This window comes from Eleutherodactylus coqui, chromosome 4 (assembly GCF_035609145.1).
Source record: "Eleutherodactylus coqui strain aEleCoq1 chromosome 4, aEleCoq1.hap1, whole genome shotgun sequence".
Taxonomy (NCBI): Eukaryota; Metazoa; Chordata; class Amphibia; order Anura; family Eleutherodactylidae; genus Eleutherodactylus; species Eleutherodactylus coqui.
In genome coordinates this window covers 273,194,075-273,482,432 of record NC_089840.1, presented here as the reverse complement: position 1 = coordinate 273,482,432, position 288,358 = coordinate 273,194,075, and the positions used below count along the sequence as shown (strand labels likewise).

General features: G+C 45.9%; 6 protein-coding genes across 11 annotated transcripts in view; 4 read left to right on the top strand and 2 right to left on the bottom strand.

Moving 5' to 3' along the window:
* LOC136626704 (uncharacterized) overlaps positions 1-44,998 on the top strand; it is a 244,542-nt gene extending 199,544 nt beyond the window's left edge. The window contains 10 exon segments of the mRNA XM_066601717.1: positions 13,140-14,449; positions 18,449-18,603; positions 19,414-20,061; positions 23,365-23,427; positions 31,416-31,537; positions 35,216-35,395; positions 35,485-35,608; positions 35,691-35,755; positions 36,126-36,228; positions 40,835-44,998. Coding sequence (XP_066457814.1) covers positions 13,140-14,449; positions 18,449-18,603; positions 19,414-20,061; positions 23,365-23,427; positions 31,416-31,537; positions 35,216-35,395; positions 35,485-35,608; positions 35,691-35,755; positions 36,126-36,228; positions 40,835-41,913 — 3,849 coding nt within the window. The 3' untranslated portion in view covers positions 41,914-44,998.
* A 17,325-nt stretch (positions 44,999-62,323) lies between these two features.
* LOC136624349 (zinc finger protein 484-like) lies at positions 62,324-71,583 on the top strand. Of its 2 annotated transcripts, XM_066598287.1 has the most exons (7): positions 62,324-62,382; positions 67,517-67,649; positions 68,030-68,209; positions 68,299-68,422; positions 68,505-68,569; positions 68,940-69,042; positions 69,766-71,583. In XM_066598287.1, the coding sequence occupies exons 2-7, from the start codon at positions 67,572-67,574 to the stop codon at positions 71,142-71,144; spliced, it is 1,929 nt and encodes a 642-aa protein (XP_066454384.1). In that variant the 5' UTR covers positions 62,324-62,382; positions 67,517-67,571; the 3' UTR covers positions 71,145-71,583. The 2 variants fall into 2 exon arrangements, with proteins under 2 accessions (XP_066454384.1, XP_066454385.1); XM_066598288.1 differs by lacking the exons at positions 62,324-62,382; positions 67,517-67,649; positions 68,030-68,209; positions 68,299-68,422 and having other exon boundaries at positions 68,547-68,606.
* Positions 71,584-89,691: 18,108 nt separating this feature from the next.
* LOC136624344 (zinc finger protein 665-like) lies at positions 89,692-119,941 on the top strand. Of its 2 annotated transcripts, XM_066598279.1 has the most exons (7): positions 89,692-89,748; positions 99,726-99,852; positions 100,230-100,409; positions 100,499-100,622; positions 100,705-100,769; positions 101,140-101,242; positions 117,908-119,941. In XM_066598279.1, the coding sequence occupies exons 2-7, from the start codon at positions 99,775-99,777 to the stop codon at positions 119,419-119,421; spliced, it is 2,064 nt and encodes a 687-aa protein (XP_066454376.1). In that variant the 5' UTR covers positions 89,692-89,748; positions 99,726-99,774; the 3' UTR covers positions 119,422-119,941. The 2 variants fall into 2 exon arrangements, with proteins under 2 accessions (XP_066454376.1, XP_066454377.1); XM_066598280.1 differs by lacking the exon at positions 89,692-89,748 and having other exon boundaries at positions 99,465-99,852.
* A 7,488-nt stretch (positions 119,942-127,429) lies between these two features.
* LOC136624360 (zinc finger protein 436-like) lies at positions 127,430-140,669 on the top strand. Of its 2 annotated transcripts, XM_066598324.1 has the most exons (8): positions 127,430-127,474; positions 132,148-132,361; positions 134,385-134,517; positions 134,646-134,825; positions 134,915-135,038; positions 135,119-135,183; positions 135,554-135,656; positions 138,921-140,669. In XM_066598324.1, exons 3-8 carry the CDS (start codon positions 134,416-134,418, stop codon positions 140,126-140,128), a joined length of 1,782 nt encoding a protein of 593 aa, XP_066454421.1. In that variant the 5' UTR covers positions 127,430-127,474; positions 132,148-132,361; positions 134,385-134,415; the 3' UTR covers positions 140,129-140,669. The 2 variants fall into 2 exon arrangements, with proteins under 2 accessions (XP_066454421.1, XP_066454422.1); XM_066598325.1 differs by lacking the exon at positions 132,148-132,361 and having other exon boundaries at positions 127,445-127,474.
* A 28,793-nt stretch (positions 140,670-169,462) lies between these two features.
* On the bottom strand, positions 169,463-252,501 carry LOC136624371 (zinc finger protein 850-like). Of its 3 annotated transcripts, none has more exons than XM_066598339.1 (5): positions 252,402-252,501; positions 234,564-235,532; positions 220,443-221,275; positions 201,506-201,519; positions 169,463-170,659 (listed from the first exon to the last, which is right to left on the bottom strand). In XM_066598339.1, the coding sequence occupies exons 1-5, from the start codon at positions 252,448-252,450 to the stop codon at positions 169,711-169,713; spliced, it is 2,814 nt and encodes a 937-aa protein (XP_066454436.1). In that variant the 5' UTR covers positions 252,451-252,501; the 3' UTR covers positions 169,463-169,710. The 3 variants fall into 3 exon arrangements, with proteins under 3 accessions (XP_066454436.1, XP_066454434.1, XP_066454435.1); XM_066598337.1 differs by lacking the exons at positions 201,506-201,519; positions 220,443-221,275; positions 234,564-235,532; positions 252,402-252,501 and adding exons at positions 188,543-188,645; positions 189,016-189,080; positions 189,163-189,286; positions 189,376-189,551 and having other exon boundaries at positions 169,463-170,861; XM_066598338.1 differs by lacking the exons at positions 201,506-201,519; positions 220,443-221,275; positions 234,564-235,532; positions 252,402-252,501 and adding exons at positions 188,543-188,645; positions 189,016-189,080; positions 189,163-189,286; positions 189,376-189,551 and having other exon boundaries at positions 169,463-170,858.
* A 27,238-nt stretch (positions 252,502-279,739) lies between these two features.
* LOC136624410 (zinc finger protein 84-like) overlaps positions 279,740-288,358 on the bottom strand; it is a 9,526-nt gene continuing 907 nt past the window's right edge. The window contains exon 2 of the mRNA XM_066598386.1: positions 279,740-281,232. Within this exon, the coding sequence (XP_066454483.1) occupies positions 279,986-281,232 (1,247 nt within the window). The 3' untranslated portion in view covers positions 279,740-279,985. The remainder of the gene's footprint in view (positions 281,233-288,358) is intronic.

Below are 288,358 nucleotides of genomic sequence, written 5' to 3'. Positions count from 1 at the left end.
CGCTGCGAGCCAGATGCACACATTGACGGCTGTGTGTGCATCCAGGATCTTCCTCCCCTCCCCTCTAATCTCCTCTTTAGTTCTGCAAGAGAGGAGAAGGGAGGAGGCGCAGCTCCGCACCTGCACACTGATGCCGGTAGCAGCGTTGGGAGGAGCAGCAGCACTCTGAAGAGGTAATTATATGGTTCTTAGGAGGAGCACTAATACTACTGGGGTCACTATTGATGGAGTTACTGGGGGTCACTATTATTGATGGGGCTACTCTGGGGGGTCAATTTATTGCTGGAGCTACTGTGGGGGACACTAATATTGCTAGGGCTACTGTGGGGGGTCACTGTTATTAATTAGGCTACAGTAGGGGGCAATATTATTGATGGGGCTACTGTGGGGGAGTCACTATTACTGATGGGGCTACTGTGAAGGGAGTCAGTATTACTGATGGGGCTACTCTGGGGAGTCAATTTATTGCTTGGGCTACAGTGGGCATCACTATTACTACTGGGGCAACTGTGGGGTTCACTATTATTGATGGGGCTACTGGGCGGGGCCATTATTATTGATGGGGCTACTATTGGGGGTCACTATTACTACTGGGGCTACTGGGTGGTCACTATTATTGCTTTGGCCACTTTGGGGGGGCACTATTATTGATGGGGCTACTGTGGGGGGGTCACTATTATTGATTGGGATACTGTGGGGGTGTAGTCACTATAACCAATGAAGCCACCGTGGGAGGTCACTATTATTGCTGAGGCTACTGTGGGAAGTTGCTATTGCTGGGGCTATTGTGGGGGTCACTATTATTGCTGGGGCTACTTTGGAGGTCATTGTTATTAATGGGGCTACTGTGGGGGTCAATATTACTACTGGGGCTACTGTGTGGGTCACTATTATTGCTGGGCCACTGTGGGGGGAGCACTCTTGCGAGGGCAACTGTGGGGTGGGGGGCACTATTATTGATGGGGCTACTGTGGGGGGCCACTATTTTTGATGGGGATACTGTCGCGGGGGGGTCACTATTATTGATGTGGCTACTGTGGGGGTTTACTATTATTGATGGGTCTACTGTGGGGCATCACTACCCAAAATTACTACGGGGGCTACTGGGTGTCACTATTATTGCTGGGGCCACTGTGGGGGTTACTATTGCTGGGGCTACTGTGGGGGGTTCACTATTACTACAGGGGCTACTGTGGGGAGGTAACTGTTATTGATGGGGCTATTGTGGAGGTCACTATTACTACTGGGGCTACTGGGTGGGTCACTATTATTGCTGGGCCACTGTGGTGGGAGCACTCTTGCGAGGGCAACTGTGGGGTGGGGGGCACTATTATTTATGGGGCTACTGTGGGGGGCCACTATTATTGATGGGGCTACTGTGGGGATTTACTATTATTTATGGGACTACTGTGGGGCATCACTACCACAAATTACTACGGGGGCTACTGGGTGTCACTATTATTGATGGGGCCACTGTGGGGGTTACTATTGCTGGGGCTACTGTGGGGGGTTCACTATTACTACTGGGGCTACTGTGGGGCGGTAACTGTTATTGATGGGGCTACTGTGGGGGGTAACTATTATTGATGGGGCTACTGTGGGGGGTTACTATTATTGATTGGTCTACTGTGCGGCATCACTTTCCCAAATTACTACAGGGGATACTGGGTGTCACTATTATTTCTGAGGGCTACTGTGGGTGTTACTATTGCTGGGACTATTGTTGGGGGTTCACTATTACTATTGGGGTTATTGTGGGGGGTAACTGTTATTGATGGGGCTACTGCAGGGGTCGATTTTAATGCTGGGGCTACTGTGGGAGGTTACTATTGCTGGTGCCACTGTGGGGGGGGGGTCACTATTATTGATGGGGCTACTATGGGGCATCACTATTATTACTGGGGGTTCCCTATTATTGCTAGGGGCCACTGTGGGGGGTCACTATTATTGCTGGAGCTTCTGTGGGGGGTTATTATTACTGGCACTTCTATGGGGGTCACTATTACTACTGGGGCTACTGTGGGGTGTCACTATTATTGCCTGGACTATTGTGGGAGTCACTATTACTACTAGGGCCACTGTCGGGGCTCAGTATTATTGATGGGGCCACTGTGGGCGGTTACTATTATTGCTGGGGCTACTGTGGGGGTCACTAGTATTTCTGGAGCTACTTTGGGGGTCACTGTTATTTATGGGGCTACTGTTGGGGTCAATATTACTACTGGGGCTACTGGGGGGATCATTATTATTGCTGTGGCCCCTGTTGGGGGATTACTTTTGCTGGGGCAACTGTGGTGGGACACTATTGCTGGGGCAACTGTGGGGGTCACTATTATTGCTGGGGCCACTGTGGGGTTCACTGTTATTGCTGGTACCACTGTGGGGGGGGTCACTATTATTGATGGGGCTACTGTAGGGGTTACTATTTCAGGGGATACTGTGAGGGGTCACTGTTATTGATGGGGATACTGTGATGGTCACTATTACTACTGGGACTACAGTGTGGGGGCGGTCACTATTTTGCTGGGGCTACTGTGGGTAGTTACTATTATTGCTGGTGCCACTGTGTGGGGTCACTGTTATTGCTGGGGTTATTGTGGGGGTCACTATTACTACTGGGGCTACCGTGGGGGGGGGGGGCAGTATTATTGTTGGACTACTGTGGGGGTCACTGTTACTACTGGGGCCACTGTGGGTGTCACTGTTATTGGTGCGGTCAATGTGGGGAGGTGACTATTATTGCTGTGCTGGTATAGGGGACAGTGTTACTACTGAGGCCACTTTGCATATGGCAGCGTACCTCAAGCTGACTTAAGGGATGTTTACGTGTGGCGGAAATGCTGTGGAATGTCCATAGCAAATTTCACATCTAAAAAAGCTGTCGAAATCTGTACCATTGGTGCAGATTTTTGACTGGAAATCGGCTGCAGGTACACAGCTGATTTTATACTATGTGGTGCTGCCCCTCACCTGCTCTGAAGGCTTCCCGTTGTCAGCGCTACCAATTTTCCAGTTCCCTGCAGCCTTGTCGGGCGCTGCTGGTCAGGGGTGGCATTACTGGTCAGACGATACTGGACAGTTGTTGCACTGCTGGTCAGGTGATGCTTGTCAGGTGTGGCGCTGCTAGTCAGGTGATGCTTGTCAGGTGTGGCGCTGCTAGTCAGGTGATGCTGGTTGGGTAAGCAGCAGATTTCCAGACAAAATCTGCACCAATGGTACAGAGTTTGAATGTTTCTTTAGATGCGGAATTGGCTTGCTGTCTTTTTTTGAACCAGCCCTGTACTTTTTATAAACATGGAGGTGAAATCATATGTTGTGTTAAGCCCCGCCCTTGACCACACCACTTTTTACCTCTTTGACCCTGAGAAAAGTTTTGGTCACCTGAACCAAAATGAGGAAAAATGCACTAAAACTGTGTATTTTTGTGCATTTCATGACTCCCCGTTAGCCTAAAACTAACATCTGGCTACTGCTAGGGAGGTGGTGGTGGTCGGGGGGTTGGCCATAAGAAATGTGAAGAACCTGACAGAACACACTCTGGCTACACCTCTGTCCCGCCCACTCCCATTGCTGTTATAGGAGTCAATGGCAGCGGCCGTATTCCAGCCAGTAAGATAGTTCCAGGGCTATCTTTCCTGGCGCCAGGGGCGTAACTATAGAGGGTGCAGGGGATGCGGTTGCACCCGGGCCCAGGAGCCTTAGAGGGCCCATAAGGCCTCTCTTCTCCATATAGGGAGCCCAGTACTATGAATAAAGCATTATAGTTGGGGGCCCTGTTACAGGTTTTGCATTGGGGCCCAGAAGCTTCAAGTTATGCCTCTGTGCAGCATGGTTTAGATATGGGTACGGGTACAGATACAGATAGAGGGGGGGCCCCAGCTCACCTTTTGCATCAGGGCCCCTGAGCCTTTAGTTACGCCCCTGCCTGGCGCTATATTTACCAGCCGGGCGCTTTTATGCCGCGGTATTACGCCTGCGTGATCTGATGCATTGGAATCCAATGCATCAGATGGTAGTGTATATCAGCTGGCAGTGAAAACGCTGGCCGATATACGCTTGTTTGAATCCAGCCTTAGGCCTCTTTCACAAAAGTGATGCTGTTTTATGTTGACTGCGTCACAGTCAAAAATTTGCATGAACGGGAAAAAGACGCTATTGAGTCATGGCTAAAATTAACATTTTCTTGTCCATTCACACGGCCGGGTGGGGCGTATATGCTGCAGTCCGAAATTCCCTCGGTAGGCATAAATCCTCAGAATTACTTCTAATGCCTAAATAGAGGCAACTGTCATATTTTAGCTGCGCTGGCCACTGTTTAACTCCCTCCTCTTCCCTTTTTGTTCAGCTCCCATAGGTGTTTATGGGAGCTGCCAGTGTATATCGGCCGAAAGATAGGGCAAGACCTGTCTTTCTAGCCATGTATAAATTCGGCCACTTTATTCGGTCGCTGAGGTTTTATCTTTTGTGCTGAAAGCTTTTTATGCAGTTTAAAATCGGTAATTTGAATGAATGCGTTGGAAGCCAACACTTCAGATGGTCGCGATTCTTTATCACGGCTAAACTAACCACGAAAAACGCTTGTGTGAATAAGGCCTTATAGTAACATCACTTTTGTTACCCTGATTTGCCGTAGCCGTCATGTGAAGATGCGACATGCTTTGACCTCAAACATGGAGGAACTGCCTAGATTTAGGTATTAAAAGAGAGAACACAACATCTAGACTTTATTACCTCCTCGCCGGTTTCCCTTTATTCTCTCCAGTAATTGTATTATTATGGGGGTTTTGTATGATGTTACATTGTCTCGTCTTCTCTCCATTCAGGATCCTCAGCTGATATCTTCTATATCAGATAATATTCCTGATTGACCCGACAAGGATGGAGAGGAAGAGGGACAAGATGGCAGAGAGTATATTCACCCTCACCCTAGAGATACTCTTCCAGCTTACAGGAGAGGTGAGAGATTCTGGGGGTGACATCACGTTCCATCATTCTTATCTACGAGGGGTTCTCCGATTTCAGATAAATGGGGCAATGTTGGGAAATTCAAGAAAATAAGCTTTACATAACTATGAACGCTTGTGTGTTGGCGGATCGTTGTCTTTTGTGCATAAAATGCCAGTTGGTTGCTGCACATTTTATCATGTAATCAGGGAGATGTGCAGCCAACCGATGTTAGCTGTATGGGGAAGAACAGCCATTACTATCGATCGCTTGCACTACCCAGAGATCATCCACCCATCTGAACATTATTAACAATCACTGACTAACATGATCATTGCTGATCAGCAGTTGTAACACAGCCGGATGATCTGTCCCTGAAAAGGGCCTTAACCACTTTATGCTGATATAGATTGGTACTAATATACCTAATGATGAATATCTGCCCCCTTCCTGATTAGAAGGTGTAAGGCCCGAAGACTGTTCATGCACGCAAGAATCACGCTGAAACCTGCTGTTCAGCTAAAAGAAACTTCTTTATTCTAATCAAGCTGCATGGGGTTTTATAGAAAGTGTGCATAGTTAATACGTCATGAAGTACGAATCTGTAGCTGAATGGTGATTATCTTATATGAGTCTCCTCCTCCAGGAGCTGACGTTCTTAACTCAGAAATCCTGGTTGAAAAAAGGCGCCTTCTTGGGTAAACTGTTAAGAACACGGTGGGGGGGGGGGGGGGGGGGGCAAGTAGTTAGTCAGCATTTAAAGAGGCAGCGTGTGTAAGTAGAAAAGAAAGCACATATTTGCAATAGATATTTTACTTTGTTTAATACAATCCATTACAATCCCCTTAAAATGACTATTTTATCTTTCCCTAATCCCGGGCCTATCTCATCTGTCTGGAGGTACTTTGGAACTCTTTTGTGCTGCACATTAGATGAGTCATAGCTATCCCATGGACCCCCCCTTCCCGCAACGGGCTATGCAAACAGAGAAGTCAGATGCTGTCCCTATGGGCTTAAAGATATTGTAATTGCTTAGGGGAAAGAGTCTGCAGTGGGTGTAAGATGTCTCATAGTCCTCTGGACTCTTGATGGCTGTAGTCACTTTACGGTTTGGTCCTGTGTTGTCGAGGATGTATTTGCAGCAGGTCTCCCTATCATTTTACATACCCTTCCTTTCTCTGCTAAGATCATATCTAAGGCCATTCTATTCTGGAAAGTCATGGAGGAGGTCAGTCCTAGCCGGTCCGCTAGTCCCTGTAGGGCATCTTTGATGTCCTCAAAGGTAGTATCAGCTATAGCTATCATGTTGTGCAAAGTCTGTATCTTAGGGCGTATGGGGTTGGCTACCGGTACAGGAGGGCCAGTACTAGGTAGTACATAGGAGACATCTGCCCTACAAGGCCACATGCCTTATCAGAGTGATCATAGCTGTTATGGTTCAGGTCCCCTATAGGGACATAAAGATTGCGAGAAAACAAAAATATAGTGTAAAAAAATAAAAATAAAATAAAAACCCCTTTTTTGCACATTTTCGCTTATTTGTATAAAAAAAATTAAAGAAATCCCCCACAAATATGCCATCATCTTGTTTATAACGACCTGTACTATAATTTGAGCTCATTACTTATCCTGTGCAGCAAAAACCGTAAAATAAAAGGAGACAAAATGCTTATTTTATTCATTTTATCTCCAAAAAAAGCGCAATAAAAGCAATCTGTACCCTAAATTGGTACACATAAAAACTACAGCTCCTGACACAAAAAACAAGCCCTCACAGAGCTCCGTCCATGCAAAAATAAAAATATTATGGGACTTGAAATGCAGCGATGTAAAAATAATCACAATTTGAAAAAAAGGGGGTTTTATTGTGCAAAAATCGAAAAACCTAAAAAAAAGATAATAATTGTGTTATCGTCATAATTGTTCTCACCAGCATAAAAAAATGTATACTGTCATTTATGCTTATGATTGAGGGCTTATTCAGATGAGCGTATATCTGTCGGGTTTTCACACCCATCCGATATACGTTGCCCTTCTCTGCAAGGGAGGAGGCGGGCCGGGCTGGGAGCTAGTGCATTGAGCTCCCACCCCCTCTCCACCCTCTTGCCGCCCCTCGCCATTGTTGGCAATGAGAGGGGCGACACTGGGGTGGAACTTAGCTCCGTCTCCGTTCCACCCTTCTCATTGCAAACAGTGGTCAGGGGCAGAGAGAGGGCAAAGAGGGGGCAGGAGCTCAATGCACTAGCGTAGTGCCTCCCGTTGCAGAGAAGAGCAGCGTATATAGGTCAGATGTGAAAACCCCAATGATATACGCTTATCTGAATAAGCCCTGACACTGAAAAAATAAAAAACAGTGGCAGAATTGATGTGTTTTTAATCCCTGCTCTAAAAAAAATAATAAAAGTTTTACAATGCATTATATGCACCCGAAAATGGTATCAATAAAAACTATAGTTTGCCAGGCAAAAATCAAGGCTCCATATAGCCGTATCGATGGAAAAGTAAAAAAGTTATGGCTTTTAAAAAGTGGAGATTAAAATCCCACAAAAATCATTGCATCCTTAAGCCCAAGATAGGCCACGTCATGAAGGGGTTAAAGATATTATCCCTCCAAACAAGTTAGCCTGTACCACAGCATAGGTAGTAGCTTGCTTATTGGTGGGGTCTCATCACTGGGACCCCAACTAGAGATGAGCGAGCATGCTAGTCCGAGCTTGATTAGCGTACCCGATGTACTCGTTGCTCGAGCGAGCACCACTGTGGTGCTCGGGTGCTCGAGAAAATTTCACTCTCTCCATTGTCTTCAATGAAGCTGCGGCTGCTGCCAGCCAATCACAGGCAGCTCTCGCCGAATGAATGACAGGCGATAATTTTCGGGTAGGGGCTTGAAATATAAGCCCTTCCCCAAAAATCATCCCTAGCTGGTGAAAAAAGTTTAGAAATTATATACCCGCCACTCAGGCACATCCTCCGGCTGGCTCCCCGGCACTGCTGTGAAGCTCTTTCAGCAGATGGGGATTTAAAAATCGCCGCCTGCTGAAAGGGCTGCACTGATTGGCTGAGCGCTCAGCCCATCACAGGCAGCGCTCAGCTGCTTATCAGAGCTGTTGCGGCTGGGTGTCGGGTGTAAGAGACAGCTGGCAGCCGCAATGCATGCAGGGAGAGCGCTGCTTTATCCTCCTTCATACACACCCTGCAGCTGTAGGATGTAAAAACACTATAGGCCGATCACTAGGGGGGTAAGGCTTGCTTTATTCAGCTATCTATATTGTTTTCATTCTTCTCCTGATATAGACAACAGCTTTAATAACTGTTAGATGTAACTGGAGACATGAAGGACTTTGGGAATGTCTGCAATTATATTTCTGGATGTTTCTCCCCATAAACAGGATTACACGGTAGTGAAGAAGACTTCTAGTGATGGCTGTCAGGCCCCGGTGTCTGATGGATGGGGAAGACCCCTGAGCCCAATCACAGGGCCTCCACCTCACCCCCTGATACTGGAGGAGATCAATGAGCAGAAGATCCTAGAACTCACCAACAAGATGATTGAGCTGCTGACTGGAGAGGTGACGCTGCTGGGAATGCTGGGACATTATACAGTAACGCTATGGCGGTATACTGTGTCTGGGTGATGACGATATCATTGTGTTGTCAGGTTCCTATAAGGTGTCAGGACGTCACTGTCTATTTCTCCATGGAGGAGTGGGAGTATTTAGAAGGACACAAGGATCTGTACAAGGACGTCATGATGGAGGACCACCAGTCCTCCCCATCACCAGGTAATAGACAGGACTAAATCCACACGCCTTTATTATTTGTATGTAGAGAATGAATTCAGTGGCTGTCTGTGTTTTCTGCAGGTAGATCCAGTAAGAGAACAGCAGCGGAGAGATGTCCCCATCCTCTTCATCCACAGGATGATCAGGTAGGTGGAGAGAAGGTCTCATGAAATCTCCCCTCTGGTCTGTAGGACGGCTGGGAAGGTCTTGTGTTCAGTCTTATTATTATACGACTGATACTTGTGTAATGAGAAAGCTGGAGATGGCAGGATTACAGCCGACCGCAGACATTAGATCTCCGCATCTTATCACTATTTTCTGGTTCTGGAGACTTCTGGTTGGAATAAAGAAGCCACAGGTTGGAGTTATACAGGAGACCTGCAGCTATTTGGCCCAGATCACTACTGCTGTCCTGTCATTCCGGCTCCTCATACTAATTAATGACCTTTTCTGGCCATATAAAACCTTCCACACGACTTCTCCAACTGTGTGATGACTTTTACAATATTTATTTCACAGCTGGTGAAACTGGAGGAAGATCCGATCCCTATTGATGCTACAGAGACACATGTGAGCGGGGATCAGCCGTGTAAGGAGGGGATCCCTACAGATGACCACCAAGGTGAGACTTCATGTAGAGAAGAGTCTGCGTTTCGGACCAACACTCAGTCTTTAGTCATAGTGTATGAACAACCATTTCTGACAATGGAGTCACCCCACATCATACAATCACAGATCCGTGGCCGGCCCATGTACCAGCAATATAGTAAAATACCTGCATACACAAATAATACCGTCCAGCAGGAGATTAATAAGACAACTACAGACATATCAACAAGTCGTGTGCATACTGATACAATTAATAATGCAACATTATTTCCTTCTAAGGTTTAACCCTATAGGCACCGTGTTTACAGATGGAAGATCCAATGTGCCTCACGGTATCCTGCAAATGTTCCAATATTTTACTTTTCTATCTTCTACACGTACATCCCACATAGGATAACTTACAGATATCACCTGTGATCATACAGACCGCACGTCGGATATTACAATTTATATATTCTTTAATTTGAAAATTGTTATTTAACTTATCCGAAAATGTTTTGGCTGAAGAAACACACGACTTGTTGATATGTCTGTGGTTGTCTTATTAATCTCCTGCCGGACGGTATTATTTGTGTATGCAGGTATCTTACTATATTGCTGGTACATGGGCCGCCCACGGATCTGTGATTGTATGATGTGGGGTGACTCCACTGTTATGTTCTTGTTATAAATGCGTCATTGGTGTATGCAGTTTTTCTCTAGTTTGGCACTGTATGGTGCTTAATATTGATTAACCCTTTTATAACCAAGGGTCATTGATGCGCCTGCATTCAGGACACATTCTGCAGTTCCAGTACTCCCACTTTCAAAAAATCATAACTTTTTATTCTTTGGGTAACATATCTACATCATGTAAAGTGCCATATAATGTACTATTAGACTTTTAAAAATGGGTGAAGTGGGAAAAGACCACAGTTGCACCACTTGGGGGTGTTGGGGGTCATTTTTTTTCGGTTTTCATGGTGCAGTAAGAATGACATGTTGTCTTTATTCCGTGGGTCAGTACAAGTACAGTGATACCAAATTTATGCAGTTCTTTTATATAATGCTTAAAAATTAAATACCTTTTTTTTAGAAAATATAATGTCTTTCTATTGCTCTATTTTTTGACGGGGTGAGGGCTCGCTTTTTGCGGAGCGACCTGCAGTTTGTGTTGGTACCATTTTAGGGAACATATAATTTTTGATAGCTTTTCATTCATTTTTTTTCTTGGAGTGATAAAAAAAGCAATTCTTCCACTGTGTATTGTTTCTGTTTCTGCCGAGATTTTTAGATTTTCTTTTTTTATTTTATATTTTTATAATAAGCATTTTTAAAAATCTTTTTTTTTTTTATTATTGCATTGGGGAACATAGCTGAAGACTGTGGGTAAAGCTCCTCCTACCAGCTATACCCCTCCTGCAAAAAACAGCTAATCAATTTTAGCTTAGTGTCTGTAGGAGGCAGACTTCTTCATTCACCAGTGTTCAGCTGTTATCCTTCTGGATCTGGGATTACAGAGCTGGCTCTGGACTTTCCTGTTACCCCATCGAGGAAGGCAAACAGACTGGCGTTAACCCTTCTGCTGCTAGCTCGACCCTCAGGAGACCAAACTCGCCATCTATAATGGTCCCCCTATTGGAGCACTCCCTTCCTACTAAAGGCAGGTGAGCACAGGGGCACATACTACTGGAGCCCTGGAGCTCTACAGTCTGTGGCAGTTAGTTGAGTAATCTTTCCCCCTCTCTTCCTTCCTCTTTCTTTTTCCCACCACCACTAGCACTACACCCCACTATCTTCACTTCAATCCCACCCTCCCACAGGACCTCTCTACCTTTACTGAGCCATGTAGCGGATGCTCCTTGGCATGGCATACCCCTGGGTGTTTTGAAGGCTTACCTACGGGAGACAATTCCAATTTCTCCTCCTTTGCAGGCCTCCTTACAGCTTGGGAAACCACTGCGGTGTTCTTGCTGGATGGGAACTAGGATCTCTTGCGACTACAGCCCATGGGGATGCTGGAGGTCTCATTCTTCTGGGTCCTTATTCCAGGTGGCACTGATTTTTATTGCCCATTTGCAACTAGCCGAGTTTATTTCTGAAGCTACTGGTGGTAAGAGTTCTCATCATCTACAAAGCCAGCCATGCGTGGTTCCACACAGAAGAGGCCTCAGTTTTATTCCTTTTGCAGCTACAGCCCCAGGACTTTGGATAACAAAAATTTTTTGCAAAACCAAAACCTAAGGCTCTCGTTCAAACTGCGTCCATCCTGGTGTCCCTGACCACTATACTCCGCCTCTACTAAATCTTCTGTGTGTATGGAAGTCCCCAACCAAGGCATCCAGAATGGGGGGGATGACTTTCCCTATTAAGGAAGACCTAATTTGCTAATGTCTCAGACATCTGAATTTAGGAGGTCATCTCTTTGAGCCATGCCATAGAGTTTTCCGCCTGCTCCCAAGATTGCTTCTTCCATTACAGAATTCCTGGTTTATCCTTCATAATCCAATGCTTTGATGCACACACTCTCCTCTCAGGGTGCAATTGTCCCTATTTCCCCCTTAGAATAGTGCAAGGGGTTCTATTCCAATCTCTTATCTCACAAGGAGGACGGCACTGTCTGAGCCGTTCTGGAGCTGAAGAGGTGAAATCAATATGTCAATGTTCAACACTTCTGCGTGGAGTCATTGAGATCTGCCATTGCGTCCATGGAATCAGGGGAATTTCTGTCATCCATCAACATCAAGAATATGTATCTTCATATCCCCAATGTCCAGCACATCAGAGATTCACCCAGTAATGAGTGGGTGGTTTACAGAAAAATAGAGGATGCATATACTTGGATGAGGAGTTTGCAGGACCAGTGAACCTCTAGATCTGCTTATAAAGTAAACATGGAAGCATATGGAGGCTTTATATCTCTATGTTCCATACTTGAAAAATGAGGTGAATCTTTTTATAAGAGCTCCAAAACCCAGTTGCACTTCTCTGTAACTCCTGTGCTGTTTGTCCCTGGAATGAAAACTGAAGGTGTTCCTACTCTCCCAAGAAACCTGAATGATGTGTGATACTTTCTTCTAAAAGCTCCTGTGCTCTGTAACTTTAGTAGCTGTATGAGCCATGGATAAGAGCAGAAGCTGAGAGCTACAGCTGTATATACTAAATTTAACGGCACCACACGGGAGGAAAGCAGCTCATGAATACTTAATTTCAATAGAGAGATGAAAGACAAAATAAGCTTATTGACAAATATAATCAGTCTATTAGGATGGTTGTCAGTAGATTAAGTGCTCCACAAATGATTGTGGCTTGTGTGAATGGGTAAACCTTTTTAATGTTTGAATTGTAATACCTGCCTTACAGTTCTATGAACATGTTATACACAAATGTCAAAAACTATCAGTATAATTGTAATTTTATATTCAAAAATATTGACATTTGTTTTTTTTCTTGGCAGATGACGACACCAGAAGCTCAGAGGGACATCGGATATCAACAGATTGTAAAGTGGAAGATCCTGGTATCATACAAGATACATATCAAGAGCTTGATATTGTCCCAAATATATCCTCAGCCCTTTACATCAGAGATCTATCCTCTGATCCTTCTAAACAGGTTCCATCTTCAGATTCATTACAGAATGTTAAACAAAATAACATTTACAGAACAGATGTTGAACATCAAGGAGTTCACACAGGGGAGAAGTCCTATTCATGTTCTGAATATGGGAAACGCTTTAACCAAAAATCACACCTTGCTGTGCATCAGAGAATTCACACAGAGGAGAAACCATTCTCGTGCACTGAATGTGGGAAATGTTTTAAGCAGAAACGATATCTTACTGTACATCATAGAGTTCACACAGGGGAGAAGCCATATTCATGTTCTGAATGTGGGAAATGTTTTAAGCAGAAATCCGATCTTGCTACACATCAGAGAATTCACACAGGAGATAAGCCATATTCATGTTCTGAATGTGGAAAACGGTTTAACCAAAAAGCACATCTTGTGTCACATCAGAGAATTCACACAGGTGAAAAGCCATATTCATGTTCTGAATGTGGGAAACGGTTTAATCGAAAATCAAATCTTGTGTTACATCTGAGAATTCACACAGGGGAGAAGCCATTTTCATGTTCTGAATGTGGGAAATGTTTAGACAAAAAAGCGGATCTTGTTATACATCAGAGAGTTCACACAGCGGAGAAGCCTTATTCATGTTATGAATGTGGGAAATCTTTCACACATAAATGTACCCTTATTACACATGAGAGAATTCACACAGGGGAGAAACCATTGTCATGTTTCGAATGTGGGAAATGCTTTAACTATAAATCAGATCTTGTTAGACATCAGCAAATTCATACTGGAGAGAAACTATATTCATGTTCTGATTGTGGGAAATGTTTTAAGCAGAAATCACATCTTGCTATACATCAGAAGGTTCACACAGGGGAGAAGCCGTATACATGTTCTAAATGTGGGAAATCTTTCACAGATAAATCATTTCTCGTTACACATCTGAGAATTCACACAGGGGAGAAGCCATTTTCATGTTCGGAATGTGGGAAATGTTTTAGCCTAAAATCATATCTTGCTGCACATCAGAAAATTCACACAGGGAAAAAGCCATATTCATGTTCTGATTGTGGTAAATGTTTTAGCCTGAAATCGTCTCTTCTTACTCATCTAAGAGTTCACACAGGGGAGAAGGCATTTTCATGTTCAGAATGTGGGAAACGGTTTAGCCTGAAATCTTATCTTGCTATACATCAGCGAATTCACACAGGGAAAAAGCCATTTTCATGTTCAGAGTGTGGGAAATGTTTTAGCCTGAAATCATATCTTGTTGTACATCAGAGAATTCATACAGGAAAAAAGCCATTTTCATGTTGTGATTGTGGGAAATGTTTTAAGCATAAATCAACTCTTGTTTCTCATCAGAGAATTCACACAGGGAAGAAGCCATTTTCATGTTCAGAATGTGGGAAATGTTTTAGCATGAAATCATATCTTGCTAAACATCAGAGAATTCACAAAGGAAAAAAGCCATTTTCATGTTCAGAATGTCAGAAATGTTTTAGTGTGAAATCACATCTTGCTGCACATCAGAAAATTCACACAGGGGAGAAACTATAAATGTCCTATATGGGAAATATTTAAACCTAAGGCTGCTTTCACACGGGCTACAAGATCACAGATTTTTTTTTAGCAATGAGACGCTACAAAACGCGTAGATGTGAAGCCCCTGGTTTCCAATTGGTTCACTCACATGACCGATATTATGTTTTGTAGCCCATGCAATTTTAACATTAGAAAGTCCTATTAACTTTCTTGAGACAAAATCGTGCGATTTTTATCATGTGAGAAAATTGTGGATAGCAGCGATTTATTTTTTTTAATTATTTTTTATTTTTTAGAAAAAATACTAGAAAAAAACCTAAAATTATTTTTAGAAAAAATAGAACGATTGGTAACTACTTAGCCCCATCGAATCCATTAAATAAAGAAGAGAAAATAAATTCACTAAAGGGCAACAAAAAATTCACGGAAGGATATATATGCAACAAAACCAATTGTAAGTGTTGTAAACACATGATGCAGAAACAAAAGTTCGTGCAAAAGGGTGAAGAAAAATAAAAATAAAAGAAAGGATTACATGTAAAAGAAAATGTTATATACTTACTAGAATGCCCTTGCAGCTTTAGATATGTTGGCAGAACATCTAATAGTCTAAATATCAGAATAAACCAGAACCGGTATAACATAAAGAGAGGATATGAAAACATTTGAAAGAAAAACATAATAAAAATAGTAAAAATCTAAAATTAATTCTCTTCGAAACCATAAAACAAAATTCAATAATCAAACTCAGACATAAAGAAATGTTTTGGATTTATGGTTTAAATACTTTAATGCCAAATGGACTCAATGAAGTGCCAGAGAAAATTTAAAAAACACTGCAAAAAGAAAAAGAGTCCAAATTTATTTTTATTAAAATAGTAATTTATTATTCATACAATTTTATATTTACATAGGAATATTTTTATTCAAAACTAAAAAGTTAATAAAGAATTTTTTATTAAAATAGATATATTCTGAAATCTTAGATAAAAGAAGAAGCCGTGTCAATTTAAAAAGCAACCAATTAATTCTTAGAAATGAGAACAAGCGGACGAAACATAGATGTTAGAACAATAAAGTTACTTGTAAAAAACTTTGGAACGCATAGCGTTCCAAAAGAGCTCCGTAGGAAGTCAGGTGACCAAGTAACCACCCCTACCAAAAAAACATGCCCCTTGGAGAACAGGATGAGCGTCCCACGATGTGAGTAACCAGACTATATATATCTGTATGTATACATTTGTTTATGTAAGCTTGATAAAGACACAACTGTGTCGAAACGCGTTGCCCAATCGAGAATAAAAAGAGATTAGTTTCTTCTACGGCGCGGGATCTGTTATCATCTTCCTGTACATTACTTTTTTTTCTCAAGTGATAAATAGTACAAGAAAATAAAATCCAACATTAAAAGTCAAAGTTACATGTATTACGAGATGATTAAGAAATATATGCAACTGCCAATTAATGTCTGTTATCTAAAAATCATATAGAACCCAGATAACTCATCTATATACCAATTCTGTGTATAGAATATTTCACATTAATGTATATAATTAAGTCTCAAAACTTATTAGCAATCACTAATAAATGTGTAAAACTTTACATGCTTGTGTTCTTTATATGGTAAGCTATCGCTACCGACCTCTGGAGATGAGAGGAAGCCGGTAGGTGTTAAGCGGAGAAATAGTGAGGAGAGAACTACACCAAGGATCCCAGACTTTGTGGAACTATTTGGGACACTTTCTGGTTTTCGAAGAAATAATTTCATTGGAGATAATCAGATCAAACCTATTACAGCGCTGAGACAGACTACAGAGTCTCCTCTCCATCCATCTCATCACTGTAGCTATGTGTATCACAATATACAGGTATGATGTTTCCACTACTCATAAGGAAGAGCAATCAGTCCTATCTCAGAGGGTAGCTGGTGTTGGAGCTCGATCACCTCACAGAGAAGATTAACTCAGTCCAGATGGTACAAATTCTGGGGTGGGACCATGTTACCAGTACAAATTCAGCGACCATCTTCTGTTATCAATGATATTGTGATGTAGGAATGCCACCGAGCCTAAAAGATCTTATAAGTGTGAAGAAACTGATCGAGTTCATCCTTCAATAAGACCCCATAGCACACTACCTTGCAGTTACAATCTGGAGCGGATAAAGAGGGTCCGGGACTCCTCCAAATGTAGCTAATTCAGAGTCCTTTTACTGCTGCAATGGCATAATGAAAAACTAATCTTTTCTCTAGAAGATTCTCCTTATTCGTCACACCATGTGATAGTCAACAGATGCTAGACCTAGTGTGAACCTATACAAGAATCAGCTGGTGTCAAGTTGTGCTCCTGGGACCTTTAGTTCTATGGGCGTCTAGTAGCACACTTTCACGGGTGTGGGATGACTTTTCTAGCTGTATGTGGAGTTCTCTAGCCAGCCAATTGCCACTGGTCTGCTGCATGTAAATAAAAGCCCCTTTCTAGAGGGTGCTAGTCATTTATTTGTTTTGATATTTTACTTTATTCCCTCTCAGAACCTTAGTTTTTGGAGTTATGCATGTTCTGCTGTGGTGTTGATTGTATTAGGTTCTGGGTGGGATTCCCTCCTGTTGGTGTGAACAGCGACATGTTCATTGTCTGTGTAGGTGACCAGACACTTGGTGTGATCAGCTCCCTTTTCAAGGTGCATGTCCCTTGTATTTTTGTGTGTTTGAACTCTGTCCTGTTTAGCATATATGTTGCATACCAACTAGAGCGAGACAGGCCTCTAGGTTCCAGCATGGGGCCGTCTCTGTGGGGATGAATGCCCTGCTTGTAGGCTGGACTGTAAATTCTACAATCATTTACTCTTTGGCTGAACAATGATTTTAAAGTGAGCCTAAAATCTATCCTTCAGCTGGAGAGTAGATAACACAGACCGCATGCTGTGTTCTGCATGGGAATGGCTGATTACATGTTTAATGCTGACAGCCCATGGGAGAACAATGGAGCTGATTGTAGAGCTCAGACCACCTGTTGTTTTCTACAAACCACTAGGTGAGGCTCATTTACACACAAATGAAGCTAGTAAAGTGCTAATAAAGATTAGTGTCCTTTAGCACTTTATGCAAAATAATCACTAGAAGTGTCAATCTTTCAATCCTTTGTAAATAAGCCTTAAGTGTTTTGGTGGTTGTCAGTCTTTGCATGCCTGCTCGCAAGTCCTGTTTTCAGTCCAGTTGGTCGTGGTGGTTGGAACTGTGGCCATATCTTCCTGGAGTTAGCTGTGCGTCTTTCAGTTAAGTGGCATTTTATTTCCCTTTCTCTTGGTTATTTGTACTGTGGTTTGGTATTCTCCCTTTACTACTGTCAGGGCCAAGTAGTTGGCCGAGAGGCGTTCAGCAGGTTTTGCACTTATCCCAGCGGTCAATCTGCTGTTCGGTAGGGATCTTTCCCAGTTAGTAGCAGGGTCAGTTGCCTCTCTTGTTTTGTGTTTTCCTTTGTTGAATAGGAGTTTTCCTGTTGCATTGCCTTTCTCATTTGTCTGATGTAGACACAGTTTTGCATCTGCCCTGGGAGAGGTGTGCATTGTGCCCAGGTCGTACGTAATAGCTGGGCTCTGCAGTTCTACTATAAACAGAAAACGTATTGAGAGAGCTCCTGTGCGGATCACCTACCCTGAAGATGTACAGAACATAATGGAGCACTGTGCAGTGTATCAGGAGAAAAGAGTGTAATTATACGCACAAAGATAAAACATAAATAAGTTCATCAGAATAAAAGCCGTGGAGGACACCAATCTATTGCCTGACCCTGGGTTTTATCCTGTTGGCTGCTTTTTCAGCACAGGATCCTGATCCTCATGTTTCCTGTTGGTGGTGGTGGAACTGCAGAGCCCAGCTGTAGATTGATTTTTCCCTCCGACATCATGACAGTATACGTTTGGAGGTTTCTCACCTGCTGACCTAAAGGGAAAGGCAGAGCATAAAGGGAACCTCCCCTCCCCCAACACCAGTGCTTTTCCTGTCCCTCCAGGACAGCAGCAGCAGAGCTCCAGCGATGCTGTCCCATGCCGGAGGTTCCAGGACTTACCAAGTGTGGCGGCGACATCTCTTCTGGCAGCCCCAGTTACCTCAGTGGGAAGGACCTCACCTGGGTGCTAACCATGGACTGTATGGGCCTGGGTCCAAGTACGGACTTTCTGGTTCCACCGCGGCTGTCATCCTGGCGGCGGCTGCTACTCTGGGTCTCCCAACTGAGCATTGACATCAGATGCTCCGCAAGGGAGCGTGGCCTCGGACGGAGCGCACAAAGGGGGTGTGGCCTAGCACGGCTTGGCGCCATATTCAAAAAGTTTAGCACTCCCTGCACCAGGAGAAAATGGCTGGTGCTTTCTACACGCTGGGGATTGATCCTAAGGACAGGAATTGATCCCACAAGCGCAGGATGTCAGCCAGAGAGGACCCAGAGAATCTCCAAACTGTAAGTGGTCCTGTGGGTCAATCTACAGACACCTGCATTCCACTTCCTTACTAACAGAATTCTCACTTGTCATTTCAGGACAGGGATACTCAAAAACCTAGGGAGGCTAGAAGAAGAAATGAAAATGTTCCCAGTATGGTTAGCAAAACTTGATGACTCCTGCGCTAAAACATTATGCGCTTCCTGTTCAGCAAAAATTCTGCAGGAAGAAAAATCTTCCCTTATGTCCGAAATTTGGTCGGTCGTCAGGGGAAGAAGTACAGTCCTCCAATCAGGACCCTCGGGGTTACAAGAAGGTCTGCTCCGGCTGTGTCAGAGTCTGACTCTGACATGGTGGAAGAATTTGAGTTTGAACATCTTGGGGAATTGTCGCAGGGAAGAAAAAATATCTTTTTTCCGCCACTAACCTGGATCAACTACTAAAAGCAGTTCGCAGAACCATGCAAGTGGAGCCACACTAAAACAATTGATCCTGAATGAGTGGAGTTGTGTGGATCAAGCTCCGCTAATTTCTAAAGTATTTAAGGAGCGTCTTTTATTTGCGGATGATGAGGTGGCTATTTTTGAGGAGACGCCAGAAGTTGACACAGCTATCTCCATGGTGTCTGAGAAATATGGGCTACCATTTGAGGATACATCCCACTTAAAGGACTCCATGGACAACAAAGTGGACATGACCATGCGTAAGGCTTGGTCCACGTGCAGTCTTATTATAAAGTCTAACATCGCGGACACTTCGGTGGCTCGCTCCATGGCAGTCTGGCTAGATCAGCTTGCGTCCTTTATTGACCAGAAAGCTTCCAGAGAAGAGATTGCGGGCGGCATCCCTCTGCTCCAGATGACAATGGTATTTCTGGAGGCTTCTATGGAGACGGTCCGCTTCGGAGCCCGTATGGCAACCCTATCCATTACATCAAGAAGGGCAGTTTGGGTAAAGGAGTGGTCGAGAGACATAACCTCTAAAAACAAGTTGTGTACCCTGCCCTTTCGTGGCTCATGCATCTTTGGACCAGACCTGGATTGCCTGCTAGAAAAGGCAGCAGACAAAAACCAGGGACTGCCAGCCTTCAGACCGCCCAAAAGACCCTTCACTCCATGTCCCTCGTCTACAACCTACGATGGGAAAGGAAAGACTGGAAGGTGGTCTTATTCGAAGGGAAGAAGGGGTAAGACTCTTACCGTTGTCCCTCAGCCCGCATCTTCGTGCCCGGTGGGCGGAAGAGTAGCTAATTTTTCTACTAGTTGGCAAAACATAACCACTAATGAATGGGTTTTACACCTGGTGGCGGAGGGGTGCAAGATTGAACTAGAATCTCGCCCCCTAATAGATTTATTTTAGTACTATAGTCCTAGTATAGTCTCCAGCCCTAGAGCAGGCTCTACTGAAGGGCCTGCTAGATGTCGGCACAGTTATCACCGTCCCCAAAAGGGAATGGGGGGAAAGGGTTTTATTCCCCTCTTTTTCTGGTTCCCAAACCAGATGGCTCCGACCGCACAATAATTAATCTCAAGGAACTGAACAAATTTATTGAGTATAGAAAATTTAAAATGGTGACTATCAGAACCTCAACCCCCCTGATTGCTAGGTATAATGTAATGGCTACGATTGACTTAAAGGATGCTTATTTTCACATCCCCATTTACGTCAACTCGCAAAGATTCTTGAGATTTGCGCTGAGAGTAGAAGGGGAAATCCGTCACTTCCAGTTTATCTGCCTCCCATTTGGAATCTCCTCAGCCCCACGGATCTTTTCCAAAGGGGTGATTGAAATGGTAGTTTTTTTGCGCAATCACGGGATTATTATCGTCCCTTATCTGGATGATTTCCTGCCGGTGGCAGATTCCCCAACTATTCTGAGATCACACTTGGGTTCCACGCTTCAGCTTTTTAAGGACCTGGGTTGGATTATTAATGATCTGAAATCCAACATGGAACCGGAAACCCAGAAAAAATTTCTGGGAGTCATTTTGGATTCTGGTCTCCAAAGTTCGTCTCTTCCTCCCCTAAGGAAACAGCTCATTTTAGAGGAGTGTTCCGCTTTATATAAAAAATCTAGAATATCAATAGGAGAGGCGATGCGGATCCTGGGGCTAATGACTTCATGAATTGGTGTGGTTCCCTGGGCCCAGTTCCACAGCTGTGATCTCCAGGCACTTATCCTTCAGAATTGGGACAAGTTACAGTCCTCACTTGATCAGACAATCCCTATTTCTGCTAGGTCCAGATCTTCACTCCGCTGGTAGTTGTCCTCAGACAACCTTTCACGGACATCTGAATGGAACTTGGACCCCGCAATAGTAATAACAATGGATGCCAGCACCAAAGGGTGGGGGGCCCACTTTGAAGGTGGCCATATACAGGGTACATGGGACCCTCATGAGAGATCCAGTTCATCTAACTTTAGAGAACTTAATGCAGTGTGGAAATCCCTACGTAGCCTGCAAATAGTTTTAGGGATGAAGCATGTGAGGATCTTTTCCGATAGCATTACGGCAATGTCACTCATTCGCCACCAGGGTACCACCAGGAATGCTCTACTTCAGCAGCTGGCGGGAAGGTTCCTTCAGTGGACAGAACTCACAACCAGGTCACTGTCGGCCTTCCACAAAAAAAGGAGCTGAGAATTCAGCCGCGGACTTTCTAAGCAGGAAAAAAATGGACCCAGGAGAGTGGGAACTCCATCCCGAGGTGTTCAACCTTCTTGTGACAAAATGGGGGGTACCCGAAATAGACCTGTTTGCGTCAAGCACAAATACAAAGTGCCGTCTTTTCTTTTCCCGAGGCTCAGAGAAACAAGCCTTAGGCACGAATGCCCTCTCTCACCCCTGGGTTTGGGACTTAGCTTACGCTTTTTCCCCTTTACTGTTGATTCCGCTCCTTCTAAGGAAATGACTGCGGTCAAGCCTGTCAGTAATTTTAGTAGCGCTTTATCTGCCCAAAAGACCTTGGTTTCCTCTCCTGAGATCTCTTTCAGTGGGAGAGCCTTTCCATCTTCCGCCAAGACTGGACCTATTGCTGCAGGGTCCTCTCCTTTACCCGGAGGTTCACAAGTTCAGGCTTACGGCCTGGATCTTGAATGGGTAAAATTCTTAGGAAAGGGTCTTTCTCCTAATGTAATTTCCACTATTAGCAAGAGCCTTAAGCCCTCGATGAAAAACATTTATTCCAAAGTCTGGAAAAAATTCTCGGAATGGATGGGTCAGGACATCCAGCAGTTAGGACAGCCAGATAACTGTAAAATTTAGATTTCCTACAGGCTGGCCTAGATAAAAGGTTGAGTCCAAATACCCTCAAAGTCCAAGTGGCAGCTTTGGGGGCATTCATTGATCTCGCGCTTGCTGAGCACAGGTGGATTAGGAGATTTCTTTAAGGGGCGAGTAGATTGCATCCATTTACAAGGCTTACGGCTCCCCCTCTGGGATCTGACCATAGTCCTTCAGGCCTTCTGCGATCCTCCGTTCTAACCTATTAGAGACCTATGCATCACCTTGCTGACATATAAGGTAGCCCTCCTTGTGGCAGTCACGTTGGCTAGGCACGAGGGTGAAATCCAGGCTCTTTCACAGAGGCCCCCATATATGACTATTCACCCCGACAAGATTGTAATCTCTTTCAAACCCTTCCTACTAACCTAAAGTATTGTCAGATTTCCACAGAGGCTAGCCAATAGTCATTCCAGCCTTCTGCCAAAATTTTAAAAATAAAAAGGAGCAGAAGCTCCATAATCTAGATGTCAAAAGAGCTGTACTAGCGTACCTTGAGGCAACAGAAAGTTTCAGAAAGACTGATAAACTTTTTGTTCAATTTCAGGGGCAGGCCAAAGGAAGGGCCGCTTCTAGAGATGCGATCGCCCGTTGGCTCAGGAGAGCTGTCCAGGAGGCTTACAAGGCCAAGGGCATCCCTCCTCCAGAAGGATTGAAGGCCCACTCTACACGAGCAGTGGCATCTTCCTGGGCAGAAAGAGCACACGCCTCAGTCGAACAGATCTGTAACGCGGCCACGTGGACTTCTAGTCATACCTTTATTAAACACTACAGGCTGGACATTAAATCTAGTCAGGATGCAACCTTCGGGAGGAAAGTGCTAAAAGCAGTAACCCCTCCCTAAAAAAGCCCATGCCAGTTATTTGGTATTCCTCCAAGCGTATGCTGTCATGATGTCGGAGGGAAAATGGGAATTTTTCTTACCGATAATTCCCCTTCTTGAAGGCATCATGACAGCATACGGGCCACCCCCCCCCCCCCCCCCCCACACACACACACACACACAACACACACCGACATGGTTATCCTTGTTTTGTCTAGCACATGAGGTAATGCGTATGCTTGTGATTTCTTTGTCTGAGGTGTGTGATGCCAATAAAACACACCTTCTGGTTAAGTATTCTGTCACTGTGGTTATTTGGAACACACTGGTGTTTGGTGGAGGCGAGGTTCCTTTTATGCTCTGTCTTTTCCTGTCCCTTCAGGTCAGCAGGGGAGCAACCTCCAAGCGTATGCCGTCATGATGCCTTCAAGAAAGGGAATTATCGGTAAGAAAAATTCCCATTTTTTAATATAGGCAATTGAGCGCTGCAGTGATATTGAGGGTTTGAGGCAGCACCAATTACATAAAGTATGTGCTAGGAGTGGTTTCAGTAGCATGTTGCAGGTGTCCTGCACTGCTTCAGCCCGGGTAGGGTGCCTTGGGCCTGGCAGCATCTAAGGAGCCCCACTGGGGATCCTCCAGGCAGAGTCCCCCCACCTTCATACTTTTACCAGTTGGTAAAGCTGGCCTGGGAGAGACCTGGTCATGTGACCCCTTGTCTCCTCCCACACACTGATCACATGACAGTGACATCATCACAGGTCCTGTAAGCACAGAACAACCCCACGGCTCCTGTCCGGCTGCAGCTGGAGGTATGTGGGGTCACCAGCACTGGGGGGGGAGTCACAAGTATCATTAACCCCTTAAGTACCCGGCTGTTTTGGGCATCAGTTGCTAAACCTGTATTTTTGTCCTTTTCCATCCAGTTTCCCGTCTTCTCATGGTTAAATCAGCCTCATTACCTCTGTGCAGGTGGGAACTGCCGGCGGACCGTCTCCGGCTAATTACCATGCGATGCGGGAAGCCTTTCTGAGACATTTATCTGTAGATGGGAGCCGCAGTGCACAGAGGTAATCTACAGGTTTAACCATCATTCAGTCGCTCATGTGTCGGTAGATCGAGTTTAATAGGCAAAACCCAGCTGACGGGCCTCCTGTAATGTCCGTCTGTCCTGGACAGCGTCCCCGTAGTTAGAGGGAGGGGAGAGCGAGCGTCTTTCTTCAACATACAGAAACGTGGCGCAGCGACTGGAGTAAAAAGAACTTGTGCTTCCAGGAGCCATCATGGCGTGCCGAGATGTATACAGACTGATCGCCGCAACGTTTTATTAGCGGCACCAGGCGTCCTTCACGCACTTTATTGGGACGGGATTTTTTTGGACTTGTTAAAAACACCATAAAACACATCATGCGTTTTTGTAAGGCTGGGCTCCCACGGGGCAGAATTTCCGTGTGAACTTTCTGCAGCAAAGTGGACGAGATGTGCCAATATCTTGTCCACACGCTGCAGAGAAGCTGTTGCGGACAAGCCCCGGTGAAACTAACAGTATTAGTGTATCTTGACGCCACCAGGAACTCCTGCTGGAGTCAAGATTGACAGGGGGATGACGCTCCCTTGTACCTGATTGGCTGCACATCTGTTAGCCTTGTAGGTCCTACAAGGCCACTACGGAATCCCAGCTGGCAGCGTTGAGCGGGGGAGCGCCGCTGAGGGAGCAGAGAGACATTGGCGGCTGTGGGGTCGGGCGGCACGGACCTGCCAGGCGGCTGCTAAGAGACATGACTGAAGCGGCGGCCAGAGCGGACTGGTAGCGGTGAGCAAGGGAGCAAAGAGACGGCGACGTAGGGGTCAGCCAGCGCGGAGGTGACAGACGGGTACTGGGAGACGGGACTCAAGCGGCGGATTGCAGCAGGCTCTCTGACCTGCCACAGCAGAAGCGCGGCACGCATTCATGTGCGGCAGTGGTGCAGCCTTAGGCTGACAGTTTGTGGTCTTCTTAGGTTTACATTATAAGATGTTAATGATGCCATGTTACAGCGGTACATGTTACAGCTCACAATGTACGCTTAAGAAGACCACAAACCATCAGCCTAAGGCTGCACCGCTGCCACACATCAATGCGCACAACTGTGCTGCTAGGACCTTCCAGACTTGACCCTATCGGGAGCTGGAGGTGTGAGAGGGGCATTCCTCCTGTCAAACCCCTAGCTTCCGGTGGCATCAAGATACACTAATACCGAAACTGACATGCCACACGGAATTCAGAGCCACGGCATGTCAATTGTATCCCCAGCTCAGCTGCAGCCAGCTCTCCCCTCTATGGGGAGAGATGGCCGCAGCAGATGCACATGGCAAAGCTGCTTCAAAACCCGCACCGAACGGCGCGAGTTTTGAAGCTCCATTTCTGCAGCGGAAATCTCGCTGTATTTCTGTGCAGTCCCGCTGTGATCATTCTGTTAGATTTCCGTGGGATTTCCGCCCCGTGTGACTGCAGCCTAAGCATTATTTTGGTGACATTTTTTGGTTACAGATTTTTCACACTTGTTTTGTTGTTCTGTACAGAAGCCAATCTGGGAAAAAGCAATACTGCATGGACCCAAATAATGATTTAGATGGGACATTCCCGCTTTGGGACCCTGTGTGCGGCTTTTCACAGGGACCCCAGCTGGACAGTCATTTGTCCCGCTTTCGAGATGTCGGGTCACCATTATAGTGATTACTGGTTGAGCTGCCCCAGCTCCTCAGCTGGTAATCACTCTGCAGCACCGTGGGCCAGATGCCCACATTGACAGCTATGTGTACATCCAGGATCTCCCTCCCCTCCCCTCCCCTCTCCTCTCCTCACCTCCCCTCTCCTCTCCACTTTGGTTCCACAAGAGAGGAGAAGGGAGGAGGCGCTGCCGCTCATGCACACACTTACGCTGGTAGCAGCTCTGGGAGAAGCAGAGGCATTCTGAAGAGGTAAATATATGGTTATAAGGGGGAGCGCTAATACTACTGGGGCCACTATGGGGGGGTCACTATTGTTGGGGCTACTGTGGGGGGGTCACTATTATTGATGCAGCTACTGTGGGGAGTAACTTATTGATGGGGCTACAGTGAGGGGTCACTATTTCTACTGGAGCTACTAGGGGTCACTATTTTTGCTGGGGCTACTGTGGGGGGTCACTATTATTGATGGGGCTACAGTGGGGGGTCAGTTGATTGGGCTCTTGGGGGACACTATTATTGATGGGGCTGCTCTGGTTGTCAATTTGTTGCTGGGGCTACTATAGGGGGTCATTTATTGATGGGGCTACTATGAGGTATCACTTATATTGATGGGACTACTGTGAGGGGTCACTATTATTGATGGGGCTACTGTGGGTAGTCACTATTATTGATGGGGCTACTGTGGCGGATCATTTTTATTGCTAGGGCTACTGTGGGGGGTTACTTTTAGTGCTGGGGCTACTGTCGGGGATCAGTATTATTAATGGGACTACTGTTGGGGGTCACTATTATTCCTCGGGTTACTGTGGGGGTTCCGCAAGAGAGGAGAAGGGAGGAGTAGCAGCGCAGAGAGAAGCAGAGGCTTTCTGAAGAGGTAAATAGATGGTTATAAGGGGGAGCGCTAATACTACTGGGGCTACTGGGGGGGCCACTATTGATGGGGCTATTTAGAGGGTCACTATTATTTCTTAGGCTACTGTGGCAGGTCACTATTATTGCTGGGGCTATGGTGAGGGGTCACTGTTATTGATGGGGCTACTGTGGGGGTCAATAATACTACTAGGGCTACTGTGGGGGGTCACTTTTATTGCTGGGGCTACTTTGGGGGTCACTATAACTACTGGGGGGGTCACTATTATTGATGGGGCTACTGTGGGGGTTACTATTGCTGGAGCTACTGTGGGAGCGTCATTATTATTGTTGGGGCTACTGTGGTGGTCACTGCTATTGCTGGTGCTACTCTGGGGGTTAATATTACCACTGGGGCTACTGTGGGGGGTCACTATTTCTGCTGGGGCTACTGTAGGGTCACTATTTCTGCTGGGGCTACTGTGGGGGTCACTATTATGGTTCTTGTTACTGAGGGGGGGTCACTATTATTGCTGGGGCTACTGTGTGGGTTCACTGTTATTGATGGGGCTACTCTTGGGGGCAGTATTAATGATGGAGCTACTGGGGGGGTCACTATTATTGATGGAGGTACTGTGGGGGTGTCACTAATAATGGGGCGACTAGGGGGGACACTATTATTGATGGGGCTACTGTGGGGAGGTCACTATTATTGCTGGGGCTTCTGTGGGGGGGTCACTATTATTGATGGGGCTACTGTGGGTAGTCACTATTATTGATGGGGCTACTGTGGGGAGGTCACTATTATTGCTGGGGCTACTGTGGGGGGGTTACTGTTATTGCTGGGGCTACTGTGGGGGGTCAGTATTATTAATGGGACTACTGTTGAGGGTCACTATTATTCCTCGGGTTACTGTGGGGGTTCCGCAAGAGAGGAGAAGGGAGGAGTAGCAGCGCAGAGAGAAGCAGAGGCTTTCTGAAGAGGTAAATAGATGGATATAAGGGGGAGCGCTAATACTACTGGGGCTACTGGGGGGTCACTATTGTTGGGGCTGCTGTGGGGGGTCACTATTATTGATAGGGCTACTGTGGGGAGTAACTTATTGATGGGGATACTGTGGGCGGGTCACTATTACTACTGGGGCTACTGGGGGTCACTATTGCTGGGGCGACTGTGGGGGTTCACTGTTATTGATTCAGGTTCTGTGGGGGTTCAGTATTATTGATGGCACTACTGGGGAGTCACTATTATTGCTGGGGATACTGTGAGGGGCCACTATTGATGGGGCTATAGAGGGTTCACTATTATTTCTTAGGCTACTATGGGGGGTCACTATTTTTGATGGGGTTGCCCGTGGGGGATCACTATTATTGCTGGGGCTACTGTGTGGGGGCATTATTATTGCTGGGGCTGCAGTGAGGGGGCACTATATTAATAGAGCTACTGTGGGAGTCACTATTACTACTGGGGGGGTCACTGTTTTTGCTGGGGCTACTGTGGGGGGGTCACTATTATTGATCGGGCTACTGTGGGGGATCACTATTATTGATGGGGCTACTGTGGAGGGTCACTATTGATGGGGCTCTTGGGGGGGGGTGTCACTATTATTGATGGTATATGACTATATGATATATACCCCTTGAGGAAGCCGATGCGAAACGTGCGTTGGGACACAGGATACAGGTCTTGACTAGGATGTGGTAACAGCATTGCATTTCTATTTTGTGTGATCTGACAGTCTTAATTTATTGCCTTGTTTGTCTAGCTTGTTTTATTTATGACTCAGTAGATCCACTATTGTATTCATTGCTATCCTATTTATACCATGAATATATTTTTATTCTATTGTTTAAGTCCTGTTCCTGCAATCCAGATACTCATTTTCTCCCATTATACATATGTTTTTAACTACTATCTTGTTTTGTAATAAAGTTTATCCATTTTAGTTATTCTAAGCTCTAAGCTCTGTGTGTGGATCCATTTTGTGTTTTCACTATAATTGATGGGGCTACTCTGGTGGTCAATTTATTGCTGGAGCTACTGTAGGGGTTCACTATTTATGATGGGGCTATTGTGGCGGGTCATTATTATTGATGTGGCTACTGTGGCAAGTCATTATTATTGATGGGGCTACTGTGGGGAGTAACGTATTGATGGGGCTACTGTGGGAGCACTATTAATGGGGCTACTGTGGGGGGGGGGTCACTATTACTATTGGGGATCACTATTATTGTTAGGGCTACTGTGGGGGTTACTATTGCTAAAGCTACTGTGGGAGGTCATTATTATTGTTGGGGCTACTGTGGTGGTCAAAACACTTGCTGGGGCTACAGTGGCAGTTAATATTTCTACTGAGGCTATTGTGAGGGTCACTGTTATTGCTGGGGCTACTGTAGGGGTTCACTGTTATTGATGGGGCTACTGTAGGGGGTCACTATTATTGATTGGGCTACTGTAGGGGGTCACTATTGATGGGGCTATTGGGGGATCATTATTATTGATGGGGCTACTGTAGGAGGTCACTATTATTGATGGGGCTATTGTGGCAGGTCACTATTATTGATGGGGCTACTGTGGCAGGTCACTTTTATTGATGGGGATACTGTGAGGGGTCTCTATGGATGAGGCTATTGAGGGGGGTCACTATTGATGTGGCTATTGAAGGGGTCACTATTATTGCTGGGGCTACTTTGGGTGGTCACTATTATTGATGGGGCTACTGTGGGGGTCAGTATTATTGCTGGGGCTACTGTGGGGGTCACTATTATTGCTCAGGTTACTGTGGGGGTCACAATTATTGCTGGGGCGACTGTGTGGGGTCACTGTTATTCATATGGCTACTGTGGGGGTCAGTATTATTGATGGTACTACTGTGGGGGGGTCACTATTATTGCTGGGGATACTTTGAGGGGCCACTATTGATGGGGCTATTGAGGGGGTCACTATTATTTCTTAGGCTACTGTGGCGGGTCACTATTATTGCTGGGGCTACGGTGAGGGGTCACTGTTATTGATGGGGCTACTGTGGCGGTCAATAATACCACTAGGGCTACTATTGGGGATCACTTTTATTGCTGGGGCTACTTTGGGGGTCACTATAACTACTAGGGGCTCACTATTTTTGTTGGGGCTACTGTGGGGGGTCACTATTATTGATGAGGCTACTGTGGGAACACTGTTATTGATGGGGCTACTGTGGGGGTTACTATTGCTGGAGCTACTGTGGGTGGGTCATTATTATTGTTGGGGCTACTGTGGTGGTCACTGCTATTGCTGGTGCTATTCTGGGGGTTAATATTACCACTGGGGCTACTGTGGGGGGTCACTATTATTGCTGGGGCTACTGTGGGGGTCACTATTACTACTGGGGCTACTGTGGGGTCACTATTTCTGCTGGGGCTACTGTGGGGTCACTATTATTGTATGGGTTACTGAGGGGGGTCACTATTGCTGGGGCTACTGTGTGGGTTTACTGTTATTGATGGGGCTACTCTGGGGGGCAGTATTATTGATGGAGCTACTGTGGGGGGGGGTCACTATTGTTGATGGAGGTACTGTGGGGGTGTCACTAATAATGGGGCTACTATGGGGGGGACACCATTATTTATGGGGCTACTGTGGGGAGGCCACTATGATTGCTGGGGCTACTGTGGTGGGTCACTATTATTGCTGGGGCTACTGTAGGGGGTTACTATTGATGGGGTTACTGTCAGGGGGGGGTCACTATTATTGCTGGGGCTACTGTGGGGTCACTATTACTACTGGGCCTGTATCCACAGCTGATTTCATACTATGCAGTGCTCCCCCTCACCTGCTCTGAAGGCTTCTCGCTGTCAGCCCTACCAATCTTCCTGTTCCCTGCTTTTATATTCTACTATTGAAAAATGAAAGCTGTGCTCTGATTGGTTGCTGTGGACAACAAGGACACTTCTTTTTAGACAATTTCATAAATTTACTCCTATGTGTGAAAGCAGCTAAAGGCTGTTGGCGTTTGCATCTTCAGCTTCCTTTCTTGTTGAAGCACCAAGATAATCCAGATTTATTATCAACTCTTGTAATTCCAGGAAAGAGGACATGGGGAGTCGCTGTTTGAGCTCCAGATTTACTGCTTTAGGCCTCTTTCACACGGGTGATGTTTTTTACGCTGACTGCATCACAGCCCAAAATTGCATGAACAGGAAAAAAGCAGTCATCAAGTCATGGCTAAAATTAACATTTTCTCGTTCATTCACACAGCCGGGTGCAGGGTATATGCTGCAGTCCGAAATTCCCTCGGTCGGCATAAATCCTCAGAATTACTTCTCATGCCTAAATAGAGGTAACTGTCATATTTTAGCTGCCCTGGCAATTGCTAAACTCCCTCCTCCTCAATTTATGTTCGGCTCCTATAGGAGTTTATGGGAGCTGCCAGTGTATATTGGCCGAAAGATAGGGCAAGACCTGTCTTTCTGGCCGTGTATAAAATCGGCCGCTTTATTCGGTCGCTGATGTTCTATCTTTTGTGACTAAACATTTTTACGCAACTAAAAATAGTCATTTGAATGAATGCGTTGGAAGCCAACACTTCAGATGGTCACGATTCTTTATTGGCGCTAAACTAACCACGTAAAAACGCTTGTGTGAATAAGGCCTTATAGTAACATCACTTTTGTTACCCTGATTTGCCGTAGCCGTCATGTGAAGATGCGACATGCTTTGACCTCAAACATGGAGGAACTGCCTAGATTTAGGTATAAAAGAGAGAACACAACATCTACACTTTATCACCTCCTCGCCGGTTTACCCTTATTATCTCCAGTAATTGTATTATTCCGGGGGGTTTTGTATGATGTTACATTGTCTCTTCTTCTCTCCATTCAGGATCCTCGGCTGATATCTTCTATATCAGATAATATTCCTGATTGACCCGACAAGGATGGAGAGGAACCGGGACAAGATGGCGGAGAGTATATTCACCCTCACCCTAGAGATACTCTTCCAGCTTACAGGAGAGGTGAGAGATTCTGGGGATGACGTCACGTTACATCACTCTTATCTATGTTACAGGGGTTCTTCGATTTCAGACAAACGGCTCAATGTTGGGAAATTTAATAAAATAAGCTTTTACATAACTATGAACACTTGTGTGTTGGCGGATCGTTGTCTTTGTGCATAAAATGCCAGTTGGTTGCTGCACATTTTATCATGTAATCAGGGAGATGTGCAGCCAACCGATGTTAGCTCTATGGGGAAGAACAGCCATTACTAATGATCGTTTGCACTACCCAGAGATCATCTGCCCATCTAAACATTATTAATACAGATGAGCAAGCACGCTTGGATGAAGCAGTTACTCGGCAAGCATCACTCTTCTCGAGTAGCTGCTTACTGATCCGAGTGTGCCCGACAGGGGACGGGAAGAGAGTGAGATCTCTCTCTCTACCGCCCACCGCTCACCCCCCACCCCCACCCGAGCGAGCTCGGACCAGTAAGCACTCGAAAAGAGTGATGCTTGCTGAGTAACTGCTTTATCCGATCGTGCTTGCTCATCTCTAATTATTAACAATCACTGACTAACATGATCATTGTTGATCAGCAGTTGTAACACAGCCGGATGATCTGTCCCTGAAAAGGGCCTTAACCACTTAACGCCACATGCCTTATCATAGTGATCATAGCTGTTATGGTTTAGGTACCCTATAGGGACATAAAGATTGCAAGGAAACAAAAAAATAGTGTAAAATAAAAAAATAAACCCTTTTTTGTTCATTTTTCCTTATTTGTATGAAAAAATTAACTATTTGCAACCCATGTTTTGGATTCAGGATTTACTAGGGGGCTTTCTCTTTCTGCCATTATACAATGCGCCATTTGCTGGCTAGAGCCAGTACTGCAGTATGTGACATAATGGAGAGTCTCCCGAGAACAGAGCAGCCAGTAATATACAGTAAGAATACCCTGCCGGACGTCTTCCGACAGCAGAGCTGGGCAGCCTTCAATCAGAATGTCTTTAGACGTCAGACAGTGGATTGGAAAGGGTTAAAGAAAAACTTCACATATGTGCCATCATTGTGTTTATAATGACCTGTACTATAATTTGAGCGCATTACTTATCCTGTGCAGCAAAAACCATAAAATAAAAGGAGACAAAATGCTTATTTTATTCATTTTATCTCCCAATAAAAGCAATCAAAAAACCTATATGTATCCTAAAGTTGTACAGCTAAAAAGTACATCTCCTGTCACGAAAACCAAGCCCCCCGAGAGCTCCGTCCATGGAAAAGTAAAAACGCAAATTTGAGAGAGCCCACCGTGCAGCGCTGAGTGCATGTCCTATCCCGTGAGTGTGTACCCGTAGAGAGTTGGAGTGTGTAAGAAGAAGAGTGGCCGGCAACAGAGACCCGCAGATAATTAGGCCTGTGAAATCCCTGTGTCCTCCCGTGAGTCCTCCCTGTCGCACCACGTGTCCTCCTGCATCAGTGTCTGTCCGGTGGATATAAATTGTTACGGACTGTTTCAAGTTTGTTCACGTTCTTCTGCAAGTAAACGGCTTTACCAATCGTTCCCAGTTCAGCCTTTAAAAGTCAACTGCGTGTGTGTGGACTCTTTATTACATCTTCTAGAATTCACCCCAGAGGACGGAGCGGTGGTGTCACACGTGACAAAGGACTAAGGTGAACCACAGTTGGGTTGCCCCCCAGTTAATAGCCTGTCCTCGGCCCCTTGGATGTGTCCCTGGTTACCCTCCGGGTGGGAGATGGTAGAGCCACGTGGAAAGGCTCAAACCCTACCCCGCTGTCTCCTAGGCTGGAGCCCGCTCGTCGGACACTGCACCTCCTGAAGTGCCGCTTCACTGATCAGCTGTATGAGGGCTTGTTTTTTTCAGGACAAGTTGTATTTTTCAATGGTGCTATTTAATGTACCATATACTGCACTGAAAAACTTTAAAAAAATTCTAAGTGGAGTAAAATTTAAAATAAAAACGAACCTCGGCCATCTTTTGGTGCGTCTTGTTTCCACGGTGCACAAACTGCAACAAAAATGATTTTATGGGTCAGTACGATTACTACGATATCAAACTTGCAAAGTTTTTTTTTTTGCTGTACTACTTGTATTTTTTTTCAAAGATATTCAATTTTTTTTAATTATTTTTCCGTCGACATAGTTGAGCGAGGGCTCATTTTTTGTGCGACATCCTGTAGTTTGCTGTCCTTGTTGTCTGGCTGCCGGGGGTGCGGGTGGCTGGTTGGCGTGGTGCTTTTGGTGCTCGCAGGTTCGGGCGGTGCCATGCATGCGCATACCCATAGTCAGCGCTATGCATTAGCACCTTTTAAATTGGTGCTGTGGGAGTGAGTGTCTCCCTCTCTCCACCCCTGGACGGAGGCTTGTGTTTTTAAGGCTGGCAGTTACCAGCATTCACTGCCAGTTATTTGGTTTCCTTCAGCGTGCTAGCATCCTGCCTCTGTTGGTCTCCAGCGTGGTCAGCTTGTTCTGTCATATCTGCCAGGTCTGCTTGTATTTTTCTGTTGATTGTATCATCTGCCCATCCTGTCTGTATTCTACCTTGTTACATCTTGGTACGCCAGTGTCCCCGCTTGGTCCTTAGTGAGACTAGGGACCGCCGCCCAGTTGCCCGCCTGGGGTTAGCCAGGAGTGGAGGCAAGTAGGCAGGGACAGGGGGTTGCGGGTAGTTCTAGGAGAAACCCAGGCTGGCGTACCGGTGGGTGGGATACCGTAACCAAATAATTGGCAGTGAATGCAGGTCACTGCCAGCCTTAAAAGCACCACGCCGCGCACCAACAACACCACGCTGACCAGCCACCCACGCCCCGTGCAGCCAGACAACAAGACCACGGGACCCCCCCATCCCCGGGGAGGACCTGCAGCCGCTGCATGGTAACAAATTTTTTCTTGAAGACAGGATGACCAAAAAAAAGCGCATTTCTGGTATACATTTTTTTTCTTTTTCTGGCGAAGTTCATCATGCAGGGTAAATAATACATTGCTTTGATAGATTGGACTTTTACAGATGCAGCGATACCAAATATGTATTTTTGGTTTATTATTTTATTATAAATATGGCAAAAGGTTTTTTTCTTAAACCTTAATTACTTTATTTTTTTTAATAATTAGTAAAACTTTGTTGATCTTATTTTAACTTTTTTTTATTTTAGCCCCCAGAGGGGACAACAACTTGCAATGAGCGATCGTTTGATCGCTCCTGTAGTATGATGTACTGCCATAGCATTACATCATACTGCAATCACGCAGGCAATTTGTCAAGCCACCCCACAAGTATGGCGTAGTAGACATTCTACTAAGACAGCCCTGCGGCCTTTTCGGAGGCCTCCGGCTGCCATGACATTTAAAGCCATTTAAAGGCTTAAAAGCTCCGATGAGCCACGCTGCTTATCGAAACTGTTGGTGTCAGTTGTAAGAAACAGTTGGCAGCTGCAATGTATGGATTGAGATCGCTGTGCAATCCCCCTTCTTTAATACCCTGCAGCTACAGGATGTAAAAACGCTATAGGCCGGTCACTAAGAGGGTAAGGCTTGCTTTATTCAGTTATCTAAGAAGCCTGTTCAGTTATCTACATTGTTTTAATTCTTGATTTATATAGACAACAGCTTTAATAACTGTTGGCCATAACTGGAGACATGAAAGACTATGGATGTATCTCCCCATAAACAGGATTACACGGTAGTGAAGAAGACTTCTAGTGATGGCTGTCAGGCCCCGGTGTCTGATGGATGGGGAAGACCCCTGAGCCCAATCACAGGGCCTCCACCTCACCCTCTGATACTGGAGGAGATCAATGAGCAGAAGATCCTAGAACTCGCCAACAAGATGATTGAGCTGCTGACTGGAGAGGTGACGCTGCTGGGAATGCTGGGACATTATACAGTAACGCTATGGAGGTATTACGTGTCTGGGTGATGATGGTATCATTGTGTTGTCAGGTTCCTATAAGGTGTCAGGACGTCACTGTCTATTTCTCCATGGAGGAGTGGGAGTATTTAGAAGGGCACAAGGATCTGTACAAGGACGTCATGATGGAGGACCACCAGCCTCCCCATTCACCAGGTAACAGACAGGACTAAATCCACACGGCCTTTATTATTTGTATGGAGAGAATGAATTCAGTGGCTGTCTGTGTTTTCTGCAGGTAGATCCAGTAAGAGAACAGCAGCGGAGAGATGTCCCCGTCCTCTTCTTCCACAGGATGATCAGGTAGATGGAGAGAAGGTCTCATGAAATCTCCCCTCTGGTCTGTAGGACGGCTGGGAAGGTCTTGTGTTCAGTCTTATTATATGATTGATACTTGTGTAATGAGAAAGCTGGAGATGGCAGGATTACAGCTGACCGCAGACATTAGATCTCCGCATCTTATCACTATTTTCTGGTTCTGGAGACTTCTGGTTGGAATAAAGAAGCAACAGGTTGGAGTTATACAGGAGACCTGCAACTATTTGGCCCAGATCACTACTGCTGTCATGTCATTCCGGCTCCTCATACTAATTAATGACCTTTTCTGGCCATATAAAACCTTCCACACGACTTCTCCAACTGTGTGATGACTTTTACAATATTTGTTTCACAGCTGGTGAAACTGGAGGAAGATTCGATCCCTATTGATGCTACAGAGACTCATGTGAGGGGGGATCAGCCGTGTAAGGAGGGGATTCCTACAGATGACCCCCCAGGTGAGTGACCAGTAAATGCAGAGGACATCACCAATTCTCCTCAGTCACTGATGCCTGAAATTTAGTGTGTATTTTTTAAGCTTCGTGTTGTCAGATCTTTCGGCACTTTATTCCTCAATTTAGCTAGAATACAAATTGGGGATAAAGTATTTGTCAAGTTTTGGGATTAAATCATTAGCTCCTATTAACCCCTTAGTAACCACCCCATATACTTTTTACGTCCTGGTTTGCTGGGCTTTTATTCCCAGGGCCGTACATACGCGCTTCCTCTGGGGATTAAAGCCCTGCAGGCTGTGGACGTGACAGCTCCATGCTGTCAGTTCCCGGAGGTAGCCAACAACCTGGAGCTGTCATGGGGACTGCGGGAAGCCCCCCTCCCTCCCAGTGATTCAATTGGCACTATCCAATGGATAACGCCAATCGCATGAATGTAACTGAAAATTTAGATTTTCAGCTCTCCTTGTGGATCAGATACATGAGGGCAGCTGAAAATACTCACCCCCATCCTTCGCGATGTCCGTGGTGATCTGGACCTGCTGCGGGTTTCTACACATGCACAGAAGGCCCAAGAGCCCAGCAAATTTAAAATCTCCCTTCATCCGGCTGTCAGAGATAGCCAAGTGCAGGGAGATCATAGAATGGTAGAGTTGGAAGGGACCTCCAGGGTCATCTGGTCCAACCCCCTGCTCAGTGCAGGATTCTCTAAATCATCCCAGACAGATATTTGTCCAGTCTTTGTTTGAACACTTCCATTGAAGGAGAACTCACCACCTCCTGTGGTAACCTGTTCCACTCATTGATCACCCTCACTGTCAGAAAGTTCTATCTAATATCTAATTTGTGTTTCCTGCCTTTCAGTTTCATCCCATTGCTTCTAGTCTTTCCTTGTGCAAATGAGAATAGGGATGATCCCTCTACAGTGTGACAACCCTTCAGATATTCGTAGACTGCTATTAAGTCTCCTCTGAGCCTGTTCTTCTGCAAGCTAAACATTCCCAGATCCTTTAACCTTCTTCATAGGACATGATTTGCAGACCGCTCACCATCTTGGTAACTCTTCTCTGAACTTGCTCCAGTTTGTCGATGTCTTTTTTAAATTGGGGTGCCCAGAACTGGACACAATATTCCAGGTCTGACTAAGGAAGAGTAGAGGAGGATAATGACCTCACGGGATCTAGACTCTATGCTTCTCTTAATACATCCCAGAATTGTGTTAGCCTTTTTGGCTGCTGCATCACATTGTTCACTCATATTTAGTCTATATCTATTAGTATACCCAAGATGTCACCAGGACCACTGTATGCGGTTCCTGGTCACATAACCACTGTTATCCATCGGACAACTGTGATCATGTAAAGTTAAGAAGTTAAAAATAAAAAGTTTAAAAAGTTATAGTTTCATCTCCCCTTACAGATTGTATCCGTGAGGGAAGATGAAATGTCATACCTAAGGCCCCCAGATTTGTCCCCCAATCGAATCTTAATCCGCGGACCTTTCCCAGTTTTGGCATATGCACCTGTCAGCTAAACGGCAGACGGATGCGCAAAAGTCAAGAATTGTCTGGTAAAGTTAAAATCTCCCTAAAGGTAGCTGAGAGCCTGGAGATGTCATGAGGTATCTAGGTATGCAGTTCCTGGTCATGTGATCGTCGTTATCTAATGAATAATGGAGATCATGTAAGTTTTTTTTTTTTAAAGTTGAAGTTTGATCTCCCCTCACCAATGCAATCGGTCTTGACCGTGGCTGCACCACACCCTTTCCCCAAAACACTGGCAACAGTTGACTTTGGAAGGTCCCAGAGCACTGTAATGTCCATACTGGTTGGTTGGTGACATCCCACCACCAGCCCCCATTGTTAGCTCCACCTCTTGGGGCATCTGATGTTTCTGTCCTAGGATATCCTGTGTTTTTTTAGATATCTCAAATTTAACATTGCCTGCCTGATTGTGAATTTTTTCCTTCTTGTGTGTTTATTGCAAACGCCAGATAACCCCATCGCCCGATATTTATGGGGAATAAAGGATAGGTGGCTACTCTTCTTATCTGTTATTTTGTTAGAATCCACAGTAGTTGTGATAATTTGTTCCTGTCACAACTCCAAAATGTCTCCTGGCTGCTGTCAGGGACCTGGGGTCCGAGTATGGGATTCCCTGAAAACAACCCACTACCCCTGTCCCTACCTACTTGTCCCCCTGGACTAAGCCCCAGGGCAACAACTGGGCAACGGTCCCTAAACTCACTAGGGAAGCGGGGCACCGGGACCGATACAGACAAACACTGTAAACAAACGAACACAAAGGAGAGTCAGACAGTCCGAGTCGGCAACTGCAGGGTACGCGGTACAAAAGGGTCAGGCAAAGCAAGGTCAGGTCCGAAGTCCGAGGGTCAAGAGCCAGGAGCGCAATCCAAATATGCGGGTGTAGCCTGGAGACAAACATACATTAGCAATGCTGGAAGGAAACAGACACATTTAAATGCTGTCAGAACTCCCGCCCCAGCAGCTAATTAGGGCGGGGGCCTGCCAGCAACCAGACCCAGACATAAGGCAGCGAGTGCGGAGACCCAGACATCCAGCAGCAAGTGCAGGTCATGCTAATCAGGATGTCATGGCAACGGGGACGGCATCCGCTGCATCCCCAGCAACTCGATTACCCAGGCGCCGCCCCCTGAGCACAGAAGCATGCGCCCAGAGCCAATGTCCGGGACCCTGGCGGCCAGGGGAGGTCACCAAGACCGGAGCTCCCCTGCGCCGCACCCGATCAGCTCGGGTGATAGGACCGGTGGTGCGGACATGGAGACCCCGAGAGCAGTCGGTCCTAAAAGCTGCTTCATCTAATGGTCCCCCTGTTAATACTCAAGAGAGTAATGTAGTCGGCACTTAGAAGTATTGGATGTAGAAAGTTTTTTTCTTGCTTGTTTTATTACAAATGGTCAGTTCTGTTCTTGCTGTGCTTTGTGTGGCAGTAAGATCCTGCTTCATGTGGTATTTCGTATGTACGAAACTACTTTTTTTTTGTACGGAATATTAGTTTTTATGTAGTTTGAGCAAGGCGATCTATTAGGGACTGACCTTTTTCAGATGCCCCAGATATGTATTTTAACTCAGATTATTTGAAGTTATGTTATTAAATACAATTGCCCCTTAATTTCTAGACATTTATACATGCATAAGCATAATAAACATAGAACATATCAGTTGCAGAGCCCCTTGTGGCGCAGAGTGCTAAGTCAGCAAAAATGCAGTACTAAGTCTTGTTCATGACCTGAAGGGTGCAAGTTCAATCCCCTCATGGCTCAAGGTTGACTTAGCCTTCCATCCTTCTGAGATCCGTAAATTGAGTACCCAGCCTGGTGGTGGGGTAATAAATTACTTGAAAGCGCTGCGAATAAGTTGGCGCTATACAAATAGCAAGATTTATATATTTTATTACCCCACCCAACCAATAAAATTAGTCATAATTATATTTAAGCAAATTATAATCTCCTCCAAATCCAACAAAAAAAAGTATTGGACACATACAAAAAAACTAACTTTTCTCCACCTCTCTTCCTCACCTTCTCCAAATCCCATCAACTTTTCTACAATACCCCAATGCAACCAGCACTTGAGATGAGCTATCCGTTATATATATCGCACTATCTTTTCCAAATTTCTTTCCAATGATTCTTATTGGTATTTTCAATAACATAAAATTACATCAGACATAGTCAAACAGACTCCTTTTTTGATATATCCTGCGTTCCAAAGGTATACCCTCTCTTACCTCTCTTACACAGCTGGCGCTCGATGAACCAATTACAGCCATTCAGTGATGTCATTCACTGAACGGCTGTGAATGATCGAGTGCTGGCTGTGATTGGCTGGCGCTCGATCCAATCACTGCGCTTACTTGCTGGAGGCAGGAGAATTCAAAGCCCAATAACCAAAGAGAGATGACAGCAGGAAAGATTACAGAACAGCCTGCCGCACCACCAGGGAGACCATCGCTGGGGTCACAGATGCTGGTTGCAAGGAGAGTATTGTGTTTTTTCACCTAGTGTAGCCAGTATTATTTTGGGGGGAGGGCTTATATTTCAAGCTCCACCTAAAAATCAGGGCAGGGCTTATTATCGGGGTAGGTCTTATTTTCGAGGTAATGGTATATTTAACTGTCAGACAATTTGTGACATGGATCCCACCTAATAGTGCTGACTCTCTGGAGCCTTGATGATTCTTTAATTAGCATTTCACTAGAAAAAAAAGTGCAAGTACACTGATACGTGAACCTAAGAAGATGCTGGGTGGAAAATTGAAAGCAAACAAGCTGTTAGCCTAATATGATGATCTAATGAGGTCTTCCTTGAGGTCTATTATTACATTTTGATGTGTTTTGGAATTGCTGTCTTAGTTAAAAATTTTATTTTTTTAGATAACTAGAAATTTGTATGGACAATTTCTAAAGAAATCATAAACCATGTGAAGTTCCAGCATCCATGTAGTAAATAATATTGCAGGTGCAATGTGGAAAAATACATCACCAAAAATAACACCTGATATATAGCAATGTCATAAAATATCAATATAGTTGTAATATATAAAAAAGTAAATCAATTTTATTCTTGGCAGATGTCTCTCTGAGCTCCGGGTGTCGTCATCTGCTATCTTCAGGTTGTAAAGTGCACAATCATGGTATCAAACAAGATGGATATGAAGAGCCTGCCATTATCTCAGCTTTAGACTCAGACCTTCACTGCAAAGATCTGTCATCTCATTCATCATTATCTTCTAATTTAACTCAGCTAAATAAAATTTACAGAAGAGGTGTTGAACATAATCGAGTGCAAACAAAGGCGAGGCCATTTTTATGTTTAGAATGTGGGAAATGTTTTAAGCAGAAAGCACATCTTGTGAGACATCGGAGAAGTCACACAGGGGAGAAGCCATATACATGTTCAGAATGTGGGAAATGTTTTAACCGGAAGTCACATCTTGTTAGACATAAGAGAACTCACACAGGAGAGAATCCATATACATGTTCTGAATGTTGGAAATGTTTTAACCGGAAGTCACATCTTGTTAGACATAAGAGAATTCATATAAGAGAGAATCCATGTTCATGTTCAGAATGTGGAAAATGTTTTAACTATAAATCGGACCTTCTTATACATCAGAGAATCCACAGAGGGGAGCTACCATATTCATGTTCAGAATGTGGGAAAGTTTTTAACCATAAATCACATCTTGCTATACATCAGAGGATTCACACAGGGGAGAAGCCATTTTCATGTTCAGAATGTGGGAAAGATTTTAACCAGAAATCACATCTTGTTATACATCAGAGAACTCACACGGGGGAGAAGCCATATTCATGTTCAGAATGTGGGAAAGGCTTTAATCAGAAATCACATCTTCTTACACATCAGAGACTTCACACAGGGGAGAAGCCATATTCATGTTCTGAATGTGGGAAATGTTTTACAGATGAATCTGTTCTTGTTAAACATGAGATGATTCACACAGGGGAGAAGCCATTTTCATGCTCAGATTGTGGGAAGGGGTTTAACCATAAATCTCATCTTGTGGTACATCAGAGAATACACACAGGAGAGAAGCCTTTTTCATGTTCAGAATGTGGAAAAGATTTTATTCAGAAATCACATCTTATTAAACATGAGAAAATTCACACAGGTGAAAAACCATGTTAATGTTCTGACCGTAGAAAATATCCTCTGGTGATATAAGGCACTCTTTCCCACTAACAGGTGCTTGAGCAACTAGTGCAGTTTGATATGAAAGGTGTGCTCTTGCTCTGACTGATTTCTTGTTTGATCCATGGTGGTTTTACCCAGCTTTCCTGTCATCTTATCTCCTCACTTTGCCAATTTTTGGACCATGCTGTCTCCATATGCTGACTGCCATTACCCTTGGCTTTTTATATAATTTTACACAACAATTTCACTTGCCATGACCTTGGCTCTTTTGCATGTCCATGTCTCTACTGGTACTGCACTACAGCTGTTCTGACCAATTTGCATCAGTGGCTACAACAGAAAATACTTATGGTGTAATGGCCTAGGGGTTCCTCCAGCGATGACCAGTCTTGATTGGTGGGTTAAAAGATGAATAGCAAGGAACAACACCTGCTGCCCTTAGAAGTAGCCCTAAGTTAAATCAATTTGTGGCACATTGGGTTCACACCCACTGTTATGAGAGTTCGCTCAGGCCATGAACCTTGATGATGCCCTATTGGCTAGGCTAGAGTAGCTGATCCACCAAATCATGCATGTCAGGGAAACAAGTTCCAGTTCCTACAACAAATCTCTGTTTTTGGGGGGGGGGATACCCTGGATCTTGCCACTACTACCAAAGCCAAAATCCAAGCTTCTGCACAGGTCAAGTTGTGTCTGCTGTATCTCAACCAAGTTTAAGTTCATATGCAGGCTGTTCAAGACCTCATATCCTTCTGTCTTCCTGCTGTGACAGGGATACAAAGGCCAATTCCTTATAGACAGGGCCAAGCTGTCTTTCATCATGTCACTTCTTTCTGATGAGGCTCTGATGTGGGTGACTCCTCTGGGAATATGGCGATTCTGTTACTGGCAACCTACCGATTTTCCTATTTACCTTCTGCAGGGTCTTGGAGAACTCTGGACAAGCATCCACTGCAGTGTCTTCACTGTTGTGTTTATACTAGGGCTGCACTGCTGTTGAATCTTCCACCGTTCAATTCCATATCATGATTTTGGAGCTGCCTTGGAACAGTGAGATTCTCATGGCTATCTGGGAGAAGTTTACTGGCTGAATATAGGACATACTTGCTGGTTGTGACTTTCCCACTGCCCTGGCTGCTTTATTCTCCTTTTCCGCTTGGATAGAGTGGCGCTTTCAGGAGTGTCAAGGAGAATCCATCCAAGACAGAAGGTTGCCTCGTCTGGCACTGTCCTTGTAGAGACATCTACTTCAATTGTTTCTGTTCCAGCTGAAAAGCCTCATGCAAGCTGAGGTTGTGGTTGATTCCTGAGGAGTGCCAAAGGAGATGCATCAAAGACCTTTATCTCTACTCTGGTGGCCAGGAACATTATGTCTGAGTCTGTATATCCAGAGACTCCAATGCTGCGGCCTGTTGGAGAGGCTGCCCTGAGTAGACCATTGTTAGAAGTTTATTCTTCCTGTCACAGTATCCTGTGGTAACATCCAGTTTTCTGAATGGACCACCATGTTCATCCATATTCTGGATCTGTAGGCAACTTATGCATCAGGCTTTCATTACTCTATACAACATCCCAACCATTCAGCTAAAGAGAACATCGTCGATCACTTGATGGAGAAATCCTTACTGATGTAGTCCTATACATCACCACTCATCTGACATTTCAAGAAGGTATCCTGCATACTATAAAATAAAACCTTTCATGTTTTACCTAAGTATCTCAATATGTTGCTTCTTAGTCAGTCTTGGATTTTTCTTCATTCTTGTATAATTGTTTAGGGTAGTAGAGTAGATTTTTGGTTGGCCTACATACTGCACTTTCACTGTCTATCCTTACCTCTAGCGCTTCAAAATTATTCTAGTTCCAAAGAGTTTGCCCATTGTATATGCCGTCTACAGCAAGTCTTTATTCACAAGTCATCTCCTACAGAAGTGGAACTCTTCTCTGTAAACAAAGAAAGACTGAACCCTTCGTCCTTGCATAGATTACAGTGATCTTAATGCAGTGGCAGTGAAGAACAAATATCTTCTGCCCAAAGGGGGCCTATTTTGATTATGGAACTGTTTAAAAGAATCTGAAGACCTAAAGTCTTTACAAAATGACCTACGTGGAACATGCAACTTAATTCACATCCATAATGGTGATGTGTGGAAGAATGACTTCTCCACTTGTAATAGGCATTATAGTTATTTTGTATAATGCACCAACAGTCTTTCAGGAATTCACGAATGAAATGTTTTCTGATCTATTATACACCTGTGTTGTGGTGGTATACCTGGATGACCTTGTGATATTCCCTCTAGACCTGACTGCAGACACGTAGGAACAATGTTTCCAAGTCTTTTGCCAAGTGCAGGATACGTGGAGCACAACAACAATTCTAAGGACTGTGACTTTAACAAGGGGGCATTCTCTAAGTCTAGAAGAAAGAAGGTTTCTACACCAATATAGAAAGTGGTTATTTACTGTTAGAGCAGTGAGACTATGGAACTCTCTGCCCGAGGATGTGGTGATGGTAAACTTGATAAAAGAAGGTCTGGGAGTGTAACAATATTACATATTATATCATTGATTACTTCAGAAGGGTTGGTAAGCCAGGGATTTTGTCTGATTGCCAGATCTGGAGACAGGAAGGAATGTATCACCTAAAAGCTTCCTCAGAGAATTGGCTTCTACCTCATTAGGGTTTTTTTTGCCTTGCTCTGGATCAGCATTGCGGGACACTATGAACAGGATATACATCTTATAGCCTTTCACGTTGTTACTATGGTTAGGTGGTGTCATCCAGTCCCGGCTTTAATAAGGGCGTATTCAGGCTTAGAGCCTGAACGGTAAATACCGCCCTGTCTAAGGTATTGTATGCCTTTTTATAATTTTCTTTTGTGGGGGGCGTTGCGATGGAAAAACGCAACTCTGCCATTGTATTTTTTGTGCTTTTATGCTGTTCACCATGTAGTAAATAAGTGTGAATAACTATTGTTAGTGTCATTATGATGAAAGTGATGCCACTAGAGATGAGCGAACCTACTCGTTTCGAGTAATTACTCGACCGAGCACCGCGATTTTCGAGTACTTCCGTACTCGGGTGAAAAGATTAGGGGGGCGGGGGGAGGTGTGGCGGAGCGGGGGATAGCAGCGGGGAACAGGGGGGAGCCCTCTCTCTCTCCCTCCCCCCCCCCACTCCCCGCTGCAACCCCCCACTCACCCACGGCGCCCCCCCGAAACTTTTCGCCCGAGTACGGAAGTACTTGAAAATCGCGGCGCTCGGGCGGAAAAGGGGCGTGGCCGAGTACGCTCGCTCATCTCTAGATGCCACGTTTGTTTGGAAAGCGAGATTACAGTGAAAGAATGTTCACCTTGTGCCATAAATGGCTCGTTAGCTTAACTCTGTGGGCTAGTGCAATACCAAATTTATATAATTGTTATGCTTTATTACTTTTGCACAATAAAAACTCTTTAAAGAAAAAATGTGTGGCCGCATTCAAAGAGCCAGAACATTGCCTTTTTTGTCAACCAGCTGTGTGATGGCTTTTTGCAGAGCAAGCTGTGGTTTTCTTTCTTTTTTCCTGTACTGTATTGTTAATACAATTTTGTGATCACTTTTTACTGACCTTTCACATGGGACAGAATATTTCGCATAAATAGTAACATAGCATGTTAGGCTGAATGAAGACAAGGTCCATCTAATTCAACCTGTTTCAACCCTTCCCCCCTCTTGTTGGTCCAGAGGAAGGCAAAAAAAAAAAAAACAACAAGTCAATTTAGCTCATTTGGAGGAAAGAAATTCCTTTCTGACTCCATAATGGCAGCCAGAGTAATCCCTGGATCAACGTTTGAATCATAGAGGTGAGAGAAAAACAAAAACATTCACTGAAAAAGCCAAAAAATGCAATACCTGAAAGGCTGCAGTGCAGGCATATTCGCCACAGGCGCAATCGCCGCAGGGCAGGCTTAATCGCCATAGGGCAGGCGCAATCACCGTATACCCTAATAGGATACAGTCTGCCAGACTGTGATATGAAGGAGCAAGTTCTTCAGTGCAGACTATTATGCAGTCACCCCCTCAACCCAGCCCAGATTGGAGAGGAGCGACTGCAAACTACCATAGCCCGCACCTGTGAACGATACCAAGGATGGTTGTGCCCCACCAAACGGGATAGCAACTCTCACTGACAAGCAGTGGTCTGCCCTGTATCTCCAAAGTGGGCTACACTGGCTGACATCTTGGGCTCCCCCAAATCTCTAGCAAACTGCATACAAAAAAATACTGATACATACTAATAAATGTGGGTGTTAGTTCTGCATTTTGGCCAAAATGTTGAGGCCACCATGCGTCCATCAGTACCTATGCTATCTCATTAGTAACTACATTAAAATCACAGAGGTGGGGGGGCGGAGCCTGGACGCCGAGCGTAATGGCTGCTTGAAAGCTGCGCTCCTTCTAACGGGCACCCACGGCACCTCACAGCAGCGACTAGCCGACACAGAGATGGGAAAAACGAGCAAAGAAAAGAGCACTGACCTCCAGAGCACCCCTCGACCGGCCAAAACGCAGATTGACATGCAGAGATTCTTCAGGGAACGGACTGCCCGCTCCCCGCGGCCCCCTTCTAAGATGGCGCCGGCACGAGCGCTCGCTCCTGCACTCAGCCGCGAGGAGGAAGAGGATCTGGTCTCAGAGGAGGAAGATGGTGAGTCTGTCTCCAGGGGCTTTATGACGAATTTAATTCCACATGCCCTGCGCCCTATTAGCTCTGACCTAGCAGAGATAAAGGAAGAATTTAAACAACTAGGTCACAGGGTGGAAGACCTGGAGTCATCATCAGCCGCCATGACTTCACACTCGCTGCAATTGGAACAAACCTTAAAGGAACAGCACCTATATTTAAATAGAACTCTCCTGCTTCAAGAAGATCTTGAAAATAGGAACAGGCGCAATAACCTTCGTTTTAAAGGTATTCCTGAATCCTATGCAAACGATTGCCTGGAGAAAATCGCCAAGGCCATTTTTGGCGCTCTACTGGGGGAAGAGAGAGCGGCTTCCACCTGCATCGAAAAGATCCATCGAGCCCTCAGACCCCCGTCAGGGGCCCCAGAACCGCCCAGAGATGTCATATGTAAATTACTGGCATTTCCGGATACAGTCGCGGTTCTAAGAGCGGCCAGAACCCATAAGGATCTGAAATTTGAAGGTTCTCCTATTCTGATCTTTCAGGACCTGGCGCCCTCCACCTTAGCAAAGCGCCGAGCCCTCCGTCCATTGCTGGAAGTCCTGAAATCCAAGGAGATCAGGTACGCATGGTTATTCCCATTTGGCATCAGCATTGCCATTAAAGGCAAGAGAGTTAACATACGTACCCAAGAAGAGATGCAGAAATTGTGGAGCCTTCTAGACATGGAACCAATCGAACTTCCAAACTGGCAACCGCTCCCAGAACTTCCTCAGTTTCAACCTCTAGAGAACCCAGGAGACTGGCTGGTGGCGGGCAATGCAAAATCTCCCAAGGGGAAAAAAAAGAAGCCCAAGCAGGACTCGTGAAGCCTAAAGCTCGGAGAGTGTTCCTCTCCGGATATACCCTTCTGCACTGAAATAAGCCCGCCGGAGGCGGGTTTTATCCTGCTGTTGCCTAACCAGCAGAGGTTTTGTTACCAGCTCCACTTTGATATTTCTCGATTCATCTCCTCACTTTAACCCTTGTTCCTACAGTGGTCAGAATTACAGGCTGGAGATCTGATGAGTTCCAAGCCTTCGTGGTTCGTCTCGAGAGGACGTGAGAAAAGGATGTGTTGTCGTCTTCTTGATCCTGTTCCCTACATCTGGCGTTTTACTCTTTAGACTATGTGTTCAAGCCGATGAGTAAGAAGAGTGCCATACATGCTATTTTGTCGGTTGTATGTTTACGTTATTATCGCAAATATTTAGGGCGTTTAGCCCTCTTTGGTTTTGCTTTCTTGTATTTTTCTGTCCCTTTTTCCGCCTTCTTTAGAGCTAGTGGGTGCCTGTACCGTCCAGGCCGTAACTAATACTCTGTCCTCCCGACACAGCCTTTTGCTCTGCGGGATTTCAGTAGGCTGCCCCACGAGTGGGCCCGCGTCAGGGAGTCGTCGGACCCCCCGGGGCGCACTCAAATAAGGTTATCTTTGTCAGCAGAGGCTCTGCGGTATTGTAATTTTGTTTTTCATTGCTTATTAGACTCGTATCAATCCCCTCCTTCCCGTATCTTTCTTCCCTATCCTCTCTACCTTCCCTCTTCTTCCACACTTCATACCCACCTACCAAGTCGGGGTGCCGCGCTTGAGAGGTCCATCGGAGACACCCCTCCTCCCGGTGATTGCTATTATATTGCTGTTTGCTCACGTGTGCTTTCTCTCATCTTTAGTACAGGTCTACCGCAATGAGTGGTCTACGCCTCACCTCCTTCAACGCCAGGGGTTTTAATTCGCCTTCCAAACGCCACAACCTCGAGCTGCTACTGAGGAGGTATGACACCAAAATTCTCTTCCTCCAAGAGACCCATTTTAAGGGAGACAAATCCTTTCCCTTACCAGGGAAATCATTTCCCAAGGCATTCCATTGCACTCACCCCTCGTCGGCCTCGAAAGGGGTCTCCATATTTCTCCACAGAACGATTAATTTCGTCGAGGAGGCTCAGTTTAAGGACGACGAGGGTAGAGTCCTGTTCGTGAAAGGCACTCTGAACAATACAAAATTGACCTTAGCCAATTTCTATACACCAAATACTGAGCAGATTCCGTGGCTGCTCAAGCAGCTGGAGACTCTGAAGCACTTCAGCGAGGGTCAGATTATCTTAGCGGGCGACCTAAACGTCACTCTCAATCCCACCTTAGATTCTTCCTCGGGCCGCTCACAAATCTCCCAACGTAAATTTAAAAAACTGGACAAACGACTCCAGGAACTAGATTTGATGGACACATGGCGCACCCTACATCCTACCACAAAAGATTTCTCATTTTTCTCCTCTGTGCACTCCACATTTCAGAGGTTGGATTACGTCTTGGTCTCCTCCTCTCTCCTCTCGTCCCTGACTGGGTCGGTTATTGATACAATGACGATATCTGATCACGCCCCGGTGCATGCGTCGTTTCGGTTACCTCAACCAACGTTTAAGGAATGGAGATGGTCACTTAATACTTCCCACCTCGACCAAATAGAGGACAGAGAATACTTAAATAAACTCCTTGAAGAATAGTTTTGCCTAAATTCAATAGAAGGGTCAGAGTCACCGATGGTCTGGGAAGCCCATAAGGCTTATATGCAAGGCCTACTTATTGCCCTGGGCTCGCGTATCAGGAAACGTAATCAAGAAACCATTGATGAGAGGCTCTCAAAGATTGCAAAACGAGCTGACTGTGAAACTATCTCAGGCGAAACAAAATATGGCTGAACTTGCGGCAGCAAGGGCGGACCTGAAACTCCTGCTCAATTCTAAATTTAACAAAAAACAGCTCCATTTTAAGCATAAGATATATGCTCAGGGCAATAGGGGCAGCAAGCTTATGTCAGCACTGATCAAAAAAGCTCGGGGAAAAAACCAGATCAGGGCTATTAAATCCCCCACAGGACTGACTCTGACCACCTCAAAAGACATCGCTGAGGAGTTTCAAAGGTTCTATTCAAACCTATACAATCTTCAAAACACCCATAGTATCCCGCCGTTGGAGAATCCCGCCGCTCACATAGACAAATTTCTCCAACAACTCAAGATGCCGACTCTGAACACGACAGAGGCCTCGTCTTTGGTCACGCGGGTCACACAGGAGGAGGTGGAGGTTTTGATAACCTCTAGTCCCCCTAACAAAAGCCCAGGTCCGGATGGACTCCCGATACAATATTATAAAGCTTTCCTCCCGGTACTAAAACCAAGACTAACAGCTTTGTTTAACGACCTGATGGGGGGGGGCATCCCTGCCGCGGCAATCCCAGGAAGCCCATATCACGCTAATTCACAAGGATAATAAGGACCCGGAACTATGCGGGAGTTACCGCCCCATATCCTTGATCAACCTGGATATGAAATTATGAGCCAAATTTTTAGCAAAAAGATTGGAACCGTTCATGCCCGGTTTGATTAACACAGAACAGGCGGGTTTCGTTAAAGGAAGGGAGGGGAGAGACAACTGCCTCAGACTCCTCCATGCGGCTAGATATGCTCAACACCACAGGATACCCCTTGCCCTAGTAGGTACAGATGCCGAAAAGGCTTTTGATAGGGTCAACTGGCTCTACATGGAGAGAGTTCTGCATCACTTCGGTCTCCCGGAGCAGTTTATGAAGGCGATTTTCTCGCTCTACGCCTGCCCCCATGCAAGACTCAAAATTAATGAGATCCTCTCCCCTCCCTTCCTCTTAAGAAATGGCACTCGGCAGGGATGCCCCCTTTCGCCCTCCTTTTTCATTCTCTCCCTTGAACCTCTTCTTCTGAAAGTCAGACAGGACCCAGGTGTTAAGGGTCTGTGCGTGGGAGAACAGCAGATATCGTCTGCTGCGTTCGCTGATGATATAGCTTTTTTAGTCACTGAACCTCAGAGGAGTCTTCCCAGACTCTCTGAGCTCCTCGAAGAATTTGGTACGTTATCGAACTTCAAGATTAAGTTTGCGAAATCAACGGCACTGAATATCTCTATACCGCTAAAGCAATATGACATACTAAGAAGTAACTCCCCCTTTCCCTGGTCATCGTCCTATCTGGAATACCTAGGTATTAAATTGACCAAAAAAGCTGAGGACCTTTACAATACCGATTTCATCCCCCTTATTGCTCGGGTCAAACAACTTCTCAAATCATATGACATCCCCTATATCTCTTGGCTAGGGAGAAAGAACATCATAAAGACATATATTCTCCCCCTGATATTGTACAAGATCAGAATGCTCCCCATCCACCTCCCCACAAAATTTTTCAAACTATTACGCTCGGCCTTCTCATCATTCATGTGGAGGCAGAGGAGACCGAGGCTGGCGCACGGTCTGATGGTCAGAAGGAGAAGGGAGGGGGGAATAGACCTCCCCAACCTTTACAATTACTACTGCGCTTCCCAGCTCCGTTACTGGTGGGATCTCTCCCACCCAGGGGGCGACGATCTACTCACAAAGGTGGTGGCAGGCTATAGCAATCCCCCCCCTAGCCAAGGTCTTATGGATGCCCAAAGGTTCCCATTACCAGTCCAAAACCTACAATCCCCTCCTCAGGGGTCCTTGCAAGTTATGGGATAAGCTCAGAGCGGAACTTGCTCCAACTCCTTCCCCCATATTCCCCTTCGACGTCATCCCTAGAATTCTGAACCCTCAAGTTAACCGGCCCTTGGCACCAGTTTGGAGGAAATTCAAGGCGTTCTCCATAACTAATATACAGGCTCTCTCCCACCTGACCCCCTCGACGATTCCACAAAATCTCCTCCCCACGGAAACCTTTTCCTTCCTTGAGACTGCCCAATTAACGGGTTTCTTCAAAGAATTTCTTAATGAATTTAATTCAACCAGACCTCTCGCCTCATTTGAGAAGGCCTGGTCAGAAAACAAACCTTCCCATAAAAAGATCTCCTTTATACGCAAGTCCTTTATCTCTCCACACCAGCACTACATACCAGCATTTCTTACGTCCTGGGAGAGAGAACTGGGTATACGGCTTTCGGAGGAGGAGACCAAGACGATCCTCGATACATCCTTCGGCCTCACTCCATGTGTTCTATCCCAGGAGGCACACTATAAATTATTAGTCAGATGGTATCGGACTCCACAGTGGCTATTTGAACACAAGCTCTCTCCTCAGGAATCCTGCTGGAGATGTAAGAGTGATGTAGGTTCATACTTGCACATTTGGTGGTCCTGCCCGACGCTGACCCCGTTCTGGCAGGGAGTGGGAAAAATCATTCGGAAAATTGCGCCAAATACCCTCCTCTCCCCAGACCTAGTCTTCCTTTGGAGGCCCAGTAGTCATTTTCACCCGAAAAGGAACAAACTGGTCGCCCTGCTAGTAGACACAGCCAAATCCCTGATCCCCCGCTTGTGGCTTCAGAGTACGGCTCCGTCGCTGGATCAATGGAGGAAGAGAGTTGACAATTTATATTCCTTGGAAGAACTCCACAGCTGGTCAAATAACTCCTATGATAAATTTATCGTGACTTGGGCTCCGTGGCATGAGTCGAGATCCTCGGCGTTGTGGGACGAGTGAGACGTGTCCTTTTACACCCCCTCTAGTGCAGGCGCTCCATACTACATCCTCCCCCCCCCCCTTACCCCCTCCTCTCATTGTTGGTTATTTGGTGTACTCCGTTTTCGTCTCCCCATGATGGTCTGACTAGAAAAGGATAACTGTGTTGTAGAAGCCGATGCGAGTCGACTTAGTCTCTTCTCCATGTCATCCGTACAGCTACAGGCGGTGTAGACCGCACCAAGTTGAGAATACTATGTATGTTTTGGTATTACTTACTATTGAGCGTCGGTTCGAGTCGGACCCTTAGCCTTCGGGCTGCTATCTGTCTGTGTTCTTATCTGTTACCCCTGTATATTTTGTGAAAACCACAATAAAAATCTGATTTGAAAAAAAAAAAACAAAAAAAAAAATCGCAGAGGTGAGCGAAAAACCAAAAACAAGGACCTTCCCTGAAAAAGCGAAAGAATGCAATACCTTAAAAGGCTGCAGAGCAGGCACAATTGACACACGTGCAATCACCGTAGGGCAGGCACAATCGCCATAAGGTAGGCACACTTGCCATAGTGCAGGCGCAATCGCCATATACCCCCAACAGGGTGCAGTCTGCCAGACTATGATACAGAGGAGGAAGTTGTTCAGTGCAGACCATTATGCAGTCACCCACTTAACCCAGCCCAGATTGGGGAGGAGTGACAGCAAACTATGATTGCGCCTGGATCAACGTTTGAGATTAACAACCCTGCTGGACACCTAATCTCTATATCCTGTAATATCATAGTGCTCTAGAAACAAATCTAGTCCCCTCTTAAACTCCTCTATGGATTTTGCCATCACCACATCCTCAGGAAGAGAGTTCCATAGTCTCAATGCTCTTACAGTAAAGAACCCCCCTACTATGTTGGTGATGAAACCTGCTTTCTTCTAGATGTAGACGATGCCCTCTTGCTACCATCACAGTCCTGGGTATAAACAGATTATGGAAGAGATCCTTGTATTGTCCCCTAATGTTTTTAATTTACTTGGTCGCCCCTTAACGACGTCTTTTTTCCAGGGTGAATAATCCCAATTTTGATGCCCCTCTGGGTATTCCAGTCCTCCCATTCTGTTTATTAATTTAGTTGCCCTTCTTTGAACCCCTTCAAGCACTGCAACATCTTTCCTGAGCACCGGTGTCCAGAACTGTGCGCAGTATTCCATGTGAGGCCTGACAAGTGCCTTATATAGTGGGAGGATAATGTTCTCGTCCCTCGCCCCTATACCTCTTTTAATACACCCCAAGCCTTTATTAGCTTTTGCAGCAGCTGACTGGCATTGGTTACTCCAGTTTAGTCTACAGTCCACTAATACCCCCAGGTCTTTTTCCATCTCACTAGCAGTGCCCCATTAAGTGTATATTGGTGACATCCGTTTTTGCTGCCCATGTGCATAACCTTACATTTATCAATATTGAACTTCATTTGCCATTTTTCTGCCCAACCCCCGAGTTTATCTAGGTCCCTTGGTAGCCGTATCTGGTATAATTTTGTACCATCTGCAAATATTGATATTTTAGTTTCAAAGGATTTTATTAAAGTACAAAAAACTGGTACATATGTCATTCGTGCCTTCAACTTACCCCATGCAGGGGGCAGAGTATTAAGCAAGAGGAATAACAACATTTTACTTTTTAGCATATTGAAACTCTTTGTCATATTTTCTCATATTTGGCAAAACTTTGCATTATAACAGAATACTCCAGAGTATAAATCAAAACTACAAGAACTAAACAAACCCTAATGCAGGTCATCATACTTCTCATTGGTCTTAGTCACACTAGACCTAAACATCAGAAAATCATTAATATCTGGATAACGGTATAGTTCTCGGTTGAGAGTAGGTTGTCTCTAAAGCCCGAGGTATCGACTAGCTCAATCCAAGGTCCCCACAGCACTCCGTATTTCTCTAGGGTCTCAGACTGCAGGTCATGTAGTCTCTTATGTAGGGCGATTTGTGATATCTGGTTCTGCACCTCTCGAAACGATAGGGTGGGCTGTTGCCATCTGGCTGCTATATGGATCCTGGCCATACACTCTGTGCCCTGCAAAGTCATTCTCCATTGGGCCGAGAAACAAATATTTCATTAAATTAGGAACAGAAAGGCCTCCCTGTTTATGATAGTACATTAGAGTATTCTTAATTCTAGGGCGCTTAGAAGCCCAAATAAATTGGAAAATACGTTGTTGCAAATTTGCTAGAACTGGACGGGGGATTGGAATAGGCAATATCCGGAACATATATAATATACAGGGTAGTAAGTTCCTCCTAACAGCCTGAATCCTTCCCATCCATGGAAGTAGAGGGTCATCCCATTTAGATAAATCTGACAATTTTTTATCAAAGGGGGATAGTTCCATTTATATAAAGTAGCTAAAGAGGTATTCAGGTTAATTCCCAGGTAAGGGATATAGTGGGGTCGATGTTGGAAGCCAAAATTTAGATTGATTAGTGTTGTCAGGGGGGTCGGAGAGTTCATGTAAGCAATATGGCATTTATCAGGGTTTATTTTAAGGCAATGCGCCAATACAGCGGTACAACCCGTCTCTATAGTGTCCATAAATATAAGAAATAGCAGTCTGTCTATCACATCACTTAGTTCACTTAGAACCCTTCGATGTATTCCATCGGGCCCGGAGATTTGTCGATTGTAATCCTCTTTGACCGGCTCTGCTCTTCCTCCGGTGTTCAGCCCCCTGTCCACGGGCGAGGCCAAATATCGCTAGCAATATTCCACCGCCGGAGAGCAGCGAAGAGAACTGACAGTTCTGTGCGGTGAGCCTATCTAACAGATAGGCTCAACACGGAGAATCGCAGCAAATTGCAGCATGCCGCAATTTGAGTCCCGCAAGCGGAGAATCGCTATGAGACCTGGTCTTGTGACCACTTGTCTCCTCCCACACGTGACTGGTCACATGACGGTGACATCACACACACACACACATATATATATATATATATATTAGAGATGAGCAAGCACCAAAATGCTCGGGTGCTCGTTACTCGGGACGAACTTTTCGCGATGCTCGAGGGTTCGTTTCGAGTAACGAACCCCATTGAAGTCAATGGGCGACCCGAGCATTTTTGTATTTCGCCGATGCTCGCTAAGGTTTCCTTGTGTGAAAATCTGGGCAATTCAAGAAAGTGATGGGAACGACACAGCAACGGATAGGGCAGGCGAGGGGCTACATGTTGGGCTGCATCTCAAGTTCACAGGTCCCACTATTAAGCTACAATAGCGGCAAGAGTGGGGCCCCCCCCTCCCAAAAACTTTTACTTCTGAAAAGCCCTCATTAGCATGGCATACCTTAGCTAAGCACCACACTACCTCCAACAAAGCACAATCACTGCCTGCATGACACTCCACTGCCACTTCTCCTGGCTTACATGCTGCCCAACCGCCCCCCCTCCCCCCCACAGCGCACACCAAAGTGTCCCTGCGCAGCCTTCAGCTGCCCTAATGCCACACCACCCTCATGTCTATTTAGAAGTGCGTCTGCCATGAGGAGGAACCGCAGCCACACACTGCAGAGGGTTGGCACGGCTAGGCAGCGACCCTCTTTAAAAGGGGCGGGGCGATAGCCCACAATGCTGTACAGAAGCAATGAGAAATAGAATCCTGTGCCACCGCCATCAGGAGCTGCACACGTGGGCATAGCAATGGGGAACCTATGTGCCACACACTATTCATTCTGTCAAGGTGTCTCTGCATGCCCCAGTCAGACCGGGCTTTTTAATTCATAGACACAGGCAGGTACAACTCCCTATTGTGAAGTCCCTGTGGACCCACAGCATGGGTGGCTCCCTGGAACCCACCGGCGGTACATAAAAATATCCCATTGCATTGCCCAACACAGCTGAGGTAGTAATGTCGTGCTTAATGCAGGTGGGCTTCGGCCCACACTGCATGCCCCAGTCAGACTGGGGTTCTTTACAAGTGGAAACAGATGCATTTATAATTCCCTGTGGACCCACAGCATGGGTGGGTGCCAGGAAGCCACCGGCGGTACATAGAAATATCCCATTGCATTGCCCAACACAGCTGAGGTAGTAATGTCGTGCTTAATGCAGGTGGGCTTCGGCCCACACTGCATGCCCCAGTCAGACTGGGGTTCTTTACAAGTGGACACATGTAGGTTAAACTCCGTGTGCACCTACAGCATGGGTGGCTCCCTGGAACCCACCGGCGATACACAAAAATATCCCATTGCATTGCCCAACACAGCTGAGGTAGTAACGTCGTGCTTAATGCAGGTGGGCTTCGGCCCACACTGCATGCCCCAGTCAGACTGGGGTTCTTTACAAGTGGAAACAGATGCATTTATAATTCCCTGTGGACCCACAGCATGGGTGGGTGCCAGGAAGCCACCGGCGGTACATAGAAATATCCCATTGCATTGCCCAACACAGCTGAGGTAGTAATGTCGTGCTTAATGCAGGTGGGCTTCGGCCCACACTGCATGCCCCAGTCAGACTGGGGTTCTTTACAAGTGGAAACAGATGCATTTATAATTCCCTGTGGACCCACAGCATGGGTGGGTGCCAGGAAGCCACCGGCGGTACATAGAAATATCCCATTGCATTGCCCAACACAGCTGAGGTAGTAATGTCGTGCCTAATGCAGGTGGGCTTCGGCCCACACTGCATGCCCCAGTCAGACTGGGGTTCTTTACAAGTGGACACATGTAGGTTAAACTTCGTGTGCACCTACAGCATGGGTGGCTCCCTGGAACCCACCGGCGATACACAAAAATATCCCATTGCATTGCCCAACACAGCTGAGGTAGTAATGTCTTGCTTAATGCAGGTGGGCTCCGGCCAACACTGCATGCCCCAGTCAGACTGGTAATATGTACCTTAACAGTAACCGCGTTGGTGGTAATGTGGTGGTGACTGCGGACCTAGTAGCGCGGTTTTATTTTGTTGGTTTTCGGAATGTGGCCAGGATTAAGTGGGCCGTGGCGGGGGATGTTTTGGAGGCACTACGTGTCCTCTCCACGTGTCCGTGGTTATATGCACCTTAACAGTAACAGCGTTGGTGGGAAATGGCCTCGCCGCCATCATGTCTTTGGGAAGCCTCTGTTTCCACACCCCAGAGACATACCATTAGCAGCGGTATAGGCAGAGCCCAGAATTAGTAACATTTCAGCCGTAGCATTAGCGACAGGCCCCACTAACATATCACTAGCAGCATTATAGGGGGAGCACAGTCTTAGTTCCATTTCAGTAATAGTAGCAGCCTACACAGGCCCCAGTAACAATTCCGAAGCAGCAGTATAGTGGGAGCGCAGTCTTAGTTCCATTTCAGTAGCTGCAGTATAGCCAAGGCCCAAGTTACATTTATGTAGCTAAAGTGTAGGCCAACCCCACACACACTTCTGTACCATGAGTGCAGGCGAAGAACATAGAAATTGCTATGATTACACTGTAGGTGAGGGCCCCAAAACATTGGTGTACCAACAGTACTAATGTACCTCAGTAAAAATTGGCCATGCCCAACCAAGATGGCAGGTGAAACCCATTAATCGCTTTAGTTAATGTGGCTTAAGTGGTAACTAGGCCTGGAGGCAGCCCAGTTTAACGAAAAATTGGTTCAAGTTAAAGTTTCAACGCTTTTAAGAGCATTGAAACATATAAAAATTGTTTAGAAAAATTAGATGAGTGAGCCTTGTGGCCCTAAGAAAAATTGCCCGTTCGGCGTGATTACGTGAGGTTTCAAGAGGAGGAGCAGGAGGAGGAGGAGGAGGAATATTATACACAGATTGATGAAGCAGAAATGTCCCCGTTTTGGATGGTGAGAGAGAACGATGCTTCCATCCGCGGGTGCAGCCTACGTATTGCTTAGGTATCGCTGCTGTCCGCTGGTGGAGAAGAGAAGTCTGGGGAAATCCAGGCTTTGTTCATCTTGATGAGTGTAAGCCTGTCGGCACTGTCGGTTGACAGGTGGGTACGCTTATCCGTGATGATTCCCCCAGCCACACTAAACACACTCTCTGACAAGACGCTAGCCGCAGAACAAGCAAGCACCTCCAGGGCATACAACGCGAGTTCAGGCCACGTGTCCAGCTTCGACACCCAGTAGTTGTAGGGGGCAGAGGCGTCACGGAGGACGGTCGTGCGATCGGCTACGTACTCCCTCACCATCCTTTTACAGTGCTCCCGCCGACTCAGCCTTGACTGGGGAGCGGTGACACAGTCTTGCTGGGGAGCCATAAAGCTGGCAAAGGCCTTGGAGAATGTTCCCCTGCCTGCGCTGTACATGCTGCCTGATCTCTGCGCCTCCCCTGCTACCTGGCCCTCGGAACTGCGCCTTCTGCCACTAGCGCTGTCGGATGGGAAGTTTACCATCAGTTTGTCCACCAGCGCCCTGTGGTATAGCATCATTCTCGAACCCCTTTCCTCTTCGGGAATGAGAGTGCAAAGGCTCTCCTTATAGCGTGGGTCGAGCATTGTGTACACCCAGTAGTGGCCAGAATGCGTGTAACGCGAGGGTCACGAGAAAGGCATCCTAACATGAAGTCAGCCATGTGTGCCAGGGTACCTGTACGCAACACATGGCTGTCTTCACTAGGAAGATCACTTTCAGGATCCTCCTCCTCCTCCTCTTCCTCCTCCTCAGGCCATACACGCTGAAAGGATGACAGGCAAGCAGCATGGGTACCGTCAGCAGTGGGCCAAGCTGTCTCTTCCCCCTCCTCCTCATCCTCCTCATGCTCCTCCTCCTCCTCCTGAACGCGCTGAGATATAGACAGGAGGGTGCTCTGACTATCCAGCGACATACTGTCTTCCCCCGGCTCTGTTTCCGAGCGCAAAGCGTCTGCCTTTATGCTTTGCAGGGAACTTCTCAAGATGCATAGCAGAGGAATGGTGATGCTAATGATTGCAGCATCGCCGCTCACCACCTGGGTAGACTCCTCAAATTTTCCAAGGACCTGGCAGATGGCTGCCAACCAGGGCCACTCTTCTGTAAATAATTGAGGAGGCTGACTCCCACTGCGCCGCCCAAGTTGGAGTTGGTATTCCACTATAGCTCTACGCTGCTCATAGAGTCTGGCCAACATGTGGAGCGTAGAGTTCCACTGTGTGGGCACGTTGCACAGCAGTCGGTGCACTGGCAGATTAAACCGATGTTGCAGTGTCCGCAGGGTGGCAGCGTGCGTGTGGGATTTGCGGAAATGTGCGCAGAGCTGGCGCACCTTTCCGAGCAGGTATGACAAGTGGGGGTAGCTTTTCAGAAAGCGCTGAACCACCAAATTAAAGACATGGGCCAGGCATGGCACGTGCGTGAGGCTGCCGAGCTGCAGAGCCGCCACCAGCTTACGGCCGTTGTCACACACGACCATGCCCAGTTGGAGGCTCAGCGGCGCAAGCCAGTGGTCGGTCTGCTCTGTCAGACCCTGCAGCAGTTCGTGGGCCGTGTACCTCTTCTCTCCTAAGCTGAGTAGTTTCAGCACGGCCTGCTGACGCTTGCCCACCGCTGTGCTGCCACGTCGCGTGACACCGACTGCTGGCGACGTGCTGCTGACACATCTTGATTGCGAGACAGAGGTTGCGTTGGAGGAGGAGGAGGAGGAGGAGGAGGAGGAGGAGGAAGGTGCTTTAGTGGAGGAAGCATACACCGCCGCAGATATCACCACCGAGCTGTGGCCCGCAATTCTGGGGGTGGGTAGGACGTGAGCGGTCCCAGGCTCTGACTCTGTCCCAGCCTCCACTAAATTCACCCAATGTGCCGTCAGGGAGATATAGTGGCCCTGCCCGCCTGTGCTTGTCCACGTGTCCGTTGTTAAGTGGACCTTGGCAGTAACCGCGTTGGTGAGGGCGCGTACAATGTTGTGGGAGACGTGGTCGTGCAGGGCTGGGACGGCACATCGGGAAAAGTAGTGGCGACTGGGAAACGAGTAGCGCGGGGCAGCCGCCGCCATCATGCTTTTGAAAGCCTCCGTTTCCACAAGCCTATACGGCAGCATCTCTAGGCTGATCAATTTTGCAATGTGCACGTTTAATGCTTGAGCGTGCGGGTGTGTGGCGTCGTACTTGTGCTTGCGCTCAAACTGTGGCACTAGCGACGTCTGGACGCTACGCTGAGAGACATTGCTGGATGGGGCCGAGGACAGCGGAGGTGAGGGTGTGGGTGCAGGCCAGGAGACGGTAGTGCCTGTGTCCTCAGAGGGGGGTTGGATCTCAGTGGCAGGTTGGGGCACAGGGGGAGAGGCAGTGGTGCAAACCGGAGGCGGTGAACGGGCATCGTCCCACCTTGTGGGGTGCTTGGCCATCATATGCCTGCGCATGCTGTTGGTGGTGCCTCCCCAGCTGATCTTGGCGCGACAAAGGTTGCACACCACTGTTCGTCGGTCGTCAGGCATCTCTGTGAAAAACTGCCACACTGTAGAGCACCTTGACCTGTGCAGGGTGGTATGGCGCGAGGGGGCGCTTTGGGAAACAGTTGGTGGATTATTCGGTCTGGCCCTGCCTCTACCCCTGGCCACCGCACTGGCTCGGCCTGTGCCCACACCCTCACTTGGCCCTCCGCGTCCTCGGCCGCGTCCACGTCCTCTAGGCCTACCCCTACCCCTCAGCATGCTGTATTACCAGTGATTTGATTTCACAGGCAGGAAAGAAATTGGCGCAAGCCTGCAGGCCAAATATAATTTTTTAACTTTTTTTAAAAAGGAAAGGCCCACTGCCTCTAGTGAATGAATAATAAGTTTAATAACTGTGTTGCGGCCCTGCAAAAGTGTCACAGAACTTTACTGTTGCAGAGTTATTAACTGTGGCAGAGCAGGTATTTCCCAGGCAGGAAAGAAATTGGCGCAAGGCTGCACTCAACCGTAGCTGGTTGCGTCTGATTTTTTTACGTTCTCCACGCAGCACACACGTACCCAGAGCCCTTAGGACTGACAGAGGCAGGGCAAATATACTTTTTTCCCTTTTGTTATAAAAAAGAAAAGGCCCACTGCGTCTATTCAATGACTAATATAACTGTGTTGCGGCCCTGTAAAAGTGTCACAGAACTTTACTGTTGCAGAGTTATTAACTGTGGCAGAGCAGGTATTTCCCAGGCAGGAAAGAAATTGGCGCAAGGCTGCACTCAACCGTAGCTGGTTGCGTCTGATTTTTTTACGTTCTCCACGCAGCGCACACGTACCCAGAGCCCTTAGGACTGACAGAGGCAGGGCAAATATACTTTTTTCCCTTTTGTTAAAAAAGAGAAAAGGCCCACTGCGTCTATTCAATGACTAATAACTGTGTTGTGGCCCTGCCTACACAATTCTGTGCCTGTAGTATCAATGCAGGGTGCAATGCTCTGCACCGCCGATTTTGAGAAGAAAAAAAAAAAAGCAACACTGCTAACAGCAGCCTGGACAGTACTGCACACGGATAAATATGGCCCTAGAAAGGACCGTTGAGGTTATTGAAGGCTACACTCACTCCTAACACTCTCCCTGCCTAAGCAGCACTTCTGTCCCTAATGCCGGGTGCAACGCTCTGCATTGCCGATTTTGAGAAGAAAAAAAAATTTCTCCACTGCTAACAGCAGCCTGCACAGTACTGCACACGGATAGATGTGGCCCTAAGAAGGGCCGTTGGGGTTCTTGAAGCCTACACTAACTCCTAACGCTCTCCCTACAGCAACTCCAATAGAACAGCACTTTCCCTCACTAACTCACAAAACATCTGAGCCGAGCCGCGGGAGGGGCCGACTTTTATACTCGGGTGACATCAGATCTCCCCAGCCACTCACAGCAGGGGGGTGGTATAGGGCTTGAACGTCACAGGGGGAAGTTGTAATGCCTTCCCTGTCTTTCAATTGGCCAGAAAAGCGCGCTAACGTCTCAGAGAGGAAACTGAAAGTAACCGGAACACCGCGTGGTACTCGTTACGAGTAACGAGCATCCCGAACACCGTAATATTCGCACGAATATCAAGCTCGGACGAGTACATTCGCTCATCTCTAATATATATACATATATATATATATATATAGATATATATAGTGTCCCACATGTACATTATACGCTCAGCTCCGCTCCTCCGTCTCGCACACACTCGGCTCTGCTCCATCCGCACTCTGAATACATCCTGATGGGACACACAAACTGCAGGTCACACAGCAGAGTCCTGCATCCACTGAGCGGAGAGACCTGGTCATGTGACCCCTTGTCTCCTCCCACACACTGATCACATGATGGTGACATCATCACAGGTCCTGTAAGCACAGAACAACCCCACGGCTCCTGTCCGGCTGCAGGTGGAGGTATGTGGGGGTCACAGCTTCCCCTTGTGGAGACAGCGGAGAGGTGCAGGAGATTAGCGGCCATGTAAAGCCCCATTTACACGGGACGAACTGTCAGGAAATGATGCCCGACAGTCCGTCCCAGTGAAGCTCACTTTCTACACAGGAGCGAGTATCCCTGGCATTGTTCAGAGTGCGGCCAGCAAGGAGGGGGGGGGGGGGGGGACTGGGGATCATTCTCTCCCCCCGCCGCCTCCATTCACTGTAAGCAAACAGACGTCCAAAACTGACCGACTGCTGTTTACAGCAACTCGCACTCAGTCATTCAGTCTCTGCAGGCATTTACACGAGACGACTCTTGTTCAAACCCCTCGGGAGCCGAAGAACTCTGAACGGGGATCGTCCCACGTAAATGGGCCTTAATGCTCCTCTGGGGAGTCTGGGATATACATAGGAGATGGTACAAGGCCTCTGCAGCGCCCCCTATTGGCAGGCCTGTAACATGACTGGGAATAGAAGCCTCCGGAAGGCAGAGACCATCTCCAGCTACAATCAGGATTATTCGGCCTCCACTACAAATTCGCTTTCTACAATCCGTACAAAATCCCCCCAGAAGAATATAAATAAGTGACACAACTGATAGAACGAGCGCTTTCCCCAAATCCCCACAAAATGACCCTTTTTCTGCCTCCTGCGGCCCCAGAATCCCCCATGAGGTCTTTAGTCCTGGGAGCCCCTTCTGCTGAGCGGCTGCAGACGGACAGCAGCTTCTGCCGGCGCTCCGGAGGAGTCTTACCCCGTTCCTCGCGGCCGCCGGCTCACTGATGCTCTGGGGTTTGGGAGGTGCAGCCGCCGTCTCGTCGCTCCAGAATCTTCCGTCTTCTGAAACCAGTAAATCCCCCAGAACTTCTCGGCTCGCAGCTCCCGGCTGGATGTGCTGTTTGTAGCATTTAGCGGGAAGCGCTGGACACGTTTTGGCCGCCCGATCCTTCTTCAGCGGCCGGACTCCTACAAATCACTGGGGAAGAAATAGCAGATAACATGTTGTATCTTCATAGCGTCATAAATCCCCCTGGTTAACCCCTTCCTGCTCCGGGGCTTATATGTACACAATGGGTGAGAAGGGGCTCCTGTGATTGGGCGAACAGTTACATCCTATGGATGGTGCCGGCACAGACGTTGCTCCCCATCATCTGCAGCTGAAGCCGGCTAGAACTGACTGCTGGCCTCCCGCTGCAACCGCCGGGATCGGTGAGAACATCAATGCCAGCAAGTTAACCCCTTACATGATACAATCACTGTTGATCGCAGCATGTGAAAGGTTCACAGAGGAAGAGCCATGTAAACGTGGAGGGCCAATGGGTTGCCATGGCAAATGAATGCCAGTCAATGGTGTCCGGGTCTGACATGGCTTGTCATCACTATGATAAGCTAAAATGCATTGCAGTACAGAAGGATTGCAGTGTATTATCAGAGACATCATAGTATCGTATGTTCAAGTTCCATCCATGGACATTAAAAATGTAAAAAGAAGTGCTTAAAAACAACATTTTTACACACTTTACACACTTTTTTTTTTTCATTTTGCCTCCAAGAAAAAACATTATAAGGGCTTATTCAGACGACCGTATATCGGCCGGGTATTCACGCCGTCCGATATACGGCGCCCCTTCTGCAGGGAGGAGGCTGGAGAGCTCCCGCCCCCTCTCCGCCAACTCTCCATCCCCTCTCCGCCCCTCTGCACTATTTGCAACGAGGGGAGGCGGGATGGGGCGAAGCTAATTCACAGAACTTAGCCCCAGCCCCGTCCCACCTCCTCTCATTGCAGATAGTGCAGAGGGGTGGAGAGGGGGCGGGAGCTCAGAGCACTGTTCCCGGCTCTTCCAGCGTCCTCCCCCTGCAGAGAGAGACGCTGTATATCAACTGGCGTGAATACCCGGCCGATATACGATCGTCTGAAGCCGCCCTAAAGCTGCTTAAAAAAGCCATATATACCCCAAAAACGCACATTTAAAAACTACAGCACTTTGCACAAAAAACAAGGACTCACAGAGATCCGTCGATGGAAAAATGAAAAGGTTATTGGACTTTGAATCTTGCGATTGAAAAAAAATTCCAATAAAAAGGTTTTATTGTGGAAAACTGGAAAAACCTAAAAAAAAAAAATATATATATAAATTATACTTATTATATATATAGTTTTGGTATCCTCATGGTACCAACCATGGTACCAGTCTGCCGCACAGAACAGCCCGCCCCCACATGGCCATGTCGGCGATAACATACAGTTATGGCTTCTGAACATCCCCCAGACACATTGTGGCCCCGCCGTATCTTAGTGGCTCTGCAGACTGTTGGTGTCGCTCCTCGGCTTCCCTTTATTGTTGAAGCTCCACGATGATGAATATTATTAACCCTTGTGATGCCAGGTGAGAGGATTTGGGAAGCCGCTGTGTAAGCTCTAGACACTGCTTTATACATAAGTCGCGGCCCCTGATTATCCGTAGCGGTCTTGTGAAGATGCGACGCACTTTACCCCAAACATGGAGGAACGGCCTTAAGAATCAATTCAGCTCCTGTTCTATCCGCACAAAAACGGAGAACAGAACATTTACACATTAATTCCTTCTCTCACCTCTCCCCTTATTATCTGCAGTAATTGTATCACAGGGGATGTAATTAAGGCCCTTTTACATGGAACGATTAGGCTATCTTCACACACGATGCTTGAGCTCTGGAAATTCTGCCTTGGAATTTCTGTTACATTTCTGTAAGTGGGCGGAGTTATCGATACTTGTGGGATTGGCTGCATTTTGTATTGCGGACTTTGTACATGTACTTGCGTTCTTATGTGCAGGTTTTCTGTTACGGAATGTGTTATGTTTTTGTGATGCGGTAGTTCCGTCACCGCGGTCACACGGACAAACTTACACCAATTTGGGGGGCGGGGACTTTTTCGGGATACACAAATCGACCAGGCCTCTGACCCCTTTCGAATCCGCAATCAATGGTGCTTCCGTAGCCCCTAGGAGAATAGCTTATATTCGCAAACATTTCATCTCCCCTCCGCTGATATCGAAACCTGCCTTCCTCATTTCTTGGGAGAGGGAGCTCCGCATATCTCTATCCAGAGATGAAACCAAGCTCATTCTTAATTATGCGTTTGGCCTGTCTCCGTGTGTCACCTCACAGGAATCCCACTATAAACTCCTGGCGAGGTGGTACCGGACTCCGCAATGGTTGTTTGACCATAAGCTGGCCTCACAGGACAGGTGCTGGAGATGTGAATCTGCTACTGGCTCATTTCTACATATATGGTGGGTTTGCCCGGTTATAACTTCTTTCTGGAGGGGCATAGAGATGGTGCTGAAAAATCTTTCCCCTAATCTGGCGCTCTCCCCTGAGGTGGTTCTTCTGTGGAGGCCATCCCCTGCCTTTCACCCTCGTAAACACAAACTGATTGCCCTTTTGCTCGATACAGCGAAAGCCCTGATCCCTCTGATGTGGAAGCAGCAAGATGCTCCTACTCTGACTCTCTGGAGGGACAGAGCGGATCTTTTGGCGAACTTGGAAGAGCTCTCCAGTTGGTCTAAGGGGACCCATGATAATTTTCTAAAAATTTGGAGCCCATGGCGGGCTATTAGGAGCGACGTGGTCGGAGGGTCTCCTAGTGCTGGCGACATGCAGCAGTCGGTTCTACCTTAGCCCTACAGGCTCCAGAGGGTCCTTGCGCTTAACCCTTCCTCTCCCTCCTGCATTACTGGCTTAGAACGAAGCTGACATCGGGAACGTCATTGGGGGCGCAGCTGGTGAGAGCCCCAACGTTGGAAATAACCTTCCCCCCTCTCGGGAGCTCACTCTCCCCTTACCCTCCCTCGTTTCCCCTCCCTCACCCATCCTCTCTTAATCCTTCCCATTCCCCCCTTTTATCTTCCACAGTATGTTCTGTTTGAACAGGTCCTTGCAATAATTACTCACAATACTGGCCACGGTTGACCTGATGATCCCCTCTTTCACTTTCTTAAACCAAAGATACTGTACATGCCCCGCGGTAATGTCTAGATATAGCAGATTGTTAATGCATATGTTTATCCTTGTGTACAGTTCTACATATGTACGGTACGCTGTAAAATTCTCTTTTGTCTTTTACTGTGAAAATGTCAATAAAAATTGATTTAAAAAAAAATACACCAATTTTCAAGCAGAATCGATGCGTTTCCTAAGCGACGTAACTGCAAAAATCGCAACAAATGTGTATTTGTGGATTTTGCTGTGCTTTATTATGATTTCCATTGATATTTATCGTGAAAATCTGCTCCACTTCCATTTAGTTTCCACAACAAAAATAGGCACATTCGCATCAGAAAACCTCTGGTACGCGAAAAGGCGATTTGTAAAATCTCTTTCATATGTCTTGTACTGTAAACGCTGCTCAAATTCCAGAGCAATTCTGCAAGTGGAAACGCTGCAGTGTTTTCTGCATGCGTGAAGGCGGGCTTATCACTCAGCTTTAGTGTTTTCCCGAAAATAAGACTATGTCTTATATTAATTTTTTACCTCAAAAGAGGCAATAGGTCTTATTTTCATGGTAACACAGTAGTTGTTGGAACATGCAAAACTAATCGATAGTCATTCAGTGTAAACACGGCCAACGATTGGACGATAAATGATCATTCGTTTATTATTCGTTTTATCCAGGCACAAAAAACTGATGAAAAACGACCCAAGTAAACAGGAAGTTATCTATGAGTGACTGCCTGTTCACAGGGATGGAGGCGGATGTACAGTATTCACGTCTGTGAAAATAGCATGTTGTTCAAATAGTAAGAACAGAAAATTCTCAAAGCACTCGCATAAACATCACACAGCGCGCCAGTGTGGTGCAATTTTCTTTTAGTTCCATAAAAAAATAATGAGCAATATCGCCCAAAAATAGGACACACTGTGATCTCTCGATCTCTGTCAGTTCAAGAGAAAAATCACTCATGTAAAATAATGGTCTCTTTTTATGAGTGATTTGTGTGCATCTCACAACTCACAGAAATCGTACTGAAAATCGCCCGTGTGAATACACCCTTATTTATAGCCGTCTTTGAATCCCCTATAATCCGGAGATTTGGGGTGGTTCTCATTGTCTCGTCTTCTCTCCATTCAGGATCCTCAGCTGATATCTTCTCTATCAGATAATATTCCTGATTGACCCGACAAGGATGGATAGGAAGAGGGACAGGATGGCGGAGAGTATATTCACCCTCACCCTAGAGATACTCTTCCAGCTTACAGGAGAGGTGAGAGATTCTGGGGATGACGTCACATTACATCATTCTTATCTATGTCAGTCTCTGGTCACATCTACGGCAGAGGATTTACTGCCGATTCATCATAAATGCTGGAAAAATAATAGAGCTGGTTGTTCTGGTAGAATGACAGAAACCCAACAGATCTACTATAAGGCAATTGGAGGTTGTTGGGGGTCATTATTGTCTGTCATCTAACAGAACCAAAACTCGGATCATTTTGTTCTTCTGCTTCTGTGACTGAGTAGAACAACGGAGATGATGAGCACAGATGTGAGGAGAATCTTACTAATTGTTGGCCATAACTGAAGACATGAAGGACTCTGGGAATGTCTGCAGGGATATTTATGGATGTATCTTTCCATGAACAGGATTACACGGTAGTGAAGAAGACTTCTAGTGATGGCTGTCAGGCCCCGGTGTCTGATGGATGGGGAAGACCCTTGAGCCCAATCACAGGGCCTCCACCTCACCCCCTGATACTGGAGGAGATTAATGAGCAGAAGATCCTAGAACTCACCAACAAGATGATTGAGCTGCTGACTAGAGAGGTGACGCTGCTGCGAATGCTGGTTCATTATACAGTAACTCTATGGCGGTATAACATGTAAGGGTGATGACGGTATCATTGTGTTGTCAGGTTCCTATAAGGTGTCAGGACGTCACTGTCTATTTCTCCATGGAGGAGTGGGAGTATTTAGAAGGACACAAGGATCTGTACAAGGACACCATGATGGAGGACTACCAGTCCCCCCCATCACCAGGTAATAGACAGGACTAAATCCACACGGCCTTTATTATTTGTATGTAGAGAATGAATTCAGTGGCTGTCTGTGTTTTCTGCAGGTAGATCCAGTAAGAGAACAGCAGCAGAGAGATGTCCCCGGCCTCTTCTTCCACAGGATGATCAGGTAGATGGAGAGAAGGTCTCATGAAATCTCCCCTCTGGTCTGTAGGACGGCTGGGAAGGTCTTGTGTTCAGTCTTATTATATGACTGATACTTGTGTAATGAGAAAGCTGGAGATGGCAGGATTACAGCCGACCGCAGACATTAGATCTCCGCATCTTATCACTATTTTCTGGTTCTGGAGACTTCTGGTTGGAATAAAGAAGCTACAGGTTGGAGTTATACAGGAGACCTGCAGCTATTTGGCCCAGATCACTACTGCTGTCATGTCATTCCGGCTCCTCATACTAATTAATGACCGTTTCTGCCCATATAAAACCTTCCACACGACTTCTCCAACTGTGTGATGACTTTTACAATATTTATTTCACAGCTGGTGAAACTGGAGGAAGATCTGATCCCTATTGATGCTACAGAGACACATGTGAGGAGGGATCAGCCGTGTAAGGAGGAGATCCCTACAGATGACCCCCCAGGTGAGACTACATGTAGGGAAGAGTCTGTGTTGTCGGGGTTTTCAGCTGAATATTCCCGTATTTAACCAAAGATAATGTTAAGCATTTTTTTCATTATTCGCTACTCAAAAAAAATTAAGGGAACATTTAAATCACATGAAGTATAAAACTATCAGTCCCGCACACGGAGACTCCAAATAGCAGCTTTTTTTAATCCATATTAAAAAAACGGTCACATACCAGTGAAAGAATGCGCTCCCTATGATGCGTTTCGGACCAACACTCAGTCTTCAGTCATAGTATATGTGAATCTTCCCTGAAGAACCATTTCTGACAATATAGTCACCCCACATCATACAATCGCAGATCCGTGGGCGGCCCATGTACCAGCAATATAGTAAAATACCTGCATACACAAATAATACCGTCCGGCAGAAGATTAATAAGATATCCCTGCACGGGAGGAAATCAGCACATAAATACTCAGTTTCAACAGAGAGATGAAAAACACACAAAATAAGCTTATTGGCTAAAAGCTAATTGGTCTTTTAGGATGTTTGTCAGTAGATTAGGTGCTCCACAAATTATTGTGACTCCTGTTAATGGAAAAACGCTTTTATGTTTCAATGTTATTACATGACTTACAATTTGTATGAACATTTTATACACAAATGTCATAAACTATCAGTATAATTGTCATGTTACATTCAAAAATATTAAAATCTGTTGGGTATTTTTTGGCAGATGACGACACCAGGAGCTCAGAGGGACATCTGATATCAACAGATTGTAAAGTGGAAGATCCTGGTATCATACAATATACATATGAAGAGCCTGCTATTATCCCAGATATACCCTCAGCCCTTTACATCAGAGATCTGTCCTCTGATCCTTCTGAACAGGTTCCATCTTCTGATTCATTACAGAATGTTATACAAAATAAAATTTACAGAACGGATGTTGAACATCAAAGAGTTCACACAGAGGAGAAGCCATATTCATGTTCTGTTTGTGGGAAATGTTTTCTCTACAAATTACACCTTGTTACACATCAAAGAATACACACAGGGGAGAAGCCATATTCGTGTTCTGAATGTGGGAAACGATTTAACCAAAAATCAAGTCTTGTGTTACATCAGAGAATTCACTCAGGGGAGAAGCCATTTTCATGTTTTGGATGTGGGAAGTGTTTTAACAATAAATCAGATCTTGTTAAACACCAGAGAATTCACACAGGCGAGAAGCCATATTCGTGTTCTGAATGTGGAAAATCTTTCACACGCAAATATATTCTTATTATACATGAGAGAAATCACACAGGGGAGAGGCCATTTTCATGTTCAGAATGTGGGAAATGTTTTAACTCTAAACCAGATCTTGTTAGACATCAGCAAAGCCACACAGAGCAGAAACTATATTCATGTTCTGATTGTGGGAAATGGTTTAAGCAGAAATCATATCTTGCCCTTCATCAGAGAATTCACACAGGAGAGAAACCTTATTCATGTTCTGAATGTGGGAAATCTTTTACACTTAAAAGTGTTCTTATTAAACACGAAAAAATTCACACGGGGGAGAGGCCATTGTCCTGTTCTGAATGTGGGAAATGTTTTAACTATAAATCAGATCTTGAAAGACATCAGCAAATTCACATAGGAGAGAAACTATTTTCATGTTCTGATTGTGGGAAGTGTTTTAAGCAGAAATCATATCTTGCTGTACATCAGAAAATTCACACAGGGGAGAAACCATATTCATGTTCTGAATGTGGGAAATGTTTCACACATAAATGTGTTCTTATTAAACATGAGAAAATTCACACAGGGGAGAAGCCATTTTTATGTTCAGAATGTGGGAAATCTTTTAGCTTGAAATCATATCTTGCTGTACATCAGAGAATTCACACAGGGGAAAAGCCATTTTCGTGTTCTGATTGTGGGAAATGTTTTACGCAGAAACCATCTCTCGTTACACATCAGAGAATTCACACAGGAGAGAAGCCATTTTCATGTTCAGAATGTGAGAAATGTTTTAGCCTAAAATCACATCTTGCTGCGCATCAGAGAATTCACACAGAGGAGAAACCTATAAATGTCCTGAATGTGGGAAATGTTTGCAGCTAAATCAAATCTTCTTAGACATCAGAGAAGTCACTCAGGGGAGAAACCATTTTCATATGCTGAATGTTGGGAATATTTTACTTGGAAGTCAAACCCTGTTGACCATGACAAAAACCAGATTAATCTTTTGAATTTGGCAAATGCAGCGCTCACAAATCTCATCTTGTTAAAAGTCAAATAACTTATCAGGGAAGAAGACATTTTCTTTTTCTTTTTTTTTAAATGATAATTAGTGCAAGAAAATAAACTTAACATTAAAAGTCAAAGTGAAGTCACATGTATTACAAGATGATAAGAAAATATATGCAACTGCCAATTAATGTCTGTTATCTGAAAATCAACTGAAACCCAGACAGCACATCTATATACCAACTATGTATATTTCACATTAATGTATATATAATTAAGTCTAAAAATTTGTTACCAATCACTAATAAATGTATAAAACCTTACATGCTTGTGTTCTATAAATGGTAAGCTATCACCTCAGACCTCTGGAGATGAAAGGGAGCTGGTAGGTGTTATGTGTAGAAATAGTGAGGAGAGAATTACACCGAGGATCCTGGACTTTGTGGAACTAGTTGGGACACTTTCTGGTTTTCAAAAAGATAATTTCACTGGAGATAATCAAATCAAACATCTTACAGCACTGAGACAGACTACAGAGTGTCTTCTCCATCCATCTTATCCCTTTAGTTATGTGTATCACAATATACGGGTATCATGTTTCCACTTGTCCTCATCAGGAGGAGCCATCAGTCACACTCCAGGGGTAGCTGGTGCTGGAGGTCGACCACCTCACAAAGTAGATTTATTGCTTTTGGTATTTTACCTCCTTCCCTCTCAGAACCTTGGTTTTTGGAGTCATGCATCTTCTGCTGTGGTGTTGCTTGCTTGCATAAGATTCTGGGTGGGATTCCCTGCTGTTGATATGAACAGCAACATGTTCAGTGTCTGTGCAGGTGACCAGACACTTAGTGTGATTAGCTCCTAGTTCACGGTTTATGTCCTTGTCTGTTTGTGTGTTTGGGAACTGTGTCCTGTTCAGCATATATGTTATATTCCAACTAGAGCAAGACAGGCCTCTAGGTTTCAGTGTAGGGCCGTCCCTGTTGGGACGATCGTCCCAATTTTAGGCAGAACTCTTAGGGTTAAGTTGTATTGTTAGGATAGGGACTCACAAAATAACGAGGACTCTTACTGTGGGCTTGTGAGCTTAAGCAACTTAAGTAGCTTAAATATGAACCAATACCTCGTACATACTTTAGCTATTCCATCTTCTTATGCTTCTTGGTATTTTAGGTAAGTGTTTTGGTGGTTGTCAGTCATTGTTGGATGTCTGCTCACAAGTCCCATTTTCAGTTCAGTTGGTCATGGTGGTTGGAGCTGTGTCCAGATCCTCCTGCAGTTAGCTGTGCGGCTTTCAGTTAAGTTTCAGTTTATTTCTCTTTCTTTTAGTTATTCGTACTGTCGTTTGGTATTCTCCCTTGCCAACTGTCAGGGTCAGGTAGCAGGCTGAGAGGAGTTCGACAGGTTTGCACTTATCCCAACAGTCAATCTACTGTTAGGTAGGGAGCTTTCTCAGTTAGCAGGCTCAGTTGTCCCTATTAATTTGTGTTTTCCTTTGTTAAATAGAGGTTTTGCTACAGAATTGTGTTTCCCACTTCTTCGATGTAAATATGATCTTGTGTCTGTCCTGCGCGAGGTATGCATTGTGCCCAGGTCGTACGTGACAGCTGGACTCTGCAGTCCTGCCATCAACAGGAAACACATTAAAAGAGCTCCTGTATGAATCACCTACCCTGAAGGTGTACAGAACATAGAGGAGCGCTGTGCAACGTATCTGGAGAAAAGAGTAATTGTACGCACAAAAAGAAAACAAAAATAATCTTATCAGAATAAAAACCATATAGTACACCAGTCTATTGCCTGATCCTGGTTATCATGTTTCCCATTGGTGGTAGTGGAACTGCAGAGCCTAGCTGTAGATTGATTTTATAATACAGGCAATTAAGCGCTGCAGTGATACTGAGAGTTTGAGGCAGCATAAAGTAAGGGGAGGGGTGGCTTCAGCAGCAGGTTGCAGGTGTCCTGCATGGCTTCAGCCTGGACATGGTGCCTTGGACCTGGTGCATCTACAGAGCCCCACTGTAGACCCTCTAGGCAGGATCTCACCCCATATCCCGACCAATGTGTAGAGCCAGCCTGGGTATTTTATTGTTATTTTACGTTTTGTGTTATGTTGTTTTCTTTTCTTGCAGGTAAAGGTCTGGCTCTAATTTGGATCTTTGGCCATTATTTAGTGCACTGGAGTACAGAATGGGCAAAAACTTGTCCTAATACTAGGCAGCTGAGTTGATTCTTGGACGTCACTACAGTTTGCTGCTTAGGATTTCATGGCATGGTCTAGTGCCAGGTTTTTTCTGAGGTACAGCTTTTTGTTCACCTGGACAGGGCCACAGACACTTTAGTATTGCACGATGGAGTAAACGATTTAGAAAGCTGTCCTTTTCGGGACTCAATATATACGGTATATCATGAACATTCACAAGGCCCAGGTGAAGCTCTCAAAGAAGCATGACAGTGATCATGGGAGATTTTAACTATACAGACATTTGTTGGGAATCTCTCTCAGGTAAAAGTAATGGATCCAACAAATTCTTATCCGCTCTTGCTGACAACTTTATATTACAAAAGGTAGAAGAGAAAACAAGGGGATCTGCTATCTTGGACCTGATTCTTACCAACAGGGAGGGAATGGTTGAGGAAGAGTGGCTGGAACCCTAGGAGACAGTGATCATGCTATCCTTGAAATTTGGATAAAAAGGGAAGGAAGACCTAAGAAAACTCAGACCTCAGGGTGGGATTTCAAAAAGGCAGATTTTAATTAACTCAGAAAGAGGATAGGAAGAATCCAATGGCTGGATGTTCTTAAGGACGGAAATGTCAAAGAAGGTTGGGAAATATTGCAAAATGAGATTCTCAAAGCACAATCGTTAATAATGCTGTTAAAGAATTTTTAAAGAAGTACACCTAGATCAGGTAAAATTGTTAAATATGAGTCACCAGTGACTTAGCCGTTAACCAAAAACTCAGACAAGAGATCTGAATCCAGTTAATGGTAATGGGGTTCTGGGTCTCAGCCGCCCAACACCGTAATTTTATTGAAAGGAAAGGAAAGGTGTAACCATAATATAGATATGATAAGAATTATACAAATGTCACATATGCAAAATATATGGTTATATACATTTTTGGCTAAACGATGATTTTCTCAAGCTGAGATATCATTTTTGGCGTAAACACATAGGAATTTGCAAAAGTCATGAAAACAGAACAATTAAAGGATAACCCCTCCACACTCAGCAATTCTAGCTACATCCTGATACCATTTCTGAGAAAAATTGGCAAATAATTGTGTCTCCATATTCTGGGAAAGTACAAGATTACTAAGTGTTTCATGGTTCATGGACGGGGCATGGTATCCTTTCTGAATGCCTTAAAGAGGTTGTCTCGCGGCAGCAAGTGGGGTTATACACTTCTGTATGGCCATATTAATGCACTTTGTAATATACATCGTGCATTAAATATGAGCCATACAGAAGTTATTCACTTACCTGCTCCGTTGCTGGCGTCCCCGTCTCCATGGATCCGTCTAACTCTGATGTCTTCTTGCTTTTTTAAACGCGCTTGCGCTGTGCGGTCTTCTCCCCTTCTCCTAGGTCCAGGCACGAGCGGCGTTCTGGCTCCGCCCCCTTCTACGCATCAACGCGTAGCTCCGCCCCGTCACGTGTGCCGATTCCAGCCAATCAGGAGGCTGGAATCGGCAATGGACCGCACAGAGCCCACGGTGCACCATGGGAAAGGACCCGCGGTGCATCGTGGGTGAAGATCCCAGCGGCCATCTTGGTGAAGGAAGAAGGAAGACGTTGCAGAGCGGGGATTCGGGTAAGTAATAGGTTTGTTTTTTTTTAAACACATCCCTTGTGGTTGTCCTGCGCCGAACGGGGGGCCTATGAAAAAAAAAAAAAACCGTTTCGGCGCGAGACAACCCCTTTAAAGGGATCATCAGAATGAACCTATTTCCATGAACCAAACTAAATTTCATTTACAATCCCTAAAAGAAGGAAGAATGGGAAGCATTTAAAGAGACCAGGATGGATGAGCACAGAACTTGCACACGTTAAAAACGAAGAAATATGTGTTTATCAAATAGAAAGAGGGGGGAATATCTAAAGAAGAATATAATGCCATCTGCAGAAACTGTAGAGCAAGTGTCAGAAAAGCTAAAGCTAATAATGAATTGAGGCTTGCAACAGAAGCCAAAAGCAATAATAAAGGATTTGGGGGTACGTCAAAAGTAAAAGAAAAGTCAAAGATGCCTTAGGATGCTTACAAGATGAAAATAATGAATTGGTTAAGAATTATGTTGAGAAAGCCGAACTTTTAAATTCCTATTTTGTATCGCTTTTCTCTCAGAAAGTAGATGGAACATCAACTGATCTTCCCTGTGCTATTGGGGTGATAAAAGAATGCAGACCATCTATAAGCAGAGAGATGGTGAGGGAACACTTAGCTAACTTAAATGAATTCAAGTCTCAATTCCAGATGAATTACATCCTAGGATACTAAAGGAAGCAGTGGAGGTAATTGCTGAACCACTTGCCATAGTCTTTGAAAATTCCTGGAGAACAGGAGAAGTCTCAGATGATTGGAAAAGGGTAAATGTTGTCCCCATTTTTTAAAAAAAGGAAGAAGGTGGATCCAGGAAACTACAGGCCTGTGAGCCTGACTTCTAGATCTTTGAGCAAATTATTAAACAGCATCTATGCAAGTACTTGGATAAAAATGAAGTAATTAACCAGAGCCAGCATGGGTTTGTAACAAACAAGTCATGCCAGAACGAATCTAATTTCCTTTTATGCAGAATCACGGACTGGGTTGATCAGGGAAATGCGGTAGATATAGTTCTCATTTACACAAGAAAAGATTCGAAGCAATGGGATGAAACTGAATGGGAGGAGACACACATTAGATATTAGAAAAAACTTTCTGTTCCTGAGTGGAACAGGTTACCACTAGAGATGAGCGAGCACTAAAATGCTTGGGTGCTTGTTACTCGAGCTGAGCTTTTTGTAATGCTCCAGAGCTCATTTCTAGTAGCAAACCCCATTGAAGTCGATAGGAGACTCGAGCATTCTTTAAAGGTTACGCATGCTCTTCATAGGGGAGGATGTGTGATTTACCTGAAAACATCATAAAGTGATGGAAACACCACAGAAATGGATAGGGAACAACAGGGGCAGCATGCATGGATGCATCGGAGTCTCCCAGGTCACACTATTAAGTCAAATTGTGTGCAAGAGCCTGGTGGTCACCCCCCCCTAACAATTTAGTTGGGCCACACCATAATCAGCAAGGCACACGCACTGGCACATCTTAGCTAAGCACCACACTAGGTGAAACGAAGGCCAATCACCGCCTGCGGGTGACACCACTGCCTCTTCTCCTGTGTTATATGCTGGCATTGCTGTCCAATCCCCCCCCAGGACGCAGGCACGAGCCACAGCGTAATGAAATTTTTCCCACTGCAGCGATCAGCTGTCCCCATCCCAGATGGGGTAAGGTGCACCCCTTCGCCTACTCAGTAGTCCACAGCGTACTGAAATTTTTCCCAGCGCAGCGTCCAGCTGTCCTTCTGCCACACGGCCACTTGATAGCCACACCACCCTCATGTCTATTTATAATTGCGTATTGGATGAGGAGGAACAGGAGACACACACTGCAGAGGGTTGGCAAGGCCTGGCAGCAACCCTCCTTGAAATTGTGGGCGATAGCCCACTAAGCTGATGAGAATTGCTGATAAATTAATGTATGATCATAATTCCAATCCCATGCCACCTCCGTCACAAAATTTCATGAGCCACAAATGTAGGCATAAAGGGGACTCAGATGCCAGTACTTCTGCACATCTCCACAATTCAACAACTCATTCTAAAACAAAAGATTTTTTACCCAGAGTGCAGGTGAACCCTTGAAAGATTTGTTTATTAAGAGTGTAGTTGAACCCCTGAAAGATTTGTTTACCAAGCGTATAGGTGCTTCCTTGAAAGATTTGTTTACCAAGAGTGCAGATAAAAACTTGAAAGATTTTTTGAGCGACAGCTCGTAGGTGCTAATGGGATTTAGGTGGCGGTCCACCAACAGGCAAGCTACCTCCAGCCCCTGCCTCTCCCGAGGGGCTTTCCCCAGGGAAAGACGGCATGAACTGCAAAGAAATTAGTGGCCAAAGATGGACTCTGCGACGGAATACGTTTCTGTATGCCGTGTGACCCTTTTAAAATTGTGCTTCATAGCTGACAAATCGCAGGCAAATTAATGTATGATTGTAAGTGCCATCCCATGCCCCCTCCATCCCAGCATTTCATTAGCCACAAACGCCAGCATAGGGGGGACTCAGAGGCCAGGACTTACACATTTTTTTGAAGAAAACAACCCATTTTAAAAAGAAATTTTTTTTTTTACCAAGATTGCAGGTGAGAACCTGAAAGATTTTTTGAGCGAGAGTGCAGGGTATTTGTTTACCAGGAGTATAGGCGAACCCCTGAAAGATTTGTGTACCAAGAGCATAGGCCAGTGATGGCGAACTTTTTAGGGTCCGAGTGCTCAAACTGCAACCCAAAACCCACTTATTTATCGCAAAGTGCCAACACGGCAGGGGGCGGGGCTTATCACAATGTATGATTTTACCTCCATCATTCTAAAAAGGATCGGGCCGCTTCAAAATAGACAGCGTGCAGATTTTAACTCCTTTTTGGATGCGGAAATACTGCAGAATGTTCTCAGCGGAAAATACTGTGGAAAATTCTGCAGCATTTCTGCATCCAAAAAGCAGTCAAAATCTGCACCCTGTCTATTTTGAAACAGCCCTGCCCATTTCTGCCACATGTAAACATACCCCAGCGGTAATAGCGACCCCCCCCCCCCCCAGCGATAATAGTGACATCCTACAGCGGCCCTCCAGCAGTAATAATAGTGATACCCCCCAGCGGCCCCCCAGCAGTAATAATAGTGACATACCCCAGCGGACCCCCAGCAGTAATAAGAGTGACATACCCCAGCCGACCCCCAGCAGTAATAATGCCCCCCAGCGGTCCCCCAGCAGTCCTCCAACAGTAATAATGCCCCCCCAGCGGTCCCCCAGCAGTAATAATGCCCCCCTCCCCCCAGCAGTCATAATACCCCCCTAGTTGTCCCCCAGCAGTCACAATGCCACCCCCAGGGGTCCCCCAGCAATAATAATACCCCCTCCCCCCCAAGCAGTTCTCCCAGTAGTAATAATGCCCCCCAGTGGTTCCCCCAGCAGTCATAATGCCCCCCTCCCCAGTGGTCCCCCAGCAGTCATATTGCCTTTCCACCACAGTGGTTCTCCCAGCAGTCATAATGCCCCCCCTCCACCCCAGCAATTCTCCCGGCAGTCATAATGCCCCCCTTACCCCCCAGTGATTCTACGGGCAGTCATAATGCCTCCCCTTCCCCCCCAGTGATTCTCCCGGCAGTCATAATGCCTCCCCTCCCCCCCCCCCAGCAATTCTCCCGGCAGTCATAATGCTTCCCCTTCCCCCCAGCGATTCTCCTGGCAGTCATAATGTTATGCCCCCAGCAGCACTACACACCCTCTCTGATAACATGCTAGCAGCAGGGCAGGGCAGGCTAGCACCTCCAAGGCGTACAGCGCAAGTTCATGCCACATGTCCAGCTTTGACACCCAATAGCTGTATGGAGCAGAGGGATCACGGAGGACGTCGGTACGGTCAGCTATGTTCTCTCTCACCATCTTTTTAGACTGTTCCCTCCTGCTCAGTCTAGACTGGGGAGTTGTGACACAGGAGAGTGTTCCCCTGCCTGCGCTGGACATGTTGCCTGTTCCCCTCGTCTCCCCTGCTAGTTGGTCCACTGAAATATGTCCGCTACCGCTAGCGTTGTCAGATGGGAACTTTAGTATCAGCTTTTCCACCAGGGCCTTGTGGTATTGCATCACTCTTGTACTCCTTTCCTCTTCGGGAATGAGAGTGGAAAGGTTCTCCTTATACCGTGGGTCAAGAAGGGTGAACACCCAGTAATCCGTGTTGGCCAGAATGAGTCTAACGGTAAAGGCAGCTTAACATGAAGTCAGCCATGTGTGCCAGAGTCCCAGTACGCAACACATTGCTGTCCTCACTAGGAGGATAACTCCCAGTCTCCTTCTCTTCTTCAGCCCATACACGCTGAACAGATGTGAAGGAAGTAGCATGGGTAGCCTATGCGGTGTGGGCAGCAGTCTCTTCCCCCTCCGCCTTCAATATGCGCTGAGAAACAGACCTGAGGGTGGTCTGGCTATCAAGCGAAGTATTGTCATCCCCCATCTCCTGTTCTATCTCCAAAGTGTCGGCCTTAATGCTTAGCAGCGAACTTCTCAGCAGGCAAAGCAGCGGGATGGTTATGCTGATAATTGTGTTGACTCCTCAAAGTTTCCTAACACCTGACAGATGTCAGATATCCATGCCCACTCCTCTGTGAAGAAGTGTGGAGGCTGACTACCACTCCGAAGGGCAAGTTGCAGCTGGTATTCAACAATGGCTCTACGCTGCTCGTAAACCCTGGCCAACATGTGCCAAGTTGAATTCCAGTGCATGGGCACGTTGCACAGCAGTCGGTGAACTGGCAACTGGAAGCGCTGTTGCAGTGTCCTGAGGGTGGCAGCATCTGTGGTGGATTTTTTTAAATTTGTGCACACACAACGCACCTTGCTGAGCAGCTCGAACAAATTGGGGTAGTTTTTAAGAAAGCGCTGAACCACCAGACTGAACACAAAGGCATGGCACATATGTTAGTCTGCCAAGCTGCTGAGCCGCCACCAGGTTACACTCATTGTCACACACGACCATGCCTGGTTGGAGGTTCAGCAGCGAAAGCCACAGATTTGTCTGCTCCGTCAAAACCTGTAGCAGCTCTTTGGTGGTGTGCCTCTTGTCACCTAAGCTCAGGAGCTTCAGCATGGCCTGTTGATGCTTCCTCACAGTAGTGCTGCACCGCGTCAAGCTACCGACTGAAGGTGACGTGCTCACAGATGGTAATTAAGAGGTGGAGGAGGAGGAGGAGGAGAAAGAGGAGGGGGGTTGGAGGAGGTGGCATAATAAGCTGGAGAAACCATGACTGAGGTAGGACCCGCAATCCTTGGTGTGGGTAGCATGTGAGCGGACCCAGGGTCAGACATGGTCCAGGCCTCCACCAGGTTAACTCAATGTGCCGTCAGGGAGATGTAGTGTCCCTGCCCGCCAGCACTTGTTCACTTATCAGTGGTTAAGTGGACCTTCCCAGTAACCGCCTTGGTGAGGGCACGGTTGATATTCCATGACACATGCTGGTGTAGTGCGGGGACGGCACAGCAGTAAAAATAGTGGTGACTGCAGACCGAGTAGCGAGGGATGGCCGCCGCCATGAGGTTGCGGAAAGCCTCAGTTTCTATCAGCCTATATGGCAGCATCTCCAGGCTCAGCAGTTTTTTAGATATGCATGTTTAACGATTGTGCATGCGGGTGGGTGGCTGCATATTTGCACCTGTGCTCTAATGTATGTGCTATGGACAGCTGAATGCTGCGCTGGGACACATTGGTGGAGGCAGTGGATGACCGTGCAGGTGAAGGGGTGGGTGCAGGCTGGAGATGCTCGTGCCTGCGTCCTGGGAGGGGGATGGCATCTCAGTGCCACCATGTGACATAGGGGAAGAGGCAGTGGTGAATGGCCTTCGTTCAACCTCGTCAGATGCTTAGCTATCATATGCCTGCGCATGCTGGTGGTGGTCAGGCTGGTATTGGTGGCTCCCCTGCTGATCTTGGTGCGGCACTTGCCTCCCCCTCTGAAGCGCTATCTTCCGTAGGCTTACCAACCCAGGTCGGGTCAGTCACCTCATCATCCACCAGCTCTTCCTCTGAATCCTGAGTCTGCTCCTCCCTTAGACTTACTGCCCTAACAACAATCTCACTGACAGAAAACTGTGTCTTATCATCATCCTCATCAACAAATGCCTCTTGAGACACTACTTGGAAGTCCCCACCCCCATCACCCTGAGATTGTGAAAGGTCCAAATTTTGGGCCTTGGTCACGACAAACTCCTCTGGTGGCTCATGAACCATTGTTTGCAACTCAGGGAAGGGACCTGAGAACAGTTCCTGCGAGTATGCCTGTTCTGAATCTCTCCTTTTCCTGGAGTGACCAGGCTGGGAGGAAGGAGGATCAGCATGAGGATTCAGAGGTGCAGTCCCTTGGCTAGCGTGAATGGACTGCGTGGAAGACTGGGTGGCGGATAAATTACCGGATGTGTTATCTGCTATCCACGTCATCACCTGATCGCACTGTTGTGGTTTTAATAATGGTGTAGCATGCAGACCTGCAAACTGTGGGATGAAGCTAGGGAGCATAGATATGCGCCGTTCTACTTCTCCCTCAGCAGCAGGCACTGCTTCACTCCGCCCAGGACCTCAGCCTCTGCCCACATCCTCATTCGGACGCCTACTTCCACGTCCTCGACCCTTACCCCTAGTGTTGATCATGTTGTATAATGCACTGTGTCAAAATGCTACGCAAGCTGCAAGGTATTTTGCGTATGCTTTAAGCCAAAAATAGACAGTGTAAAATGTGTACAGTCTTGTTATATAGTGTGGATCAACAGGACACACACTTAGGTCTATTATGCAAATGCTTTCAACCAAAAACAAATAAAAAAAATGAAAAATGAGTTTTGTTAGTTCCTATATAGTCTGTGTACATCAGTAGCAGTATACTGTATAGAAGCGGTAACAGTATGCAGTATACAGCCAGTATGCTTGTGAATGCTTTGTGCGCACTACTGGTCCCAGACAGCCAAACTGATGATGCACAAAAGTGGAATTGTAGTTCTGAAAAAGACTGTTGGGTTCTTTGCAGATGGATCCCTGCCTAAACGCTCCTTCTAACCTACACTAACACTTTCCCTCATTCACAGCAGCTCTGTCCTTAGCTAATCCAGCCTCCGTGTGAGACGAGCATCAGGTGACCTGAGTTTTTATGATCCTAGGTCACCTGAACCAGCCAGCCAATCACTGCTATAAACGTGCACAGGGTTGGCACGTCATTTCGGTAGGTGCCAAAGCCTTCCCTGCATGTTCATTGGCTAAAAGAAAGCCGCTAAACATGTGGGGAGGAGAGGGTGAAATTTTCTCGAGCACCTCAAGAGTACTTTCGAGTATGTTAATGCTCGAACGAGCATGCTCGATCATTTACAGTTACCACAGGAGGTAGTGAGTTCTCCTTCAATGTAATTGTTCAAACAAAGGCTGGACAAATATCTGTCTGGGATGATTTAGTGAATCCTGCATTGAGCAGGGGGTTGGAACAGATAGCCCTGGATGTTCCTTTCAACTCTACCATTCTATGATTCTATGAATATTAATCGAGTGATTTCTGCTTTTATTGCTTTAATGGGGAAGTGGCAATTAGGCATGCAGGTTTAAAGTCAGGACACGGAAAGTACTGGCTGAACGACGATGTCTATTTGAATTCAGTGGGGATTGATATGTAGGAGGGGATTAAGAGTTTTATTGATGTGGGAAGCTTTGTAGGCTTGAGGATTCACGTCATGCTCGTTGTGGCAGGTGGGAGGTCCTTGGAGTCAGTTCTAATTTGGTTGAAGAGGAGTCATGGTGAGGATATCACACCATCTCCCCTCATTCGAATGAGTGTGGCTCTGATGGGGGGGGGGGGTCCCTCAGAGCTGGTTAATTTTTATCAATTAGCCCTATAGGGACTGGTGGTGCCTCTGAGTCTGTGCGAAACGTCTAGGGATAAAATAAGAGAAAGACATTAAAGTTGTGGTGTCGGGGGCGTGACCTAGCTGGCAGAGAGACAAGACTCATGGGAAAATGCTCCTCCATCTAGCCCGTGAAAAAACCCTATAATCCTGCTTGAAAATGGACCCTGCTCTGCCAACCTGTACCATCTCCCCTGCCATTGAGGAACAATTAAAGACCTTTTAGGACCTTCTGCAGTCTTACTGTGGATGGATACTGTGAGCCCTGGTGAGGCCTGCTGAAGCCAGTGGATCTGTGGGCTGGATTACCGGATGCCTGTGCCCAGTGGAAAGCCCCGGGCTGCGAGAGAGACTGACCTAAGACTCCAGGAGGCGCAGTAGCTGTGCACTGCTCCCTCCACTCTACTCCTGCAGCAATGGCTGGGTGAGTGGCACGCAGCCCTGACAGACACTTTGCCGGCTGCTCTCAAGCTGCAACCCCCCTCCCCAGGCCCGTGTTTCAGTGCTGGCTCTTCCCTGCTGCTGGCCTGCACAGCCGTGCTGACACCACTGCACTATCTGCCTGACACCATCTTGGTAGGCAGGGAGACACCAGCTCTTCACTCCACAGGGAGAGTAGGGGAAGGGAGGTATGAGGGGGGAGAGGAGAAGGAGAGAGAAGAGATACAGAGAGTGTGAAGAAATAAGAAAACAAGAAGTGTCCTAATAAATGCTATAATTCCACCACAAGTGAAGCCACATGTCTGCCCTCCCCCCTCATCTACCCACCTGCAGCCCCCTCTTATTCACCCAACTAGGCAGAAGCGTGGAGTCAAGGATAGAAAGGAGAACCACTCTGGACCAGAGGGAGAAGCGAGATACAGCTGCTGTCTAATGTGTGCAGGACTGTTACTGTACTCTACTGCCACTTAGTGGATTCTTGCTGAAACAACATTCTACACAATATTCCTGCTGCAGTGTTCTAATCTTGAAACTATAAACTGGGGAGTGCGTTGCTGCTAGCGCGACAAGCTCACGATGATCCACACCCCGCACTCTGCTAGGTACGGGAGCTCAGTGATGAAGCAGCGGTGGAAGTCTTGAGAGAACTCCTCTGTGGTACAAAATAGCTCTCGCTAAGTGACGTCTCTACTTCTGAATATGTTTCTCTATACTTCAATTACACCCTCCGCCTATATGGCCCCCCCGGCACCTTGTGAAAGCGCTATGGAAAAAACTCAACCCAACTTAACTGTCTGAGGAGAGAATATAAGTTACTACTGCTTGATTATATCAAGAAAAGACTCGTGTGCTCCCAGCATAGAGTCTTTGATCAGGGGGGATAAAAATGGTCGACTATTAGCCTATCTCGCCAGCGAGAAAAATGTTATTCCCCCAATTGTAGGAATCCAGCATGCATCTGGGGCCATGGTCACTGACCCTGAGCTCATCAATAATGTATTTGTTGCCTTTTATGTAAATGTGTATGCCTCTCAGCTCGTTTGCCTCAATGAAGCCCTGAAGTTCTACCTTGACACTATTACATTCCTGACATTACCCTGGACTAGTGTGAGATTGCTGGATGGTGATTTGGAGCAGGAGGAGATTGTAGAGGATATCCAATCTTTCCCAAACAGGAAATCCCCAGACCCCGACAGGCTGCCGATGGAATGGTATAAAAAAAAATACAGAATTTATAGCTTCAAAACTCCTTGTGTTATTCAACAATATCCTTCGGGAGGGGGTTCTACCACCAACTATGCATGATGCTTTGATAGTCTTGATTTCCAAAGTCCCAGGAGACTGTGGCTTGTACCAGCCTATCTCCCTACTCAATAACGACATTAAAATCTTGGCTAAGGTTCTGGAAATGCGTATTAATAGGGCCCTTAGTCACATCATACACACTGATCAGTCAGAATTTATGCCAGGCAGGAGTACAACTACTGTCTCACTCTAATCGAGGGAAGGGTACCTTGGTCTCTATTGATCAGGGTAAGGACTTTGACTCAGTGGATATCTGTGGGAAGTGAAGGTGTAATACCTTGCATTAATAATGGAACCATTTTGAAGGTAGTACACTAGCAGCACGCCCTCCTTATCCCAGAACACAGACGCCATCACCTTAGTGGCTGAACATCTTTGGGCGAGGAGAATCACTGTGCCTCCACTCTTTTGACTGCTCCTTGGTTTCAGGGTCATACAAATAAATCTAGGTCTCATCCATGGTGACCAGTCGATCCAGGAAGTTCATATCAGTCCGGAAACGCTGACAAATGGACCGGGAAGTTTCGACTCGCATGCTTTTCTGATCTGTTGTCGAACATTTGGGGACCCACTTTGCAGATAGCTTCTTCATGTTCAAATGTTCATGGATAATGACACAAACACGTTCACCAGAAATCCCCATGATGTCTGCTATACCTTTGGCTGAAATTCGCCGATTCTCCAGTATGAGGTTGTGTACAGCATTGACGATCTCCGGAACAACAACCTCTCTCGGTCGTCCAGGACGTTCCTCATCATTGGTGCTGAAGTGGCCCGTTTTAAATTTGGCAACCCAGTTCTTACCTGTAGAATATGAAGGGCATTGATCCTCCAATATCTGCGACATCACCATGAATATCCTTCGCGGACTTTCCTTGCAGAAACAAGAATTTTATCACTCCTCTGCTTTCATTTGCTGTGAATATCGCCTTAGACTCCGCCATTTTGTTTTCCCGCGTGCCTAGATCACTGTTTCCATAAGCTACAAACACAAAATTTTGAAAACATATATTAGACACATAAGGCTTTCATGTGATGTAATATTCGTTACCATAGAAACAAAAAAAGAACACAAAGCCAAAGACTTATCAGCAACCCCTCATATATGACCCGTACGTCTTCATTACACACATATACAACCCCCTCTTTGTATATTAGAAACACTTATGACCCGCTGCTTGTACATTACAAACCTATATAGCCCCATACGTATACATTGCACACATATACGTCCCCCTCCATGTACATTACAAACATATGTGGCTCCCTGCACGTAATACCTACATACACAGCTCCTAAAATGTACATTACACACGTGAAGATTCTCACTCAGCTCTGTCCTTCATATCACACACACACGGCTCTCCTCCTCCGTCTCACACACACACGGCTCCGCTCCTCCGTCTCGCACGCGCTCGGCTCCGCTCCTCCGTCTCGCACGCGCTCGGCTCCGCTCCTCCGTCTCGCACGCGCTCGGCTCCGCTCCTCCGTCTCGCACGTGCTCGGCTCCGCTCCTCCGTCTCGCACGCGCTCCTCTGCTCCGTCTCGCACGAGCTCCGCTGCTCCGTCTCGCACGAGCTCCGCTGCTCCGTCTCGCACGAGCTCCGCTGCTCCGTCTCGCACGAGCTCCGCTGCTCCGTCTCGCACGAGCTCCGCTGCTTCGCCTCGCACGAGCTGCGCTGCTCCGCCTCGCACGAGCTGCGCTGCTCCGCCTCGCACGAGCTGCGCTGCTCCGTCTCGCACGAGCTCCGCTGCGCTGCTCCGTCTCGCACGAGCTCCGCTGCGCTGCTCCGTCTCGCACGAGCTCCGCTGCGCTGCTCCGTCTCGCACGAGCTCCGCTGCGCTGCTCCGTCTCGCACGAGCTCAGCTCCGCTGCTCCATCTCGCACGAGCTCAGCTCCGCTGCTCCGCCTCGCACGAGCTCCGCTGCTCAGCCTCGCACGAGCTCCGTCTCGCACGCGCTCGGCTCCACTGCTCCGTCTCGCACGCGCTCGGCTCCGCTGCTCCGTCTCGCACGCGCTCGGCTCCGCTGCTCCGTCTCACGCACGCACTCGGCTCCGCTGCTCCGTCTCACGCACGCGCTCGGCTCCGCTGCTCCGTCTCACGCACGCGCTCGGCTCCGCTGCTCCGTCTCACGCACGCGCTCGGCTCCGCTGCTCCGTCTCACGCACGCGCTCGGCTCCGCTGCTCCGTCTCACGCACACGCAACTCCGCTCCTCCTTCTCACACACACTCGGCTGCGCTCCTCCGCCTCACACACGCTCGGCTCGGCTCCTCCATCTCACACACGCTCGGCTCGGCTCCTCCGCCTCACTCAAGCTCGGCTCGGCTCCTCCGCCCCACACGCGCTTGGCTCCGCTGCTCCGTCTCGCACGCGCTCGGCTCCGCTGCTCCGTCTCACACACGTACGGCTCCGCTCCTCTGTCTCACACACATGCAACTCCGCTCCTCCATCTCACACACACTCGGCTGCGCTCCTCCGCCTCACACACGCTCGGCTCGGCTCCTCCGCCTCACACACGCTCGGCTCCTCCATCTCACACACGCTCGGCTCCTCTGCCTCACACAAGCTCGGCTCGGCTCCTCCGCCCCACACAAGCTCGGCTCGGCTCCTCCGCCCCACACACGCTCGGCTCGGCTCCTCCGCCCCACACACGCTCGGCTCTGCTCCCCCGCCTCACACACGCTCGGCTCTGCTCCTCCGCCTCACACACGCTCGGCTCTGCTCCCACGCCTCACACACGCTCGGCTCCTCCATCTCACACACGCTCGGCTCCTCTGCCTCACACAAGCTCGGCTCGGCTCCTCCGCCCCACACAAGCTCGGCTCGGCTCCTCCGCCCCACACAAGCTCGGCTCTGCTCCTCCGCCTCACACACACTCGGCTGCGCTCCTCCGCCTCACACACGCTCGGCTCGGCTCCTCCGCCTCACACACGCTCGGCTCCTCCATCTCACACACGCTCGGCTCCTCTGCCTCACACAAGCTCGGCTCGGCTCCTCCGCCCCACACAAGCTCGGCTCGGCTCCTCCGCCCCACACAAGCTCGGCTCGGCTCCTCCGCCCCACACAAGCTCGGCTCGGCTCCTCCGCCCCACACACGCTCGGCTCGGCTCCTCCGCCCCACACACGCTCGGCTCTGCTCCTCCGCCTCACACACGCTCGGCTCTGCTCCTCCGCCTCACACACGCTCGGCTCTGCTCCCACGCCTCACACACGCTCGGCTCTGCTCCCACGCCTCACACACGCTCGGCTCTGCTCCCACGCCTCACACACGCTCGGCTCTGCTCCCACATTTCCCACACCCTCGGCTCTGCTTCTCCGTCTCACACACGCTCGGCTCTGCTCCCACATTTCCCGCACCAAGTGTTGCCGCGTATTTGGCAGCGTTAACCGCTCGCCGATTTTCGGGGTGAGGGCTTGTAATAGAAGCCCTACCCCGAAAATCAGTCCCAGCGGGCTAGAGAAAAAAAAGAAAGTAATACTCACCTAGCCGCTGCAGTCCGGGTCACGGCCGCTGGTCTCTGCCGCTGATCCGGACTTCCTCGGCACCCCAAAGTCTATTGCCGGAGGCCAGGTTTGAGAACCTGGCCTCCGGCAATAGAGTGCTGTGATTGGTTGTCGGTGCTTGCTCGATGCCCAATCACAGCCCTTCATTGACTGTCTCAGCCAATCAGCGCCGGCAAGCTCTGATTGGCTGAGACAGTCAATGAAGGGCTGTGATTGGGCATCGAGCAAGCACCGACAACCAATCACAGCACTCTATTGCCGGAGGCCAGGTTCTCAAACCTGGCCTCTGGCAATAGACTTTGGGGTGCCGAGGAAGCCCGGATCAGCGGCAGAGACCAGCGGCCGCGACCCGGACTGCAGCTTCTAGGTGAGTATAGCTTTTTTTTTTTTCTTTTCAGCATTCTTGGCTGCGTTTTCAGCTGAGCTAAAAACGCAGCCAAAACGCTGGCATAAAGTATGCCAGTGCTGCTGAAACGGGGCGGAATCTGCAGTAACGCAGCGTTGAAAAACGCTGCGTTTCTGCAAACGCCCTGTGTGAGGGAGGCCTCACACACACGCAACTCCGCTCCTCCATTTCACACACACGCTCGGCTCCGCTCCTCCGTCTCACACACGCTCGGCTCCGCTCCTCCGTCTCACACACGCTCGGCTCCGCTCCTCCGTCTCACACACGCTCGGCTCCGCTCCTCCGTCTCACACACGCTCGGCTCCGCTCCTCCGTCTCACACACGCTCGGCTCCGCTCCTCCGTCTCACACACGCTCGGCTCCGCTCCTCCGTCTCACACACGCTCGGCTCCGCTCCTCCGTCTCACACACGCTCGGCTCCGCTCCTCCGTCTCACACACGCTCGGCTCCGCTCCTCCGTCTCACGCACGCTCGGCTCCGCTCCTCCGTCTCGCGCACACTCAGCTCCGCTCCTCCGTCTCACGCACGCTCGGCTCCGCTCCTCCGTCTCACGCACGCTCGGCTCCGCTCCTCCGTCTCACGCACGCTCGGCTCCGCTCCTCCGTCTCACACACGCTCGGCTCCGCTCCTCCGTCTCACACACGCTCGGCTCCGCTCCTCCGTCTCACACACGCTCGGCTCCGCTCCTCCGTCTCACGCACGCTCGGCTCCGCTCCTCCGTCTCACGCACGCTCGGCTCCGCTCCTCCGTCTCACACACGCTCGGCTCCGCTCCTCCGTCTCACGCACGCTCGGCTCCGCTCCTCCGTCTCACGCACGCTCGGCTCCGCTCCTCCGTCTCACGCACGCTCGGCTCCGCTCCTCCGTCTCACACACGCTCGGCTCCGCTCCTCCATCTCACACATACTCAGCTCTGCTCCTCCGTCTCACACGCACTCGGCTCCGCTCCATCCACTCTCTGAATACATCCTCACACAGCAGAGTCCTGCATCCACTGAGCAGAGAGAGACCTGGTCATGTGACCCCTTGTCTCCTCCCACACACTGATCACATGACGGTGACATCATCACAGGTCCTGTTAGCACAAACAACCCCTCGGCTCCTGTCCGGCTGCAGGTGGAGGTATGTGGGGGTCACAGCTTCCCCTTGTGGAGACCCCGGGGAGGTGCAGGAGATTAGCGGCCAGGTAACGCTCCTCTGGGGAGTCTGGAAACAAAATTTTAAAAAGGTGTAGACAACATATGTTAAAAAAAAGGCAGCATGCAGAAAAAGGCAATGGCACTTACTTTTTGGGGGAAGAGGGGTTCCAAGATCAAGAACCCCCTAAATCCTAGATCAGCTGTAAGTCAATCCCTTGGCAGGATGCGGCCCGCGATCCCAAATTCTGAATTGGGCACAATTGTATCGCTAGAATATACGAATAGAAATAAGGGTTTTGCAGCGTTTCAGGTGCGACTAAACAGACGGTAATGGGGCTCAGTCACATCGCCTGCAGCACATCAGCTTTTGCTCCATCAACCCGAAGTTGTGTAAGCTCTAGACTTACTGCTTCATACATCACCGCCGCGGCCCGATTACCCGGAGCGGTTGTGTGAAGATGCAACATTAAGTGACGGCCGTGAGAATCAGTTCATCTCCTGTTCCATCCGCACAAAAACGGGGAACCCAACATTTACATGTTAATTTCCTGTCCGAACTCTCCTTATTCCCTCCAGTAATTGTATCACACGGGATGTAATAAAGGCTCTTTTACACGGAATGATTAGGTTATCTTCACACGCGACATTTGAGTTGCAGAATTTCTGTTGTGTTTCTCCAAGTGGGCGGAGGTAACGATCCTTGTGGGATTGGCTGTTTTGTATTGCGCACTTTGTATTTGTACTTGTGTTCTTATGCGCAGGGTTTCTGTTGCTACGTTACCTTTTTGTGATCCGGTAGTTCCGGCACTGCGGTCACACGGACAAACTTTATTTTCAAACAAACACAGATTTTCTAGCAGGAGCGACGTATTTTTTTCAGCAGAATAACTTCAAAATCCGCAATTAAAGGGTATTTACGGATTTTGCTGCACTTTGTTATGATCTCTATGCTGAACATCGGCTCCATTTCCGCTCAGTTCCCACAACATAAATAGTCGCGCTGCAGACGCATATTTCTTGCGCATCCGAAGCAGAAAACTTCTGCTTTGTGTGGAGGAGATTTGTAAAATCTGATTCTCTCGCCTTGTGGAATCTCCGCAGTGTTTCCTGCAGTGTGAAGGCCGCCTTATCCTTCAGTCAGTTGGTGGAACATGTGATACTGAACGACGGTCATTCAGTGTAAAGACGGCCAACGATTGGACGATAAATGGGAATTCATTTGTGTCTTGTTAGTTGTTCATTTTATCCAGGCATAAAAGCCCGATGACAAACGGCCCAAGTAAACAGGCAGTGGTTCATCTATGAGTGACTGCCTGTTCACAGTGATGGAGGCAGCAAGAAGAAATTTCCGGCGCACTCCGCCTCCATTCATTCAAAAAAAAAAAGTGTGAAAGCACAGGCTTAAGCACCCAACATAGTAACATAGTATGTAAGGCTGAATGAAGACAATGTCCATCTAGTTCAGCCTGTTTATCCTCCTGTGTTGATCCAGAGGAAGGCAAAAAACCCCAAGGCCAGAAGCCAATTAGCCCTTTTGGGGAAAAAATTCCTTCCCGACTCCCTAATGGCAATCAGACTGTTCCCTGGATCAACCCCTAATAGTTCCTACCTTCCTATACACCCGGATTGACAGTTAACCTAAGATTTATATCCTATAATATCCTTCCTCTCCAGAAAGACATCAAGTCCCCTTTTAAACTCCTCTATGGATTTTGCCATCACCACTTTCTCTGGTAGAGAGTTCCACAGTCTAACTGCTCTTACAGTAAAGAACCCCTTCTATGTTGGTGATGAAACCTACTTTCCTCTAATCATAGCGGATGTCCTCTTGTTACCGTCATGGTCCTGGGTGTAAACAGATCACGGGAGAGATCCTTGTATTGTCCCCTCATGCACTTATACATGGTTATTTGGTCGCCTCTTAACCTTCTTTTTTCTAGAGTAAATAGTCCCAATTTTGATGCCTCTCTGGGTATTCCAGTCCCGTCATTCCATGTATTAGTTTAGTTGCCCTTCTTTGAACCCCCTCAAGCACTGTGACATCTTTCCTGAGCACCGGTGACCAGAATTGTACGCAGTATTCCATGTGAGGCCTGACAAGTGCCTTATATAGTGGGAGGATAATGTTCTCATCCTTCACCCCTATACCTCTTTTAATGCACCCCAAGACTTTATTTGCCTTTGCAGCAGCTGACTGGCATTGGTTACTCCAGTTTAGTCTATTATCCACTAATACCCCCAGATCCTTTTCCATATCACTTTTCCCCAGCGGTACCCCATTAAGTGAATATTGGTGACATCCGTTCCTCCTGCCCATGTGCATAGTCTTACATTTTTCAACATTGAACTTCATTTGCCATTTTTCTGCCCAAGCCCCCAGCTTATCTCGGTCCATTTGTAGCCGCACATTGTCCTCCGTTCCATTAATTATATTGTATAATTTTGTGTCATCTGCAAATATTGATATTTTGCTGTGCAGCCCCTCTATCAGGTCATTGATAAATATGTTGAACAGAGTGGGGCCTAATACTGAACCCTGTGGCACCCCGCTAGCGACTGTGGTCCAATCAGAGTATGAGCCATTTATTACCACCCTCTGCTTTCTATCATTGAGCCAATTTTTTACCCACTTACACACGTTTTCGCCCAGTCCGAGCTGCCTCATTTTGTATATTAGCCTATTATGTGGCACGGTGTCAAATGCTTTAGAGAAGTCCAGATATACGAGATCAATAGATTCTCCCTGGTCTAGCTTAGAGCTTACTTCATCGTAGAAACTGATCAGATTTGTCTGACATGAGCGACCCTTCATGAATCCATGCTGGTGAGGAGTTATTCCCTTATTCTCCTTAAGGTACTCATCGATGGCGTCTCTCAGAATCCCCTCGAAAATGTTTCCCGTTACTGAAGTGAGACTTACTGGCCTGTAGTTACCAGGCTCACTTTTGCTCCCTTTTTTGTAAATTGGAACCACGTTGGCAATGCGCCAATCCAATGGTACTACACCGGTCTTGATAGTGTCCAGAAATATTAGGTATAGTGGCCTAGCTATCTCGTCACTTAGTTCCCTTAGTATCCTTGGGTGTAATCCATCTGGGCCTGGCGATTTATCAATTTTAGTTTTCTTTAGACGCTTCCGCACCTCCTCCTGCGTTAGGTATGAGATATTTTGTGAGGGGTTCGTTTTATTCCCCTGCATCTCGTGTGGCATTTCCTTTTCGTTTGTGAATACACTTGAGAAGAAACTGTTTAGTAGATTTGCTTTCCCTTCGTCATCATCAATGATTTCTCCTGCATTGTTTTTTAAAGGGCCAGCGCTCTCCCTGCAAATCCTTTTGCTGTTGATATAGTTGAAAAATAGCTTCGGGTTGTTTTTGCTCTCTTTGGCGATCCGTCTTTCTGCTTCCTCCTTGGCAGTTTTGATCGTATCTTTGCATATTTTGTTTTTTTCCCTGTATGATTTTAGCGCTTCTTCGCTGCCTTCTTGCTTTAGTAGTTTGAACGCTTTCTTTTTTTCGTTTATTGCCCCTCTTACCGTCTTGTCGAGCCACATTGGTTTCCTTTTTGTTGAGTTTCTTTTATTTTTAAAGGGAATGAACTGCTCACATGAGGTGATTAGGATCCTTTTAAACTTTTCCCATATGTCCTCTGTACTGATATTTTTGAGGATGTTGTCCCAATTAATGTTACCGATAGTAGTTCTAAGCTCATCAAATTTTGCTTTACTAAAGTTTAGTTTCTTTGTCGCTCCTTGATAAGGCTTCTTATTGAATGACAGCTGGAAGTTGATTATATTGTGGTCACTGTTCCCCAAGTGCCCCTCAACCTGTACCCCCTTTATTCGGTCTGGTTTGTTAGTTAGTACTAGGTCCAGAGTGGCCCTCCCTATTGTTGGTTCCTGCACAAGTTGGTTCAGGTAATTGTCTTTAATTACTCTCAAGAACTTATCCCCCCCTGTGAGATTTGCAGGTTTCCTTCTCCCATGTTATATCTGGATAACTAAAGTCCCCCATGATAATTACTTCATTGCGCTTTGACACCTCTTCTATCTGCCTTAGTAGTAAGTTTTCAGTTTCTTCTGTTGCTTTGGGGGTCTATAGAAGACCCCTATCAGGATTTTGTTATTTTTTTCCTCCCTGTATTTCTACCCACAGAGATTCCACCTGTTCGTCTCCTACCCCTATATCCTCCCGTAGCCTCGGCTTCAAGTTCGATTTGACGTACAGACATACCCCTCCCCCTTTCTGGTTCCTTCGGTCTCTTCTGAAGAGATTGTACCCCTGCAAATTCACCGCCCAATCGCACTTATCATCAAGCCATGTTTCCGTAATTCCGACTATATCATAGTTTTCATCAGTCATTCTCGCTTCAAGCTCACCCACTTTACCAATCAGACTTCGTGCATTCGTGGTCATACAATTTATATCATTTTTTTTGTTTTTTAAATTCGTTTTGTTGCTATTCGTACTTATGGCTGATCTGTCAGTTCTAACTGTACTAACCCCACCCCCTGCTCGACCCCCATTCCCTTTGCTTGGACCCAGATCGCTAGTTACACTGGCTACCCCACTATTTCTCATTTTACCCTCCCCCCCAGTCCCTAGTTTAAACACTCCTCCAGCCTTCTAGCCATCTTATCCCCCAGCACAGCTGCACCCTCCCCATTAAGATGCAGCCCGTCCCTACGGTAGAGCCTGTAGCCGACAGCAAAGTCAGCCAAGTTCTCCAGGAACCCAAATCCCTCCTTCTTACACCAACTCCGGAGCCACTTGTTTACCTCCCTAAGATCCTGCTGCCTTTCTAGCGTGGCTTTAGGTGCAGGTAGTATTTCCGAGAAAACTACCCTGGAGGTCCTCGCCCTGAGCTTGGACCCTAGGTCCCTGAAATCATTTTTGAGGGCCCTCCATTGACCTCTAACTTGTTCATTGGTGCCAACGTGCACCATGACCGCTGGATCCTCACCTGCCCCTCCCAGTAATCTGTCAATCCGATCCGCGATGTGTCGAACTCGAGCGCCAGGAAGACAACACACCTTTCGACGATCCCGGTCTTTATGGCAGATTGCCCTATCTGTCCCCCTAATAATTGAGTCCCCCACCACTAGAACCTGTCTAGCCTGCCCTGCACTCCCCGTCTCACTGGAGCAGTCATCCCCCTGGCGTTCAGAGGGCATCTCGTGCTGCAGCGGTGCTGGCTCTGTAATGGCATCGCCCTCATCTGCCAACATTGCAGACATGTTGGGTTGTGCCAGTTCAGGACCAACCTCCCTGGATCTATTCCCTCTACGCCTCCTTCTATCTGACACCCAGCTGACTGCCTGCTCCCCCTGCACTTCCGTACTATCGTCCGCCCCCGCCTCTACCCCAGCGAGTGTCTGCTCAGTGAGCACCAAACTCCTTTCCATGATGTCAATGGCTCTCACTGTTGCCAGCTGCTGATTTAGATCCAGAATTTGGGCTTCTAAATGTGCGACGTGCACGCATCTTGCGCAACAGTATGCACCCTTGATCGGCTGATGAAGGAGCGCATACATTGCACAAGTAGCACACTGGATGACATTGCCAGGCATGGAGCTTCTTCCTAATGGGGATCTACAATCTACTTGTGGAAGTAGTGAAGATAGACTTGTTCACACTCCGCTCACACGCTGCTGCAACCGCTCAACCGCTGACCCGCTGCTGCAGCCGCTGGCCCGCTGCTGCAGCCGCGCTGACCCGGTGCTGCAGCCGCGCTGACCCGGTGCTGCAACCGCGCTGACCCGGTGCTGCAACCGCGCTGACCCGGTGCTGCAACCGCGCTGACCCGGTGCTGCAACCGCGCTGACCCGGTGCTGCAACCGCGCTGACCCGGTGCTGCAACCGCGCTGACCCGCTGCTGCAACCGCGCTGACCCGGTGCTGCAACCGCGCTGACCCGCTGCTGCAACCGCGCTGACCCGCTGCTGCAACCGCGCTGACCCGCTGCTGCAACCGCGCTGACCCGCTGCTGCAACCGCGCTGACCCGCTGCTGCAACCGCGCTGACCCGCTGCTGCAACCGCGCTCAACTGCTCACACGCTGCTGCAACCGCTCAACTGCTCACACGCTGCTGCAACCGCTCACACGCTGCCGCACTCGCGCAACCTCTTACCCGCTGACACTTATGCGCAACCGGTCACAAATTTTTTATTTTTTTTCCCCCTCACAAACACTTAGACCCCCAGACACACACACACACACAGAAGACACAACTAACCAGATACACAGAAAACACACACTTAGCTCACAAACACACACAGAAGATACTTATCAGCTCCTCCACTCCTCCTGGTGACGTCACCCGCTGTCCCGGCGGCCGCTCACTCTGCCCTCCTGTCTCAGCTGCTCCATTCTGGTCCCCTCCGTTACTGCTGGCGCTGGACTCCTGGTGGCCTCTTGGCGCCGGCTACTGCGCTCCGGTCTCTCCTTGCTGCCCCGCACCTGCTTCGGCGCCGGTATCGGCTGCTGAGCTGCTCCGCTGTCCCCTTCAGCCCCCCGCTTGTGCCTCCGTCTCGTGCCGCTGCTCCTGACGCCTCACGTCATTCCGTGTAAAACCTCCCTAAGGGCTCAGTCAGACGAGTGGGTTTTTTTTTGCGCACTTATGTGTGCAAAAAAAGCACTTCACACATTATCAGAATGCACGTGACCATAGCTCTGTGCCCATTTTCTAGCTGCTGAGCATCCCTAAAATAAAGTATACTCGCTTCTCCTCAGCCAATGGCGGAAGTCAGGTGACTGCTGTTTTCAATCAGAGGTTGAACTCCTGGCATCAGTACTAATACCCTGGGTGGCATGATCCTAGGAGTTTTGGACGATGATGCTGTAGTCTCTGATTGGCTGCAGCAGTCACCTGGGTTTTTGCAAGACTTACAACCAAAGGCCAGTGCTGGGCAGTGGTAGCCACTCAGCTTCAGCCCAGGGGGCCGAAGAGGGGCAAGTATACCCTATTTTGTATTTTATGTCAGGTCTAGAAGTTAGTAATTTTTGGTGACAAAACCCCTTTAAGGCAAGTTTCAAATGAGTGTATTATGGACACATTTCCACGTCTGTGATACGGACGTGGTTTCCGGTCCAACCATGGGCTTTACTGACCAGAATTCAAATCATAGGTCCCTATAAGGCTCCAAGTTCAGGTTAATAAACCCTGCGGTAAAAATCTCATTATATACTGAGTTATTGTCATATAAAGAGATTGAGAAAGTGTCCCCCCAGCTGTCCAGTATCAATCAGCTGCCATTCAGGGCACTGGAAAGGTGAGCTGACATCCTCTCCCCCTTGAATGTACTTTGATGGATAGGTAGGTAGGTAGGTATATATTGTGAAGTAGAGACCTCAGGCTGTCAGACATATATGAGCCTTGGTCCTATGCCTGCTCCCATGGGATGTAGTAACTAGCATTTGTCTGGCCCTGGGAGAAGCTGGATAAATTACAATGTTCTTATCTCCCTTCCTCCTCTGTATCTGATAAGCCTTTGATATACAAGAGGACAGGAGATCCTTGTCCCACTGGCCATGAACTGGCTAATGGCAAGGAGATGCTAAGTTGACCCCATGCTGGTGTGGAGGGACACCTTAAATGGTTCACACAGACACTCTGGAGCCCCCAATCCATACCAGAAGGGGATCTTCTGATAAGGAATATTTGGGTGTATGAAGGTCCGACCCCAATATGAATCATATTTTCAGAATCAGGCGGCCCAGCTGGACAAAACACATCCACTCACAGTGCGGTAAGCGCTCAGGACCGCTCTCCAACTACTTAACTCCATACCTTGTTATGATTTCTGCCACATGTTGGATAATTACGCGCAGATAAAGTCATGACAAGAAATATGGCGGGCATATCTTCACAATCGGAGCGCCTCCTGCCGAGATATGACTGAAAATAAAGAATTACGATTTTTCAGAGTTCCTACAGAGCCTCCCTTCCTTGTATGACCTCGGAGGGGGCGGGGAGGAGGTGTGTACTCAGGGACCCCTTAAAATGTGAGACCTCACAGGTCCAATCGTTGATGCACGGAGCTATACTTCGGTATATTGGTGTCCCTATGATCTGGATTTTCGCAACCCAGACCCCTTTGGGCCGTGTATCCCAAAATCTAACTTTCTTTTAATTTCTCCTGTTTATTTTAAATCTACTGAGTGTGTATTATACTGTATTCTGTATTCTCCCAGGCAACAACCTTTTTTTTCTTGTATACCTTTGTACATTTTTTATATATTGCACTGCTAGACCTTTTCTAGAATAAATCTGCAATTTATCAGTTCAACCTTGTCCATTTTAAAAACGAACCGTAATACTCTGATGTTTGCATTCATAATTCATAAACCGGGTTCCAGTTTACTGATAAGACACTGGTGTATGGGCATTGTAGGGCTCTGCAGGGCGTTAGAATGGATCAGGTTGGTGATTTGAGCTTTCGCTTCGCATGCCGAAGGTTGGGAAAGCTGCGTACAAATCAGCCTGTATTCTAACGACTCCAAGCTTGCAATACCGCTAGAGTGATCGAGGACTGAGGTGGGATCGCTAGGTATCGTCCCTTATCCTCTCCCCTCCTGTCCAGTACAGAACAATTGTGTTAATCATCTTTAAGGTACGTGCACATCTGAGAGGGGGAAATTCCCTTAGACTTTTTTGTTTATCCGGACGAACAGTCCAAGTAAAAATAAATTTCAGCATGTCCCGTTCTTGTCCGAATCTCAGCTGAGAGCAGTACCTGTCACTGTGTGGTGTCCCGCACATCGGATGCACATGGGTGGGATGGCCAAGTGCTGAGGATCTCGGGCGCAACTTTGTAAACGTCTGTGCGCATGTATCCTTAGGCCTCATGTCCACGGGGAAAATCAGGCCCACTCCGGATTCTCCATGGAGAATCCGCAGGCGGTCCCTCCTGCCCCGCGGACATGAGCGCTGAAAATAAGAATAAACTTACCTCCCGCCCGCTCCGGATCCTTCCTTCGCTGCGGCGTCATCTTCTCTGCGTCGCTGCCGGATCTTCTTTCTTCGGCCCGGCGGATGCGCAGGATGACGTCGGTGACATGCCCCGCGCATGCGCCGGCCCGAAGAAAAAAGATCCAGCCGCGACGGAGAGAAGATGGCGCCGCGGCGAAGAGAAGAAACAGAGCGGGTGAGTAAATTCCGATTTTTGTCTTCAATAGAAGCCCGCGGGAACCGTCCCCGCGGGAGACCCGCACGAAAATGGAGCATGGTCCAGATTTTTTCATGCTCCATTTTTTTTTAAAATCACTTTTATTGACCATCCGCGGGTATTCATCTACCCGCGGGTGGTCCATGCATCCCTATGGGGTGCGGATCCGCGGGCAGGAGAAGAGTTAAAATCTGCTGCGGATTTTAATTCTTCTTTTGCCCGTGGACATGAGGCCTTAGGCCGCACTTACATTGGTGCATGCAAGACTGATCCAGTAAATTCAGACCGATGCTGAACTTACAACCTGCATTCTTGCCTGTGACTGCGATGTGTGTTTTCTGAAAAAAGGCATCGCCGCACATGAGATGTTAACGTGTCTGAATGTAACATGTTGTTCAAATAGTAAAACAGAATTTCCATGCAGCTTGTCCGAACGGAAATTCCACACGCGGCTCCTAATCTTGGGATTAGCCATCAAAGTGGACAACGTTTTGCAAAAATCTCATACACACACTACAGCCAAATCATGTGGAAAATAAAGATGCGGCATGTAATTTCTTTTTTTTTTCTACAGCGGCCTCTCTCCTCTCTATGGGGAGAAATGGCCACAGCAGAAATGCTGGCGGTGCTTGCTGCTTCAAAACCTGCAGCTGCGGTTTTCCAGTGAATTCTGGCAGATTTTCAGTGCGGCCAATTAGCGAGAATTCCGCTGGAAATCCGTCCACCCGTGTGAACCTAGCCTTATAATCCAGAGACTTGGGGTGGTTTACATTGTCTCGTCTTCTCTCCATTCAGGATCCTCGGCTGATATCTTTAGATAATATTCCTGATTGACCCGACAAGGATGGATAGGAAGAGGGACAAGATGGCGGAGAGTATATTCACCCTCACCCTAGAGATACTCTTCCGGCTTACAGGAGAGGTGAGAGATTCTGGGGATGACGTCACGTTCCATCATTCTTATCTCTGTCAGTCTGATCACATCTACGGCAGAGGATTTACTGCCGATTCATCATAAATGCCGGAAAATAATAGAGCCGGTTGTTCTGGTAGAATGACAGAAACCCAACAGATCTACTATAAGGCAATTGGAGGTTGTAGAGGGTCATTATTGTCTGTCCTCAAACAGAACCAAAACTCTGATCATTATGTTCTTCTGCTCCTGTGACTGAGTAGAACAACGGAGATGATGAACACAGATGTGAGGAGAATCTTACTAATTGTTGGCCATTACTGGAGACATGAAGGACTCTGGGAATGTCTGCAGGGATATTTATGGATGTGTCTCCCTATAAACAGGATTACACGGTAGTGAAGAAGACTTCTAGTGATGGCTGTCAGGCCCCGGTGTCTGATGGATGGGGAAGACCCCTGAGCCCAATCACAGGGCCTCCACCTCACCCCCTAATACTGGAGGAGTTCAATGAGCAGAAGATCCTAGAACTCACCAACAAGATGATTGAGCTGCTGACTGGAGAGGTGACGCTGCTGGGAATGCTGGGACATTATACAGTAACGCTATGGCGGTATAACGTGTCTGGGTGATGACGATATCATTGTGTTGTCAGGTTCCTATAAGGTGTCAGGACATCACTGTCTATTTCTCCATGGAGGAGTGGGAGTATTTAGAAGGACACAAGGATCTGTACAAGGACGTCATGATGGAGGACCACCAGCCCCCCCCACCACCAGGTAACAGACAGGACTAAATCCACACGGCCTTTATTATTTGTATGTAGAGAATGAATTCAGTGGCTGTCTGTGTTTTCTGCAGGTAGATCCAGTAAGAGAACAGCAGCGGAGAGATGTCCCCGGCCTCTTCTTCCACAGGATGATCAGGTAGATGGAGAGAAGGTCTCATGAAATCTCCCTTCTGGTCTGTAGGATGGCTGGGAAGGTCTTGTGTTCAGTCTTATTATATGAGTGATACTTGTGTAATGAGAAAGCTGGAGATGGCAGGATTACAGCCGACCGCAGACATTAGATCTCCGCATCTTATCACTATTTTCTGGTTCTGGAGACTTCTGGTTGGAATAAAGAAGCAACAGGTTAGAGTTATACAGGAGACCTGCAGCTATTTGGCCCAGATCACTACTGCTGTCATGTCATTCCGGCTCCTCATACTAATTAATGACCTTTTCTGGCCATATAAAACCTCCCACACGACTTCTCCAACTGTGTGATGACTTTTACAATATTTATTTCACAGCTGGTGAAACTGGAGGAAGATCCGATCCCTATTGATGCTACAGAGACACATGTGAGGGGGGATGAACCGTGTAAGGAGGAGGACCCTACAGATGACCCCCCAGGTGAGACTACATGCAGAGAAAAAGCAGAAACCAAAAAACGACAACAGCATTCATAATACATTTACTATCAGAGGTATACATACCTAGAATCAATGCTCTAACCACATTAAATAATACAAGGTTCTTCATATATAATTTGATCATATTACATTGGCCCATCTATCAACATCCAGGTGACCAAACTTTTAGATGGGTACTAACGCCAATACGAGGTGGTTTAATCTTAACCTTGGAAACATGGGTACCTACCTCTCAGAATGCTCCTCTCTTAGGACTAAGCCTACAAATAAAACCAGGCAAGGTAGGATACCATTCATATGCTCCAGTAGGAGGGACAGAAGGTAAATGGGCGGTGGGCGTGCACGACCAGGTGAAGGCAGCCAAAACTTCACAATATTGTGAGGTTTTGGTTGCCTTCACAGATCTTTCCCAGGTTAAGATTAACCATCTGGTATTAGCGTTAGGACCCATCTGAAAACTTAGGCATCTGGACGTTGGTAGATGGGCCAATGTAATTTGATCAAATTATATAGCAATAACCTTGCATTATTTAATGTGGTTAGAGTATTGATTAGAGGTATGTATACCTCTGATGGTAAATGTATTATGAATGCTGTTGACGTTTTTTGGTTTCTGCTTCTACTGTATGTTGCAGCCATGGTTTAACGTGCACCTATGGATTTATATTGGGAAGTGCTGACCTATTTTATCCTTTTTTCTACATGTAGAGAAGAGTCTGCCTTTCGGACCAACACTCAGTCTTTAGTCATAGTGTATGTAAATCTAACTTGCACATATTACATGTGATCATACAGACCACAAATCAGATAATACAATTTATATATTCTTTAATTTGAAAATTATTTAACGTATCCAAAAACATTTTGGCTGAAGAAACACGACTTTGATATGTTTGTAGTTGTCTTATTAATCTCCTGCCGGACGGTATTATTTCTGTACGCAGGTATCTTACTATATTGCTGGTACATGGGCCGCCCACGGATCTGTGATTGTAGGATGTGGGGTGACTCCATTGGTCATGCTCTTAGTATAAATGGTTGTCCAGGGGAGATAGGCATATGTGATAGGCACTGTGACTGAGGATGAAGTGTTGGTCTGAAACGCATCATAGAGTACGCGTTTTTTCTCCAGTTTGGGACTGTCTGGTGTTTCATATTAATTAAGTCTTTTATGACCAAGGGTCATTGATGTGTTCGTGTGCAGGACACATTCTGCAGTTCCGGTACTCCCACTTTCAAAAAATCATAACTTTACCAGGTAACGTGCCGTATAATGTATTGTTAGACTAAAAATCTATACGTGGGCCAAGTGGAAAAAGGCCACAGCTGCACCACTTTGGTGAGGGGGGTCATTTCTACAATTTTCACGATGCAGTCAAAATGACATGTCTTTATTCTGAGGGTCCGTACGAGTACAGTGATGCCAAATTTATACAGTTCTTTTATATGTAGTAATGCTTCAAACTATTTTGGGGAACATATACCTATTTGATAGATTTTCATTAAATTTTCTTCCACTGTGTATTGTTTTTTTTTTCTAACAGAGACCCAAATAGACCTTTTATGGATGCAGTGATACTAAGTTTTGAGATTTTTTTTTTTTTCTTATTTTATATTTTTATAATCCTAATTTTAAAAAATGTATTTCTCAACTATTGCATTGGGATACACAGCTGAAGACTGTGGCTATAGCTACTGCCACTAGGAGGCGGACACTATGCAAAAAGTGTCTCAGCTCCTCCTACCAGCGATACTCTTCCTGCAGGAACCAGCTAATCAGTTTTAGCTTAGTGTCTGTAAGAGGCAGACTTCTTCATTCACCGGTATTCAGCTGTTATCCTTCCAAATCTGGACTCTCCCTGTTACCCCATTGAGGAAGGCAAACAGACTGTCATTAACCCTTCTGTTGCTGGCTCGACCCTCAGAAAACCTGACCTGCCAGCTTTAGTGGCCACCCTATTGGAGCGCTCCCATCCTACTAAAGGCAGGTGAGCACAGGGTTACACACTGCTGGAGTCCCGGAGCTCTATGGTCTATGGCGGTTAGTTGAGTATTCTCTTCCCCCTCTCTTCCTTACCCTTTTTTCCCTTCCACTACCACCACCACTGGCACTACAACCCCTTTCACTCCACTACTACACTCCTCCCCCCACCGGGACCTTTCTACCTATACCGAACCCCTTAGCAAATGCTCCTTGGCGTGGCATACCTCTGTGTGGTATGAATATGCAGTCAGAGATAAGAAGTTCCTCCTCTTGATAGCTAGTTCTGGGAACTGTACATGGGAGCTTCAATTTCTACTTGTACATACCAGGATATAGTATTGAGCTCGTTAACCATTTAACTGCTAGCTATTTCCTATGAAGGTGGATATATGAATATATATATGTTTGCCTAGTCTGATTTAACAAACCCATTATATTATTATTACTACAACAGAAGCTACTGCTGGTAAGAGTTCTGATCCATCACAAAACAAAGCCAGCCATTTGTGGTTCTGTACAGAAGAAGAGCCATCTTGTTCCTCTTGCTGCTACAGCTCTGGAGCTTGGATTAAAAAATATTGCAAGACCAAAGCTAAAAGCTCTCCTACAAACCGTTTCTGTGCTGGTGCTCCCAACCACTGTACTCTAAGGCCTCATGTCTACGGGCAAAAGAACAATTAAAATCCGCAGTGGATCACCCGCATGCGGATCCGCACCCATAGGGATGCATTGACCACCCACGGGTAGATAAATACCCGCGGATGGTCAATAAGAGTGAATTAAAAAAATTCTGGAGCATGAAAAAAAATGGACATGCTCCCTTTAGGTGCGGGTCTCCCGTGGGGACGGCTCCCGCAGGCTTCTATTGGAGCCTATGGAAGCCGTCCGGATCCGCAGGAAACCCGCGCCTGAATTAAACTCACCTGCTCCGGGCGATGCAGGTCTTCCTTCCTTCCTTCGCGGCAGGATCTTCTTTCTTCGGCCCAGCGGAGGTGCCCGGCGCATGCGAGCGGCACGCAGCCGGTGTGCCGAGCACATCTGCCCGGCCGGAGAAAGAAGATCCGGCCGCGAAGAAGGGAAGACACGCAAGGCCCGCAGCAGGTGAGTTTTTATTCTTATTTTCAGCCCTCATGTCCGCGGGGCAGGAGGGACCCGCTGCGGATTCTCCATGGAGAATCCATAGCGGGCCTGATTTTCCCCGTGGACATGAGGCCTAAGTCCACTTCTACTAAATCTGTGTGTATGGCAGTACCCATACCAAGCCATCCAGAGTAGCGGTACAGTAAAAAAGATCTAGTGCTTCTTTGTTGGGATGAAACATGAATACAGAGTAAAAGTGTTAAGTTCACTCACTACTGGGGGGTCATCTCCATGAAGACCCCCCTAAACTTGGAGAAAAAATTTTGAGTATCCAATAGGAACCTCTCTATTGGTCCAGGAAGGTTTCATTGCCCAAAGCAAGTGTATTTAAAAATGGCTATTTATTAGCTTAATATTCTAAATAAAATGACAGAACAACAAAGCCATAAAATAACATAATGCATAGGGAGGGCATAAAACACAAAAGCAACACGTTTCGGGGTATCATAACCCTTTCTCAAGCTTACCTACTGTGTTTATATCCAGGCCTTCTTTGGTATAAGACTCCATTGGGCAGTGTCTCTAGACGCTGTGGGCCGACACTGTGGTCTGCACCATAGTCGCTGCGTCTCTCCATCGGAGCGATACTATACTGTGTGTCAAAGCACAAATCGTGTATCACGTGTGTGTTGTCACATAAGATCTAGTGTCCACGGCAGGCGGGTAACAAGGAGACGTGTTACTATGAAAGTGCCGGCGGTCATGTGACCTGACCCCGTCATGTAATAACGGTGCTCACCATCTCAATTGACATGATTTAAAGTGGAGATTAGAATATCAGCAGATGGATTGTAGAAACAACGGTTATATAAATCGGGCATTATTCATGGTACAGCATACCATAAGCTTCTATGAATATAGGACCAATTAATCAGCGTATTTCATAAAGCTAGCATAATATCATTGGGCTTTACAAATATACATATACTGAATCCGATCCATAAAAATCCACTGGAGAAGATAAAGAAAAATACTTTCTCATTAAAACTGATGAATAATCATATCAAATGATGTAACAAATATATATAAAATATCAATTATATGAAATAAGATCATAAATCCTCAGATTAAAAAACGCCTATTTAGTGGCGTATTAACAAAATGATATATAAAAAGAACTGTTTACTAGAGTTGAGCGAACATACTCTGCCCAGCTTGATGCTCATTTGAGTATTAGCGTACTCGATGGTGCTCGTTACTCGAACGAGCATCAAGCCGTGTTCGACCCCGCCCAAGGTTTTGGCCCCTCCCTGCCACGACGCAGCATGCGTCAATGGCAAATTTTTGAGAGAGAGATCGAGAGAGATCTGTTACTGGAGTAGAGCTCTCGAATTTTACGAAAAGCTCGACTCGAATAACGTGGACCCGAGCATTTGGGTGCTCGCTCATCTCCACTGTTTACGTGATATAAAAATTAATAAAACTTTCATTAAAAAAACTAAATCACAATTTATCTCACAAAAATACAGCCTTTAGGGAACCAAACTTAAAACAATCTTTTTGAGAAGAAGATATAAATAATGACCGCTACAATATAACCTATTATAGTTTCTCTACAACTTCAATGAGCCCGTTCGGCACCAGACTATTAACCCCTAAAATCCAGAACATCTCTTTTTGTTTTAATTTTGTGAAGTACTATTTTTCTGACGGAGTAAGGGCTCCTTTCCCCTGGCGATAGAGAAAATCGCAAAGTGAAAAAATTGCATCGCAACGCTGCAAAATCGCAAGCTTTTGCGCTGCGATGCGAGAATCTGTTTTGCCATTACACTGTATGGGCGACAGAAAAATGCAAAACAGTGAAATAATCCTCCTGCTACGATTTTTTAATCCTCGCATCGCAGCTTGCCCTTAAAGGGGTTGTCCCGCGAAAGCAAGTGGGGTTCAGCACTTCTGTATGGCCATATTAATGCACTTTGTAATATACATCGTGCATTAAATATGAGCCATACAGAAGTTATTCACTTACCTGCTCCGTTGCTGGCGTCCTCGTCTCCATGGTGCTGTCTAATTTCAGCGTCTAATCGCCCGATTAGACGCACTTGCGCAGTCCGGTCTTCTCCCTGGTGAATGGGGCCGCTCGTGCCGGAGAGCTGGTCCTCGTAGCTCCGCCCCGTCACGTGTGCCGATTCCAGCCAATCAGGAGGCTGGAATCGGCAATGGACTGCACAGAGCCCACGGTGCACCATGGGAGAAGACCCGCAGTGCATCGTGGGTGAAGATCCCGGCAGCCATCTTAGTAAGGTAAGGAAGAAGTCGCCGCAGCGCGGGGATTCGGGTAAGTACTAAACGTTTTGTTTTTTTTTAACACATGCATTGGGTTTGTCTCGCACCGAACGGGGGACCTATTGAATAAAAAAACACCCCCGTTTCGGCGCGGGACAACCCCTTTAAACATCTCTAGTGGAAAGGTTGTCATAGAACAACATGTGTGAGACTTTCTTGAGAGCTTGCACTCTGGCATCTCACTGAAAACGTACGATTACCTCGCCAGTGGAAGGGAGCCCTAACTTTGAGACCGGTACCTTCAGTGTTATGAAAAACAGCAGAATGTTTAGAGACGCTGCGTTTAGTGTAGCCTTAACCCTTTCCAATCCACTGTCTGACCTCTGAATTATGATTTATGGCTGTACAGCTCTGATGTGGGAAGACATCCATCAGGGTTCTCTTACTGTATATTTCCAGCCTCTCTGCTGTCGGAGCCTATCCAACGTGTCATCTCATGCAGTACTGGCTTTAGCCAACAGATAGCGCCGTTGTATAATAGCAGAAAAAGAGTAAGCCCCCTAGAAAAACCAAGATACAAATTGGATTGGAAAGGGTTAAGGATATTGCACCTATATTGGCTAACCCTTGTCCTTACGGGTCTTGTAGTATGACCAATGTAGCGTAAACCACGAGGACATTCAATAAGGTAGACAACATACGCTGAGCTGCAGTCCAGATGGTCATGTAACTTGACCGGGGTGGGGGGGAGGGAGGTCTGGTGAGATGATTGTCTTGCTAATATGATCTTGAATATTCCAGTAACACTTGCACCTCCTTGACCCTCAGGACAAGAGGGGGCTAGAATGTTTTTTTCTTTTAAGTTCTGTTTTTCCAAAATATAACTTTAGGGTTTCTTGGAAAGGTGGAATTTAAAAAGGGGTCGTTTTTCAGGATGCCCCAATGCTTATTGAGGAGGAGTCTCAATTGTGTATATTGTGTATTTTTGGTTGTTCTGTCATTTTATTTATAATAAGTTAATACATTGCTATATTTAGTTTCAAATACTTTTATTAATTTTCATCAAAATATAGCGGTATATTTGCCAAAAATATACCCTGTGCAGAATAAAAAAAATTGTGAAATGGAACATAATATAACAAAAGGTGATGAAAGATCAAGACCATGACATCCACATATAATATATCACATGTTTCTTTAGGTTAGCACTACTACTCTATATTTCTTCCATAGGGTGTCCGTAGATCCCTTCCTCCCTACCCAGACCACCATCCCTCCCATCTCACTGCTGAAGAGCTTCTGTAAGACCCGGGGCTCCCATATAGTCAGACCACTGCTGTCACGTTTTTCGGAACAACTCAATCGTATCTTCCCTGATAGCAGAAAGCTTCTCGTATACCATCATCCGTGAGATTCCTGCCTTGACCGGACCAATCTACAGTACAGGGGATCACCATTGTGATGCTGTATACACTCTAGTAGCCATACATATATTTTGGACCAATTTGTGTAGTTGGTTGTTAAAGCCTAGCTGTTTATCCGCTAGTAAACATGTTGCTGTGGCCCAGTCAAAGGGCTTGCCAATCACTGAGGAGACAAGGCCAACGACCTGAGTGATCTCACCTTTGAAACACATCTTATATGCAGGAATCCAGGTATCGTGAAAAAACCTTGCTTTTATTCCAATAATTTTGTGCTCATAACAGACAGAGTACGCGTTTCGGTTCACAGAACCTTGCTCATCTCAGACTGACATACTACTAAGTATGTCAGTCTGAGGTGAGCAAGGTTCTGTGAACCGAAACGCGTACTCTGTCTGTTATGAGCACAAAATTATTGGAATAAAAGCAAGGTTTTTTCACGATACCTGGATTCCTGCATATAAGATATGTGTTTCAAATCAAAGCCAAAGTAGCCGGATGGCAACGTGAAGGTATGTGAGTACATCTGCTTACGGGACCAAAGCTGCAGCACAAGATAACAAGGTGGGACAGTTTACTTTTTTATCTCACCTTTGGACAGGTCCACCAGGTGTGTACAGTAGAACCTAATTCAGCGCATCCCCAAAAGCAGGATGATGAGCTGCTCAGGCTTAATTTGCTAATAATTTCAGAAACCATATAGGACCTGTGGAGAACCTTAATTGAGGTCTCTGCCAATGTCACCTGGTGACTGCCTTTGATGTAAATGTGCAACAATGATACCAACGAGGTAGCGAGAGACAGATGTTAAGGTCTCGTTCCCATCTTATCATATACGGAAGTTTGCCATCTAGGGAAGGTTGATTCATGGTTGCATAAAGGTAGAAGATAGTCCCCGGCTACAGTGGAGTCCAAAGACACAACCTTTTGAACGTGGAGTTATTGGATGTAGTAGTCGTCGTAGGCAGCAGTGATCTGACAAAACTGTATATCTGGTGAAGTTCGAGCCATCTATTGTCAGGGACATCATATTTCTTCATAATCTGGGGAATACTAAGCAGCTTTTGGAATTGTAAGAAATGGTTTAGGAGTACTATATCCCTATTCTTCCACCAGCGGAAGGTCTTCTGCTGGGTACTCAGGGGGAAGCCCTGATTAGGGATAATAGGCCATAGTGGAGTTTGAGTATAATGTCTCTTAGTAGGTCTGGGTTGCTAGGTCTGCTTAGGGCTCGGTGAATACAGATGATACGCCAGTTTTCTTGTGAGACTTGTGGTAGCAGCGCAAAGAACAGATTGATTGCAGCTTTGCGGAATTTAGTAACTGCCTCTGGCAAGCCTCTGATTTGGATGTTAGCTCGTCTGCTTCTATTTTCAAAGTCTTCACATTTTAATTCCAAAGCTTCTATCTGCTTAGAGAAATCCTCACCCTTAGCTCGTTCTTGGTCAAGGGCATCTATGATGATATCTGTCTTGCGCTCCAGTTCTGTAGTGCATTGTCCTAGGTCGTGTATCTGATCCTTGATGTCTCGTAGAGCTGATTGCAGTTCTTCTTTTTATTAGGTGTTGTATACGGAGAAAGAGCACCGTAATGGGGACAGACAGTGGGAAGTCATCTGTTTTTGACGGTGGTGGGGCAGATTGATCTCCTATTATTGGTGACGTTGGATTGTCCATGGCCATGGCTTGCTTCTCTGGCCTCTCCGGTTCGGAGGGGGTAGGTTGAAAGCTTGAGAATAGTTCTGGAAGTGTGCTCTGGGATGTAGAAGGTCGTGATTTATCCTGCTTGCTATTTTTCTTTGACATAGTGGTGTGACATCAGTCCAGCTTCCACTGAAATGACCAGGACGGGAGTGGAGCACAGATCTGGGATGAGAGTAAAACATTGTGTCCGTGTATGCGCCCTTCCGACTTGGCGGGGGGACCTAGTTGGTCTGCTGCATAGGTCTAGGGCATGTGGGTAAGGTCAGTCAGAAAGCACAGGGTTTTGAGCAGGGTTCTACTAATGGTGAGCTTTTTCCAAGACCCTGTTTGCATAAATTACTGTATAAGATCTGTAGGCTGTATATAAGGTGTGAGATTGTCAATTATCGGAGTGGTAGCTGCAGTTTCAGGTTACGCCACCAGGTGTCAGCAGAGCTCTGGAGAAATTTTGATTGCAGCTGTAGTTTCTTGAAGAGAGATGGTGCGGGATTTCTGACAGTCCCTTTGGCCCAGGACGGGGCAGAGCCCAACTGTTTGTGAGGTGAGTACTTAAGCTGACCCCTCTTTGCAGCTCTTTTTCCCCCTTTCTCCCTGCTTTGTGTCTGGGTTTGGCTTAGCAGGGGGACTTGGGAGGTTTGCAGGACTCACCCCCTCAGGCACTGTAACGGGATGTTGCAGCTGGGTTCCCTGCCGTGCTGTGTTGTCCTCTGTTGGAGTATGGGAGCCCGCATGTCATCTAGTGAGGTCTCGGGTCCGGCTGAGGATATGGCCTCCAGGCTGGTCGGCCAGTCCCCCCGCAATCTAGGCCATGATTTCGGCAAATCTAGGCCCCGAGTCCCCTCCGACCCTCGATCCTCAGGGGTATGTGGTGTTTGGGCCTGCTCTGCCTTCCAAGACTGCTCCAGGGACTCTAGGGAGCTGGTGATCTTTTCCTCAGCCCTCCCGCCGGCAGGAGCCAAGCACCTTAGGCTGCAACTCTGGTGCTTGGCCACCGCTACACTTCTGGATACACCGCCGCCATCAGCTGGATTCACCGCCGCAGCCTCCTCTCCTGCAGCATGTTGGGCCTCCTATAGGAGCCTGCTGGGTGGTCTCCTAGACTGTCCGGTGGGAGATGAGCAAGGCTAAGGCTCTGAGGCAGGCCACGCAACCCCCGGTGGTCCTCGGGGGGAAGTTCACCCGCACCCCGGTGCACTGTACATAGTATGTAAGGCCGAAGGCCGAATGAAGACATTGTCCATCTAGTCCAGCCTGTCTATCCTACTGTGTGTTGATCCAGAGGAAGGCAAAAAACCCCAGGGCCAGAAGCCAATTAGCCCTTTTGGGGGAAAAATTCCTTCCCGACTCCCTAATGGCAATCAGACTGTTCCCTGGATCAACCCCTAATAGTTCCTACCTGCCTGTATACCAGGATTGACCCTTAACCTAATATTTATATCCTGTAATATACTTCTTCTCCAGAAAGACATCAAGTCCCCTTTTAAACTCCTCTATCGATTTTGCCATCACCACTTCCTCCGGTAGAGAGTTCCACAGTCTAACTGCTCTTACAGTAAAGAACCCCTTTCTATGTTGGTGATGAAACCTACTTTCCTCTAATCGTAGCGGATGTCCTCTTGTTACCGTCGTGGTCCTGGGTGTAAACAGATCGCGGGAGAGATCCATGTGTTGTCCCCTCATGTACTTATACATGGTTATTTGGTCGCCTCTTAACCTTCTTTTTTCTAGAGTAAATAGTCCCAATTTGGATAGCCTCTGTGGGTATTCCAGTCCCGTCATTCCATGTATTAGTTTAGTTGCCCTTCTTTGAACCCCTTCAAGCACTTTGACATCTTTCCTGAGCACCGGTGTCCAGAATTGTACGCAGTATTCCATGTGAGGCCTGACAAGTGCCTTATATAATGGAAGGATGATGTTCTCGTCCTTCGCCCCTATACCTCTTTTAATGCACCCCAAGACTTTATTTGCCTTTGCAGCAGCTGACTGGCATTGGTTACTCCAGTTTAGTCTATTATCCACTAATACCCCTAGATCCTTTTCCATATCACTTTTCCCCAGCGGTACCCCATTAAGTGAATATTTGTGACATCCGTTCCTCTTGCCCATGTGCATAGTCTTACATTTTTCAACATTGAACTTCATTTGCCATTTTTCTGCCCAAGACCCCATCTTATCCAGGTCCGTTTGTAGCCGCACATTGTCCTCCGTTGCATTAATTATATTGTATAATTTTGTGTCATCTGCAAATATTGATATTTTGCTGTGCAGCCCCTCTATCAGGTCATTAATAAATATGTTGAACAGAGTGGGGCCTAATACTGAACCCTGTGGCACCCCGCTAGCGACTGTGGTCCAATCAGAGTACGAACCATTTATTACCACCCTCTGCTTTCTATCGTTGAGCCAATTTTTTACCCACTTACACACGTTTTCACCCAGTCCGAGCTGCCTCATTTTGTATATTAGCCTATTATGTGGCACGGTGTCAAAGGCTTTAGAGAAGTCCAGATATACAAGATCAATAGATTCTCCCTGGTCCAGCTTAGAGCTTACTTCATTGTAGAAACTGATCAGATTTGTCTGACATGAGCGACCCTTCATGAATCCATGCTGGTGAGGAGTTATTCCCTTAATCTCCTTGAGGTACTCATCGATGGCGTCTCTCAGAATCCCCTCGAAAATTTTTCCCGTTACTGAAGTGAGACTTACTGGCCTGTAGTTACCAGGCTCACTTTTGCTCCCTTTTTTGTAAATTGGAACCACGTTGGCAATGCGCCAGTCCAATGGTACTACTCCGGTCTTGATAGTGTCTAGAAATATTAGGTATAGCGGCCTAGCTATCTCGTCACTTAGTTCCTTTAGTATCCTTGGGTGTAATCCATCTGGGCCCGGTAATTTATCAATTTTAGTTTTCTTTAGACGCTTCCGCACCTCCTCCTGCGTTAGGTATGAGATATTTTGTAAGGGGTTCGTTTTATTCCCCTGCATCTCGTGTGGCATTTCCTTTTCTTTGGTGAACACACTTGAGAAGAAGCTGTTTAGTAGATTTGCTTTCCCTTCGTCATCATCAATGATTTCTCCTGCATTGTTTTTTAAAGGGCCAGCGCTCTCCCTGCAAATCCTTTTGCTGTTTATGTAGTTGAAAAATAGCTTCGGGTTGTTTCTGCTCTCTTTTGCGATCCGTCTTTCTGCTTCCTCCTTGGCAGTTTTGATCGTATCTTTGCATATTTTGTTTTTTTCCCTGTATGATTTTAGCGCTTCTTCGCTGCCTTCTTGCTTTAGTAGTTTGAACGCTTTCTTCTTTTCGTTTATTGCCCCTCGTACAGTCTTGTCGAGCCACATTGGTTTCCTTTTAGTTGAGTTTCTTTTATTTTTAAAGGGAATGAACTGCTCACATGAGGTGATTAGGATCCTTTTGAACTTTTCCCATTTTTCCTCCGTACTGATATTTTTGAGGATGTTGTCCCAATTAATGTTACCGATAGCAGTTCTAAGCTCATCAAATTTTGCTTTACTAAAATTTAGTTTCTTTGTCTCACCCTGATAAGGCTTCCTATTGATTGACAGTTGGAAGTTGATTATATTGTGGTCGCTGTTCCCCAAGTGCCCCTCAACCTGTACCCCCTTTATTCGGTCCGGTTTGTTAGTTAGCACTAGGTCCAGAATGGCCCTCCCTCTTGTTGGTTCCTGCACAAGTTGGTTCAGGTAATTGTCTTTAATTACTCTCAAGAACTTATCACCCCTGTGAGATTTGCAGGTTTCGTTCTCCCATGTTATATCTGGGTAATTAAAGTCCCCCATGATAATTACTTCGTTTCGTTTTGACACCTCTTCTATCTGCCTTAGTAGTAGGTCTTCAGTTTCTTCTATTGCTTTTGGTGGTCGATAGAAGACCCCTATCAGGATTTTGTTATTTTTTCCTCCCTGTATTTCTACCCACAGAGATTCCACCTGTTCGTCTCCTACCCCTATATCCTCCCGTAGCCTCGGCTTCAAGTTCGATTTAACGTACAGACATACCCCTCCCCCTTTCTGGTTCCTTCGGTCTCTTCTGAAGAGATTGTACCCCTGCAAATTCACCGCCCAATCGCACTTATCATCAAGCCATGTTTCAGTAATTCCGACTATGTCATAACTTTCATCAGTCATTCTTGCTTCAAGCTCGCCCACTTTACCGATCAGACTTCGTGCATTCGTGGTCATACAATTTATATCATTTTTTTTGTTTTTTAAATTTGTTTTGTTGCTATTCGTACTTATGGCTGATCTATCAGTTCCAACTGTACTAACCCCACCCCCTGCTCGTCCCCCATTCCCTTTGCTTGGACCCAGATCGCTAATTACACTGGCTACCCCACTATTTCTCATTTTGCCCTCCCCCCCAGTCCCTAGTTTAAACACTCCTCCAGCCTTCTAGCCATCTTTTCCCCCAGCACAGCTGCACCCTCCCCATTTAGATGCAGCCCGTCCCTACGGTAGAGCCTGTAGCCGACCGCAAAGTCAGCCCAGTTCTCCAGGAACCCAAATCCCTCCTTCTTACACCAACTCTGGAGCCACTTGTTTACCTCCCTAAGATCCTGCTGCCTTTCTAGTGTGGCTTTAGGTACAGGTAGTATTTCCGAGAAAACTACCCTGGAGGTCCTTGCCCTGAGCTTGGACCCTAAGTCCCTGAAATCATTTTTGAGGGCCCTCCATTGACCTCTAACTTGTTCATTGGTGCCAACGTGCACCATGACTGCTGGATCCTCGCCAGCCCCTCCCAGTAATCTGTCAATCCGATCCGCGATGTGTCGAACTCGAGCGCCAGGAAGACAACACACCGTTCGACGATCCCGGTCTTTATGGCAGATTGCCCTCTCTGTCCCCCTAATAATTGAGTCCCCCACCACTAGAACCTGTCTAGCCTGCCCTGCGCTCCCCGTCCCCGTCTCACTGGAGCAGTCATCCCCCTGGCGTTCAGAGGGCGTGTCGTGCTGCAGCGGTGCTGGCTCTGTAATGGCATCCCCCTCATCTGCCAATCGTGCAAACTTGTTGGGTTGTGCCAGTTCAGGACTAGCCTCCCTGGTTCTCTTCCCTCTATCCCTCCTTCTTTCTGTCACCCAGCTGACTGCCTGCTCCCCCTGCACTTCCGTACTACCGTCCGCCCCCGCCTCTGCCCCAGCGAGTGCCTGCTCAGTGAGCACCAAACTCCTTTCCATGATGTCAATGGCTCTCAGTGTTGCCAGTTGCCCATTTAGATCCAGAATTTGGGCTTCTAAATGTTCGACGTGCACGCATCTTGCGCAACAGTATGCACCCTCGATCGGCTGATCAAGGACCGCATACATTGCACAAGTAGCACACTGGATGACATTGCCAGGCATGGAGCTCATCCTAATGGGGATCTACAATTTACTTGTGGAAGTAGTGAAGATAGACTTGTTCACACTCCGCTCACGCGCTGCTGCAACCGCTCAACCGCTGACCTGCTGCTGCAACCGCTGACCCGCTGCTGCAACCGCTGACCCGCTGCTGCAACCTCACACCCTGCTGCAACCGCTCACCCGCTGCCGCTGACCCGCTGCCGCAACCGCTGACCCGCTGCCGCAACCGCTGACCCGCTGCCGCAACCGCTGACCCGCTGCCGCAACCCCTCACCCGCTGCCGCAACCCCTCACCCGCTGCCGCAACCCCTCACCCGCTGCCGCAACCCCTCACCCGCTGCACCCGCTACTGCGACCACTCACCCGCTGCTGCGACCACTCAACTGCTCACACTCTGCTGCAACCGCTCACTCGCTGCCGCTCTCGCGCAAACGCTTACCCGCTGACACGCGCTCACAAAAATTTTTTTTTTTTTTTTTTTCTTTCCCCCTCTCACAAACACTTAGACCCCCAGACACACACACACACTGAAGACACAACTAACCAGATACACAGAAGACACAACTAACCAGATACACAGAAGACACACAGCTCACAAACACACACAGAGGTAGATACTTATCAGCACACTCTGCCCTCCTGTCTCAGTTGCTTCGTTCTGGTCCCCTCCGCTACTGCCGGTCTCTGATTGCTGCCCCCGCACCTGCACCTGCTTCTGCTCCGGCGGCCGCTCACTCCACCTGTCACTCTGCCCTCCTGCTGCTGCTCCGAGACCCGCTGCTGCTCCGCTCCGCTCCGCTTCTGCACTCCTCCTGCCGGCTCCTGTCACCTTGGGGCGCCGGTATCGGCTGGTCCGTTGTCTCCCTCAGACCCCCCGCTCGTGCCTCTGCCTCGGCGCGCTGCTACTGGCGTCTGACGTCACTTCCGGTCCACAATAGTGAGTCTAGTGAGTTTCTGCTCCTAGTCATCTGTACGTCTCTGGGGAATGTAGAGAGGGCTTTTGGCAGTGGAGTGTTCGCTATTTTAAGCCGAAAACAGGGCTTCCACATTTTGGCGGAGCTCGAGCCTCGTGTGTCTTCCCCAAATTGCTATATTTAAATACACTTGCTTTGAGTTATGAAGCCTTCCTGCACTTATATAGAGGTTCCTATTGGATATTCAAAAATTTTTCTCTAAATTTAGGGGTGTCTTTTTGGAAATCACCATCACCCAAGAAGTGAACTAAACGTTTTAAGTCTGTATTCACGTTTTGTCCCCTCTGTGTTCATGATTCTGTGACTTCTGGGTGTAGAGGTCTTTCCAGTTTGTTCTGGCCTGACTGCTTGTGCTTGCACCTGGTAAGTTCCCTTCCATTTCTTAATGCTACTTTGATATTTTTTAATCTGTTCAAGCGCTGTTCTTACACTATTATCCAGAAAAAGGGGAGGATTTTCCTTATTCAGAGAGAACTTACTCATGTCTCAGATATCTGGGTTCGGGAGGTCATCTCTTTGAGCTATGCCATGGAGTTTTCCACCCACCCCCACGATGGCTTTTTCAGTTCCAGAATTCTGATTTGTCCTTCAAAGGCCAACACTTTGGCTTATGTGATACACACACTCTCATCTCAGGGTGTAATTGTCTTTGTTTTCCACTTAAAACAATACAGGAGGTTTTATTCCAATCTCTTTATGTTACCAAAGGAGGACGGCACTGTCCAACGCGTTCTGTATCTGAAGAGGTTAAATCAAAATGTCAAGATTTAACACTTCTTTTGGGAGTCATTGAGATCTGTCATTATGTCCATAGAACCAGGGGAGTTTCTGTCATCCACCAAAATCAAAGATACATGTATTTATATCCCCAATGTCCAGCACATCAGTGATTCACCCAGTGATGAGTGGGTGGTTTATAAAAAAAATGGAGGTTGCACTTACTTGGATGCGGAGTTTGCAGGCACCAGCAAGCTTCTAGATTTGCTTATAAAGTAAGCATGGTAGCATATGGGGGCTTTATATCTCTATGTTCAATGCTTGAAAAATGAGGTGAATCTGTTTATAAGCCCTCCAAAACACGTTGCACTTCTCTGTGATTCCTGTACTGTTTGTTCTTTTGTCCATGGAATGAAAATGAGGTGTTCCTACTCTCCCCAGAAACCTGAATAATGTGTGATACTTTCTTCTTAAAGCTCCTGTGCTCTGTAACCTTACTAGCTGTATGAGCCGTGGATAAGATCAGCAGCTGAGAGCTCCAGCTGTATGTACTAAATTACCGTCACCGCACGGGAGAAAACTGCACGTAAATACTCAGTTTCAATGGAGAAATGAAAAATACAAAAAATAAGCTTATTGGCTAAAAACATCGGTCTATTGAGATGTTTGTCAGTAGATTAGGTGCTCCACAAATTACTGTGAATGGGAAAACCCCTTAAAGTTTGAATTTTAATACAAGCCTTCGAATTTGTATGAATATTTTATATACAAATGTCATTCAACTATCAGTAAGACACACTGTCAGACAGGGAAAATAAACAGATCTGCGCTCTTAGAGTATGTGTAGAAGCCACCAAAATCAGTGTAAGCAAAGTGACAAGTTGACACTTACTCTGAAGGAGGGGGGGGGGGGGTGCCAGGCAGAAGCCCCCTCCAGATTCACCCCATAAAACTTTGAATCCAAATGCTCCGGATAGTTTTCCTTAGATCTTTTATTACAAAAACAGGTAGTGTAATCACAGGCAACGCGTTTCGGTGCTGACCTGGTTGGATTTAACTAGCAGTATAATTGTAATGTTATATTCAAAAATCTTAAAATCTATTTTATTCTTGGTAGATGTCGACACCAGGAGCTCAGAGGGACATCTGATATCAACAGATTGTAAAGTGGAAGATCCTGGTATCATACAAGATACATATGAAGAGCCTGCTATTATCTTAAATATATCCTCAGCCCTTCACAGCAAAGATCTATCCTCTGATCCTTCTAAACAGGTTCAATCTTCTGATTCATTACAGAATGTTAAACAAAATACAATTTTCAGAACAGATGTTGAACATCAAAGAGTTCACACAGGGGAGAAGTCATACTCATGTACTGAATGTGGGAAATGTTTTAACCATAAATCAGTTCTTGTTAAACATCAGAGAACTCACACAGGGGAGAAGCCATATCCGTGTTCTGAATGTGGGAAACCTTTTAGCCGAAAAGCACATCTTGTGTTACATCAGAGAATTCACACAGGGCAAAAGCCGTATGCATGTTCTGAATGTGGGAAATGTTTTAACCAAAAAATACATCTTCTGTTACATCAGAGAATTCACACAGGGGAGGAGCCATATTCTTGTTCTGAATGTGGGAAATGTTTTAAGCAGAAAGCACATCTTGTGTTTCATCAGAGAATTAACACAGGGGACAAGCCATATTCATGCTCTGAATGTGGGAAATCTTTCACACATAAATGTGTTCTAATTAAACATGAGAAAATTCACACAGAGAAGAAGCCAATGTCATGTTTGGAATGTGGCAAATGTTTTAAACAGAAATCATATCTTGCGGTACATCAGAGAACTCACACAGGGGAGAAACCATATTCATGTTCTGAATGTGGAAAGTCTTTCACACATAAATCTGTTCTTATTAAACATGGGAAAGTTCACACAGAAGAGAAGCCAATGCCATGTTCGGAATGTGGGAAATGTTTTAAGCAGAAATCATATCTTGCTGTACATCAGAGAAGTCACACAGGAGAGAAACCATATTCATGTTCTGAATGTGGGAAACATTTTAACCAAAAATCAAATCTTGTGTTACATCAGAAAATACACACAAGGGAGAAGCCATTGCTATGTTCAGAATGTGGAATATGCTTTAACTATAAATTAGATCTTGTTAAACACCAGAGTTATCACACAGAAAAAAAGCCATATTCATGTTCTGATTGTGGGAAATGTTTTAAGCTGAAATCATATCTTTCTATACATCAGAAGATTCACACAGGGGCAAAACCTTATTCATGTTCTGAATGTGGAAAATCTTTCACACGTAGATCTGTTCTTATTACACATGAAAGAATTCACACAGGAGAGAAGCCATTTTCATGTTTAGATTGTGGAAAATGTTTCAGCTTGAAATCATATCTTGATGTGCATCAGAGAATTCACACAGGGGAAAAGCCATTTTCATGTTCAGAATGTGGGAAATGTTTTGCACAGAAAACAACTCTCGTTACTCATCAGAGAATTCACACGGGGGAAAAGCCATTTTCATGTTCAGAATGTGGGAAATGCTTTAAGAATAAATCGCATCTTGCTTCACATCAAAGAACTCACACGGGGGAGAAACTATAAATGCCCTGAACGTGGGAAATGTTTACAGCTAAATATAACCCTCTTAGACATCAAAAAAGTCAAACCTTTTTCATATCCTGAATATTGGGAATATTTTACTTGAAAGTCAAATCAAAAAAACTCACATTAGAAAAACCATATTAATGTTTTGAATTTGGAAAATGCTGCACTCACAGATGTCATGTTGTTAAACATCAAATGATTTATCAGGGTAGAAGCCATTTTCCTTTTATATTTTTTTAAAGTGATAGATTTTTTTTTCTGGTATTATTTAATATAAAAAGTCAAAGCAAAGTCACATGTATTACAAGATGATTAAGAAATATATGCAACTGCCAACTAATGTCTGTTATCTAAAAATCATATAGAACCCAGATGGCACATCTATATACCAACCCTGTGTATTGATTATTTCACATTAATGTATATAATTGTCTCAAAACTTGTTACCAATGACTAATAAATGTGTAAAACCTTACATGCTTGTGTTCTATAAATGGTAAGCTATCACCTCAGACCTCTGGAGATGAGAGGGGGCAGGGAGGTGTTATGTGTAGAAATAGTGAGGAGAGAACTACACCGAGGATCCGAACTTTGTGGAACTAGTTGGGACACATTCTGGTTTTCAAAAGATAATTTCATTGGAGATAATCAAATCAAACATATTATAGCACTGAGACCGACTACAGAGTCTCCCCTCAATCCATCTCATCACTGTAGTTATGTGTATCACAATATATGGGTCTGATGTTTACACTGATGCTCATCAGGAGGAGCCATCACTCATACCCCAGGGGTAGCTGTGCTGGAGCGCGACCACCTTACAAAGAAGATTTACTCAGTCCAGAAGATACAAATTCTGGGCCGAGACCATTGTAGCAGCACAAATTCAGCACCCATCTTCTGTTATCAATGACATTGTGATGTATGAACTCCACCGAGCCTAAAAAGTCCTAAAAGTATGAAGAAACTGATCGAGTTCATTCTTCAATAAGACTCCACAAACAGTGAGTGTCACACCATGACACAACACTGAACAACTATATTCCATGTCTTGCAGGACAAGGATATACAGAAGCTTAGAGAGACCGAGAAAAGGAGAAAAAAATGTCCAATGTGCCTAAAGCGGTTAGATATAACGTACACTAAACTACTCTATGTGTCATGTATGTCCAAAATTTTGCAGGAGGAAAATACATCAATAATGATGGATATTCACACCATAGTGCAAGAGGAAGTCCATTCTTCCTTATCCAGTCTCCAACCAGGCTCCTTCGCATCTGCAAGAAGGACAGTTCTTGCGGCATCGGACTCAGAATCCGAGATAGGGGACAACCTTTCTATGGGGGGATTGAGTGAGGGAATACAGGAGGAGAACAAGTACTTATTCTCCTCTGCTGACATGGACCAGCTCCTTAAAGCAGTACATAAAGCTATGCAAGTAGAGGAGGAGACGCAACACCCTTGTTCCATTTAGGATGAAATGTTCGCTGGTCTCATAACATGGCGCAAATTAGTGTTTCCAGTAAAAGCAACGCTGATATGCCTAATTCTAAATGAATGGCAGTATGTGGAACATAGTCCGATGGTATCAAAGGACTTTAAGGAGAGACTCCTGTTTTCCGAAGATGACATAGCAACCTTTAATGAGGTCCCCAAAGTGGACGCTGCTATTTCAAAGGTTACCAGGAAGTCTGGATTACCCTTTGAGGATGTTTCCCACCTAAGGGATCCCATGGACGGCAAGGTCGATGCTGTAATACGTAAGGCCTGGGCTGCTTTGACCCTTACCAACAAATCCAACATCACTGCCACTTCTGTAGCTAGGTCAATGTCCATATGGCTTGACCAGCTTTCCACACTGCTAGAACACAAGGCCATAGGAAAAGAGCTTGCTAATTGTCTCCCTCTGCTGCAGATGGCCACCGCGTTCTAAGCCGACACCTCGATAGAAACAGTCCGCTTCTGGACCCATTCAGCAGCCCTGACTAACACCGACAGGAGAGCTGTTTGGGTGAAGACTTGGTCAGGGGATGCCTCATCCAAAAACAAACTTTGCACTCTACCGTTTTGGTGTCCACATATATTCGGCCCAGATCTGGTTCACCTCTTGGAGAAGGCGGCAGACGAGTCAAAGGCTACCAGTAGATAGACCCCCCCAAAAGGCCATTCATACCTCAGCCCTCATCCATAGGATATACGGGGAAGGGGGAAAAAGATAGATGGTCCTATCCCAAAGGAGGAAGGGGTAAGATTCCGTCAATGAGTCCCGGTCCTTCTACAGTAGGTGGGAGATTAGCCTCATTTCATAGCGAATGGTGGAACTTTACAGCTAATGAATGGGTATTGCGTCTAATAACCGAGGGTTATAGGATTGAAGTTTGCTCACTGCCTCACGGGAGATTTTTAATAACCTCCCTGTAATCACTCTTACAAGCCTTACATACAGGGGTCTAGAACCTGCTAGCACTGGAGGCCATCATTCCCATTCTGGAGAAAGGCCGTCAGAACCATAATAAACTTAAAAAGCCTGAATGAATTCATCGTATACAGGAAATGTAAAATGGAAACCATTAAAACTACGACCCCCGCTGATTACCGTAGATAGCGTTACAGCCACTATCAACTTGAAAGATGCCTATTATCACGTTTCCATCCATCCCAATTCCCAAAAATATTTGAGATTTGCATTGAGGATGGACGGGGTCAGTTCAACACTCCCAGTTTGTCTGTCTACCCTTTGTGATCTCTGCCCCACAAATTTTTTCTAAAATACTGTTAGAGATAGTAGCACATTTGCGTGGATTAGGAATTATTATTTTCCCTTATGTGGATGACTTCCTCCTTGTCGTGGAATCCCTCACAATCTTAGAATCCCATAAATTGATAGGCGCCTCGTGAAGGTCCAGAAAAAAAGAAACAACATAGTGGTGAATGAAGGGATATTCACTCACCTGCTGCTCGGTGGACTTCTCTGGATAGAGAATCCACCGGCACCTATATCCACGATCTCCTTGAACATATATCTCTGGTTCCCAATCCAGCTCCCTGGAGAGTCGTCCTGGGAAATAAAACCTGCTGTGGGCTGAGGAAAATCCAATTGATGAAGGGAAAAGAATCCCCGTGCTCCGGAACCCAGAGAGGTCAGCCGTGAACTCGAATCACAAAGGGTTACTTTATTTATGCAACACGTTTCGGCAATCTCCACTTGCCTTTCTCAAGCATATAACGCATAAAATACATGAAATACATCTCTATATATATAGATTAAAATACACTCACATTTGTCTTCCAAACTCGTGGTGGATGCCAGTGCTGGAAAAGCCCCGTGTCATCAGAGGAAGTGCTTCCCACTCACGTGACCACATACGTCACTGTTTTCTAATGGTGGAACGCAGTAAATAATTCTTGAATTGTACAAACTCTGCCATTGAGAGGGGTACGAGAAACGATAAAGTAGAAAGAAGGGGTTTAATGACAGCGCATATTCCGCCGTAGCAAGAGTGAGACTTACGAATGAAAGGGAGTGGAACGCACGCTGCGTTCCACCGTGAGAAAACAGTGACTACTCTGCAGGGAGCTGGATTGGGAACCAGAAATATATGTTAAAGGAGACTGTTAAGAAGAATGTGTCAGCATACCTAGAAGAATTATACATTCCATTCGTAATAGACACAAAGAATTGGCTGATGTTAAGATAGAAGAAGAGAATATCTCTACGAGAGAGCTTTGGCCCCAAGATTGTACTCCAATAGGAGATATACCATCTATATGTACTGTACATACGTTGAAGACTTGTATCAATGATTTGTGGAGACACACTATAGACTGGATTTTTTATGCATATATGAGTCCAATGGTTTTGCTCCTAGAGGGCTTAGAGTGAATACGAGGTCGGCAATTCAACCTTTACAGGGGAATGGAAGGTTATGTCGAATACCTTCTCAGATCTTATGATTGAGAAATCGGTGAAGAAGAGAGAACAACTTCTCAGTGCCATTTATAAATTAAATTATTGGAATACATTTTGTCCGGAGGCATCATATCTACAGAATTCCAATTATACTAATATCATCAAGATCCAGATCCTTACCCGTAAAATTCATAAACTTACTAGAGATTATTATGACCATATATCTAAGGTTCCTCCAACCAAGGATCCTATAAATACATTAATATAAATAAACCCCTTAATGATAGCCACAAGGATAATTATATTCATAATTTCATTGCTACCAAAAGAATGTGGTCAGGCAACACATTAACCTTCACTATAAGCATGAAGAGTTCAGTGGAGAATAAGAATAAGAAACTAATTAGGGGGTATACTAATAACATTGGAAAAGTTACATTGCAAGATACAAGCATCAATAGGATAGATGTTCGGGATCCAATCATGTAAGTTGTGGTAGAGGGTAGTAAACAAGGACAAGAGGTGACCGAGACTAGTATAGAATCACAACAACCTTTATGATAAGGAAATAGACAGGGAATAGAGATGAGCGAGCACCCAAATGCTCGGCTCCGCGTTATTCGAGTCGAGCGTTTCGTAAAATTGGAGAACTATACTCGAGTAACGAACCCCATTGACTACAATGGGAGACTCGAGCATTTTTGTATGTGGAACGCAGGGTCCTGAGCTTTTTTTTTCTCTCTCTCTCCCTCCCTCCCCCCCCCCCCCCCCTCTCTCTCCCCCCTCTCCTCCCCCCTCTCTCCCCTTTCTCTCCCCCCTCTCTCCCCTTTCTCTCCCCCCCTCCCCCCTTTCTCTCCCCCCTCTCTCTCCCCCTTCCCCCCTTTCTCTCCCCCTTCCCCCCCTCTCTCTCCCCCCTCCCCCCCTCTCCCCCCCTCCTCTCCCCCCTTCTCCCCCCCTCTCTCCCCCACTCCCGTCCTTAAGGGGTTAATGAGTAGACTCTGATTCATAGTCTCCTAGCTCTGGGGCAGGACCACCAAATATGGAGTGTGTCACCCGGGGATGAACGACCGCGAAAGCAGTTTGGGGTGTAGCCTGGCACTGCATGAGTTATTCCGGTGGGAACCAAGTACCAACGTAAGAAGACTTTTTAAGCAATGTTTCCAGCATTAGTATGTTACGGGCACTTCTATTGGTGGATATCCAGATCCAGGACCAGTCTTCATCTGAGAGGACACTACCTATATCAGCGCCATATATATGTTAATTGTGTACAATATGATGAATGCACAAGTCCAGAGTATATCTGTGAGATAAGGCGCTTGGACTGTGGGTGCCTGAGGCAATAGGATTCAAAAGGTGTCAAAGGGGATTCTGTATTTTTAAGGTAAGAGGATACAAAGTGCTTTGATTGTAGGTATCGGAATATTTCAGAGGACGACAGATTATACTTTCTCTAAAGGATAGGAAACGAGGTAACGCCCTCCAGCGAAGGCAAGTCATCTCTTTTAGTGACCCCATTGTCGGTCCAGGCTTTAAAGGACTGAGGAGAATCATTGCCTGGAGAGAATAACGGGTTTCATAGAACTGGCAGGAGGGGTAAATGAGGGGAGAGATTAGGTTCCCGGAGTATTTAATGGAGTCCCAGATCTTAAAGGAGTGTGTTGTACTACGGTTGGTGATAGTGGGTCTGTGTGCTGGTGGGGTCCACAGACTTGAATCTATAGTAAGTGGGTAGACTTCGGTTACCTCTGAGGACAGCCAAAGCAGGTCATTAATAATAATGTGGAGACGAGCTAACTGGGCTCCCTGAGCCGCCTGATACTTTATTAAGTTTGGTACACCCAATCCCTGCAGTCTGTGCCTATATAAGATAGCGACTCTAAGAATGGACATCTTCCAAATAGTGCGAAGGGACATTTGTTGGAATGTTTTCAATATGCGCCCTGGCCCATGAACTGGGAGGGTTCTAAAGAAACATAGGAGGTTAGGAGGGAGCGTCCTCCTCAAAGAATGTACTCTTATCTATGAGATACGGTAGCTGCTCCAACTCTCTTGGAGCAGCCTGAGTTTATGGAGGAGAGGGATATGATTTTGTGTATATAGAGATGTATAAGAATTCGTAATCGTATGCCCGGGTAGTCTAATGACCCCGTAAACCATTGAAAGGCGAAGTTAGATTGAAGTTGGGAGACCAGATTTGGGGTAGGGTGAGATTAAAGGCTTTAGATTTTACGTTATTTGTGGTCTATCCGGAGATAGACCGAATCTGGACAGTTCAGCCAGTAGATTAGGGATTGTGGTGAGGGGAGAAGATACCATCATTAGAACATCGTCCGCGAACAGGCAGATCTTGTGATGAACCAATGCAATCTCAGTTCCCTTAATATCCGGGTTATCATGGATTTTGACTTCAAGGGGTTCCATGACTAAAATGAAGAGTAGAGGGAATAAAGGGCATCCCTGCCGAGTGTATCTGAGCTGAATGAGTTTATGGTATCTGATTGAAAACCCTTGTAGCGGACAAAAGCCTTAGGGGTGTATATAGTACTGTTAGCCATGTAATAATTCAGTAGGGAACTTCCAGTACTCGAGCACTGAGAACAGATATGGGCAATTCAAAGTGTCAAAGGCTTTGCATACATCCAGAGAGAGCAACATGGCAGGAGGGCCCGGGACTGACAGACATGTGTAAAATGAGTAATTCAGCGAATATTATCTGAGCTTGATGACCCGAAACAAGCCTGACCTGATAGCTTTAATTCTCAAACCAGGGAAAGACTCCACCTCACACACGCTCGGCTCCGCTCCTCCGTCTCACGCACGCTCGGCTCCGCTCCTCCGTCTCGCGCACGCTCGGCTCCGCTCCTCCGTCTCGCGCACGCTCGGCTCCGCTCCTCCGTCTCGCGCACGCTCGGCTCCGCTCCTCCGTCTCGCGCACGCTCGGCTCCGCTCCTCCGTCTCGCGCACGCTCGGCTCCGCTCCTCCGCCTCGCGCACGCTCGGCTCCGCTCCTCCGTCTCGCGCACGCTCCGCTCCTCCCCCTCCGTCTCGCGCACGCTCGGCTCCGCTCCTCCGTCTCGCGCACGCTCGGCTCCGCTCCTCCGTCTCGCGCACGCTCGGCTCCGCTCCTCCGTCTCGCGCACGCTCGGCTCCGCTCCTCCGTCTCGCGCACGCTCGGCTCAGCTCGCCGTCTCTCACACGCGCTCGGCTCTGCTCCCCCGTCTCTCACACGCGTTTGGCTCTGCTCCTCCGTATCTCACACACACTCAGCTCCGCTCCTCTGTCTCTCACATGCTCAGCACTGCTCCTCTGTCTCTCACACGCGTTTTGCTCTGCTCCTCCGACTCACACACGCTCAGCTCTGCTTCCCTGTCTCACACAAGCACTGCTCTGCTCCTCCGTCTCGCACGTGCTCAACTATGCTACTCCGTCTCACACACAATCGGCTCTGCTCCTCCGTCTCGCACACAATCGGCTCTGCTCCTCCGTCTCGCACACGCTCGGCTCTGCTCCTCCATCTCACACACGCTCGGCTCTGCTCCTCCATCTCACACACGCTCGGCTCTGCTCCTCCATCTCACACACGCTCGGCTCTGCTCCTCCGTCTCGCACACGCTCGGCTCTACTTCTCTGTCTCACACACACTCGGCTCTGCTTTCGTCTCGAACATGCACAGCTCTGCTCCTCCATCTCACACATGCTCGGCTCTGCTCCTCCGTCTCACACACGCTCAGCTGTGCTACTCCGTCTCACACACACTCGGCTCAGCTCCTCCGTCTCGCACGCGCTCGGCTCCGCTCCTCCGTCTCGCACGCGCTCGGCTCCGCTCCTCCGTCTCGCACGCGCTCGGCTCCGCTCCTCCGTCTCGCACGCGCTCGGCTCCGCTCCTCCGTCTCGCACACACTCGGCTCCGCTCCTCCGTCTCGCACGCGCTCGGCTCCGCTCCATCCACTCCCTGAATACATCCTGATGGGACACATAAACTGCAGGTCACACAGCAGAGTCCTGCATCCACTGAGCGGAGAGACCTGGTCATGTGACCCCTTGTCTCCTCCCACACACTGATCACATGATGGTGACATCATCACAGGTCCTGTAAGCACAGAACAACCCCACGGCTCCTGTCCAGCTGCAGGTGGAGGTATGTGGGCTCTCCAGCACTGGGGCAGATTTATGGAAGCCCATAGCAACCAATCACAGCGCAGCTCTCCTGAACATGAGTTGTGATTGGTTGTTATGAAGAGATTTCCTTTTACCGCCTCACACTCTCTGTGGCTACGGGCCTCTCTGGACTATTTTGGGGTTTGGTGTTTTAGCACTATTGTTTCACCATCACATTCCCTGCCTTATCATTTTTCCATTGGCCTTGCTGTATGCAGCATGTTGTTTGTGAAACATAATCTCTGGGGAAGATTTGATACTGTCTAAAAAAAAAACGGTCTTGTTGCCCCTGGCAACCAATCACAGCTCAGCTTCTATTTTATCAGAGCAGAATACAAAATGAAAGCTGTGCTGTGATTGGTTGCTAGGGGGAAACTTGACAGTTTTTCTTTCAGGTATATTTCGGCCGGCTGCACACGGGTGGATTTCCATTGTGGAATCTGGAGTGGGCGTCCGCCCGTAGCATGCTATGTCAAAATGCGATTTACTCTATGTAAGTGGAAATCGATTGCATTTTTTCACCACGGAATGAGAAATCGCAGCATTCTGCGCCTGCGGACTCCGCAAGACGGCCTTAATTGAAGTCAATGAAGCTGTCCGACCTGCGGCCCTTCTGTAATCATCATTGTGGAAAGGTCACGGGATCCGCGACATTACCTGTACTGTGTGTGCGCCGGCCGGCACATCCATATTACAGATAAGATGAAATCCGGACAGGTATGCGGGGGGCATCGGGTCGTATTCTGCTGCGGCATCCTGCATGCAGAATCCAACCCGGTCGCGTGCAGCCGGCCTTAAACGGAGCGGGAATGGTGCCGAATATTCCACATCTAAAACGGAGTCAAAATGTACCATTTGTGCGGATTTTGACTTAAAATCAGTTGCATATTTACAGCAGATTTCCAAAGACGCAGCGCTCCCTTCCAAGTCTTCTCCCTGTTGGCGCCCCCTGGTGGCCTGTAGTGGGAGCAGCGCCGCTGTTCGTGTGATGCAGAAGTACCATATTATACCTCTTGTACCATATTATAGGAAAATGCCCAAGAAAGATATATGATCTGCAGCCGTTCTGTCTTGGTTTCCTATTCCCAATCATTGTTATAACGACCTGTATAAAAGGTCTGACATTGATTTGAAGGAATGCTGCCATCCAATAGGTGGTGCTGCAGAGGTATTGTTCCATCTTCCTTATTTGCATAAGTTACCCAGAGGAGCTTGCATAGCCGTATAAGTCTCCTTACATCTCAGGTATCTTTTCACACCCCTCTGGGTGCTCTCTTTGGGGAGAGACAATGTCATCCCCCAACCCACTCACCCCTAGGTGTCACCACACAATTTTTGGATGCTCTCCATAATAAGAAACAACACCCCTCCTGACCCATGGATCACAAAAACGCAGTGTCAGCTCCCTCTGCGATGAGTTCGCATTGTGGAGATGTTGTATTGACCGTATGTTTTTCCTTACATCTGTCTTCCGGAGCCTCCATTACAAACTCTGGCTAATAAGCGAGAAAAAACGGCACACCATACCGCACTATTTTGGGGAAATGACCGAAAACCCACGGACCCCTTCATAATCACCGGAGTCCATTGTTCACCATCCGTGTCCATCGTGTATCCGTCCTGACAAGCGCTCCATTTTTCTGCTCCTGTGACTGAACAGTAAACTGCAACACCTGACAGAGATGTGAACCCAGATTTACCTGCACACGTGGGGCTCACACAGGCGTATGCGTATTTGGTTTGTTTCTACTGTGTATATTTATGCATTTTTGGTGCATACGTGGTTTGTTTGGTATGCTGCATCCATTTACACTACATTTTTCATTTAAAAGTGATAGCTGTAAACTCAGTTTTTCCGACCTGCAGCTACGGCTCTGTAAGTGCTACCTACGTGCCTTTGGTGTCATTTTAAAGCCAATAATGTTAGTAAACCAAAAACATGTTGATAGCACAGATAGAACCAGAGCAACAGTCCTTTAAAGTAGAATGAGCTTTGTTCATCCAAAACTATAATGTCCTTTCCCTGCAGAATGAACAGAGCTTGTCCTAAACTGTTGCGGGATTTAACAGTCAACTCTCAATCATATTCCAATATTGCAACTGATCCATCATTCCTTTTACTGTGTGCAGATGAACTGGACACTTTACCAAAATGACACTGTTAATGAAATTCAATGGTTTCCGTCATATGCTGTTGGGTTCCAAATTGAAATAGCTTGTAGGACTGGCCGGGAGAAAGCAGTGACACAGACAGGTCTATGTGCAAAGCAATCTACATTTATTACATATGTCACAACTTATATAGTAACATGACGCAGGGCAGGCTTTATGCCAGATGTGTTTACATAAGCATACATTGTTGTTTAGAGATATTTTCTTACATTGAACAATAACTTCTGTTTTCACATTCCAATGTTACATACTGTTCCAGCTAAACAGGATATGTGATTAGTAACTTTTGCTGCGTTGTACTGCATAGCAGTATGCCCAGAAAATCATGTTTAGCTGTGTCAAGAAGTGGTAGACAAGACAAAATCATATTCAGGCCTGAGGCCTTCACAACACCTTAGGCCATCAGTTTCTTTTGATATTAAACCTCTTGGACAACACAGACCTTTAGAAATTCCTCCAAGCCTCCTCTTTACATACAATCAAGGATTAGTCATCAGAAAAGCGCACCCCTTCCCAATCTTCAAAGCTTACATTCTTAAACTGCTTAGCCCAAGAAAGTCACTTAGCCTTCATTTATGGATTCAAAACCTGTTTCCTGTATGAGTAAGCTTGGTAACTTGCATCGCACAGCCTCTTCCTCACAGTCCTAGAGCTTAACTTTATACAACTTTGCTCTATTTGCAGCTTCAAAGATGTCCATGGGCAGGTTAGATTCCGTCCGCGAAAGCCAACCCTGTCTGAGGCCAAGGCCATTTTTTTACCTGCCCGAGTCTTCTGCAGACCTTTCCAGATCTTCTTACTTTTGCACTGTGTATGTGTTTTTTTTGTTTTTTTTTTAATTCCTCCTTTCTCGCGGATCTGTGACACATCTGTGGTATCGGCAGTGGGTGTGCCGCGGATCAGATGTCTTCCATTGACTTCAATGGTAACCATCAGTGCGAGATCCACACAGAATTGGAGCATGCTGCGATTTGTTTTCCAGACGAGAAGGTCCGCAAATCAAACCTGCATGCTTTAATTAATTTGCGGACGCCCATACATCCCTATAAGCAGCTTGATTTGCAGATCTCCCGCGTCGGTGCCCCACGCTTATTCCAGAAATCAAATCCCCCCATAGACATGAGGCCTAAGAGAGTGCCTATTGATTTTTTTTCCCAGCACAGTTGTAAAAGTAAGTGGGACACTACTGATTGGTTTACGAATAATTTGCTACCTATTTCAGACTGGTTCATTGAAACATTTTGACCCAACACTTCAATTTTACCCCAATTATATCACAGTTTTTCAAAAGTTTCATCAACTCAAAAACAATGTTGTACAGTAGATTACCAGACAAGCCACAACATGGTAAGGCAAATTCTAAACATGCGAAGCAGAATTTTACCACCACAATTCTGTGGACGGGCTATACAGTAACTACACCTGCCATAACACCCAGAAAACTTCAACTAATAACAAATTTTTACAACAAAAATAGAACTTAAGCATACTGATCCTCATTGTTCAAAGCTGCCTTAACAGTAGGACTGTCCATGTTGTCCATAACAACCAATTGGAGCTCAGCTTTCATTTCTGAAACTGCTGTTAAAATGAAAGCTGAGCTCTGATTGGTTGCTATGGGCGACAAAGACAGCTTTCTATTAGACAGTTTTGATAAATGAAGCCCACTGTATATCAATGCAGAACTTAAGATAATGCTGGTAAAGGCCAAACTAAGGACTAAATATTTCTGATAAGGATCCTGGCTGAAGGATGCGCTAACTTTTCAGACAACTTCTGCTCATTTACCAGCTTTGTTAGGCCTCCTGCACACGGGCGGATTTTCATTGCGAAATCTGGAGCGGGATTCCGCCTCTGGATTCTGCAGCAAATCTAACCCATAGCATGCCCTGACAATGCGCGATTTCCTGCCCACGAGTAGGAATCATTTGCGATTTTCTGTTCACGCGGCATAAATCACAGCATTTTGCAGTTTTGTGTGGGCTACGTATGGCCGGCTTCCATTGAAGTCAATGGAAGCCGTCCGTCCCACGAACATTATGCAATCGCCAACGGCGCGGTGTCTCTGTACTGCGCATGTGCACCAGCGCGTCGGACGGCTCATCAGCAGCAGAGTAGAAGATGGCGGAGAGGTAAGCTGGTGTCACCTGCCGTGCACCGGGTCTAACTCCGCTGCTGGAATCCAGCATGCAGGATCCGACCCGCCCATGTGCAGGCGGCCTTAGTTTCATCATTTCTGTACTCTACTTGCATTAATAATTTTGTTGCTTTACCACTGTAAATCACATTTGAACAGGCTGCCCCTAGGGGTCCTCCTTCCAACTTCTCTACAAGACAGTTTGTTAAGTACAGAGTTTCTGTAGTAACAAGGACACAGGAATGTTTCCTATCTTTACAGGGCACTCCAGTGTACCCAGAGACTGCAGGCTGACAGATATGCAGATACTGTGATAATGATCTCTACAATCTCTGTCTCTCCAGGGGATGTGCGTTTGTAATGGGGAGTAGCAGCTGGAGTTAACCACTTCAAGATCAAGCCTGTTTTTGCCTTAATGACCAGGCCACATTTTGGAAATCTGGCATATGTCACTTTAACAGAGAATGATTCTGTAAAGGTTTTACACATCCAAGTAATCGTAACACTGTTTTTTAATCGGGAGGGGTAACATCACTCCTTAAGGAGAACACCAGGAAGGTGAGTGAGGAGACTTATAAGGCCATCCATGTTCCTCTGAGTAATATGCAAATAAAGAGTGTGAAACAATACCTTTGCAGTGCCACCTATTGGATGGCAGCATTTCTTTAAATCAATGTCTGACCATTTAGATAAGTGGCGCTGCAGAGGTATTGTTCCATCTCCCTTATTTGCACTGTCTAAAGGGTAAGGTATTGATTTGAAGGAATACTGCCATCCAATAGGTGGCGCTGCAAAGGTATTGTTCCATCTTCCTTATTTGCACTGTTTTTTAATGACATGTACTTTATTTAGGTGGAAAAAGTTGACCAATTACGATTTAAAAATATCAAAATTGAGAATATTTTTTTTTAATTCTTTATACCAAATATGTACATACATATTGTACAAAATTTTTATTAGATATATATTCCCACTTGTTTACTTTATTTTGGAAGCACATTTGAAAAACTTCACACGTTTCTGAGCAATTTAGGAGACTTACTAATTTAATGTTCATTTTTAAAATTTCTCTGTATATTGTTCTTAAAGTTCATTTATGTTTAATGTATAATTTGTAATGTATATACGTGGTAGTAATGATTACGTTACAGTAACTGATGTAATACCTAATTTATATAATAAAGGATATATACACACTTAATGGAATTGGTTTAGATCATGCTGTAAAAAATACTGATAAATACGAGGTATTGGTTAACATTTTAGCCAAAATACATAAGCTTGCAACCCACGTCAAGGGTCCCCGTTTTCTTTCAAATCCCTACACTAATTTGCAAAAAAATCACATAAAAGGGACATATCAATTCAAATAAAATCACAGGTGTTTATACCGGCCCTATTTTGTATCAGTATACCAGTAAGTAAGATCACCTTCTGTAAATTTATGAATTGATATTTCTTTTTTCTGTGATTTATGTGGCCACATGGAGGAATTTTCTATCAACTCTCCAGCAAAATCTGCACATCTAATATGCTAGGTTGATGAGGATTTTGTGACTAATACAATCGATCATTGATAAAGCTAAAATTTACAGTGAAAATTTTAATCCTGCACTATAGGTCGATTTATGTTGTAGATATTTTGTTTTTCACGCATGTGGATGAGAATCAGTAAAATTTCATCTATTTTCTTGGTACCCTAAATGGCTGCGGATTTTCCACCTGCAATTCCATGTAGGAAAATGTGAGGGGTTATTAATTACCATTAAATAACTTGCCGTGTCAGGAACTATTGTTGAGTGGTGGAATGCATACCGATTGGCCTCTACCATTTTTCGTTAGCTTTATAAAGACTGTTAGTATTTACACATTGAATTCTCTTTATTGTTGAAGCTCCAAGAGGATCCTAACTCTTTTGATCCCAGGTGAGAGGACTTGGGAAGTTACTCTCTAAGGCCACCTGCAAATGGGCGGAAATTCCGCAGTGGGATTTCCCGCAGAATTTCTGCCCCTAGAAGCCTGCATAGGATTGCGTTAACAAACGCAATCCTAGGCAGACGGCCGCGATTTGGCTGGGTGAAATCTTGCGCGGCAAACAAATCGCGGCATGCTCTATTTCTGTACGGGGGCTCGCAGAACCTTCACTCACCGGCCGCCGGCCCTGCTCTGCACATGCACCGGCTGCCCAGCAGACGGAACATGAGAGAGCCGGGGCCGCGGGAGAGGTGAGTGCCGGCACTGCTCTCTGCAGGCGCTCGGGTCGGGTCCCGCTGCGAGAATTCTCGCAGCTGGATCCAACCCAGCCGTCTGCAGGTGGCCTAAGCTTTAGATTTACCGCTTTATAGTGAAATCATTATTGCAGTCTGTTATTGACAATATTGTCATGTGAAGGCGTGACATGCTTTTAGCTAAAACATGAAGCATTGACTCATTTTTACTCCTGTTCCCACTTGTAAAAAACAGAGACACAACAGCTTCACTTTATTACCTCCTCACAGGTTTCCCCTTATTATCTCCTGTAATTGTATTATTACAAGGGATTTTGTATGGCTTTATATTCTCTCGTCTTCTCTCCATTCAGGATCCTCAGTTGATATCTTTTATATTCGATAATGTTTCTGATTGACCCGACAAGGATGGAGAGGAAGAGGGACAAGATGGCGGAGAGTATATTCACCCTCACCCTAGAGATACTCTTCCGGCTTACAGGAGAGGTGAGAGATTCTGGGGATGACATCACAATACATCATTCTTATCTATGTCAGATATTATATGATAGGAGAGGGGAACGACTCTGGAAATGCCTGCAGTGATATTTCTCGATGTATCTCCCCATAAACAGGATTACACAGTAGTGAAGAAGACTTCTAGTGATGGCTGTCAGGCCTTGGTGTCTGATGGATGGGGAAAACCCCTGAGCCCAATCACAGGGCCTCCACCTCACCCCCTGATACTAGAGGAGATCAATGAGCAGAATATCTTAGAACTTGCCAACAAAATAATTGAGCTGCTGACTGGAGAGGTGACGCTGCTGGGAATGCTGGGACATTATACAGTAACGCTATGGCGGTATAACGTGTCTGGGTGATGACGGTATCATTGTGTTGTCAGGTTCCTATAAGGTGTCAGGACGTCACTGTCTATTTCTCCATGGAGGAGTGGGAGTATTTAGAAGGACACAAGGATCTGTACAAGGACATCATGATGGAGGACCACCAGTCCTCCCCATCACCAGGTAATAGACAGGACTAAATCCACACGGCCTTTATTATTTGCATGTAGAGAATGAATTCGGACACTGTCTGTTTTCTACAGGTAGATCCAGTAAGAGAACAGCAGTGGAGAGATGTCCCCGTCCTCTTCTTCCACAGGATGATCAGGTAGATGGAGACAAGGTCTCATGAAATCTCCCCTCTGGTCTGTAGGACGGCTGGGAAGGTCTTGTGTTCAGTCTTATTATATGATTGATACTTGTGTAATGAGAAAGCTGGAGATGGCAGGATTACAGCCGACTGCAGACATTAGATCTCCGCATATTATCACAATTTTCTAGTTCTGGAGACTTCCGGTTGAAATAAAGAAGCAACAGGATGGAGTTATACAGGAGACCTGCAGCTATTTGGCCCAGATCACTACTGCTGTCATGTCATTCCGACTCCTCATACTAATTAATGACCTTTTCTGGCCATATAAAACCTTCCACACGACTTCTCCAACTGTGTGATGACTTTTACAATATTTATTTCACAGCTGGTGAATCCGGATGAAGATCTGCTCCCTATTGATGCTACAGAGATACATGTGAGGGGAGATCAACAGTGTAAAGTGGAGGTTCCTACAGATGACCCCCCAGGTGAGTAATATTTAAGTCAGAGTGTGTGGCTATGGTGACACAGTTCCTGATTCTCTCCATTATTCAACTCAAGAAAGGGCACCATCTGCCAGAAATATTGCAGTGAGTTTTTGTCAGAACCACCATTAAATATTACAATGGGGAACAATTTTGAACAAAATTTTTGGTTGACCAGTTTTTCTGGTGATTTAGATTAAAAAAGGATGCTGATTTCAAAAATGCAGTTAGTTTTCTTCTATCACGTCAGATTTTTTTCTCTACAGCTCATCTTAATGTGATTACGCAAGTCACCTCAATTGATGACCAAATCACTAGAGCCACCAGGATACCCAGAAATCCAATGCTTCAATACACAGAGAAGGAAGGAAACGATCGTTTACCTCTAGTAGTGACCTACAATTTACAGCTAGAAGTACTATGGAAAACGACAAAGAAACTCCATCATACCCTACACAAGGATGACTGTATGAAAACCATATTCCTGGACCCTCTGCTTCTTTGTTACAGAAACCTTCAAATTTGAGGAACTTTATAATCAGTAGTGCATTGTCCTCTGACACACAAAAAGGAACTTGCAATGTAAGGAGCTGTAAGACCTGCTCACATGTACTAACCATGGACAGGATACAAATCCCCAACACACAGTAGGACAATAAGATCCCAGGGACACTCACATATTCCACATCCGATGTTGTGTACCTGATCCGGTGCAGTAAGTGTCCTGTTGGGGCCCTTTATGTTAGAGAAACAGGGCAAAAACTGAAAGCCAGGATGAGATCTCATCGCCACACAATTAGAAAGAAAGGCAGAATTCCCTGTGGCCGAGCACTTTTCTAGTCACAGTCACAACATAGAAAACATGAAAGTTATTATTCTTAAAAGCAATTTCCAATCACAAAGCCACAGAAAAATTTGGGATTACAAATTTATAACAACATTTGACACTTTCAACAGAGGGTTGAGTTGTTCAAGAGGATTCATGTGTGAATGGGAGGTATGAGACATCTATAGCACAGATAACACTGATGGCCTGGTGATCCCCTAACAATAATTCAGGGAACATAAAACCTTCACATCTTTATCAGTGGACTATTTAAGTATATTTTTATTTCTCTACTCATCATGTTGTAGTATTCTTTTAAGTGCAAATTAATCACATCCATGTCTGTGCCTTGTCGTGTGTGTGTGTGTGTGTGTGTGTATGTATGTATATATGTATGTATGTATGTATGCGTGTATATATATATATATGTATATATATATATATATACACACACACATGCCTCTTCATTCTATTTCATTATGCTTGAGGAGGAATCCTGAGATTTTTGAAAGCTTACAATAACCTCATGTATTATTTTGTTAGCCATTAAAAACGTCAGTTTATAAAAAAATAAATGACAAATAGAGTATCCTAGGTTTCCAATCAGCTATACCTCCAGTGTCTCATTCAGCTGTAATCCCAGTGCCAGTTTTCATTTAACTACCCTCTCCTGAAGAACTAAGTGACAGCAATGATGAAAAATTTTAAATTCAAGACAACTTATTTCGTAAGGGATTTGATCAGCATGAGCTGAATGATTTGGCACGAGATTTAGGACAAAATAGGCTTCATAACTCCTAGCATCAAGACTGCATGAGAAAAAACTTACTTTAAAAAGGAGCGAAGGTATCATACTTTCGATTCAGAGAAATTGCATTTCTGCAATACTTTATAAGTGACAGTGGCGTTGTGTATTGCCATAACATACATGGTTTAATGGAGGAATTGGCAAATCCAATCTATAACTCAACTGAATGGCAACTGTTCATCAAAAGCTCAAAGTGGAGCTTAAAATATATCTTCCACAATGGCAATTTATTTAGTGCAGTCCCAATTGGCCATTTGGTTTCTCTTTGTGAAGAGTTGTTGCAATATCACAAACACAATTGAATCATCTGTGTAGACCTTAAAATGATATGCTTCTTTGGTCAGAAATGCCGATACACCAAGTATCTCTGTTATCTGTGCATGTGAGACGGCAGAGCATGTGAGAAACATTTGGGTGGAAAGGAATTGGCATCCAAAATCTGACCTCAAGCCTGGTGAGCCACTTGTTGACAGAACATTATATTCCCACCTCGGCACATGAAACTGGGACTCATGAAACAATTTGTTAAAGCTTTGTCAACTGAAGGAAACTTTCAAGTATCTCATTTTGGCATTTCCTAGCCTGTCATTTGAAAAAATAAAAGCCGGTGTGTTTGATGGTCCACAAATTTGGCAACTCATCAAAGATGAACATTTCATAGGGACAATCTCAGAACTCCATAAGAATGCTTGATTATCATTCAAAGACATTGTCAAGGACTTTCTTAGAAATAAGGGAGAAAAGAATTACACCAAAATTGTTTAGAAGCTCTTGGAGAGCTACAAAATGCTTGATTTCAACATAAGCAGCAAGGTACATTTTCTGCATAGCCATCTTGATAACTTGCTGGAAAACCCTGGTTTAATCAGTGATGAGCAAGGTGAGCGATTCCACTAAGATTTGAAGGTCATGGAGGGATAGTATCAGTTATCAGTGTAGATGGAATGTACATATGATGGCTGACTATTGTTGGAGCACCAGTTGAGATTGTCCACAGATTGTACAGTCCAGGAAAAGCTATAAGCATAAATTTTTACCTTAACTGCTACTATTTGCACACAATTTGATGTACAAAAACAATATATCCTTTGTATCGACAAGATAATTTGTAATAAACATATTCAGGTAATTTTTTTTTATATGGTTTTTGAAAAAAAATGGGTATCTGGTGTCTTAAAAAGTTGACGTGATCGAGAAAAACTGGGGTTATTTTTGGATTCAGAGGCCAAACCTAGTAAAAGAAACCAAGATTTAAGTCAATGAAAATTGTGTTCTCTTGTGCAATTTGCAGCAAATACGTTATACGGTCTTCCTTATGATTATATGATTTTACTTGAGTTCTAAACAATTGTACCAGTGGAAGGTGTTTTCTTCCTGCTTCCAAAAAAAATAATTAAAAGTTTTACAATACATTATATGTACCCAAAAAATTGTACCAGAAAAATTACAATTTGTCACACGAAAAGCAAGCCCTCATATGGCCATGTTGACAAGAAAAATTTAAACCATATGGCTTTTAAAATGTGAAGATGAAAAGCCTCCCAAAACCATAGTGTCCTTTTTGGCCAAAATTGGCCAAAGAGGTTAAGGTTTAATCATGAAAAATAATAAAAATGTGTTTTATTGTTTTCAGATGATGCCACCAGGGACTCAGATGGTCATCTGCTAACTTCAGATTGTAAAGTAGAAGATCCTGGTGTCATACAAGATACATATGACGAGCCTGCCATTATCCCAAATATACCCTCAGCCCTTTACAGCAAAGATCTATCCTCTGATCCTTCTAACCTAGTTCTGTCTTCTGATTCATCACAGCAAATTGAAATTCATAGCAGTGACTATAAGCATCAAAGAGTTCAAACAGTGAAGAAGCTTTTCTTATGTTCAGAATGTGGGAAATCTTTTAAGCAGAAATCAAATCTTGATACTCATCAAAGAATTCACACAGGGAAGAAGCCTTTTTCCTGTCCAGGATGCGGGAAAAGTTTTACTCGGAAATCAACTCTAATTACACATCAGAGAATTCACACGGGAGAGAAGCCTTATTGCTGTTTGGAATGTGGAAAATGTTTTACAGATAAATCAGTTCTTGTCAAACATGAGAGAATTCACACAGGCGAGAAGCCATATACATGTTCTGAATGTTGGAAATGTTTTGCTCGGAAGTCAAATCTTGTTGACCATCAAAAAACTCATGTGGGGGAGAAACCATACTCATGTTCTGAGTGCGGGAAATGTTTTACAGATAAATCAGTTCTTGTCAAACATGAGAGGATTCACACAGGGGAGAAGCCATTTTCATGTTCAGAATGTAAAAAATGTTTTACTTGGAAATCAAGTCTTATTGACCATCAAAAAATGCATACAGGAGCAAAGCGATATTCATGTTCTGAATGTGGGAAATATTTTACAGATAAATCAGTTCTTGTTAAGCATGAGAGAATTCACACAGGGGAGAAACCATTTTCATGCTCAGAATGTGGGAAATTTTTTACTTGGAAATCAAATCTTGTTAAACATGAAAGAATTCACACAGGGGAAAAACCATATTCATGTTCAGAATGTGAGAAAGGTTTTACCCAGAAATCAGATCTTGTTACACATCAGAGAACTCACACAGGAGAGAAGCCAAATTTTTGTTCAGAATGTGGAAAAGGCTTTAACCAGAAATCAAATCTTGTTAAACATCAGAGAATTCACACAGGATTGAAGCCATTTTCATGTTCAGACTGTGGAAAAGATTTTAACCAGAAGTCAAATCTTCTTGCACATCAGAGAATTCACACAGGGGAAAAATCATATTTATCTTCTGAATGTGAAAAATACTTTATTTTACAGTGAAGTCTTGTTGACCATCAACAAACATACACAAGAGTGAAGCCATAGTTATGCCATGAATGTGCAAAATGCTTTGCCCTTAAATTGCATTTGCTTAAACTGCAAATAACTCATGAGGGAAGAAGGTGTTGGTCAGTTCTTGTAGTTCCTTGTTTATACCCTTATAATAAAGACCAAGGCCACCTGCAAACCGGCAGATTTGCATTGTGGAATCCGTGGTCGGCGTCTGCACCGTGAATTCGCAGCAAATACCATTCATTACAGCCTATGGAGAACAGTTGCTTCCTGCACATAAGAAATCAATTACGTATTCTGCTCATGAGGAAAAATCGCAGCATGTTCCACTTTTGTGCAGGCTCTGGATGGATGACTTCCATTGAAGTCCATGGAAGCCATCATACCCGCGACCCTTCTGCAATTGACAATGCAGAAAGTTGTGGGACCCGCTTCATCACCTAGCGACGGCACGTGAGAAATGCCCCCATCACTTCTGTCTCATTTTAAGAACAAAGACCCTTTTCGGGAGGCTGTGGTGGATGGGTGGAGGGTGGGGGGTAGGGGGTGTAAATGCACTATTCAAGAGAGCAATGGGGCACTCCAACACACACACCTTATCTTAGTAGATGAAATTGTGACATGCTGTAACTCATTATGAGAATATTACAGAATATCTTCATGATTTATCAGAAGACACTTTTTTAAACTTGTTTTATTAAAAATAGTACAAGAAAACATCCAATAGTTATTTGGGTTGGCCAAGTTCTAATTTTGTTTTTTAATCAGTGCTGTACATGCCTGAAAATAATGAAATATCCTATATTCATCTCTCCTGGCTCACCTCCGTTGCAGCAGTTTTTATTCTTCCCTTTGACACTGTGTTGCCTGGCTGCAGACAGCCCTTTTATGGAACATCACAGGCTCTAGCCACCAATCACAGGCCTCAGCATTCCAGCATTATGGGAGTATGGGTACTCCCATAAATAAATGTGTACTTTGAAAACTTATGTCTGTGTTTGGGCTTGTTTTCCTTTATTCCTTAAATGGTTAAAGTATAACTGCACTTTTAAAAAACTTTTAAGATGTTTTAGTATTAAGTATTTAGTAGTATTTAGTATTAAGTATTAATTTGTGAGGTCTGGGTGCTAGTTTCTGCTGCTTAATGCTACTGCCAAATGCTGTCTCTGTTCTCTAGCTGAAGACTGGTTCAAAAGAAAGTCTAAGAGCCTGCCCGTCTTTAGCTAGCAAGCAAAGACTATGCTTATTTGAGCTCTTCTGCTGCTTTTTCCTTGTGATCAGTTGGAGTCCCCATGACACACTTTTAGGAGGCAGGTAGTCTTTAGTGGAAACTTTAAAGGGGTTTTCCGTGGAATATACTATTGAGGAACTTTTCTCAGAAATCAAATCTTGTTAAGCATCCTTCGATGCTTTAGATCGTTCGTAAGATCCCACTGGCTGGAAACTTAGGGGTTGATAAGACTTTTAAACCACTTCTATTGGCCTGAGATGGGGACAGATATAGCCAACGCTTGCCATTCATGTGTTATGTGCCAAAGGATGTGAAAAGCAAGGCCTGTCCCCAAAGCCTCATTGATACCTGTGCCACTCATTGATGAGCTTTTTCAGAGTTGCTGTGGAATTAATCGGGCCTATGGCCATACCCAGCATTTCTGGGGAACATTTCATTCTAACCATGGTTGAATATGTGACTTGGTACCCTGAGGCCATAGCTCTGTCCTCCACCCAGTCCGACAAGTTGGCTGATGCCCTGTTAATGACATTTTTTTGTGGAGGACTTCCCAGGGAGATATTTACAAATCTGGGGCCCCAGTTCATGTCGAAGTTGCTTACAGTGCCTCTGTAAGAAAATGCAGGTGCAGTATCTGATATCCAGTGCGTTTCATCTGTCAGCTCTGGTAAGAGAATCCTGGGAAGGAGAACTGATTACCCTTGAAATGTCCATTATTGATTATGTCATGTGGTTCTGTGGCAACATGCAGGCTCTGATTCAGTTGGTGCACAAGAACATGGTGCAGGCCCATACCAGAAGCAGTGGTATGTTCGAAACTTGTAAAGAGTGTAAAAAAAGCGGGTAAAAAAGCATTGTTCCTAGTCCACATTACCCAAAACAAACTTCAAGCTGCATGGGAAGGCCCTTACAGTGTACACCATCACCTCCACAATGGAAATTACATTGTCACTGTTGATCAGACCAGGAGGAAGCAGAAACTCTTCATGTGTATGTAAAGAAGGCTATCATGAAAGGGGATCAGGCGCCATGATACTCTGCAGTTTACTTGAGGAGGTTGAGAAGGACATCCAAATCGACCCATTAGCTTCGGCCGAGGAGGGTGGATTCATTAAGGACACAGAGTTTGATCTACAGCTGAGGACCTGAAGTTCGAGCTGTAGGGGCCCTGCATCCCTTTCTAGACAACTTCACTAGGAATCGGGGAGCCCAAGTTGGCTGTTCCCCAAGTGAATACTGGGGACCCCTGCATCAGACAGCCTATGTATCGTGTTTTCCTAGAACTGCAGGCAGATATGCAGCAGGGAATGAACGTTATGCTGCGTCTAGGTGTCATACAAAAGTCGTAGCATGAATGGGCTTTCCCTGTAGTTCTTATGCTCAAGAAGGACTGAACATCCCAGTTCTGCATGGATTCACAGCCTCTAAAACGTACCTGATGTCCCATGTACCCATAGATGAGCTGTGTGGGATAAATAATGTGTTCAAGTCATTGTACAGGTCATTACGGATATGATGATATGAAATATTTGTTTTGGGGGTGAAGGATTTATAAAAAGAGTGGAAGTGAGCTAAAAATTTCTTTTTTTTCTTTTTTTTATGTCCTTGTAGGGGACTTGATCCACAAAAGCTATGATCACTATGATAATGCATCGCAGCACATCTGTGCAATAGCTATCACAGGCCATGGCAGGGCCGGACCCCATGGCAACCCATTAGCCCTCCGTGATTATATAGCAGAGGGCCAATGATGTCACAGAGGGAGCACATTCCCTCTGTGAACCCTTTATATGTCGCTATCTACATTGATCGCAACATGTAAGGGGTTAACATTGTGTTCTCACCAATCTCTGCTGTAGCAGCCGGAGGATGTAAACTTACGTCCTATAGCATTAAGGTATTAAAGATACTCTGTTACCTGCTTTTAGCCCTATAAGCTAAGCTTATGGGCTGAAAGTAGGTGACCCACTAAGATCAGGGACGTAAGTTTTACACTTACCTTCCCCGTCATTCACTTGATGTGAACATTGAAATCCGCTGCTCACAGCATTGAGCGCCACGGCTAAGTAGTCCACAGATTATAAAATTACAATGGAGAAACTACTTTGCAAGTGGCTAAATGCATTGAGCAGAGGCTTTCAGCGCTGACACCAGTAGACAGATGGGGGAGGTAAGTAGAGATGAGCGAACCTACTCGGCCACGTCCCTTTTTCACCCGAGTACCGCGATTTTCGAGTACTTCCGTACTCGGGCGAAAAGATTCGGGGGGTGCCGTGGGTGAGTGGGGGGTTGCAGCGGGGAGTGGGGGGGAGAGGGAGAGAGAGAGGGCTCTCAACTGTTCCCCGCTGCTACCCCCTGCGCCGCCACGCCTCTCCCCGCCCCCCGGCGCCCCCCAAATCTTTTTACCCGAGTACTGAAGTACTCGAAAATAGCGGTACTCGATCAAGTAATTACTCGAAATGAGTAGGTTCGCTCATCTCTAGAGGTAAGTACACATCGCCAGACTCAGTGGGTCACCTACTTTCAGTCCATCAGCTTTGCCTATAAGGCTACAAGTAGGTGACAGATTCCCTTTAAATAAAACTGGTTGCCCACTCACACCTGATTTGTTATTCCATAGATTGAAAACACCTGCTAATCATTTGCTTATCCTAAAGGGTCACATACTTTACCACTCACAGATATGTGATATGGGATCATAGTCCTCAATAAATAACAAAGTTTAAGATTTTTGACTCTTTTATTTTTCTTTTTTTTTTATTATTTGGTTCTCTTTATATACTTTTAGGACTAAACTACCAGAAACATTTAAATGCAGTTATTGCTTCACAAGAGATTAAACCACATACTGAGCGAAAAAGGTTTGGTACCGTGTTAGCCAGTAGAGCAAAATGTGATTGTGCTCAATAAGGCCTTAGTCAGACGGGCGTTTTTAGCCACGATTTGCGCATGCGTCCGGCGATTTTATAAAACCATTGCTTTGCAATGGTATCGGACACATGAGCGCTTTTTATGCGCTCGTCCGATAAATTATAGAACAAAAAATCGCAGATCGCACCTATCTGCGATCTGCGATTCCTGTTCTCTTCTGTATATGCGCTCAATGGGGCCCGCGGCAGCAGCACCGACCCCATTGAGAACATATAGAAGACAAATCATTCTTCTCTGCCACACCTGTAACAGCTGTGGCAAAGAAGAACGATGTTTGCCCATTGAATTCAATGGAGCGGCAATACAGCCGCTCCATTGAAAGCAATGGGCTGCCGGCGTGCGCGGGGTGAATTGTTGGGAAGGGGTTAAATATATAAGCCCTTCCCTGCAATTCATTCTAAAATGTGTTAAAATAAAAAAAAATTGTATACTCACCTTTCCGCTGCAGCCGGAGTCCAGCCGTGGCCGCTGTCAGTTCTCCTGAACTGCTTCTCGGCACTATTCAGCCGGCGGGGCTTTAAAATCCCCGCCTGCTGAATGATCTGCCTCTGATTGGTCACAGCCCTGACCAATCAGAGGCCGGTTTCACTCACACACCCATTCATGAATTCATGAATGGGTGAGTGACTGCTGCCTCTCAGCGCTGAGCCAATCAGGGGCAGGTCTGACTCACATCAATTCATGAATTCATGAATCGGTGTGAGTGAGGCATGCCTCTGATTGGCTCAGCTCTGAGTCAATCAGGGGGCAGGTCTGACTCACACCCCCTTCACACCCACTGCAGGACGGCCGCGCGGAGCTCCGGCTGCCGGGAGAAGGTGAGTATACAATTTTTTTTTATTTTTACACATTTTAGGATGAATTGCAGGGAAGGGCTTATATATTTAAGCCCTTACCGACAATTCATCCCGGGCTCGCCCGCAGCGCATTGCTTTAAATGGAGGCGGCTCTATTGCCGTCTTCATTGAATGCACTGCGCTGGACAGCTCCAGCCCGTTTCTAATGAAACGCGGCTAGGAGCAGATTTTCGGGCGATTTGCGGGTGACTTGCGCGCACCGGTCACGCGATTTGCGGATGCGCATCCGTCATGCGATCCGCAAATCGCGCAAAAAAACGCCCGTCTGACTAAGGCCTAAGAGAAACCAAGTAGTCTTATATTCTCCACTTTTTGAAGTTATCCCTGTAATGTAAAGAGCTGCAAGACCTGCTCATAAGTACTGACCACGGACAGAATACAAATTCCCAACACACAGCAGGACTAAGAGGTCCCTGGGACATTCACATGTTCCACCTCCAATGTTGTGTACCTGATCCGATGCAGTAAATGTCCTGAGCCTTTATGTTGGAGAAACAGGACAAAAATTTAAAGTGAAGATGAGATCTCACCGCCACATAAAGACAGAATTACCTGTGGCTGAGCATTTTTCAAGTCACAGACACAACATAGAACATATGAAGGTTACGATACTAAAAGGCAATTTCAAATCTCTACGTCATAGAAGAATTTGGGAGTTCAAGTTTATAACTATCCTTGATTCTCTCAAAAATAGAATGAACCTCAGAGGGAGCTTTTTGCATCAGTGGAGAATATAAGAAATCTGGAGCAGAGATAACTCGCTGGCCCGGTGTCCCCCTAACACCAATTCAAAGACCATAAAACTTTCACATCCCTTTGCAGTGGACTAATTAAAGAGGTTTTGTCATTATAACAAAACCCCATCCACCTGCTCGGCCCGGCCTAAAATAAAAAAAGAGGGCATACTCACCTGTCCTGGACCCCTGGGAAGCAGCTGAGAGCTGCAGTTGGGATTAGTGGCAGGTAGATGGCCCAGTGGAATTCAGGTGTCTGCAGCCAATCAGAGGCTGCAGCATCACCATACATGTTTACCAGGGAAAATATGTAATCAAGTAAAGTCTGTGTCTAGTAACAAACACGAAGCTAGAAGATAGGAAATTGGGCGTGGGTGTTGTCTGCCTAAAGAAGTCTATAGAGAGAGAAGCAGAAAGAGTCTCATGGACATGCTGCTCCAGCTATTAGTGATTTACTGTGTCACAACTACTGACATTGCATCTACACTGCTCAGTACTTCTTTATCTCTCTGTAGCACACTTTCATTAGTAACTGCATTATGGAGAAACATTATAGATAACACATCCTGCCATTTTGTGCGTACACTAATGGAGACATCATAGCAACAGTCATCATTAACCAACCAGCTCAGAGATGGAAAATAAATTCTGCTCCCTTATGTGTGCAGTGTATGAAGACATCATAGCAGCAGTCTCCACCCACCAGCTCAGAGAGATTGTAAAATAATCTCTTTATTAAAAACTAGAGATGAGCGAACGTACTCGGTAAAGCACTACTCGTCCGAGTAATGTGCTTTATCCGAGTACCTCCCCGCTCGTCCTGAAAGATTCGGGGAGCGCCGCTGCTGACAGGTGAGTTGCGGCGGGGAGCGGGGGAGAGCGGGCGGGAGAGAAGGAGAGAGAGATCTCCCCTCCGTTCCTCCCCGCTCTCCCCTGCAGCTCCCCGCTCCGCGGCGCTCCCCGAATCTTTCAGGACGAGCGGGGAGGTACTCGGATAAAGCACATTACTCGGACGAGTAGTGCTTTACCGAGTACGTTCGCTCATCTCTATTAAAAACCCTTTCTAAACCTTTCTTTTCTATAGAGACATCTTTGGAAAGCTGAGTATATTTTGCCTCTCCTACCAAGTTTATATAGTGCTTCTTTGTGGCAATATTTAAAAAATAAATTCTTACAACCATAACTTTTTTTATTGCTCTGTCAATGCAGCGGGTTGAGAGCTTGTTTTTGGTAGGACAACTCCTGCTTTATTTTATCATGTTCAGGTATATACTTATGGGGTGGAAGCCAATTTTCCACATTTTAGGGGGAAAATTCCTTCCCGACTCCATACCGGCAATCAGAATAAATCCCTGATCACTGACCCTTCTGAAGTAATAAGTGACTATAACATGTAACATTGCTACACTGAGGAAAGGCATCCAGGCCCCACTTAAACTCTTTTAGTGACTTTGCCATTACCACGTTTTCAGGCAGAGAATTCCTGTTTCACTCCTCTTACAGTAAAGAACCCCTTTCTATGTCAGTGTAGAAACCTTCTTTCTTCTAGACTTAGAGGGCGCCCCCTTGTTACAGTCACAGTCCTGGGTATAAACAGACCATGGGAGAGATCTCTGTATTGTCCCCTGATATATTTATATATAGTTATTAGGTTGCCCCACAGCTGTCTTTTTTCTAAATGAAAAAACCCCAATTTTAACTATTAAAGATTTTTACTCAATTTTTCAAGAGTACAAAATACAACATTTGCATAAAGTCTGTAGCTGACATATCAAATCTATTGCAATACAGTCAAACAATCTGTTGCATATTAGGAATAAAATTAACTATGCATATAGATTAAAAGGAACAGAAAATATATATTTAAAAAAAGAACAAGGGGGAGGGATTGAGTGCAGATGTATTATTCATTATGAGAGAACTTGTCTTGGTTTGAGGCCCAGAAGATATTTTCTATGTCCTACGACCAGCTAGAATTTTGTCCAACTATATCCATTTTTACCTTCAGGAGGATCCTGAGATTGCTAAGGTCTCTCTCATCTAGGAAATTTTTGGAGTCATGGGTACCACCATAAATTAAAGGCAGATGACCAACATTGTCTAGAGTGAAACAAGCTTTCAAGTAAACAGTGTTTGGATACCATCACTGTCTGGGAGCCTAAAGATGGAGAGACAGTGGATCTCCAGTTTCTTGCAATCGGGAGGGCTGCTGACTGGAAGACATGGCAAATTAGTGCACCGCATGGACGTAACATATACCTTTTTTAATCCAAGTTTGAATGTTACAGTCAGTGAGCCCAGGGGGTGTCCGGAGTAACGCATACCTCAGCTCTGCGTCCTCGGGAAGTAAGTACGAATCGCGGACCGCCAAGCTCCCCTGGATCCCCTGAAGCAAGTTAGGACAGAAAGAAAAAAGGTTAACAGAAGATAACTATTAAACTTGAGCCTGGCCCATGAGGTCAGGCCCCATCACCGGTGCGAAGTATGCCGGGAAAATTAGTTCGATTATCAAAAGTCAAACTAAGAGGTAACAGTAACGGAAGAGCGGTTCTTCTTTGTAGAGATACAATTGTAGACCCAAGGGGGTCTTAGCTCCCCTGATTTTCAAGCGTCCTCGTATACAATTCCTTCCTTGTTTTCTTTTTCTTCCCTCTGTGGGACCTAAAGTTCCCCGTGGGTGGCTTGGCTTCAGTACAGGGTAACGAAGGGAGCGTCGGAGGATCTGGAAGTGGGAGCCAGCATGGAATATCCATCGGTTCCATTTCTAGAAGGTGCCAGCATTTTTGGAGATCTTCAGGGGACCTGATGTTAATTCTTCGGCTTCTGTGGTTTATTCCTATCCCAAACGGGAAGAGCCAGGAATATTTGATGTCTTTAGCTTGGAGGGCTTCAAGTAGGGGCCTCAGTAAGCGGCGTTTGGCCAATGTCGTCGGGGCGAGGTCCTGAAACAGCTGTATGGCCGCCCCGTCATATTGCAGCTCTTTGTTGGTTCTGGCCGCATCTAGGATTGCTTGTGTATCCGGAAACATCAGGAGCTTGCAAATAACATCTCTTGGAGGGTCTGACCCAGAAGGTGGGGGTCTCAGAGATCTGTGGATGCGCTCAACGGAGATGTGCATGGCTCTATCCTGGCCTAAAAGAAGAACGAACAGTTCTGCCACAATTTTGGGTAAGGCCTCTGTTGCCCACGACTCTGGGAGGCCTTTAATCCTTATGTTATTTCGTCTAATGCGGTTTTCAATGTCTTCTTGCAGGAGTAGAGTGCGATTCAGCTGATGGTGATGTTCTCTGACAAGTTGTGCTGATTCTGTTGAATGTGAGATGAGGTTGGTTGATGAGAATTCCAGGACCTCAATCTTTTCCCCATGGATTTGATTTCCTCTTTGATCTCTGAGAGGTCCGACATAATAGGTCGTAGGGCGGTGGTGATCAAGTCCCTCATAAAGCTTCTAGAAATTTGTTCATTTTCTTCCCCTTCCGACGAGGCCTCTTCATCTCTTTCTGAGCTTAGAGGGGTTGGGGCCGTTAAATTTTGTGATTTTTTTTGCTAGTGGGGTGTGGGGATCTTCTTTGAGGAATTTTTGCATGTCTGATTGACCCTTGGCTGGACGTGGTGTACTCAAGGTGTCGCTGCTCCTGTCTCTGTTGTTTTTTCCCATAGTGTACTGAGATTAAGTTTTGTTTTAAGTCGTATGATGGGGCCCGTCACTCAAAGTGCATTATTAGGGGGCCATTGGGTGGCTGTGGCCCTATCTGGAGCCTGTGTGACAGGTGTAAATGCGGGTCAAGTTCTTTTGGCATGGTAGACAGAAAGTCCTATGGGCCGCAAATGCAGTATGGGTATGTTGTGGCACTAATTGAGTGCTATGGAGAGAGCAATTCGCAGGAGCTCTGTGGCTGGAGCTCCCTGAAAAAATTCAGGCTGGGCCTGTAAAGGTTTATTAGTAGTCTGTAAGTTTCTGTGTTGCCCCTCTAGTTATTTTACTAGGGCAGTGGCGGACAGTGGGTAGGGGGCTCAGGACTGTTGCCCTAGAGAACCTGCTGTCTTAGTCCTTTCTCAGAGCGGTTGCTTACCCTGGCTGGGGGGGGGGGGTAAAGAGGTGCGCAGCGGCGGGACTGTGAAGGGCTTGGTTGGGAGCCTGGAATGATCAGGCCGTGGTGGGCTCTAACCTGACCAGTGTGGGCGCTCTGTATGGGTCTAGTGCTCTGACGGTGCTGCTCAGTCCTGCACTGTGAGCCTCCTCCACCTCTCACAGTCTCCCGCTGTTATGGGAGCTGCTGCTGCACCGCGGTCTGGTGGTGGTCTGCACTCACCCCCTCCGGCCCCAACCTCAAGGTGTCCTTTTCGTGGCTGTGGGAGGCAGTCGGTGGCTATCGGGCAGCCGCCGCTTGATCCTGGCTGTCCGTGCTTCCGGTCCGCCGCGCGCCGCCGGACTGGGTCCGAAAATCGAGGCCCCGGCTTCTCCCGCCGCTGTAGGCCCCGTCTGGTTACGCTGGTCTATTGAGGCCCGGAATGTCTCTTTTTCTTTCCCGGCCTGTAGAGGTGCTTCTGCGGGTGTTAAGCGGGTTCACCTTCGCACAGGAGCGCCGTTATTCAGGTTTTCCTGTCGTGGTTGCAGGAGCTAAGTTTCCATGCGACCACTCGCTCTGCTGGCTAGGCCACGCCCCCAAGTTTGAATGTTAAGGCCTGGAATAAGCAGCTCCAAAATCTTTAGCGCAAACTAGATTTGACATAGTCTCAGATTTTCTGATAGACAGTAACAAGAGCAACCACGCTGAGATTGTGAATCTTATAGTTGGAAAATGTGGGATATTTGTTTTTGAGTGGATAAGAAATCCCAGTAAATGGGTGCATATTGGAACTCTTCCCATTAGATCCTGTTCTATGGCAGGCCAGCTAATTGTTTGAGTAGGATTACCCCAAGTCCTAAAATGATTCAAGAGAATGGCATTAATATAGGTAGAGATGAGCGAGCACGCTCTTCCGAGCTTGCTACTCGTTCGAGTATTAGGGTACTTGAAATGCTCGTCACTCGAGACAAACACCATGCGGTACTCGAGTCAATTTCATTTCCCTTCCCCGCATGTTTAGCACCATTTTCTAGCCAATAAACATGTGAGGAAGCATTACCACTTCCTGCTGTGATGTGCCAGCCCTCTCCCCCCAACAGTAGGGAGTGGCTGGGCCGATCAGGTGACAGACGAGTACTTAAACTGGTCTTGCCCGTGGCTCGCCTCAGACGCATGCTGGCAGAGGTTAGGGAAAGTGCTGATGCTTATACAGGGATAGTGTTAGCGTAGGATTCTCTCGCCAAGAACCCCAACAGTCCTCCTTAGGGCTACTCCTCACCGTGTGCATTATAGTTGTGGCTGGCTGGGAGCAGTAATGCACCCTTTTTTTTATTTTAACGCATCTAGCCCTGGGCAGAGCCTTTCAGTTATACTGTTCTCAGTCTGCAGTGCATTAGAGAGAGGTCTCACCGCAAAACAGTACTGTAATATTTTCCAGACCTCTGCAAAGCCTTTCAGTTATACCGTTTTCAGTCTGCAGGGCATTAGACAGAGGTCTCACCGTGAAACAGTACTCTAATTTTTCCTAGGCCACTGCAAAGTATTTCAGCTCTGCCACTGTGCAGAGCATCTCACAATACCCTTTCCTTGAGGGGGTTGAGATAGCCACAGTTACCAGGACTATCCATAGATATCAGCACAAGACAGCAGTTTAATTTTTTCAAGTCACAGCATAGAGCCTCCACTATCTACGAGTCTCTGTGTGCGGTGAATTAGCCACAGTTGTCAGCGTTGTACAGTGGGGTAATTTATTTGAGCCCTGCTCTATCCTTAATCTGCCATGAAGAGGAGTAGGGGTAAGGGTTGAGGATGTGGACACGGGCGTCCAAGTGAGGGTGTGGGCACAGGCCGAGTTCCCGGGCAGGGTGAATCACAGCCAGCTGCTGATGGATTCGGAGAGAGCGAAGTTTCTGGGCTCCCCAGATTCATATCACAATTTGCGGCTCCGCATGGTAGACCTTTATTACAAACAGAGCAGTGTGAGCAGGTCCTGTCGTGGATGGCAGAAAACGTGTCCAGCAATGTATCGACCACCCAGTTTACTACGCAGTCCACTACTCCCGGCCTAGGGACTGCAACTCTGAATCCTCTGGCTGCTCCTCCTTCCTCTAAGCCTCCTCACTCCATGAAAATGACATATTCTGAGCAGACAGACTCCCAGGAATTGTTCTCGGGTCCCTGCCCTGAGTGGGAAAAAAACGGTTCCTTTCTCACCTTAGGAATTTGTTCGTGACTGATGCCCAACCTTTGGAAGGTTCACAGAGTCCGGGTGATGAGGCTGGGGACTTCTGGCAATTGTCTCAAGAGCTTTTTGTGGATGAGGATGATGAGCACAGTTGTCTGTCAGTAAGGTAGTAGTAAGGGCAGTAAGTCCGAGGGAGGAGCGCACAGAGGATTCGGAGGAAGAGCTGCTGGACGATGAGATGACTGACCCCACCTGGCTTGCTAAGCCCACTGAGGACAGGGCTTCAAAGGGGGGGGGGGGCAAGTGCTGCAGCAGGACAGGTTGGAAGAGGCAGTGGAGTAGACAGGGGTAGAGGCAGGGCCAGAGCGAAGAATTGCCAACTGTTTCCCAAAGCACCCCCTCGCGCCAAGCCTCCGTGCATTGGGCTAGTTGTTCAAAGGTGTGGATGTTTTTCAGTGAGAGCGCGGACAACCAACGAACTGTGGTGTGCAACCTGTGTCGCACTAAGATCAGCCGGGGAGCCACCACTACCAGCCTCACCACCACCAGCATGCGCAGGCATATGATGACCAAGCACCCCACAGGGTGGGACGAAGGCCATTCACCGCCTCCGAGGCACACCACTGCCTCTTCCCCTGGGCTACAACCTCTCACACAGATCCAATCCCCCTCCCGGCCTGCACCCACACCCTCACCTCTACGGTCCTCCACTCCATCCAGCAATGTCGCTAACACAAGCGTTGGATCAAAAGCACAAATACGCCGCCACCCACCCGCATGCACAAGCTTTAAATGTCCACATTGCCAAATTAATGAGGCCTGGAGATGCTGACGTACAGGCTTGTGGAAATGGAGGCCTTCAAAAATATGATGGCGGCGGCAGTCCCGCGCTACTCGGTACCCAGTCGCCACTATTTTTCCCGGTGTGTCATCCCCGCCATACACCAGCACGTCTCCCACAACATTAACCGTGCCGTCACCAACGCGGTAACTGGGAAGGTTCACTTAACCACGGGCACGTGGACAAGTACTGGCAGGCAGGGACACTGTATCTCCCTGACAGCACATTGGGTGAACTTGGTGGAGACTGGGACCGAGTCAGAGCCTGGGACCACTCACGTCCTACCCACACCCAGAATGGCGGCTCCTTCCTCGGTGCTGGTATCTGTGGCGTATTATGCCACCTCCTCCAAAGCCCTCCCTCCTCCTCCTCCTCCTCCACCACCACCTCCACCTGTCAATTAAGAAGTGTGAGCACGTCGCCAGCAGTCGGTAGTATGCGGTGCGGCAGCACAGTGGTGGGCAAGCGTCAGCAAGCCGTGCTGAAACTAATCAGCTTAGGTGACAAGAGGCACACAGCCCCCGAGCTGTTGCAGGGTCTGACAGAGCAGACCGACCCTTGGCTTTCACCGCTGAGCCTCCAACCGGGCATGGTCATGTGTGACAACGGCCATAACCTGGTGGCAGCTCTGCAGCTTGGCAGCCTCACACTCAGGCCATGCCTGGCCCACATCTTCAATCTGGTGGTTCAGCGGTTTCTGAAAAACTACCCCAACTTGTCTGACCTGCTCGGCAAGGTGCACCGCATCTGCGCACATTTCCGCAAATCCACCACGGACACTGTCACTCTGAGGACTCTGCAACGTCGGTTTCAGCTGCCAGAGCACCGACTGTTGTGTGACGTTCCCACACACTGGAATTCTATGCTGCACATGTTGGCCAGGCTGTACGAGCAGCGTAGAGCAATAGTGGAATACCAGCTGCAACATAGATGGCGGAGTGGTAGCCAGCCTCTGCAATTCTTTACAGAGGAGTGGGCATGGATGGTAGACATCTGCCAGGTCCTCGGAAACTTTGAGGAGTCTACCCAAATAGTGAGCGGCGATGCGGCCATCATTAGCGTTACTATACCGCTGCTTTTCCTGTGGAGAAGTTCACTGCTAGGCATAAAGGCCGACGCTTTGTGGTTAGAACAGGAGACGGGGGATCACAGTATGTCGGTTGATAGCCAGATCACCCTCATGTTTATATCTCAGCGCGTTTTGGAGGAGGAGGAGGGGGAAGAGACTGCTGGCCACACTGCAGAGGGTACCCATGCTGCTTGCCTCTCATTTGTTCAGCATGTATGGGCTGAAGATGAGGATCCTGAAAGTCATCCTCCTAGTGAGGACAGCGATGTGTTGCGTACTGGTACCCTGGCACACATGGCTGATTTCATGTTAGGCTGCCTTTCCCTTGACCGTCGCATTAGACACATTCTGGCCAACACGGATTACTGGGTGTACACCCTTCTAGACCCACGGTATAAGGAAAACCTTTCCACTCTCATTCCCGAAGAGGAAAGGGGTACGAGAGTGATGCAATGCCACAGGGCCCTGGTGGAAAAAGTGATGGTAAAGTTCCCATCTGACAGCGCTAGCAGTTCAGAGGGCTAACTAGCAGGGGAGGCACGGGGATCAGGCAGCATGTCCAGCGCAGGCAGGGAAACACTCTCCAAGGCCTTTGCCAGTTTTATGGCTCCCCAGCAAGACTGTGTCACCACTCCCCAGTGAAGACTGAGTCGGAGGGAGTAATGTAAAAAGATGGTGAGGGAGTACATAGCCGATCGTATCACCGTCCTCCGCGACGCCTGTGCTCCATACAACTATTGGGTGTCAAAACTGGACGTGTGGCACAAACTTGCGCTGTATGCCCTGGAGGTACTGGCCTGCCCTGCCGCTAGCATCAGAGAGGGTGTTTAGTGCAGCTGGAGGGATCATCACGGATAAGCGTACCCGCCTCTCAACTGCCAGCACCGATATGCTTACACTCATAAAGATGAACAAAGGCTGGATTTCCCCAGCGGTGGCAAGCAGCGGATCCTAAAGATTCTTTTAGCTGCAACAGGAGAAATATGCATCCACTCTCTAGCCCCAAAAAAGGGGAGAAGTAGCTTGGTCTATCCCTTTCTGAACTTGATCCTCCTCCTAAAACAGCATGTCACCACGCTGAACCACCAATTTTTCTGCAGCCCAAACCAATGTTTTTGGAGTGCTGCCTCCAGGCTCTGTTACAAATAAAGAAACAACGAGCTGTATGTTACAAAATGTTTATGGCTTTCACCTGCCCTCGGGGTTAAGCAATTTTTCAGGGGTACACTTGTACTCTTGGTAAGCCCAATTTTTCAGGCCTTCACCTATACTCTTAGCCAACAAATTTTTCCTGCCTTAGCCTATCCTCTTGGCAAACCAATTTTTTTTAGGTGTTTGCCTACACTCTTGACAGACCGATTTTTCAGGAAATTGCCTATACTATTAGGCAACTAATTTTTCCGGCCTTCGCCTAGACTTTTGGCAAACCAAATTTTCAGGTGTTTGTCTATACTCTTGCTACAGAAATGTTTCAGGGGTCTGCCCATACTTTTGCTACTGAAAGGTTTGAGGGGTCCACCTATACTCTTGCAACAGAAAAGTTTCAGGGGGTCGCCCATATTCTTGCTACAGAAATGTTTCAGGGTTCGCCTATACTCTTGCAACAGAAAGGTTTCTGGGGTCCGCCTATACACTTGCTACTAAGAGATTTGGGGGGTTTGCCTATACACTTGCTACTAAAAGGTTGGAGGAGTCCGCCTATATACTTGCTACTGAAAGGTTTGAGGGGTTCACCTAAACACTTGCTACTAAAAGGTTTGAGAGGTTCACCTATACTCTTGCAACAGAAAAGTTTCAGGGGTCCGCCTATACACTTGCTACTGAAAGGTTTGAGCGGTTCGCCTATACACTTGCTACTGAAAAGTTTCAGGGGTTCGCCTATACTTTTGGTACACCGATTTTTCAGGCAATCGCCCATACTCAACTAATTTTTTCGGCCTTCGCCTAGACTCTTGGCAAACCAATTTTTTTAGGTGTTCGCCTATACTCTTGCTACTAAGAGGTTTGTGGGGTTCACCTATACACTTGCTACTAAAAGGTTGGAGGGGTCCACCTGTACACTTCCTACTGAAAGGTTTGAGGGGTTCACCTATACACTTGCTACTAAAAGGTTTGAGGAGTTCGCCTATAGTCTTGCAACAGAAAAGTCTCGGGTTCGCCTATAGTCTTGCTACACAAATCTTTCAGGGGTCCGCCTATACGTTTTCTACTGAAAGGTTTGAGGTGTTTTCCTATCCAATTGCTACTAAAAGGTTGGAGGGTTTCGCCTATACACTTGCTACAGAAAGGTTTGAGGGGTCCGCCCATACTCTTGCTACTGAAAGGTTGAGGGGTTTGCCTATACTCTTGCAATAGAAAAGTTTCAGGCCTTCGCCTATACTATTGCAACAGAAAAGTTTCTGAGGTCCGCCTATACTCTTGCTACTAAGAGGTTTGTAGGGTTCACCTATACACTTGCTACTAAAAGGTTGGAGGGGTCCACCTGTACACTTCCTACTGAAAGGTTTGAGGGGTTCACCTATACATTTGCTACTAAAAGGTTTGAGGGGTTCACCTATAGTCTTGCAACAGAAAAGTCTCAGGGGTTCGCCTATAGTCTTTCTACACAAATGTTTCAGGGGTCCGCCTATATTCTTGCAACAGAAAAGTTTCAGGGGTCCGCCTATATGCTTGCTACTGAAAGGTTTGAGGTGTTCTCCTATCCAATTGCTACTAAAAGGTTGGAGGGTTTTGACTTTACACTTGCTACTGAAAGGTTTGAGGGGTCCGCCCATACTCTTGCTACTGAAAGGTTGAGGGGTTCGCCTATACTCTTGCATTAGAAAAGTTTCAGGGGTTCGCCCATAATCTTGCTACGGAAATGTTTCAGGCCTTCGCCTATACTCTTGCAACAGAAAAGTTTCTGAGGTCCGCCTATACTCTTGCTACTAAGAGGTTTGTGGGGTTCACCTATACACTAGCTATTAAAAGGTTGGAGGGGTCCGCCTGTTCACTTCCTACTGAAAGATTTGAGGGGTTCGACTATAGTCTGGCTACACATGTTTCAGGGGTCCGCCTATACATTTGCTACTGAAAGGTTTGAGGGTATACAATTGATAATAAAAGGTTGAAGGGGTCTGCCTATACACTTGCTACTGAAACGTTTCAGGGGTTCGCCTATACTCCTGGTACACTGATTTTTCAGGCAATCGCCCATACTCTTAACTAATTTTTCCGGCCTTCGCCTAGACTGTTGGCAAACCAATTTTTTCAGGTGTTCGCCTATACTCTTGCTACAGAAATGTTTGCGGGGTCCGCCCATACTCTTGCTACTGAAAGGTTGAGGAGTTCGCCTATACTCTTGCAATAGAAAAGTTTCAGGGGTTCACCCATAATCTTGCTACAGAAATGCTTCAGGCCTTCGCCTATACTCTTGCAACAGAAAAGTTTCTGAGGTCCGCCTCTACTCTTGCTACTAAGAGGTTTGTAGGGTTCACCTATACACTTGCTACTAAAAGGTTGGAGGGGTCCGCCTGTACACTTCCTACTGAAAGGTTTGAGGGGTCCACCTATACACTTGCTACTAAAAGGTTTGAGGGGTTCACCTATAGTCTTGCAACAGAAAAGTCTCAGGGGTTCGCCTATAGTCTTTCTACACAAATGTTTCAGGGGTCCGCCTATATGCTTGCAACAGAAACGTTTCAGTGGTCCGTCTATATGCTTGCTACTGAAAGGTTTGAGGTGTTCTGCTATCCAATTGCTACTAAAAGTTTGGAGGGTTTTGACTTTACACTTGCTACTAAAAGGTTTGAGGGGTTCGCCTATAGTCTTGCAACAGAAAAGTCTCAGGGGTTCGCCTATAGTCTTGCTACACAAATGTTTCAGAGGTCCGCCTATACTCTTGCAACAGAAAAGTTTCAGGGGTCATCCTATACACTTGCTACTGAAAGGTTTGAGGTGTTCTCCTATCCAATTGCTACTAAAAAGTTGGAGGGTTTTGCCTATACACTTGCTACTGAAAGGTTTGAGGGGTCCGCCCATACTCTTGCTACTAAAAGGTTTGAGGGGTTCGCCTATACTCTTGCAACAGAAATGTTTCAGGGGTCTGCCTATACTGTGGGTGCACAAAGGTTTCCCATAGTGGTGTTCAGCAGTTTGGCACAAAAACAGTGAATGACTTGGGCAGAAGTGTGGGTCGAGGTCCAGGGCGGGGTGAAACTGTGCCATGTGTGGGCACTTTGATTTCTTCATGTGTAATATTGCCTTTGAGTTTCATGGGCTTGCCTATGCTGTGGGTAAACAAAGACTTCCCATTGCGGTGTTTTATCTATCTGGCATGAATATGCTGACTGACTAGGGCAGAAGTGCGGGCCGAGGTCCTTGGCGGGGTGAAACTCTGCCATGTTTGGGCACTCTCTTTTCTTCCTGCTTAATACTGTCCGTGGGTTCCAGGGGCCCACCTATGCTGTGGGTGCACAAAGGCTTTCCCATTGCATTGTTCAGCTATCTGACACATGCAAAGAATGAATTGGCAGAAATGTGGGCCAAGGTCGGGGTCCTTGGTGGGGTGAAACTCTGCCATGTTTGGGCACTCTGAATTATTTATGTGTAATACTGCCTTTGAGTTTCATGGGCTCGCCTATGCTGTGGGTGCACAAAGACTTCCCATTGAGGTGTTTTACCTATCTGGCACAAATACATTGAATGACTAGGCAGAAGTGTGGGCCGAGGTCCTGGGCGGGGTGAAATTCTGCCATGTTTGGGCACTCTCTTTTCTTCCTCTTTAATACTGTCCCTGGGTTGCAGGGGCTCGCCTATGCTGTGGGTGCACAAAGATTTCCCATTGCGGTGTCTTAGTTATCTGGCACAAATACACTGAATGACTTTGGTTGGGCGCAGAAGGCTTCCTCCATTGCATTGTTCTATCTGACACCTACACAGAATGAAGTGTGTGGGGACACATGGATTTCCTATAGCTATGTAACTCATGGCACCTTGGGTCACACAAGGTGAAGGCTGGGACCGAGCCTGACCCTGGACGCGCTGACATGCTTCCCACACAGAGTATTGTGGGTCTGACCTCGGTCATAGTCTCTTGGGCTTATTATGCCACCTCCTCCTCCTGCTTGGGGTCTGGGGATCAGCGCTGGGCGATATGTATTATCTCTCATGCTACAAATTACTACAGTTATCCGAGATACTGGATTGGAGCATTCACAGGAAGCAAAACGGATTTCATGAGACCTTCACTGAGTCATTGTACACCTGTTGGGGCTACTTTTGCGACACCACCGGCTTCAAATCAATCTTTGGTGTTAGTATGCGCTGCTGCATGGTGGAGATGTGTAGAAGTGCTGGCACCTGAGTCCCCTTTATGCCCACGTTTGCGTCTCCTGACAATTTTGTGACGGTGGTGGCACGGGATTGGAATGATGATCGTACGTCAATTTATCATCAATTCTCATCAGCATTGTGGGCTATCACCCACACTTTCAAAGAGGGTCGCTGCCTGGCCCTGCCAACACTCTGCAGTGTGTGTCTCTGGTTCCTCCTCATCGCAGTTGCACTTATAAATCGACATGAGGGTGGTGTAGCTATGAAGCGAGCGTGTGGCATAAGGCCAGCAGAACGCTGCGCAGGGAAAATTTTGTGTGCGCTATGGCCGCAGGGTCGTGCAATGCCAGCATGTAACCCAGGAGAAAAGGCAGCGGTGTCACCCGCAGGCGGCGATTGTCCTTGGTTGCAGCTAGTGTGGTGCTTAGCTAAGATGTGCCAGTGCGTGTGGCTTGCTAATGAGGGTCTGCCCCCAAGTAAATTGTTAGGGAGGTGACCGCTAGGCTCTTGCCCCCAATTTGGCTTAATAGTGGGACCTGGGAGCCTCAGATGCAGCGATGCATGCTGCCCCTTCTATTCCTTATCTGTTTCTGTGGTGTTTCCATGACTTTCTGATGTTTTTAGGTGTTTCACAAATCATCCCCTATGTGAAGCATCGGTCCCATACAAAAATGCTCGAGTCCCCTATTGACTTCAATGGGGTTCGTTACTCGAAACGAACTCTCGAGCATTAGGAAAAGTTCGACTCGAGTACCGAGCACCCGAGCATTTTGGTGCTCGCTTATCTCTAATAGTAGGCTATAAGGTTGGGTAGACCTAATCCTCCTGGGATTTGTGTTTTTGCATGCTAGAGGCTGCCAACTTAGACCTTTTTTCTCTCCAAACAAAACACAGTAATTGACTTTGAAATTTTTGCAATGTAGATTTGGGAATTGGGACAGGAAGGGTGTGGAAAAAATATAATATTTTCAGAAGGATCATCATTTTGTACAATACAATAAGTCCTAGCCAGGAGGGCTCAGTCTTGGAAAAATTAATTCTTCCCTAATGTTTTGTAAAAGTGGGAAGAAATTTATTACTGCCAATCTTGATGTTGGGAAACAGAGATTAATGCCCTGATAGGGGATACTATTATTGGCCCATTGGAAGAGGAATTCAGCTAATATATCCTTTTGTAAAGCTGCCAGAACAACGCAGTATGTGCGATTTGTTGAAATTAAGTTTATAGTAGGAAACTTTTTCAAAGTTTTCCAAGATTTGAAAGGTTGCTCTCAAAGACTGAAGGGGATAAGTCACAGTAATGATGACATCATCTACGACAAGGCCTATTGTATGTTGTCTGATACTTGCGCGTAAGCCCTGAATAAGGGGCTTGGTTGGGATAGCCTCTGCCAAAGACTCCATTATCAGGGTAAATATGAGAGGGGAGAAGGGGCATCTCTGTCTGGTTTCTTTTGTTACTTTCAAAGCTCCAGAAAGCATCACATTCACCAGAACTTTAGCTGAGGGGGATGAGTATAAGGCTTGATTAGCTTTCATAATGTTCCCTTCAAAGCTAAATGACCATAGGGCCATGAATGTGGAACCCCATTGAATTCTGTCAAACGCATCCAGGGTCAGAAGCAGAGAAGGCGTTCAATCTCTCTCCAACACAGACATCCAGTCCATTGCACATCTTGTGCCATCTGGGGCCTGTCTATCCTTGACAAACCCCACCTGATCCGAATGAATCAGGTTTGGGAGGATGTTAATTAGTCACATGGCTATGATTTTGGCGAAGAGTTTTGTACTGTAATTGAGCAGAGAAATGGGCTTAAAGTTTACTGGACGATCTGGAGTTTTTCCTTGTTTAGGGAATGTCACTATAGTGGCTAGTAACATTTCTGGGGAGATATTTCCAATAATCGGGGCTGCTTGATTAAAGGTCTCCACTAGTAAGGGTGAGAGAATAGGGAAAGAATTTTGGCAATATTAAAACGAGAACCAATCTGGCCCTGTCACTTTGCCACGTTTGGAGAGTTTGATGTAAGCCTCTGTAGTAGAAATAGGACTATTGAGTGCTTCCAGTTCATCATTGGGGCTTTTGGGAAGATTAATTTTCTTAGGAAATTAATTAATCTCTACTTCTGTTGGGCGATTGATAGAGGAATCTTGGCTCAGGTTGTCTAGCCCCCTATAATAAGAACTCAACCTATTTGCTATTTCCTGAGGGTGAATAATTCTGATCTTTCGACCAAACATGGAGGATTCTAGACATTAGTCGGATTTGTTTGACGCCTTGTTGTAGGATGAATAGTATGTCATTTGCAAAGTGGTGAGATTTTTCTCATATTCAGGTATGAAATTAGTTCTCAGTTGTTTCTTCAGCATGGATAAAGTGTCATGTACTTGCTGGAATGGGTCACTTTGTAGTCGGGCCTCTGAAATAAACCCCAATTTTGCTAACCTCTCGGCGTAATGTAGTTCGCCTATTCCATTTATTTATTTAGTGGCCCGCTCAAGCTCTGATATGTCCTTCTGGAGTACTGGTGTCCAAAACTGAACACAATATTTCATGTGTGGACCGAGTAGTGACTTGTACAGAGGAAGAACAATATCTCGTCGTATGCCCCTAGATCTCTTTTGATGCACCCCACGATCCTATTTGCCTTGGCAGCAGCTGCCTGACACTGGTTGCTCCAGTTAAGCTTACAGGTAACTAAAATCTCCAAGTCCTTTTCCATGTCAGTGTTTCCCGGTGGTTTCCCATTTAGTATGTAATGGTCACATGTATTTCCTCTGCCCATGTGCATAACCTTACATTTATCAGTGTTAAACCTCATTTGCCACTTTTCTGCTCAATCCCCCAACTTATTCAGATCCATTTGCAACAGCATTCTCTCCTCTTGTGTGTTAAATTACTTTGCAAAGTTTTGTATCATCTGCAAATATTGATACTTTGCCGTGCAATCCTTCTACCAAGTCATTTATAAAGATATTAAAAAGAATAGGGCCTAATACTGTGGTACTCCACTAGTAAGGCTGACCTAATCAGAGTATGTACCACTAATAACCACCTTCTGCTTTCTATCACTGAGCAAGTCACCTAGTTACCTACACACATTCTCATCCAGATCAAGCATTCTCATTTTATATACCAACCTTTTATGCGGTACAGTATCAAATGCTTTTGACAAGTCCAGATACACAAGATCCAATGACTCTCTCCGGTCCAGTCTAGAACTTACCTGCTCATGCAAGCTGATCAGATTGATTTGATATAAACCCATTCTGATATGGAGTTATACAGCTATTTTCCTTGAGGTACTCCAGGATAGCATCTTTTAAAAAACCCTTCAAACATTTGGAAGTTTGACTTACCGTAATTTCCAGGTTCACTTTTTGAATATCGGCACCACATTTGCTATGCACCAATCCAGTGGGACACATCTCTTCAATATAGAGTCCATAAATATAAGAAACAATGGTCTGTCAATCACATTACTTAACTCCTTTAGAACCTGGGGGTGTACGCCATCAGAACTTGGCAATTTATCTATTTTAGTATTGTACTCTATTTAAAGTAACTGATAAAGACGGCTATTGGCCATTAAAAGTTCAAAAGCCGGTACTAATATAAAAACAAGGAGCCCTGATGCCTCCCTTCATGACTTTTTAAATTCACGCTTACTCTTCCTTCCTCGTCTTGTAATGCCTTGGTAGCACTAGGTGCTTTAAAGGGGTTGTCCCGCGAAACAAAGTGGGGGTATACACTTCTGTATGGCCATATTAATGCACTTTGTAATGTACATTGTGCATTAATTATGAGCCATACAGAAGTTATTCACTTACCTGTCCCGTCTCCATGGTGCCGTCTAATTTTCAGCGTCTAATCGCCCGATTAGACGCGCTTGCGCAGTCCGGTCTTCTCCGTGTTGAATGGGGCTGCTCGTGCTGGAGAGCTGCTCCTCGTAGCTCCGCCCCGTCACGTGTGCCGATTCCAGCCAATCAGGAGGCTGGAATCGGCAATGGACCACACAGAAGACCTGCGGTCCACCGAGGGTGAAGATCCTGGCGGCCATCTTCGCAAAGTAAGTAAGAAGTCACCGGAGCGCGGGGATTCGGGTAAGTACTATCCGTTTTTTTTTTCAACACATGCATCGGGTTTGTCTCGCGCCGAACGGGGGGGCTATTGAAAAAAAAACAAACCCGTTTCGGCGCGGGACAACCCCTTTAACCCCTTCCTGCAACAGGATTTAAAGGGGTTGTCTCACGGCAGCAAGTGGGGTTATACACTTCTGTATGGCCATATTAATGCACTTTGTAATATACATCGTGCATTAAATATGAGCCATACAGAAGTTATTCACTTACCCACTCCGTTGCTAGCGTCCCCGTCGCCATGGATCCGTCTAATTCTGATGTCTTTTTGCTTTTTTAGACGCGCTTGCGCTGTGCGGTCTTTTCCCCTTCTGCTCGGTCCAGGCACGAGCGGCGTTCTGGCTCCGCCCCCTTCTACGCGTCATCGCGTAGCTCCGCCCCGTCACGTGTGCCGATTCCAGCCAATCAGGAGGCTGGAATCGGCAATGGAACGCACAGAGCCCATGGTGCACCATGGAAGAAGACCCACGGTGCACCATGGGAGAAAACCGCAGTGCATCCCTTGGGAGAAGATTTTTTAAAGTCCTTATTTCGTCGGATCGGTAAGTAGCAAGCGGCTTAAAAACCGCTTTACTTTGCTATTTTATGCCAGGGGGGTGACAGGGGGAATGGGGTAAGGTAAAATTTTGAGGTTTGCTGCGAGACAACCCCTTTAAGTTTACAGACATGTGATATTGCAATATTTTCCTCAATAAATAAGTGACCAGGTCTAATATTTTTGACTCACTTATTTAATTTGGTTCTCTTTATTTATTTTTAGGACTTGTCTGAAATTCTGATGTAGCTTTAGGTCAAATATAAGCAGAAAAAAATGGAAAATTTTGAAGAGTTCACAAATTTTCAAGCACCACTGTCCATTTCACCAGTTTATAGTCAAGGGGTATGGCAAGCAATACCTTTAAATACTTTTTTGTATTAAAACATATATGCTTGATGGATGGTAAAATCCTAATGTGAGCAGCCCCTTATCTACTCCTCTTCCTTCTACAGTGTATTGGAAATAGAAAAGAATCTGGTGCTGGGCGTAGCTCTCCAAGAAGTAGCAGTAAAAGTTTGGTTGTAATCTGTTAGCATGAAATTTCTATGCGTATTAGGGGATTTCTGAATACTTAGTGGACCTCCTTTATTTATTTGTAGAGAAATTGGAGTGGGGTGAAAGGTAGAGGGGAGGAAAAATGGAAGTGGGGTGGGGGAGAAGGGGTGGATTCCCATCTCTTGCAGAATTAATCAGAATCAAGATTTAAAAGGGAATTAAGAATCTGTCATATTGAGATGGCAGAATATAATTCTGTCAGTGTGTGCATCTGGCCGCAGCGGCAGTGAGTGATTACCAGCTGAGGAGCTGCAGCACATCGGCTGGTAATCACTTTAATGGTGACCTCACGTCCCAAAAGTGGGACAACTGGCAGTCCTGCTTGGAACTCTGGGGAAAGCAAGACACGGTCCCAAAGTGGGACTGTCCCACCTAAATAGAGACGTCTGATCAACTTACCTTTCTCTACCTCATGAGGTACTTCTGCAGTTGTGGAAGAACCCTTCAGTGGTGGCATACTCCCTGTGTTGTTGTCCCTGGCCCGGAGATTTGTGGTGTCTTCATTATTAAATTGGATTCAGGTGTGTAGTAGTCTGGGCAGTGCCCAGTATTATCACTGATTGGAGACAGAGAGCTGAGGGAAGAAATGAGCGCTTTCTAAGAGGATCTCCAGCTAGTCCAGAGTAGAATTACCCTGATTAAGGAATTCAATTTTGCCATTGCCTTAACCCCTCAAGAATGAAAACTTTAAGGGGTTGGCTATATGTGCAATCAATCAGACCAAGGATCTGTATAGTCTTTGCTTGGATCCTATGTCCACTGCACTTTGTCTATGCCAATTGCCTCTGGATCCACCTACGGCCTTTGATAGCTCTGCCTATAGCCTGAAAGCCTTTTATGGATTTGCCTGCAGCCTTTATGACTCTTTATATAGCTTTATAGCCCTTGATAGCTTTGCCTATATCATAATAGCTTTTATGGTTTTGCCTATAGCCTGTTAGCCTTTATGTCCTTGCCTATAGCCTTATGGCTCTTCCTATAGTCTGATATCCCTTATGGCTTTTCCTACAGCAAAATAGCCTTTATCGCTTTTATGGCCTTTTCCTTATGGCATAAATATGTTTTATGACTTTACCTGTAACTTATATTACTTTGGGGCTTTCCAGCTTTAACCCTGTGGTCTGCTTTTATGACTTTACCTGTAGCTTTAAAGGGGTTGTCCCGCGGCAGCAAGTGGGTCTATACACTTCTGTATGGCCATATTAATGCACTTTGTAATATACATTGTGCATTAATTATGAGCCATACAGAAGTTATAAAAAGTTTTTTACTTACCTGCTCCGTTGCTAGCGTCCTCGTTCCGATGGAGCCGACTAATTTTCGCCCTCCGATGGCCAAATTAGCCGCGCTTGCGCAGTCCAGGTCTTCTCCTGTTCTCTATGGGGCTCCGTGTAGCTCCGTGTAGCTCCGCCCCGTCACGTGCCGATTCCAGCCAATCAGGAGGCTGGAATCGGCAATGGACCGCACAGAAGAGCTGCGGTCCACGGAGGTAGAGGATCCCGGCGGCCATCTTCACCGGTAAGTATAGAAGTCACCGGAGCGCCGGGATTCAGGTAAGCGCTGTGCTGTTCTTTTTTTCAGTCCCTGCATCGGGGTTGTCTCGCGCCGAACGGGGGGGGGGGTTTGAAAAAAAAAAAAAACGTTTCGGCGCGGGACAACCCCTTTAATGGCTTTGTGGTTTGCCTATAGCCTTTGTAGTTTTGGCCTTGTGGCCTAACAGCCTTTGTGGTTTTGGCCTTTTAACCTTTGTGGCTTACCCATGGTCTATAGCCTTTGGGCTTTGCCTATATTCTTTTTATGTTTTAATTAGGGCTTCTGTGCTGGTACAAATAGTGACTGTGCTTGGCCTAAGGCTTGTGGCCTCTGGGCCTCACCTATGCATATTAGCCTGTAGGCTTATGGCTGTAGAGCTTTGCCTATGGCTGTATGATCTACCTCTTACTTATAGCCTCTAGGCTCCGCCTATGACCTGTTTACTTATATCCTCTGTGTTGTGCTGCTGGGTGATGATCTCTGATTTTGACAGGTGATCTTCAGTGGAAAGAGAATAGAGGAAGCCTCTTTTTCCTCGCCACACATCTTCAGTTAGGTATCTATGGTAAAGAATACCTTTGGAAATCTGAGGTAAGACTGTTCTGAAGATTGCATAAGAACAAGATGTCAAATAGAGGGAGGTTACAATTTACCTCCGATGGGGAATTCTCTAAAAGAATCTATTTTCCTGAAGTTGCATAATTATATGGAATATTTATGATGCTTTTATACTTTTGAACATTTATTTTTGCTATCTACACAGTCCTCCTAACTAGAGATGAGCGAGCATACTCACTAAGGCAAACTACTCGAGCGAGTAGTGCCTTATGCGAGTACCTGCCCGCTCGTCTCTAAAAATTCGGGGTGCCGGCAGGGGGCGGGAAGATCTCTCTCTCACTCTCCCCCCCCCCCCCCCGCTCACTCCCGCAACTCACCACTCTCCCCCGCCGGCACCCGTATCTTTAGAAACGAGCGGGCAGGTACTCGCATAAGGCACTACTCGCTCGAGTATTTAGCCTTAGCGAATATGCTCTCTCATCTCTACTCCTAACTTTAAACTAGAGAACTCAAGCTAGAAGTTTGGTTTGGATTCATCCTATATATTGGTGTAATATTGCGTAAATAATATGTTTCCTCCTGGGAATCATTCTTCTGAAGAACAATATCTAAGTGTGTCCCAGAGTCTAATTGGCTCAGAAATCAGTACAATGGGGACAAGTTGGATCCTGGGGTCTAAAAAGCTGTTAAATATTCTGTAATTTGGATTGTCCATTTGGTTGGCAGTTTTCAACATCAAAAGTGAATGCCGCTACTTCAAGGCTACTAAACAGTTTTTTTGGTGTTTCACTGAAACTTTATTGGTGGATTCTCCAATCCAATGAGTTATTAGCCATCAATAGAATATTATTTCAAGCCATCAACCTCCATATTATTCTAGTTTAATCTATGTCATGAGCATAAGGAAAACACAAGATTACTTGCTGGTATTCAGTTTTCCATGAGCCAATGACCGCACCACTAATTCCCTCCTAATGCAGTAGTGGAGTAAAAATAAATAAATGTTATTGAAGTTTAAGTATAAATGTAAATAAAAAGGATTAGTCCACAATTACCTGGATCTTGTTACAGAACTGAGGAGGAGAAGGGTTTTCCTTGCCTTTAAAGAGATCTGGAAGGTTCCTGTTTCCTGTCTGGATAGCAGGCAGTCTCTCACTGGTGCTGTTATGGGCTCATAGAAAGCTGATTATCGGCAAGTAATCTTGTGTTTTTGTGCTGAAAAATCAGTCTAAATCCCTGGGAAGTAGGGGTCCTCTTTCCTTTAATTTGCCGTCGACTGTCTGTTATCAAGTAAAGTCTGTCTCTAGTAACAGAGACACCAAGACAGAACACAGGAAATGGGGGTTGTTAGTCTGCCCATAGAAGTCTAGGGAGAAGAAAGTTAGAACCAGAGACTCTCACAGATATGCTGCTCCAGCTATTAGGGATTTACTGTGTCACAGCTACTGATATCACATCTACACTGCTCAGTACTTCTCTATCTCTCTGTAGCAAACCCTCCTGAGTAACTGCATTACAGAGCAGAAATTGTGTTCTTTTTATGTGTGCTACATGAGACATCATAGCAGCAGTCTTTACCCACACGCTCAGAGAAATAGAGAAGGGTTCCTATTCCCCTATATGTGCAGTGTATGAAGACGTCTTAGCAGCAGTCTACACCTACCAGCTCAAAGAGATTGAAAAATAATTTTCTATTTATTAATAACTTACTAAACCCTTCTTTTCTCTAGAGGTATCTTTAAAAAGCTCAGTGCCTCCCTTCCCTTATTCCTAGTTTGAAGGGAATTCCATAGGTCTTGGTTCCCGTCAAAACATGGCAAACTGATTCCAGCTAGGTTTCAACAGCTAATAGTTAGCATATGTCTCAACTGGTTTAGACTGGTTGGGCACATGCATATATAGAGTAGTCGTCCTTTGCATAAAGGTTTACTCTTACTGCACGCACTGGGACACAAGGTTCTATTCTTTTATACACCGACATGTTGTAACTTTTTGGAATAATTAAAGCACTACATGCATTTGAATTTTGTGTTCCGCAACTATTCAGGTCTTTTTTTTATTTATTGTAGATCATTATTTTTTACCATTTTAATTTTTGTTCCCTTTTCAATATTTTGTATCATTTAAAGTTGTAATTTTCATATGAACTGCATTCTATATTATCTGGATAAATTAAATCTGAAGATTATTTTCACTAATTTGGCAAATGGAACCCCCCCCCCCCACCCCCCTTCCCCCTCGAGTTCACAGGGAACAAGAAATTCTACAGAGATAAAGAACAGATCATGCTTTCTTTTGTATACAATGTATTGATACATGATAGTAGCCAGCTAGCCTACATCCAACAGCTTAGAGACAGAGAGGAGATCCTGCTCTACTATGTGAGCAGCGAATAGAGATATCATAGCAGCACTCTACACTAGAGATCAGTGAGCATACTCGGTAAGGCGATATACTCGAGAGAGAATCGCCTTTTTCGAGTACCTGCTGGCTCGTCCCTGAAGATTCGGGGGTCCTTGGGGGTGAGCGGGGGGTTGCGGAGGGGATCAGGAGGGAGAGAGAGAGGGATCTCTCTCACTCTCCTCCTCGCTGCCCCTGAATCTTCAGGGACGAGCCAGCAGGTACTCGCAAAAGACGATGCTCTTTCGAGTATATCGCCTTACCGAGGTTGCTCGCTCATCTCTACTCTACACCAAACAGCTCAGAGAAGCCAAAGAATTAAAGATTGAGACAGCAGATGGGAAAATCTGGTATTAAATTATGTATCCAAGGCAAATAATGGTCAGGAATAATGTTATTCCTCATGTATACAAGCAACAACTTTTTATTCTGAAAGTCACCTGAAAGTTTTAATCAACATTTTATGCTCTAAATTGCTTTCCACTGCTTTTGTAAAACATGTTACTTTACTTTGATTTTAAATGTTGGATTTTTTTCATGTCAATAAAAAAAGGCTTCTTCATGATGAGATTTAAGATTATGTGATTTGTGGGTAAACATTTCCCTGAACATGACTATGGCTTTGCTCTAGCGTGAATCTTTGCATGGTGAACAAGATTTGACTTCTGAATAAAAGCTTTCCCACATTCTAAACATGAATATGGCTTTTCTCCTGTGTGAATTCTCTGATGTCTAAGAAGACCTACTTTAAAAGTAAACCTTTTCCCACATTCTGAACATGAAAATGGCTTCTCCCCTGTGTGAATTCTATGATGTTTCACAACGTCTGCTTTAAGACTAAAACCTTTCCCACATTCTGAACATGAAAATGGCTTCTCCCCTGTGTGAGTTCTCTGATGTTTAACAAGATCTCCTTTACGACTAAAACTTCTCCCGCATTCTAAACATGTAAATGGCTTCTCTCCTGTGTGAATTCTCTGATGTATAACAAGATTTGCTTTTTGACTAAAACCTTTCCCACATTGTGAACATGAAAATGGCTTTTCTCCTGTGTGAGTTCTCTGATGCGTAACAAGAACTGCTTTATGACTAAAACCTTTCCCACATACTAAACATATAAATGGAGTATCTCCTGTGTGAAGTCTCTGGTGTGCAACGAGATCTGATTCATAGTTAAAACCTTTCCCACATTCTGAACATAGAAATGGCTTTGCGCCTTTGTGAATTATCTGATGTTTAACAAGATTTTGTTTATAATTAAAACGTTTCCCACATTCTGAACATGAAAATGGCTTCTCTCCTGTGTGAATTCTCTGATGTGTAGAAAGTTCTGAGTTGTGGTTAAAACCTTTCCCACATTCTGGACATGAAAATGGTTTCTCCCCTGTGTGAATTCTCTGATGTTTAACAAGAGCTGCTTTAAGACTAAAACCTCTCCCACATTCTGAACATGAAAACGGCTTCTCTCCTGTGTGAGTTCTCTGGTGTCTAACAAGATCTGATTTTTGGTTAAAACATTTCCTACATTCAGAACATGAATATGGTTTGTTCCCCATGTGAACACTTTGATGTTCAACATCCCTTCTGTAAATTTGATTTTGCTTAACAGTCTGTGATAAATCGGATGATAGATCTGCGCTGTGAAGGACTGAGGGTATATCTGGGATAAGGTCAGGCTCTTCATATATATATTGTATGATATCATGATCTTCCACTTTAAAATCTGATATCAGATGTCCCTCGGGGCTCCAGGTGTCCTCACCTGCTAAAAATAAAAATAGACTTTATTGTTTTCAAATATTATAACCTCAAGGGCCCAATCAAACAGCCATATATTCAGTCTGTGTTCTATTCCTGCAGCACAAAAGTGACGCCAGGATGCTCTCTACCACATCATGCAACCTATACTTCTGGTATCTATCACCACACCGGTGACTGCTTTGTTCTGAGCAACCGAAAGGGGCACCAGCACGTCATCAGTATGTTGTCCAACATCACACACACTTCCAGCTGCCTCATTGGAGTTTATCATTTTTGGCTTTCCTGAAATAACATGACGCTAGCTCCAACACATCCCTGGAGCCATCAAGTGACAGTGACGTGGGGACTCAAATAATAGTACCCTATCACTGATCCAGTCTCCTTCACTCCACTGCATATCAGACCCACTTGGCATGCCACTGGGTGGTATCATTGCAGGGAGCACCTGATATCTGATATATAGAGGGGAAATAGGACAGCGCCTTGGGACAAGAAAATGTACTGTAAATTCAAATTCAACAGAGGCAATACCAAGGAGATCCAGTTCCAAACCATATGCGATCCACTCAGTGGAGACATGCTGTAATGAAAAATGATAAACCTCCCATCAAAAATTGATGGAGGTAAAAAAAAAAAAAAAAAAATCACAAGAAGGTATGATACAAACTGCGCTCCAAACATATATAATAAGAGTGTTCTCACTCGGGAGAGGGAAGCAGACACCCAGTTAGACGGAGCAACAAGACTCCCCCCTCGAAATCCAGGATAGACTTGAATAAATATGATGTAAATCCCACGTCCATTCAGATCCAATCAGGTCCGCAGGAACTCGAAATGGTACAAAAGACAGATTTATTACACAAAGGGTAGACTCTGCCACTGAAAAGTTGGCAAGACATACAACGCGTTTCGGTAATAAAAGCGTTTTTGAAGTACAAATCATACATATAAAAAGGAGTTTAAATAAAAACCCAATACACATACTGTGCAGTAGATTCCCATCCCACCCAAGAAACAGAGAAGACTCAGTGGTGCCAATCCATGTAGAATAAAACACTTGTGTATACATATGGTCTTCATGTGTATATGGCACCTGATGGTACCACCCTGTAATCCAAGATGTAATCCAATTTTAAAGTAGTGTGAAATGTGAACTTCATTCTGAGGCCACACCATCCAGGAACTTATTAAGGTGAGCGACCTCTTCCAAATACACAGTTGGGATGCCAAACCACATAAGAAAAAAATACAAGAAATGGCGCCCAGGGAAGTATTCGTATCTATGTAACTTAAGTCACCTAATTACTGAAAGATGTAGAATAGGCTGACACTATTTGGGAAGTGACCTTGGATGTCATGTTAAGGTCCATTTACACCAGCCGATGATCGTTAAAATAGAAAATTGCTAATCGGCGATCATTTTAGAGATCATAGGTGCGTCTAAACGAGTGCCCATCGTGCACTTTTCGGGCACTGCTAGCTAATCCTTATATTCAGTCTTACCTAAAAATCGTCCTTCTCTCTTATCAGCAGTTCTCCACAGGTAGTGCTGATAGCATTGTTTCCTCATGGAGAACAAAGGATCTGAGCACAGATAATAGCCCTCAAGCTATTAACTGCATTCAGTGAAGACTTCATTTGCACACTTAATTGCTACTTAAAGGGGTTGTCCCGCGATGACAAGTTAAGTTAAACACTTCTGTATGGCCATATACATGCACTTTGTAATATACATCGTGCATGAAATATGTGCCATACAGAAGTTATATACTCACCTTCCCTGCGCTGGCGTCCCCGTCTCCATGGTGCCGTCTAATTTCAGCGTCTAATCGCTTGATTAGGCGCGCTTGCGCAAAAGGGTCTTATCCCTTCTGGTCGGCCCGGGCATGAGCGGTGTTCTGGCTCCGCCCCCTTCTATGCGTCATTGCGTAGCTCCGCCCCGTCACGTGTGCCAATTCCAGCCAATCAGGAGGCTGGAATCGGCAATGGACCACACAGAGCCCACGGTGCACTATGGGAGAAGACCCGCAGTGCATCGTGGGTGAAGATCCCGGTGGCCATCTTGGAGGAAAAGAAGGAAGAAGTTGCAGAGAGGGGATTCGGGTAAGTATATATTTTTTTTTATTTCAACACATCCCTTGGGTTTGTCCTGCGCTGAACGGGGGGCCTATGCAAAAAAAAAAAAAAACCATTTCAGCGCGGGACAACCCCTTTAAGTAGCTGAGAAGCTACTTAATAGTTTATGCAAAATGACCGCTCAAAGCTGTCACTCAAACTATCGCTTGAGCGATCATCTGCTGGTGTAAATGGGCCTTTACTGTACACTAATATTGCCCATGAACTACACCTAACACTAATTTAGGAATTTCTCTTGACTGACCCATTGATTCCACAGAACACAGAAAAAATAAAATGAATAGAGGTTAAAATCAAATCTAAAGGTCTATTTATATGGGACGAGTGTTGGGCAAATGATGCCCGACACTCATCCCAGTGATGCTTGCTCCTGTGCTGTTATACAGGAGTGAGTACTGCTGGCATCACTTACAGCGCTACCATAATGGAGGCGGAGCAGGCCAGGGGGCGTTCTCCCCCCACCTGCCTCCATTCACAGTAAGCAGACAGTCCTTCGGTGTAAACAGCAGTTGTTCACTATTGAACAGCACATCTGCATGCATTTACACGAGCCGATTATTGCTCAAATTCCAATGGAAGCCCAGGAGTATGAACGATTCTGAATGATAATCATCCCATTAAAAAGGGCCATAACACACAATTATTTTACATATAAAAGGGAAATGTTGTCTTTGGGTGAAAGGGATAGCCATGGGAAGGATGCACCTTGTTATGCAAATCTATTGATTGAGTCTGTTGAAATGGATAAACAGCTTTTATCACACAGCATGGTTTCTGTAGGAGGTATATAGATGACATACTAATTTGGAGAGGTCTGAATTTGATTTATTTGTATAAGGGATGACTAGAAACGGCTATGAAATAAAGTTTACCATGTAGATCAGCTTGAGATTCTGTTTCCAGATTTACACATTTCTACCAAGGACCACAATATACAAACCAAAACATATATTATTAGGCCACCTGCAGACGGCCGGGTCGGATCCGGCAGTGAGAATTCTCGCCGCGTGACCCGACCCGAGCGCCTGCAGAGAGCAGCGCGTACTCACCTGCGCCCGCAGCTCCGGATCTTTCATGTGCCGGCAGTCGGCGCATAGCAGACCAGAGCCAGCGGCGGGTGAGTGACGTTTTTGTGCGGGGCTCACAGAGAAATAGAACATGCCGCAGTTTGTTTGCCGCACAACAAACATGGCGAGAGCCCGGCCTGTCGCCATGACATCTGGCGTCCTGTAGTGCCAATGCCTATGATCACTGTATAAGCGATAAGGCATGGTAGAGCAGTAGCTCTGCCATGCCTTATCACAGCGATCATAAGTGCAGTGCTGCAAGTCCCTCAGAGGGACACAAATAGTGTAAAAAAAAAGGAAAGAAAAATGTAAAAAAAAAATGTAAAAAAACCCTTTCTTTGTGCTTTTTCTAATATTAGCATTAAAAAAGGTAAAAAAAATTAAAACCCCACATATTTGGTATTGACGCGTCCATAACGACGTGTACAAAAAGTTGAACACGCTTTTTATTTTGTACGGCAAAAAGCGTAAAAAAAACCGCTAAAAAACAGAGGCAAAATGCTAATTTTTAGTGTGTCATTTATGCTGCATGATTAACGCTGTATAAAAAAAAAAAAAAAAAAAAAACTATGGCAGAATTGATACGTTTTCTCTCCCTGTTATCATAAAAAAAAATAATAAAAGTTTTACGATATAGTTTATGTACCCAAAAGTGGCACTGATAAAAACTACAGCTCGCCACGCAAAAAACAAGCCCTTATACGGCCGCGTCGACTGAAAAATAAAAGTTATGGCTTTTGAAAAATGGAGATGGAAAAATACCAAAAATTGCTTGGTCCTCAAGCCAAAATAGGCCGTGTCATTAAGGGGTTAAACAAGAATAAAAGGCACAAAGACCATTACAGCTATCACTACTATTTAAAGCGAACCTGGATTGAGTGGATAATGATGTTACCCAGCTCCCCCCAGTGAATTAAGTTCATTTATCTCACTTCCATGTATTATTTGTAGGTGTTAGCAGTAGCACATGGGGGTGAAGTTTTTTCCTCCGCTGTATATTACTGAGGCTAACCACCCGGATCCTTTCCCTATGCTGCTCGCTCGATTTCCTTTGGGATTCGACACCTGCCATTCCCCCGACTAGCTTGGGGCCGAATATTGTGTGATTTACAAGGCTGAAGTGGATCTGGGGTATGGAGTTCTGTCTACGATGTTTAAGTCCACAAGTACTGATCTCTAATCTATCCTATCCACTCATTTTCTACCCATATCTGGAATGCAGATACCTCAAATTTGTTTGTGTCTTAGCAGTAGAGATGAGCGAGCACCCAAATGCTCGGGTCCGCGTTATTCGAGTCGAGCTTTTCGTCACATTCGAGAGATCTACTCGAGTAACGAACCCCATTGACTACAATGGGAGACTCAAGCATTTTTGTATGTGGAACGCAGGGTCCCAAGCTTTTTTTTGTTTGTTTTTTTCTTGGCTCGTGTCTCTCCCCCTTCCCCTTTCCCTCCCCTTCCTGCCAGACCAAAAATTTTCAAATGACGCGCGCTGCGGGGGGGAGCCAAAAGCTGGGGCGGGGTCGAACGCGATTTGATGCTCGTTCGAGTAGCGAGCACCATCGAGCACGCTAATACTCAAATGAGCATCAAGCTCGCCAGAGTATGTTCACTCAACTCTACTTAGCAGCCTCTTTCCACACACTTTTCCTCACTAGCCTCCCCTAAATTCTCACACAAAAAGTATCCAAAGATCATTAAAGCCTGTTCCTAGAAAAATAAAGCAGGAATTCTGATAGCTATTCATGAAAGTGTAGATTTCTTACTTATTGATTCGGCAACTGATCCTAGAGGTCGATTTATTATTTTGACTGAATCTCTAAACGAAGTCCCTTTTTATTATTGTGTATGCCCCGAATTCTTCTCAGATCCATTACTTTAAAAAAAAAAATTAAAAAGATCCATAATCTCCACTCTGGCAAACCTATTATATGTGGAGACTTCAATAATGGGACAAGATCTGCATGATTCTCATTTGCCCGAGCGAATGAGCTGGTGACGTCATCTCCAGCTCGTCAACTTTCAGGTAGCGTGTTCAGACTGCACAATTTTCTTTAAGAATTGTGCAGTTGTCGTTCACTAATTATTCGGTTTCTCACATTTCTATTTAAAGAGGTTTGTATTTCTGTTGTAGTATTCTTTTAAGTGCAAATTAATCACATCCATGTCTGTGCCTTGTCATAAGTATGTGTGTATAACTATGCATGCCTCTTCGAAACTATTTCATTATGACTTGCGTAGGTCTGAAAGCTTGCATCAACATCGTGTATTTTTGTTAGCCATTAAAAGGTATCATATCTACAAGATTACTTGGTTTCTATTGCTGGGAACAATCACACTTGTATGTGAAACACTGAATGATCATTGTGTAAACTGCATGGTAAGTGCCTGAGCCAGCGGCGATTTTATGCCAGCTCAAACTGAACGAAGGCCAAGAAGCGCACAATTCTTGTTTGTCGTTCAGTCGCTGGCTGCGTTTAAATTGAACGATCATTCAGTTTCGCTTGTTTGAAAGACTTTCTGAATGATTATTCAGTCTAAATGCAGCATTAGACACAACAGGCCAGAGTTAGGATGTCTCCCTCCTTGGCTCCATAAAGATGCCCTATACGACACCCTTCGCTGCCTAAATGCCTCCTCTAGAGAATAAACGTTTTATTCCACTCATCACAAATCTTTTTTTACAAATTCAGACATTGCTGGTTGACAGAGGGACACTTCCTTCAATCACCTCCTCTTCAATTGGCACCTCTACCTGGTCTGATCATTCCCCTAAATCAGGGCTACCATCCCACCTCAATTGATGACCAAATCACCAGAGCCACCAGGATACCCAGAAATCAACTACTCCAATACACAGAGAAGGAAGAAAATGATTGTGTACCTCTAATAGGGACCTGCAATCTGCAGCTGGAGGTACTAAGGAAAACTGCAAAGAAACTCCATCATACCCTACACAAGGATGACCGTCTGAAAACCATATTCCCGGACTCTCCGCTCCTGTGTTACAGGCAACCTCCAAGTCTAAGGAACTTGATAATACCCTGTAATGTAAGGAGCTGTAAGACCTGCTCACATGTACTGAGCGTGGACAGGATACAGATCCCCAACACACAGCAAGACTATAAGATCACGGGAACATTCACATGTTCCCCGTCTGATGTTGTGTACCTGATCATGTGCAGTAAATGTCCTGTTGGGGGTCTTTATGTTGGAGAAACAGGACAAAAACTAAAAGCCAGGATGAGGTCTCATCGCCGCACAATTAAACAGAGAAAGACAGAATTGCCTGTGAATCCGCAACAATTTTGACATTGACATTTCGGAATTGCCGCGGGACGGGCAGCTTCCATTGACTGCAATAGAAGCCGACCGTGTGAGTCTCGCACAAAAATAGAGCATGTTGTGATTCTTCCTGCAGGTGCGGTAATCGCAAGTGATTTCTGCTTGTGAGCGTGGAAGAATCATTTTACATTACATGCTATGGACAAAGATTGAGGCGGAATTCACAGCGGGCGATTTGCCGCGAATTCCGCAACAAAAAATCCATCCATGTGCATTGGACCCGACTCTCTTTCGATCTGGAATGGTCACAAAAAAATAAACCAATCAAATCATAACTTTTTTTGCTCCTCTTGCTACTTGAAAACTCCATTGTTTGCACTACAGGAAGGAACAGAATAGTTAATATCAAATCACAATACACTTTTATTTAAGGGGAAGTTGACAAATTTGGGGATAGATGGATTGAAGTACATGTTTAAATTAACCACATACAATTGGCTGGCGCTGCAGGAAAGGCATTGCTCACTGGGGATGTACTAAAAGGAATGACAGGATTGTCCATTTGAAATGATGACATGGGCTGGAAGGCTCATTTAACCCTTTCCAATCCAATTTTCTTTCCACCCGCACACTCCTCAGGTCTTATTTATTTTGGGTGGGAAGGAGCATTGTGGATTCCTCGGAATTACTCAACAGACACATAAAAATTATCCGTCGTGATGATTTTATTAGCAGTTTTTGGAATAATAATGTGTTCTCGTTTATTGCAGTTTATAGTTTTCTAGAGTGTGGTACTTCTTGAAGCAATGTCCAGGATGAAGTCCAGGCCTCCTACTGCATGTCTCACAGAAGAAACTGGTTTCTCTCCTTCCTCCTTTCTCATTTCGTCTGCTGCAAACCATGCAGTCCTTTGTGGATTTTTTTTCATTTTGCATTAGGAAATGACTTTTCCCATTTAGTCGCTCCTCGGCATCCAAAGCTGATGGTCTTCCCCTCTTTCTAGAATTCTTGTTCCTCACGCTGCCCACAAGCTGAGTGATGAGGTTTTCTCTGTATGAAAGGTGCGTCTGCAGTTTTTCGCCACTGACCTTCTCATCTAAGGAGTAAAGGATGTAGCTGTTCACAACTACAAGTACATGTGCCGGAGAGCCTCTGACATCGGAGCGCTGTGTTACTCATTGTCAGTACATGTGCTGGACTACTCTAGACTGCTAATACATGTCGGACCTCACCTGACATCTGAGCTATGCAGGGAAATGTAAATTGGATTGGAAAGGGTTAAAATAATGGCAACGAGGAAAACCAATTGACTTCCATGGGCTCCATTAAAATATATTACAGCACAAAACAGGCAGCAAAGAAAATGTAGAATGGATTTAAAGAAATGTCACTGGGCCCATACAGACCACAATGAGACTTGAATGACAGCTCCCACAGTGAAATGACAACCCCTGGGGACAGGTCCCAAACTATTACAGCCCCCCAAAAACAGAATCTGTACAATAGAACTAGGTACAAGCAAACTGAACCCGAAGAACTTGGATTTGGGTCAAACTTTGCATGAGGTTCTGTTCGAAACCCAAACATTAGGCTGTTTCATACCACCAAACCCAGATCTCCTTTAGAGGCCATTTCAGGCTATCACACCATAAAGCAGCAGCTGTAACTTCTTTACACTGCCGCTGACTAACACCGCCCTCTAAGGAGCGTCACAGCCTCACTCCTCCCCTCTCCAAGTACAGTATGTCCTGGAAGGGGAGCTTTGATACAGCGACGCTGTTGTGAGGGTGGCGATAGAGTCATACTAGCACAAGCCTCTCTCCTCCCGAACTTCCGCAAAGATGGCTCATCTCTAACTGGGGCTGGGAAGTGCACCGTGGGACCATACATAAGAATTTAGGCTCTGTTCACTCTCACTCTTTGGATTCTGTTTTCCTGCTCTATTATGGGGAAAGTGGAATCCCTGACCAGAACAGATTTGACCGCTGTTGGAAACGAATACCGCTAAACGGACCCTGTTAATCAAAAAGGGTACCATTCAGATGTCCGGAGTTTTCAGAGAAGTCTGGAAAGGAATTTCTGACTGGGGTCTCTTAAACACTGTGAACATAGCCCAAGGCCGAGCTACCATCTCTGTTATGCTTGCATTTCTTCGGATTCATCAGAAAACAGAAAAAAATCTCAGATTCTCAAAGTTATCAAAAAACAAGTAGAAACCGAAGACCTTCTATTTGCATCAGTTTTGCACTGAGTTCAAATTCAAAAAAAAGAAAAAAAAAAGATTTTTAATCCAAAAAAAGGACTGAATTAAAGGGGTTGTCCCGCGGCAGCAAGTGGGTCTATACACTTCTGTATGGCCATATTAATGCACTTTGTAATATACATTGTGCATTAATTATGAGCCATACAGAAGTTATAAGAAGTTTTTCACTTACCTGCTCCGTTGCTAGCGTCCTCGTTCCCATGGAGCCGACTAATTTTCGCCGTCTAATGGCCAAATTAGCCGCGCTTGCGGCTGTTCTCAATGGGGCTCCGTGTAGCTCCGCCCCGTCACGTGCCGATTCCAGCCAATCAGGAGGCTGGAATCGGCAATGGACCGCACAGAAGCCCTGCGGTCCACAGAGGGAGAAGATGCCGGCGGCCATCTTCAGCCGGTAAGTAAGAAGTCACCGGAGCGCGGGGATTCAGGTAAGCGCTGTGCGGATTTCTCTTTAGGTCCCTGCATCGGGGTTGTCTCGCGCCAAACGGGGGGGGGGGGGGGGGGGAAGGATTGAAAAAAAAAAACCCGTTTCGGCGCGGGACAACCCCTTTAAGCAAATAACTAAGTAGTCTGCAGTCACTTAAGAAAAAAAAGTGAACTTGAACTCAATGTAAAACTGATAACATAAAAAGTCTTCAGCTCTGTTCCTCTGATGGATCAGAAGAGCTGGGAACAAAGAGAAGCTGTGAACGCCACCATACCCTTTATTTGGGCCAAAAGATTTAGGAGCCAGCTACCTCAACACTAACGTCAATGGAATCTAGCCTAAATCGAATTATACTCATTGCCAAAAAAAGTCAAGCAGCCAGAAGAATCCGTCAGAATCAAATTAAACTTCCTCTGTGTGATTGTAACATAGATATAAGCAAATTATTACAATATCGGAGCAAAAGGATTTTTTGTTTGTGGAAAACTGACCCCAAGAAGTGAGGCTCTAGTACCCTGTTCTACCGCCTCTAGCTTGGATATAAGATGTGATACTGGTGAGCATGGAGACTCTAGTACCCTGTTGTACCGCCTCTAGCTTAGATATAAGATGTGACACGAGTGGGAATGGAGGCTCTAGTACCCTGAAGGGCCACATCTAGCTTGGATATAAGATGTGAAACAGGAGGCCATGGAGGCTCTAGTACCTTGTTGTACCACCTCTAGCTGGTATACAAGATGTGATACGGGTGAGCATGGAGACTCTATTACCCTGTTTTACCGCCACTAGCTTGGATATAAGATGTGATACGGGTGGGAATAGAGGCTCTAGTACCCTGAAGGGCCACCTCTAGCTTGGATATAAGATGTGAAACAGGAAGCCATGGAGGCTCTAGTACCCTGTTGTACCGCCTCTAGCTTGCATACAAGATGTGATACAGGTAGGCATGGAGACTCTAATACCCTGTGGAACCGCCTCTAGCTTGGATACAAGATGTGATACGGTTGGGTATGGAGACTCTAATACCCTGTTGTACCGCCTCTAGCTTAGATAGAAGATGTGATATAGGTAGGCATGGAGACTCTAATACCCTGTTGTACCACCTCTAGCTTGGATATAAGATGTGATACTGGTGAGCATGGAGACTCTAGTACCCTGTTGTACCGCCTCTAGCTTAGATACAAGATGTGACACGAGTGGGAATGGAGGCTCTAGTACCCTGAAGGGCCACCTCTAGCTTGGATATAAGATGTGAAACAGGAGGCCATGGAGGCTCTAGTACCTTGTTGTACCACCTCTAGCTGGTATACAAGATGTGATACGGGTGAGCATGGAGACTCTATTACCCTGTTTTACCGCCACTAGCTTGGATATAAGATGTGATACGGGTGGGAATAGAGGCTCTAGTACCCTGAAGGGCCACCTCTAGCTTGGATATAAGATGTGAAACAGGAAGCCATGGAGGCTCTAGTACCCTGTTGTACCGCCTCTAGCTTGCATACAAGATGTGATACAGGTAGGCATGGAGACTCTAATACCCTGTTGTACCGCCTCTAGCTTAGATAGAAGATGTGATACAGGTAGGCATGGTGACTCTAATACCCTGTTGTACCGGCTCTAGCTTGGATACAAGATGTGATACGGGTGGGCATGGAGGCTCTAGTACCCTGTTTTACCGCCTCTAGCTTGGATATAAGATGTAATACGGGTGGGAATAGAGGCTCTAGTACCCTGAAGGGCCACCTCTAGCTTGGATATAAGATGTGAAATGGGAGGCCATGGAGGATCTAGTATCTTGTTGTACCACCTCTAGCTTGCATACAAGATGTGATACAGGTAGGCATGGAGACTCTAATACCCTGTGGTACCGCTTCTAGCTTGGATACAAGATGTGATACGGGTGAGCATGAAGACTCTATTACCCTGTTTTACCGCCTCTAGCTTGGATATAAGATGTAATACAGGTGGGAATAGAGGCTCTAGTATCCTGAAGGCGACCTCTAGCTTGCATATAAGATGTGAAACGGGTGAGCATGGAGACTCTATTACCCTGTTTTACCGCCTCTAGCTTGGATATGAGATGTGATACGGGTGGGAATAGAGGCTCTAGTACCCTGTTGTACCGCCTCTAGCTTGGATACAAGATGTGAAATGGGAGGGTATGGAGGCTCTAGTACCCTGTTGGGCCACTTCTAGCTTTGATACAAGATGTGACACGAGTGGGCATGGAGGCTCTAGTGCCCTGAAGGGACACCTCTAGCTTGGATATAAGATGTGAAACGGGAGGCCATGGAGGCTCTAGTACCTTGTTGTACCACCTCTAGCTTGCATACAAGATGTGATACAGGTAGGCATGGAGACTCTAATACCCTGTTGTACCGCCTCTAGCTTGGATACAAGATGTGAAATGGGAGGGAATGGAGGCTCTAGTATCCTGTTGGGCTGCTTCTAGCTTTGATATAAGATGTGACACGGGTGGGCATGGAGGCTCTAGTGCCCTGAAGGGACACCTCTAGCTTGGATATAAGATGTGAAACGAGAGGCCATGGAGGCTCTAGTACCTTGTTGTACCACCTCTAGCTTAGATACAAGATGTGATACAGGTAGGCATGGAGACTCTAGTACCCTGTTGTACTGCCTCTAGTTTGGATACAAGATGTGAAATGGAAGGGAATGGAGGCTTTAGTACCCCTTTGGGCCGAATCCAGCTTGGATACAACATGTGATACGAGTGGGCAAGAAGGATCTAGTACCCTGTTAGGCCACCTCTAGCTTGGATATAAGATGTGAAACGGGAGTGCATGGGGGCTCTAGTACCCTGTTGGGCCGCCTCTAGCTGGGATACAGAATATAATATGGGCAGGCATGGAGGAATACAGGTTCTGTTTGGTATCCTGTTGCATATCGTTCCACATTTGCTGTAACTGGGCTTTTAGATCGTACACACTCAGGCTGTCAAAGTTAGCATACCTGATGGTCACATACATGTTCTATTGCTGATAAGTCTGGAAACAGGAGATTGAGGTGCTTAACCCTAGGTCTCCAGACACGAACACGGCTGTCGGCAGTGCCCAAGCTAAACCTGGATTAATCACTGATGACAACCCAGTTCTACTCTGTAGAAATCAAGGCAGTATTCTTTCCTGGGGACAAAGACATGACAACAGGAAGGTTATTAGTCTGGCAGAAAATGAAATAAGTGCGTGAGTAAAAAAAAAAAAAAAAGAGAATATTCCTAAAATGTTGGGATATATATATGAAAAAAAAAGGTTAAATGCGAATGTGGTAGCTGGATGAATGATTATGGATTAACTTTGTACAGAAGTCCCTGCTTGGAAACATGTGAGATTATGGTCAGAGCATGTAAAAATTAAAAAGAAAACAGAGTAATCTGTCATACAGTTCCATCATTTGCTTACAGAGAGTTAAGTTTTCTTTGTTCTCCAGAAGATTGAGTGCATATTGGAGGGAGGGGGGTGGGGGTTGTGAGATGTGTGAGTTGGTAGACTGATATTGCTGCACAAGAGAATTAGGATGTAATTTGTCAAATCTAAGCTGATTTGATCATAAATAATGTGGATTTGTTATTTTTGTAAACTTGTGTGAAGGGCCCGTGTATAAGTGATATGGTATGTGTGTATCTGGGTATCATTGGACAGCTAGACATATAAAGGGAAGGACATGCTCAAACAGTTAGCCAGATCATAAAGGGTGGAGCTAGGTGAAGTAGGAGGAGAGAGGGAAAATAAGTAAGATTTCTCTGATGTAAACACAGACCAACCTAGCCGAGAAGAAGTGTATCTCCTTTTGAGTGGAGTGTATGTATAATATTTTATATAGATAACACTGTATATAATTGATGTGTGCACAACACAAGTACATGGCATATTCAATATACTAGGTTTTACGTATGAGTTCTACTCAGTTATGATGCTAAAACAGTAATCAGATAATCCTGTACTTGAAAAGCCTGACAAGTACATTACAAACAGAATCAAAATTAATAATAAGTGTTTTACTTAAAGTGTATTACATTTTCAATATGGGCAGATTTTGGTGTCAGAGAACTGTCCAGTCAACATATTAGGGGCAGACATGCTTAAAGCGATACATAATTGAGTATACCCCAAATGGTGGAATGAAATGGAAGAAAATGTGGAATATCAAATGCATTCTAGAGTTAATGGAAAACAAGGCCAGGGTTCTTGAAAATGTTGCTGAAGCTTCCATTGCTAAAGCAGATTTTGTGTTTATCGTAAATGGCTCAAGGTACCATGAAAATGGACAAGCTAAAAACAGGCTATGCAGTGGTAACCAGCAATGAAGTAATTTTACAGAAACCTCTCCCTCCAGGGAAGTCTGCTCAGGAGACTGAGCTGACGGCACTTACTGAAGCTTGTAAGCTAGCTGAACGTAAGGCTGTTAATGTCACAACTCGAGGTACAGCTTTGGAATCGCATTTGATTTTGCACGTTTGTGACACAGTAAGTATTTTGTTGGATCATCAGGTAAACCAATTCGGAATGCAGAAACACCAAGCTGTCCTATATGAAGATTTGTTTAGTTGGGCCCTGTAATACGCCTATATTTTCCCCAACCTCGTAGGTCCAGCATGGGGACCTTACCTCCCATGACTGCCTTGCATAGGGGGTTGACTGTAACTCATAAACGTGTATTTTCCTTGATTTCAGATCTAGACTCAAAAGAGGAGCTGCATAATTTGCTTCCAGGAGACTGGGTTGTCCTCAAGACAGGTCAGAATATTTTGGAACTGGGAGGGTCAGAATATTTTGGAACTGGGAGGTGCTGGCTGGGGTGTCTCAGGCGTTGGTGGGGGGGCGGGGGTCCTGCAGAGGGCGGCCAGTGTCATTGGGGCCGGGGGCACCCCATTGAGTAGTGGCATATGGAAATGGATACTTTTGTTTCTTGCTCAGATGTCCAATTGCTTTTGGCGGGATAGTACATGTTTTTCTTAGGCCTTCTGCACACATGATGTAGCAGGTGTAAACTTTTTAATGAAATTACACTGCATAAAAAAGAAAGTTCGGGACTAAGATGTTTTGGTCCATACAAAATCCAGTTGACAACGGCCACTTCAGTCAACTTGGAAGGAAAGGACATTTGGATACATATCAGCCATTGAAAAAAGGTTTTAGCTCAAGAGCCTGAGGAACGCTTGAAAGGCTGTTTCTACTGTTATGGACAATCCTTAGTATAGAGGGACTCTATGATGTGTTAAATGAGGATTGGGACAATAGGTTGTTAAGGCTTTCGATAAATCAGAGAAACTTAAAATTTGTTGGAGATGTATACATAGTCCAATAGTTGCAAAAACTGTGCCATATATAGCCATTCCTCTTAATATGTTCGAATCGAAAGACCATCAATAGACCAGTTAGCTCTAGCAGATTAAAGTGAGAATACCTACTCCCAGTAGCCAGATGGTATGAAAACACATGAATGTATCTTAACCAATCATCATCAACCAAGCGAAGTAGAAATGCTACCACTTCAGCCCTCAGAAAATGGCCATAGTGACATGCTTTCCCTCTGGGATAAATTGCTCTTGTGGCCGAATCACAAGCAGCAGTACAGTAGACTCACTCTTTCCATATAAGCCACATAAATTCTGTGTGGGAGACTCATCCAGAACACCCAGTGTATAGGAGGAGAACCCTAATTAAAAGCAGTTACAACTGTAATTACTGTCGATTAGTGAATCTGTCTTGCAGCTATTACAATGATAAGACATCCAAATAAAATATAGTAAATATCATGTTGGCCCAGTGGTTAGCTGTTGTGCTCAGCTATATTATCCTAGCACTTCCTCCACGTATCTTAATATCTATATTGTAAGTAGACACATATGAATGACTTCCGTTAAACAAGACAGGGTTATGTACCCTTGCTTGGCTTACACCTGTCACCTTTGTACTTTCACATGATGCTCTCTCCTATTATAGGAAATCAGCAGATAATGTCCCAAGGCCTAATGGTAAGCCCCATGAGCTATTAAGGAGTAAAAATTTGTAAAAAATGTTAGTTTTCTCTTCTATCCAATGCTTATGCAAATGTGGGAGAAGCTGGTAGTGGCCACTGATTATGTAGATGACCAAATATTTGCAGCATTGGAACTGGTAAATCAAAATACAGACTATATTTTAGATATAACTGCTATGCTTAGCTCCCTATGCTGTACTCAAATTGCTTATGTACTGCATCTCTTTAAGACTTGCAAGAAAGAAACTTCCAGGGTGGTAAACCATAGACAACGCCCTACGACAATTCGCACCGCTGTACTACATGATCATGTAGAGAGAGATGTCCTCTACCCTGAGGGACATTGACTTGTGGACAGAGATGAAGACAAAGCCCAAGTCAGGGGCCATCCGGGTGCAGTGAAGATGAAAGCCCTCCCCTTGGCATATTAGCCTATTACTCCCCACTTCTACATGAGCCAACCTAAACAACCAATCACCGTGAAGCAGGCAAACCAAATAACCAATCACCGGGAATGAGTAAATCCAAACAACCAATCAGGTTGTGAATGGTATGCATTTGGGGAGTAATATAGACATATTCCTCCCTTGGGATTAGCCTTAGGGGCATACCTGATTCAGGAATAGTGTGTAGAAACAAAAGAGAGGAAAATCTAGAAGTAATCTAGCCGTTGTTTCTGCACATTATTTCCCAGGGTTAGTAAAATCCACTTTACTTCTGGACAATATTCCCCAGGGTTAACCCTTTCCAATCCAATTTCCCTGCACTCGCACATTCTCCAGCTCTTATTTATTTTAGGTGGAAAAGTGTGATGTGGATTCCTTCGAATTACTCAACAGGAACACATAATAATGACCTCTCATGAGGATTCTATTAGCAGTTTTTTGAAAATTAGCAATTTCCAATCCAGTGTCGGCCCTCATTAAGATTTCCCTGCATAGCTCTCATGTCGAGTGAGGGCCAACAAGTTTCTAAAAATATGAAGGAAAGCGCTCTCCTGTATACTGTAACATACATATGCAGAACAGCCTCTGACATCGGAGCTCTGTCCTGCATACTGTTAGAAACACGTGTCGGCCCTCGTCCGGCATCGGAGCTAGGCAGGGAAATCTTAATGTCAGATGAGGGCCAACACTAAATTGGAAAGGGGTAATAGAGTTCACTTAAAAGACTCATGAAAATTGGTTAAAAGCAGAACAGGCTAGCTAGAACCAGTTTGTAGGGGCATATGAAATGAACTAATATTTGTAATCATCATAGAAGATCTTGTTTGTGATTTGCAACAAAGTGCTGGAAAAAATGCTGCACTTCTGTTACATATGATAGTTGAACAATTATGATCACTACTATGCAAGTAATAAAATGCTTCAGAAGAGCTTGGAAACATCACTTAAGTGTTTCTCATTTTTTCTTCTCCGATGCATCGAATAATAATTAGGCTCACCTTATTGATAAGGCCATGATACCTGTTGCGTATCACCTAAATTGAAGCACCTGTGCACAGACCCATAGATAGGTATATGAGCTTAATGTACTGTCTCAATACACAATCTGTAAAGAGTCAAAAATGGCTAAATCACACACAGTGCTCAGATCAGTGCTTCTGGCCTTTCTTTTTAACCATCAATGTGGTCTCATCACCCAAACGCCCAATAATCAAAGCTACTTAAATGTTACTATGGTGTTTCAAAGATTTTTTGAAAGTTTAGTAACCTTTTACTGCACAGCAGGTATATTCACCCATAACGAGATCACATTGTATAGAGAATGAAGAGATAAAAAACTGGACAACAAAGATCTGGGCTGTCAGGGTTTTTTTTTAGCTCATTATTTCCTATTCAGCCAGAATACAAATTAAGGCTGCATTCCCACGAACGTATATCGGCTCAGTTTTCACGCCGAGCCGATATATGTCCTACCTATCCGCCCCCTCTCTGCCTCCTCTCCGCCCCTCTGCACTATTTGCAATGAAAGGAGGCGGGACAGGGGCAGGGCTAAGTTGCGAGTATTAGCCCCGCCCCATCCCACCTCTCCCCATTGCAAATAGTGCAGAGGGGCGGAGAGGAGGCAGAGAGGGGGCGGGAGCTCAGTTCCTGCTCCTGGCTCTTCCATCCTCCCCCCCTGCACACGAGGACAACGTATATCGGCTCGGTGTGAAAACGGAGCCGATATACGTTCGTCTGAATGCAGCCTAAATATGGATGACAATGTGATGGCATTATAGGTGATAACACATGCTGTGCATAACTAAACTTTCAAAAAAACCTTTGAAACACTATAGTGACATTTCAGAAGCTCTTATTATTGGGGATTGGGGTGATGAGACCCTAGTGGCAGAAACACTAATCTGAGCTGTGTGATTAGCCATTTTGGCTTTCCACACATAGAATGGGCTAAATATAGAGTCTATGGGTCTGTATACCGATCGTCAATCACAGACAAAAGTGGGCAAAATTATTACAGCGAATGAGGAGAATGTGTGATGTTCTCTGCATTTAGCGGTTACTCACCTGGGGGGTCATCTGTAGGGATCTCCTCCTTACACGGCTGATCCCCCCTCACATTTGTCTCTGTGGCATCAATATGGGGCAGATCTTCATCCCGATTCACAAGCTGTGAAATAAATATTGTAAAAGTCATCACACGGTTGGAGAAGTCGTGTGGAAGGTTTTATATGGGCAGAAAAGGTCATTAATTAGTATGAGGAGTCGGAATGACATGACAGCAGTAGTGATCTGGGCCAAATAGCTGCAGGTCTCCTGTATAACTCCATCCTGTTGCTTCTTTATTCCAACCAGAAGTCTCCAGAACCAGAAAATAGTGATAAGATGCAGAGATCTAATGTCTGCGGTCGGCTGTAATCCTGCCATCTCCAGCTTTCTTATTACACAAGTATCAGTCATATAATAAGACTGAACACAAGACCTTGTCAGCCGTCCTACAGACCAGAGGGGAGATTTCATGAGACCTTCTCTCCATCTACCTGATCATCCTGTGGAAGAAGAGGACGGGGACATCTCTCCACTGCTGTTCTCTTACTGGATCTACCTGCAGAAAACACAGACAGCCTCTGAATTCATTCTCTACATACAAATAATAAAGGCCGTATGGATTTAGTCCTGTCTATTACCTGGTGATGGGAGGGGCTGGTGGTCCTCCATCATGACGTCCCTGTACAGATCCTTGTGTCCTGCTAAATACTCCCACTCCTCCATGGAGAAATAGACAGTGATGTCCTGACACCTTATAGGAACCTGAGAACACAATGATACCGTCATCACCCAGACACGTTATACCGCCATAGCGTTACTGTATAATGTCCCAGCATTCCAAGCAGCATCACCTCTCCAGTCAGCAGCTCAATCATCTTGTTGGTGAGTTCTAGGATCTTCTGCTCATTGATGTCCTCCAGTTTTAGGGGGTGAGGTGGAGGTCCTGTGATTGGGCTCAGGGGTCTTCCCCATCCATCAGACACCGGGGCCTGACAGCCGTCACTAGAAGTCTTCTTCACTACCGTGTAATCCTGTTTATGGGGAGATACATCCATGAATATCCCTGCAGACATTCCCAGAGTCCTTCATCTCTTTAATTAGGTCCATCTGTTAGTAATGTGACCGGATAGTTTCAGGACAAAAATAGAGTAATGTAGGGGACCGAAAGGGAGCCCCCAGTCTTGGAGAAACAAAGATGGCAGAACGGCTCCTCTGCCTACCTGAGGCACACTGTATAGTATACCATGGTTGTCGAAAACTCTACATGGTAGTCTGACTGGCTAGCACTGCTCACATGGGCAGGAATGGCCAATCAAATCATTGTAGTGTCTTATAATAATGATGCATACTGTGCATTCGATAGGCAGAGAAGCCGTTTGGCCATCTTTGTTTCTGCAGGAGCGGAGGGTCGCTTTAAATAAAACGAGCGCTACCTATTAGATCGAATGCCAACAATAAGATTCTCACCACTGGGCTGTGTTTAACGGACTGCAGCGATGGCACTGTAGTGGCCCAGAGTTAGGGACCCTTTAGTTCTGTGCTTGTCCACCTTATATGGATTTGTTCTTGTGCATTCGTGTGTCTACCTGGTCGTTGGTCTTTGTCATTTGTGGTGACCTACCGGGGTTAATGTCTTGTGTTAGTGTCACCAAGCTTGGTGATATTTGTGTGCTTGTCTCCCTAACCTACTTTGTGTGTTGTGATTGGTAGACCAGTTGGGGGCGGAGTTAGTAGAGGGAGAGAAGAGGAGATAGAGAGATGTAGTCGGAGGAGGAGGAGGTGTGAGCAGGAGGTAGAGGCTCTGACGCTTCCGTCTGGGTTAGGCCCAGACTCATCTAATTTAGCATTGAGATGCATACCCTCAGGGGGCCCGAAGTGAGAATCAGTTTCTTCATACTCCCCTGCTTAACTACAGAGTAGAGGGACAGTACCGACTCTGCTGCTGCAAGTCGGAGAACAATTCTGGCGTGAGTCTTTGCCCCATTAATGTCGCTAGGTCAGCGAGGAAAGAGTGTGAAGAGTAAGAAAGGACTGCTCATGTCTGTCAGGACCGCTCTTCTCAAAATCTTCCATTAGATAGCTTAGACTGATGATGACAGTAACTCAGAAACAGAGTGTTTGTCTAACGCAAGTGTTTCGGAAGGTGGTGAAAGGAAAAGGTGCCAGTAGTATTGTACCTTAGACTGTTGCAGTATTGTACTTGGAAGTTGAAAATATCCAGGAAAAAAATGTGTGCCTTTAAAACTACACTTTGACTGTGGACTCTTTATTTGGTTTCGATGACTCGTTACTGGAAAGGGGCACTGATGTCACGTGAACAGATATGTTATTATTTCTCTACTGGCACCACTGCCAGCTTTTACCCCTGCATGCTGCCGGGCCACATTGTGTTTAGGGATGTGACGAGAGGAGATGGTAGAGCCATCGTGACCCACAATTGTGTTCCCCGCTGTCTCCCTCACCAAAGGTCTGACTCTACCCACTGCAACACCATGTAGACAACACGTGACCGCTACAGACAGTTTTGCTGTTGACATGACATCTTCGCTCTAGCTAGATAAACAAAGCCCAGCAGGAAGGAATGGAGAAATGATGCTTGTTTTAGTCAATTTATCAACATTTTTTGTGTTTAACCCGACAACAGCCTTAAAGGGATTTTTTAAGAGAAATTGTTATTTTCTTTAAGTTGCCCTTATGTTCTTCCTAATCTTAGAAAATAACAGCCTCTCCCTTCCTCCGTACCAGGCTCCTGCAACTGCAGCACTTTCTCTCCATTGATAGGCTGATGCAGTCTACCGTTATGGCCTGTGATTGGCCGCAGCACTCTTTGATGTGTTGTTCACAGGCTGATTTTGCTGTAGGGAGCCGGGATGGCGATTTTAGCCTATTTAATTATTTTGGAACATGAGCAGCTTTAAATAAATAAAGTGAACCTGTACACGTCCGCATGTCAGAAGAACTACATCTCTGCTCTTCTTTTCTCTCTACTTACCTCTGTTCCCCCACACCTAAAGGATATCCTTAGAATCTTCTCCTAGCACTTTGAAAATGTCAATAACATCTGATGTCCCCTGCTGACACCAAGCGGTGAGGACTGCTCAGTTGACACATTCAAGGTGCCGGGAGCCGATTCTAAGGATATCCAGTATGGGTGGAGGGAACAGAGGTAAATAGGGTGAAAAGATTGGTGGCGGTAGTCTTTGTGGGGTCATGTCTGCACAGCTATGCCGGTGACTTTGCGGACATGAGGATGTGGACAGGTTCTCTAGAACATAGAGAAGAATGATGTACCGTGACGTCATCCCCAGAATCTCTCACCTCTCCTGTAAGCTGGAAGAGTATCTCTAGGGTGAGGGTGAATATACTCTCCGCCATCTTGTCCCGATTCCTATCCATCCTTGTTGGGTCAATCGGGAAAAGTCTCTGATCTAGAAGATATCGGCCGAGGATCCTGAACGGAGAGAAGATGAGACAATGTAACATCATACAAACCCCCCTGGAATAATACAATTACCTGACATAAAAGGGATTCTTTCCTCACACGTTTCGCCTTAACAACACAGGATGTACAGTTGTGTCCGGTGCGTTCAGGGTTTGTATGGAAGGGGATCGGGAGCTAAGCCCACACTATACAATGCAACAAAACCAAACTTATTACATAGATACAATAAGAAAACCAAATCTCCAATCTTGCTGCATAGGTACAGTATGAGAACCAAGCTTTTTTTTAAAGGAGTACTTATTGGGCATTTCCATATAGTACAGAACAAATAAGAGAAACATCAGTAGTATTTCACAAATTTTGGTCATTAGAAGTCTTTCTGTCCTTTAGGCCTCCTTCCCACGAAACGGATTTACGCTGCGTAATTCGCGGCGAAAATCCGCTGCGTTGCCCGCTGCTATTAGGTTCTATTGAACCTAATAGCACAATGCTCACGATGCGGAATTCCGCACCGTGAAATCACCCGACCTCACCCGCGGCATGCTCTATTTGCCGCGGGTGTACGCGCTGACGGCTTCCATTGTAGTCAATTGAAGCCGTCCGTTCACACTATCTCCCGCTGTAACACAGCGGAAGATAGTGTGAAAACGCTTTCCCGCCTACCGCCGCGTCATATGACGCGGCCGGCGTGTCACGGCCGGCCGCGTCATGTGATGCGGTGGGCGTGTCACATGACGCGGCTGCGGTGGGCGGGGAAGCATCTTCGCGCTATCTTCCGCTGGTAAGTATGGGGTCTCTGGGGGGCGCCATGACGGGCTTCGCCGCGGAATATTCCGCAGCGGAGCCCGTCACGCTCGTGTGAAGCCGGCCTTATAGTTACCAATATCCCTCCCCCCCCTTTTTTCTTCCCCCACCCCTCAGAGATACAAAAACCCAGGTCTCATAACAGTAGAACAAAAACTCCAAACTTTACCAAGAAGAGTGGTTTGTATAGAGTACGTCTTGTTGTGTCAAGCGGGATCTCCTCCACAAGACCAAAGGGACAAAATTTAGGATTCAGTATACGCGGGGCTCCTAAGTGCGCCACCATAAACCTAAGGATACCCCTCCAATAGGTCTGCATGGCATGGCATTCCCAAAACATATGCATAATTGTACCCGCACTCATCAAGCATCTTGGACAATCTGTATCAGCAGTATAATAGACGGTGGGAGTATAATAGATCCTGTGGAGAAACTTCACTTGAATTAGCCTGTCCCTTGTACTGATCAAGTGCAGCCCTGAGCTGGTCAAGAGACCGCCTCGGTTATCCAAGTCCAGGTCCGGGATATCTGAGCACCACTTTCCCAAAATGTAATACAAAGCAATCAAAATGTTAAATGTTCCCAAAAAGTGGATAAATGAAGAGATGACTCCACAAAAAACACCACAAACCATACAACTTGTGTCGCAGAAACCAAGCCGTGGTATCGCTATACTGACGGGAAAATGACAAAGTTCTGGCTTTAGCAATGCGATGATGGAAAAAAGACAGAAATATTAGTTGGCCATTAAGGCACAGACAGGTCTCGTCACTAAGGGGTTAAACAATAAGTTGTATTTACCCCAAATGATCACCATTGAGAAATACAACCAGTCCTGCAAGAAACAAGAACTCACAGAGAGGATGATGGGAAATAAAGTTCTGGGATGTTGAAATTAAAAAGCATCAACACGGAGCTGAAGGGGTTAAAGGGCTTAAAGGGGCGGTCCAGCTGTCCGGCCATTTTTTAACTATCACTGCAGATGTGTTAGCATGATAAAATAAATACCCCCCTGGTGATCTGGGGAGAAGGAGGAAGAACCGGCGGACTTATTATACATCTACAGATAATACATCATGCGATAACTGATTACTGGTACCTGCCCCCCAGTGCTGGAGACCCCACATACCTCCACCTGCAGCCGGACAGGAGCCCTGGGGTTGTTCTGTGCTTACAGGACCTGTGATGATGTCACCATCATGTGACCAGTGTGTGGGAGGAGACAAGGGGTCACATGACCAGGTCTCTCCGCTCAGTGGGTGTAGGACTCTGCTGTGTGAGGATGTATTCAGAGAGTGGATGGAGCAGAGCCGAGCGTGTGTGAGATGAACGAGTTGCGCCAAGTGAGTGTAAGTCAGGGGTGTGCGAGACGGAGGAGCAGAGCCGAGCATGTGCGAGACGGAGGAGCGGAGCCGAGCGTGTGCGAAACGGAGGAGCGGAGCCAAGTGTGTGTGTGAGACGGAAGAGCGGAGCCGTGTGTGTGTGTGAGACGGAGGAGCAGAGCCGAGCATGCGTGAGATGCAGGAGCGGAGCATGCGTGAGACGGAGGAGCGGAGCCGAGCGTGTGTGAGACGGAGGAGCCGAGCGTGTGTGAGACGGAGGAGCGGAGCCGAGCGTGTGTGAGACGGAGGAGCGGAGCCGAGCGTGTGTGAGACGGAGAAGCGGAGCCGAGCGTGTGTGAGACGGAGAAGCGGAGCCGAGCGTGTGTGAGACGGAGGAGCGGAGCCGAGCGTGTGTGAGACGGAGGAGCGGAGCCGAGCGTGTGTGAGAAGGAGGAGCGGAGCCGAGCGTGTGTGAGACGGAGGAGCAGAGCCGAGCGTGTGTGAGACGGAGGAGCCGAGCCGAGCGTGTGAGACGGAGGAGCCGAGCCGAGCGTGTGAGACGGAGGAGCCGAGCCGAGCGTGTGTGAGACGGAGGAGCCGAGCCGAGCGTGTGTGAGACGGAGGAGCCGAGCCGAGCGTGTGTGAGACGGAGGAGCCAAGCCGAGCGTGTGTGAGACGGAGGAGCCGAGCCGAGCGTGTGTGAGACGGAGGAGCAGAGCCGAGCATGTGCGAGACGGAGGAGCGGAGCCGAGCGTGTGCGAAACGGAGGAGCGGAGCCAAGTGTGTGTGTGAGACGGAAGAGCGGAGCCGTGTGTGTGTGTGAGACGGAGGAGCAGAGCCGAGCATGCGTGAGATGCAGGAGCGGAGCATGCGTGAGACGGAGGAGCGGAGCCGAGCGTGTGTGAGACGGAGGAGCCGAGCGTGTGTGAGACGGAGGAGCGGAGCCGAGCGTGTGTGAGACGGAGGAGCGGAGCCGAGCGTGTGTGAGACGGAGAAGCGGAGCCGAGCGTGTGTGAGACGGAGAAGCGGAGCCGAGCGTGTGTGAGACGGAGAAGCGGAGCCGAGCGTGTGTGAGACGGAGGAGCGGAGCCGAGCGTGTGTGAGACGGAGGAGCGGAGCCGAGCGTGTGTGAGACGGAGGAGCGGAGCCGAGCGTGTGTGAGACGGAGGAGCGGAGCCGAGCGTGTGTGAGAAGGAGGAGCGGAGCCGAGCGTGTGTGAGACGGAGGAGCAGAGCCGAGCGTGTGTGAGACGGAGGAGCCGAGCGTGTGAGACGGAGGAGCCGAGCCGAGCGTGTGTGAGACGGAGGAGCCGAGCCGAGCGTGTGTGAGACGGAGGAGCCGAGCCGAGCGTGTGTGAGACGGAGGAGCCGAGCCGAGCGTGTGTGAGACGGAGGAGCCGAGCCGAGCGTGTGTGAGACGGAGGAGCCGAGCCGAGCGTGTGTGAGACGGAGGAGCCGAGCCGAGCGTGTGTGAGACGGAGGAGCCGAGCCGAGCGTGTGTGAGACGGAGGAGCCGAGCGTGTGTGAGACGGAGGAGCCGAGCCGAGCGTGTGTGAGACGGAGGAGCCGAGCGTGTGTGAGACGAAGGAGCCGAGCCGAGCGTGTGTGAGACGAAGGAGCCGAGCCGAGCGTGTGTGAGACGGAGGAGCCGAGCGTGTGTGAGACGGAGGAGCCGAGCGTGTGTGAGACGGAGGAGCCGAGCGTGTGTGAGACGGAGGAGCCGAGCGTGTGTGAGACGGAGGAGCCGAGCGTGTGTGAGACGGAGGAGCCGAGCGTGTGTGAGACGGAGGAGCCGAGCGTGTGTGAGACGGAGGAGCCGAGCGTGTGTGAGACGGAGGAGCGGAGCCGAGCGCGTGTGTGAGACGGAGGAGCGGAGCCGAGCGCGTGTGTGAGACGGAGGAGCCGAGCGTGAACATGTAGGTGTAGTGACCCCAAAAGAGTCCTACATAATGTTGACACTATTTTGAGGTAGTTCAGACACTTCCCTGAGCCTTAAATGGTTAACCTGCCCAGTAACAGGATTAGGTGTAATCTGACCAGCAACAAGCCTATTTTCATTGGCTACCAGCAGTCCTAATTCTCATTGGCCAGTCTCCACCGAGAGAAGAACTTCACAGCCATAAATCCCCAAGTCATCCTGCCTACCTCACTGCAATTATTTAAGCAATCTTTGTAACCTCTGTAGGATTGTGAAGAAAACCTTCATGCTGCAGTGTAAGTGTCTGTGTGTAAGGTGTAAGTGAAGCAGAATTGGGTGATTGAGCGAGAGCAAGTGTGAGTGGTTGCACGCGGGCGGAGAAGTGTAAGCGGTTGAACACGTGCGGAGGAGTGTGAGTGATTGCGCACGGGCGGGGGAGTGTGAGCGGTTGCGTGCGTGCGGGCGGAGGAGAATGAGCTGTTGCACGTGGGAGGAGGACAGTGAGCCGTGGCGCACGGGAGGAGGAGAGTGAGCCGTTGCGTGCGGGAGGAGGAAAGTAAGCCGTTGCGTGCGGGAGGAGGAAAGTAAGCCGTTGCGTGCAGGAGGAGGAGAGTGAGCCGTTGCGTGCAGGCGGAGGAGAGCGAGAAGATAGTTAGAAGACTGGAGGAGTGTTTAAACTAGGGGCTGGGGGGAGGGCAAAAAGAGAAACAGGGGGTGTAGACAGTGTAGATAGCGACCTAGGGCCAACTAACGGGAATGGGGGTCCAGCCGGGGGTAGGGTTAGTACAGTTAGAACTGACAGAATAGCCAATAGTACCATTAGTAGCAAAATGAATTTAAAGAGCGAAAATAACCATATAAATTGTATGGCAACAAATACAAGAAGTCTGATCAGCAAAGCGGGTGAGCTTGAAGCAAGAATGACCGATGAAAATTACAATATAGTTGGAATAACAGAAACATGGCTTGATGATAACTGAATTTACAGGGTTACAATCTCTTCAGAAGAGACCGTGGGGAACAGTAAGAGGGAAGGGGTATGTATGTACGTTAAATTCTACTTAATGCTGAGGCTACGGGAAGATATAGGGGCAGGAGATGAACACGTGGAATCTCTGTGGGTAGAAATATAGGGAGAAAAAACAACAAAATCCTGATAGGGGTTATCTACTGGCCACCAAAAGAAACAGAAAAAACTGAAATCTTATTGTTAAGGCAAATAGAAGAGGTGTCAAACCACAACAAAGTAATTATAATGGCGGACTTTAATTATCCGGATATGATATGGGAAAATGACAATAAGTTCTTAAGAACAATTAAAGATATCTACCTTACCCGACTTGTGCAGGAGCCAACTAGAGGGAGGGCCACTCTGGACTTACTATTAACTAACAAACCGGACCGAATAATGGGGGTGCAGGTTGAGGGACACTTGAGGAACAGTGACCACAATATAATTAATTTCGAGCTGTCATGTAATAAGAAACCTTATCAGGTAGCGACACAAAAGCTAACCTTTAGTAAAGCAAAATTTGGTCATTTCAGAACTACTATCAGTAACATTAATTGGGACAACACCCTCAAAAATATCAGTACAGATGACAAATGGGAAAAGTTTAAAAATATCCTAATTACCTCATGTGAGCAGTTCATTAAAAAAAAAAGAACCACAAGTAGAAAGAAACCAATGTGGCTCGACAAGATTGTAAGGGAAAAGAAAGTGTTTAAACTACTAAAACAAGAAGACAGCGAAGAAGCGTTAAAATCATATTGGGGAAAAAACAAAATATGTAAATGAAAGATCAAAATTGCTAAGGAAGAGGCAGAAAGACTGATTGCCAAAGAGAGCAAAAATAACCCTAAACTATTCTTCAATTATATTAACAGCAAAAAGGTTTGCAGTGGCCCTTTAACAAATAATGCAGGAGAAATCATAGAAGACGATGGGGGTAGGGGGGAGGCAAATCTATTAAGTCGTTTCCTTTCAAGTGTATTCACGAACGAAAATGACATGTCACACGATCGCCCTGCTAAATATTGCATACCTAACACAGGAGGAAGTACAGAGCTGGTTAAAAAGGATTAAAATCGATAAATCGCCCGTCCCACATGGGATATACCCAAGGGTTCTAAGGGAATCAAATAATGTGATAGCTAGACCGCTATTTCTTTTATTTATGGACACTATCAAGACCAGGGTTGTACTATTGGATTGGCGCATTGCCAATCTGGTTCCAATATACAAAAAGGGGTCCAAAAGAGAGCCTGTTAACTACAGGCCGGTAAGTCTCACTTCAATAACTGGAAAAATATTCGAGGGGTTTCTGAGAGACGCCATCCTAGAATACCTCAAGGAGAACAATAATATAACCCCTCATCAGCATGGATTCATGAGGGGTCGATCATGTCAGACCAATTTGATCAGCTTCTATGATGAAGTAAGCTCTAGGCTGGACCTGGGAGAGTCTATTGATCTTGTATATATGGATTTCTCTAAAGCATTTGACACCATGCTGCATAATAGGCTGATATATAAAATTACACTGCTCGGACTGGGTGAAAACGTGTGTATCTTGGTAAGGAACTGGCTCAGAGATAGAAAGAAGAGGGTGGTAATAAACAGTTCGTACTCTGATTGGGCCACCGTCGCTAGTGGGGTGCCAAAGGGTTCAGTGCTAGGCCCCATTCTGTTCAACATATTTATCAATGACCTGATAGAGGGACTGCACAGTAAAATATCAATATGTGCAGATTATACAAAATTATACAAGATAATTAAATTAACGGAGGACAATGTACGGCTACAAACGGACCTAGATAAGCTGGGACTTGGGCAGAAAAATGGCAAATGAAGTTCAAGGTTGACAAATGTAAGGTTATGCATATGGGCAGGAGAAACGGATGTCACCAAAACACACTAAATCAGGTACCACATAAAGAGAGGATCCTACCAAAGAACGGGACTACAGTGACCCCTCAGATTACAGGCCTGGCCTGAATTTTTCTTAGGAGCTTCCACTGGGGAGCACTAATTACTCCTGCACATATTATCTCCCTCTCCTCCTCCTCTCCCCCTTCAACCAACCCCCCACCCTCCACAAAAAGGGAAGAACACATCCAACAACATGACTACAACAAGTCTCTGAAGTACAGGCCCTGTCTGAATTTTTCTGGAACCCCTATTGTGGAGCTCTAAACGTTTTTGTGCTGTACAGCTACTACATCTTCTCCTTCACAAGCCCCCCCCCCCCCCCCCCACACACACACACACACACACACACAAAGAGGAGAGCCTTTTATTAACAGGACTATAGCAAGTCTCTGAAGCACAGGCCTAGCCTGAATTTTTTTCTCTAGAGTTTCCACGGAGGAACTCTAAACACTACAGCAAGTAATCCGTTCAACCCCCTGAAAAACCCTTTCATCTTCGGGTGAAGACTTCTGGGTTACACCAGTAGCAGTCGGCCCCCTATGGCACACAGCTAAGCCAGCTGGGCCGAGAAAGGCGCCACTGCAGGACCTCTTATAACATCAAACAGCCATACACTATGGGGAAAACTAATCGGGACAAAAGCACTGAAATCCTGTGCACCCCACGCCCCACTAAAGGATAAGCTGACATGCAGCGATTTCTAAAAGACTGCAGTTCTAGGTCACCTTACCCATTTAGTAAAAAAACCCTAAATATGTCCGCATCAACCAGTCACAGTACTGAAAGAGATGAAGATGCATCCTCAGAGGGAGAAGACAGTGAACAAATCTCTAAAAGTTTCATGAGAGACCTGATTACGAGAGCTCTGCATCCGGTCATATTGGACTTATCTGAAATTAAAGAGGAGCTCAGACATCTAGGGAACAGGGTTGAAGACCTAGAGTCCTCCTCTGCCAGCATCACTTCCCACACAATTGAAATGGCTCAAGTTATTAAAGAATGCCACTCTCAACTTAACCGCACTCTGATTCTGCAAGAAGATCTTGAAAATAGGAACAGACGCAGTAATGTCAGAATCAAAGGCCTCCCTGAATCATGGGCAGTAGAGGCACTTCCTAAAGTAGCCACAGAACTCTTCTCAATCTTATTAGGACCTGACAGAGCAGCCAGTATTTCCATTAAAAGGATCCATAGGGCTCTGAGACCACCCCCAATGCCTGCAGACCCTCCAAGGGACGTGATATGCAAGCTCCTGGCATTCCCAGACGCCCTCACCCTGAGAGCCAGAGATATTAAGTATACCTGGCTTTTTCCATTCAGCCTGGGACTCTCTTTCAGAGGCAAAAGAATTATCATCCGCTCACCAGAGGATCTACACAAGTGCTGGCAGCAACTAGAGATGGAACCAATAGATCTGCCCTGCTGGCTGCCATTAGCAGAACTTCCTAAGTTCCCTCATCTAACCCAGACGGAAGGATGGCAACTAACGGGACATTCGAAGTCACCCAGAGGAAGGAAGAAAAAGAACAGAGAAGAGATGGCCCAAGATGACACTTGAGGAAAGAGCTGTCTGCCTTTGACCATGACATCCATTTTCTGGGGTCGCTGCTTACCTGGACTTAGAGCCGAACAGCGACCTTAACTAATGCACCACATGGTGCATGTTCTGTTGCAAATGTTTAGTTTGTTAAGCTACATTTTCTCACCCCCTCCCCGCAGGGGTCCCTCAATGGTGGTGTCTGACCGACCAGGCACAGTTCGCCTGAAGTTGACCGGTAAACCTGCCATTTTACACCCTTCAAGTTGAAGAGATGTACTTGACAAGGGGGCACTCTCTGCAACCACTGTACCTCCTAAAGTCTTAACACGTTCTCTGTACTTTACTTTCCGAACTTATCTCTAACCTAGAGCTCTCTTCTCGTACTGTCTGCGTACCTGTCCTCCCTCTCTTACCTACCCCCCCCCTCCACATTCCCACCTCCATTTGAGTCCTAAACAGCCTAGACAAGCGACTCGAAATAAAAACTCTTCTCTTAAGTATATAACAACTCTCGCACATCTTGCCTAACGGTGTTATTCTATTTACCCTCCTTAAGTGATGGCCTCCTCCTCCGGAATCGGTGAAGGTGCCATCCGCTTCACGTCGTTCAACGTCTGAGGTCTGAACTCACCGAACAAGAGACACAACGTAGCACAGATCCTGAAAAAATGTAAGTCCAAAATTCTACTACTACAAGAGACACTTCAAAAGTGACAGACGCCTACCACTCCCCGGGGGGCTGTTCTGCCAATGCTTCCACAATTGCCACCCAAGCTCTGCATCAAAAGGGGTTTCCATACTGTTCCACAAATCCATACCTTTTACGCTCGCAGCCCAACATTCTGATGGGGAAGGCAGGGTACTCCTTCTCAAGGGTAGGATTGCTAATACTAAAATAACGATTGCAAACCTATACGCCCCCAACTCAGGACAAATCCCCTGGATAATTAAACAACTTGAAGTCCTTAAACAGTTTGCAGAAGCGCACATTGTTCTGGAAGGGGACCTAAATATTACCATAAACCCTCTATTGGATTCCTCGACGGCCCAATCCAAGATCTCCCAGGTCAAATTAAAGAGACTCAACAAATCTCTACAAGAGCTGGGAGTGGTGGATGTCTGGCGGTCGGTACACCCCTCCTCCAAGGACTTTACTTTCTTCTCACACGTGCATGCCTCCTTCCAGAGATTGGATTACATCTTTGTCTTCTCCGGCCTCCTACCGAACCTCGGGTAAGCCAAAATCGACTCCATAACCCTATCAGATGACGCTCCTGAGCATGCTGACTTCCACTTGAGCAGTGAGACTCCACGCGAGTGGAGAGGGCGTTTAAACGAATCCCTGCTCGACTCCACAGAAGAGAGATCCTGTCTAGGGGACTTGATAGAAGAATATTTTAAAATAAACCAAAAAGATAATCTCAAGCTACCAATGGTGTGAGATGCCCACAAAGCATTCGCTAGAGGACATCTAATAGCTCTAGGATCCAGAATTAAAAAACAAAAAGAGATAGACAACTACTTCCTACGAATAGCAAAACTAGAGCAGGCAACCAAACTATCACACTCAAAAACCAACCTTGACAAATTAACAGCCTTGAGGAAGGAGCTCCGCTGCTACCTTAATGACAAATTCAATAAAAAACACCTCTTCCTTAAACAAAAAATATACGCGCACGGTAATAGGGGTAGCAAACTTACGACAGCATTACTCAAGAAGGTCCGATCTAGCAACTTTATCCAGACAATAAAATCACATTCGGGTGCAGTAATCTCCACAACCTCAGAGATAGCAACAGAATTTCAATACTTCTACTCTAAACTCTACAACCTCGAGGAGTGTGAGACCTCCACAGTTAGGCACAAAATCAAAAGCCAGATCGATTCCTTTCTAAAATCCCTCAATCTCACAAAACTAGACAGCAAAGACACCCCTATTCTACTCAACCCGATTACACCCAAAGAGGAAGAAGAGATAATAGATTCCTGTCCTCAAGGAAAAAGCCCTGGGCCCGATGGCTCACTAGCATACTATAGATCTTTCAGAACACAACTTGTCCCTCATCTGACGGAGGTGTTTAATGCACTTCTCAAGGGAGAGAATCTCCCAAAACAAGCGCAGGAAGCACATGTCACTTTGATTCAAAAAGACAACAAAGACCCGAAATTGTGTGGCAGCTACAGGCCCATCTCGTTGATCAATCTTGACGTGAAGATCTGGGCCAAACTCCTAGCCAGAAGGATGGAAGACTTCATCCCCACTCTCATAAATCCTGAACAGGCCGGCTTTGTGAAAGGCAGGGAAGGCAAAGACAACTGCATACGCTTACTACATGCAATAAAATATGCCCAAAAATGCAACATCCCAATGGCCCTTGTTAGCACTGATGCCGAGAAGGCATTTGATAGGGTGGACTGGACCTATATGGAAAGAGTCCTTTCTAACTTTAACTTCCCTGCCCCCTTCATCTCAGCGATATTCTCTTTATACACTAAACCACACGCCAGATTAAAGATCCCCCCCATTTGACATTCGCAACTGCACCCGCTAAGGCTGTCCCCTGTCCCCCACCCTCTTCATACTCGCCATGGAACCCCTGCTACAATGGGTGAGACAAGACCCGGTAGTAAAGGGACTAAGAATCGGCAAGCAGACACTTTCCACAGCAGCCTTTGCAGATGATATGATGTTTGTAGTATCCGATCCGGAAAGAAGCATCCCTAGACTTACCTCTCTCTTAAATGACTTTGGTGCTTTTTCAAACTTTAAGATAAACTTCTCCAAATCGACCATCCTAAACATCTCGATCCCTGAAAAGTACTGCAGTCTACTGAGGTCCAGTCCACCCTTCTCTTGGTCAGAGGTATCGGTAGACTACTTGGGTGTTAAACTAACTAAGAAAGTGGAGAACATATACAGCCAAAACTTCCTACCTTTGATCGATCAAATCAAAGCACTCTTACGCTCCTACGACTTACCAGCATTATCCTGGTTCGGTAGGAAAAAAGTCTTAAAGTCGTATGTGCTTCCTATCATGATATACAAGCTCCATATGCTCCCTATACACCTCCCTGCATCCTTCTTCAAGACCCTACGCATGGCTTTCTTGGGGTTCATGTGGAGGCAGATGAGACCCAGACTATCCTATAGCCTGATGATTAAAAGGAGGTCTGAGGGAGGGATAGATCTGCCATGTATCCAGGACTTTTATAGAGCAGCTCAACTCAGATATTGGATACATTTAATTCGCCCATCGAAGGACCCACTACTACGTGCTCTTGCCGAGGAAGTACATGGCGACTCCTTTTTGAAAGACCTATGGTTCCCAATTAAGAATACATATGGAGCAAAAAATTTTAACCCCTTGCTTAGAGGCCCCTGCGAGATCTGGGATAGGCTCAGTGAATCCTTAGATCTTAAACCCTCACCAAAGACTCCAATTCGGACCTTGCACAAACTGTTGGGACTTCCTTGGGATTCGGGGATAGCCAGTATCTGGAGAGAGGCGCATGACGGGTTGATAGAAGACCTACAAGCTTTAGTACACAAAACTTCTGAGGAAATGAGACAGACCCTGCTTCCCTGCCAGACCTTCTCTTTCTTGCAGATAAAACATATCCATAAGGCCTTCAGCGAATTCCAGGCAAAATATAAATCCTCCCGTCCTAAAACTCAATCTAAAATGCATAAAATCTCAAATCTGAAAAGACTTTTTATCACTCCACAGATACCTACCAAACGCACCTTTCTCACATCGTGGGAAAAGGAGCTGGGAATATCACTATCAAATACAGATGCCAATTAGAGATGAGCGAGCACCAAAATGCTCGGGTGCTCGTTACTCGAGTCGAACTTTCAGTGATGCTCGAGAGTTCGTTTCGAGTAACGAACCCCATTGAAGTCAATGGGCGACTCGAGCATTTTTGTATATCGCCGATGCTCGCTAAGGTTTTCATTTATGAATGGGTGAGTGACTGCTGCCTCTCATCTGATTGGTCTCGCTGAGCCAATCAGAGGCAGCAGTCACACACCCATTCATAAATTCATGAATGGGTGTGTGAGTGGAATCTGCCTCTGATTGGTCAGGCTGTGACCAATTAGAGGCAGCTCATTCAGCAGGCGGGGATTTTAAATCACCGGCTGCTGAATACTACTCACAGCTGTTCAGAGCAGTTCAGGAGGACTGCCACTGGCCGCGCTGAACTCCGTCTGCCGGGACCAGGTGAGTATATATATATTTTTTATTTTTACACATTTCTGGATGAATTGCAGGGAAGGGCTTATATATTTAACCCCTTCCCGACAATTCATTCCGCGATCGCCGGTAGCCCATTGCTTTTAATGGAGCCAGCTGTATTGCCGGCTCCATTGAATTCAATGGGCTAACATCGTTCTGCCGGGACAAGGTGAGTGTATATATATATATTTTTTTTACACATTTCTGGATGAATTGCAGGGAAGGGCTTATATATTTAAGCCCTTCCCGACAATTCATCCCACGCTTGCCGGCAGGCCATTGCTTTCAATGGAGCCAGCTGTATTGCTGGCTCCATTGAATTCAATGGTCAGTGCTCGTTTAATCGAGACGAGTACCGTGTGGTGCTCGTCTCGAGTAACGAGCATCTCGAGCACCCTAATACTCGAACGAGCATCAAGCTCGAACGAGTATGCTCGCTCATCTCTAATGCCAATCTAATACTGAAGACGGCCTATGGCCTATCTCTATGCATTCTTATGCAAGAGAGTCATTATAAGTTGCTAGTTAGATGGTACAAAACCCCACAATGGCTATTTAATTATAAACTAGCACCATATGGGGACCAGATTGGGCAGGCGCTCACTTCTAAGCCACCGGCCCCATTGAGACCTCGGGCGTTGAACTTCGGCCACGGACTACAGTTGGAGATTGAAGCGCTCGCCGGCCTGGAGTGGGTAAGAATCGCAGAACACACTTCTAGGAGTTCGACTCCTCACCTATCTACGCTCCCCCCCCCCTTCCTATTCCCAACCCCATAATTTGTATTATATATATATGTATATTGACTAACTTGAGTTTCAGCAAGCATCGTACACCACATACGACTATGATTGTAAAAATGCTGTTAGAACCCCTGTCAGAAAGAGTAATTTTTTCTGTCTTCGCTACTTTGATGCAAAAGACCACCCGTTGGGTGGACAAAGAGTAGGTCTAGAAAACCCAAAATGGTATCGAAGTATGTAGGACGCTGACCAGAGTTACTATTTACCTCAACGGAATACCTTTCCCAGCCTTACTGGACACTGGTTCACAGGTCACCACCATACGTAAAGCCGCCTTTGAGAAATACTGGATTCCAGACAACTTAGAACAACCCCCAGAACAATAACTTAAGATCACTGCCAACAATGGACAACCTGTACCTTTTGTGGAATACTGGAAGCCCACAATACATGCATTACGGACTGAAAGTGTGGACCCACTGTGCTAACCAACCAATCGGGCTTTTGAACCAGACATGGTGTGGTTGGAGGATGACCCCAGTAGACAGAAGTACTGTACAAGGCAATATCAGATGGGAAGTCTAGCCCTTAACTGATCAGTAAGATAAGACCCCTGCCTGCAAGCAGGGCGATCATCCTGTTAAGGACAGCCCTGCGCTGGAACCTCAAAGCTGACTATCCCTGACAGCACACAGGGACGATGTACTGAACACAGGGCACACCAAACAGGGTAGGACGGACTCCCACAGAGACAGGAATGAGACAAAGACTGAAAGGAAATTGACAAATGCACACAGGCAAATCACAAGAAAAATACAGAATACACAGGTACAGGATAAAACAGACCTGAGACAGGCGATTTAGAAATGCTGAGTGTCAGAGACAAACATATATTAATTCTCAGGCAAGGAAGAAGTGCATCAGCCCTGCTTAAATAGGAAAGTAATGCCTATTAACCACACAACTGGGCTGAGAGCCAGAAAACTGGTCAACCCTTTCAGTGCTGGTAGAAAACAAATATAGAGTCCATACACATAGGAGGAGCAGAGCGAAGCTTGCGTCTGCTCGGAACCACAAGAGGGTGGCAGAGACAGGTAGCAGACTTAACAACATGCTGGAAAGACCAAACTCTATGACTATGGAGTCCTCCTTGTGGATGTGAAAGATAGAAATGACCCCTCACTAATTTTAGGGATGAACATTCTCCAAAATTGCTATGACAAAATGTTGGAAGCGCTCCAGAAATCTGTATCATCTTCCCAAGCTCAACAGAGGTCAGCACTAGAGATGAGCGAATGTACTCGGATAAGCACTACTCGTCCGAGTAATCTGCTTTATCCGAGTATCGCTGTACTCGTCTTGAAAGATTCGGGGAGCGCCGCTGCTGACAGGTGAGTTGCGGCGGGGAGCAGGGGAGAGCGAGCGGGAGAGAAAGATCTCCCCTCCGTTCCTCCTGGCTCTCCCCTGCAGCTCCCCGCTCCGCAGCGCTCTCCGAATCTTTCAAGACGAGTACAGCGATACTCGGATAAAGCACATTACTCGGACGAGTAGTGCTTATCCGAGTACGTTCGCTCATCTCTAGTCAGCACCACAAAAATTTACCAACCTAAAAGGACAAGTAGGCCAAGCACGTTTCCATGACGTAAGAGCTGTTTTTTTACAGACTGGCACAGAAACTATGTTATGGTGTGTCACCTATCCACCTTGAAGAACATCCCTTCATTATGGCCGCGAGAAACAAAGGCACAGTATCTTCAGAAAAAATACCCACCCGTTTACTCAACAATGGTAACACCACCATACAGTTAAAAAAGTACTATCCAGGAGACCAAATATCCCTCCTAAATTTGTTAAGACATAGTCCAACAAAAACAGAATTTCTCCATTCCACCCAACGAATCAGAAAAATACAGAGTTCAGCACCACATTGTTGTCTGAAATGCAAATTGGCAATACTAATACCCCTTCTCACCAAAAAGGTGTTTCTACAAATGGCCCAAAAATTCCAATCTGATCTCAAAAATGTTTATCACACCATTACAACAGGTGCTCACTACCCCCACCCCAATTGAGGAGGGTTATCGCCCAATACCACCAGCTATGTATCAGTCCATTAAAAAGATGATCCATAAGATGAAAGAAGCCAATGTTATCAAAGAAAGTCAGTTAAAAAAAAGCAGCATCAGGTTCTACGTGGACCAAAGAAAAATTAACATCACCCACAAAGATGCATATCCGTTGCCCCGAATTGAGGAACCCTTAAAAACCTACTTTTCCATGATAGATCTTACATGTGGTTAATGGCTAGTACCCATGGCAGTAGAAGATTGTGAGAAAACCGCTTTCACAGCCCTGATGGGACTGTTCGAGTATGGCATTTGGACTTTGTAATGCCCCTGACTCATTGCAAAGACTTATGAAATGCTATTTAATCAAACATGGAGTAAAAGTAAAGCCATCCAAGTGCCACTTATAACAGACCCAATTACGTTACCTAGGTCATGTTGTAAGTACTGAAGGAGTGTGACCAGACCCAAAAACGACAGAAGCCGTAAAAACCTTCGGCCAAAACCTTGAAAGAAGTCTGTAGCTTTTTAGATTTCACAGAATATTATCAAAAATTTATTCCCAATTTTGCCCGAATAGCAGAACCATTTGAACAACTACTTAGAGAATACCCTCAGGAACAACAAAGAAAACCTGTACTGATCCAATGCGAAGAAGCACAAGACCAGCTTTTGAATCTCAAATGTTCCAAGAACTGTCACCTCTACAGCTGCACAAAGTTAAGAACCACTGTTTATCAACCCCAAGGAAACGGACTGTGCAAGAAAATGAACCAAACCATCTTGGACCAATTGTACACCATTCTACAGCACACGATAGCTTATTGGCTCAATCTATCAACCAAAGTGATTTACATCTATAACAGTACCATCCATTGTTCAACTGGATATACTCCTTATTAACTCATGTTTGGCAGACAAGGAAAGTTACCTGCAGATCTGGCATTAGGAATAAGAGTTCCACATGAGATCAATCCACTACCAACTTCCAACTAGCTTAATGGCCATCAACGTTGCCTAAAAGAAGCTCAAAGCATTATAAATACCAGAATGGAAGATGTCAGCTAGAAACAACAAACAGACTACCAAACTGTCCAAGCTGAACCCTTAAAAAGGAGGCCATGTTTGGCTAAAAAATGAACACAGAACCAGAGAACTTGATTCCAGATGGGAAATCCAACCCTACAACACCCTTTCCATTTCCAGACAGAGATTTGTATTAAATTGGCCAGTCAGATAAAAACCCAAACTTGTCCACAGAAGCAGACTCAAGTTGTGTGTAACAAAATCCCAAACTTCTGAAATAACGGGAAAAGAAAGAAAGTCACCTCCAAATACAGAACCAGGACAACAGCCAGAGAAAGTTGGAGTTACTGCTGATATTCCTACGTTTGATCCAACAAATCCTATGACCTGATATTTAGGACTACTAATGACTCTACTGATGCCCATCACAATATCCAAGTCTAAAGATCAACATAATCAAGAATGGCAACAGCTGTTATGGACTTACAACCGTCAACTGGATTTACTGATGATAAAAGTGAATCCCCAGTACTAACATACCTGTTACCTTGTGCTCCTGGGCCAGTAGTTCTATGGGTTTCCATGAGCACACTTTCACAGGTGTGACTGTCTTCACCTGGTCATGCACGCCTGACGCCTATTTACCTTCTGTCCCTCCTATTGGACCATATAAATGGTATTCCCTGGTTTCATTTTCATGCGCTTTCACTCACTCTCGCAGCGCAAAATAGGTTATCACCAGTGTGAAGCCAGCCTCAACGTGACATAGCTTGATCACATGCTTGCCTCACCCCCTTAGAATCCAATCAAATTACAATAAATATTTTGCATTACATAATAGTAAGATTGTGTGTATTAATAAAATAATTTTTTACCAGTACTATAACAATCAAAGTTTGTAATGTGGCACTTAATGGGCCATCTATGGGGTGCTTCCACAGCCAAACGACTATCAATTCAAATGTGGTTGAACTTCGATGGAAGCGACTCCAATTCCAGGGTAACCCCACTCCGCTATCAATGAACACACTATCCAGCAAGTAGGGGTTGCCATTTTGTCCTCAAGAAGAGGACACTTGAGCTCGGGAATAGAAGGGGCGGTAGAAACATGCACTAACTCCCGCTGCTCCTGGGCCACTATACGACCGGACAGGTCTTGGCTCACGACCACTAAATCCTACAACTGACTTGGAGGGTACTCATGACCTCCATTGGAGAGCAATTTTAAGGGCCAGTTATTATGTTACGGTATACTACCCTTGATACGCCAGCTTGAGTGCCCTAGATCTCACCCACAACCCCTGTGCCTGCCTGTTTGCCTCCACTCCTGGCTAACCCCAGGCGGGCAACTGGGCGGCAGTCCCTACTCTCACTAGGGACCGAAAAGGGACACTGGCATACCTGGATGGAAAGGGTAGAATACAGACAGAAAAGGCAGATGTAAATAACCAACACGAACAATACTAAGCAGAACTGAGGCAGATGGAAAAGGCGGATAATAGCAAAGTATAGCAGACAAAATGACAGAGGCAGGCTAGATAGCACACTGAGGGAAACCAATAACTGGCAGTGATTGCAAGTCTCTGCCCGACCTTTAAACAAAAGCCTCCGGCCAGGGGCGGAGAGAGGGAGACAGCCAACTTCCAACAGAACATAATAAAAGGGAGCTCGTGCATGGCAGCTGCACTCACAGGTATGTGCACGGTGCCGCGCGCCACCAGCACCATGCTGGCCGGGCACCCGCGCCCCCGGCAGCCGGACATCAAGCTGGGGGGATGCGCCCCGACCGCGGGACCCCGCACATCACCGCCCCGGGAGGACCAGCAACCCCCGTATGGTAACACCACGATTACTGGGACATACTATGCTTCACTGCTGCGGAAATTGTGGGAGGCTATCAAAACCAAGAGGCATGGCATGCTCACCAAAAGTGTCCACCTTCTGCAAGACAATGACCCAGTTCGCAACTCACGCTGCCCAGATGGAAGCACGCTGCTGCAGGTATGAAATTCTTCCACATTATCCTTATTCACCTGACCTGGCACCATCAGACTTTCACCTCTTTCCAACAATGAAGTCATTTTTGAAGGACAAGCCTTTTCCAGATGATGAAACTTTGATTTCCAAAGTCACAACATGGCTTTTGGAGCAACTTGTCAACTTCTATAAGCAAGGTGTTTACAGTTGCATAAAGAGATGGGAGAAGTGTGTGTCCCTATGTGGCACCTATGTAGAGAAGGACAAATAATTGTGCCAAGTTTCGTTGCTCTCAGTCCACAGGAAGTGGGTCGGGAAATCTTTGATAAATGCCCCTTGTATATACATGCACAGAACACATTACACTTACCATGTCTGCAGCTGTATGCATGTGTAGGTCATATTAGTCACTTGGCACTGAAGGGCAAAAGCCTAGAGCAACTCTGTGGTTGGGGAAGCATCAATTGACAGGTAAGAAAAAATATTTTAACCCCTTCCCTTCCACTGGAGTTGCTAGTAAAACTTTTCCTCTCCAATTGAGTGACGATGAGATCTCATCCTGGCTCTCAGGTTTTTTCCTGTTTCCCCGATATAAAGCCCCCCAACAGGACCTTTTTTCATGTGTGCAGCAGTATATAGTGCAGTAAGCACTATGTGTGCTGCAACACTTGTATAAGGGTGGGGCCCTCCTGGCTCAAGGACCCACTGGTGAATTCACGGATTCCTTGGTGGTCGAGCCCAAGCCTGCATGATAGAAATGATGTAATAGCCATAAATAAGCGTTATATCCCATATACACATGGCAGCATCTTCTTAAAGTTAGGTACGCTTTAACAAATGAACTTTTATTGCCTAATAGCTATCAAACAACCAAGGTGAGGATTTTAACGGTACAGTGCAAACAAATGACACGTTTCATGCTCGGGCAGCACTTTATCAAGTTCATAATAGGCAAATATTGGTGTTCTACATAAATCAACTGATAACGACTGCTGTTGGCCATTAAAAGTTCAAAAGTCAGTATGGATATAAAAACGAGCAGTGCTGATGCCTCCTTTCATGACTTTTTAAATTGAATCTCTTTTCTTTCCTCATCTTGTAACATTTCAAAGAGGAAGTAATTTAACCCCTTAACGACCAGCCCATAGTGTTTTTACGTCCTCCCGAAGTGGGCCTTATTCTCTGAGGACGTAAAAACATGCTTCCTGCAGAGAATAATGCCCCTCGGGCTGTGGACGTGACAGCTCCATGCTGTTGGTGTCCGCAGGTAGCTGACAGCATGGAGCTGTCATCCTGGGCTGTTCGGAGCCCCCCCCCGGCATTGCGATCGGCGCTATGCAATGGCTAGCGCCGATCGCAAAAAAGTAAATAAAAGTGCAATAAAAGTTAAAGATTCAGCTGCTCTGATGGATCGGATCCATCGGAGCAGCTGAAATTACTCACCGATGTCCGTCGCACGACTCCCAGCTGTCCCGATGCTCCGGGCGCCGTAGCCGTCCTTCTGCGCATGCGCGCCTGGCGGCATTACGTCAGCCGCATGCGCAGAAGGCCCGGCGGCGCGGGAGACTTAAAATCTCCTGGCTCCCGGCTCCTGTAGGTAGCCGGGAGGCAGGAGATGTCAGCGGGGACTGCGGTGAGCGGTCCCCGGTACCGCGATCGCCGTTATCCAATGGATAGCGGCGATCGCAAAAAAGTTTAAAAAAAGTGTAAAAAAAGAAAAGTTTCACCTCCCCTCATGGATCGGATCCATGAGGGGAGGTGAAAATACTCACCTCAGGTCCGCCGATGTCCTCCGGCCGGTGTCTGGACCCCCCGCTGGCTTCTGCGATGTGCCGATGCGGCACGCATGCGCAGAAGCCGGCGAGCCCGGCAAATTCAAAATCTCCCTGCACCCGGCTGTCACAGATAGCCGAGTGCAGGGAGATATGACTGGGGACCGCTGTATGTGGTTTCCAGTCATATGATCACCGTTATCCATCAGATAACGGTGATCATATAAAGTTAAAAAGTAAAAAAAAAAAAAAAAAAGTTAAAAGTAAAAAAAAGTTTAAAACGTTAAATTTTCATCTCCCCTTATGGATCGTATCCGTAAGGGGGGATGAAATTACGTACCCAAGGTCCCGGATTTGTTCCCTGGTGGGATGTTGATCCGCGGATGTTACCCCAGCTTCGGCGCATGCGCCCGTCAACATGATGGCGGACGCATGCGCAAAAGTGAAAGATTGCCCAAGAAATATAAAATCTCCCTGCTGCTGGCTACAAAAGGTCGCCAAGAGCCTGGAGATGTCACGGGGAGCCGCGGTATGCGGTTACTGGTCACGTGATCGCCGTTATCCAATGCATAATGGCGATCACGTAAAAGTTCTTTAAAAAGTGGCAGTTTCATCTCCCCTCACCGATGCGATCAGTGGGGGGAGATGAAACATCTTCTCGGAGGCTTCCGCATTTGAATCCAGATGCGATTATCCTCCATGGACCCTTCCGGCTGCTGCGCATGCGCCCGCCGGCAAAATGCCGGACACATTCGCAGGAGCCGGGAAGCCCAGGAAATGTTAAATCTCCTTGCTCCCAGCGACCAACGGTTGCTGAGTGCTTGGAGCAGTGACCGGTGGCCTCGCTGAGCGGTCCCCGGTCACATGATAAAGTAGCGAACTAACATTAGGCCGGTCACGCGTGACCGGAGAGGAATTACAGGTTCTGCATGCGCTTGATCAGCGGTAATCCACGGATCAATCGCATGCATTGGATTACACAATTCCCCCCAATTAGCGGGTCGGAATTACGTAATCCACTCGCAGAAACAGAACACAGCATGCTATATTTTACCACGAATGTCTGCGACCTAGAGCCCTTTGTGCTCTATGACCGCGGATATACTCGCACCCCATATGCAAACACATTGTGTACGGGCTGCGGGTACCCGAGTCATCTCTAAGCGACGGCGCGGGAAATGCAAACAAAAAACCGCCTGTGTGAGTAGGCAGTTATGTGCAGTACATTACGCAACCGTATGCAGGGTCACAGCCGGGCTCACAGCTGGAATCCGCTGCGGGCCTCCGCAAGCAGATTCCGCCTACGGCTACGTGAGCCCGGCGTTATTCAGACCGCTACCTGTAATCCGTAATTTACAAGAAGCCCCGGGAACGCTCGCCTTCCTGCAGTTCCAGGAGCAGCTTGTTGAGCGCCTTCTCTGTGAGACCGCTGCACCGCAGCAAGATTACAAAGCCTCACAGCGCCACTTTCTACACCCCATCCCCGCTGCTGAGGTTACGAAATACCCCCCAAAATACATGAGAGGAGGGGGGGGGGGGGATACCCGGTTTTCTTGCCCCATGTGCCCAGCCCAACCAGCCTCCGTAATTACCCCTGTCTTCGGACATAAAACGCATTTATATTATTACCTTTATCTAATATTTAGGGAATGCCAAAAAATGGGGATGGCGGGGGGGGGGGGATTATTTTTAGGAAGTCAATTTTTTTTCCGTATAAGTGGGCAATGGGGCCTGGAATTTATTCAGTTCTGCCCTGAAATCCAGCGGGCATTCCCTCCATTATGGGCCTAGCCATGTGTCCTGTAAGTAGATTAGGGCCACAATGGGTATGTTTCTGAACAGGGAACAAACAGGGGTATCCATTTTGGGGTGAAAGTCTTCATTCCTATGTACACTGTACAAAAAAAACAGTTTTTAAATTGACAAAATTGCCAAACAAATGAAAATCGTAATTTTTTCCTTTTGCTTTGCTTAGATTCATTCAAATACTTTGGGGTCAAAATATGCAGTACACCCCTAGATGAATTTGTTAAGGGGTCTAGTTTTTAAAATGGGTCATTTGTGGGGGTTCTCTATCGTTTTGGACGCTCAATGGCTCTACATGTGGGCAATGGGGACTGGAATTTATTCCGTTGTACCCTGAAATCCAACGGGTGCTCCTTCCATTATAGGCCTAGCTATGTTTCCTTTAAGTAGATTAGGGCCACAATGGGTATGTTTCTGAACACGGGACAAATGGGGGTATCCATTTTGGGGCGAAAGTCTTCATTCCTATGTACACTTTCCAAAAAAAACAGTTTTTAAATTGACACAATTGCCAAAAAAATGAAAATCGTAATTTTTTCCTTCTGCTTGGCTTAGATTCATTCAAAAACTGTGAAGTCAAAAAAGTCATTATACCCCTAGATAAATTCGTTAGGGGGTCTACTTTTCAAAATGGGGTCACTTGTGGGGGTTCTCCATCGTTTTGGTCACTCAATGGCTCTACAAGTGGGCAATAGGGCCTAAATCTCCTTCAAGCAAAATTTCTGTTCCGAAAGCCACCGGTTGCTCCTTTCATTTTGGGCCCCATTGTGCATATAGACGTAATACTAGGGCCACAATGGGTATGTTTCTGTGCACAGGACAAACAGGGGTATCCATTTTGGGGTGCAAGTCTTCATTCATATATGTGTGGTACAAAAAAAACTGCTTTTGAAATGACAGAATTACCAAAAAATGAAAATCGTATTTTTTTTCCCTTCGGCTTGGCTTAGATTCATTCAAAAACTGTTAAGTCAAAAAAGTCATCCTACCCCTAGATAAATTCGTTAAGGGGTCTACTTTTCAAAATGGGGTCACTTGTGGGGGTTCTCCATCGTTTTGGTCACTCAATGGCTCTACAAGTGGGCAATGGGGACTAAATCTCCTTCAAGCAAAATTTCTGTTCCGAAAGCCACCGGTTGCTCCTTTCATTTTGGGCCCCATTGTGCATCCAGACATATGATTAGGGCCACAATGGGTATGTTTCTGAGCACGGGAGAAACAGGGGTATCCATTTTGGGGTGCAAGTCTTCATTCATATATGTGCTGTACAAAAAAACTGCTTTTAAAATGACAGAATTACCAAAAAAATGAAAATTGTAATTTTTTTCCTTCGGCTTGGCTTAGATTCATTCAAAAACTGTGAAGTCAAAAAAGTCATCCTACCCCTAGATAAATTCGTTAAGGGGTCTACTTTTCAAAATGGGGTCACTTGTGGGGGTTCTCCATAGTTTTGGTCACTCAATGGCTCTACAAGTTGGCAATGGGGCCTAAATCTCCTTCAAGCAAAATTTCTGTTCCGAAAGCCACCGATTGCTCCTTTCATTTTGGGCCCCATTGTGCATCCAAACGTAAGATTAGGGCCACAATGGGTATGTTTCTGAGCACGGGACAAACAGGGGTATCCATTCTGGGGTGCAAATCCTAATTTTCATGTGTACTATAGAAAAAAGTCCTGTCTTTAAAATGACATATTTGCAAAAATATGAAATTTTTGTTTTTCTCTTCTAAATTGCATTGACTCCTGAAAAAAAACTGTGGGGTTAAAATACTCATGACACCCCTCAGTGAATACGTTAAAGGGTGCAGTTTTTAAAATGGGGTCACTTGTGGGGGTATCTATCATTTTGACTCCTATGAGCCTTTCCAATCTTGGATTGGTGTAGGAAAACAAAGTGTTCCTCAAAATGCTGAAAAGTAATGTTACATTTGTACGTCTCCTAAATGGTTAAAAAAAACGAAAGTTTTTCCAATGTGCGCCCAAAATAAAGTAAACGGATGGAAATATAAATCTTAGCAAAAATTTCTATATTATGGTTGCACATATTTGAGATATTGCAGTTGGAAATGTGAAAAAATTACGATTTTTTCAAAATTTTCCCAATTTTGGCGCTTTTAATAAATAAACACAAATTCTATCGGTCTTTTTTTTTCACCTAAATGAAGTACAACATGTGGCGATAAAACAATGTCAGAATCGCTTGGATATGCAAAACCTTTCTGGTCTTTTTCCATGCTAAAGTGACACGTGTCAGATTTGCAAAATTTGGCCTGGTCATTAAGGCGTAAACAGGCTTGGTCACTAAGGGGTTAAGGAGCTGTTAGGCATTTAAAAAGTGGTAAGGTGGGGGGCGTGGCCTGGCGCTTGAAGAAGTTGGACACATGGTAGCTCGGCTCCCGGGAAAGCCTGCTATTAACCTCCTTATCAGTGGTGTGAGGAGCTCCTTGCTTAATCTCTGTGACTGCCCAGTGCTCCTGGTAGGGATTGGTACGTGACTGGTGCCTCCTGGTGGCTCGAGCCAGTCCCGCAATGCCGTGGCCTATTCACCACCTGAAACCGCGGGCTCTCCTTAGGCGCTGGTCCCGACTGAGCTCAACTCCCAGCCCCCGGGTTCCCTGTCAGGGCTAGAGGACCTGCGGTACTACCACTTGCCGCCGGGGAGTCGGAGTGTGCGGTCAAAGACTCTGACACCCGCTGAGTACACTCCTGGGCTCCAGCGGAGGGTCCCTACACTGCAACAGCCGCCATTTTGGTCATCTCGGATGGCGGGGAGAGACGCTCAGCAGGGCTTCTCTTCATCTGACCCAGCTTGGTGTGGGGTGGACTGGAGGTTCCATTGGTTAGCCCCTTCAAGCCTGGACCTGAAGACACCTCTGGAGCCCTGAGAAAGCAGAGCCACCAGCTTGTGAAGGGAGAGGCTCTGCACACTCACAGCCTGCAGGTCAGGGCTTCTATGCTGTGGCCATTCTGCACAGTTTTGCAGCACATGCACCAGTAGAAGTCTGCACCCTACATCTAATAAAGCAAGACATATGCTGAATAAAAGGACCTAAAATAGTGTCCAGTGCCACTTCAGACCTTTCCTGACCTATTCAACATTTTTGGCTCTGCTACATGCAATTTTCACATTAACTTCCCTTATTCAGAACTCTAGCACCACCTAGTGGCTGAAAGTAAAAATTACAGCAATTCTATCTGTATGCGCCCAGCCCTTAGACATTAAAAAGGCCTTCGATAGCCTTTCCTGGGAATTTCTTTTTGCGGTCCTTGAAAAAAGGGGTCTCCATGGTCCTTTTGTAACAGCCCTTGGGGCATTATATTCCAACCCCTCTGCAATCTTGAAACTTCCCAGCTCCAGCCCAAGTGTAATCTCAATTCAGATAGGCATGCGGCAATGCTGTCCTCTATCCCCAGCCCTGTTTGCCTTAGCGATAGAGCCATTGGCCCATCTAATTAGAAATAACCCCAACGTGGCAGGTGTAGTGCAAGACGGGAAAGAATACAAGGTCAATTTTTTTGCAAACAACATTTTCCCCACCCTTACTAGACCGCTCACATCCCTGCCAAACCTCATGGCCATGCTAGACGCTTTTGCCGAAGTTTCGGGTCTGCAAGTAAATATGGACAAAACAGAGACTCTTTACATTAATATTTCCCCAAGCATGCGGAAATTAATTGAACTTAACTTTAGGTTTCAATCGCCTCAGCACTATATCGCCTAACTTGGCATCAAGATCACCACCTCCCTAAACACCCTATACAAGTGAAATTATCCGCCCCCATTTACCAAACTCAAGAATGAACTAAACAGGTGGAACCAACGCTCACTTTCCTGGATAGCGCGCCTTAATTCAGTCAAAATGACTATATTGCCGCGGTTGCTCTATTTGTTTTGGTGTCTCCCTATCCCCATTTCTGCCACGGACATGACAGAAACGCAGAAAGCAATCTTCCAATTTATCTGGAAGGATAAAAGGCCCCGCATAAAACAAAAAATAATGCACTAAGAGAGGAGGCTGGGAGGACTCTTGATCCCAAATATACATAAGTACTATGACGCCGCGCAGATGTCCCAGCTTCCTTCCATTTTCGCAGGGAATAATGCTCCCCTATCGGTGGACTTAGAAGCTTACCTTGCATCATCACTGGATTTGGGGGCTTCTTTTCTGGGACAGTTCAGTTAAGCCCCATGCCTTACAGGGAAGCTCACCCCTGACCTACAATGTTTTTCTAATTTGGAGGAAAAATAGCTTTAGGTATCTCCTGATGTCGGATCTTCCACCAACACTGCCAGTTATCCCTAACCAAGCATTCCCACCAATCACCCAGGAGGGCGGCCTGCGTGGGGGCGGGCTTGACTCTAATGCATCAATTCTTTCCACCTAACAGACCCCTCACCCCATCATAAATCTCAGAAAAATATTTAGTCCCTAACCATCTCTGGATCAAGTCAGTAGTTTTATTCGTTCTAAACTCCCTAGACCATCCTTGTCTATGGCACCCACTACCTTTGAGAGACTATGCTTATGGTCCCCTCCGCAACCGGGGATAATTTCACTCCTATACTCCACTTTAAATCAATAACAGAGGTGAAGCTGTTTTGTAAGGAAGAATTGGCTAAAATTCCTCCAAGCCCATATGCAAGACAAATCAATAATTACTAGAAACGTTTACATACAGCTATTGCTGCACAAGGAGTTCACATATTTTTAGCACTCACAGACATGAAATATTGGACCATTTCCCTCAATAAATAAATTACCAAGTCATTTAGGACATGGAAAATTCTGAAGGGGTCATAAACTTTCAAGCTTCACTGTACATTCCACTAATAATAATCAATGGGTGTGGCAAACAAGGTTTTAATACTCTTGTATTAAGATATATACGCCTGACGGGTCCTTCCTCAGGCATATACACCCACCAGCTCAGTGAGATTGTAAAATAATTTTCTGTTTATTAACAACTCTTGCTAAACTCTTCTTTTCTATAGAGATATCTTTGGAAAGCTGAGCGTCCAAGATGAAGAGAATTCCATAGATCTTTGAACCAGTTCACCATGCGGTCACGGTAACAAACTGTTTTCCAAGGATCTGGATCAACATTTGGGGGGAAGGGTAACAAGCTGAACTAGATGGACAGGTGTCTTTTTTTCAGCCTTACACACTATGTTACTCTCTAATAGCATATGTCCCAACTGGTTTAGACTAGTTGGGCACATGGATATTTCGGGATGTGTCTAGTGATGAGAAAGCATACTCGCTAAGGGCAATTGTTTGAGCGAGCACTGCCCTTAGCGAGTACCTGCCCGCTCGAGAGAAAAGGTTCGGCTGCCGGCGGCAGTCAGGGAGCTGCGGGGGAGAGCGGGGAGGAATGGAGGGGAGATCTCTCCCTCTCTCCCCCCCGCTAGCTGCCGCAACTTGCCGCTCCCCCGCGCCGGCACCCGAACCTTTTCTCTCGAGCGGGCAGGTATCTCTAGATGTGTCCTTTGCCTAAAGGTCTATTTTTGTCAAACACCAGGACAGACACACAGCTCTGTTCTTGGATGCACTGAAATTTTGGACTGGTTTGTAAGAAATCAAGTACTCTATGCAATTGAACTTTCAGTAGTGCTCAATTACTCAGGTCTTTTTTATTTTATTGTAAATAATTATTTTTTCAGTATTTAGATTTTTGTGCTTTGCTAAATACTTAGCATCTTTTAAAGTTGTGATTTTTGCATCATCTGAACTGCATCCTAAAATTAACCAGATGTATTAAATCTGAAGATAGTTTTTATAATAGAAGTTCACCAGAGTTCAAAAAGGTATGAGAGATTGTACAGAGAAGAGAAGAGATCCTGCTCTCCTAAGTATTCAGTGTATGTAGACATCATAGCAGCTACTGAGGTTTACATCCAACAGCTTACAGAAGATTAAGAATTGGAGATGGGCACAGCAAAGGGAAACATCTGGTACAAAGTGACGTATACAATGCAAATAATGGTCAGAAATCGTGTTATTTTTCATGTACACACACACACACAGCAATTTATTGTGAAAAATTAGCTGAATTGCGGGTCAGCTTTAATCAACATTTTGTGCTCTAAATTACTTTCTTTTTCGCTGGTACAACATGTGACATTACTGTGACTTTAAAAATGTTTAATTTTTTCTTTTTTGATGAGGTTTAATATGATGTGATTTGTGGGTTAAAGATTTACCAAAACATGACTATTGCTTAACTCTTGTGTGAATCTTTGCATGTTGAACAAGTTTTGATTTCTGAATAAAACCTTTCCCACATTCTAAACATGAATATGGCCTCTCCCCTGTGTGAATTTTCAAATGTTTAACAAGCAGTGATTTCTGATTAAAACATTTCCCACATTCTGAACATGAGTATGGTTTCTCCCCTGTGTGAATTCGCTGATGTTTAACAAGGTCTGCATGATGACCAAAACCTTTCCCACATTCTGCACATAAAAATGGCTTCTCCCCTGTGTGAATTCTCTGATGTTTAGCAAGATCTCCTTTATGAATAAAGCTTTTCCCACATTCTGAACATGAAAACGGCTTCTCCCCTGTGTGAATTCTCTGATGTATAACAAGATTTGCTTTTCGACTAAAACCTTTCCCACATTCTGAACATAAAAATGGAGTCTCACTTGAGTGAATTCTCTGATGCGTAACAAGAGCTGCTTTATGAATATAACGTTTTCCACATTCTAAACATGAAAATGGCTTCTCACCAGTGTGAATTCTTTGATGTGCAACAAGATCTGATTCATAGTTACAACCTTTACCACATTCTGCACATGAATATGGCTTCATCCCCGTGTGAATCCTCTGATGTTTAATAAGATGTGATTTCAAAGAAAAAACTTTCCCACACTCTGAACATAAAAATGGCCTCTCCCCTGTGTGAATTCTCTGATGTCTTTGAAGATTTTGTTTACAGTTAAAACATTTCCCACATTCTGGGCATGAAAATGGCTTCTCCCCTGTGTGAATTCTCTGATGCTTAACAAGATCTGCATTATGATAAAAACCTTTCCCACATTCTGAACATGAAAATGGTTTCTCTCCTGTGTGAATTCTCTGATGCTTAACAAGATCTGAGTTGTGGTTAAAACATTTCCCACATTCAGAACATGAATATGGCTTCTGCCCAGTGTGAACTCTTTGATGTTCAACATCCCTTCTGTAAATACAGTTTGAGTTTGCAGTCTGTGATGAATCAGAAAGTAATGGTGAATCAGACCACATGTCTGTGCTGTAAATATCTGAGGGTATATCTGGAATCATAGCAGGTTCTTCATATGTAAACTGTATGATATCATGATCTTCCACTTTAAAATCTGATATCAGACTTCCTTCTGGACTCCAGGTGCCATTATCTGCCAAAAATAAAACAGATTTCATTGTTTTTGAATATTACAACCTGAAGGGCCCATTCACACAGCCGTATATAAGCAGTGTCCTGTCCATGCCGCAGTACCTGCAAATGTCAGCACCCCCTTTGCAATTTATGAACAGCTTTTTGAAGTATATGAGGGCAAATAGCACCTGCCACCCTGATATATGCTGCCGTAAAAAAGAAGAAAGGGATAAAAGCTTCTTGAAATTAGCCAACTGTCTCAAGGGAGCTTCTAGCATCTCTGGCTTGTCTGAGAGAAGATTCAATTGCACCAATCTAAGTAGACGATGAATAGAACACAAATGTGTATATATGGGGACCCGCTGTGTGCATGACACCTAATGGTGCCACCCTGTAATTTAAAAAGGCCAATAGTATACTAAATGTAACAAGCAAAGTTAGCTTCACTTTTAAGGTAGACTATCTAAAACCCTCTTCCAAATATACTGTGGAGGTACCCACACTTATGTAACTCAAGTCACCTAAATACTGTAAGATGTACACATTTCCACAGTTATTGCTCTTAGCCGTAGTATCCTAACAATGAAAATCTGAAGCATTAACCCCTTGGTGACGACCCCATCGGGATTCTACGTCCTCACTAAGTGGGCTTTAATCCTAGAGGACGTAGAAACATGCGTACTCTTAGGATTAATGCCCACTTGTTTGAGGACGTGACAGCTCCATGCTGTCGGTGCCCGCGGGTAGCCGTCAACATGGAGCTGTCATCCTGGGTTGCGGGCAGTTTCCCCCAGCATTGCGATCGGCGCTATCAAATGGATAGCGCCGATCGCAATAAAGTAAATAAAACTTTGAAAAAAGTTAGATATTCAGCTGCCCTGATGAATCGGATCCAGTGGATAGCGGCGATCGCGAAAAAGTTAAAAAAAAAGTTTAAAAAAGTACAAGTTTCACCTCCCCTCATGGATCCGATTCATGAGGGGAGGTAAAAATACTCACCTCAGGTCCGCCAATGTCCCCGGTGTTCCGGGACCCGAAGTCCCCGTCTGCGCATGAGCGCCCGATGTCAATCATCGGGCGCGTGCACAGAGGGGCTCGAGCCCCGGGAAATTTAAAATCCCTCTGCTCCTGGCTGCTATTAGTAGCCAGGAGCAGGGGGATGTCACCAGGGACATGATCACTGTTATCCTATGGATAACAGTGATCATTTTAAGTTAAAAAAAAAGTGTAAAAAGTAAAAGTAAAAGTAAAAAAAAAGTTTAAAAAGCTTACGTTTCATCTCCCCCCATGGATCATAACCGTGAGGGAGGATGAAATGACGTACCTAAGGCCCGCGGATTTATCCACGAAACTTACCTCAGCTTCTGCGCACGCGCCCGTCGCCAAAATGGCAGGAGCATGCGCAAAAGCCGTGGATTGCCAGGGTAATTTAAAATCTCCCTGCTCTTGGCTACAAAACTTAGCCGAGAGCCTGGAGATTTCATGAGGGGCCGCGGTGAGCGGTTCCTGATCACGTGTTCACCGTTATCCAATGGATAATGGCGATCACGTAAAAGTAAAAAAAAGGTGAAGCTTCATCTCCCCTCACCGATGTGATCGGGGAGATGAAATGAAACTTTTTACCGGAGGCCTCCGTATTTGCGCCCCGACCGATCTTCCTCCGTGAACTTTCCCGGATTCTGCACATGCGACCGCCGGCAAAACACCGGACACATGCGCAGGAGGCGGGGAGCCCAGGAAATTTAAAATCTCCTTGCTCCCAGCGACCAATGGTCGCCGAGAGCCTGGAGCAGTGACCTTGTTGAGCGGTCGCCGGTCACGTGATAAAAAGGTAGCGATCTACCTTTGGCCGGTCTCACACGACCGGATAGGAATTACGGATTCCACATCTGTCTGATCCGCGGTAATACACAGATCAATCGCATTGGATTACACAATTCCGCTCACATTAGCGGGTCGGAATTGCGTAATCCACTCGCAGAAAAGAGAACGCAGCAGGTTCTATTTTACCGTGGATATCCACAACACAGAGCCCATTGTGCTCCATGGTCGCGGATATACCCGCAGCCCATATGTAACTACATTGTGTACGGGCTGCGGGTACGCGCGTCATCGCTAAGCGACGGTGCGAGAAATACAAACAAAAAAAAATGTACTGCGCATGACCGCCTGTGTGAGTAGGCAGTTATGCGCAGTACATTACACGGCCGTACGCAGGGTCACATCCGGGCTCACAGCTGGGATCCGCTGGGGGCCTCCGCAAGCAGATTCCACCTACGGCTGCGTGAGCCTGGCGTTATTCAGACCGCTACCTGTAATACGTAATTTACAAGAAGCCCCGGGAACGCTCGCCTTCCTGCAGTTCCAGGAGCAGCTTGTTGAGCGTCTTCTGTGTGAGACTGCTGCACCTCCGCAAGCTTACGAAAACACACGAAACGCCACTTTTTACACCCCATACCCGCTACTGAGGTCACGAAATACCCCCCAAAAAGCATGAGAGGAGGTATACACTGTTTTATTGCCCCATGTACCCATCCCAACCAGCCTCCGTAATTACCCCTGTCTTCGGAAATACTACACAGTTCACATTATTACTTTTATCTAAGATTTGGGGAACGCCGAAAAAGGCGCGGAGGGGGGGGGGGGTAATTAAAAGGAGTCAATTTTTATTCCGTACAAATGAGCAATGGGGCCTGGAATTTATTCAGTTGTGCCCTGCAATCCAATGGGTGTTCCCTCCATTACAGGCCTTGCCATGTGTCCTTTAAGTAGATAAGAGACACAAGGGGTATGTTTTTGAACACGGGACAAACGGGGGGATCCATTTTGAGGTGAAGGTCTTCATTCCTATGTACACTGTACAAAAAAAACTGTTTTTAAATTGACAAAATTGCCAAAAAAATGAAAATCGTAATTTTTTCCTTCTGCTTTGCTTAGATTTATTCAAATACTGTGGGGTCAAAATATGCAGTACACCCCTAGATGAATTCGTTAAGGGGTCTAGTTTTCAAAATGGGGTCATTTGTGGGGGGTTCTCTTTGGTTTTGGCCGCTCAAGAGCTCTACAATTGTGCTATGGGGCCTAAAACGCCTTCAAGCAAAATTTATGTTCTGAAAGCCACCGACTACTCCTTTTGTTTTGGGCCCCGTTGTGCATCCAGACATAAGATTAGGGCCACAATGGGTATATTTATGAACACGGAAGAAACAGGGGTATCCATTTTGGTGTGTCAATCCTTATTTTCATGGGCACTATATGAAAAAATATGTCTTTAAAATGACATATTTGCAAAAATATGAAATTTTATTTTTTCTTCTCTAAATTGAATTAATTCCTGAAAAAAAACTGTGGGGTCAAAATACTCCTGACCCCCCTCAGTGGATACATAAAGGGGTGTAGTTTTTAAAATAGGGTTATTTGGGGGGGTATCTACGGTATTATTCTGACACTCATGAGCCTTTGCAAACTTGGCTTGGTGCAGGAAAACAAAGTGTTCCTCAAAATGCTGAAAAGTAATGTTAAATTTGTAAGTCAACTAAATGGTTAAAAAAACAGAAAAGTTTTTTAAATGTGCATTCAGAATAAAGTAAACAGATGGAAATATATATCTTATCAAAAATTTGTACAGTATGTTTGGACATATTTGAGATATTACAGTTGAAAATGTGAAAAAAAAATGACAATTTTTTCAAAATTCTTCCAATATTGGTACTTTTAATAAATATACACAAATTATATCGGTCTATTTCTACAACCAAAATGAAGTAATATGTGGTCAAAAAACAATGTCAGAATCACTTGGATATGCAAAACCTTTACAGAGTTATGCTATGTTGAACGACGCATGTCAGATTTCCAAAATTTGGCTTCATCACTAAGGCCTCCTTCCCACGAACGGATTTCCGCCACGTAATTCGCGGTGAAAATCCGCTGCGTTCCCGGCAGCTATTAGGTTATATTGAACCTAATAGCTCAGGGCACACAGTGCTGAATTCCGCACCGTGAAATCTCCCGTCCTCACCCGCGGCAAGCTCTATTTGCCGCGAGTGTACGTGCAGACGGCTTCCATTGCAGTCAATGGAAGCCGTCCATTCACGCTATCTCCCGCTGTAGCACAGCGGAAGACAGCGTGAAAACGCTTCCCCACCTACCGCCGCCGCGTCATATGACGCGGTGGGCGTGTCATGTGACGCGGCCGGCGTGTCATATGACGCGGCAGCGGTGGGCGGGGGAGCGTCATGCGGGACCCAGAACGACGGATCCGCTGGTAAGTATGGGGTCTCTGGGGGGTGCCGTGACGGGCTTCGCCGCGGAATATTCCGCGGCGGAGCCCGTCACGCTCGTGTGCAGCCGGCCTAAGGGGTTAAAAGCTATCTCAACCACTCAGAAACCGGAAAGACAGTCATGTGACATTACGGCTATATTAGCATCCATCATAAACTTTTTCTCATTCCCCATAATTGACATAATATGTATAGCAAACCGGTCTTCTAATTTAATCCAAATGGATATTGGGATCGCCATTTAAAATTCCGAAGCCACTTTTGCTTCTCTTCTGCCCTCAGAGTTATAATGACCCTTTCAATGCCTCACTATTTGTACGAGATCAGAATGCAATTATGAGCATTCAAAACGTGTTTTGCTGCTCCAGATAGGTTTCTAATCTCCCAAACTATTTATATCTGCATATTCTGAAATTCTGCAGCTTAACTTTCTTGTCATACATCCGACATATTTCAGATTACATGCAACACATTCAGTCACATACATTACATGTTTACTATCACAGTTAACCCCTTACGGACCAAGCACTGTAAATTTTTGGCGCTTGGTCCTGGGCTTTAATCCCACGCAATAGCAAAATTAAAATGTGGGATTAAAGCCTTGCTGCCTGCAATCAAGCAGGAGCAGGTCAGATTGTCAGCTGTTAGTCACAGCTGAGAACCTAGAGGAAAAAGGAGAAGCACTTTTTAACCTCTTCTACCTTCTCCTTTCCTAGGTACATGGCGTTCAATGAGTGCTATATACTAAGAAGTGAAAGTGTTTCTTCCACTACGCGATTCAGTGATCATGTGACCATCGGGTGCCCCCCGTCACAGCAGAGCTGCAGGGTCCTAGCAGATCCTGATCAGCACGATTAGTGACTGATGTCACTCTAGGGTAGATGTTTTCCCTATAACTGGGGCTCCTATGGATGCTACTCCTTCGGATGCCCCAGCTACAGTGGAAAAGTGTGCAATAAAAAACTCGCAAAAAACAATGTGAATGACCACCAGAGGTCTTATAAGACATCATGAGGGTCATAGATGATAAAAAGTTACAAAAATAAGCAACAGAAAAAATTACAGAATAAACTAAAAGTATAAACATAAGAAAGAAAATGACCGACCGCCGACGCCAACCAAAACAGTTTCTGTGTGTGCCCTGTAATACAAAACTATATTATATATCGAAATGTCCGATACAAAATGAGGAACCCGTTCCCATACTTTATTTAAGCATGAATATAATGATTTTAAAAGACAACTAAAAAGGTAAAAAAATCTGTAATGCTTAAGTGAACTATTATTCTGCTAGTACTTAACCTAAACATTACAGAAGCTATACCAGCACTACAACCGAATTAAAGTAAGCGAGTTTGTCAAAAGTTGTTTTTTTTAACAGACTTTACTCTCCGATAGAAAATGGCTTGGAATATTTTGACAAACTAGCTTTTTGATTCTATCGATCACCCAACCATCCTCCCATCTTTAGCTCATGAACTGCCGTCAATTAACTTTAATACAAGAAAAGTAATCTCTCAGGGATACGGGTAAAAAAAAGCACCAATTCGACTCTTAACAAGACTGAGAAAAAACTCTATGACAAATCAGAAAATTCATTTTGATCTGTCACAGTAAGATTAGGACTTATAGCGAGAAAAGACGACTACAAACCTGACTCGACATAAGAATGAATTGGAGAATGTGAAAAGATCAAAATGGTTCATGGACGTAGAGGATTACCACCATGGTCAAGTGTACAATTGGCATACCTCTATATCTAAACCAAGTGATTTCTATGACTCTGTACCTAATAGACGATGTCCCAGGAGAAAACCACCCAGACCAAGGGCAGGTTTTGGATTTTCTCCAACAGGGTCTAACTCAACCAATGACTCTGTTAAGTAGATATTATAAGTAGCACTTCTTTTTTAGGACAAACTTCTTACAGCAGGATGAAAAGGAAAGAGGTCCCTTCCACAGAAAACGAAGAGGAGTCAGGAAACATGAGAGGACATGAACATAGTATTGACACATTCAATCAAGAGACTACCCCCACTGGATCAACCGAAGATGTAAACCTTGATATTGTGGTAAACATATCATTTAGACCATTGTCTAGCATTGAGATTTCTGTATTGTCTAAAGGTCTTTCATTCTGTCCTAACACCAAAACGGACTGGTTTGAAGTGGACCTTGACCTACAAAGGTTTTTTTAAAAAGGCTACGACTGGAGAACTTCATTTCTGTTCTCCTCCTGTTGCGCAGTCCAACCCTCCATGAGGGATTTTCCTTGGTGAGTGTTGGACTGCGTAACAGAAGCCAATTCCAACCACCTGCGAATAATCATTTTGTTGAGGTATTTGCAAGTTAGGTACACAGTGACATTTTCAAAATGAAATCTGATGAATTAAGTAGAAATAGATAACTGAATTATAATCCCAACAGGTCTGAGAACGGTGCACTAAAACCTTAGCTACTGATAAAACGATCGTAATCAAACCTGCCGATAAAGGCGGTGCCATTGTAATAATGGGAGCTGCACAATACAGTGGTGAGATTTATAAACAGTTGGGTGAGATAGAGATGTATGAAAGATTGAACATCAACCCTACCGCTAAATTCCAATCTCGCCTATGCATCCTGCTCAATGAGGCTTTGATTGAGGGCATTATTGCCATTGGCCTGTTGACATTTTTGGATGTTGAACATACTATTACTCCGACACTATATATTCTACCCAAAATACACAAAAATCCCCAGAATCCACCTGGTAGACCTATAGTGTCAGGATGTGGTTCCCTATTTAGCAAAGTGGCTCAATTCTTGGATAAAATACTGAGAGAATTCGCAGAGGGAGCAAACTCAAACACTAGAGATACTGATTTCCTGTGTAAAATCTACGAACTCTACAATTCTTGCCTCCTTCAATGCTACTGCACTCTACACCTCAATTAACCATGCTATGGGGATTGAGGCTGTGAAGGGCTATGTTGAAGATTCAGACATGCACCCTGATTGTGGATGCTTTGCCCTGTCGCTGTTAGAGTAAATCCTCTCAAACAACTATTTTGTCTTTGGGGGGAGCATTTCCGACAGGGTACGGCAATGGGATCTAAAGTATCGCCAACCTATGCCAATATATGCAAGAATTTGAAGAGAACTTTGTCTATACCTCTCCATACTGGAACAAGATCAAATGTTGGTGGCGCTACATAGATGACATTTTCGTGCGGTGGGAAGGTTCTGATTTAGAGCTCTGCAAGTTCCATAAAATCTTGAATAACCTCTATCCGCAGTTGCAATTCACTCTCATTCTAATACAAAGGTCCAATTTTTGGATGCTTTACTCACTAAAGAGAATCTAAAATTAAAAACTGATTTTTTATGTTAAATCAACAGATCGCAATAGCCTTCTGTTGTATGATAGTTTCCATCCATCTCCAATGAAACACTCCCTTACCATAGAGTCAGTTACTAGGTGTTAAATATGTAACACATGATGATAAGATTGACTTGAGACTTGAAGAAATGTGCAATAAATTTCTAAAGAGTGGTTACCCTGAACCCTTGTTGGAGGAAGCTATGGTTAAAGCTAGGTCTTTTTCACAAAGTAATCTATTGGTCCCCAAAGTGCGATGTTAGAACTCTGGTAGAATGCCTTTTGCTTCCACTTATGGAGGTAACAGTTGGAAGGTGGCCGCTAATATTGGCCACTACTTGCCAATGGTTGCACAGATGTGCCTGGATTCAAAAATGCCCCTATGATGGCATATAGAAGAAATTCAAATATTGGTGACAGACTTGTTCGTCCTCTATTTTCAAACGAAAGAGGTTTTGCGCAATCTGTTTTGGTGCCTGTGAAAAGGGCAATTTCCCATGTTTGAAATGTTCATGCTGCGGCAACCTCCTGAAAGAGGACAACTTAAGACATCCACTGAGAGGAAAGAAATATATTAGGGAGAGATACTCTTGTGCTTCGACATTTGTTGTATACTTAAATCCCACGCCCATGTGGTCTGGGGTATGTTGGTGAGACCACTATGGAGGTCAGGTCACGCATGGTAAACCATAAGAGTACCATGAGAACATGGAATTGTCTTTATCTAAACATTTCATAGAATGCAAAAACGCTATCAGCCAATTAAAATTCAGGGTAATAGACCATGTCCCAGTATTACCTAGGGGTGGTGACCATAATTTACAGTTGAAGAAAAAAAGAACCTTAATGGATCTTTGAACTTGATACGCTGTCACCAAAAGGTTTACATTTGGAATATCAGTATATGCCTCATATTTGATAGCTGTGGAGTTACACATCTAAGTAGGAGATATAGGTCATTATTTCTCATGGTTCAATGGGTGGTTCACCACACACATATGGTTCTGATTAGAGATGAGCGAACGTACTCGTTTAGGGCGATTTCGCAACCGAGCAGCGCTTTTTTCGAGTAACTGACTACTCGGGCGAAAAGATTTCGGGGGCGCCAGGGGTGAGTGGGGGGTTGCTGAGGGGAGTGGGGGGGGGGGGGAGAGAGAGCTCCCCCCTGTTCCCCACTGCTACCCCCCGCTCCACCACGCCACCCCCGAATCTTTTCGCCCGAGTAGTCACTCGAAAAAAGCGCTGCTCGATTGCGAAATCGCCCTAAACGAGTACGCTCGCTCATCTCTAGTTCTGATGGACTACACCTCTATTCCATTATTTGAACCAGTCAATGGGCTCTTCTGATATGTGACAATGGTCAGGATTAGGTTATAGGTAGCCTCTCTCTATATACAACATCGCGGTTTTATTTTAACAAACAGAACTATGGGGTCTCTACTGGTGCGAATCAACATGCAGTGAGGTACCCTTATTGACATTATATATATTAGAACATCATCTTTAGCTTGCATGCTAGAGTCTTCAATAATATAGGTTTTCGGATTGATCTTCTGATTAACCTTGATGGATATGTAACAGCCGCAATGTGTTATGCCTGCTGTTATGGCATCACTACTTAATATTTAGAATCATGAGGAATTAGATGACCATTTTACATTCATAACACATGTACATGTGTTATACAGGGAACTGATACCCCATTATTGTTGAATGTTCTACTTTTCAGGTTTTAACAACATTTTGATGGCTCTACGTACCCCAATTAGAATATGTTTGGGTATTAGGCACTGTGTATCTCCATTTATAATAGTCTGTGACAATATTTGGAGCTAATACATTCCTAATGGCGGAGTTCACGCATGTGCAATGCATATATACTGTGTTCAACACTCTGGGTTATGTATAGCACAGTGAGATATTGCGTCCTCCCCTTGTGGTCACGCGCCCGGGCAGTAAGGTATATGACACCTACTATAGCTATTAACACACGATATGTTCAATTTGCTGCGCATGCGCAGTGTGCTTGTCACCGCGCGAGCGCATTGGATACATGGGACGCCACTGCACGCCGCATGGCATAGCAGGATGGTATATGCTATTGTATAATGTTTTTAACATGTTCATAGACACTCATGACTCCTGGTACGCGTGCTAGGTGTAGATTGGAATTGAGTGTGTTTTTTAATCTGATTGGTGTTTCAATTAAGTGTTTGGCCATTTATATTGCACTATGTGTATTGGCCACTAAGCTTGACAAAGACCACACTGGTTGAAACATAGCTGCATTTTTCTTGTTGTGGGAGAATAAATCGAACTATCACTTTTTGCACCTATTTCTGCTGCTAAATTGCTTTTTTTTGCCAAAATCAGAAAATTCCATGACTTTCATCAAATTCTAGGTTTTCCATGACGCATCTGAATCCTGAATGGGGAACTGTCCGGCTGTGGGGACTCCCGAACGAAGCAGGAAAGCGGAATCCCCAGTGCAGATGTAAAAGCACTCTTCTAGGTTTCATATAAGAAATGTTTCATATGTAAATGCATGTTTAACCCCTTAGTGACGGAGCTTTTTTGCATTTTCGTTTTTTCCTCCTCAGTTTAAAAAAAAATCGTAACTCCTTTATTTATCCGTCGACGTCGCTGTATGAGGGTTTGTTTTTTGCGGGAATAGTTGTAGTTTTCAATGGTACTATTTATTATACCATATAATGTACTGAAAAACTTTAAAAAATTCTAAGTGGAGAGAAATGGAAAAAAAACGACATTCCATGATCTTTCGGTGCGTCTTGTTTCTACGACGCACAAACTGCAACAAAAACGACCTGATATTTTTATTCTATGGGTCAGTATGATTACTAAGATACCAAACTTGTGTAGTTTTTTTTTGCTGTACTACTTGTATTTTTTTTTTATTATTTTTTGTGTCCATTTTCTGAGCACAATAACTTTTTTTTTCTTTCATTTTTTTTTTTCCGACCATGTTCACCGTGCGGGGTAAATAATGCACTACTTTGATAGATCAGACTTTTACGGATGCAATACCAAATATGTATTTTTGGTTTAATATTTAGATTTTTTTATTGCAAATATGGCAAAAGGTTTTTTTTTGTTTTTTTTAAACTTTTATAACTTTTTTTTAAATAATTAGTAAAACTTTTTTGTTATTATTTTTATACTTTCTTTTATTCCTCCTAGAGGACCACAACCAGCGATGCTTTGATCGCTCCTGCAGTATGACGTAATGCTTTAGCATTACGTCATACTGCTTTTTGACAGGCAGTCTATCAAGCCACCCCACGGGGATGGCTTGATAGGCAGTCTGCTAAGGCAGCCCTGGGGCCTTTTAGAAGGCCCCCAGCTGCCATGACACCTGCATGCCCTCCCGATCTCACCACGGGGTGGCCGTACAGGACCCCCGAACATCGTTCGGGGGATTTAATTCCCACTGTCAGAATTGACAGCAGCATTTAAAGGGTTAATAGCCGCAATCGGCCGTACGGCCGATCACGGCTATTGCCCGCGGGTGTCAGCTGTAATAAACAGCTGACGCCCGCACTGTATGGAGGGAGATAGCGGTGCTATCTCCCTCCATACACATCCTGCAACCGCAGGACGTAAAAGCACTATTGGGCCGTCACTAAGGGGTTAATTCTTGTGAGCTCTCCTACTGGTATAGCTTTAATTGCATGTTGTGGGTGATTACTAGTATCAGGAAGAATAGTATCACCTGCGATTTCCTTATGAATTTCCCCAGTGTCACATCCCCAGAGAGACATCTAGGAAATTAATCACGTTTTTGTCAAAATTACTAGTAAATTTCAAGCTATTATCATTAAGAGAGGAAAACTAGAGATGAGCGAGCGTACTCGGAAAAGCGCTACTCGCTCAAGTAATTGGCTTTATCCGAGTATCGCTGTGCTCGTCCCTGAAGATTCGGGTGCCGCTGCGGCTGACAGGTGAGTCGCAGCGGGGAGCGGGCGGGAGAGAGGGAGAGAAAGATCTCCCCTCCGTTCCTCCCCGCTCTCCCCTGCAGCTCCCCGCTCCGTGCCGGCACCCGAATCTTCAGGGACGAGCACAGCGATACTCGGATAAAGCAAATTACTCGAGCGAGTAGTGCTTTTCCGAGTACGCTCGCTCATCTCTAAGGAAAACAAATTCTGAAAGAGGTACTGATTATTAATTAAAAAATCAGCATTCTCTTCCCACCATGAAACAAATGAATTTGCAAGACAAGGTGAAAATTGGGTGCGAATTGGCGCGCCACACACCCGCGAATAATATTGTTCATCAAATATGAAAAAATTATGTTCCAAGAAATATTTGACAACAGTTGTGATATATTCATTTAGTTCACCATAGTTGTACAGATGGAAAACCAATGCTGTTAGAGCCATATTAGGCGGTAAGCCAGATTGATAATGAACACGTGATGTGATTAGACGTGTTACATGTAATCTGAAATATGTTGGACGTATGACAAGAAAGTTAAATTAACTGGATGAATGACATCTGAAGAATATTTTCACCCACAAGCCTTCAGGCTTACTAGGTTTTCTAACAGAAACCCACCAGAGTTCAAAAAGGAATGGGAGATTGTACAGAGAAGAGAAGAGATCCTGCTCTCCTACGTATTCAGTGTATGTAAACATCATAGCAGCTACTGAGGTTTACATCCAACAGCTTACAGAAGATTAAGAATTGGAGATGGAGACAGCAAAGGAAAACATCTGGTACAAAGTTACGCATACAATGCAAATAATGGTCAAAAATAGTGTTATTTTTCATGTATACACACAGCAACTTATTGTGAAAAATTACATGAAATTGTGGGTCAGCTTTAATCAACATTTTGCCTTTACTTTGACTTTAACACTTTCCAATCCACTGTCTGACCTCTGAAGACATTATGATTTAAGGCTGTACAGCTCCGATGTTGGAAGGTATCCGTCAGGGTTCTCTTTCTGTATGTTGCCAGCCTCTCTGCTGTCGGAGCCTACCCACTGTGTCACCTCATGCAGTACTGGCTTTGGCCAGCATATAGCCCCGTTGTATAACGGCAAAAAAAAGAGTAAGCCCCCTAGGAAAACCAGGATACAAATTGGATTGGAAAGGGTTAAAAATGTTGGATTTTTTTCTTGTATTATTTGTCAAAGAAGCAAGTTAAAAAAAAAAAAAAAAAAAAAAAAAGCTTCTTTATTGATGAAGTTTAATATGATGTCATTTGTGGCTCAAACATTTACCAGAACGTGACTATGGCTTTGCTCTTGTGTGAATCTTTGCATGTTGAACAAGTTTTGATTTCTGAATAAAACCTTTCCCACATTCTAAACATGAATATGGCCTCTCCCCTGTGTGAATTTTCAAATGTTTAACAAGCATTGATTTCTGATTAAAACATTTCCCACATTCTGAACATGGATATGGCTTCTCCCCTGTGTGTATTCTCTGATGTTTAACAAGGTCTGCGTGATGACCAAAACCTTTCCCACATTCTGCACATAAAAATGGCTTCTCCCCTGTGTGAATTCTCTGATGTTTAACCAGATCTCCTTTATAAATAAAGCTTTTCCCACATTCAGAACATGAAAACGGCTTCTCTCCTGTGTGAATTCTCTGATGTATAACAAGATTTGCTTTTCGGCTAAAACCTTTCCCACATTCTGAACATAAAAACTGAGTCTCACCTGAGTGAACATTCTGATGTGTAACAAGAGCTCCTTTATGACTATAACGTTTCCCACATTCTAAACACGAAAATGGCTTCTCACCAGTGTGAATTCTCTGATGTGAAACAAGATCTGATTCATAGTTACAACCTTTACCACATTCTGCACATGCATATGGCTTCATCCCTGTGTGAATTCTCTGATGTTTAACAAGATGTGATTTTAGAGAAAAAACTTTCCCACACTCTGAACATAAAAATGGCTTCTCGCCTGTGTGAGTTCTCTGATGTCTTTGAAGATTTTGTTTACAATTAAAACATTTCCCACATTCTGGACATGAAAATGGCTTCTCCCCTGTGTGAATTCTATGATGCTTTACAAGATCTGAATTATGGTAAAAACCTTTCCCACATTCTGAACATGAAACTGGTTTCTCTCCCGTGTGAATTCTGTGATGTTTAACAAGCTCTGAGTTGTGTTTAAAACATTTCCCACATTCAGAACATGAATATGGCTTCTGCCCTGTGTGAACTCTTTGATGTTCAACATCCCTTCTGTAAATCCAATGTGGGTTAGCAGTCTGTGATGAATCAGAAAATGATGGAGAATCAGACCACAGATCTGTGCTGTAAATATCTGAGGGTATATCTGGAATCATAGCAGGTTCTTCATATGTATATTGTATGATATCATGATCTTCCACTTTAAAATCTGATGATATCAGATGTCCCTCTGGACTCCAGGTGCCATTATCTGCCAAAAATAAACCAGATTTAATTGTTTTTGAATAGTACAACCTGAAGGGCCCATTAACACAGCCGTATACTCAGGCTGTGTCCTGTCTGTGCCACAGTATCTGCAAATGGCAGCACCACTTATGCAATTTATGAGCAGCTGCTTTCAGTATTTAAGGGGGTGGGGAAGCACTCGCCACCCTGACATATACTGCCCAAAAAGAAAAAGAAAAAAAAAGGAGGTAAAAGCTTCTTGAAATTAGTCAAGTGCCCCAAGGGTGCTTCTAGCATCTCTGACTTGCCTGACAGGAGACTCATCGATATAACCATGAATAAACCATTAACTTCATTTGCCATTTTTCTACCCAAGCCCCCAGCTTATTTAGGCCATTTGCAGTCGTATATTGTCCTCTGTTGCAATAATTATCTTGTATAATCTGTTTTATATCTCTGAGCCAGTTCTTTACCCAGATACACATATTTCCGCCCAATCCAAGCTGTCTCATTTTACATATTAAACGATTATGCGTCACAATGTCAAATGCTTTAGAAAACTCCAGATATATGAGATCAACAGACTCTCCCAGGTCCACCCTAGAACTTACTTCATTGTAGAAGCTGATCAAGTTGGTATGACATGACAGACCCCTCATGAACCTATGCTGATAAGGAGTTATACAGCTGTTTTCCTTGAGGTATTACATCTCTCAGAAAGCCCTCAAATATTTTTCCAATTTTTGAAGTGAGACTTACCGGTCTGTAGTTACCAGGCTCTCTTTTAGACCCCTTTTTGTATATTGGAACCACATTAGCAATATCCCAATCCAGTGGCACAACCCTGGTCACCATAGAGTCCCTAAATATAAGAAACAGCAGTCTATCTATAACGTCACTTAGTTTCCTGAGAACCATTGTGTGTTTTCCCGGCAATTTGTCGATTTTAATCTTTTTTTAGCCAGCTCTGCACTTCTTCCTGAGTTAGGCAGGTGATATTTAGCAGGGGGTTCATTTTATCCTCCTGCATCGCATGTGACATTTCTTTTTCCTTCGTGAATACACTTGAGAAAAAAATAACTATTTAATTGATTTGCCTTGCCCTTCCCCATCATCCTCTATGGTTTCTCCTGCATTATTTGTTAAAGAGCCAGTGCTCTCAGTGCAAATCCTTTTACCATTCATATAACTGAAAAATAGTTTAGGGTTATTTTTGCTCTCTTTGGCAATCAGTCTTTCTGCCTCCTTTTTGGCAGTTTTGATATTTTCCTTACATACATTGTTTTTCCCTGTATGTTTTTAGTGCTGCTTCGCTGCCTTCTTGTTTTAATAATTTAAACACTTTTTTTCACTTATTGCCCCCTTATAGTCTTGTCAGCCACATTAGTTTCCTTCTACTTGTATTTCTTTTATTTTTAATTCACCAAGGCAGTGGGAACTTATATCACTTAGTGCATTCACAGAAAAGAACCCTAAAATTATTAATTCTTTACTATTAAATAGTTAAAAAGTCCAAGGACAAAGGACTAATAAGGCAGGACAAACACGTATAAAGACCTGACCCAGCTGTGTGATACTAAGGGTATCCCACTAAATAATGTATGGACTCCCTTATTACATGTTCACAATAATCACTGGATAATTAGGTAATAGCTAGAGATGAGCGAACGTACTCGGATAAGCACTACTCGTCCGAGTAATGTGCTTTATCCGAGTATCGCTGTACTCGTCTTGAAAGATTCGGGGAGCGCCGCGGAGCGGGGAGCTGCAGGGGAGAGCCGGGAGGAACGGAGGGGAGATCTTTCTCTCCTTCTCTCCCGCCCGCTCTCCCCTGCTCCCCGCCGCAACTCACCTGTCAGCAGCGGAGCGTCCCGAATCTTTAGCCCCGAGCACAGCGATACTCGGATAAAGCACATTACTCGGACGAGTAGTGCTTATCCGAGTACGTTCGCTCATCTCTAGTAATAGCCCTACTGTACATGGTCTCCCAATATACGAAGATACCCATACAGAGGCTTGTAGCCTTTAAAGGTAGGCTTATATATCATAAGGATAGAGCAAAACACAAACAACCTGATGCATATAAGTCCCATTCTGTATCATTGCACACCACTATTCGTATGTTCAATACAGCTAATTTAGTTCATTTGGTTCAATGCATTTCAGTTGGGCCTAGCAACTCTTCAGGAACTGGGTGGTCAGGTTACAGAGAATTAAGAAGGAAGAGGCCGATTTGGTCCCTATACCTTTAATACACAACACGTGCTAAGGGACACTGCATTGTGCAAGTTTGATGAACAGTCAATACTGTCAAACCGACGAATAGGTTTAATATTTAGTGGTAATTACACCAGGTTAGCTAATTGCGGACTTATTCTTCCTTCAATGGAATCTGAATATATTAAGTAGGAGGTTAGTGTTCCACTTTATTGAGGAAGGATACACACATGCCAGCATCTGATATTTATTCTCTTTAACATTGGAGGAGTCCCCTACTCAATCGCAAAGGTACACTAGTCCACTATATGCCAGGGTGATCTATACGTGCCAATATCTGATAAGTACATACGGCACCAATGCCATCCCCTGTTTGGTTGCTTACTCATATAGCTAATATAAGCCCCAAATAGGTTTTTGATGGAAAAAAACTCAAAGCTATCACATAGCTACCAAGAAGTGGCAGCAAACCCAGATAGGCGTAAAGTATGTGCTACCACGCTATCTATAGGTAACTAGTGGCTAGATAACCCCTACAAAGCAGAGATTGCAGCTAATGTTTCCCCATATGTCTAGTCTTCTTTTTAGCCCTCTGTGACAACCAGACTGCCTCCAGCTGCTAAGTACTAGCAAGGGACGATCAATCCCCTCCTATTTTGATTTAACATGTAAAGGACAATACCCCAACCTGTGTCCCATTGTAGCAAAAAAAGAAAATCAAAAATAAATGATAAATAAAAGAAATAGGAGCAAGACCGCCAGCCCTGATTGTCGAGTGGTGTCCATATGTCTGCAAAGCTGGTTGTCCGCTCTTAAATAGCCCATAATACATCAGGTCCGGCCCCAGGGCGTAAACATCCCTCCCCCTTCATAGACATTTTATTTTTAAAGAGTATGAACTGCTTACATGAGGTAATTAGTTCTGAGCTAATCAAATTTTGCTTTACTAAAGTTTAGGTTTTTTGTCGCTCCCTGATAAGGCTTCCTTTTGAATGGCAGCTGGAAATTAATTATATTGTGATCACTATTTCCTAAGTGTCCCTCAACCAGCACCCCCATGATTCTGTCCGGTCTGTTAGTTAATAAGTCCAGAGTGGCCCTCCCTCTAGCTGGCCCCGTACAAGTTGGGCAAGGTAGTTCTCTTTAATTGTTCTTAAGAATGTATCGCCCTTCTGAGATTTGCAGGTTTCATCTTCCCATATTATATCTGGATAATTAACCACTTAGTGACGAAGCTCGTTTACGCCTTAATGACCAAGCCAAATTTTGGAAATCTGACATGTGTCACTTTAAACATAGAATAACTCTGTAAAGGTTTTGCATGTCCAAGTGATTCTGACATTGTTTTTGCCACATATTGTACTTCATTTAGGTGGTGAAAATAGTCCGATAGAATTTATGTATATTTATTAAAAGCGACAGAATTTGGAAAATGTTGAAAAAAATTGTCATTTTTTTCATATTTTCAACTGCAATATCTCAAATATGAGCAAACATACTGAACAGATTTTTCATAAAATATATATTCTGGACACAACATTTTTTTAACCATTTAGGAGACGTACAAATTTAACATTAATTATTAACATTTTGAGGAACATTTTGTTTTCCTGCACCAAGCCAACATTTCAAAGGCTCATAGGTGTCAGAATGATAGATACCTCCACAAATGACCCAATTTAAAAAAATACACCCCTTAATATATTTACTGAGGGGGTCAGGAGTATTTTGACTCCACAACTTCTTTTCATAACTTAATGTAATTTAGAGGAGAAAAAAATAACAATTGCAGATTTTTGCAAATATGTCATTTTAAAGACAGTTTTTTTTCCTACAGTGCACATGAAAATGAGGATTTGCACCCCAAAATGGATACCCCTGTTTGTCCTATGTTCAGAAACATACCCATTGTGGCCCTAATTTTATGTCCATATACATAACGGGGCCCTAACCGAAAGGAGCAGCCTGTGGCTTTCAGAATATAAATTTTGCTTGAAGGTGTTTTAGGCCCCATTGCCCACTTGTAGAGCCCTTGAGCGGCCATAACGACAGAGAACCCCCACAAATGACCCCATTTTGAAAACTAAACCCCTTAATGAATTCATCTAGTACTGTGTGTTTGGACCTCACAGTTTTTGAATTAATCTAAGCAAAGCAGAAGGAAAAAAATTACGATTTTCATTTTTTTGGCAATTGTTTCATTTTAAAAACTGTTCTTTTTTGTACAGCACACGTATAAATGAAGACTTGCACCCCAAAATGGATACTCCCATTTGCCATGTATTCAGAAACATACCCATTGTACCCCAATCTGCTTACTGGACACATGGCTAGGCTTTTAACGGAGGGAGGACTCGTTGAATTTCAGGGCACAATTGAATAAATTCCAGGCCCAATTGCAAACTTTTGGAGAAAAAAAATTGACTCCCTAAATATACCCCCCCCCCCTTCATCTTTTTGACATTCCCTAAAACACAACAGTTTTTTGGGGTGTATTTCTTGACCTCAGTGGCAGGGAGGGGGTGTAAAAAGTGGCGCTCTATGAGGCTTTGTAAGCTTGCTGAGGTGCAATGGTCTCAAACAGAAGGCACTCAACAAGATGCTCCTGGAACTGCATGAAGGCGAGCATTCCCGGGGCTTCTTGTAAATTATGTATTACAGGTAGCGATCCGAATAATGCCTGACTCATGAAGGCCTGCAGCGAATCCCAGCTGTGATCCCGGCCGTGGCTCTGCATACAGCTGAGTAATATACAGAACATAACTGCATACTAACACAGTCAGTCATACGCAGTACACCATTTTTGTTTATATTTCCCACGCGGTCGCTTAGCGGGTATGTGGGTACCTGCAGCTCATACACGATGTAGTTGCGTATGGGCTATGGGCATATCCACGACCATTGAGCACAATGGGTTCTATGTTGCGGATATCTGCGGTAAAATAGAACATGCTGTTCTGTTTCCTGAGAGTGGATTACATAATTCCGACCCGCTAATGTGAGCGGAATTGTGTAATCCAATGCATCTGATTGATCCGCGTATTACTGTAGATCAAACGCATGCGTAATCCACAATTTTTATCCGGCCATGTGAGACCGGCCTAATTGGTAGATCACTACTAGAGATGAGCGAGCGTACTCGGATAAGCGGTACTCGCTCGAGTAATTGACTTTATCCGAGTACCGCTGTGCTCGGGGCTAAAGATTCGGGTGCCGCCACGGAGCGGGGAGCTGCAGGGGAGAGCGGGGAGGAACGGAGGTAAGATCTTTCTCTCCTCCTCTCCCGCCCGCTCTCCCCTGCTCCCCGCTGCGACTCACCTGTCAGCCGCAGCGGCACCCGAAACTTTAGCCCCGAGCACAGCGATACTCGGATAAAGCCAATTACTTGAGCGAGTACCGCTTATCCGAGTACGCTCGCTCATCTCTAATCACTACCTTTTTATCACGTGACTGGGGATCACTCAACGAGTCCACTGGTCTCTGCTCCAGGTTCCCGTCTACCTTTGGTAACTGGGAACATGGAGATTTTAAATTTCCTGGGCCCTCCTCAACTTCTGTGCATGTGTCTGACATTCTGCCGGTGGGTCACTAAGAGGTTAAAGTTTCCCATAATTAATTCATTGCGGTTTGACACCATTTCTATTTGTCTTAATCATAAGTCTTCAGTTTCTTCTGTTATTTTTGGAGACCTATAAATAACGCCTATGAGGATTTTATTATTTTTCCGTCCCTGTATTTCTACCAACAAAGATTCCACGTGTTCATCTCCTACACCTATATATCTTCTCGTATCCTCAGCATTAAGTTTGATTTAACATACAGAACTACTCCTCCCCCTTTTTGGTTCCCACGGTCTCTTCTGAAGAGATTGTAACCCTGTAAATTCACTGCCCAATCGCACTTTTATCCAAGCCATGTTTCCGTTATTCCTACTATGTAGTAATTTTCTTCAGACATTCTTGCTTCAAGCTCACCCACTTTACTGATGGGACTTCTTGTATTCATTGCCATACAATTTATACGATTGTTAATCATTATATTCCTTATGCTACTTATGGTCCTATTAGCTGTTCTAACTGCACTAACCCCAACCTCCGCTCGACCCGATTCGCATTACTTGGTCCCAGTTCACTGTCTACACTTTCCCCCCATTGCTCTTATTTTACTCCCCCTTGGTCCCTCGTTTAAATACTCCTCCAACCTTCTAGCCATCTTCTCCCCCAGCACAGCTGCACCCAGCCCACTGAGATGCAGCCCGTCCCTACGGTAAAGCCTGCTATGGTTATTACTTTTTTCAAATTTGAAAGCCTGTGGTGGCAAATGATGACTTTTAGCATATAACTCAAAAACTATTTTCATTTTGTTAAATTGTAAAAAAAAACCTGCACCTAACGAGATGTTGTTTTAGCCTGAAGCATGAAATCTGAAAATAAAATACATACCATTAGACTTGCGAATTGACGATGCTAACAATATTTAAACCAATTTTAAATGATAAACCGAATTTAGAGCATCACTATCCAGCACTTAACCGTCCTCTGTGACTCATTATTTAACCTTTGCACATGTTCTAGTAACTTTGCTGACAGAAATTCTTGTATTCAAGCTTGCATTAACCCTTTCCTAGTGGATAGGCTACTTTTCTTTATTATGTTTTACAACTTTAAACTTCTATTATTTGTAATTTGCCATATATGGAAAAAGTTAATGAAATGCAACATCAGGAATTAATATTTTGAAAAAAGTTAAAAAGTCATAACCATTAGAGATGAGCGAGAACCAAAATGCTCGGGTGCTCGTTACTCGTTCGTGGACGAAATTTTCGCGATGCTCGAGGGTTCGTTTCGAGTAACGAACCCCATTGAAGTCAATGGGCGACCCGAGCATTTTTGTATATCGCAGATGCTCGCTAAGGTTTCCACTTGTGAAAATCTGGGCAATTCAAGAAAGTGATGGGAACGACACAGCAACGGATAGGGCAGGCGAGGGGCTACATGTTGGGCTGCATCTCAAGTTCCCAGGTCCCACTATTAAGCCACAATAGCGGCAAGAGTGGGCCCCCCCCCAACAACTTTTACTTCTGAAAAGCCCTCATTAGCAATGCATACATCTTAGCTAAGCACCACACTACCTCCAACAAAGCACAATCACTGCCTGCATGACACTCCGCTGCCACTTCTCCTGCGTTACATGCTGCCCCCCCCCCCCGCACGACCCAGTATCCACAGCGCACACCAAACTGTCCCTGCGCAGCCTTCAGCTGCCCTCATGCCACACCACCCTCATGTCTATTTATAAGTGCGTCTGCCATGAGGAGGAACCGCAGGCACACACTGCAGAGGGTTGGCACGGCTAGGCAGCGACCCTTTTTAAAAGGGGCGGGGCGATAGCCCACAATGCTGTACAGAAGCAATGAGAAATATAATCCTGTGCCACCGCCATCAGGAGCTGCACACGTGGGCATAGCAATGGGGAACCTATGTGCCACACACTATTCATTCTGTCAAGGTGTCTGCATGCCCCAGTCAGACCGCGTTTTTTTATAAATAGTCACAGGCAGGTACAACTCCGCAATGGGAATTCCGTGTGCACCCACAGCATGGGTGGCTCCCTGGAACCCACCGGCTGTACATAAATGTATCCCATTGCAGTGCCCATCACAGCTGAGGTAACGTCCGATTAAATGCAGGTGGGCTTCGGCCCACACTGCATGCCCCAGTCAGACTGGGGTTCTTTAGAAGTGGACACATGCAGTTACAACTCCGTGTGGACCGACAGCATGGGTGGGTGCCAGGAAGCCACCGGCGGTACATAAATATATCCCATTTCATTGCCCATCACAGCTGAGGTAATGTCATGTTTAATGCAGGTGGGCTTCGGCCCACACTGCATGCCCCAGTCAGACTGGGGTTCTTTAGAAGTGGACACATGCAGTTACAACTCCGTGTGGACCGACAGCATGGGTCGCTCCCTGGAACCAACCGGCTGTACATAAATGTATCCCATTGCAGTGCCCATCACAGCTGATGTAACGTCAGCTTTAATGCAGGTGGGCAAAAAATTAATTGGATTACACTGTAGGCGAGGGCCCCAAAAAATTGGTGTACCAACAGTACTAATGTACGTCAGAAAAATTGCCCATGCCCAACCAAGAGGGCAGGTGAAACCCATTAATCGCTTTTGGTTAATGTGGCTTAATTGGTAACTAGGCCTGGAGGCAGCCCAGTTAAAATAAAAATTGGTTCAGGTGCAAGTTTCAACGCTTTAATGAGCATTGAAACGTATAAAAATTGTTTACAAAAATTATATGACTGAGCCTTGTGGGCCTAAGAAAAATTGCCCATTCGGCGTGATTACGTCAGGTTTCAGGAGGAGGAGCAGGAGGAGGAGGATGAATATTATACACAGATTGATGAAGCTAAAAGGTCCACGTTTTTGATGGTGATAGAGAACAATGCTTCCATCCGCGGGTGCAGCCTACGTATTGTTTAGGTATCGCTGCTGTCCGCTGGTGGAGAAGAGAAGTCTGGGGAAATCCAGGCTTTGTTCATCTTGATGAGTGTAAGCCTGTCAGCACTGTCGGTTGACAGGCGGGTACACGTATCTGTGATGATTCCCCCAGCCGCACTAAACACCTTCTCTGACAAGACGCTAGCCGCAGGACAAGCAAGCACCTCCAGGGCATACAGCGTGAGTTCAGGCCACGTGTCCAGCTTCGACACCCAGTAGTTGTAGGGGGCAGAGGCGTCACGGAGGACGGTCGTGCGATCGGCTACGTACTCCCTCACCATCCTTTTACAGTGCTCCCGCCGACTCAGCCTTGACTGGGGAGCGGTGACACAGTCTTGCTGGGGAGCCAGAAAGCTGTCAAAGGCCTTAGAGAGTGTTCCCCTGCCTGTGCTGTACATGCTGCCTGATCTCTGCGCCTCCCCTGCTACCTGGCCCTCGGAACTGCGCCTTCGGCCACTAGCGCTGTCGGATGGGAATTTTACCATCAGTTCGTCCGCCAGGGTCCTGTGGTATAGCATCACTCTCGAACCCCTTTCCTCTTCGGGTATGAGAGTGGAAAGGTTCTCCTTATACCGTGGGTCGAGCAGTGTGTACACCCAGTAATCCGTAGTGGCCAGAATGCGTGTAACGCGAGGGTCACGAGAAAGGCATCCTAACATGAAGTCAGCCATGTGTGCCAGGGTACCTTTACGCAACACATGGCTGTCCTCACTAGGAAGATCACTTTCAGGATCCTCCTCCTCCTCCTCAGGCCATACACGCTGAAAGGATGACAGGCAAGCAGCATGGGTACCCTCAGCAGTGGGCCAAGCTGTCTCTTCCCCCTCCTCCTCATCCTCCTCATGCTCCTCCTCCTCCTCCTCAACGCGCTGAGATATAGACAGGAGGGTGCTCTGACTATCCAGCGACATACTGTCTTCCCCCGCCTCTGTTTCCGAGCGCAAAGCGTCTGCCTTTATGCTTTGCAGGGAACTTCTCAAGAGGCATAGCAGAGGAATGGTGACGCTAATGATTGCAGCATCGCCGCTCACCCTCTGGGTAGACTCCTCAAAGTTTCCAAGGACCTGGCAGATGTCTGCCAACCAGGCCCACTCTTCTGTAAAGAATTGAGGAGGCTGACTCCCACTGCGCCGCCCATGTTGGAGTTGGTATTCCACTATAGCTCTACGCTGCTCATAGAGCCTGGCCAACATGTGGAGCGTAGAGTTCCACCGTGTGGGCACGTCGCACAGCAGTCGGTGCACTGGCAGATGAAACCAATGTTGCAGGGTCCGCAGGGTGGCAGCGTCTGTGTGGGACTTGCGGAAATGTGCGCAGAGCAGGCGCACCTTTATGAGCAGGTCTGACAAGCGTGGGTAGCTTTTCAGAAAGCGCTGATCCACCAAATTAAAGACGTGGGCCAGGCATGGCACGTGCGTGAGGCTGCCGAGCTGCAGAGCCGCCACCAGGTTACGGCCGTTGTCACACACAACCATGCCCGGTTGGAGGCTCAGCGGCGCAAGCCAGCGGTCGGTCTGCTCTGTCAGACCCTGCAGCAGTTCGTGGGCCATGTGCCTCTTCTCTCCTAAGCTGAGTAGTTTCAGCACGGCCTGCTGGCGCTTGCCCACCGCTGTGGTGCCACCCCGCGCGACACCGACTGGTGGCGACGTTCTGCTGACACATCTTGATTGCGAGACAGAGGTTGCGTAGGAGGAGGAGGAGGAGGGTGGTTTAGTGGAGGAAGCATACACCGCCGCAGATACCACCACCGAGCTGGGGCCCGCAATTCTGGGGGTGGGTAGGACGTGAGCGGTCCCAGGCTCTGACTCTGTCCCAGCCTCCACTAAATTCACCCAATGTGCCGTCAGGGAGATATAGTGGCCCTGCCCGCCTATGCTTGTCCACGTGTCCGTTGTTAAGTGGACCTTGCCAGTCACCGCGTTGGTGAGGGCGCGTACAATGTTGCGGGAGACGTGGTCGTGCAGGGCTGGGACGGCACATCGGGAAAAGTAGTGGCGACTGGGAACTGAGTAGCGCGGGGAGGCGGCCGCCATCATACCTTTGAAAGCCTCCGTTTCCACAACCCTATACGGCAGCATCTCCAGGCTGATCAATTTGGCTATGTGCACGTTTACCGCTTGAGCGTGCGGGTGCGTGGCGGCGTACTTGCGCTCCAACACTTGCGCTAGCGACGGCTGGACGGTGCGCTGAGAGACATTGGTGGATGGGGCCGAGCACAGCGGAGGTGAGGGTGTGGGTGCAGGCCAGGAGACGGTAGTGCCCGTGTCCTGAGAGGGGGGTTGGATCTCAGTGGCAGGTTGGGGCACAGGGGGAGAGGCAGCGGTGCAAACCGGAGGCGGTGAACGGCCTTCGTCCCACCTTGTGGGGTGCTTGGCCATCATATGTCTGCGCACGCTGGTGGCGGTGAGGCTGGTGGTGGTGGCTCCCCGGCTGATCTTGGCGCGACAAAGGTTGCACACCACTGTTCGTCGGTCGTCTGCGCTCTCAGTGAAAAACTGCCAGACCTTTGAGCACCTCGGCCTCTGCAGGGTGGCATGGCGCGAGGGGGCGCTTTGGGAAACAGTTGGTGGATTATTCGGTCTGGCCCTGCCTCTACCCCTGGCCACCGCACTGCCTCTTCCAACCTGCCCTGCTGCTGCACTTGCCTCCCCCTCTGAAGACCTGTCCTCAGTAGGCGTAGCAAACCAGGTTGGGTCAGTCACCTCATCGTCCTGCTGCTCTTCCTCCGAATCCTCTGTGCGCTCCTCCCTCGGACTTAGTCCAATTACTACTACCTGAGTGATAGACAACTGTGTCTCATCGTCATCGTCCTCCTCACCCACTGAAAGCTCTTGAGACAGTTGCCGGAAGTCCCCAGCCTCATCCCCCGGACCCTGGGAACTTTCCAAAGGTTGGGCATCGGTCACGACAAACTCCTCCAGTGGGAGAGGATTCAGAACCATTGCTGCCCATTCTGGGCAGGGGCCCGGGAACAGTTCCTGGGAGTCTGCCTGCTTCTCAGAATGTGTCATTGTAATGGAGTGAGGAGGCTGGGAGGAAGCAGGCAGCCAGAGGATTCAGAGTTGCAGCACTGGACGGCGCAGAATTCTGGGTGGTCGATAGATTGCTGGATGCACTTTCTGCCATCCACGACAGGACCTGCTCACACTGCTCATTTTCTAATAAAGGTCTACCGCGTGGACCCATTAATTGTGAGATGAATGTGGGGACGCCAGAAACGTGCCTCTCTCCTAATCCCGCAGCAGTCGGCTGCGATACACCTGGATCAGGAGCTCGGCCTGTGCCCACACCCTGACTTGGGCCTCCGCGTCCTCGCCCGCGTCCACGTCCTCTAGGCCTACCCCTACCCCTCAGCATGCTGTATTACCAGTAGTGCAGAAACAGAACGCTGTAATTAAATGTGCCGCTTATTGGCCTGTGGTTGGAGGCTGACTTCCCTTACGGAACACACAGCAGATCCAGGAAACAATTTTGCGCAAGTCTGCTGTAACGCTTAGCTGCGTATTAATTAGGACTACTACCTCCAGCAGATAGATACTGTAGGCAGCGTATAATATTATGTATACTGTTTCCCTCTGGCGGGATGACGGCGCTGATGTAACAGAGACAGCAGATCCAGGAAACAATTTTGCGCAAGCCTGCTGTAACGCTTAGCTGCGTATTAATTAGGACTACTACCCCCAGCAGACACGCAGTAAACTGAAGACGGTCACAGGCAGCCCAAATATAGTATTTTTCCCCAATTTGTTGGAAAAAGCCCACTGCCTATATAGCCTGAATATCTCTTTCCCTGCCTCACCAGTACTGGCCCTATACTCTGTACAATGACTGCAGACTGAGGACGCAATGCTCTGCACGGCCGATATAAAAAAAAAAATTAAAAAAAAGTGCAACACTGCAAAAAGCAGCCTCAACAGTACTGCACACGGTCAGATGTGGCCCTAAGAAGAACCGTTGGGGTTCTTGAAGCCTAAAATCACTCCTAACGCTCTCCCTATAGCAGCTCCGGCATCAGCAGCACTTTCCCTGATCTCTGTCAGAATGCATCTGCGGCGAGCCGCGGGAGGGGCCGATTTATATACTCGGGTGACACCTGATCTCGTCAGCCACTCACTGCAGGGGGGTGGTATAGGGCTTGAACGTCGCTGGGGGAAGTTGTAATGCCTTCCCTGTCTTTCTATTGGTCAGAAAAGCGCGCTAACGTCTCAGAGATGAAAGTGAAAGTAACTCGAACATCGCGTGGTGCTCGCCTCTAGTAACGAGCATCTCGAACACGCTAATACTCGAACGAGTATCAAGCTCGGACGAGTACGTTCGCTCATCTCTAATAACTATATGTAGCCAACAGCAAACTCACCCCAGTTCTCCAGAAACCCAAACCCAAACCCCTCCTTCCTACACCAACTTTGGAGCCACTTGTTTGGTCCCTAATCTCCCGCTGCCTTTCTGGTGTGGCTCGTGGTACAGGCAGTATTTCTGAGAAAACTACCTTGGAGGTCCTTCACCATGAGGTTTGATCCTAGATCCCTGAAATCATTTTTGAGGGTCCTCCATTGAGCTCTGACTTTGTCATTGGTACCAATGTATACCATGACTGCTGGATCCTCACCAGCCACTCCCAGTAATCTGTCAATTCGATCCACGATGTGTCGAACTCGAGCGCCAGGAAGGCAACACAGCTTTTGACGATCCTAGTTTTTGTGGCAGATTGCCCTGTCTGTCCCCCTTATAATTGAATCGCTCACCGCTATGACCTGTTTAGCCTGCCCTGTGCTCCCCTTTCCCTTCTTACTGGAGCAGTCATCTCCCTGGCGGTCAGAGGGCATGTCGTGCTGCAGCAGTGCTGGCTCTGTAATGGCATCCCCTTCATCTGCCAACTTTGCAAATTTGTTGGATTGTGCCAGTTTAGGATTAGGCTCCCTGGTTTTCTTCTCTCTTCCCCTTCCTAACCGTCACCCAGCTAGCTACCTGCAAATCCTGCACTCCCGAACTACCATCCACCCCTACACCTACCCAGCAAGTGCCTGCAAAGTGAGCAGCAAACTCTTTTCTGTATTGCTAATGCAGTGTTGTTAGTTGCTCATTTAGATCCAGGATCTGGGCTTCCAAATGTGTGACATACTTATATCTCAGACAACAGTTTGCACCCTCAACTGGCTGGTCAAGGACTGCATACATTGGACAAGATGCACACTGGACAGCATTGCCAAGCGTGGAGCACATTCTAATTAACGTAAAAAGACACAGAAAAGACTAGATCACACTTCTCACGCGCCTTCGCCCCTTCAAAACCTCTCACGCGCCCCTGCCCCTTCAAAACCAGTCCCGCGCCCCCGCCCCTTCAAAACCAGTCACGCGCCCTCGCCCCTTCAAAACCAGTCACGCGCCCTCGCCCCTTCAAAACCAGTCACGCGCCCTCGCCCCTTCAAAACCAGTCACGCGCCCTCGCCCCTTCAAAACCAGTCACGCGCCCCCGCCCCTTCAAAACCAGTCACGCGCCCCCGCCCCTTCAAAACCAGTCACGCGCCCCCGCCCCTTCAAAACCAGTCACGCGCCCCCGCCCCTTCAAAACCAGTCACGCGCCCCCGCCCCTTCAAAACCAGTCACGCGCCACCGCCCCTTCAAAACCAGTCACGCGCCCCCGCCCCTTCAAAACCAGTCACGCGCCCCCGCCCCTTCAAAACCAGTCACGCGCCCCCGCCCCTTCAAAACCAGTCACGCGCCCCCGCCCCTTCAAAACCAGTCACGCGCCCCCGCCTCTTCAAAACCAGTCACGCGCCCCCGCCCCTTCAAAACCAGTCACGCGCCCCCGCCCCTTCAAAACCAGTCACGCGCCCCCGCCCCTTCAAAACCAGTCACGCGCCCCCGCCCCTTCAAAACCAGTCACGCGCCCCCGCCCCTTCAAAACCAGTCACGCGCCCCCGCCCCTTCAAAACCAGTCACGCGCCCCCGCCCCTTCAAAACCAGTCACGCGCCCCCGCCCCTTCAAAACCAGTCACGCGCCCCCGCCCCTTCAAAACCAGTCACGCGCCTCCGCCCCTTCAAAACCAGTCACGCGCCCCCGCCCCTTCAAAACCAGTCACGCGCCCCTTCAAAACCAGTCACGCGCCCCTTCAAAACCAGTCACGCGCCCCCGCCCCTTCAAAACCAGTCACGCGCCCCCGCCCCTTCAAAACCAGTCACGCGCCCCCGCCCCTTCAAAACCAGTCACGCGCCCCCGCCCCTTCAAAACCAGTCACGCGCCCCCGCCCCTTCAAAACCAGTCACGCGCCCCCGCCCCTTCAAAACCAGTCACGCGCCCCCGCCCCTTCAAAACCAGTCACGCGCCCGCGCCCCTTCAAAACCAGTCACGCGCCCCCGCCCCTTCAAAACCAGTCACGCGCCCGCGCCCCTTCAAAACCAGTCACGCGCCCCCGCCCCTTCAAAACCAGTCACGCGCCCCCGCCCCTTCAAAACCAGTCACGCGCCCCCGCCCCTTCAAAACCAGTCACGCGCCCCCGCCCCTTCAAAACCAGTCACGCGCCCCCGCCCCTTCAAAACCAGTCACGCGCCCCCGCCCCTTCAAAACCAGTCACGCGCCCCCGCCCCTTCAAAACCAGTCACGCGCCCCCGCCCCTTCAAAACCAGTCACGCGCCCCCGCCCCTTCAAAACCAGTCACGCGCCCCCGCCCCTTCAAAACCAGTCACGCGCCCCCGCCCCTTCAAAACCAGTCACGCGCCTCCGCCCCTTCAAAACCAGTCACGCGCCTCCGCCCCTTCAAAACCAGTCACGCGCCTCCGCCCCTTCAAAACCAGTCACGCGCCTCCGCCGCTTCAAAACCAGTCACGCGCCTCCGCCCCTTCAAAACCAGTCACGCGCCTCCGCCCCTTCAAAACCTCTCACGCGCCTCCGCCCCTTCAAAACCTCACACGCGCCTCCGCCCATTCAAAACCTCTCACGCGCCTCTGCCCATTCAAAAGCTCTCACGCGCCTCCATTTGCGCCTTAAATTTTTTTTTTTTTAGTTGCTCACGCACTCTCACTGCCTGCTCACTCTCGGTCACACTGATTCACCTCACTTACTATCTCACACCCACTTACGTACACACCCTAACTTTGTAGAAGAAAGGAATATAAAAGGGCTAAGCAATAAACTTCATCTGTTTTTCCACTTGTGTAGAACTTGACAACTAGATGCCTCTACGACGTAATCAAAGAGATTTTGCCAGTAAAATCTTCGGGGGTCCTGCACTGCTCCCCACGATGAGATCGCGGGTTGCCTTGTGGTTGGCATGGCAGCTGGAGACATTGTGAAAGGCCCCAGGGCTGTCATTGCAAATTACCTATCAATCCTGTGGCATGGCCTGATAGATTGCCATAGCATTACATCATATTGCAGGTGTGATCAAAGCATTGCAAGTTCTTGTCCCCTTAGTGAAAATAAGATTTTAAAAAGTTTTACTTATTTAAAAAAAATAAAAATAAAAGTAATAAAAATTGAAAAAACTCCCCTTTTGCCATATTTATAATAAAATAATCTAAATAATAAAACAAAAATACATATTTGGTATCGCTGCGTCCGTAAACGTCCGATCTATCAGAGTAATGTATTATTACTCCGCACAGTCAAACATTGGCAAGAGTTGTGCTTTTTTTGGTCACCGTCTCCAAGAAAAAAAATAATAAAAAGCCGCATGTATTTCAAAATAGAAACTACAGGATGTCCCGCACAGAATGAGCCCTTGAACAACTATGTCGACAGAAAAATAAAAAAGTTATGGCTGTCAGAAGATGGCGGCAGAAAATAATTTAAATAAATAAATAAAAGTAGTACAGCAAAAAAACTATATAAGTTGCTCTTGTAGTAATTGTACCGACCCAAAGAATGAAGCTATGTCATTTTGTTTCAGTTTGTACGCCACAGAAACAAGACACAGTCAGAGATGGTGGAATTTAGTTTTTTTTTTTCATTTTAGTCCACTTATAATCTTTTTTTAAGATTTCAGTACATTATGTGGTACATTAAATATTACCATTGAAAAAAACAACTTGTCTTAAAACAGTGACATCAATGGATAAATAAAAGAGCTGTGATTTTTAAAAAGGCTCAGGGGGGTTTGGGGGGGGGGGGGGCACTAAAAATGGTAATGGTAATCTGTGATGTTCTCTGCATTCAGTGGTCACTCACCTGGCCAGTAATCTGTAAGAATCTCCTCCTTACACGGCTGATCCCCCATCACATGTGTTTCGGTAGCATCAATATGGAGCTGATCTTCATCCGGATTCACAAGCTGTGAAATAAATATTGTAAAAGTCATCACACAGTTGGAGAAGTCGTGTGGAAGGTTTTATATGACCAGAAAAGGTTATTAATTAGTATGAGGAGCCGGAATGACATGACAGCAGTAGTGATCTGGGCCAAATAGCTGCAGGTCTCCTGTAAAGGCCTATTTACATGCATAGATAATCTTTCAAATGATTGAAAGTTAAAAGTCTTAGCGATCATTTTGCATAAAGTGTTAACGGACACTAATTTCCATTAACACTTTATCATCTTCATTTGCATGTAAAAGGGCCTCCGGGAGCTGTTTGCAGAGCCCAGCATGTGGGCTGGGCTCTGCACACAGCTGCATTGTTCTCGCAAGGGCTGCTGGCAGAATACAATGTAATCTCCAGATCCTGTGGAGATAACAGCATGTGGTATGTTTAGAAATAGTTTATCTCTCTGTGACTGAATGATGGATTTTATGCTCCCCTTAAAATCATCGTTCAGAAGAAAAGTTCATGATGGCTGAATTTACATGCAACGATGATTGCTCATTTGCAGTAGTTTGAAAGAATTTTGTGTGATAATCGTTATTACACAAGTATCAGTCATATCATAAGACTGAACACAAGACCTTCCCAGCCGTCCTACAGACCAGAGGGGAGATTTCATGAGACCTTCTCTCCATCTACCTGCTCATCCTGTGGAAGAAGAGGCCGGGGACATCTCTCCGCTGCTGTTCTCTTACTGGATCTACCTGCAGAAAACACAGACAGCCACTGAATTCATTCTCTACATACAAATAATAAAGGCCGTGTGGATTTAGTCCTGTCTATTACCTGGTGATGGGGGGGACTGGTGGTCCTCCATCATGATGTCCTTGTACAGATCCTTGTGTCCTTCTAAATACTCCCACTCCTCCATGGAGAAATAGACAGTGACGTCCTGACACCTTATAGGTACCTGACAACACAATGATACCGTCATCACCCAGACACGTTATACCGCCATAGCGTTACTGTATAATGTCCCAGCATTCCCAGCAGCGTCACCTCTCCAGTCAGCAGCTCAATCATCTTGTTGGTGAGTTCTAGGATCTTCTGCTCATTGATCTCATCCAGTATCAGGGCATGAGGTGGAGGCCCTATGATTGGGCTCAGGGGTCTTCCCCATCCACCAGACACCGGGGCCTGACAGCCATCACTAGAAGTCTTCTTCACTACCGTGTAATCCTGTTTATGGGGAGATACATCCATAAATATCAATATGGACATTCCCAGAGTCCTTCATGTCTCGGGCTATGGACATCTGCTATTTATGTAACTAGCCAGTTGCAGGATAAAAGCTGAACAATGTAGAAAAACTAAATAAAACAAGTCTTACCTATTAGATCTAACGCGGCCAATAAGATTCAAACCGCTGGACTTTGTTTAACCAACAGTAGTGATGACGCCTCATCAACAGCACGCAACCGCTGCAGCCAATCAGATGCTGTTGACATGACATCTTGGCTGAAATCAAGTAAATGAAGCCCAGCGGGAAAAACTAGAGTGGTGGCGCTGGATCTAATAGGCAAGTAAGATTTCACAGATTGGCAAAAAAACTCCTGGGTATGTCACTATCACAGAGAAAAAGTCTAAAAAATAACTTCTTGGTTCTATTAAAATATAAACTAGGCCGACAACATAAAAATTCACAAACAAAGCCGGGTCTCCACTTGTCGAATAATGGATCTTGGGGAGGATAAACGGAATCTACACACCGTCAACACACTTCTTGTATTTACGGTATGGCCAGGAGGGCAGTCCCGTGTTTCTTCACGATCCGAAGGCTTGACTGACAAAGTTGCGAGCTCGGAACCACATGGTGGATGGAGGTGACTGCTACTAAGAATGCCACCTTCCAGGTCAAAAGGTGAGCTGGAACCTCGCTTAACTTCTCGAAGGAATGAGACTGCAGCACATCTAGTTTTAAATTAAGCCTCCAAGGAAACAGAAGAAAGGTATGGAAGAGTGGCTTGGGCAAACCCTTGTAGAAAGTTACAAAAAATAAAATGAAGCATCGACAAACTTGGGTGGAAGCGAAGTTCCCGTAAAAGAAGATTTTCTTGAAGAAACAGGCATCATGGAGAGTTGTCCAGCAGGTCAACGAACTCCACATATCATGCCCGGTGGGGCCAATCTGGGGCGATGAGAATTTCTAGAAGACCTTCCATCTTGACCTTGTTGAGAAGTCGTGGGATTAGTGGGAAGAGAAAAAATGTACAGGAATCGAAAGTTTGTCCATGGAATTACAAATATGCCCACTTCTCGACCATGAGGATCCTGGTACCTGGCCACAAACATTGGAAGCTTGAGGATGCCAGCAGGTCAACATCCGGTTGGACTCACTTTTATGAAATTGCTAAAAAAAAAACAACTTTGGGATGTGGCTCCCATTCTCCCAGGTCGACTTTCTCTCTAATGATTAAATCGACTATGTAGTTTATCTACTTCCAGTACATGAGCTGCTGAGAGCACTCATTGCCCAGATCAAGATTTTCGCTGCTTCTGTAATTATCCTTTTTTGCAAATTACCCCTGCCTCCCCAGTCGAAGACGCTAGCATCCATGGAGAGTACTTCGCATTAGAAGATCAGAAAGGAGCACACAAAATGGATTCGTGAAAAATGCAGCCACCAAAAAAGGGAGCTCTGAGTTTGCAGAGATATTCGGATCTTTCGATTGAGAGAGCACACAGATTTGTTCCACTTCAAGAGAATGGCCCCTGGAGAGGTCGAGTGTGACACTGGCTGAATTGAATCACCTCGATGGAAGATACAATCAGCCCCAGCAGTCTCAGGCAGTGACAATGGTCACATGATTCTGAGTTTACAAACAGTGAATCTGCTTCTGGAGAAGCAGTAGTTTCAACAGTGGTATTAGTACATGGGCCTGAGCCATGTCTTAGGACAGACCCAGTCGATGGATGACAGAAACTTCTCCAGCTGCATGGATGCAATATCTCAGTGACTCTACAGAGTCAGACTTCAGCATACTGGTGCAACTTCTTCGGGACTATAACGGGTCTGGAATAGAACCCGCAAAATGTTTAGAAAGAAGAACCATGAAAAAGGTTTGGTACTGTGTTAGCCAGTAGAGCAAGTGTAATTGCTCCCAGCAAGAGAAGCCAAGTAATCTTGTAGATATGATACCTTTTAATGGCTAACAAAAATACATTATGTTAATGCGAGCTTTCAGACCTACTCAGGGTCCTTCATCAAGCCATAATGAATGGATATGAAGAGGCATGCACAGAAGAGGAACAGGAACGATGACACCCGAGAAAATAGGCTATGTATCGCCCGAGCCAAAGGAACACCCCTACTGTTATGTCTGGATCTGTTATGTAATAGGTGGGAGCGTTTACCACAAGTAGCTTCGGAGGTGAACTAATCCAGTTTTGAGCCAACAAAAGTAAAGTTTGTTAAGGACCTTTTAGAGGAGGCATCTGCATCCCAGGATTCTAGCCACAGGGTGCAGCGTTCGGCTACTGAAATCAGGAGAACCGGAAAGAATAGCTCTATGTAGTTGTCGCTTGGCCCATTTGGCAATGGTCTTACTGACTTAGGTAGCAGCGAAAACTGGTCTGAATGCCAAACTCCCTGCCTCAAAAGATGTTTAGAGATTGAATCATCCTTACACGTACGTCTTGAAAGGATGAAGCGTCTGCTATAGGAAGAGTGGTGTTTTTTCCTTAATAGCACTGGTGGACCCACTGCTGCTGAAGGAAACCACCTGTTCACTAACTCCTCTGGAAGGAATACATGAGGTTCACACGTTTAGGTTTGGTGAAGCGTTTGATGAGAAGGTACCATTTCTTGGCCAAGAAGTCATCAAATTCCGCATAAGGAAGAAAGTTCCTTGGGGAACACTTTTCACATCTAAGCGGAAAAGGTCATCGCTGATGTAGTAGGTGTCTGATCTGACACCTGAAGGGTCTCCATCATGGTGACTATCAGGCTATCCACCATAGTGGAGAGTTTAGAAGCTTGTTCTCTGTCCGGATCAGAATCAGAGGGGGACTCGGATAGTTAGTCCCCTTAGCGACTAATGTGTCCGGACGAAGATCCCAACGGCATCTTGTGAAGCGTTGGGAAGGATGACGATGCAGAAAACCTGGATTACTGCCTTTAGAGAGAAGTCCTAGCTCTTTTCCATGGTTTACCACTGCAGCACTCCTGCATGATGAAGTAGTCTCTGAAAAAACTCACTAGTACTACAATACAATCTGTCCAAAATTGCAGCAGATGTCCTAAAAAGGTCTGAGACTGCCAGGGAAAGTGGCCAGATTAGGCCTGAAGGTGGACATTTTTGGCCTTATTTGGCTATCCAGCATTGAGAGGGAATTACCCCTGCTGCAGAGACAGAGATGGGTTGAGGGGGAGAAGCCAATCGGAAGTATACCCATGGCTCGGCCACACGCGACGCTTAACCTGGCCACCAGTATAGGCCACCAGTACAGGTGGCACCCTTTACAGGCCATGTGACCCCCTTTACCAACCCCCCAAAGGCTGCACAGCATTTTAGATGCACATTGCAGGCCATTCAGCAGTCGCCATGTCACCTTGGCTTCCCACAGGCTGCAGATGGTAAAACCGCAGCCCTAGGTAACAGGAAAGAAGGTTAAAGAAAAAAAAACCCAAACATACAGGACCCCTTGGAGCATGAATCTAGTCCTGTGCCTCCTAAGGGAAATGATGAGGGTTGTAGTGGCAGATAGATACCCACCTTTGAAGGATACACTTACACTTTTCCTGAGGAAAAAAAAAGGGGGCTCCTTAACTTCAGCAGTGTACGGCCCTGAACTTATCTGCGTTTAAGGGGTAAGAGAGTACCCCAGTAAAAGGGGGAAACTATGGCTGGCGAATCATGATCAAGTTAGCGCTTTAATGTGCCTCCTTTTCTTCTGAGGTTGGGGCAGACAAAAGAACGGGTAACTCTGAACTGTTAGCCATCCTTGGCAGAGTAACACAGAGAGTCCTGCCTCCTTGTATTCCGAGTCCACGTGTTGCTGGAAGACTAGTGATGAAAGACAGGTCTGCCTCCTACGGACACAAAGCTAAACCGGGTTAGCTTGGTGCTTACGGAGGGATAAAGCTAGTAGGAGGAGCTAACACTTTCTCTGCTTAGTGTCCGCCTCTGTCCAAACTGCAGGCATCATGTTGTAGAGCAGGAGATGCTGAACAGATTGATATATAGTTCTATGGGAAAAGATTCAGTAAACTTGTATTTTACTGACAGGGATGACTGTCAGTCACTGATAGAACTGCCCATTGGGTTGTTTAGCTCAGAATAAACACAGGCCTAAATTAATAAAATACAAGTTATACCCTGTTTCCCTGAAAATAAGCCCTACCCTGATTTTCAGTGGGGAGGGGTTGAAATATAGGCCCTATTCCAAAAATAAGCCCAAGCTACACTATATAAAAACTAAACAATACATTACCAAGCAGGCTTGTCCAGGCCCCTCCCCCTGGTCTCCAGGGTTATGGTATGCTTGCTTGCAGTTCACAGCTGCTGACATAAGATCGCGGTTCATAAACCCTGTCTCCAGGAAGCGATGGCTCTGATTTGTTCTCTTGCGCTGCGGCTGAGCCAATCAATGCAGTGCTCAATGAACCAATACAATAGCTGTGGTTGGTTCGTCGAGCGCTGCATTGATTGGTTCTCCAGTGCCGCGGCTCAGCCAATCAGAGCCATCTCTTCCTGGAGGCAGGGTTTACGAACCCTGTTAGCAGAAAGCGATCTTCTGTCAGCAGCTGAGGACTGCAAGCATGCATGCTGGAGCGTCAGAGACCAGCAGAAGGGGCCAGGACCATGCCTGCTAGGTAACTATAATAAGACATCCTCTGAAAATAAGACCTAGCGCCTTTTTAGGGCAAACATTTATATAAACAGGGTCTTATTTTCAGGAAAACAGGATATTGAATCTTTCCCAATAAAACTATATAACAATCTCTCAGCTCCTCCTGCTCTATAACATAAGGCCTGCAGTTTGGACAGCATATTCGAGCTGACAGACTCCCTTTAAAGAGTACCTGTACACATCTTCAAGTCAGCTAAATAGATTTGCAACCATAGCCTGGTAGACATTATTTTTGCTTTTCTTTTCTTCTTGCTTACCTCTGTTTCCACGTCCTATACAGGCTATTCTTAAAATTGCCCCCCATACGTTGAGTGGACAGTCTTCACCAGTCATTAGCAATGGCGGTGGAAACCGAATTTGACCCATATGGGGTGGGTGGGGGGAACACAGGTGAGCAGGGACACAAGAAGAGTGGTAATCGTGTCAGCGAGGCTACGACCTCAAAACTATACTGGTGGCCTCGCTGACATGAGGACAGCTCCAGTGTAATATAGATAGGAATGATGGAACGTGACGTCATCCCCAGAATCTCTCACCTCTCCTGTAAGCTGGAAGAGTATCTCTAGGGTGAGGTTGAATATACTCTCCGCCATCTTGTCCCAGTTCCTATCCTTGATTGGTCAATTAGAAAAATTATCTGATATCTTAGATATCAGCTGACGATCCTAAATGGAGAGAAGACGAGACAATGTAACATCATACAAAATCCTTTGTAATAATACAATTACTGGAGAGAATAAAGGGAAATCGGTGAGGAGGTAATAAAGTGTAGATGTTGTGTTCTCTCTTCTTGTATGGATTGCAACTGAATAGTTTATTCGGCAGATCTTCCACATATGAGGTCAGACCAGGTCACATCGTCATACAACCACTACAGGCATTCACAGGTTACAACGGAGATGGCAGGATAAAGCAATAATCTGGTGGAGAACTTCATACATCTGTAACTTGGACAGAAACTTCCCAACTCCCCCCCAACCGGGCCCACAAAAGTGCCTTGGAAACATTCAACAATAGGGGCAACTGAAGGTTCAAACGCCAACAGCGTCAGGGAACCTGTCATCAGATCTACCGCTGCAGCCAATTTGTCAGAGAACCAAGCAGCAGATCCCGCCGCTGCAGCCAGTCAGTCATGAAATGGCCTACCATTACGTGACTTGGGTGCGACCAGAAGGGGTTAATCTATGTGAGGTACATTGATGATGCCATTTTAATATGGGACAAGAAAGCAAATTCTTTAGGGGATCCTAAAATCGACATAAACGCCACAAACATGATTCTTGACGAGTAGTGCCTTAGCCGAGTGTCCTCCCGCTCGTCTGTAAAGATTCAGGGGACGGCGCGGGTGACAGGTGAGTTGCGGTGGTGAGCAAGGTGGAGCGGGGGGAGGGGGGGGGGGGGAGAGAGATCTCCCCTCTGTTCCTCCCCGCCACTCCCCGCCCCCCGCGGAATCTTTAGAGACAAGCGGGAGGATACTCAGCTAAGGCACTACTCGAATAGTTAGCCTTAGCGAGTATACTCGCTCATCTCTAGTAAGGAACATCAAAAATAAAGATCTTGGCAGCTCAGGAGCCGTCAACCGTTCCCTCAACCACCATGAAGGGAAATTGGATGCATTTTCCTTTTTTGGTATGGAATGCCTTAGAGGTACAATGATGCAGATAATAAGCAGACACATGGTCCTCAAGAGAGAGAGAGGCATATTGGATAATGCAACTAGACACAATAACTCACAATGGTCTCAATTATAGATTGGATCTACTATATATCTATTGAGCATAGAAGCATTATAGGTTGGGGTTAGTATTATGTTGCCCCTCCCTGTAATTTATACATATATAGATTTGGTGTACATTTTATTAATGTATTGGATGTGCATTTAGGAGGGACATCATGTTGCTTATCAGTTTTCTAAGGGTTAACATGTAGGTCTACAGGATTGACTATGGATCAGAAACAGCACACAGCCTGCGCTCGATCACTCACAGCCATTCAGTGAATGACAAAACTGAAAGGCTGTGATTAGCTCATCGAGCGCCGGCTGTGATTGGCTGGCACTCGATCCAATCACAGTGCTTACTTGCTGGAGGCGGGGGAACTCAAACCCCTTTTTAGTAGAGAGAGAAGCCTCTGACAGCGGGGAGAATTACACAGCAGCCTGCCGCAGTTCCTGGGAGACCATTGCAGGGCACACAGATGCCAACTGCGAAGAGAGTTTATTTCTCTATTCTATTGTATAATAGCAGAAAGAGAAAGCCCCCTAGGAAACCCGGAATCCAAAATTAGATTGCAAAGGGTTAATATGTATATTGGCTGGCTGATGCTTGACACTTTTGGATTGCAGGCAGGGATCTGTATATCATACATTTGCATACTTGGCGGTATTTCTACAGTGGAACCCCATGTACCTTTTAACCTGAAAATAAAGGCATATTATATATATATATATACACACACACACACACACACATATACCAATATACCATGCGGTTATGACGCGGAAACCACGATGAGTTTCACATGATGTCCTCCCTAAATCCATGTGGTTTATGTTTACATATACGGACGGAGCTACGGAATAGAATGTTCTAATGATATGTATTCACACATGGAGGAGTAATCACATGTCTATATTGTCATTGGGAGTTTGCTTAATAAATGCCATCTGTTGCTGCCAGCAATATACAGCTATATGCAGACTTGTTCCATGTTACCTTCTTGCGGTGTTCTTATGGGGGCGCTACTACAAAGCCTGTAATATTTATTGGGGATTAGACAGTATTTGCCACATAGTGGTGATATTAAGCCTGCGTTTGCCGTTATTAGTGAATCTGTTGAAAGCAGTTGCCTCTTTTACTATGTACCCCATCTATAATATATGTACCCCATCTATACTATATGTACCGCATCTATACTATATGTACCCCATCTATACTATATGTACCCCATCTATAATATTGCATATATATTTTATGGACTCTTCTGCATCATACGTAACTCGTATGCAGGGGAGATGTTTTCTTACGTCTCTCCAATGATCATTGACTAATCAAATATGTCATTGCAATAATAATACTCAGAGTTAGTAATGCAAAACTTATATGCAAATACTGTAGGTTGTTTAGGTCTCAATGCTAACTAACACACACAGGTGAGTGGCCACGAATGATAATACTGCAGGTAGGTTATAACTATGATCCATGGCAAGTGATAGCCCTGTTATTATTGTTCAGCTTATTGCTTTGGCTGCATAAACGATGGCCGATGAGCTGATCGTTCAGTGTAAATAGCAGCTGTTCAGTACTGAACGGCTGCTATGTTAAGTCAATGGAGAGGGGCAGAGGAGAGCAAGGAGTGAAATCTTGCTTTTGGGGTTGTGTCTGGTACTGCAGCTCCGCTCCTGTTCACTTCAATGGTGCTGAGCTGCAATACCACACACAATCCCACGGACAAGGGTGGCGCTGTGTTTGGAAGACAGCAACCATGTTTTTCTAACCCTGGAAACCCCTTTAAGCATACATGTACTTTTTATGTGTTGCTTCGGGGTTAACTCACATGAGTGTATTTTCCCTGCACTTCACGTATGTATGTTGGCGCTGAAACCCCATTGACGTGAATTGGGGTATTGAAGCATACTTTTTTTTAATTGTATAAAAAAATAAATTAAAAAAAATAAATAAAAAAAAAAATAAATTAAAAAAAATAATAAATCGCACACAAAAACGAACACAAGCAGAAAGTTGCCCAGCCCCTTGGAATCATCCTCCTAGCGCTCAGGTGACCGCCCAGGTGACATTCTCTTGTGCTTTTGTCGTGGTGACAGCTGTTAGCTCTGCCCTAAACCCTGCCTTCAGAACAGGATACTGCTCTCTTCCTCCAATGTTGGAGGAAGAGCCCAGAAGAAAGAAGCGGGCGTACTGGGTTCACCCTCTGGTGTCGCCGCGAGCCATAAGGGTGTCAACAACTTTTACTACAACTTGCGCACAAATCCGTAAAAGTTCTGATCCTTCTGCGCATGTCCATCATTGGACAAGCTGCTGGAGGAGGAGCGTTCAGGATTGACCTACGCGGACACTTACACCCACCGGTGTACCTCTCCTGGTCACCCTGAAATAAGGGCAAGCTGGTTACCATGTGTCTTTTGTGGTTTATAGATCCCTTTGCCCTAGAATGTGTTCTCCATTATTGTTTTGTAATAGCTTCATATTTGTATCCGTCTTGTCTTTTTTAGATTCCTCGCCACCGAGAGCTGCTTGGCATCACTGCATTTCGAGCTTCTGTTGGGCCACTTCACCATCTGTGGGATCATCAGAAGGACCCGCAATGTTATTTGGGAACCGCTGAAGCCATCGGTCCTCCTCAAACCTGGCTGGACATCGCCAAGGGGCCGCTTGTCTTCTGCATCCAGCTGTCCTCTGCTATTATACAGCCGAGCGCTCCGAGCAGGGTATGGAGAACAGAGCTGTTGTTCATTCCCAGCCTGTCATCAGGAAGCGGGATACAGCTGAAACAATAGTATCAGCTGTATCCCGTTGTGAGGGGATCCTCTGTATATGTCTGTACGGCCGGCTCACACTGTGGATAATGCATTATACCGCGGGGCGGACGCTCGTATCGCTGCGTTTTAGGCAGGGTTCACACAGGGCGGATTCCCATCGGAAATCTCGCGGTTTGGCCGCAGCCAAAACCGCGAGATTTCCGCCGGGAGAACCGCCGCGGTTTAAGCCGCGGCGGCTTTGAAGCGGCTTGGCCGCATGCTTTTCCGTTGCGGCCGGCGCTCCCATAGAGGAGAGCGGGTCCGCGACGTAAATAAACAAAAAAGGAAAGGTAAACAGACCTGCTCAATCTTTGGAAACTGCGGCCGCGGCGGCCGTAGCCGCAGTTTCAACCGGATTTACCGCAGCGGATTAGCCGTCCCGTGTGGACGAGATTTCTGAGAAATCTCATCCACATGGCTGGCTAATCCCGAGATTAGCGGCCGCGGGCGCAAAACCGCGGCAAATCCGCCCTGTGTGAACCCAGCCTAACAGTGATTTTTACCTGCGCAAGACAGCGCATCTCACACACCTGCGCAGGGTGACTACATTATTTTTTTTTTTTATTTCCCGCACCATCGCAACAATGTATATAAACGCCGCCGGTGTGTAATGTAATTACGAACTACAGCGCTTTGCGCACACCCATAGAGAACAATAGGGTTTTATGGCACGTAATAGGCGGCAGAATGGGACATTCTGCGCTCTTTTTTTACTCATATTACATGTAATGAAAAACCGCTAGTGCGAGCGGAAGAGCGAAAACCAATGGATTTAAATTGTTGCGATGTACCGCGTATTACGCAATTCACATACCCCCCCGGGAGGCGTCACGGTTACTGCACTGCGGGAGGAACGGGGCTTTATAGAAAAGAGGCGAGTCAGATGACCTTCATAGAGCCTAAAAAGAGCCTGTCTTTGTTGTCACCAGCAGCCAATCACAGCACAGCATTCACTTCTAACTGTAATCCTCATCTGATTGGTAGCTATGGGTTTCCATAAATCTGCCCCCCAGTGCTGGTGCCCCCACATACCTCCACCTGCAGCCGGACAGGAGCCGTGGGGTTGTTCTGTGCTTACAGGACCTGTGATGATGTCACCGTCATGTGATCAGTGTGTGGGAGGAGACAAGGGGTCACATGACCAGGTATCTCCGCTCAGTGGATGCAGGACTCTGCTGTGTGAGGATGTATTCAGAGAGTGGATGGAGCGGAGCCGAGCGTGTGTGAGACGGAGGAGCGGAGCCGAGCGTGTGTGAGACGGAGGAGCGGAGCCGAGCGTGTGTGAGACGGAGAAGCGGAGCCGTGCGCGTGCGAGACGGGGGAGCGGAGCCGAGCGCGTGCGAGACGGGGGAGCGGAGCCGAGCGCGTGCGAGACGGGGGAGCGGAGCCGAGCGTGTACGAGACGGGGGAGTGGAGCCGAGCGTGTGCGAGACGGAGGAGCGGAGCCGAGCGTGTGTGGGAGAGAGAGGAGCGGAGCCGAGCGCGTGCGAGACGGAGGAGCGGAGCCATGTGTGCGCGAGACGAGCGAGCGGAGCCGAGCGTGTGCGAGACGGGGGAGCCGAGCCGAGCGTGTGCGCGAGACGGGCGAGCGGAGCCGAGCGTGTGCGCGAGACGGGCGAGCGGAGCTGAGCGCGTCAGAAGGAGGAGCAGAGTCACCAGATTTTTCCAGGGTCAAAGAAAGACAAAGAGGTGTGGTCAGAGGCGGGGCTTATCACAGCATTTGATTTTACCCCCATCAGTAAAAGGCAGGGAGCAAATTCTGCATAAAAAAAAACTGTCAAAATATATTCCATCGGTGCGGATTTTGACCGTACCCCCGGCTGATGTCATAGTATGCGGCGCTCCCCTCACCTCCTCCGTAGGCTTCCTGCTGTCACCGCTCACTGGCTTCCAGTTCCCAGCGGCCTGTAGTGGCCTCACCTGACTAGCAGCGCCGAACCTGGCCGAGGAGCGCTGACTGCAAGAAGCCCTCAGAGGGGGTGATGGGGAGCGCCCCCTAGTGTGACATCAGTTGCGGAAACACGGCGGATTTCCAGTCAAAATCCACACCAATAATATGGATTTTCCCTGTTTTATAGATACAGAAGTCTCTGCTGAGGACAATCCGCAGCATCTCTGCCAGATGTAAACATAGCCTAAGTCAGCTTAAGGTATGCTGCCATGTGCAGAGTGGCCCCAGTAGTAATAGTGCCCCCTACAGTGCCTTTAGTAGTAATAGTGACCCCCACAGTGGCCCCAGTAGTGAGTATCCTCTATTTCAGCCCCAGGAGTAATAGTGACCTCCACAGCGGTCTCAGTAGTAAGTGTTCCCAGTAGATTGTGTCCTCTATTTTGGCCCCAGTAGTATAAGTGACCCAGACAGGGGCCTCAGTAGTAATAATGTCCCGCATATTGGCCCTAGTAGTATTAGTGACCCCCACAGTGGCCTTAGTACTAAGTGTCCCCAGTAGTAATAGTGACCTCCACAGCGGTCTCAGTAGTAAGTGATCCCAGTAGATTGTGTCCTCTGTTTTGGCCCCAGTAGTAATAGTGTCCTCTATTTCGGCCCCAGTAGTAATAGTGACCCCCACAGTAGCCTTAGCAGTAATAGTGACCCTATGTCTGCCCCAGTAGTAATAGTGTCCCCTACAGTGTCCACAGTAGCAAAACCAGCCCTAGTAGTAATAGTGAGCCAATATCAGCTCCATTTGTAATAATGACACCCATAGTGGCCCCAGTAGTAATAGTGACCCTATATCAGCTCCCGTAATAAAAGTAACCCCCACAGTAGCGCTAATAGTAATAACACCCCCCTTAGACTCATATATTTACCTCCTCTCTATCTTCAAAGTGCCGCTTCTTCTCTGCTCAGCGCTGCTGCGGTCAGAAGTATGTGCACCCAGACTCCTCCTCCTTTTTCCTCTCCTCCTGCAGAACCAAGGAATGGTCAGGGAAGGAGGATCCTGCCATCAGTGTGTGCATCCTGCAGCAGCACCGCTAAGTGATTACCAGCCTGGAAACCCCAGCACCCCAGCTGGTAATCCCCTTATGGTGACCAGACGTCTCAAAATCAGGACAAAAGGCAGTCCTGCTAAGGAGCCACGGGAAAAGTGGGACTCGGGGTCCCAAAGCGGTACTGTCCCACCTAAATCGGGACGTCAGGGACATAGGAGGCTGTAGATATGTGTAATTAAGATATAGGGGGTTGTATATGTATGTAATGTACACATAAGGAGACATATATGTGTGTAAGATACATGTAGGGAGCTGTATGTGTGTGTAATGTACACGGAAAGAGCTGTATATGTGTGAAATATACATGTAGAGAGCCGTATATGTATGTAATGTACACGGAGGGAGCTGTATGTGTGTATAGCAGACTCATAGGCGGCCATATATTTGTGTAGCATACACGTAGAGGACCATATGTATTTGTGTGTAATGTACATGAAGGGAGCTATATGTGTGTATGGCATACTCATAGGGGGCCATATATGTTTGTAATATACACATAGGGAGGGGGGCCGTGTACGCGCGCAACGTACAGGGAGGGGGGGGGGCCGTGTACGCGCGCAGCGTACGCGGAGGGGCGTGTACGCGCGCAGCGGAGGGGGGGCCGTGTACACGCGCAGCGTACGCGGAGGGTGGGGCCGTGTACGCGCGCAGCGTACACGGAGGGGGGGGCGTGCACGCGCGCAGCGTACACGGAGGGGGGGGCCCGTGCACGCGCTCAGCGTACACGGAGGGGGGGCCCGTGCACGCGCGCAGCGTCCACGTAGGAGGGGCCCGTGTACGCGCGCAGCGTACACGTAGGAGGGGCCCGTGTACGCGCGCAGCGTACACGTAGGAGGGGCCCGTGTACGCGCGCAGCGTACGCGTAGGAGGGGCCCGTGTACGCGCGCAGCGTACGCGTAGGAGGGGCCCGTGTACGCGCGCAGCGTACGCGTAGGAGGGGCCCGTGTACGCGCGCAGCGTACACGTAGGAGGGGCCCGTGTACGCGCGCAGCGTACACGTAGGAGGGGCCCGTGTACGCGCGCAGCGTACACGGAAGGGGGCCGTGTACACGCGCGTAATGTACACAGAGGGGGCATGGTATACAGGTGTATGGCAGTGTATGTGGCAGTTTGGTGTGTATTAGTCACTTTGTAAAGTGCTGTTACAGACCGCTGTATATGTGAAAATAATTTCCTTCAACTTTGAAGGATTTTCCTAAATGTTTTATTTAAAAATCATGCCCCCGTGTGTAATAATAGTAAATGAGCTGATCGTTGGCCTCTCGCCCCCCAGCAGCTCTGGCTCTCTACAGTGACGTATTTACAGGCTGCAGCAGCCAATGACAGATCTTCAGAGCTCGATTGGCTGCAGCAGCCTGCAAACAACACATCACGGTAGAGACTAGGGACACCGGCGGGGATGAATTTTGGCTTCTGTCTTACTGGGTTTTTTTTTTTACTTCTTATGGATCAACAAGGGGAGGGGGGTGAAGGGTGAACTGGATGGACATGTATTTTTTTTTTCGGCCTACCATACTACATTAGGCTGAAAGAATTGAGTATCAGCTACTTCATAATTTTTACACATATCTGACCAAATTTTAACCACTTTAGGCTAAATTCACATGCGCAACAAACTCGGCCTGATATTGCGCTTGTCAACATGTGTTTTTTATACGGATGTGAGTTTTTCTTTCAAAAACGCCTTGCAACGCTTCTCTGAGATCTTATGGCACATTTCATGGATGTCAGAGAATCGCAGGTGTTTCCTATTAAAATCAACGGGAAACATCATAACGCACTTGCAGGCACATCACATGGCAGGCGAGTGTCAGACGATGTCTTTTAAAGGGGTTGTCCCGCGCCGAAACGGTTTTTTTTTTCAATAGCCCCCCCGTTCGGCGCGAGACAAACCCGATGCAGGGATAAAAAAAAAACAAACCGGTTAGTACTTACCTGAATCCCCGCGCTCTGGTGACTTCTTACTTACCTTGTGAAGATGGCCGCCGGGATCTTCACCCTCGGTGGACCGCAGGTCTTCTGTGCGGTCCATTGCCGATTCCAGCCTCCTGATTGGCTGGAATCGGCACACGTGACGGGGCGGAGCTACGAGGAGCAGCTCTCTGGCACGAGCGGCCCCATTCAGAAGAGAGAAGACCGGACTGTGCAAGCGCGTCTAATCGGGCGATTAGACGCTGAAGATTAGACGGCACCATGGAGACGGGGACGCTAGCAACGGAGCAGGTAAGTGAATAACTTCTGTATGGCTCATATTTAATGCACGATGTACATTACAAAGTGCATTAATATGGCCATACAGAAGTGTATAACCCCACTTGCTTTCACGGGACAACCCCTTTAAGGTCTCATCGAAAACGATGGGTGATGCATTGCGAGGAACGCCAAAAGATAGAAGATGCTGTGAGGAAAAATCGCTCATGTGAATAAGTCGATTTAATGCATGAGATTCTCGCCCATGCGACTAAGCCCTCAGGACCAGAGATTTCTCTTCTTTTTATTTTTTTTCCTACGTTGTTTTTGTCTCCACCTTTCAAAAACCCTACAGTTTTTCCATTGGAATAGCAGTAGGAGGGCTTGTTTTTTGTGGAAGGAGTCGTATTTTCTAATGGCTCCATTTAGTGATCTGTATAATGTACGCAAAAACCTAAAAAATGGGGAGAAAATGCAATTGCACCACCTTCGGTGGGTTTAACCACTTTATTAAACAATACTCATACAAGTATAAGATTTATTACCAAAAATGTCAGACGCTCATAACTGGAGCAATATTTTCAATGTAAAAATAAGCAGAAAATTAACAGCAGAGAGACAAGAAGGAAGAAAATAATAAAAAAGGGTATAAGTGGGAGGGGAGAGTAAGGTGAAGGCATTCTAGTAAAAGTATATAGTCTGCAGAGCCAGATGGACAATTCAATGTTTTCTTTAATGCTATCCAGGGGGTCCAAATGTGAAGGAAATTATCATAGTAACATAGTATTATATGCCGAAAGGAGACATTGTCCATCTAGTTCAGCCTGTTTCCATCCTGCCCCACCCCCCACCCCCCCAATCATATCTGTCTTGATTCTTAGGAAGAAAAGGGACGTTGATGGCAATACATGTGGATCCAAACTATCAGATAAAATATGGAGTGGTTCTAATTGTCGTCCCTCCACTCCTTCTGTGTCCTACTGTAGTGGCCCAGCAGGTCCTACAGAACACTTGCGGTATACTTGTCCTGTCTCACCTGTCTGGATGCCGTCCATGGGAAGGTGCCATCTGTGATGGAGACCCTGTGTCTCCCCTTCTGATCTAATGGTATCCAAGGAGGTGGCAGCATCAACAGTGTAGAAATTGTAGAAAAAGGTTTTATTGCTCCATAAAATGGCAACGTTTCGACTAAATCGAAGTCTTTTCCAATCCTGAAAAAGACCGATTAAGTCGAAACGTCACCATTTTATGGAGCAACAAAAACCTTTTTCTACAATTTCTACACCGTTGATGCTGCCGCCTCCTTGGATACCATTGCATTTACTTGGGGTTGGGTTCATGACCCCACAGGTGGCTTGGCATACACAGATTGGAACCTCTGCACTTAAGTGCATGTGTTAGGTGTGCTGCGGGACTTTCCTATTATTTCCCCTTCTGATCTAGGCAGAAGGTCCCTCATTGGCTGACAGTCAGGTTTAATCTTACTGGTGCAGAGCCCAAGGGCAGGAAGCATATATAAAAGTCCCTATGCAAGAGAGAGGCGCTATAAAAAGAAGTGACACATAGAAGTTAATCAGACTCAGCCAGAAGTGAGTAAGGAGAGGTTGCAGTTCCGTATTCGGCGAGGAGGACTACTGTAGCAGTTATCGTTTCCCAAGGTAGAGTGTGTTGATTCACCCACTCCCTTGGGATCTTACAGCAGAGAACCTAGAAGATCCTTTCAGAGGTCCATCTTCATCTAACAATGCGTTATAGCTACCCGATGAAGTTAAAGCCAGGATTAGCCATACAGTCACTTGTCCCTCTGTTTTATCAAATTCTATAGTCAAATCTAATTAAATTGTTTAATCTGCGTTCACTAGTGGGAAAATTGTCCAGTAAAGCAATCTTTAGGAAAATAAAAGAGAGTGAGAGCGTTGATGTTCGAGTACCATCAATTCTACATTGCTGTATCTTGCTTGTTCCCTACTGCATTCTTGAATACCTGCTATAAATACGTTTTCAAAGGATTGTAAAGTTAACCCGTTGTTGCAAAATTCCAAAGTTAGTAAATCTGCTCACTCTCAGATTACTAAACTAAACTGGACTCGTCTCTATTATTTCTGTGGTGAAGTTCAAGCGAGGATTAGCCTTACAGCCACTTCTCCCTCTGCTTTATCAAATTCTACAAATAAATCTAACTCAATTGTTCAGCTCAATTCAATAGTGGGGAAAATTGTCTGATAAATCAAATCTTCAGAGCGTTCAAGAGTATCATCAAATTAATATTGCTGCATTCTTCAATATCTGTTATAAATACGTTTCCTTAGGATTGTAAAGTTAACCCGTTGTTGCAAAATTCCAAAGTTAGTAAATCTGCTCACTCTCAGATTGCTAAACTAAACTGGACTCGTCTCCGTTATTTCTGCGTTAACATCGTCCAGAGTATCCAACTAGAGTGTGGCATCACCCTGATAAGGTTTAGGCCTCCGGCCGTACCTACAGTAACTTTATTTAGGGCATTACAACCCCTAAATCTTGGCATCTACAAACAGGATAGTACCTTTTGTGCCTTACAAACATAAAAACAAGATGTCGGTTGCTGAAGATAACCTCACTGGAAACCAGCAAGCCATCAATGACCCTGCAGACATTGCTGCGCCAGTTAATGCTGCTGCACCAGTTGTTGCACCTGCAGAATCAGCCCCTGCAGCTGCTAGCACCCCTAACTTTGTGCCGCTAACCATGCTCCATTGCCTAGGATTGCCATGGCTACCTAAGTGGTGAGTACCACACTCTCAGGGAATTTAAGGGGAAAATGGGAGCAGTATTCTGCCTGTACTCATTACCTATAGAACAGAAAGTAGAAATTCTCATAGGCTAGCTAGAAGGTCCCGCTGCCAGAGAAGTTAGGACATGGCCGTGCGAGGATAAAAAGATAGTGGGTGATATTATAGATAGGCTGCAGACTATCTTTGATAAACATACCATGGCAGAGATAAAGAAACGTTTTTTTAAACAAAAGACAGAAAGTGGGGGAGACCCTAAGAGAATATGCACTGTCCCTGCAGGAGGACATGAAGGCCGTAATAAAGGCCGACCCTAAAGAGGCTCTTAGGGAACAGTTTATTGAGGGCTCATTAATGGGGACTCTCAGGAACCAGATGAAGATGCTGTCAGTGCAGTACCCCAATAGTACATTTTTACAATTCAAATAACTGGGCATTGCTATTCTGGGTATGGAGCCCCAGATCGCTGAGGGGGAGGAGCCTAAGATGGGAATGAATGTGTTGTGTAATGAGAGCTTGCCTGCCCCCGCAAGAGTAACGTGTACAGACAGGTGGAACAATCTAGTAGTGATATGTCTGCTTCACTGTTAGAGATTCATAAGCAAATGACGGAGCTGACTCGCAGTGTTGCCGCTCTGTGTCAGAAAGTCAGCGAGCTAGAAAGCCTGCCTCCAATGCCCCAGCCATTATTGCCTGAGCCCCGGTTACCACCGGGACCATATCAGTTGACCAGAGGCTATCCATACCCCTCGCGGCCATTTTTTGAGCATTGCCGCCAAAATGGACATGATATTCAAACATGCTACCATGTAAACGGGCAACTCCTGGGCAGAAGGACCGTACCCCGAGAGGACAGACAATAGGTCCACATGTGGCAAAGTGCATTTCTAAGTATGTAGACCCCTGTCTAGAAGTGATGTTATATGTGGATGGTATGCCCCTGCCTGTACGCATTGATACCGGGTCACAAGTCACGACTATCCGCATGTGTGACTTTGAGAATACTGGTCCCTGGAAGTTCTCAGCTGTCCGCCTAAACAATTAATCAATGTTGTGGCGAGCAACGGCCTTCCTGTACCTATAGTGGGGTACTGGGAACCAACCGTTATAGCTGGGAAGGCGGAGCTACACCAGCAAGGGAAACTGGTGGTAGATGTGCCCGACAAAAATGCACCAATCATCACACTGGGCATGAACATATTAAAAAACTGCTCTGCAGAGGTGTTGGAAGCGCTGCAGAGTAATGTACCCACAGCGTCCCAGGCCCAGCGAGCTGTATTAGAGAGCATTATAAAAGCTTGTCAGCTCAGCATCGGTTTGCCAATCAGCAGGGCCATGTGAGAAGAGCCCGCGGGAAGGACATCAGACCGGTTTTAGTCCCGCCCGAGTCTGAATTTGTCTTCTCGTGCCAGACACGTCCAGGCTTACATGGCCGTGCTGATGAGGCAATAGCAGAGCCCATTCCCATAGATGGTGACCCATATTTACTGGCTGCCCGAAGCCTGACTACTGTGACCAATGTGAAGGTGCCGATCTGCCTCATCAATATTGGGAATATCCCTGCACAGCTAAAGAAATATACTGCTGTGGCGCAAATGTCCCTGCTTGAGCCCACTGATGTGTTTGAGAGTGATGCTGACAGTGTGCTGCAGGGGGCTCAGTCCATGCAGGCAGGTTCCCCTCAGCCTCCCTCCTGGCTCTCTGAGCTACATAGTGGGGATACTCAGACATCCCCTGATCAGGTGCAGGGAATAAAGAATGTGGCTCTAGAAAAGAAAGATTCTTTCAGCAGACATAGCCTTGATTTTGTCCAGGTCAAGGACTTCTGCCACTCTATTCCCACCAACGGCCACATGCCCATTAAGGAGCGGTATAGGCCCATTCCACCTTCCTCATATCAGCAAGTTAAAAATATGATTCAAAAAATGAAGGATCATAATGTTATTCGGGAGAGCCATAGTCCCTGGACTGCTCGCATAGTACTCATTACAGGATGGAGGTATCCGCTTCTGTGTGGATTACAGGAAGCTTAACAGTATGACACACAAAGATGCCTATCCTCTCCCTCATATCTGACGGCTTTGGGTTCTGCTGCATATTTTGACCAGTGGATATTGGCAGGTGCCCATGAGTAAGGTACATAAAGAGAAAACTGCCTTCAATAAACCTGTGGGGCTATTTGAATTTACCTGCACACCCTACAGCCTCTGTAATGCCCCCGGCACTTTCCAAAGACTCATGGAAAGATGTTTAGGCCACAAAAATTTGGAGCCTGTCCTGTTGTGCTTAGATGACGTAATCATTTACTCCAAAGCTATGAGGAACATACCCGACACCTCAGTGAAGTGTTTCAGACTCTCATTGATCGTGGCTTGAAAATAAAGCCCTCTAAATGTCATCTGCTAAAAACTAAAGTACACTATCTAGGACACATTGTCAGTGTCGAGGAGGTATACCCAGATCCTGATAAGGTGAGCACTGTAAAGAATTGGCATACTCCAAAAACCTTAAAAGATGTCAGAAGCTTTCTGGAGTTTGTGGGGTATTACAGGCGCTTCATCCCCAAATTTGCACAGATTGCAGCTCCACTACAAGTAGTTTTGTGCAGGCATCCAAAAGAGACTTTTAGTAGGCACATCACTATAAACTGGGAAGAAGAGCAAAAACAGGCCTTCCGTGTCCTAAAAGAGAAACTAATTACTCCCTCTATTCTTACCTATCCTGATTATGCGCTCCCGTTCAACCTCTATGCAGATACTAGCTTTAATGGTTTAGGCGCCGTGCTTAATAGGTCAAGGGCAAGGAAAGAGTAGTTGCTTATGTCAATCGCTCACTAAAGGGTGCCGAGAGAAATGATCAAAACTACAGTTCTTTTAAGCTGAAACTTCTTGCACTAGTCTGGGCTGTGACTGAAAAATTCAAGGACCACCTTGCTGCCGCCACCTTTACAGCGTACACAGATAATAACCCAGTTGTCCATCTTAACTCTGCAAAACCAGGGGCACTGGAAAAAAGATGGTTGTCCCGCCTAGCCAACTTCATAACGCACAGGGAAGAGCAATACAAATGCTGACGCTCTCTCAATTACCCACTGAATTAGACAATTCCCCTGAAGAGGACACATGGGAAGATGGTGAGATGCCGATTTTCACCCTACAGCAAGCCCACCAGAATTGCCAAACTAGTTCTCCTAATCGCCCAACAGAAACAGAAGACACCTTAAAGAAATGGTTCCTGCTGCAACAGGACAGTAGGACCTTCGGAGATTTACAAGAACATTTGCTCACTGGAGCCATTCCAAAAAGTATATTGCGTAAATCCATGGACCCCGAGCTGCAGTGATTATGGAGACAGTGGAAAAGGCTGTTCTTGAAGAAAAATGTCATATAGCGAAGTTCTATTGATCCTGGACATCGCCTGCACCAAATAGTAATTCCCCGCAGAGTTGCCAATCAAGTATTACTTGCCTACCACGATCAATCCGGACACTTTGGATTCCATAAAACTGAAGCTGTCATCTGCCAGCGCTTTTATTGGGTTGGCATGTGAGATAACAGAGAAATGATGTCGGGAATGCACAGTCTATGAAATCAAAAGAAGCACTCAACATGATCAAGAGCCCCATTACATCCCATCATTACTACCAAGCCCTTGTAAATGCTCGCCATCAACCATCTGAAAGTAGAAACCAGCAAGTCCGGGTATAGCTATGTACTCACGTTAATTGATCACTACACCAAATTTACAGTTGCCATCACTGTTCGAGATCTCACCGCCAAAACCACTGCTGCCATCGTTTGGAAGCCTTGCATACGCAGTTACAGAAGCCCTGACCAAATCCTTTCTGATAGAGGACCCGCGTTCGAGTCCCCACTCTTTCAAGAATTATGTGACACCTATGACTGTAGGAAGCTTTGCACCACTGCTTATCACCCTCAAGAAAATGGACTCTGTGAAAACCCAATCAGACCATACTAGAGTTGCTCAGAACACTACTCATTATCTGATGTTCGACCGCCAAGTAAGATTGCCCTCAGATCTAAAACTAGGAATCCAAGTAACTGATGATTACAACCCAATGCCCAAATCTGACTGGATCCAGGACCACCAAAGACAACTCAAAGAATCCCAGGAAATTGTCGACACCCGCTTGAAAGAAAAAAAGAGAAAAACAAGCTTGTGATTTCGACAAGCATGCCCACGAGTCAGACCTTTCAAATAGGACACCAGGCTGAAGAAAAATTAGATACTCGTTGGGAACTAACCCCCAATACAATCATCACAGCCATATCCCCAGAAAAAGGACTTTACCATAGAGTCCATCCTTATGGAAAAATTCAAGTTGTCCACCGTAAAATTTGCAGCGCCCAACCTGCTTCACCTACAGATTCAGAAGAAGAGGAAAACACCAAATCTACTGTCCAATCAGCCCAAGAATGTCTATCTACATTCAGCCTGGAAAATCAATTGTTCTGGTACTTGAATCCATTCTCACATCAAGTATATCATGCACCACCACCCAATTCCACAGAAACATCGCCAAGTCCCTCAGCTTCAAGTTCTTCACCCTCAAGTTCATCCACTTCATCCAATTCATTCAACGCCACATCAGTTTTTCTAACACCATCAACAACTCCCAGAAGAAGATTACCAGCATTGCCTACAGGCCTAAGAAGGCCCACACGTGGCCTACCACCACCAAGATTTCGGGAATAGACTTATTCTACAAGCTGCAGTTTCAGTCCTATGGATTCAGGAATACCTTTATTTATGTATTGCAACATTTGCTGTAACCAAACTCAGTGTTCTGAGAGACTACTCAAGAGTGTCCTACAAGTTCCACGTTTAAAGTTATTGCAACGTTTAAGATATGTGCCTCAAGAGACTACTTGAAGTTTGCTACCAGGTTTGTTGTTTGTTGTTGTTGCTCACATTCTTCTACCCTCTTTCCAGAGACACTTAGGGCACCGCACCACCGCATTGTGGACTCATGTTTCCAATGGACTCTTGCACATCCTAGCGGCTGTCATGCCGTCAACAGAAGGTTTGCCAAGAATCAAGCTGTTGTTGTTGTTGCTGCATGTTTTCTGCCAGGATATACATGCTAAACCTTAAACAGGACTCTAAAGTAATGCTGTGGCTGTGCCATGTTTGTTGCTTAACCAAAAAAATTCCCTTCCTTACAGATTGTCTACCATACAGTAAATTTCTTATGTCTTTATTTCATCAAATGTAATGTGCCTTTGGGGAGAAGAGCTAAGTGTCTTTAGCGTGTCCATGGTTAGGATTTTAGCCAGATTTTAGCAATATTTCTGAGGTGCAGGTAGCATGTTCAGGCCAGAGATTGGATGTGGGGGGTAAAAGAGAGGTCAGAATTCAGTGTGACCCCAAGGCAATGGGTGTGCTGTCTGGGGCTTATGGTGGTGCCAGATATTGATATGGAGATGTTGGGGGAAGGTCAGCTGGTTGAGGATGGAAAGACAAGGAGGTCCGTTTTTGAAAGGTTAATTTTGAGAAAGAGGGAGGACATGGTGTTATAGACAGCAGATATTTGGTGAAGTTTTGGAGGAAGGATGCAAAGATGTCACGGGAAGAGGTGTATTGCTGGGTGTCATCAGCGTAGAGATGGTATTTGCAGATGGTTTGATCAACTGGGGCTGTGTAGATAGAGAAAAGGAGGGGAGCAAGGACCGAACCCTCGGGGTATAGCGAGAGGCAGTGGAGAGGAGATAGAGCCAGCAAAGAAGACCCTGAAGAGTGGTCAGGGAGGTAAGAAGAAAACCAGGAGAGAGCAGTGTCCTTTAGGCTGATAAAGTGAAGCATAGTGAGAAGGAGGTCATGGTCAACAGTGTCAAATGCAACGGAGATGTCAAGGAGGATTAGTAGGGAATAGTCACCTCTCAACTTTGCCATCATCAGGTCATTTCATACTTTTGTGAGGGCGGTTTCAGTCAAGTGTATGGGACAGAAACCATACGGGAGAGGGTTGGGCAGAGAGTTGTCAGAGAGAAAGCGTGTGAGGCGGGAATAGACTAGGCGTTCTAATAATTTGGAAATGAAGGGGAGGTTTGAGATGGGTCGGTAATTGGCAGTATCTGTTGGGTCAGGGGTTGGTTTCTTTAGCAGAGGGGATATGACGGAGTGTTTGAATAAGGAGGGGATAATACCAGAGGTCAGGGAGAGGGTTGAAGATGGTGGTGAGGTGGGTAATGACAGCCAGGAAAAGGGACCAGAGGAGATGAGAGGGAAGAGGGTCGCTAGTGCAGGGGGTGGAGTGAGCAGCAGAAAGCAGTCTGGAGACTTCTTCCTCTGTCATTGGTTCTAATGTAGAAAGTGAGGGGGTGATGGATGCAGTGCTAAAGAGACAGGGATTGGGGCTAGCCGTGCAGTTTTTGGAGATTTCTTTTTGGATATTGTCGCTTTTTTCTTTGAAATAGGCGACTAGTTCTCCAGCACTGAGACCCGTCATGGAGGCCTGTTCTTTGGGCTGAGGTGGGGATGGAAGGTGTCAAAGAGTCGTTTGGAGTTGTGGGATAGGGAGGAGATGAGGGAGGTAAAAGAAAACGTCTTTGGCGTGGTGAAGGGCGAGGTTATGAGTTATAAGCATGAATTTGAAATGGAGGAAGTCTGCGAACTGCTTCGATTTTCTCCATAGCCGTTAAGCGCATCTAGAGCCTGGCCAAATGAAGTGCATTTGGGATGTGAGCCAGGGCTGCTGTGGTCTGCGGTGAAGATGAGGATATTAATGTGCAGGGTGTGGGTGAACATGGAGTTTACCTGTCTCCTGCCCTGTCGAACTGTGCTGTTTAACTACATCATTCGACTGCATACGACACTTGATCCCGGACACTTAATACTGAACACCCATGCATGCCATAGACATACATGGCAATGAGGCTACCACCAGATTTATAGTTCAAGCTGGTCCCATCCTTCCAGGGCTAGTAGATGGGATATATCTACACCTGGTATCGACCTGGGAGGTCATAAGTGTAGAATTACATGATTTATGGAAACTCTGCAGGCTTCACGACTTGGGTGTAGAGCATGATGCCAAGGGGAATAATATTTATTACCACAGTGGGGGACTACTGACACCATAGAGTGTGTCTCTTGAGACATGGCTATCATTAACTTTCTTTTTATGTAGCCTATATAAAATTTGACTTTGTATTTCCAGTTTGTTGAGGCCTCTAGCATTGCAAGTACAAAATATTAGAGATGTCATGTCATCTGGTTTAGGGAATGAACTGTGGGATGTGTAAGCCATCGCTGAGAGGACACCATAGTCAAAGAAGGCAGTGGAAAGAATGGGGAACAAGCCAAGAAGAGGAACCGAGTAGAAAGACAGCTAAAAAACCAAAATATCTAAATAACACTCCATGCTGTTAACCCAATGTGGGGGAAAGGAAGACGATGGCTAGACCACGCTTCCTCACTGACACCGGCAACTGATATTACCCAAACTGAGCAGGCTATTGAGGCTAATGTCTATCAAAATGTATGTCTTACCTACCTAAAATTGAAGAAGACACCAGACTCTGGTGGAGTGGGTACTCCCGGGGCCCAACTTGAGGGAAACAAAGTGATCTCAGTATTTTCTCCTTTTCCTTGTAAAAGTGGATCCTGCAAATCACATCTCATGGACCGGTAGGGTCCATGGGCCAAGTGATCTTTGGATCCTATCTAATTCCACCTGATTCCCCAAGGGGCATTGTAAAAGTTCCCCATAACATTTTTGTGCCCAACTGTCCAAAAGGACAGGTTCCACCTCTTCGTTCACCCTCCTTATGCGGAGGTTACTGAGCCAGTTATGGTTTTCATTATTATCCAAATATGTTAAAATGTCAGAAATTTGATTTGAATGTTCTTATAGACTAAAATGATGAGCCTTGATGTGATCAAAAATCTGATCCTGGACCTCCTCCACCTCTGTCACGCGATGGCCTGTTGGATCTCTTTTTGTAATGACACCATGGCCTGTTTTTGAGGCGTTTCGAAACAAGTCTAAAGGCCTTTTAACTCTATCTGAAAATGTGGTGGATGTGGTTACAGCATTTTTGACTGTGTTTTTACACATAGGGGGAGCAGCAGTTGTTCCTCAGCACACATACACTGACGCATGTGCGTGTCCTTGTACATCAGTGGCCTTTACGGCCTCGCTGTGACGCTAGAGGATGAACCCAGAACCTCCTCTTCTTCTTTCTAGACTGTTCCTCAAGCATCAGACAGGGCAGTATACTGGAATGAGACACAAACCAGGCCAGCAGCACATCGTCCTGAAAGACCACTACAAGCACTGAACTAAGTTCACCTAAATGGCCCCTGCGCGGTTATCCGGCTGTTTGGTGTTTTTTGTTGTGGGTTGGCTCAGTTCTGGCATTCTCAACTTGCTTGGCTGTGTTTATAACTGTATTTAAAACAGAGTTAAAAAATGCAGTCAAAAATCCATGTCAACGCAGCTGTAAATGCAGTAAACACAGCGTTTATACAAGCGCATGTGTGAGAGGCCATTTAGACACAATGATTATCGCTCAAAAGATGTCTTTGCTGAAAAGATGATCTTGCACTCCAAGCAGGGGATGCAGAAGACAAGCGGGGCCGCTTGTCTTCTGCATCCAGCTCTTCCCCGCTCGGAGCACCCGGCTGTTATACAGTCGAGCCCTCCGAGCGGAAGATGCAGAAGACAAGCGGGGTGGCCCCACTTGTCTCCTGCTTCCAGCTGTTCTCTGCTTTGAGAGCCCAGCTGTTATACAGCCGAGCGCTCCGAGCGGAATATGTAGAACACACCCTAAGAATTAGAGATGAAGACAGCAGAGGGGAAACTCCGATACTAAATTATATATCCAAGACAAATAATGGTCAGAAATAGTGTTATTCCTCATGTATACACAGCAACTTAAAAAGTCAACTAACATTGTAGATAAGCTATAATCTACATTTTATACTCTAACTTGCTTTCCCCTTCTCTTGTACAACATCTGAGTTTACTTTAAAAGTTACATATTTTTTACATATTTTCTTGCACTATTTGTCAATAAAAAGAAGTCTTCTTTCCTGATGATGCTTAAGATGATGTGATTTGCGGGTGAAACATTTCATAGAACATGACTATGGATCTGCATTTGCATGGTGAACGAGATTTCCTTTCCGTATAAAAGCTCTTGCGCATTCTGAACATGAAACTGGCTTCTCTCCCGTGCGATTTAACTGATGTACAAGATTGGATTTCCGACTAAAACATTTCCCACATTCTGTACATAAATATGGCTTCATACCTGTGTGAATTCCTTGATGCTTAACAAGACCTGCTCTATGACTAAAACATTTCCCACATTCTGAACATGAATACGGCTTCTCCCCTGTGTGAATTCTCAGATGTTGAACAAGATTTGCTTTTTGACTAAAACCCATCTCACATTCTGAACATGAAAATGGCTTCACCCCTGTATGACTTCTCTGATGTGTAACAAGATTTGCTTTTCGACTAAAACTGATTCCACATTCTAAACATGAAAATGGCTTTACCCCTGTGTGAATTCTCTGATGTGTAACAAGATTTGCCTTTTGACTAAAACCCATCCCGCATTCTGAACATGAAAATGGCTTGATCATTGTGTGAATTCTCTGATGGGTAACAAGGCTTTCCTTTTTTATAAAACCTTTCCCACATTCTGGACATAAAAATGGCTTCTCCCCCGTGTGAATTCTCTGATGCTTAAGAAGACCTGCTTTATGACTAAAACATTTCCCACATTCTGAACATGAAAATGGCTTCTCTCCTGTGTGATTTCTTTGATGCTTAACAAGACCTACTTTATGACTAAAACATTTCCCACATTCTGAACATGAAAATGGCTTCTCCCCTGTGTGGATTCTTTGATGTGTAACAAGAGTTGCTTTTTGACTAAAACCCATGCCACATTCTGAACATAAAAATGGCTTCTCCCCTGTGTGAAGTCTCTGATGTGTAACAAGATTTGCTTTTCGACTAAACCCCATTCCACATTCTGAACATGAAAATGCCTTCACCCCAGAGTGACTACTCTGATGTCTAACAAGTTCTGAGTTGTGCTTAAAGCATTTACTACATTCAGAACATGAATATGGCTTCTTCTCTTTATGAACTCTTTGAAGTTCAACAGCCCTTTTGTAAATTTGATTTTGCTTAACACTCTGTAATGAAGCAGAAGACAAAACCTCTTTAAAAGGGGCAGATGATATATGTTTGCTATGAAGGTCTGAGGATATATCTGGGGTAATGGCAGGCTCTTCATTTCCATCTTGTATGACAAAACGATCTCCCACTTTAAAATATGAAGCTATGAGATGTCCCTTTGAGCTCCTGATGCCACCACCTGCCAAAAATAAAAATAAAAATTATTGTTTTTTAATTATACAATGTGAAGGGCCCATTCACACAGCCATATACTCAAGGCTTGTGCTGTCCATGCCATGCCTCAGCACTTGCAATTGGAAGTGGCTAGGATGCCCTCTGCCACATCATAGATATTCAGCGTTTCCATACTTTCGGTACCTATTGCCAGGCACCACCATATTCTGCGCAACCAGAAGTGGTGCCAGGATGTCACCACCTTGTCTTCTTGTACCACCCACACTGGAGATTGCCATTTTTGGCTTCTCTGAAATAATCATGACACAATGTCGGTTCCAACATACCCTTGGTGCCATCAAGTCACAGTGACATGGGGACCAGAAGAGTAGTGACCTAGACTTGATTTGGTCTCCTTCACTCCACCCTGTATCTGACCTGTCAGGACTGGGGTCCGGGATACTGGAGGTCCCTGAAAAAAACCGCAACCCCTGTCCCTACCTACTTGCCCCCTAGGCTAAGCTGCAGGGCGACGGTCCCCACACTCACTAAGGAAGGGGGACACAGGGACTAACGATCAGACACTGAAACAAAACAACATCAAAGTGAGTTAGACTATCTGGATCGGCAACTAGAGGATACACGGTACAAGAGGGTCAGGCAAAGGCAACATCAGGTCCAAAAAACAGGTAGTCAAACAGGAGTCACAACACGAAGACCAAACTAACACTGGCATGCAGACACAAGCAGGTTTAAATGCTGTCAGAGCTCCCGCCCCAGCAGCTGATTGGGGTGGGAAGTCTGCCAGCAGCTGAGTTTCCCCGAGCAGCGCTGGGGAACCCGCCCCCAGCCCTGCAGGAGGCAGAGAAGGAGACGCATGCCGGGTAGCCATGGTACCGAGGATGCGGCGCGGGACAACACCCGCCGCGTCCCTAGCAACCCAGTGGTGAGGACCAGGGCTACCCTGCGCCACACGGCAGCCACCTGTGGGACAGGGCCGGCGGTGAGGACACAAGGGACCCGTAAGCCAACGGTCCTGACAGTACACCCCCCCCCCTTCTACGGGGGGTCAGCAGGCCCAGAGCGGGCTTGAGGGGAAAGGCCCTGTGGAGCCGTCGAACCAAGAGTGGTGCATATACATCCCGGGCGGGAATCCATATACGGTCCTCAGGGCTAAAACCCGCCGGTCCTGACACGACCATTCTTGTTACTACCACTGTGGTCCTAAAGTACAATACACAGTGTTTTGCAGCACAGAGTACATCTGATCAGGTTGGTTCCTGCCATGGAGTCCCTGAGAAGGACACTGTGACTACTGATAGGAGTAATCCTTAGAATTTATTCTATAAATATGTTACCCTGCATGTTGTATATAGCTGGCTATTCGGGAACTTATTTATCCCCAAAACGCTTTAAGTTTCTATTTGAGCATAATAAAAGAGGTTTACAATTAGCAGTTATGCCCAGAATAAAGGTAAAGTTCTCTGGTGCAAGCACCGAGTCGTGACTGACTCCTAGTGTGACATCACGTCGTGACGTTTTCTTCGCAGACTGTTTTTGCGGGGTGGATTGCCATTGCTTTCCCCAGTCATTTTTACCCCCCCCCCCCCCCCAGCAAGCTGGGTACTCATTTTATCCACCTCGGAAATATGGAAGGTTGAGTCAACCTTGAGTCAGCTAGCTGAACCATGCGGGGATTGAACGTATTATCAGATACCCTTGAATGTAAAGGTACCATAAAAGGAAAAAATTGGGGTATTGTATTAGCCAGTAGAGTAAACGTTAAACCCAGTAATATTGTAAATATGATAACTTTTAATGGTTAACAAAATAAGAAACATCCTACAGCGAGCTTTCAAAAGCTTTCTGCAACATCAATCTTTTTTGTTAGTCATTAAAAGTTGTCATATTTACAAGATTTCTTGGTTTAACTTTTTAAGGGTACCTTTACATGGCATGACTATCAGGTGCATAAGACAGCAATATCAGTGACTATCGCTCCTGTGTAAAGTTGTTTAAGGGAATGGAGTGGGCCAGTACAGGACTTTATAATTGATAGAGCACACAGACTCCCTCGTCCGAAACATCTGGAGGATTATGTACCAAGGGATGTCTTGGCCCATGTCCACTTCTTAACTGGGTGGCCCATGTCCACCCAGATATCTTTAACTATTGAGGAACTATATAATCAAACACCAACATACTTGTGGTGAAGTAACGATTTTTTGTTATCTCAATCCTGGACACAAGGATTGAAAGAGACCTAAGGGAATATTTTAATATTGAGGCATCCCCCGAGGTAAATCCTCATGTCCTCTGGAACACAGATAGAGCGTATATTAGGGTCTCGTTCATAAGATGAGGACACTAGGTAAAAAAAGAAAGAACCAAATGCCTGGAGGAGATATTTAATAAATGTTTCAATGCAGGCAGACACTCCAAATTATGATAGCAAACTAAAAAGAATCAAAGCCCAAAACTACTCCCAAAACAACAGATCTGGGAAACTATTGGCTTCTCGTCTTAAGGTGCACCATCTCGAATCTCATACCTACTAGGCCCATATAACACAGGGAAATCAACAAATTCAATAGGCATTGCAAATAGTTTTAGAGATTATTATCCAGCCCTACATAATCTGAGGGACATATTTCAGGTTATATATTCATATTTCTTAGTGCGCCCACCACGCTCAAACTTTTTACAAAAGAGTAACTTACCTACCTTTTCCGCAGCTCAGAAAGCATCTCTCGACTGTACAATCACAGCAACAGAAGTGCTTGAACGTATTAATTCCTTGCCAGCGGGTAAATCACCGGGCCCAGATGGACTCACAAACGCTTATTACAAAACCTTCCGACAGATTCTATCTCCTAATATGTGTAAAAAATTTTAGCTCGCAGTAACAGAGGGTTCTTTTCCAAAGGAAAACCAACAAGATCTAATAGTTACCCTTCCTAAGCCCAGATGTACCCCAAAATTTCAAAGCAATCTCACTAGTGAACACAGATATCAAACTTTACACATAGATACTAGCCTCTAGACTGGCACCTATTTTGCCAGCATTAATCGAGGAAGATCAGGCAGAATTTGTAAAATGCCACCAAGCAGTGCTAAATATTACCCACTTTTTATAGAGTCAAGAAAGATGCCTGCAGTCTTGTTAGCTCTGGACACTAAAAACGCGTTTGACAGTATAAATTAGGTGTATGCATTTTCATCCTTCAGGTAAATAGGCTTTGAAGGGTCCTGTCAGGGATCGAACTCTGAACCTCCTGCCCGCAGCTTTCTCCACTGAGCTATCCAGCCCTTGGACAGTTCCCTTTCTGAGACTTAGCCTTGTTCCTTTGCCCCTGATCCTGTCCCTGTTTTGGCTCCATCCTACCTGTTAAGTGGACTTCCTATAAAATCCTGGCCCTTCCTACAGTACCTTGCGTGATTATTGTGCTCCAAGCCTTGAACAAGCTTCAGTTCTACCGGCTTCTCCGCTATCAGACTGAGACTTCCTAATACCGACCTTCTGACAATGCTACCCACCTCCTCTATTTGTACCGTGACACAAGACCTCCCGTTGCTGATGCCTGGCTCTTACCTGACTACTCTCCAGACCTGTATAAAGTTAATTGAAGACGTTGCTATTGTCAAAGTGGATAAAATCCAGAAGCCTTTATTTGACGAAGTGCAGCATAAAAAACAGAGAGACACTAAGCAAGACGCGTTTCAACTCCGTGTGGAGTCTTGATCACCTAATCCAGATAATCACGTCACTTCCTTAAATATCCAAGTGAGTTAAAAACAATTCAAAACAAACAAATGTCAGCTGAAGGATCTGAAGTCTGCAATATGCATGTATTGCCTTTACCAAGCTGATACAGACATGGTATAAACTGCAGTAAGTCTATAGTATAAAAGGGGAGGTTCACACTTATTTGACTCAGATATGTGGTACAACATAGGTATGATATTTGCTAAGTTTACAGAATTAATTTCCATAATCAATAGAAAAAGCCAAAATTCAAACTAATGCAATAATATTATATAGGAGAAAAAAATATATATTTTTACTTAGTAAATATATAACAGGACAGACCGAAAATTAAGGCCTTTAGGGCTCATGTTAACGGGCAAAATAAGAATTAAAATCCGCAGCGGATTTTAACTCTTCTCCTGCCCGCGGATCCGCACCCCATAGGGATGCATTGACCACCCGCGGGGTAGATAAATACCCGCGGATGGTCAATAAAAGTGATTTTAAAAAAAATGGAGCATGGAAAAATCTGGACCATGCTCCATTTTCATGCGGGTCTCCCGCGGGGACGGTTCCCGCGGGCTTCTATTGGAGCCTATGGAAGCCGTCCGGATCCGCGGGAGACAAAAATCATATTTTCACAGCGGCCCCACAACGGTGACTGCCCCCTCACAGCGGCCCCCCATCGGTGACTGCCCCCTCACAGCGGCCCCCCAGCGGTGACTGCCCCCCACACAGAGGCCCCCCAGCGGTGACTGCCCCCCACAGCGGCCCCCCCCAGCGGTGAATGCCCCCCACAGGTGACTGCCCCCCACACAGCGGACCCCCAGCGGTGAATGCCCCCCACAGGTGACTGCCCCCCACACAGCGGACCCCCAGCGGTGACTGCCCCCTCACAGCGGCCCCCCAGCGGAGACTGCCCCCTCACAGCGGCCCCCCAGTGGAGACTGCCCCCTCACAGCGGCCCCCCAGTGGAGACTGCCCCCCACAGCGGCCCCCCAGCGGAGACTGCCCCCCACAACAGCCCCCCAGCGGAGACTGCCCCCTCACAGCGGCCCCCCAGCAGTGACTGCCCCCCACAGCGGCCCCCCAGCGGTGACTGCCCCCCACACAGAGGCCCCCCAGCGGTGACTGCCCCCCACAGCGGCCCCCCAGCGGTGAGTGCCCCCCACAGGTGACTGCCCCCCACACAGCGGACCCCCAGCGGTGAATGCCCCCCACAGGTGACTGCCCCCCGTACAGCGGCCCCCCAGCGGAGACTGCCCCCTCACAGCGGCCCCCCAGTGGTGACTGCCCCCTCACAGCGGCCCCCCAGCGGTGACTGCCCCCCACACAGAGGCCCCCCAGCGGTAACTACCCCCACAGCGGACCCCCAGCGGTGAATGCCCCCCACAGGTGACTGCCCCCCACACAGCGGACCCCCAGCGGTGAATGCCCCCCACAGGTGACTGCCCCCTCACAGTGGACGCTCCCCCCCCAACCCATGTACTTACCTTGTGGATGCTTGGATGCTCCGCTCCTCCTGTGCCCGGCGCCCTCCAGCAGCGATGATCTCCCGTGCACACTGTGACGTCAGTGTGTTGCAGGACGCCTCTTCCCCCGGACGTCTCCCGCGGAACAAACCGGTAGGAGACGTCGGGGGACGGGGGGAGGAGGAGGATCCTGGTGCACACTGACATCACAGTGTGCGCCGGGATCAGCGCTGGTTATTAGTGCTGGTTAATGAATACCGGCAGGGGAGTCATGGCCCCTGCCGGTATTCATCAGCTGGGTGAGCGGCCGCGTGTCAGCGACTATGGCTACGCGTGTCAGTGCTGACACGCGTGTCATAGGTTCGCCATCACGGTACTAGGAGATAATATTTGTCCCAGACTCCTACTGGGTTCTTCCCCGAAACGCGTATTCTATTGTTGGTTTTTAATTTGTGAAAAAATAATAAAAAAGAAGTGCTTTCACCATCACACATTGGACTTTGATCTACATCTTCTAGTAGCTTAGAGGGTTGCGCCTCCATACCAGTTCTTTTCACATCCTTTTCCTACTCCTACGTGCAGCACAGTGTAAACCTTGGTCTAGAATTTTATCTATTGTGCTATCCTGTCTCAATATTGGAAGATTTTTCTGGATAATATGTTTTATAGAATGAAAATTCCTGCTATAGTCTGTGGAAAAGACCAATTTTCTTTTCAGAATTTGTTTGTATTCGACTAGCTGTTACTTCTAACAGGGAGGTTTTGTTTTTAGTATCAACCTTTCGTGCTGCTCTTCTAAGAATATCTCTATTATATCCTCGTTTCCGTAATCTTTTATGTATTTCCCTCTTATGGAGTATAAAGTCCTGTTCATTAGGACAGATTCTTCTCGTCAGACCTGTGGCTGCTACACCTGAGGCTCCAACAGCTACAGGTCCTTTTTTAAGCTCTAACTGCATTGTATTCCAGCGCTTCAGTCTGTCTTTACAAATAGGTCCTATCAATAGAATCGAATATCATAAATGGCAGTAGGCGAGGTTGTCCACTATCCCCATTGATATTCATAGTATAACTATAACTATTAGTCCAAGCCCTTTAGGAAAACCCCTCACTTCAAGGCATTCTAATTGGTGACCGTAAACACTTAATATCACTATATACAGATGATATATTAACTTTAACAGACCCTGTACACTCCCCAGATATCGCACTACAGGTTATCCCGGATTTTGGCAAGGTCTCTTATTACAAAATAAATGCCCCAAAATCCTAGCTCTTACCGATAAACATCTCCGATGATACACAGCCCCATCTCCAAAATAAGTATCCTTTTGATTGGGAATCTGAGGCTATCAAATATCTAGGTACCTCAATAACCGCTTTACACAAAAATGTATACCAATCTGATATTGAGTCGCTACTAAAGGCGCTACAGGAAGAATCTCAAAGACTTTCCAGATATCATGGCTAGGAAGAACAGCTACTTTTAAAATGCTTTTATTACCAAAATTACTATATTTGTTCTGCACTAGAGATGAGCGAGTATACTCGCTAAGGCACATTACTCGAGCGAGTAGTCCCTTAGCCGAGTATCTCCCCGCTCGCCTCTAAAGATTCGGGGGGTGGTGGGGAGGAACGGAGGGGAGATCTCTCTCTCCCTCTCTCCCCCCCACCCCGCAACTCACCTGTCACCCGCGCCGGACCCCGAATCTTTAGAGACGAGCAGGGAGATACTTGGCTAAGGGACTACTCGCTCGAGTAATGTGCCTTAGCGAGTATACTTGCTCATCTCTATTCTGCACCCTTCCCATTGCTCTGCCAAAACACTTTTTCACAACTGTGAACTGACTTGTCACAACTCATTTGGTCACAGTGGAAACCCCATCTAGCTAATAAACTGCTTACGAAAGACAGATAGGTGGAAGAACTGG

Bases quoted from the DNA above. Each gene is read 5' to 3' on its own strand.
- LOC136624349 (XM_066598287.1), top strand. From the start codon at position 67,572: ATGGATAGGAAGAGGGACAGGATGGCGGAGAGTATATTCACCCTCACC. The intron at 67,650-68,029 runs GTGAGAGATTCT...TTCCATGAACAG, and splicing joins TCTTCCAGCTTACAGGAGAG to GATTACACGGTAGTGAAGAA. The intron at 68,570-68,939 runs GTAGATGGAGAG...TTTATTTCACAG, and splicing joins TTCTTCCACAGGATGATCAG to CTGGTGAAACTGGAGGAAGA.
- LOC136624344 (XM_066598279.1), top strand. From the start codon at position 99,775: ATGGATAGGAAGAGGGACAAGATGGCGGAGAGTATATTCACCCTCACC. The intron at 100,770-101,139 runs GTAGATGGAGAG...TTTATTTCACAG, and splicing joins TTCTTCCACAGGATGATCAG to CTGGTGAAACTGGAGGAAGA. The intron at 101,243-117,907 runs GTGAGACTACAT...TATTCTTGGTAG, and splicing joins CCCTACAGATGACCCCCCAG to ATGTCGACACCAGGAGCTCA.
- LOC136624360 (XM_066598324.1), top strand. From the start codon at position 134,416: ATGTTTCTGATTGACCCGACAAGGATGGAGAGGAAGAGGGACAAGATG. The intron at 135,184-135,553 runs GTAGATGGAGAC...TTTATTTCACAG, and splicing joins TTCTTCCACAGGATGATCAG to CTGGTGAATCCGGATGAAGA. The intron at 135,657-138,920 runs GTGAGTAATATT...TATTGTTTTCAG, and splicing joins TCCTACAGATGACCCCCCAG to ATGATGCCACCAGGGACTCA.
- LOC136624371 (XM_066598339.1), bottom strand. From the start codon at position 252,450: ATGGGGGATCAGCCGTGTAAGGAGGAGATTCTTACAGATTACTGGCCA. The intron at 235,533-252,401 runs GTGAGTGACCAC...TATTTTTGGCAG, and splicing joins TCTTACAGATTACTGGCCAG to ATAATGGCACCTGGAGTCCA. The intron at 221,276-234,563 runs ATCAGAGAATAC...GGGATGTTGAAC, and splicing joins TCACGCAGACCTTGTTAAAC to ATCAAAGAGTTCACACTGGG.